Source organism: Dryobates pubescens, chromosome 10, assembly GCF_014839835.1.
Source record: "Dryobates pubescens isolate bDryPub1 chromosome 10, bDryPub1.pri, whole genome shotgun sequence".
NCBI classification, from domain to species: domain Eukaryota; kingdom Metazoa; phylum Chordata; class Aves; order Piciformes; family Picidae; genus Dryobates; species Dryobates pubescens.
The window spans coordinates 25847212-26130269 of record NC_071621.1 but is presented as its reverse complement, the minus strand read 5'-3'; the positions used below and the strand labels follow the sequence as shown (position 1 = coordinate 26130269).

Genomic DNA, 283058 nt, shown 5'->3' with positions numbered 1-283058 from the left:
AGACCCAGAAACCTGTCACAGTATTCCTGTGTGCCTGGTAGCTGTTATTATTATGATGATGTATCATCAACACCAGTATCTGGCATAGGTAGTGACACTTCTAGAATCCTTTCTGAAGCATAGATATGTCCTGCTGATAGCCCCCAAGATCTCAAGACGACCATCCCCTGTGATCTGGTTCACTCTTTCCCAAGTGGTTATTCTGATCCATTCACTGTCTGACAATGTCTGCAGAGGTGCCCAGATATGGACTGCTGATGCCAGGACATGACATGGCTCAGCAATGTCAGCTGCAGGAAGCCAAGCTCAGGCAGACCCTGAGCATAGAGGTAGTATCAGTAACAATATCCTACAAGAGCGCACAGTGCCTATCACCCCAGGATCTCTTGCTTTCCTTACAGATCAAGGACACTGCGTTTGCCTAAAAGCCTCAGTACCTACACTGCTAGCATCCAGAGACAGCAGCAAGGCTAAAAATTCCATAAATGTAGTCTCCAGAAGGCTCTGACATTTCTTTAGGTGAACAACCAACTAACTCTGACTCCCACAGACAGTAATATCAGAGCTTCCCAGGATCTCTGGATTCCTTAATGTGTTTCTACCTGACTAGACACTGCAGTCACTAAGGGAATTTCCCCCCAGGCTCTGTGGCCTGTTGTCTCTGTCCTTGCCAGTGGGGTCCTTTGCATTGAAGAGAGTATTCCCAAAGAACTGACCCTCTTTAGTGAACCCCAGCCAGTGCCCAGCCAAGCTCCAAACATGTAGGAGAATATTGCTGAGAGCTCCCAAGAATCATCAGCACTTTAAGTCCTGCCTAAACTGCAGGCTGTTCTGGCAGCCATACAGGAGATGTGGCAGGGGCTGGATGCAGCTCAGTCAGTGCAGTCAGGCCATTAACCTCACTGCCAGCAGGGCTGAAAATTCCAACACATTATTGGCAGACATTGCAAAGATGAGACTACCCCTTGGGCAAGATTGTCTCAGGGTGCTGAAAAGGACCTGAAAGTTAAGCATAGTTTTAAAAGAGGGTTTGAGTCAGCAGCGTGCCCAGGTGGCCGAGAAGGCTAACAACATCCTAGTTTGTATTACAAACATCTTGGCCAGCAGGAACAAGGAGGTGATGATCCCCCTCTATTCACCACTGGTGAGGCCACACCTTGAACACTGTGTTCAGTTCTGGGTCCCTCAATGTAAGAAGGACATAGAAGTGCTGGAGCATGTTCAGAGGAAGAGCAATGAGGCTCATGAAGGACCTAGAGCAGCTGAGGGAGCTGGGGTTCTTCAGTCTAGAGAAGAGAAGGCTGAGGGGAGATCTTCTTACCCTCTACAAGTACCTGACAGGAGGTTGGAGCAAGGAGGGGGATGGCCTCTTTTCCACGGTGGCAAACAACAGGACTAGAGGAAATTATATTAGGAAATATTTCTTCACTGGAAGGATTATCAGGTATTGGAATTGTCTGCCCAGGGCAGCAGTGGAGTCACCGTCCCTGGAGGTGTTTAAATGGAGTGTGGACCTGGTGCTTAGGGACAGGGTTTAGTGGTGACCTTGCCATGCTGGGTCAAAGGTTGAAATACATGATTTTGAAGGTCTCTTCCAACCAATGACTTTTTGTGGCTCTGTGAACAAGTTGCCTGGACAACTCAGCAGGCAAACACTACGGCTGAAGCTCTCTAATCACAGAAAAGGCATCTCAAGTAACAGCATTTAAACTCTGAGAAAGGCTGAACTTCCTTTCTCTCTGTTATTGAAATCTGCCCCGAGAGCCCAAGTTATTTATAAACCATGTCGCTGTAGGAAACCCTATAAATACCCAAAGAGATAAGCCTGCCCTTACTCTTCCTAGAGTGGCCAACTAAATAAAACTGGCAATCACGGAATCATAGAATGGTTTGGTTTGGAAGGGATTTTAAAGATCATCTGATTCCAATCCCCCAACATGGGCAGGGACACTTCTCATTAAATCAGGTTGCTCAAAGCTCCATCAGACCTGGCTTTGAACACTTTCAGGTGAAGAATTTCATCCTAATGTGTAAATCTAGCTACTTCCAGTTTGAAGCCATTAACCCTTGTCCTGTCACAACATACCTTTATAGAAAGCCTCACTCCAACTGTCTTGTAGGCCTTTTAAATATTGGAAGGCTGCTATAAGGTTTCCCTGAAGCTGCCTCTTCTGCAGGCTTAACAAGAACAACTCCCTTAGCCTGTCATCATAGGAGAGATCCTCCAGCTCTCTGCTCATCTTCTTGGCTCTCACTTGGACCCACTCTAACAGTTCCATGCAGTTCCTGTGTTGGGGGCTCCAGAGCTGGACACAGCACTCCAGATGGAGTCTCACAAGAGTGGAGTAGAGAGGCAGAATTACCTTGCTTGACCTGCTGGCCATGTTTCTTTTGATGTAGTCCAGAATTCTGTTGGCTTTCTGTGTTGCAAGCATACATTGCCAGCCTATGTCGAGCTTCTGAGCAACCAGCATTACCAAGTCCTTCTCAGGACTGCTCTCCATCCATTCTCTGCCCAGCCTGTATTTGTGCTTGGGATTGCCCCAACCCAGGAACAGGACCTTGCATTTGGCTTTGTTGAACTTCACAAGATTATCATTGGCCTATCTCTCAAGCTTGTCAAGGTGTTATATTAACTGATTCTAAAGTCAAGTTATTTTTTCGCTGGATCTGATTTGGTTTAGCCTTCACACTCTTTGACTCCTTCTATTACTGAGGAGTTCTCTTCTGCAGGAGCATTTCAACCCCTTTTGAAATAAAGGAGTAACTCAAAGAGTTAAACACTTCAGAACTGGTGAAACAAACTGGTGAGACTATTTATCTGTATTTGGTTACAATTTTATTTCAAAATGTACAAAAGATTGAAGACAAACACATCCTGGAACAAAAATGGTGTCTGACAGCTATAATATCACTCTGTAGCTAGAGAGAACGTTTCTGCTGTCACTAAAATACCGCAGATGTAGCCAGTTGAACAAAAATGGTACTGTCTAAACAAACTGGGCACACAATAGCTAGTTCCTAGCTTCAGAGGTTCAGCAGACCAACTGTGCTCCAGACAATGCTGAGTTTGTTTAAAGTGTAATACATTTAGTTGCGCATGCTAATATATGACTTATTGTAAAGATGCTTTGGGCAAAATCCATTCCTGCTGCAGCACCACTGAAATGAGCATACTTGCAGCAGAGATTAATTTGACCCATTATGTACTAAACTTACAGCCCTTTCTTTAGAAAAAGAACTATTCTCTCTGATCTTGTTCCCCCACGGTCATTTGAACACAAAGAAATTCTTATCTGTGTGACACCAGTGTAGTGGAGTTAGACTGGATTTAGGTTTGTTGCAACTGAGAGAATTCTTTCAGCTGAAAATAAAGACAGCTGCCCAAATTACATGCAGATCATTGCACTTCTCCTATACCCCCAAAAACTTGTAAATGCACATTTCACTGTCACGCATGACTTGCTACAGCAGCTGTAGGGAAAAGGAATTCAGAGCAATACACAAAACTTTGTTAGAAGGTTAGGTGACAGCTTTAGCTGTGACAGATTTCCATATCTAAGCAAATACATTCAGGCTTTTCCATTACATGCAGATGGCAAGCAGGCCACACTCTCTCCATTTCACAGGGCAGCAAATAGGTGATTTTCCCATCTGGCTCACCTACAGAGATGACATTTCACCATTCTGGGTATGAAAGCTTTGAACACAAGGATGAAGGAATAAGACTCAAAATAACAGCTAGGTGTCTCAAACACCTATACATATAATTATATACATATAATAATATGTGTATATAATTATATATATTATACTGTATGTATATAATATATAAAGTATATGCATGTAATTATATGTATATACATATACATATACATAGGTGTTCAAGAGGGAATTGGACATGGCACTTGGTGCCATGGTCTAGTCATGAGGTCTGTGGTGACAGGTTGGACTCGATGATCTTTGAGGTCTCTTCCAACCTTAGTGATACAATAATATATGTATATACATATAATTATATGCATATAATTTAGGTGCCTAAAGGGAAGAGCTCAGAAATCACCTCATCACCACCACCTCTGTTTTGTTTGCCTTGATGCATACTTTTCACACGTTGCAAGATAATTTTAAAATGATATAAAATAGGGGTTGGGCAGGGGAAAGAATTTCAGAATTCTATTGCTTCCAAAATGATAATCTTGATATTTTTGTACTGCAAAATATTGTAGAGGAATTTCTCAGACTTGGTTTCATAAAGAATATGTGAATATATATATATATATATATATATATATATATATAAAATTCTGATTTGAAATATCAAGACCCCTTAGGAAACAGCAATTCTGAATGTCAGGCAACCTTAGTTGTAGCTATCATTTTGTATGAGCTCTTTTTTCCACAGATCATGGCAAAGAGAAGCAGACACAGTCCTCTTCCTGAAAGCATTTTTCTAAGGCCTATGGAGTTCTTGTAAAAGAAAGACACTTTTAAAAGGTAAGAGGTGGCATAATGAAGCCAGGTGAGAGAAACTGATTGTCAGCAATGAGCCTACAGGTTGTTCCATTCTTCACTAACAATTCACTCCCTGTTGAGCACAGAGGTGAAAATTCAAGGATTAGTGATCTTTCTATATCCAAGGTTTTTCTTCTAAAGGCAAAAAAAAAAAAGAATAAAGACACCCCCCTACCCCCCCAAAAAAGGGCCATTTACTGGGTTCAGCTCCTCTCTCTAGTTCTGTTACCCTAAAACATAAATGGAGTTTACCTCCAGCTGCCTTCTCACAACTGGTTTTGGCTTGAGTTTGCCTCCTTTCCCTTAATCCAGAGATTTAAGCTCCCAATGAAACAAAGTTCATTGAGTTGTGTGCAGTTTTCCCAGTTCAAAATTCCCTTGTTCAAGCAAATTTCTGTTTCTACAGGAATAAGCATATTGGCATGTGATTTTCTTACAAGCTTGGAAAAACTGGTTTGCTATCTTAGTTGTTCTATACACACCTGCATGGCAAACAGGAACTCCTTTTGATCCTACTGGATAAAAACAGTATGATGAGTGGGCAGCAATCTCACTTGTCATTTTTCAGTCTATGAAACTTCCAGTGTTGTTGGGACTGATCAGATATTTTTCCTTTGATGAAATGTTGGGTACTGTAGCCAGAAGCTATGATTACAGCATGCTGCTAATTTCCATAGCAGGGGAGTGACACAAAAAGATGGGCAATGCAAGAATTACTGAGGCACATTTCATGGTTTTATCTCACACAGGAAGACAATAATTGCTTTCTAGTCTTAAATAAGTTCTGAACAAGCAACACAGCTTGGATGCATTGGAAGCAACCTGTGCCCCAGAGGTGCTGTGACTTAGCTTGCTATGAGGAGAATGGCACGGAGATGGCCAACAGGCAGGCAACTCTACCTGCAGCCACAGACATGCTGAAAAAGGAGTCCACTGATGCATAAACAATGAGGAGCAGAGCTCTTAAAAATATATCCCAAGAGCTAACCCCACAATTCCCATGTAGGCCACAGCAAGAGGCTGCTGCAGGCTACATCCTTCTCCATGCTACAAAATCACAGTTCACAGCAGTCACTAGGTAGAGCCACATTTACAGACAAATGTAATGCAGGTATTGCCTTGTAGACTCTTGGCTGAGGATTTCTCTCTCAAAAAATTGCACTTTACTGCTTTAATTGAGTAGAAAGTTTAAAGGATTCCAGGATGCTGAAAAGACAGAAGGCCATCTTTATATGCTTCTGGTACCCCAGCCGGGCTGGCTTTGCTTTAGGTTTTAAGCAGTTCTGTTCAGGTCATGCCAATGATGACTGCCTTCACAAGAAAATAATTGGTGTGGTTTACAAAAATACAGTGTTTTGTTTGAACAAACCATGTGTGAGCACTTCTGCTACATTTGACAGTGATGAATAAAGCTTGAGAAGAGAAGGCTGAGAGGGGATCTTATCAATGTCTATATAAAATCTGAGGAGTAGGTGTCAAGATGAAGGTGCCAGTCTCTTTCCGGTGGTGCCCAGTGACAGGACAAGGAACACTGGGTACAAGCTAGAACACAGGAGGTTACATCTCGACATGAGGAGACACACTGAGGGTGATGGAGCACTGGGACAGGCAGCCCAGGGAGGTTGTGGAGTCTTCTTCTCCGGAGACTTTCAAAATCCACCTGGATGTGTTCCTGCACAGCCTGCCCTAGGTGATCCTGCTTTGGCAGGGTGGTTGGACTCAATGATCTCTAGAGGTCCCTTCCAACCCCTAACATTCTTTGAGTCTGTGATTTATGGTCATAAACAAATTAGGACAAATCACATCCAGCATCATGACAGCTATGCATGACAGAACATAATCCACACTTAAACATGATTGATGTAAGTAAATTCAACTGATGTTGCTGCTCCTGAGTGCTCATTTTATTGTCTGATTTTGTTGCTTTCACTATAGTTAAATTTCAGTCACAGGACTGTTTAGAGATATGTACCAGGCCCTAAAGGATGTATTGGCTGAAAGACAGAAGCAACTTTATGACTTAAAGGAAAATTTGAGATTCTTTTACAGAGCAGAGGGAAAGGTGGGATGCTGCACAGGGGTACAAAAGCTAGTTCTGGTTTAGACACTTGGTACAATTCAGCATTCATCACCTCAAGAGAGAGCCTAGAAGAAATGTAACTGCTCTCAACTGAATGACTTTGCTTTTCCTTGTCTTTTACTGCTCAGAGGTATTTTCCCCTCAGAGTATCCAAATATGAATGAGTTTGCTTAGGCAAACCATCCTCAGCTGCTTACTTCTGCATTTTGTGCAGAATTTACATAGTAAACCCCACTACATAAACCATGCAAAGCAAACAGTAGGTTCCTGCATGGGAACCATAATTATCCCTTAGTCTCTGCTCAGAAGACCACAACATTCCTTAAAGCCAAAATTTTTAGCAAGTTTAATATTCTCAAACTGGGAAGTGAGATGTGCAGTGGCTGATAACTGTTTGCACTTCCCTTTTAGCTGTCATTGAATTGAGGATGACAGAAATACAACCCATATTCTCACGTGGAAAGTAAGGTTTTACTTCACTTCACTCCATCTTTTCACTGATTTTGCTGCATCTTGTGAAAAGCCAGGAAAAATGTATCCCACAGGATAATGTGTTGTCTTTTGGAGAGCCTGGAACATGCTAAGCCCTTTGTATGTGAAAAATGTTCTTTAGATAGCACAGGAGCTCTTTAAAAAGCCATGTCTCACACTACTCAGAAATACAAAAGTCAGGGCATTTTAATGTATGGAAAAAATAACCAATGATAATGAGGAACTGCAGATATTAATTTGCTTGTTGTTTTTTGTGTTTTGTTTTTGTTTTTTATCTCAGGAGACAAATTCTAAAATGACAGAGCTCTGGCTGGCAAATGCACTCACCACACACAGAACAGAGTTGGCTATGTTAGTGATGCAGACAAACACAGTAAGCCTGGGCAGCCCTTTGTGAGCTTGGTATTAATGTGTTCATCCCCACTGTCTGCAGCACCAGGCATTTTATCCACTGCTGTATCCAGTGTCATTAGTGCTGAGAGTCACCCTTAAAAAAAAAGGTATGGTGAAAGCTCACACACTGAAGATCCTCCTCTAGATACGAAAAAACAGTTCTGATGGACCCTGTACTACTGCTAGTGACACAAAGATGCACAGATCACCTACCACAAGAAGTATAATTACCCATGAAAGACTAAATTTTTTGCTATCTACCACTAATTTCTCAAAATGAAAAACTAATACAACGAGGAACAGCTTGTGCAATCCAACTGTTCTACTTATGCAGTAACTACTTAAAGTTACCTGTAATTCTGGCATAATATCATGTACCTGTAAGTGCTAAAATGTCTGTTTCCCCAAGCACCCTGCTTTCCTGGACTATGACACTCTAAGGATAACACATTCTTCCTGGGACGTCTTTATGAGAAGGCTTTCTCTTCACTTTGTGTGATTTTGCATAAGCATCTGCTTGCTCTATTGTCAGCTGGAAACAGACACAAAGACAGTTAAACCCGATTCACATCCAGTTGCCAAAACTGACCAAAATGTCAGCCCTACTAAGACCTGACTATTTGACAGCTGATTCCTTGGGAGACAATATGTATTGCTTTCATTGCTATTCCTGCTACACAATGGGGAAGCAGTGATGAGGTTAGTTAAATCCCCTTCTTAGTGCAGTCACACTGAATATGCTTGCTAAAACCCAGCTGATAGTTGCTGTGCCAATGCCCTGGGGACAGCAGCAGCAGAATGGGGCTGTGTGGGATGCTCCTCACTTGGCTCAGCACAACTGTACTGGACAAGGTTAAAGATCTCCTCCAGTTCATCTTTTCCCATTACCATCAGGATCTTCACTGTGCCTTGACACACTGTGGATGAGTGGGGCATACTTTTCACCTTTCCTCCTCAAGCTCACAGCAAGCTGTCTTGATCAATGGGGCAGTAAAAAGTAGCCATACCATAACACAGGCCTTCAGACATTGAGACCAGCAACACACTTCAGTCAAAAATTCTTCAGGAACCAGTGGATGCAAGGTGACAGCAGGGTGGCTGAATCCCAAGGATGTGAGAGCCCGGGACAAAACAGCATCTGCAACAGCCGATGCTTTCAGCTCCATAGCAGTAGTTTGCTTGACCTTCAAGTGACAAAGTGGAATCTGAACAAGTTTGTGGAACTTTGTGATGAAACATGCATCTGAATAGAAAGTGTGCACCTATTCTGGCCACATACATTTGTAGTAAAATATGCTCTTGGTCATAGGCAAGTTACCTTTAGCAGTACAGCTGGCATCACTTCCTTCAGTTTATTACTGTTAGTACTATCCATAGTCTACTCCTGTCACCTTGCTTTACTCTTGCTCAGCCTTCAAAGACAATTAATCATCTGGTTTACCATATGGATACATTATGTAAAGCAGAAACAGCATTGTCTGAGCACAGAAGGTACCAAAAACCCACACTCAACCATATTAAAACAAGAGGCAAACAGTCAGTACTACAGGAAAGTACCTTGCCCTGCCAGGTCCCTACAGGTGCTGCATATGAAATAAAGCTTTACAAACCTGTATACTTATTTTAACATTTCTGAAGAGTCCTTTATTCTTGCCTGCAATGCTGCTTTTCACAAGTTAGGCTTCTTAGAAATTTGTACCTTGCCTCTTCATGAATTATACAATACTTACACTAATTGGCCTTTAGTGCATCATAGATTTTCAGTACAAAATTAGGTTACACTTCATGTGCTAAACTGGGAACGTTGCCCATGAGGGGCAAATCAGCCAATGTCAAATGCAGTGAGTACTCCCCAGGTTACAGGCAACAGTCTCATTAGACTCATCAGCTAGATGGATAAATCAGAGTTAGTGAGTCAGCACTAGGGGAAAAGATGGAAGTCACTATTAGCATCACACAACACAGCCTGAGACACAGAGTGGCTCAGATGTATCAAACTAAGAGCCAAGGCTGAAATCTGTATTCAGTGACAATCAGAGGTAGACCTCCCATGGATTTCAAGGGGGTCAGTATTTCACCCCTTGAACTTGATAGAGGGGGTCTTGACCACACATGTCTTCAGGATCATGAACTTCCTTTGAAGCCACTAGGCGTTCTGCATGGAGATGCATCCACTTTTCCAACACATGAAATTCAGTGAGCACTTCATATGAAGAAGGGAAGCAGCAGCATAAACGAATAAAGGGAGAGAGCCGACATTGGTTAACAGTTCTGTTTGTTAGTGCTTTAAAAGACAATCTACACAACTGTGACAATTTAATCTAAAAGAGACAATGCTGTGGTACAAAAAGTTTATTTAGTTATAATCTTGTAGCTATATGAGGTAAATTAACATTTATAGCCACTTGATTCTTACAGAATTTTATACACAAGGCACTTCTTTGAAGACAGCACTTTTTAATTGTTGGCCATTTTTGTTCCTGTGAGCTCCTGATAGCCCAGAAAACTTGTTATGTTTGTGGCCAGATTCTGTTAGGTAAAAGACAAACATCCAGTAAGCAACAAGAAAGCTCTGAGCAAGCTTTCTTACCCTTTACAACCCATTAACTCTGAGAAACAGTGTCAGTGGGAAGAGGAGTACACTCTCCACCTTAAAATATGTTCACATTTCTTGCATGGCTCTTCAAGGACTGAAACTTCTGGGATTGGGTTGGCCTCTTACAGTAAACTTAAAATGCAAACCTACAATTTCTTTTTGGATCAAGTGGTTTTTGCTTATGCAAATAGTCCCATTACCTTTAGTGGTCTTATTCGCAAGGGTGAAATTAACTTACATGAGCTTGTATTTACAAGCTCAGGACCACATTTTTGGCTAGAAAGAAAAGCATTTATCTTTTGTAAGATCTTCAGCAGTGTAACAGTGCAGTGTTTCTCCACAAGTATTTTGTTGGGAATATTTAACCAGGCTGTAAATTTATCTCTTAAAGGACGTAGGTGACAGCTAGTTTTCGACACTGAACCACTGAACACACAAGAAGGCATATCAATAATAATGAACCTTAGTTTATTTGGTAATAATTGAGTTAATGATGAAAACTAGCTTTTTCCATAGTGTGCTCCCTATATATCCAGCTCCCATGTTTTAAATACACAGAGAAAACTGATACTATAAGTCAGTGATCAAATTGTCTTTAATGCTACCGACTTATGTCTGGAGAGTTCCTGTGTTATAGTAAGACATTTCTCTCTTAGGTTTAACATCTTGGCAGAATCATTCTTATACTTCTCATACAAGTGTAAACTTAGAACACAGTTTATTGCATCCAAATGTAAAATCAAAAACTAAATGTCAACTCAGAAAATCAAAAGCACAAGAACACACTTTTCACAAGAGAAGTCAATCAAACAAAAACATTTGTAATTAAAAACAAACAAACAAACAAACAAACGAAACCCCAGCCTGTTCAAAACCACAGTGTTCAAAACCATAGTGTTAGTGTCTGTCTTAAAAAGACCTGGGGGCTTAACACTCTTCTTCTTCAGACTGTTGTCACCCACATGAACTCAGTGGAATACAACAGTTTGTTGTGTATTGTATTGAGGAGGTGGTCCCATGACTAACTGGAAAAGGACCTAAGTACTGATCTGATGTTTAAAGCTTGCCTGAAAAATTTTACTGAACCCACCCTTAATGTATTCATACTAGAAAATAAACTCGAGCTGCAAAATGCCATCCATTTAATTAGCTCTAAGTGCCTCGGTGAATGACAAATAGACTGAGCCAAAACAATCCCTGCTATGGCTTTGCACACAACTGGCTTCCAAATTATGCTGGAAAGGAACACAGTTCATCTGCTTTTTCAGTGCATGCTACCTATTTTCAAGAAGATGGCTTTTCAGTGCCATCACAGAGTAACAAATTGATGGAGCAATTCTTTACCTATGAAAAGCAAAAGGCTGATTTTCATCAATAAAATACTCCACTTTAAGAAAAAGGAAGGTTTTAGCAGGTTGCCTTCACGTAATCAAAATACAGAGGGAAGAAATGTGGGGGTTTAAATTCTCTAGACTTCATGGTTTTCAATTGACAGCTGCACCAACTAAAAAAGCCCAGATCAACTGTGTCCCTGACCAAGAAACTATGTATTCATGTGCAATGATGCCAGATTTTTACTGTATCTTTGCAAAAGAATTACTTAAAATGCACTAATGAAATCAGTGGTTTGGAAAACATGTTTCGGATAATACTTGCAGTTGGAAGAGATCTCTGGAAGTCATTTAGCCCAACCCCATATGCTCCGAGCAGGGTCAGGTAGTACCAGTGACTTGACTTAGTACAAAAAGAGTATCACTTTATACACCTGGTAGCTTATTCAGAGAGTATCTTCACATTTTCTCCTTTTCTTTTCCATAGATTACCTTAGCTTTTTGTTTATATATATAATTACTTCAAGTAAGAACCATTTCCCCACCGTCATTCTACTCAAAGAGCAACGACGAGTGGGCTCTCTTCGGTTTGCTTACTATCAGGCATGATTCTGCTCTGACTTCTGTGTTTGCCATAACTTACTTACTTGCTTCGTATTAGGTATGTGTGCAAGATATGTCAGGGTTGTCACTTGAACAGCCATGAACAGGCAAAATCAAAGTATCATTTGCTACCAGTTCCCTCTCTGGAATTATTTTATGTGAAATAGTAAACAACTTGGAAATTAGCAGATTTTTGACAGCAGAATCTGTCCTACTAATTAGTGTTTGTATCTATTTTCTAGAACTATGCAAAGTCTGCATACTTATGATTTACTCAAAGCATGTTGAATTTGGTGATTATCCATAAGCAAAAATTAATGTACTCAAAATCAGCCACACCAGTAAGATGTCTGGGGCTTTTTTCCCAACAAATCAGATTCCAGATGTATTGTGGCAGCTAAAAGCAGTTGTAAGCATTAAGGGTGAGCTCTGCCAAAACAGTTACCTAGGCTTAAGTGAAGAACCAGTTACTGAACTCCAAAATTGTAGGTGACCAAGAAGCTGGGCACGACATAGTTATGTGATGGAACTTAAACTGGTCTTAAAAGCACAACCTGTGAGTTGTAGCTTTGCTTTCTTAGACTGTTCGGATGTGGCGTCTGCTCTGTCAGATTTCTTTTAGGGGTTGCAATAAAGATTCGTTTCTCCCCCTGAGCTTCACCTAACAGGAGAAGTGATCTCTCACAGCATTCCAGTAGTTACTCTGCCTGAAAATACCATGCATTCCACAAAAGCATCTGAGCCCTCTGCAGGCCTAACCACGCACATTAACTTGAAAAGGGCAGACTAGTTATCAGCTAATCCTAAGTTACATCTCTCTCATTATTTTTTATGTACAATATGGCTGCAATCCCACAGGCCACACTCTGTGAGCGTTTCACTTCAGTAAGGACTGCAAGATCCAGAGCTCCATCAAACAACAGGTCAGTTTTGCTCTCAGGCATTGATATAAAAAGCATGCATTCCAGGTGGTCTGGTTTATATAGCTACACTCCAGAGAGACTTGAACTTCATTCTTCAGAAGCATAAAAGAAAGGAAAATACAGCCCAAGAATTCTGATGTACTATAATACAAAGATGTATACTGCATTATTTCAGCAATATGATTACTGGGCATTTAGCAAAACTTACAAAACTGCTACTATAGATGCTAGTAAATCTAAAAGCTTTGGAAAACTCTGCCTTTCCTTACATCTAGGTAACTTCATTAGCTTTAGTCTAAGTATAGTTGCATGGATAGAACAGAAAGCAAAATGTAGCTTTTCATTTTCTTGCAGAAAGGGTTTTTATGGCTTACAACAGAGAAAATTCACAAGAGTATGCCTGAAGCTGAACATTTCATAGTAAGTATCTCTCTTGCAGTACTGTACATTGACTTTTAATGCAGTGTCTGCCCCCCAAGATCAGTGGCAGCAGAAAGTCTACTCCTCGCTTGGTTCACCATAAGCAGGTCATAGTCATGAGACAACATGCCCAAGGGTTGCAGAACAGTGGTTCTGATGATCAGAAACTCTTTATGTCTGCTCAAAAAGCAGTAAAACTAAATGTTTCATCTCGAATGGTGGGAATATATTTTAACTGTTGAATAAAGGAAACACATTCAGGAAAACACTTAACAGCAGAGATAACTGTAAATTCTAGCTGCTTGCTACAGGGTGACCCTGCTTTGCCTGAGTAAGGACTGCACTGCCAGGCCAAATACTTTAAGGATGTAAAGGGCTATCCCGGTGTGTTTGACTGCTCTTCTCCAATTACAGTACTTTTGATTTTTAGCAGCAATAGGACTGACTCCAGGCTTCAGTTCTTTTGGCTTTTGCTTAGAACAGAAGTTGGGCCTAATCCTGCATTCCTTTTGTACAAAGTCCCTTGTACTTTATCAGGCATTCAAAATTCTAATGTCTGTGAGAGTACTTGTTACAAAGGAATAAAGGACAGAGCCAGCTGTAAGAAAAGCTGCACCTTAGAAAACAAGACCCAGTAGTTTCCTCCACCCATTTTTAAGGGAAGCACAAATTTCAAAAGCAGGGTTTATCTGTCTTTATTTAAGGCCCCGGATATACACTCCTTCTGGCTCCAAAACTCCTTGTGAATGCTAGTTTTGGTTGAAAAAGGCCTGCAAGATCCATTCCCAAATCTTGGTCTTTGTTAAATTCAATGGAAATTCTGCAAGTGACTTCAGTGGGATCAGAACAGATCCTTCAGCCACTAGAATGACGCCCAGATATTTTAGCCACCTTTTCTGCAACACAATATTGTCTGAATCTCTTTTCACTGACCTTCACGACACAACAGATTGTTGTTAAAGGGTAGAACACAACAGGAAATCATGTTGCCTTGGGAATTTTGCCATTAGAAAGTTTCTTTCCTCTTGCATTTTCTTGTAAGATCAAAGATCAAACTAAAATAATTCAATACACAGTCAAGTCACTTTAAACCTACAGATCAAAATTATTCGCAAAGTGTTTGAATACTTAAAAATATGCACTCAAGTTTACTTCTAAAAAGCATCCTTTTCAACGAACTTCAGCTGATATCTAATACTCTAAAATGCAGAGCTGTACTTTATCCTATTGTTTGTCCACGGTCAACATATGGGGCCACAATGTATTGAAATCATTATCCTTGCTTTCTGAAGAGACATTGTTCTGTGTGGTAATTTCTGAGGTGTGGTTTGAATTCCTGTCCTCCTCTAAGCAATTTCAGAAGTCATCTAAAATTATAATCAAACATGCTCAAACACATGGGCTTAAAAACATGGTGTGATCATGGTCAGCAAACACTGGATAGAAGGTCAAACCAAACACTTCCTAACAGGTCAAGAGTCAAAAAAAACCCCCCAAAATTATAGAAAGATGAACCTCAAAAATCTATTAGAGGGGTTACCTAAACTTTGCCCGGCCAAGGGCCACATTGGTGATTTGCCATGAGCCGAAAGGCTTCATTAAGTCATGTTACATGGAAGAGACTGAGTCACCTTCAATATGGCAAGTTGGTCCACAGAGATGACAGGTGTCAACAGGCAATATGCCACCCTGATGTTTGCCACAGGGCTATGTAAGGTTTAAGGTGAAGAAAATAAGTCATTGTATCTGCTCATGTAAAGCTTATGTGAATGAGGGTGGAAGTGAAGGCAAGGTCTGGAGAGAGAAGATGGCCAGGCACACGGGCACTGGGGATTTTAACATTTTTCTCAGATGAAAGTCAGCCTGTGAGCACATGACCTCCCACCATCACCACCTGTTATCTGTGCAAGCCTCCTCTATGGCTGCCCTTGGAAGATCTGCCATGGACATGAAGCAAAGGAGAACTCATCTCCTGGCCCGTGGGCTGCGCTTTGGCCACCCCTGACCTATTAGAAAATGCTGATATTTTTCCCCACTACAACTCACAGAGTGCAAAAACAGCAAGCGTCAAAGTTTGAAGCCCAGGCCTTCCCACCCACGCCAGGCCTGGCCAACCCAGGCAGCTCCCCTGCCCACTCGCCTTTCCATCATCTGCTACTCTGAGCAGAGGAGACTTCACTACACAGCCAGGTCATCTGACCTGGCTCTGCAACTGCTTGACTTACTGGCCCTGCTCAAGCGCCGCATGTCGACGAGCAGCGGTGGCTCATGCATCTCCACCGTGGTGCAGGCAGCTGAGGCAGCCCGTTCCTCCTCCTCACCCTCCACTTCCCACTTGCTGCCGCTTGCCCCGCTCAGGCTTGTGCTGCTGCCGCTGTTGACTGCAGCAATGGGTGGCCCAGCTGGGGGTGGGAGTAGCTGCTCCAGTGGCTCTTCCTGCTCAGGAAGGGGATGCCGGACGCTGCTGGGGGTAGAGGAGCCTGCAGAGCTGGAGGGCACCTTCCCCTGCTGCCCAGCTGACATATTCATCCAGTTCTGTTCGGCTGCCAGGGCACGGGTGTTACTGTTGAAGTAGTTGATAACAGCTGGTGTGGGCGTGGGGATGGGGGTTGGGATGGTGACAGGAGTGGAGATGGGTGTAGGAGTCACAGCACGGTGCCTCTCCTCAGGAATTGGTGGAGCAACAGGGTAGCTAGCCATGGAAGTTGTGTTGGAAGGGGGCCGTGGTCTTGGAGCAGCCGCAGCATAATACGGTGTCATGGTCACTGGGGCCAGCAGTGGTGTGACAGCACGGGTGTCAGGCAGAACAGGTGTGGGCACAGCAGTCGTTACCACCACAGGTGGTACTGGTGGTGGCAGGGCAACAGGTTTGGACTCCCCGGTTACCACGACTGGTGTCATTGTCGCGACAGGCATCTCAAGGCTGTATCTGCTTGTCATGCCCTGCTTAAGCTTCTTCCACCCCAAGTGATATATCTCAAGCATGTTCAACAGCAAGGAGACAGAAGCCACCACCAACATGAAGATGATGAAGATGGTCTTCTCAGTGGGCCTTGAGATGAAACAGTCCACAGTGTGTGGGCAAGGGGAGCGACTGCACTGGTAAACTGGCTTTAGCTCAAAGCCATACAGGAAGTACTGGCCCACAATGAAGCCCACCTCAAACAGCGTTTTGCAAATGATGTTGAAGACATAGGTACGGAGCAGGGCACCTCCCATACGGATTCTACCACGTTCATCGCGAATTGGGAGCTTCTCCTTCCCCCGCTTGCCAAGAGGATCTTTGATGTTATTGCTGCCTCCTCCACTACTGCTACCAGATGCTGCTGCTGCTGGGTAGTTGCTGTCTTTGACACTTCCCTTCTTTTTCATCTCTTCCTTCTCTTTCCTCTTCTCCTCCATGCGTACGATGTGCAGCACATGGCCCAGGTAGATGAGGGTTGGAGTGGAGACAAAAATGATCTGCAGCACCCAGAAGCGGATGTGAGAAATGGGGAAGGCCTTGTCATAGCAGACATTTTCGCAACCAGGTTGCTGAGTGTTACATGTAAAGTCCGACTGTTCATCTCCCCAGACCTCCTCGGCAGCAGCCCCCAGCACCAGTATCCTGAAGATAAACAGTACTGTCAGCCACACCTTGCCAATAACCGTGGAGTGCTCCTGCGCATTCTCTAACAGTCTCCCCAGAAAGCTCCAGTCACCCATTGTTTCAGATTTCTAACCTATAATAAGAACATCAGAGCAATGTTAAAAAACCTTACATTTACATGATGCCAGGGCACAACAGTTTGATCCTCGACAAATGACATTCCTTAAGTTCTCTTCCTTTTGCAGAATATTAGAATAGAATAGAATAGAATAGAATAGAATAGAATAGAATAGAATAGAATAGAATAGAATAGAATTAACCAGGTTGGAAAAGACCTTCGAGATCATCAATTCCAACTTCAGTTAAGAAATACGTACCTCCGTGACCATGTAGCTGTGGGTTTTGGTGAGCAAAGAAGTGAGTGCTAGTGCTTTCACCTAGCTGATACAAGTTTAAATGTCTACACACAACAGGCAAGAAAGATTCATAACTAGAATTTCTACAGGGTTTAAAAATTCTTTATCTGATGCCTCTAACTGTTCTTGCCTACCTTTAAAAAAAGAAGAGATGGAAATAAGTTCAGTTAAACAGAGTATTTCTACTCTTAATGTGACTTCACTTGTATCAGAGCGTCACACAAAGTTTGCCGAACTATAATCATTTTATTGCTATCAGGACTTATTTAGTCCAACACTCAGGAGGTTAGCAATATCCCACGTCTCTGCTATTTTCATACTACACAAACACAGGAAAGTAATTACTCAAAACCTTTATAATTCAGTTAAATTTTGGAATATATTCACCAACAACAAGCACGTTCCTGAGGTCTAGTTGTATTCAAGTTTGTTTACTTCTAAAAAGAAAGAATTATTAGGATAAGTGGAAATAGTGGGAAGAACAAAAAATTCTGAGAGAAATGGTGAAAAGGCTTCTATGCCATTTCCTGTGCTGCCCTGCCAGTTGGTATAACTGAACCACAGGTACTGCAACATCACATTAAAAACAAACAAACAAACACACACAACAACAAAGAACAACCCACAAACAAGCAACCCCCCTCTCCCCCAAACAAACCAACAAACAAAGTCAAGGGTACTTCAGCGACAGCGCACAGAGCTCTTCCCAGAAAACTAAAATTGCCCGCTATGATCTCGCTTCTGTGACAAACAACTGGTATATATTGTCAGTAATTTCCACCAATTCATGTATGATGGGCTTCTGATGTCCAATTCTAGGCAGCAATACAACTTCTGACTTGGAAAGCCTTAAAGTACAAGATTTTTTTTTTAAGATCAGATTCCTCACAAACTATTTTCAATTGAGAAACAACCTATTGCCTGCTACTATCACTTCTCTTATCCTTGGCTTGTTCCTGATTGGAATATGTATAAAAAGATTGGAATATGTGTAAGAAATATATTTCATTATCCCAATCAACAAGCTTCTATGTTTTATATGTCAACTTTCAACTGAAAACAAAATACAAAACTTCACTTTCAGCTAACTTCAATACCTCCAGAAATTATTATTATTATTATTATTATTATTGTTATTGTTATTGTTATTGTTATTATTGTTATTATTATTATTGTTATTATTATTGCTGTTGTTGTTATTGCTATTATTATTACTGCTATTGCTATTATTATTGTTATTGTTATTATTGTTATTATTAACTAGGTTGGAAAAAACCTTTGAGATCAGTGAGTCCAACCTATCACCCAACACCATCTAATCAACTAAACCATGGCACCAAGCACCCCATGCAGTCTCTTCCTAAACACCTCCAGTGATGGTGACTCCACCACCTATTTCAGACATAACAATCTGCATGCAAAAAAAACCACTATAAAAAATGATGGATCATCCTCTTCTTTAAAAATCTTAGGGTATTGTATAAACACAATTGAATTACACTTTACTCTTTTCATTTTTACACTTCTACTTCATGTGCAAATATCCATCTGTCTTACACATCCCAAAACTTCATCACACAAAAATCTTCAGTATTCTATTCACTGTGATTTCCAACAACGATGCCACTGCGTTTCCAGAGGCAGCTCTTCCAAAGCCTATCCAGAATTTCTGTTAGGCTTTTAGTGAAGGTAATTAAAATTAATTCAATTAAATTCATAATAAATTAACGTTATTATTAATAAATTAACGTTATTAACAATAACTCAATGTTATTAATAATAAATTAACTAAATATCTATACTATATTATATTGATATATTAAATATAAAACGATAGATTACATTCATTTAGGTTACTTTTTCTTTTTACAACTTGATGCAACTTTCCTATGATGCAATGAAACACCTGTAACTGCAGATTTTCATACAGAAAGCAACAACAAATCCATCAGTATTTTGCAAGTCCTGAAATACTGATTGATTTTTTTATTCCCATAAACTTAAGAAAAAACTCTCCCTAAAAAAAAAAAAAAAAAAAAATCAATCCTCTATTTCTGTTCTACAGATTCTACAAGAACACATTTCCTTTAGTATAACTGATATTTCTTTCCCCAACATGGCATCATAAACTGCAAATGATGATATGAACAATGAAATGTGCCACATTTGTGTAGTAGGATTCCTGGCCCTGAAAGTATTTTTAATACTTTTTAATATATTCAGATATTTTTTTGGAGATTGTTTTATTTCCCCTCTTAAAACTGTAGTCCAAAAACTCAATAAATTTTTAGAATCATTAATTTTTATAATCCTAACTTAATATGTTTATCTGATGTTTACATTTCATCCTTGATCCTAATTTCTGGCAGTATCTCAAATGGTGAAATACTTTTAATCTTGAGAAATATTAATTTTTCAGAGTACAATGAATTAATTTTGTATGTTTTTCATTCAAAGATGTAACTCAGTTTAGTTTCCTCTTTGGACAGAACTAAATTGTTATTTGGGAATGGTCTCATTTTGAGTGGGGAATAGTAACATAAATAATGTGATATTTCATGCATTAAAGAAGGTTGGCATAACCCTAAATTCAGCATTTCAGTTCTCTGCCATCCTTTTTATTATCTTGTGCCTCTCAGTTCAGCTCTCTGCCTGACTCTTCATTTTTTTAACCAGATCAAACAAAACAGGAAGCTCCAATAATAATAAGTAGTCAAAGTTACAGTTTGTTCTTTTGCTGCTAATACTTGTAAGAGAAAGTTTATTACTCAGCAAAAGTTAGCACATTGAATCTTTGTTAATTTATTAAGGCCTGTTTTCAGCATAGCTGCCATTACAGAGGCCACACACTGCACTTTGTAAATAAAGATATCATCTTCTATTGTTCAACAAAATGAAGTTGGTCTGCCTTCATGAAAACTTACAACTCCTGCACTGCAAGGTGAACAGACGTAGTAACCTTTCCTCATTTTCCTGTAGGCACACTTTAGTGCAGCTCCTACCGAGATCAACAGGCGATTAGTGGAAGAAGAAAAATAAGTGTTTGCAAGAAGTGAAGAGGACAAATAGTACCATCTAATTTATTAGCAATCATTCTTCATTCATGAATACTACTGAAGGTGCTTGGGTTTTTCCCTTTTTACGGCAGGTCAGCAATGCCCAAGCTGAGATAATTCAGGACAGAAAAAAATGTGACATGATGCAAAGGATACACTTTTTAAAAGCTATCTGTTATTTAGTTCAAAGATTTATTTCTGTGTATCAGAGCATGCAAATTCATCCTGTACACAAAGAAAAAATGTTTAAGCAGTAAGCAGATACTCCACAGCATCTTAAACAGAGGTGAAAGCGTCAGTGCTCATCTTAGTATGAATTGCAGCAATCATTGCCTTCACTATAACCATGTATTACCCATGGTACATAAATACAGGTAGGACATAATTTCCAAAAGCAATGCAAAGAAACAGCTCTCTACTGGCTGCAGTGTTCTCAGAAATCCAGGTCTTGTACTTTTCTTCATTGTCAATACATTCTTAAAACCAATGTAACTCACTCAAAAACCGCCTCAACAATTTTAAGGAGATGCCTTGATACCAATAATGATTATATGACATCAAACAAACCCAGATGGCTCACAGACCTCACAGAATATTTGAGTTGTTGCCATTAAATTCAACAATAAAATACCTAAATCTGAACAGCCATAACTCAATACTTTAGCAAAGAAAAAATCCAAGCTTGCTTTTGTAGCATTACATAAAGTTCAACTCTACAGTACAACTCCAAGCGCTGCTGAAATACAGAGCTAGGCAACTGTTAAGCCCTAACCTTCCATGTGGACTGTGAAGGGAGAAATGTTTTCTTTCTGTGCTCAGGAAAAATGCAGGTTAAGAAATGAAACATCTTTGTATTTCAACACATTCATGTGGAAATAACTTCCAGGGGATGACAGAGAATCTGTCTCAGAAAGCAGTCTAATTCAATGGTGTGAAAAACAAGGACTCCCTGAACTTTGGGATCATTTAATAAGAACTGGGAGTAGTATATTGTTTGTATCCCTTAGAAAACCATTCCCCTGGGATAAATATTGAAAAATGGGCAATTCATAAACACTGGCATGGCATTCTGTTTATGAATCAGTGTTGTGCTATTCATTACCAGGTTCAAATACACTTTTTGGATGGCGTGTGTTTGTGTGTGTGGCAAAGAGAACGAGCAAGAGAGGGAATAACGTTTTAAAAGCTATGATGCCATGTATATCCCTCTACAGGAAGGAAACAATTATCAAGTGGTATCTACAAACCTGCCAGTAATTATTTCTGTTTCTGATGATGTCAACAAAGAGGTTCATAAGCAGGTACCAAGTGTGTGTAGCAAGATATTTTAAGTATTTATAGTTTTACTCATACGTGTATGCCTTTGTGTATTAATATAGACATATGCACACACATACACACATAATTACAGCACTGTGTTACATATATTGCTGGATTATGGCACCTCTGTTTTATTATACTGGTATATCTAAAAGATATGATTTCTTAAATTCACTCCATATTTTCTTTCATTCTTTGTGACAATCTAAAATCTCAGAATTTAGGGGTTTATCTATTTCATAAAACACTATGAGAACAAAGTGCTGTTAAAATAGAAAACAGCCCGTAATATTTCCCTTGGTTTTGCAGTAAACAATCAGGCGTCTCCATTATCACCAGGGTTTTAACTCTGCTAATTTAAACCTGATACAAGTAGTCAACCTGCACAAAATCTGCAGCATGACCATGTCATTGCAGACAAACTGACAGATTTGCAGGGATGGAATGAGCTCCTAGAATTACCAGTGAAAACTAATGACATTGGGTTATGCACATACAGGTGTGAAACACAATGGTGTTTCATAATTTGCAATGGAGGTTTCATAAATCACTTTATAAACCTGTTTAAATGAGGATTTGAAAAATACCCTTCTTCTTGCTCAAAGTATCATACTTCCTGATAATTTTCTTATCAATTTCAATGTATTTTAAACACTTACTAAAAACTAATTTCTTAGCTGATCTTGTCATTACTTTAAACTTACTTTACTGCTATGAAGCCTTCTCCTTAAATCCCAGGCAAAACTTCTCTTGACTTCTTGACTTCGCTTTACCTCTGAGTGAAAATTTGGCCTGAGTGAAGGAAGAGCACAAGGAGTGCTGGGCTGACCACAGCAGAACTACACCACACCTATCAAACTCCTCTGTTCCCTGGCATAACCAACCCTTGTTCTGATTTGCTACACAGGGGGGAAAAAAAAAGGTGGGGGGGAGGAAATAACCCCTTTTCTCCCCCAGAATACTCAAATGCCATCTTAGAGCTCTACATTGGAATTAAAAGACAGTGACTTACCAATGAAAGTCTGAAAGGTATGAAGGGTGTGGGGCTACCAGGGGACTATGGAATAGCCGTCGGACATGAGGGCCACGGTCCTAACATCCCAAGTGAGTGAAGCATGAATGAGACAGATCTGTCAGGTGCCCACACACAATCAGCCACACAGATCTAAAAACTGCACAGTTAGGAGTGTCCCGCCCCCCGCCCCAGATATACAAAGGACAGACAAGCCTTTCTGGCGTTCAGAGGCTGAAGACCCTTTTTCACTGCGGAAAAACAGGTACCCCCAACAGACATGTTAGAAGTCTGAGGGGACTTCAGGCAAATTACACTAACTGCAAGGGGTGTTACACATCCTGTTCCAAATTCTTTAAATATATTTCTGTATTGTGGAAATCATTTTTTTTCTAGTTTAATTCTAAAATGTCCCAGTGGGATTTTTCCCTTTTTGCTTTAAATTTCCCATAAAGGGAAACTCAAGTAGTTCTGATTACTCAGTTCAATTCCTTTTTGATATCTATTCCAGTGTCTTAAAGACCTAGCACACACTCAGGCTTGCAAGACTTCTTTAGTAAGTCTGTGATGAACCCAAATACTTTTCTGGAAAAGGAAAGGGGGAGGGGGGAAAGGCAACAAAACGCAACCCAACCAGCCAACCAAAACCCAACCCAAATTACAATATTGGCAAAGTTTTCCTTCATTAAGCTGTGAATATCTTCCAAAGATTTCCAAATAATATTCATGCATCTCAAACACTTTGCATCCTCTGTGCGTCCCAAGTTAACAAGTGAGTAACGAGCATGTTCTTGGTAAACTTCAGACCAAAGAAGTGACCAGAGTGAGGTAAAAGCCTGGTCAGTTCAGGGTAGCCACCCAGCTGTTTTCCTCACTATCAGAAGAAAGTGTTTGTAAGGGCCACGTAACTCAAGAGATCATCACAAGAAAGCCCAGACCCGTCTCAGGTTACGCTCCTGAACTCCATCATTCTGTGTGGTACCATGTAACGAGGCTGAAAACAATTTCGGTTCTGCTTTATAGCTAGGATTTATATTCATGCTGAGTGTAAAAATGGCTTGAAATGCACATCAATGTTCAAATGTTAGTGGTACCCCTTAAGGAAGAAATTATACGCCCCTATACACAAACACACTTTGGTAGCCAACAGTCACAACAATCCCGGATACGAATGATACTTGGTGCTTTCCTTTCCACTGCATTTTCTGAGGTATTTTATGAGGTTTGGCTACTTTTCCCCACCACACTAAGCTCAATTATCTGACCAGTCTGCGAGCACCGCTGCTTGCAGAGAGTTTCCTCGGTGGGGTAGGAACAGCGGAAACTCAGAGAGTCCCTCAGGGCGGTATTTAAAGCAGTAAGGCACTTTCTCCTATTCATCCTCGGCACGATGATCCCAGTTCGGCCTCGCCCTGCCCTTCTCTGGCGCGCAGCCCAGGGCCGAGGGGCACGGCGAACGGGCTGAGCCCGCAAACAGGGTACCTGCCTCCCGCCCTCAGCGCTGGCTCCAAGTCTGCCCGCGGCCACGTCCCCGGCAGCGGACCCCCCTCCCCGGGCTGCGGGCTATGCCCTAAAGCCGTCTGCGGGGCGGCACAGCCCAGGCTCGCTCTACTTACGCTTCGCGGGAGCAAGGCTATTTTAAGTAGCAAAAGCTTAACTCGTTCAGAAGAGTCCAGACAATGTTGGCGCATAGCTCATTTAATGGGGGGGGGCGATGGGGGAAGGGGGGCTGAAGAAGCTCCAAACTCTGTGCGGGCTATGGAAAAAAGTGGTGGAGAGGGGTGCAGGGGCGGGGCGGGACTCACTGGGAGGCTGGTACCCAGAGCCCTACCTGCTGCCTCGGCTGGCAAAGTGCCCCTCGGGCGCCCAGCTCCCCACAGCCTGCCTATGGCAGGAGACCTCATGGCCTACCCTGTAGGCACTGGGCACCCGTCCCTCCCTCTCTCCCCTCCCCTTGGCCGCCTCCCACAGCGGCCAGAGCCGCCGGCTTCACAGGCAGCCCGTTCCGACGGGCTCTGGCCCGGGTCTGTAGCCCCGTCTCCTGAGCCGGAAAGCTCCGAGCGGAGCGGCCGGGACGTTTGCACTTCTTTCCCTGGCTTTGAAAACGTTGTCACTGTGCAGATAATCCATCCTCGTTCGCGGCCCTGGCGGGGGGGGATGTGTAGAATTTCCAGAGAAATAAACAGCTGCTTCCTCCGACTGGATAAAAGCAAAAGAAACCCCTCCCCGCTGGGTTTCCGCCCGCCCCACGGGACTCCACTCAAGGCCGGCGCAGCCGGAGCCGGCACCTGCAAGTCCGGGGGGCGCTTGGTAGCCGGTGCACGGCTGCCGGTACTGACTGCCGCACCTTGACGGCCGTGGCAGAGGGGCCATGGCCCAGGTGCTTCCCCGACCCAGCGGAGGGCTGCAGCAAGGACAGCGCACGGCCGAACGAGAGCCGAACGAGAGCGCACGGTGCGGGGCAGCGCCGCCCAGTGGCAGCCGCGCGCCGCTCCCGCCTCTCCAGCGCAGGCCGTTTTGGGGCTCGGAGAAGGTTCCGCGTTGCCTGTAAAGCTTACCCTAGAGATTTCCCACCTCCGCCCGTCAGCTGTTAGGTATACCTTAAACAAAACAAAACAAAACAAAAACAAACAAACAAACACACCAATAACAAAAAATTCTGACCAGAAAGGAGAGTAGGGTTTTTGTTTGTTTGTTTTCCCAAGAGGAAGTAAACTTTGCTGCTGCTCCTGGTGCTGCCTGCATGTGGGGTGTGAGAACCCCCAAGAGGTTGACAGCCTCTCCAGTGGGGTCGCTTCACAGGCGGCAGCGACTGCCCTTCCATCAAGATGGATCCTTTGGCTTTCAGAGCAAAGGCAGCATTGCATCAACTCCTTGTAACATTTTGAGACAGTTGCCAAATTTAATAAATTATGAACCTGGGTCTTCAAAGTTTGAGAGCCTCTACCTCAGACTGAGCCTGTGTTAGGAAATGAAAGCTACATGTTGTCTGAAAAGTTGGATTGTCTTCCTCACAGACTCCTTGGTCATAGAATCATAGAATCAGTAAGATTGGAAAAGACCTCAAAGATCATCAAGCCCAACCTGTCAGCCAAGACATCATGACTACTAAACCATGGCTTCAAGTGCCACATCCAATCCCATTTTGAACACCTCCAGGGACAGTGACTCCACCACCTCCCTGGGCAGCACATTCCACTGGCCAATTACTCTTTCTGGGAAGAACTTTCTCCTCACCTCTGGCCTAAACTTCCCCTGGCACAGCTTGAGAGTGTGTCCTCTTGTTCTGGTGCTGGTTGCCTGGGAGAAGAGACCAACCCCCACCTGGCTACAATGTCTCTTCAGGTAGTTGTAGACAGCAATAAGGTCTCCGCTGGGTCTCCTCTTAGCCTCCTCTTCTTCAGACTAAACAACCCCAGCTCCCTGAGCTGTTTAGTTCTTATGCATGTGGAGATGTGGAGAAAAAAAAAAAAAAAAGAAACAAAACCATAACAAAACAAACTGTTGATAGCTACTCTGCAGTCAGAGAGATGAAAACTTAACTACACCAGGTCACTCCTAAGGCTTTCTGCTGCTCTAATCAGTAAAATGCCATCCAAGAAAAATGTTGAGAGCTTTGAAAAGTTGTGTGTAGGAGCAGACTAGTGACAAACTGAAACAGCCCATCCTCCTGTTCTTGTATCCTTGCAAATCTTGGTGGCTGCCAATAAATCTTCCTGGTGAAAACACTAAGCAGGAAGCTCACTGTTGGCTTAAGCACTAAGTGGTGGCACAAGGACAAACTCATTTATTCATAAATGGGTGCTATATCTGAAACACAATGCTGCCATAATTGTAAGTGCAGTAGTATTGCAGTGTGCATCCTGAAGCAGTAGGGCATGAAGGACCGTTAGGGTATGGGAGGGAATTCCTGCAGCCCCAGTAGCATTGTAACTTCCTTCACTGAGTAAAGTCTCTGGTTCATCAGGTCAGCTGAAGAGCTAGAGGGATGAAATCAGAGAGACTCAAGAGAGAAATCTCTCACTTGCAAACATCTGTCCAAGAGATTTAATAGCATGAAGCACTGAATGTTTCCATGATGGCTTTTTAAGTCTCTTGAAGGTTTCAAGTGCCATTTCCTAACATGTCTACAAACTAGCCTTGACCCTGATTTATAAGTATTCTTAGGAAAGCAGTGAGGTTCCAGAGCAGTTTTTCAGTACTGCTGCAAAAGGCTTTTAAGACAGAATTCAAAACATTTTGAATAGGGATAATCTGATGCAGTGCCTGCTTACCACAGGACTACACTCATCAGCTAACAATTTTGTTTCCAAGAATTTCCTCTAACAAGAAGTTTAGGTTGTTGACAAAACCCTCTGGGACATTTGTAGAAAATGAGACAGGCAAGGATGCAAAATCACTAAGAGAACCTTGAAAGGATCGGCTTTTAAAACAGAGGACCAATTATGTGCTGGTGAAAGCCCAAGCATGAAATCATGTTGAGGAGGGATGGAGTGATGTGTGTTAGTAGCTTACTAGAATAGGAGGATCTGAAGCCAAATAAGGAGGAAATAGAAAAAGCAGACCTTGTGTCCTTGAAGAATTTAATTTACTCAGAAGGAATATATGCTGAGATTTCTAACAAAAAAAAAGTCTCAGAAAATGACAGAGAGATTCCCATGAAAGCCATCCTGATCTAATGTTTGTCATGAGCAATAGAAGCATAAAACTTAAGGTAACATTAAAAATTTTACATTAAAATACGTATTTACATATTTTTCAGCCTTCTTTGAATTTTCTTCTTTAGTACCTCTCTTTGTCTTCCATCCAAGCCTCTGCACACATGGCAACTCCTGATCCAAGTGTAGGCAGACCTTTAGCAGTATATGATTTGGCTGGTGTAGAAACAAAGTGAATTCAAGAAGTCTATAGACAGAGCAGTTAGGCAGGTAAGTTTTAAGATCAGAAAAATTAGGTTTGCAGGGAAAAGTGCAAAGGAAGATCAGAAATGGACATCAAGCTTTTTGAAAGGACAAAAGTATCTTTTAAGTTAAACTGACGTATCTTGATCTTAGTCTGAAACTGAGCTGCTGCTCAACAAGAATAAAAATGGACCTTTTTCAGATCAGTATTGACCCAGAACAGCGGTCTACCCTGTGGTGCTTCTAACTCAGCCATCTCTTTTGGAGTATAGAAGAGGATCACTCACTACAAATGTGCATTCAAACACAGTTTAATGGAAGGACCCCTGAAGGTACATGTCATTAGTTGTAAACAAGCCATGTCAAAGTGATACATGACTCAGCAGTGCTGATAGCAGTTCTCTCCATACAGCCTACAAGTGCCTTTGACTGCTTGTGGCACTGCCTGGAATATCAGTAAAAAGAATTCTGCTTGACATGCCCCTGCTCTACAGAAGATGGCACCAAAGATATTTAATTCTGAGAATGGGTACTGCTACCTCCGGAGGCACGGTTTGAAGAAAGGAAAATTAAAATCTTATTCTCTAGTTGCTTTCCACATGGAGGACTAGGAAGACTTTAGAATTAATTAACTAATAAGTAAAGTGGTAATATTAAGACTGAAATAGTGACTATTACTGTCCAGTTAGTGATTGGTGTTCTGTTAGACACTATTAACACACATCAGAGAACATAGCATGTTAATACACGAGAACTGGTGACAGGAGTAATTAGCATTTGTAGAAAAACTTACTGTGATTTGCAGTTTGTATGAACGGAAGCACAGGAAGAATTAATAACTCATCCTAGTTATATTGTTCTGAGAATGCCGCTGGGGTCCTAGGCTGGCTTTTTACCTATCAAAACAGCTTTCCTCTCAAAAGCCCTTTGGAAAGTGTGGGAAGTCTCCTGATGCAACAAAATAATCAGACTGATCTGGGATATGTAGTAGTGAGATGCTTTGAGGTCATCTACATGGAAGTAAAAGCTCCATGTGAGATGTAGCAGAGGAACAGCTACAACTGTGCCAGCCACGCATCTGTTAGGAGGAGGAATCAAAAAAGGGAGACACAGTAAATGCAGAAGCCTAAGAGGAGTTATGCTTTTTAGCATTCTGCCACAGTGTGATGCTTTTTTCCCCTGTATTACTGTCAGAAATATGAAGGAATAAAAATACTGATATTTGAAATTCATTCACTTCTGCCACAAGCCTGGCAGAAAGCTAACTGAGCTGAAAACAAATCCAAATATAGAGTTCAAACAGTTCTCTGCTGGCTTAATGAGTTAAATCAACTCATACAAAGACTTGAGAGGAGGTTGTGTCAGAGCAGGGAGAAGATGGCCAGTAGGTCAAAAGTAGGGCCAGCAGAGAGGAGCACAGAGCAGGAAAGGGTACAGCAGCAGATACAGGAAAAGGCAGTAAGACTTGCCTTTCTAGTAGCAGTCATTCGGGAAAATGCCGCCAGAGGCTGTGGCATGAAATTGCAGTGTTCATATCAGCAAATTAAACCTAACATGTTGCCATTCTCTCTGCCCCTTCCACTCACACCCTGAAGCTCTTCTTGCCCAACTGCCATGGCCTACTGCCCCACACTCACGTCACCACAGAAGTTCATGTGGCCTTCCTGTATGCCAGATAAAAAACACCCCAGCAAGGTAAAACATTTGTTTCTTCAGCAGCTAAACCAGTCAGCCAATCCTGTGCTGACCACAGCTGTGCATACAACAGTGCTGGCATTGTAAAGGTCCTGAGATCCCAGAGTGGAGGCACTGTGTTGAATGGGGTGAGAGACACAGGCAGGGTAAGAAGCAGCAGGAAGTGATGACATCAGTGTTAATGCCCTAAACTAGTACTACCAGTGAACAATGAATAGTGCCAAACCACAACCAAAGCTCCTAAGCACGGATGTTCTTTTGCATTGTATTCAGGGTAAGAGCAAATACACTATGTTTTACCAGGAATGTAACTTGCTGACATGCCTGATGAATTTCTAAAGGCCTCAAATACTCACTGCCCTTCCACAGAGAGGAAAAACAAGCTCCTGTGTTGGAAAATTTCTCTGCAAAAATCAAACTGCTGCACGTGATGGTCTGCCTTTGAAATGAAAGAAGCCAGTAATATGAAATGGCATGCTATTGCTGCCTGCAGACCAGGCTTCAGTGAACTCCACCGGTGTTTACATGCATAATCAACTGGACAGCAAGACTGAAAATTGCTCTGGTTTTCAGTCTTCCTCCTGTTGGAAGGAATAACTATTTTAAGAGATACAAAACTGCAGCAAAAGGAGGTTTTTGCCCACTGAGTTAAGGAGAAAAAAACCCAAACAAACAAAACCCTCAACCAAAACAAACAAACGAAACCACAATAAACCCACCACCAACTCCAGCTGTATTGATTAAATGTTATATACAATGCCACCTCGTACACTTTGTCAGGTGGAATTTATTATGGTGCAAGAATGCATTATTATAATTGCTAAAAGCACAAAGGAGCGATGCTGATAGATGTTATGCTGCATAGACCCTGCACTGACAAGTAGACTTGAATTTATATGAACAAGATTTTGATTCAGCAGCTCTCTACAACTGCCTGAAAGGAGGTTGCAGCCAGGTGGGGGTTGGTCTCTTCTCCCAGACAACCAGAACCAGAACAAGAGGACACAGTCTCAAGCTGTGCCAGGGGAAGTTTAGGCCAAAGGTGAGGAGAAAGTTCTTCCCAGAAAGAGTAATTGGCCAGTGGAATGTGCTGCCCAGGGAGGTGGTGGAGTCACTGTCCCTGGAGGTGTTCAAAAGGGGATTGAATGTGGCACTTGAAGTCATAGTTTAGTTAGTCATGAGGTGTTGGGTGATGGGTTGGACTTGATGATCTCTGAGGTCTTTTTCAACCTTATTGATTCTGTGAGTTTGGGCTCAGCAAAAGGAATCCATACAACTGACTCTTTTAGTTTGGATCCCTTTCCTCACAGATTCTAGAAGTTCCTTCTGTATTAGAGCAGTCTTATACTTAGACCATCCTCAACAGACTGTTAGATTGAGCTGACATTTAACAGCTTTCAGTGATGAGAAGTCTGTCATCCAACTCAATACTTATCCTTCTTCACAGAGAGGTTATGTGGTGGCTAACCTGTATTATTATTTCTTGTCCTGTTGCCAGGGGATGCAAAAAAGCAACAATATCCCCCTCATGTTAGGCCTTTCTTCAGACCTTTCCAGGCCAACTCACTTCTTCGAGGCCTTCCTCATAGTTTCTGAGGTTTAGATATTTGGTTGTGTATTATTCCTGACTCCTGAATTTCTCCATCTGACAAATAGGGTTTAGGGGAAGATAGGGCCCCAAAGTAAGGACTTTCAAAGGGGACATTATTTCAAACATCCTATTTTTAACATACCTTTAATGTGTGTGAGTGTATTTTTCCAAGTCAGCAACATTAGAGACTCATGTTCCACTGATGACCTACTACAAACTCCATCCCTTCTCTGCAAAACTGTTACTTGCTTCAGAACAGCTCTCCATCCTACACTTCTGCAAGTGCTTAGTGCTTCACAATAGCAGTTTTTAGTCCTTCCTAACTTCTCAAAGGGATTTGTTAAAACATTTCTTCAGGTGATAAAGATCTTATTGTATTCTAAGCCTGACTTCCCCTCTACCTGCAGCTCCTCCCAGCTGCATGCAGCTTATCCTGTTTGGTGGATCTTTAGTGCTCTGACAATGTGTCATTAATAAGTACTTTACTCCTATACACCAAACCTTTTATCATGGCATAGATAGAAATTATTTCTGACAAATCCGTGTTGCAATGTCTCAGTCTTCTATCAGATAACAGTGAGGTAATGATTTAGTTGGTTTGGTCCTCTGTGTCTGTGTGCACATGTGTGTGGACAAGTGTATAGGTGGTTTTGTTCATTTATGCTGGAAAGATTGTGGAGACTATTTAAAAACTGTATGTGAAACAGTCCTTGGAAAGGATGCAACACCTAGGGCAGGGACATGATTAACCATAATCAGGCATTACACTAATGATGCAACATACAGTAAGTTTGAAATGTTTACCACACAATAATTATTAAATATTTTTTCTGGCACCTGTTGCAATGATCTCAAGAAACAATGCCTGATTAAACTGTTCTGCTGCACATGACACATTTGTCATCTTTATCTTTCAGTTGGGCAAACTCAGAAACAATGACATTCAGAGCTGACTGTGTACTAGAACTGGCATAATACTTTCAAACCAAGTTAAGGGAGTCTTGTGACAAATGAAGTGTTGATAGTTGGATAGCAAAGAGACAGAAAGATCTCCAGTCATCCCATCAAAAGAAAGTTCAGCATTCCTGCTAATGGGTGGATCACTCAGAGGCACAGGAGGAATTTTTGTGTTGTCTTAAAGATTGAACCTCAGTAGAAACTAATCTGCAAAACACTTAAATTTCCTGATTTTGACTTAAATAGTCTGAAGACTTATTGTCTTTCCCAGATGACAAGCCCATCTTACCATAATTGCCAGGACAACAGAAAATATACACCTTGGTAAGCAGCTGAACCTACCTAGCATGGCTTGTCCACTGAAAAATGCTACCTGCTTCACACTACTGTGATTCTATTCACATGCTATGGTATCTATTATCCTGGGTACTCTGGTGGGCTATAAAATGCTGGTTCCTAGCAGCATGCAGAATATACAGGGCTGCTCAAAGCATCCATCTCCAACCTGCAGTGATGCATAGCTCAGCTGTACAAGTTCACTCAAGTTCACTCTATCAGTTCACTCAAAGTGTACTTCCCTAATGCTGTATCGCTCCTTTATCAAAAGGGCTTATACAAGCCTTATTCAAATATTTTTGATTCAGCATAGGGCAGGCAGATGTAAAATAATCAAGTTAGTGGCAATGGATTAGTGGGTAGAAAAAGGGAGATGATATATACAACAATGTGCCAAATCCTGAGGTCAAATTCTATGGCAGTGCTGGAGGACCAACCAGAGCAGTTGCAGGCTGTGTTCTCAAGGGCGGAAAGTCAGAGATGTGACATATTCCCTTCAGTTGGGCCACCCAATTAAAGCTTAATATACTTCCAAACATAGGTTATAAAGACCTTTCTTTGGTAGCTGGGTAGGTTGATAGAGAAAATACCAAGGTCAGAGCTGAGATAGATTTACAGAAGAGAGATATATTCTGTAAAAGAAAATTATGGTGACAAGATGGGGTAGTCAGAGGGGTAAAAAACATGTATCTACCTTCTGAACTATCTTGAAGATGGTTACCATTAGCCTTAACTCACTAAGCCTCGGATAATTACCATTATTCTTGCTACTATTTACAAACAGGTTCAAGTGACTCTGTAGATAACAAGATGGTGAAAATCCAAAGAAACCTGTGATTAACACCCGTGGGTGTAATACAGTGCAATTTTTTTGAGTGTGATTTTGTTGCCTGGTAAAACATGTTAGCCTAAATAGCAGAGGAGGGAATTGTAACTAAGGGGAAAAGACATTAAATTTCACCAAGTTCAGTTTGTAGTAAAGCGCTCCTAAGCGTTGTTTGTTTGCTGCAGTATGCTTTTTACAAAACAAAGCAACTTTTAGCAGTGTTGGTATTTCATATTGAGCATCCATGGTACAGGAGTGCTCTTCTCTGTGTGTTTGTCCTTTATTTTCTTGCTGTCAGACAGGAAACAACAGTACACTGGCTCCTGGAAACTGTAAAATAACTGAAGGATTTAATTTTTGTCTAAGAAAATAGTTAATAGGAGTAGTTTTAAATCCAGAAGTCATTAATGCAGATTTATACTTCTGATTTCCTTTGAAATCACTCTTCCTCCCGTGAGAGTTAAGGTTTTCTTTTTCCTCCAGCTGGGTCTTTCAGGTAATAGTGGTTTACTTCTCCTCCCCCACCCCCTTTCTGACAAATATGTTTGTAGATTTGGTTTCAAGATTTTGGATGAAATTTTAGCTTGAAGAAATCAGTGGTAATTTCTCCTCGTTATTTCAATCCAGGTACAATCCTAGCATCTCACACTTCTACACTTAATTCTGATACCACGTTATTTGATGCTCTTGTAGAGTCATTACTTCAGATTTTCTGCTTTGTTTTTCAAAACTCTCACATTCTCATTTTGAGAAGAGCCTAGGCACCAAGTACCAAAAATGTGGACACTCCTAGTGTATTTCAGGAAAGAACGTGCACAACGCTAACACAGCACCTGATTTTAATCTGTATGAAATCCATTTGTGGGTCAAACATGCAATATAGCACATGTAGAAGTAGGTACAATCCCTATGTTCCTATGAAGTATCTGAACTTTTCTTTTCCCTACAAAGCAGCTATTTAGTCAAAACTTAAAATATGCAGAAAATAAATTTCAAAGACAGTAAATATGTCCTGGTAGGCCCTGATGCTGCAGTTCTGGATTAAAGTCCTCCTTTGGCCACTTTCCCTATTCTATCTTTTTTTTTTTCCCTGGGTGATAACCTCATTGCCAAATTGCTAGTTGAAGAAAATGTCATAGTGTTAGTGTTACCAGTTTTGGCAGGTCTCATTCCAGGTTCCAGGTAAACTCAAAGTCTGAGTGGGGAAAAAACACTGTCTCCCCTTACTCATGTAGGGGTTTTTATCTGCCTTTTTTAGCTGCAGTTCTGTTGAGTACAAGGACGACTTAGGCAGCACATTTGATTTCTAATAGGGGTCATGTATGTGAACTTCTACTATCAGCTCAGGAAGACTGCAGGGTAACAGGCAATGAAATCAATAATCTGCAGCTGAAGGCTAAAATCCTTACAGTAGCCCTTGGCTATTACATGTAGCATTGGTGTGTATGTTTTTCATTATGGTAAACAGATTTTCATTAGATACGTTAGGTAATACACAGCACACACAAATAATACAGAGAGACACCACAAGAGTGCTTTAATTTCAGGGGGGGGAAAAAAATCCTGTTGTTACAAAAGAAATGTAACACTAGAGCACTGGGAGTGTAGACAGTTCTCTTCATACTTGTACATAGAACAATGCAGGAACTTTACCAAGCACACATCTGATATGTGCCAAGCTATGTCTGTTAGAGTTGAATGAAGGATGTTTTCACAGTTCAAGTTTCCAGTTCAACTCATTATTAACAACTTTCCATCTTTTTGTTTATGGTTCTGAGGATGGTGTGTTTGTGGTTTTCCTGCTCTTCTCTTGGATGACAGATTTCCATCTGCAGTCGAGTTGTAACCCCGGATGCAGCTCACAAGCAATGCAAGCCTATTTACACTCCACTTTTAGTGCACAGTGAGGGGTCATGGGTATTAGTTTATGCAGCTTTGTTTACTCCACCAGTGATAAATACAAATGTGCATAGAGAAGCTGAGATAGCACTCATTCACCCTGGAGAAAAGGCAGTCATTAAAAGGAGAAATAGCCATCTTCCTAGAAGTCAGTTCAACTGGCAGGCACTTGGGAGAGCAACTGCATTTATGGGCTGGTGTAGCTGCCTCTGACAGGCATAAAACATATTTGAGACTATGGAGAGACAAGACCAGACCGGCTCATGTCATTCTTCAAGTTAGTAATATACAGTTCACAGCTCAGCAATGTGAACTCTAAGAAAAATATCAAGTTTCTCCTCATTTCTGATTAGGTCCCTTTTCTATTTTAACTGCAAATTGTCTGTAATTCCTGCTAGACCTCCTGGAAGAAAAGGAAGGATGAATCAGCCTCAGTGTAGAATACCAGAGAGATTGGGAGTGGTTTGATGGGCTCACTTGAAAGGTACCTCAGATAGGGAGAAGGTTTTGTGAAGAAAAGCTATGCAGTCTGGACAGGAAAAAGGAACTAATGGAAGAACTCATAGGTGCAATCTATTGTATATAAGGCCCTAAGTTGAAGCACTTCCTTTGGATAAAAAAACAGAATGAAAGAAGGCATTTTTTCCCTGGCTTTTAAAGGTACACAGCTGAAGGAGACATAGTCAGGTGATAAAAACCCTCTTCACCAAATAAAATCTACTGTACTGAGATTCTTCACAAAATGTTGGGGGAGAGCAAGGAGGAAGACTGTTGCACTGCTCCTGCCTTCTCAAAGGTAACAATGCTTTTTTTTCACCTGGCCCAAGAGGTGAATAAACAAACTTCATTCATCCCCCTGTGGCAGCCCCGGTGGGTAAAGAAAGGCAGCACCGACCTAATGACATTCTCAAGCAGTTCAGACTGGCCACCCCCAACCCTGTAGGAGATGCTCCTCAGTGCAGGAGGAGGAGATAAAAACAATTGCTGGTGCCTAGCAGAGCTGATAGGATGCATTGCCATAGAATGAATACTCACGCTCCTAGGCCCTTTCTATGCTCCAGAATACAGGGACAATAGGACATCTGCTAAAGAGACTATTCTCCCTGTCGTCTTTTGTCTTCATTTTCACAAGACATTGGATTTCCCCAAAAAGACTTCACCCCACTTTTTACTAAATCCTGTTGTAACTGCCTGGCCCCTGAAATGGACCTGTTTGTGATTCCAGGCTCTCCTTTGGGCTCTAGAGTTTTCTCTGGGCCTTTCCACTCCCACTTCTTGAAAAGTGACTCTGTCTCAAAAGTTTCTTGCCGAAAGGCTGCTCTCTCTATTTGTGGATGCATGACACTTGAAGTAGGTTATGATCTTTAAAACCTGCTTCAATAGCTGCTTCCCAGAGAGACTATAGTTTTTGAACCATGAATGAATGTTAAGTTTTTATTATTTTCCTTGAGCATGAAAATATTGCTGTTGTTTTCTGAAACCTAAGAAAGTTTGAGGGAAACGGGAGAGCTAGGAAATCCTGAAACTGGGAAATTATTTTAAAACAGTTGTTTTCCTGGGTTGTCTCATGCAAATTTTTATCACTAAGTAACACAACTCAGCCAGATTCAACATCATGCAGATCCCAGACACAGCAAGCATGAAAATAGTAAACATGGTTTTCTCAGTGGGCCGTGACACAAAACAATCCACTGTGTTGGGGCAGGGCCATGCATCACACTTCATCAGGCGAGGCATCTGGTACCCATCATACAAGTAATAGAACACATACATGAAGACTGCTTCAAAGACAATCCTGAAGAAGATGCTGCTGGAGTAGGTCCACCAGAGAGGCCCACGAATGTGAATCTTTTCATTGTTCAGCTCTTCAATATCAATTTTCTCTCCATTTCTGAATCGCCTCTTCCTCTCGTGCCTCCTGTAAGCTACATGCATGGCCACCAGCAACGCAGGTGTGGAAACAAAGATCAGCTGCAGGGCCCAGAGTCTGATGTGAGAGATGGGGAAAAAGTGATCATAACAAACATTTCTGCACCCCGGCTGAAGTGTGTTGCAGACAAAATCTTGTTGTTCATCTCCCCAGACTCTCTCTGCAGCCACAACAAGGATCATGACACGGAAGATGAACAGGACTGTGAGCCAGACCTTGCCGATGCTGGTGGAGTACTTATTTACACCTCCTACAACGGTCTGCAGTGTTCCCCAGTCCATCTTCTTCTGTGTGTCGTTTTATCTGCAGGATGACAATACACCAAATATTACAATACACCAAGTGGTCTCTTCAAAGGGTGAAAAATCACTTCTAAGACCTTCTACAAACAAGAGGACTTCCTAGCACTCACTCAAGAATCATAGGCAAATGAAAGTCACTTTCATTAATGTCACCAATATGTTCATGGCTTCAAACAGCTTATTAAACTCTTTCCATGCTTTTATAATGGGGCAAGCATACTTTCATACATTTCTCAATGAGGCTTTGAGCAGGAAATAAGTTACATTTTCACATACACTTCCTCCGTGCATTCTTTGTACCTTTTTACCCTTTCTTGAGATGTTTCCCTTTCTGTGGTAGACTTCCAGTGGTTTGCCTCTCAGTAATTTCTATGGCTTTGGGAAATACAGTATCTCTGTATTGCTGTGTGGGAGAGCCACACCGGCTGTGGGCAAGAGCTCCCTCTTCTTTTGGTACAGACTGTGTGCAATGGGGAGAGCACAGTACCTTGAAATATCATACTGGTTAAAGTTTTCAGTGTCTCTGATACTCACATAACAGAGAAAAAAAAACACCAAAACTTCTCTATCCTGGTGTAGTTACAACAAATAACATGCCCCAACACATACCATTGGTTCAAGGACTTGGCTTGTACAGACAAGCCTTGAGGCAAGAATGAAAGGTCAGATTTACTCTCATGGGAGGAAATGTGAAATTGGGTAAGACAGAAAGAAGCGGGGGGGGGGGGGGGGAAGTGAAAAAAGTTGAGAAGAGTTGAGAAGGTGGCTGGAATTCCTTAGACTTTTCATGTGTATTCTCTGATGAAACTGGCTGTGTCTTATGCAACATTTTACACTGACCTAAAGTCTAGGCTATTGTCAGGTACCTGCATCTTTCTGTTAAAAATCTCCCCACGTCTGCTACAAAAAAATAAAGTAAATTAAAACCTTCACAAGGGGCTAACCAGGACTGAAGGAAAGTATTTGAAGTGTATATTCCAGGGCAACGAACAATCTTGGCTACAAGTGTGGTCTCACATTGCAGTTATGGACCAGTGCTTCAGGGATAAATCCCGACATTTTCCCCGTTTCATCTGCCACTACAGAAACACTGTTTCAGGCTGTGGGGACTGAATCTACCGGGACACTCACCCTGCCAACCAAGACATCGTTCACTTGAAAACACTCGAAATCCCCACCTTGTGGTTACAAGCTGGACACCCCGGGGCAGCTCCCGGCCTGCCCGTCATACCTCGCCAAGTTCTTCTCCCGCTGAATTCCAGCGCTGCAAGAGCGCTGGGGCGGGCGCGGAGCCCGCAGCGAGCTTTTTGCCGCAGGAAACGCCGCGGCCGATTGCGACCGGCGCCTGTCAGCAGACATCCGTTTAAAAAAGCCAGGTTGGGCTCTGAGACTCGACGACACCTCCCGGGGCCCGCTGCGCTGAGGGAGCATCCACCGCAAGCCCGTCAACGCCGGGATGCCCCGGCCAACAGCCTCGACACCTCGGCCGGCACCAACCCGAGCAGGGCTGCCTCGCCGGCAGGTCCGGGCGGGCAATGGGGGGACATATGCACGGGTCGCCTACCCTTAGCCTCTCCGCACCCCTCTCCACTGCCTGCGGCCACCCCTGATCGCGGACGCCCCCATCGATCGGGTCCCGCTCGAAGGGCACACAGCCTCATTCCGCTCCAGCACACGGGAGCCGCTCCGGACGCTCACCTGGCACGGCTTGGCAGGGCACTCGTGATGCGACCGGCGAGCCGCGCTGCTCCGCTCCTGGATCCGTCGGTGCCTGAGGAGCGGCCGGTCCCAGCCTCTCGGCCTCAGAACTTTAAGGGCCCCTCTCCGTTCACCTGCCGCCTCTTTTTAACCCGCCCCGCCTGCCTCTGCCCGCGTCCAGCGGCGGGGAGCCCGGGGCGGGGCCGGGTGTGGGGCGCCCATCCCCGCTACGGGGCAGGGCTGAGGGGTTGAGCCGTGGCCGCCGGTCCCGGGCTCTGCCGTGCCAGCGGGGCCGCCGGCCAGGCCTTACGCGAGGCGGGAGCTGCTTGGAGGAGCACTGGCCAGAGTGGGCTCAATAACGCTGCACGTGCGATCCTGCGCCGAGATTGATTTCCAAGAGCTAGCAGAAAACATGACCCAGAGGGAAATCCAGTCCTGTGGGACCCTCTCACAGTGCCCCAGTGCCGCGGCAGCCCGAGGAAATCGTCACAGTGAGCACTGTTCGGGCACCAGTCAGATAAAATGCAACTTCCAGAGACTTTCTCTAGGGTGAGGTAGGGCTGGAGGAAGAAGCCTCATAACCCTTCTTAGATGGCTCGAATTTGGAAGCAAGGGAGAGATAAACTGCTAATTTTATATTAACAAATTGAATTATTGATTGTTTTCCCCTGGAAATCTTGTGGGCTTTCTTGCAGCTGTAAGAAACCTTTCTGGTGTCCTCACTAGTGTGCACGACCTTGGATTTGACTGCTGATGGGCAAAGGGGTGGGAGGCTAAAGTCGTTTTTGTCAGAGAAAACAATGTAGCAGAAAGTATGAAAAGTGAATCAAAGAAGAGTTACTTGCCTTGTGAAAAAAGCTTGTGCACTGACATTGACAATAAAAAAATAAACCAGTTACAGCTCTTTTAAACCTCCATCTTCAAGGGAAGTATGAGAACACCATGGCTGACCAGGCACGAACTAATTTGATCAGCACTGCAGCCCTTACCTTAGGCTTTGATTGTAAAGCCTACCCAGTATTGCTGGCAGGCTCAGGACTCCCTTACACGGTCTGCACTTCACCCAAAGCACCCAACCCAGAATAACTTTTATTAAATTACACTTGATTGCAACACAGCAGAGAGTCTTTACTTTCTAAAACTCTGTGACCAAAAATCCTACCAGGAAAAAAAATTCTAAAGAGGGTGTGTGGGAAAGCTTAGAAGGTGATGAAATGCTCTCCCTATCACTTGTGGGCTAATAAAACCTTCTCTAGGGATACCAAGTACTGCTGAAAATTATAGGCTTCTTTCTGTATATCGAAGCAAAGATCTGTCCTGTATGGTTCACTTAGTACTGAACTTGGATTCACGAGGCATGTCTGGAAGTAGAAATGCTTTAATCAGTAGGGATTGAAATAAAATTTAAGTTTAATCTATGAATTTATATAGATAATAATTATAAGAAACTAGAAAATGTATCTGAGAAACAACAAGGTGAATTTGGTTTTGTTCTGAGAGGTTTGGAAAATGAAGTCAGATAGGTAAGATCGTCAAATAATCTAAGAATAAATGTCTGGAAGAACCAATTTATGTTGTATACAATATTATAATGATATTATAAATTATTATAAATAATATTATATAGTTACATTGAAAATAAAAATTATTATAAATAATATTATAAAAGGTATGACAGTGGAAAATGTAAATGCCTGAAAGAAATCCTGAGCTCATGTTGCTCAGCACTGCCACAGTGATTTTTGTCTACAACTGGAAAAAAAAAATCTATGGCAAAGCTTAGTTCTACCTTTACTTGTCTTCATTTTTGCTTGCTTGCTTATATGTGTGAGGAAGCATGTAATGCTTTATTTGGGAAAAAAGAGGGGGAAACCAGGCAGGGAATTCTGACACAGCACAAATCCAGAGGTGCAAGCTGATTGCCACCACTTTGCTTAACACTTGGCTAGTTGTCAGGAGGTCGGAGAGCCACATATTAATAACTCTGGCACCTATATAGATTCAGCTGTAAGGAAGGGTTATTGTGGTAGCACTGGAGGTGATGAATGTTATAAAGTCTGGGTGTATGTGCAAAACATTGATTATTGTAGATTGTAAAGTAATGTGAAAATAAAAGCTTCACCAAAAAGGTGGGTTGGATTGGTTAATGGGTTGGACGCGATGATCTTGAAGGTCTCTTCCAACCTGGTCTATTCTATTCTATTCTATTCTATTCTAGTCTAGTCTAGTCTAGTCTAGTCTAGTCTATGCTATTCTATTCTATGCTATTCTATTCTATTCTAAAAAAATAAATACTGCTGCAACTTTGTCAACAGAGAAGCAGATTTTAGCTTACTTCAAGATAGCAGACACCTTGGCATCATCTGCTAGTAATATGACTTTTCAAAGGCTGTGTCTGCATTTCTTCATTAACCAGCCCCCAGGCACCTCCAGAGGCTCTGTCTGGATCTGTACTTTTAATAGCCCTTCTTTCACTCTCTGACATTACTTTGTCTAATCAGGTTTTGATGTCATCTGTATCTAGAATATTTAAATATTTAACATTTATCCTACACGTATCTCAAAATCCACCAGATCTTGGAGTAATTACCTCAATAACTTAATTCTATGTGATGGGGAAAAAAATAAATAAAATATTTAATTTACTGAAAATCTTGCTCTTCTACAATGTCATGGGGCATTCCTGAATGATCCCCACTGGGAGTAACAGCTAATTCTCTTTCCCCGTTTACCTCATTCACAAATGCATAAACTTCTGTTCTATCCTCTCTTCGTCCTTTTTATTCTGTGCCAAAATACCTGATTTGTTGAATCTGTGCCATTCAGGAGCTGTCACATATCTTCACTATCCTCATCACAACTTTTTGTGCATTTTTTATGAGAAGCAGTCCCAAGTACCTGTGCAGTTCATACTCATGCAGAGCAATGCTTTCTGTTGTATTCTCCATCATTTCCGACTAGTTCCTATTCACTTGTTCTCGTTTACAGTATCACAGAATCCCCAAGGTTGGAAGAGACCTCAAAGATCATCAAGTCCAACCTGTCACCACAGCTCTCATGATAAGACCATGGCACCAAGTGCCATGTCCAATCCCCTCTTGAACACCTCCAGGAACGGTGACTCCACCACCTCCCTGGGCAGCCCATTCCAATGACAACCGACTCTCTCAGTGAAGAACTTTCTCCTCACCTCGAGCCTAAACCTGTAGGGTGCTGTAGGAGAAAGATCAGAGAATGAAAGGCTGGTCTGAGTGTAAAAACAGCACATTCAGTGTGCATTTTAAACCCAACTTAATATAAGGGCTGCAAAGATTCTGGTTTATATCAGTGCTGGTGCCAGTCCTTCTCACTGCTATGGCTGACAGGCACTGATCTCATAATTCTTCCAGTTTCCAAAAGCTTCTTTATCAGGCAGACCTTAAGATCACTGAAAATGAAGTTAGTGCAGAAGGTATCAAGCCTTTTTTATGTTCACTGCCCCACTCAAACAATCTAAGAGGTTCCTGGAGAGGGTCACAGCATCTTGTGTATTTGAACAAGTTAGAGCTGGCATCCACCACACAGCTCCTCAAAATTATTCTACAAAGTTACTCCATAAAACTGGTGGTGAAATCTTGGCTGTGCAGGATCAGCACTGAGGTCAAACAGGTTTCATCATTTCATCCAGCCGGAAAAAAAATACAAAATTGTCAGCAATCCCAAAAGTGTCAGTAGCTGCCTGGTCCTTTGTTTTAATCCCCTGCGGCAACCAGAAGTTACTTTGTCAGTAGCTATCTGCCTTTTCTCCCTAATTTGAAGTGACTGGTACCATTCCCTCAACTTCCCAGGTCCAGTGACGCCTTCCCTCCTGCAGCTTCAGTGACAGCTTCCCAGGACTGCTGCTTGTTCTGTCACGGGAGGCACTCAGCTGGCGCAGGTCTCTCACCCCAGCCAGCCTTGCAGCTCGCACGGTCTCCACTGCCCCAAACTCTGCAGCCCATGGCCCTGCTTGTACATGAAAGCTCAAATCCCCTCACAGATTAAACACACTTGGTGATTAGGACCCATATTTCCTATCTGTGGCTCAAGAAAACGATTTGGGAGAGGACAGCAAAGTCTCATGTGAGAGAGGTGGCATGATACTGTTCACAGAAAGGGTCTCATTTCACCCCTAGCTGTATTGTGAACATGCACCATACAGCCAGAAGCAGATAAAGGAGGGTTTATAAAGAAGTATCATGATTTTCTTTGCTTCTAGGAAGCTTTCTACTGTCCCTCAGGAGGAGAGGAGGTGCGGGGTACAAGCCAGAGCTAGGGGCAGACCTTACTTTTGAGCAATTCTCACCCTTTGTTATGCATATTACATGTCTGTAAATGCACTATTAGAGTTCAGGCAAAGCTTTCTCAGGTTTGCCGAGAACACTTTTAAACTCTGATGCTTATCTGAGAAGGTTTTGTTCTTCTGTATCTCTTGGAGCACATAGAGCACAGAAGAAACCCACATCAGTTTATTTACTCAAAGATAAGAACGAGCGGAAGCCAGTGAGAGAAATAGGTGGCAAACGCTGGAATCGGAGGAGAAAAATTGCTTAAGACAGTATTGATGGATAGCCAAAAGGCTGCAAAGTAGAAATAGTAGTGCCAGTGAAGTCTGAAGTCTAGATGCCGACGGTGGGAGAAGCAGAGATCCGTTACACCCCTCAGAGGGAAGATGTTGGAGAGGAGCATTAGAACTAAAATTTCTGCTGAGAGTTGTTTGACTCAGTGACAAGACCTCAAGGGGAAAGGAGAACAGAGCAGGGGGCATGAAAAGTGGGATGGATTCATAGGTTTTCCATCTCTTTAGTTCAGTCCAGATAAAGTACGTTCTCTCGGTCCTTTTGTCAAGAATCCATTTCTGACTACGTGATTAATCCAGCAGAGGCTGCTGACATCTCAAGTGCAGGTTCTGAATCAGATTAAAAACAAGACCAGGATGATTCAGTAATGACCTGGTTGCACCTATGTATGCATCATATTAACCAAGTCATTTCTTGAATGCAAATATATAATAGGAAAGCTGTTCTCTTGATAAGCTAATCAGAGACAAAGGAGTTGAAACAGGTTTGGGAAGGAAGACTCATGAGGAACTAAGGGGGTGCAGTTAAGTTTTCATGCTGCTAAAAAAAAACCAAACCAAGAAATAACCCCAAACCCAACAAAATAGGAGAGAAAAGCGGTGGCTATTGCAAAGAGCTTTCCAGGAAGAGGCTACAGTCAAGCCCACACCAACAGGTTTCATCAACAAATCTGTGCTGGAGCACTGGCTGTGACCTGGGGATTGTTTCTCTGTGTGGTGCTCTCAGTCAGATGCAGCCCCACGGTCCTTTGGGTGACATCCTCAACATCCTCATGTCCAATGCTGCTCCCTGGGGCAATCTGGAAACATGCCTGTGAAGCCATATAATATGTATCTGGGCAGTATCCCAGGAAATAAGGACAAGTCAAATTTTCAAATGCCCAGTTTCATTCCCTGTTTTTTTTCTACATTCCCCATTTTTAGACCTTTGTTTGTTTGTTTTTCTTGGCAATTCACCTACTTGTTAAAGAGCACCTGTCACATGCCATCAGATGGTTCCTTCACGTGCTAAAGCCAAGCAGTTCTTTCTCATCACCTCTGAGAGATGAAAATAATTCAGCATTCTGCAAGGAGGTTAAGCACATCATTTTGAGAATGTTCAAAGTCTTCTGACTTTCAGGTGACCATCTATATTTCAGTGGAGCCGGTTGAAAAAGAGTCTCATGTATGTGACTGGAGAAAATTTACAGCACCTGGAGAGCTCTTGGGTGCCAAAGCACACAAAGCCATGTGCAAAGCTGGCACTAGTGCCCCTGTGCAGAGACAACATCAAGGGAGCTCCTGTCATGACAGAAAACCAAGCAGGCAGCTGCATGCTCAAGCTTGACTGCTGTTAGTCAGTGGGCAACAATCTGGATCTGGGAAGTCAAGAGAAATTATGCAAGACTGTGAGGCTCTGCATTGTACAGGAAATTATAAAGGAAGATTAAATAGGCTTCAGGAAGACCTGTTTGGACAAGGTCCACTGAGTATATATTTAAAAAGGTATATTCCCAGATTATATGTGTACTGGAAATGTTAACAAAAGCCTGACATTAAGTAACAGGGAAACTACAAGCTGTGTGTAGCTCAAAGAACACCACATAGGTGAGGTAGTAGTATCTGCCCAGATCTGTTCCTCCTCTTTGGGAGTAGTATTTTCTGAATTCATTAATGGTTCATCAGTGCCTATGCTGGATACCACATAGCACTGAGGAAGGATTCAGATATCCTCTACTCATTGGTGTTTCATAAATTTGAAAAGATACCAGTAATGATCTGTACACTCCCCCATACTTGAGAGGGAAATGTTACCAGCAGAATGGGGAGTGAAGTCAGCTGCTGGGATGATTCTGCTGACCTGAAACAACCAGACACAAAACCAAACAGCAAAGTACACAAAAATGCTATTGAACTGAGGGCAGCCTCCTTTGTCAGAGGAAGGCAGATCCTGCTTCACTGGGGTTGGGGAGAGGTAGGGCTGGACTACAGCATGTTATTGCTGCTTGTAAGGACTCTTCTGTGCAAACCTCAGGCTAGTAGCACGAGTCTCAAACAGTGTACACAAGTAAAAACAGGGGAAGTATTAGATACCTTGTTAACAGAGGTAAAAAAATCACCCCACTCAAAAGCACCCACTGGTGCTTCTGGGCCAGTAAGTGTGATCCTTTTCATGCCCAAAATTTTCTGGTTTTGCTAGGTTCTTTCACTTCATGTCTACAGGTGGTAATGAGCAATGCTTATGATTTATGACCCCCACCAGCAAATTTTGTCTACAGCTGGACATAACAGCCAGAGACTGAACCAGCAACTCATGAAAAGTGCAATTTATAACAATATAAATAATTGTGGGCAGCCAAGGGAAAGGTGAAATTGCTGTTTTGTATTCATGTTTCATAGACCTAGTCTGTAACAGGTTGGAAAAGGATAAGAATGTTGGCTCATCCCTGTCTTTGTGCAATAAGAGGTGGAGAACACTTTGAAGATGGCAGTGTCCTTGGGGTGCAAAGGCTCTGGTGAAGAAATCCCTGGAACTCTTCCACAGTAGTCTGAACTGTCTGTCGGCTATTTTAGGCTCTCCCTGACAGCCTTCCAAATTTTACCTCTGTGCTTCCCAGTCCTGACTTTCCTAATAGTCCTTTTTCCTTGCTTAAGGAACAGTGTCTTTTCAGCCCTGTCACTGCCTCTTTTTTTTTCCTTCATCTTTTTTTTTTTTTTCTTTCCTTTTTTTCCTTGTCAGCAGCTGCTATAGGCTGAAAAAAAATGAGAGAACTTGTCTCACTTCTCTGTTTCTTTCTGCTGTGGACCAAGAAACCCCTGGTGTGCAGAATATTCCCTGACAGAAGACTCAGTCTAAGGTGACTTGCAAGCTTTTTGGTGATTTGAAAGGAAAAAAATATGCTACAAACTTCCAGGATGTCCCCTGAAAGATTTCTCCAGGAGTTCTGTGCAGCTGCCCATGTATTTCAGCTGTACAGAACCCGGGAAAGGAGCTCAGAAGTCTAAATTTAGACTCCATCAACTACTCTTGGACCAAAGCAAAGGAATCAGATAATTCAGGAGCAGAGTAGTAATTACTGCTAAATTAATATAAGGAAGGAGCTCTTTTTTTTTCTGGCTCTGAAGGGTGGGGAGCACCAGGGAAGAGAATGTTCCAGTTACCAATGTCTCTCCATCTTGCTTGTCATCATGCTGCTAATTGCAGAAGCCCCAGCAGAGCCTATTGCAGAGATCTGTGGGAAGCAATCTAGTAGACACTGAAGAAACAGACCATCATTCCAAGAAATGACAGAGCCACACATCTCCTCAGAAATGCCACTGATACTGGTCCAAAGCAATGCATGCATTCAGGATTACAAAAATTCGAGGCAGCAACAAGAGATATCTGTTTCAGTCAACACCCCAAGAGAAGGGAAAAATGAATCCTCTTGTTTCAGGAATGTTTCTGCCCTGCTCTCTACTTTAATCAAGTATACCATTAAGGGATTTGCTTCAGGCAGGGAAAAGTGGATATCTAAGAGAACCACTGTCTTTTGCAATGCTTGCATTACCTGGGTACTGTCAGTACTTACTGCTCAAAGTCAAGGGCTCCAGCTAAGCAGGTACATGTTGACTTGCTGGCATATTTTAATTGGGCAGCAGATAATTTCTTTTGTTAAGAAATAAATTTCTGGCAGGCTGCTGCTCCTTCTTATTTGAAATACTTTCTCAGCATCAAAATGTTCCTGCTTCTAAGTGGTTCCTGTATGAATTGACCTTTTTATGAGTAAATGGTGGGTGGCAGAATAAATTGTCCATGGAAAAAGAATACTCTATTCCTTTTTTATCTGACTACATAAAAGGATAACATTTTGAAAGGGAGGTTGCAGAACCTGGGGCACCTTCAAGGAGAAATGGCCAAATCCTGCACATTGAGCACGTGCAGCGTTACATTAGCTGTGACTTCTTTACCAGACCCCCAACTCTTGGCTAGGCCCACAGCTGCACTTGCCCATAGCTGTGTCCTGCACCCTACCACATCCCTGCTCCTCAGCATGGTCACATACACTTCAGTGTGCCACATAGCTGCCAAGAGGGAGATCATAGCTCTCTGTTATGCTCTCCAGGAGAGACTCAAAGTAATTTCCAGCACTTTTGGCAGACTCATTTTTTCCCCATGTTGATCCCAGTGTCAGCCCCAGGCTCACAGTTCCTCTGCTGCATACACTTTGATTTCTCCCTTCTCCTGACATGTGTGTGCAGCCCCTTCCCATTATGGCACTGTGAGGGACTGGGATGTCTTTCTTGGTCAAGGCAGCACGAGGGAACTTGGTTTTGGGCTGTGCTAGCGTGTCGCTATGCCTGCTTTTCTGCAAAAGGAAAGAGCAGGAAAAAGCTGTTCCACAGATATGCTGGGCTTTCAGACAAAAAGAAAGGAAGAGGGCCTTATTTCAGGGCTGCAGGGTTCAAAGCAAGATGAGACCAGACACTGCCCAAAGGCATTCACAGTGAGACTCACCTCTCAGGACTGCTATGGGGAACACAGTGGCCCTGCCGGTGTTTGCACTGTGCAAGCTGTCCAATGGCCTGAGTTGTACAGGCAGTGTTGTTTGGACAACAGAAAAAATGGGTTTAGCACAACCTTACAGCAACTCTGTGTGCATCTAGCTTGTGGAAAAAGTGTCCAATAAATCAGGCCAAAACCACACAAGATGTTTTACTGCTAGGTATTTTATTGTTATGGGTAGAGTGTCAGGCAAGGGTGCTCATAAGTCAGTTGCAGTGGTTTGTATTGTTTGAAAAGTGATAGAATCTACCAGAAAGTATTCTGATCCACAGCATTTAGGCAAAGCTGCAAGGAAATTCCAGGCAAGATCAGACTGTGCAGTTTCCAGTTCCCGACAGGGTTTGCAACTGCTGTTGAAACAATTTCCACACTGCAACCCACAGTCTCACCTGTGTCTCTTCCTCCTGTCAAGATATGTTGCACTGTCATGTAGCCTATTGTGCATCCTGGGAATAGGTATATTGCCTGTAAATCAGCAACATACACATGTCTGTGACTTCAACCTCACAAACTGTTAGCCTAAACCCCAAGACTGTTCATGCTTTTTAAACAAAGCACTGCTCCAGATGGGCTGCTTAGTTGGTTTTACCTCTCTTTTCTTTTCTGTGGCACTCAGTACACTTCCAACACTACCCACAAGTGTAATGGCATTGCCTGCTGATATGAAAATCACATCAAGATCACTAAAACTAGCTAAATTATTTTTTCTTATTCCTTTTGCTCATTTGATATATGCCATGACAGAGTTGTGACCGCAGTTTGGCTTTGGAATAAATCAGCTTGCACTCCCTTTGACATTCCAGAGGGCAAAGGAAGATATGAGAAAAGTTGCCTAAGTACTCTCCAATAAGCCTTCTAGAAGCTACTGGCCAGATGTCTGAAATCTAGCACTTTCTGGTAAGCAATACATTTATATACCATAGCCCAAAACAGCTAGAGAGGGCTTGTGAGCTGTGCTAAAGTGGGATCTGTAGTCCAGAGGTTAGACCATCCTTTTGAATGTGAAGCCCCAGAATCATCTCCTTTGGCATGGAAGACACTCCTGCAGCTTTTCCTACCAAAAGCTGAGCAGCTTGTTTTCTTCTAAAAGCAGCTGCTGGTGCTGATGATTCAATGTAAAATGCAGAATCCCACATCGAAGATCCTTCACACTTGCCTTATTTAGAATAGCTTGTGGCTGTGCTCCACTGCATTACATTATGGTGCAGTACACACTCTACAGCACACAACAGTGCAATATGACATTCACAGACATGGGCTACAGCTACAGAGATTGGCAACCACTGCAGCCCAGCAAGAGCAGTCCGTGGGAACAGCTGGTGCTGAGTACCCAGCAGTTACACCACATGCATGTCTAGAGGGTTTGCTTCAGGGCAGCCCAGCAAGAGCAGTCTGTGAGAACAGCTGGTGCCGAGTACCCAAGTCACACCACATGCATGTCTAGAGAGTTTGCTTCAGGGCAGTCCCGGTGGACTGACTGCCAGGGGCTGTTTTTTAGGAGAGGGATTTCCAATTATGCCAAATCCAAGAGATCCAGGATGATTCCTCAGTGTGAAGCAAAGCAGCAGAATGAAGGTAATCACTTCATCAACATATTCCTGTGACAGGTTAAAATGTTAATGTAGAAACATCCTTAGGTTTTCCCCAAATCACCCAAGATTTGGAAATGTTTGTTTTGTTTGAGCTGAAAGGACTCAAACCTCTATCTCCCAGTCTCCACAAAATGCCACAATCAGAAGGCTGCAGATTAGCCCATGCTGATGTTTTCCTCCCCCCTCTCCTACAGAACTTATTCAGCTGGGCAGAGAGGAACAAAGTCATCGGGACAAAAGAACGCAGGGAGGGAATGAGATAATTTAATGAAGGATTTTTTCTAAGGACTAGAGGTCTCATCTGGGAAAGAGGAGGAGGGTCTGGAGTCTCTGCTCTCAGGATTGTTCATTCATTCTGCCTTAAACACTGAATAAAAGGCTGCAAATATGACTCAGAAGTAGCATTACTCTTTCTTAGCTGCCAGTCTTAACCTATCAGATGAGTCAGGACCTTGCATGATCTCTGTCTTGTGCAATGTCCCACAGGAGTGAAGGGTGTCCTTTCTTCTTTCCCCACCTCCACACCTGGCTGCCAGTCTCAGAAATGAGAGGTGTGGGATTGACCAAGATGTGGGATTTGAAGAAAAGATGTGGAACTGAACCCTGTAGCCTAAAGGAAATACAGATCTGGTTCTGCCTATTGGGAGACAGACATACCCAGAGGGAGAGACAAGTATCCAGCCAACTCCATTGGGAAAGGAGGTCATTTGTGAGGTGCCAGCTTGTGCCAGAAGTACACAGAAGCATGTCTGCAGCACATTTGTGAAACCCTTCATGGACATCAGAGGCCCCTTCACAACTGTGGGTTTGTGGTGCAGCAGGGATGGGGTATCCTCAGGGCAGCCATGGAGAGGGCTAAGGGGGAAAGTTCTCAGAGGTGCCTCACCGAAATGTGTCCTGAGGAATCGTGTTACATGTGTTCACACAAGTGGAAAAGTAACCTGAGAATTATTTGCTTTCAGAAGTTGAGAATTTAAGAACTTTCCTGGAAAAGTGATAATCACCCTGAAAATAACACACATCCAGGCTTCTGCTGACAGTGCTGCTGGGCTTGGCTAGTGCTAAGAGTTTATCAAATGTTCAGATTGGTTTAGCAGCACCGATGGCTTACCAAATTAAACTAAAATAATTAGTCCAAGCTCTAGACTAATTGAAGCATATCTACCACAGAAATTTTCCAGGAATTTATCAAGAGAAATATGAAATAAATTTATTCACCTAAATAGCCTTTCTGTTATGGAAGAAGCCCCAGTGAAACAACATAGCCCTCACCTTTCAATTATGCCATGTCAGACAAACACCTCAGGTATGACCCAGGTGAATTTGGGTTTGCTTCAGATTTAAAGACTGGGCTGTGTGACCACTCATTTCTGATGCTTGCTTTTTGTAGTTTGGTTTGGTTTGGTTGGGAACTGAAATATCCTCTTAACAGATCCATTATGAAAAAATGCATTTGCTGTTGTTCTTTAATCATGTTTAATAGGTGGTTATTCTTCAGTGATTAATTCCAGTGGTCAGTTGGATATTTGGTGAAAGAGGCTGAATAATACCAGAACTGTTAAAACCAAACCAACCAACCAACCAGACAACTCAAACCAACCAAGAATGAAAGTTTGCTGAGGAGTAAGTTGGTGAATCATGTGTGAACAGGTGATGTTGCAAGACCATTTGAGCCTGGGGAAGTGTAGCTGTATCATCCCTTGGGTCAGTTTCCAGAGGCAGTGGTGGTGGGTCTGAAGCTCTCCTTTGGATTTGACTGCCAGAACATTTGATTGCTGATAAAAGTTTTACTACAAAGTGATAAAGGGATTAGACAGGTTATGGGGTTAGTTCCAAGAGCCTATTTAGGAACTTGATAGGATTTAAATAACTGTGAAACACCTATGTTCAGAGCTGGGATAAAGAATACCCCCACCCAGCTGCCACCCAACCCTCCAGGCACTTAAATTCACTCAGTGCCTTTCACTGTGACCTGCAAATTCACTCACAGCTCCTATTTTCTGTGGAAAAAAGAGAGACTAGAAGGGTGGAGAATGGGCTTGCCCCCACATCAACCCCACGTTTGTTCAGAAGAAGAGGAAAATGCCAGAGGGAGAAAGTGTAGGCAGCAGTTTGGTAGGTTAAGCTCTTCCTCTGGAGGAAGCCCCAGAATGGTTTTATATTATGCAATAAACAGTGAATAAACAGAAAAATAATATTGGGATCCAGGTTATCCTCCTTGGCTGTGGGGAGGGAAACCTGAGTTATGCAGTATTCCCCTTTCATCCCTAATCCCTGTGAAATATAGCACAGTCAGCACAGCTCTAGGTTATTGGGTTCATATATCTGACAAGTTACTTTTACTGAAGTCCCTTTTTCTCCTTGCAGTGACCAAGAAATAGAAAGATGTCTCTGCCAGTCACCCCTCATCTCTGCTGGGTGCCAAAGGGCACAAATGTCTTTGAGAGCAAAAACCCTGTGACCCCTCATGAAGAGCTGAACCTGGCACCCCCGCTTCAACTGCCAGCACAGGTGGGTGATGTAATTATTGATGTCACTATTCATTTCCTTCTTTATACATTTAAATATTTTGGAATCTTTTTCTCTATCATTTTTGGATACAGGGCAGAGCTGACCAAAGTACCAGCCCAGACAGCTCTTGCTTCTGAAGCAGTTCAGACCACTGGAAACCAAGGAGTTGGATGAGGAGCTCAAATTTTATCTTGAAGTGCATTTTATTTTCCACCTACCATTGTGTGACTACTAAAAAGATTCCTCAGTTCCTCAGTTCTCCTCTGATCTCTCTCATCATGTGCCAATTTTGTCTCCTAGGAGCATCTTCTGGTGAAAATATCCTTTTAAATACAAATAATTATCAGGGATACCAAACCAAAACCGTATCTCCAACCTAGAGTACTCTCTGTTAACACAAACTATTAATATTATTATTATTGTTGTTGTTGTTGCTACTTTTTGCTGAGGAACTGTGAGGTCAGAGCCAGACTCAGCCCCAGCTGGACAGCTACAGTTTGTGAGACATGAGTGCTCCTGCTTGCTGCTTAAACCTTATCTGCACTGGGAAACTTTGCAGGGAACTGGCAAATTAGTTAAGATTTGACTTGATAAGAAACCAGAGACTGAGTAACCAGGAGTGTGGCATTTTTTTCTGACAGCCCTATTAAAGGTTGTTGGATGCTTTTAAACAGCTCTTCAGTATTCCCAAACGAGCACATACTATATGCCTTCCTGGGAGATGTTTTGATTAAACCCATAACATCAGGCCTACTAACAGACTTAAATTGTCCCTCCTGTGCCACCCAAGTCTGGCTAAAAGGTGCAAGAGCCATTCTACATTTCACTGGTGTGAACTTCAGCTTCAGGGGCATACAAGGAATTATGCCTGAGCCACCAGTTGCTTTTCTTCTCAGGATTTTCATATATCATTAGCAGTATCAAAGGACGCAGTTCAATTCTTCCTTGAGGTCACTGTGTTTTATAGCATGTTGCCATTGTTGTCATTGCCATTTAATAACTGGCTAAATTTCCCAAATGTCCCAAAGACATCGCTGGGAGAGATGGAGTCCCTGGCCTGAGAAGTGCATCATGTAAAAGATAATGATGAGATAGTGGTGTAAGATATCAGGAGGAATTAGATTAGCCAAGATTCCACTATGGTTTTGATAACACAGAAAGGCTGCACTATACTATTCAAGAGAAAGCTCTGAGGAGACCTTATTGTGACCTTCCAGTATCTTAATGGGGCCTACAAGAAAGCTGCAGAGGGATTTTTTAGGATGTCAGGTAGTGATGAGAGTAGGGGAATGGAGCAAAACTAGAGGTGGTAGATTCAGATTGGATGTCAGGAAGAAGTTCTTCCCCATGAGGGTGATGAGACACTGGAACAGGTTGCCCAGGGAGGTGGTAGAAGCCTCATCCCTGAAGGTTAAGGCCAGGCTGGATGTGGCTGTGAGCAACCTGATCTAGTGTAAGATGTCCCTGCCCATGGCAAGGGGGTTGGAACTAGATGACCCTTGAGGTCCCTTCCAACCCTAACAATTCTATGATTCTATGCTGCTCTGGATAGTTAAGAGCACAACTAGCTCTGCCCTTTGTTCCAAAGGATGTAGAAAAGATTCATTCCCAGAAATCAGGAGTCCTGGCAGGTTGGGAGCTGCCAAGGTGTAAAACCTTCCTGCTTTACTCATCTTACTGCCCCAAGCTCCTCTGTTTCATGGGCCTGTATACAAGTAAAATGACTTCCTAACATCCAAGCCAGAAAAGCAAAAAGGCCTTCAGATTTGTTAAGAGCCAAACAATTTTAGGGAGCTCTTCCCATCCTTCTTTAAGCAATAAACTCTTTTCTGCAGCCACCAGCAAATCACTGGAAATGGCTAAAACAGTTGTGAGAGCATGGGCACATGTCTGTGTGGGCACCTTGGTCTGCATGGCACTGGGGCAGCATTGCTGTCTGTGATGGGTGGGCACAGCCTGAATAGGGAATTACTTATGTGGTTTGCAGATCTGCTGCAGGAAGGTAATAGCAGCCGTGTGAAATGTGACCTGATGTTGCAAAAGGGCTGTGCAGAAAGTGGCTGAGTGGCATTGCAGTACTTCTAAGGAGTTACACCCTTCCTATGGGCCTGGTCTATGCCCACTGGAATCAACAGGGATTTGCTGAATAACACTGAGAAGCTTTGGAACTGGCCCTGAAATATCTGCAAGCTTGCAGAAAGTGCCAGCATTGACAGGTAAGGGGAAGCTGAAACAGAAATTCTGGCATAGATAGGTGACCCTGTGGCACAGGCAGTCCATGGCTGGGTGGTGACAAGATGCAGGGAGTGGCATTCCTGTCCATATGCCTCTTGGCAGGGATGAAGCAGAGTGCTGGCTGGTGCCCTTGCTAGGACTTGACAGCTGAGTCAGGGCTTTGCAGGAACCTCTCCCTGTTTCCTCCTCCCATGGACCCACCTGCCCATTGCTTTGTGTCAGATGAAGTCTTGGGTGCTTCTGTGCAGAGCAACCCACCTAGATGTGCATGCACACTGAAGAAGCAGTTGTACTCCCCAGCTAGCATCAAGGGTTCAGGGCCAAGTAGGTAGGAAATTGCTGAAGTGTTATTTGCACCCCCATCCACATATTTTTTGGTGAAGCTGGCCAATTTTGCAGCTCTAGTGGAAGATGAAACAGAGACCATTCACCTTCACATGCCTAACCTGATAAATACAAGCCTGACACCACAGGGCTGTGCAGGGCTGTGCAGGGGGACAGGTAGGTGCACTGCCTCTGGCAGGCATAAGGCTGCTGGAACAGGAGTGCTCTTGCTGCAGTCAGTGGTGCAAATTCCCTATGAGGAAGTTTGCAGAGGTGAACAGGATCTCTGCCCATGGGCACACCTGAGGAAAGAGCAGCATCCTACTGGACACTGAGGTCTCTGCCTTCAGAGGCTATGCTCTCTGAAAGTGCAGGAGAAATCTGATCACACCCCAAATGTCTCAAACTTTGCATGAAGAACTCTTACATGCCTGCCCCTCTGCCTTCCTGCCAGGGCAAGAGCATCTTAGCAAGCACTAGATAATGAAGACAAGAAGCAGCATGATAGTTCCTAACCCAGGTCCCTAAGTACATCTTTTGCTGCAAATAAATATATACAGCTTACAAGCTAGAACTTGAGCTGTGAAGGATCATTACTCAAATATACACAGCAGGGACTCCTCTCACAGGCTAGTTGCTGTGACACAGTCACCACAGAAGCAAAAGGAAGCTCCAGCAAGACAGCACATGCTCCTTTATGAGGAACAGAAACTGCACTCAGTGCTAAGCGAGGTGGTGGAGTTGCTCCCTATGTGAGAGAGCAACTAGAATGTGTTGAGTTCAGCCTGGGGTGGATGAGGGGTGAGTTTAGAGTTTGGAAGTATATTAAGGAGCAGGCTGGCATGGGTGGCACCATTGTGGGTGTTTATTACAGACCACCTGATCAGGATGAAGAAGCCAATGAGGCCTTCTATAGACAGCTGACAGTAGCCTCACAATCGCAGGCCCTGGTTGCCATGGGGGGCTTTAGCTACTCAGACATTTGCTGGAAGGGCTATACAGCCAGCCACCCACAGCCCAGGAGGCTCCTCCAGTGCATTGATGACAATTTCTTGATGCAAATGGAGGAGGAACCAACTAGGAGAGGATCGTTACTGGACCTGATACTCACCAACAAGGAGGGACTGCTTGAAGCAGTGCAGGTTGAGGGCAGCCTTGGCTGCAGTGACCACGAGATAGTGGAGTTCAGGATCTTGTGTGGTAGGAAGAAAGTATCAAGCAGAATTACAATGTTGGATTTCAGCAGGGCAAATTTTTGCCTTTTCAGGCAATTGCTAAGGGAAATCTCATGGCATAGGGTACTGGGAGGCAAAGGGGCCCAAGAGAGTTGGTTAACATTCAAGGACCTCTTCTTCCAAGCTCAAGATCAGAGCATCCCAAAGGGTAGGAAGTCAAGAAGGGGAGCCAGGAGACCTGCATGGTTAAGTGGGGAACTGCTAAGCAAACTCAGGTGGAAGAAGAGAGTCCACAGATCGTGGAAGGAGGGGCTGGCCACTTGGGAGGAGTACGAGACAGTTGTCAGAGGATGTAGGAAGGCTACTAGGAAGACTAAGGCCTCCTTGGAATTCAGCCTTGCAAGGGAAGTCAAGGACAACAGAAAAGGCTGCTTCAAATACATTGCAAGAAACGCTAAGACCAGAGGCAATGTAGGCCCACTGCTGAATGGGGTGGGTGCCTTGGTGACAGAGGACACGGAGAAGGCAGAGTTGCTAAATGCCTTCTTTGTCTTCATCTATACTGCTGAGGCTGTCCTCAGGAGCCTGAGGCCCCAGAGAAAGGCAGGACAAAGGAGAAATTTTGCTTGGTTGATGAGGACTGGGTTAGAGAACAGGTAAGTCATCTGGACATCCATAAATCCATGGGTCCTGATGGGATGCACCCAAGGGTGCTGAGGGAGCTGGCAGAGGTCGTTGCCATGGCAATGTCATGGCAGACAGGAGAGGTGCCTGGGGAATGGAGGAGACAAATATCACCCCAGTCTTCAAAAAGGGTAAGAAGGAGGACACAGCCTCACCAAGCTGGGTGGAGTGGCTGACGCACCAGAAGGTTGTGCTGCCATTCAGTGAGACTTGGACAGGCTGGAAAGCTGGACAGGGAGAAATTTAATGAAATTCAACAAGGGCAAGCATGGAGACTTGCACCTAGGAAAGAGCAACCCCATGGACCAGTATAGGTTGGGCACTGACCTGCTGGAGAGCAGTGAAGGGGAAAAGGACCTAGGAGGTCCCAGTGGATGGAAAGTTGACCATGAGCCAGCAATGTGCTCTGGTGGCCAGGAAGGCCAATGCCATTCTGGGTTGTATTAGAAGAGGTGTGGTCAGTAGGTCCAAAGAGGTTTCTTCTCCCTCTCTACTCTGCCCTGGTGAGGCCACATCTGGAGTATTGTGTCCAGCTCTGGGCCCCTCAGTTCAAGAAGGACAGGGAACTGCTTGAGAGAGTCCAGCCCAGAGCCATGAAAATGATTAAGGGAGTGGAATATCTTCTTCATGAGGAGAGACTGAGGGAGCTGGGGCTCTTCAGCTTGGAAAAGAGGAAACTGAGAGGCCCAAGGGAGGCAGCTCAGCCATTTCACCCAGGCAGCGGCAGGGGGGCAAAAGAGGAAGTAGGGACCCTGTGTGGATGTTTTATAGAGGAGCAGGGAGTTATGGGTGAAATACCTGGTTTCTGTGACCACCCAGTGGGCTGGAGCCTTTTGGGACCTCCCAGGTGTGGCCTGTGCAGTGGCATCCGGGCTGGCACCCAGCCTAAACCACCACACAAGGGCAAGTGCAAGGTCCTGCCCCTGAGTCAGGGCAAACCCTGGTATCAATCTAGGCTGAGGAATTAAGAGATTGAAAGTAGCTCTTGGACTTGGATTACTGGTGGATGAAAAGCTGGTGATGAGCCAGCCCAGAAAGCCAACAATATGCTGAGCTGTATCAAAACCAGTATGACTGGCAGGTTGAGAGAGGTGATTCTCCCCCACAACTCCAAGCTGGTGAGACTCCATCGGGGGCACCAGAGTCCAGAGCTGTTCAAGCAGGTCCAGAGGAAGGCCACAAAAATTATGAGAGAGGTGGAATGTGTCTCTTAATAGATTGAGAGAGTTGGGGTTGTGCAGCCTGGAGAGGCAAAGGCTCCAGGGAGACCTCATTGCAGACTTTAAACACTTAAAAGAGACTTATAGGAAAGACCTGTAGAAAAGATATGAATACACTTTAGCATGAGCTGTTGCAACAGACAAGGGGTAATGCTTTTAAACTAAAAGAGAGTAGATTCATGCTAGACATAAGGAAGAAATTTTTTACAGTGAGGGTGGGTAGTGAAGCACTGGAACAAGTTACCCAGAGGGGTGGTAGAAGTTTTACCCCTGGAAACATTCAAGGACAGGTCGGACAGTTCTCTGAGCAACCTGATGTAGTTGAAAGTGTCCCAACTCATTGCAAGGGTTTGGATTTGATGACCTTTAAAGGTCCCTTTGAACCCTAACTATTTCAGGAGCACAATACTGAAGGCTTGGTTCACTAAGGGAAATAGAGGTAATGGTGGTAACAGAAAAACATACCAAGCAATTGGCAGCAGAGGTCTGCCGTGTGTTGGCTGTGGCAGTGCTTTCCAGCATGCCATCACTGGGTGAGGATGGGTGAGGTCCTGGGCTGGCACCAGTGGAGTCTCTGCTCAGCACAGGGACTGGAATAGCAGAACTTGCTCCAACCTGGCAGCAAAGAGCTCACTGCTGCAGAGGACAGGCAGCTTAACCATGCCAAAGGAGGGTTCAGACCATCCCATGACTGGCATAATTTGCTTCTAGCACTTTAGCACGAAGGATTGCTGGGAAGGGCTTAGGTCAATGGCAAAACAAAGCCCCGGGGGGCTGAGATAAGGAGAGGGATGGAGTCAAGGGGCGGTATCATGGAAACAGTCTGGCAGCCGCTGCTGCTGCGCCCGTAACGCGGTCGGGGCTCCTGCCTCCTTGACTGGAAAGCGAGAACGGGGTGGGAGGGGCGGGAGGTGGCGCAGGGAATTTGCAAGAAAGCTTCTCCAGAAGCTCTGATTAACCTCTGCCCCAGGCATAACAAAGGGGTAATCACGGGGTGGGGAGATGCAGCAGAGATGGGCAGGCATAACTAAACCAGCTGCCATCAGTGAAATTGGCTGAACTACCAAAGGGTGATGGCAGTGCCAGTATAGCACAAACTGCCTGTCACCAGTGGGTCAGAGACATGGAGCACGGCGGGGGGAAGGAGGGGGTGGGTGCGTGGGGAGTGGAGATTCTCTCCTCAGGGGATGGCTACAGGGCAGGAGCAAGGGCAGGCACAGAGAAGGGCTGGAAGCAAGTGTACTCTGCAGTTCAGAGCAGCTCTAGCCAGCTTGCAGGAGGAGGTCTGAAATGAAGAAAAGTAACTCAGCTTTTTCCTACAGAAAGGGATAACTTCTGCTTCACCAAACACAGCTGCCCCACCTGCTCAGGCTACATGATGATCTGTGGTGGGACAGTGACTTGGAGAGTCAAGACACTGAAACTTGCCCTCTTCTTGTGATGCCATGTACTTTGGCCTGACACATGGGGAGATGAGTCATTTAAAGAGGGCACTGAAACGTCAGAGACTTCCCTAGAAGTAGCAGAAGTCAAGAGTGATTTCTGATAAGGCGAGGATCCTTAATTAGGGTCTCACATAGTGTGACATAGGCCACACCTTGAGTACTGTGTCCAGTTCTGGGCCCCTCAGTTTAGGAAAGATGTTGACTTGCTGGAAGGCATCCAGAGAAGGGCAACAAAGCTGGGGAGGGGTTTGGAGCACAAGCCCTATGAGGAGAGGCTGAGGGAGCTGGGGTTGCTTAGCCTAGAGGAGGCTCAGGGCAAACCTTATCGCTATCTACAACTACCTGAAGGGAGGTTGTAATCAGGTGGGGGTTGGTCTCTTCTCCCAGGCAAGCAGCACCAGAACAAGAGGACACAGTCTCGAGCTGCACCAGGGGAGGTTTAGGCTGGATGTTAGGAATTAGTTCTTCAGAGTTATTTGCCATTGGAATGTGCTGCCCAGGGAGGTGGTGGAGTCACTGTTCCTGGAGGTGCTTAGGAAGAGACTTGATGGGGTGCTTGGTTGCATGGTTTAGTTGATTAGATGGTGTTGGATGATAGGTTGGACTCTATGATCTCAAAGGTCTCTTCCAACCTGGTTAATTCTATTTTATTGTATTCTAAAACCCAGCCCAGACAGACTCTTCAGTCACAACTGCTCTTTCCTGCTGAGTTGCTTAGCACTAGTGAAGTCTTGGATAAACTCCATCTTGGCTACCCTTGGTGTAGGTTGGATGGGGACTGACACATTTGTTCCTGACCCATGTGGCTGCCAGGACAACCCAGCTACAAGACAACATTGCTTGATTATACTTTACCAGGTCCTGCTTCCATAAAAAACACATCCAACCAACCCAAACCCATTTACAGCACAGCCACACAGGTAGCTGTGCTGATGCACAAAGGACCACATACACCCACCCTCTTCATCTAAGCTTTGCCCACTTACCCAGGCTTAAAATAGTAACAGGTGGAACTGATCTTCCAGAAAAATCCAACTGTTGGAGTAAATCCCACTGAAAACTTGTAAGCAGGAAATGAAAATACCATACAGACAGCTGTTGTCATAATGCCAGCTGGGGTTTGTCAGGCCTGTGCTTTATCACAGACCATGAAAAAAAACACTCCTCTTCCATTTGAGGAAAACTTACTTGCCTTAAGTTGTTTTGCAGGTTCATTTACACTCAGCATAGGGCTATTTCAACTTGATCATTAAAAGTGGTGACACAAGATCAGACGTAATCATTAACTGATCTCCATTCTTATGCCCTATATGGTATGTGATTTGCAGTATGCCGTGGATGAAAGTCCATAGCTTGAGCTGCTCCATGCAACAGTTCCATAACCAAAGCAGCTGTGTCTCTGCATCCTGGGCCCAGCACAATGCAAGGCCTGGGTCCTTGCACTTTACCCCTGGGCTGACTACAGGATGATCTGATGAAATCAGAGTCTCAGCACCCAGCTTCCTCAGCCCAAGGAAGCAGCACTCTAAGGTTTAAACCACTGCCACATGGGTACAGGGACCTTGGTGAAGCCACCAGGAACACCACCTACAACGGCAAACTTTTGCAGCACTTTTCACTTCTTCTTGTACTTTCAGTCTGCAGAAAGAACAATACAAGCACTGATACATAGCTTTGCGTGTATTTTTCCCTCGAGCTCACTGGGAGACACATTCAGAAGACTAGCAGCAATTTCTTTTCACAACAGCAATTAAAAAAGAAAATGTGCTGTGAAGGCAGGAAAGATCAGGAGTTTGCCAGCTGAAGAGAATAGATAAATGACAGGGCTCAGTTCAGGCCCTCATGCAAGGACAGAGCTGACTATAGGTATTTTCACTTTCGTGTTGCTTGTGCTTGCACTCTGTTAGGGTTTTACCAGTCACATGTACACCAACCAACCTACTCAAACCTACTTAAAGCACATGCTGGCACCTGTGAAAGTGTGATACAACAGTAAGAGGAAACTGACACTGGATGCAATCTCTGCTCTGTTACACTCCTTGCAAGAATATTTCCATGATTAAAAAAAAGGCTCATCCATTTGCACCAGTATTAAAACAAATAAAATACAAGGAAGCAGCAACTCTGCTGAGGTCAGTGTCTGTGCCATTTTTATCATGATGAGCAGTCCACACCAGGAAACAAACAAGGCACTACTTGCACTACACCTGCCCCTGACTCTCAGGATCCTCTGCTTTCATCAGCATACCCCTCCCACAAGCACATACTCCCGCACTCAACAGTTGTGTGTGTACCTCCGTTTAGAGTATGAGCAATAGAATTAGAGCATCAGTGCTCTGGCTGGGAATGAGGGGTGTGTATGTGCTATATCCACTTCAGATATAAAGTTTCTGCTTGAAAACAGTTTTTCATATGCACTTGTCCTGTTTAAGATCTCACTACCATTCACATACAGACTCTCACTTCATTCAGAAAGGTTAAAGTGTTTGCCTTTTATTCAGAAGACTTGTTCTGTTTCCAGTGATACTTTTCCATGTCCTTCAAACCAAAGAGCCCCTAGTTTCATGACAGCACCATCAGTCTACCATTGAAAAAAAAAAAGAAGCAAACAAATCAAAAGCAGGTAAGTTCCATGATGTGATATAGCATAAAGAAACAAATACAGCTAATACATTAAGAGATGAACATTCACAGGAAGTTATGTATGTTGCCATAAAACTTGTAGTATGCAGTTAAAAGATTGGTAAGCTTACCAGGTCTGCTAGGTGTTTAAAGCAAGTCTACTTAGGCTGTAACTACATTGTCATGCGGGTTTTAGGCATGACTTTGCACTCAGAAACTAGCTACCTCTATTACCCACACATGTAATGTGGTGGCCTTTCACACAGCTTTCCCTACAGCCAGCAGCATCTATGCAACTGTCTCAAGCAGTACTTGCAAAGCTGTGAAGCTGCAGCCTATCACTGTTCCCTCCTTATGAATATGGGAGTAGAGGATTCATCTGCGTCCAGCTGGTTAAGGAAAACAAAAAACAGTCAGTTGTGTACTATGTAACACCATAAGTAACATGGAATCTTAGATTTTAGAAAAATATTTTAATTGTCAGTTCACAAGTGAAAACTATCACTACTACAAAACATCTGGTATACAACTAGAATATCTAGCTTAGAAATTTGTTCTTATTGCTGTTGCATGTAGTTTTCAGGAGCTGTGTCTGCATGAAGGTATGAATGGGTTTCCCACTAGTCACAGTCAGCTTGTAAGGGTACTCATAGGAAGATAAACCTTCCTATTTAATCCTCACAGAGTTTTCATGTTTAGGCTGCCCTGGCTTTTTGCAGGCATGCATAATTGACATCTGACACTATGCATCAAAGTGTCCCCCGACTTGAAATTATTTCATCTATCAAATTTCACTTGCAGCCTTTATTTGAAGAACCTTCACTCCAAAAAGAGTGAACTCCAGCACTGACACCATCTTAACTACTTGAAAATCCTATAACTGTGTTCTGACAGCTATCAGATATTAACTCATTCATTTCATTTTGTTTTGTTTCTTCCTTATTCTCATGGTTGGGGTGCTGTTTTTGATTGGCAGCTTTTTTAGATCTTCTGAGGAAAAATTTTGTCAGTAAATAACACAACTCAGCCACATTTAAAAGAATGCAAATGCTGGACACAGCAATCATGAAAATAGTAAACACTGTCTTTTCAGTAGGTCGAGAAACAAAGCAGTCTACTGTGTTTGGGCAGGGCCAAGCATTACACTTCATTAAGCGAGGCATTCGGAACCCGTCGTACATGAAATAAAACGCATACATGAAGACCGCCTCAAAGACCAGTCTGAAGAAGATGCTGCTTGTGTATGTCCACCACAAGGAGCCCTCAATGTGAAACCTCTGTTTTCTGATTTCTTCAATGTCCTTGTACTCGCATTTCTGGTCTCCTTTTCTGAACTGCCTCTTCTTCTCGTGCCTCCTGTAAGCTACATGCATGGCCACCAGCAACGCAGGTGTGGAAACAAAGATCAGCTGCAGGGCCCAGAGTCTGATGTGAGAGATGGGGAAAAAGTGATCATAGCAAACATTCTTACAACCAGGTTGCAGAGTGTTGCAGACAAAGTCATCTTGTTCATCTCCCCAGACTCTCTCTGCAGCCACCACAAGGATCATGATACGGAAGATGAACAGGACTGTGAGCCAGATCTTGCCGATGCTGGTGGAGTGTTTATTCACACCTCCCAAAATGGTATGCAGAGCTCCCCAATCCATTGTCTCCTTTTAACTGTCTAACCTAGAAGACAAATAAACAAAACTACAATTAATCAAGACAGCACATATATCATCAAACATGTGGTATAACACAAAGACAATATCCTATAATTGCTGCCCTTCCATTGGCTCTGGCAACATTTAGTTGATGCAGAGTCCTAAACAATAATCCAATCACATAACAACAAGTAATAGTTAATTGATTACACACATGGTATCACATTCATTGAACTTCTAGGTGTATTTGCCAACTGAAAACAGCAATTAGCCACAGCTAGAACTCCTATTAAGCCAAGCTGGCCTGTCCTTAGCTTCAGACTGTAAACAATGTTTTCAGGAGTACATTCCAGCAATAAACACAGACCTCCAGGAACTGCGGCTGATGCTCTGCACCTTCCGTGAGCAGGTCTGAAAAACCTGCATTCACAGATTAAAAAGTGACTGTAGGGCTCTGTATTATTAGTTGAAGCAAATTCCACAATAGCTTGAAGCAATGAAGGTGAAGCCTTGGTCATTATCCATCTCATCTTGAATTGGATGTTTAAAATTAGTGCTTAAAGATTCATTCCAAACCTGCATTTCTCTCCACTAACTGCAAAAAGCGCCTAGGGTAACTAAACAAAGACTCCTTCAGTGTCAATGTCTGTCAGGTGATTTCTCCCTCCCTCCCCCACCCCCCCAGTAACACAGACTGCATTACTCCTACAACAGTGGCGATATTTCAGAAGCTGTGAGACTGAAGTCAACATCTGAAGAGCCCAGACAAGCCAGCAGTAGTTCAGAGACTTTTCAACAGAAGAATCTAGTTTCCAGTAGGTGAGTTTCAAAGTGCTATTGACTGTAATGAATTAAAAGATTTCATCTTTGTCTCCTACACAGCACACCACAATTATCTGTGTTTGCTCAGTTTCCACAAATGACTACCTTCCACAGAGAGCATTTAGGGGCACTTCAGCCCATTTTCCCCTATCCACTTTAAATGGATTTACAGAAAGTTGGTTTGCAAGCCACTCTGAACTCTAGAACCCAGCATTGCTTGTGCTCATCACCCAGGACCCTCCAAAAGCACTCACAAGATCTCACTGCTGTGAAATTCCTCATGAGGGTTTTTATTTCTCAGCTTTAATTTGTTTGCATCTCAGCATTCACCTTTCTTTGGCCTTGACAGCACACGGCATCACTAAACAGAATCACATTTTCATGGTGAAGCTAGAAAACCGAAAACTAGCTGAGATAGTAACCAACCTTTGCCCCTTCTTGCAGTAGCCCCTTGGCCTTTCAGGCTTGTTTTCATGCTGGTGGAAAGTCACATGACTTCTGTGACACTGCAGAGTGATATGATGACTGACAGATATCAGTGAAGTCTTGTCCCTGCAGGGTAGCACCATTAAGATTGTAGGGCCATACTCAGGCAGCCTAAATTCCAATCCAAATACACTGGCCTCAGTGTTTCTTACTAGCTGGCTTTAAACAGCTCTCATCAATGCAATTTAGAGGATCCAACGAAGCCAATTCAGAGACTGCTGAAGTGTCCACCTCCCTCCAGTAAACAGGCACAGTGACCCAAGCAGAATTTAAATTAACTCAGTAGGGCCCTTCACACTAGTAAGCCATTAGTGCTCATCACTCCAGCTAAACATTGTTTGGACTGTCTGTACTGATTTACTCCTAATTTATTCAAAAGCTAGGATGTCAACTTATGGTCACAGGTTACCTTTGTTCAAGATAGTTGCTTTTAATATTTTACTTGCCAGTAAAAAGGTCTTAACTGTCTTGATTACAAAAAACCAGCAAGCAGGAAGGCTACTTCCCTTTAATGGGTGGTAATCTTACTGCACCTGGACATGAAAATAAACCCTTCCAAGCCTCAGCACACATCTGTTCTGCTACCCACTGAATGTCCCATTCTATTTCAACAATCAAAGGACCACAGAAGTATACGGCTGTTACAGCAAGAGTTAAAACCAACCAAAGATCACCATGCTCCACTGAAAAGTTATGAGGGAACTAGTTCTACACAATCACAGAGAGAGACACTAAGGCAGGTGTTTTGGATTTGGGTTTTGGAGTTTTTGTTGGTTTGGGTTTCTTTTTTGCACTAGTAGGCCAGAGAGCAGCAAGAGAAGAACTACAACTTAATTATTTCTGCAGTTCTCCAGCTTCCAGTTTTGAGCTCTGGGTTGCCACAACTAGACCGCATTCTGCTTTAAAACCAGCTCCTGTAAGCCTATGTTAAACCACAATGACAGAGCAGCACATACACACAGTGAAAATCCCTGCAATTCACAACACTGATGGCAATTATCACTGAGCTCCTGTATTTACAAGTACAGCTTGTTAACAGACACTTTCGTCACTGTTACAGACTGTTATACTGAGAAATCGTTAGTCAATGGTTAAATCCACGGCTTCAGCAAACCACAACTCAAATACAGCAAAGGTAAAGCCAACAGAAGATATATTACTTTCACATACACACTACACTGCCTGCTGCTCTAAGATATTGTCAAGAAAAAGTAGTCATTAGCAAGTATAATACTGCTTATGCTACGGGAACATGTAGGAGAAGAGGACCACAGAATGGTAACTTATGCATAAACTAAAAGTAAGATTATACCCTTCCTCCTATAGCTATTTACTTATTCTACTAAACAGAAATGTTACAGGGTATGCACAACACCTCCACTCCTACGAGAATGTATGGTGTAGCAGAAGTTACCAGTTTGGTGTGGCACTCCACTGCTTTCAGCAGTGCCTCCAAATACTGATAAGGAGATCAACTATCTGCCAAGTCTAAAGACACCTTATGGCATGTGGGAATGCGTTAACCCAGATAACCTATGCAAGAAAGCACTGGTCCCAGTGTCCCTCTCCAGCCCCCAAGTTGGGGGCAAAGATAATTCTGCTGCCTGAGAACAGCAGGTCTAGTGCAGATGCCACAGAAAAGATTTAGAACCTCTAACTTGCATCAGACCCAAGATCATTACCACAATTTTATGACCCAGCTTCACGCAAAGACTACAGCTGTATGGTGAGGTCCAGCATGCATTCAAAGGCTCTGCTTATACAACCTTCCCTTCAGGTCTTGATATAAGCAGTTATGCTGGGAGCACCAGCATCGAGCACAAGAACAGGCTGCATAGAGAGGTGGTGGAGTACCTGCCCTGGAGACATTCAAAACATGCCTGGATGTGTTCCGGTGCAACCTGCCCTAGGGGAACCTGCCTTGGCAGAGGGTTGGAGTCAATCTCCAGAGGCCCTTCCCAGCCCCTGCTGTTCTGTGCGGTGTCTTACAGCTACATATGCTGTTTCATACCCAATTTGAGGAACACACAGGTCTGGATTTCAGCAGTTGTGTACCAGCATACCAGCTAACCTGGGGTCTAGTTTATAGCTTAGCAATTAAGTGTCTGCTGTTTTGCTTATGCAGAGATTCCTGTTGCTGAGTACTGTACTGCAGGAAGAGCAGCACCGCCAGGACCAAACCAAAGAAACTCCTAATAAATACAAATTAAAGTCTTCCAAAGACAACATCCTTTTATTTCACTAAGGAAGGCTGGCAGGCAGGCTACAGCAATTGCTAACTCTCTCAAACTTCCAACAGAATTGCCAGCCTTCCCCACGCCTCAGTTTCTCAGACATTAAACTGGGGATGACAATCTCACCATCTCACAGGGCTCTTCTGAAATGCTTCAATGCAACTACAGGCTTCAGAGTCATACTTTGTTATCAGTGGACCAAGACAGATAAGCAACAGCTCAAAGGTGAAAGTACAGAGTTTGATTTCTATCATCCAGGATGTTCCTGCTACCTGAAAAAGAATACACCTCCCTACACTGCTATAGCTTTAATGTAAAGTTCAAACTGAAAGAAGATGAAGCTTTGAACTCAGACTTCACCAACCAAAAACCTTTTAACTTCACTATCATAGGGAGCTTCCAGCTATTTTAATTTTAAAGCCATATATTACAAACTTCAAGGAACATGCAGCTGGAACACTCTGAAATACCAACAACTCCTTTCCTAAGGAGTTGAATAAAGATCAAAAGAGTAGTCTAACAACCACAAACCCCGTGCAGTTCTCTAGGACGTATCGAACTTTTTTTCTGAACACCTATCTCCAGATCAGAGTGGAAACTGGAGAACAGCAGAGCTGTGACAGAAGGATTACAGTATATCTGATTTGACACAAGAGGAGGCAAAGACTAATCAGAAATGGGAAACCTCTGACAGTTGCAGGTCCAAACACTGCAGGCACTGTACTTCCACTCCAGTTTATGAAAAGAGGAGGCATTCTTTGCTCTAATTAAATCCAATGTTAATCCAGATGCAGCCTTTAACACAGCAGATCAGGACCAAATACACAACACAGTTAAATGTCAAAAAAAGTATGCCAGCTAAATATACACAGCATTAAGGGTTAACTTCTACCCATCACGACCCCCTCATGACGGTCCCATAGTCATGCCCCTACCCGAGTTTATTTTTTCAGGCATGTTTGGAACTACACAACAGAGGTTCATCATCCTTCAGAACACCTCGGCACAAAATCCACTCCACTTTTGGGAAGGCAGGAAATGAGCAATGCTAGCCACACTTGAAGGAGCAACAAGACAGCACAAGTCCTGCTGCCAGCCATTTCCCCCATAAACCCTGCTTTCAAAATATGTTTTAAATTTCTTATTCACAGTCAGTCAAATTCCTAGGGACTCTATCTTCACTGATGCAAATGTCTTATTTCCCATACTTTTAAATAAGGTCCTTTTTCACACACTGTGTCCTGCTCCCAGACATGACAACAGCAACTTTTTGGTTATGACATTTTCATATTTTTGGGTGGGTTTTTTAGCCTGTTACTTAATTCCTATTTCCCTTTCCCCAGACTTATGCAAAGTCTGCATCCCCTCTGCAAATCTGCCCACTTCAGTATAACGTTTCCTACAAAACTGGTAAGTCACTGTGCCTTTCACACAGGCAGAGCTTGTGCCCTTTTGGATATGGTAATTAAATTTATCAACACAACAATTTTATTCTGCAGTGTAGCTTTTCCTCCAGTGTGTATTTTGTTACCATTTCTTTCATGAAATGATACATGAGCAACTTTGCCCTTAAAAAAAATAAGTATCTATGACAGGAAGAAACATTTGTATGAGATAAGGAATAGAACCAGTTTTCAGCTTTCTTTTATCAAGTAACCAGAGAGGTGTTTCTCTTTTTCCACATTCCTCCTGTTTTGACAGTGCATTCTCTTTCCTCACATATCACCACTTCCAAGTTTTTCCTTACACAAACTAGTTTTTAGCCAGGCAGAGTTCCCCTATCAGGTAATTCATCAGTCATCATTAAATGACAATTAAAAGCAGTGAGGAACAGAACAAGGAAAAATGTCAAAAGAAAAAAACTAAGATTCCACCCACACTCCTGTTTGGTGCAGTTTCTGGGAACACTGATTTCATTGGAACTGTTTACATGAAAACCAGAAAGGAGTAACTTGTTAAGCACCCTCTTTACCCACAAGTACCAACTGAGTTTATGCAATGACTGCTGTTAAGAACTTGTACTTGTACCTGACAATGAAACTTTTCCACAGCTGCTGAGATAGTCTGATATACCTTTTTCACTGTACAATTACTTTTTGATTACATTTTGCACAGATGAAATGAGATTGCCCAAGTAACTTGAATTATACTTGAAGGGATGCAGAGCAGCAACACAGTCCAAGGCCCAAGCTTCAAAAACTGTCACGACAGAATTAATTCCTTCACAGAAGTATTTTAATTCATGGCTTGCAATTGTTCAAATTTTAAGCTCTTTCTACCAGCTATGAGACCATTCCAAGGACTAAAATCCTCAGAAATCCTGACAGATGCAGTGTAGGTACAACCCCATAGCTCTCCAAACACATTGAAAATCCCACCTGCAACATCATAGAAAGTTTGGGGTTCAAAGAGACCTTTCAGAATCATACAGTCCAAAACATCCTGCACAGAGCAGGGTCATCTTTGACTAGGTAAGGTTGCTGAGTGACCTGTTCAATCTGACCCCTCCAGGCAACCTGTTCCAGTGCTTCACTACCCACCCTCACTGTAAAAAACATTCTTCCTTGTACCTAGCATAAGTCTCCCCTCTTTTAGTTTAAAGCCATTAGCCCTTGTCCTGTCACAACAGGCCTTGCTAAAGAGACTGTCCCCAGCTTCCCTATAAGCTCTCTTTAAGTAGTGTAAGTCTGCTATAAGGTCTCCCTGGAGCCTTCTCCAGGCTGCACAACCCCAACACACTCAGACCTGTCCTCATAGGAGAGATATTCCACCCCTCTTCATAATTTTTGTGGCCTTCCTCTGGACCCACTTGAGCAGATCCATGTCTTTCCTGTGCAGAGGACTCAAGCTGGACACAGTACTTCAGGTAGGGTCTCACCAGAACCACCTCCCTTGACCTCCTGGCCACACACTGCAACATCTAGCTGACACAAGGAGGTGCCTTCTTCTTTGAGGCTGAAGCTAGGCCCATCACTGCCATGTCCTCTAAGCCAAATATGACACAACCACATGCACATGCTCCTGCCTGCTACATTTCTCGTGGGGCTCTTCAATGTATCTTGCAAGCAGAGTTTCCATCCTGAACATGGAGAGCAAGAGATACTAAAAAAACAGATATAGCTTCTTTTAAAAAGCCAAGGACAAAAACACATTTTATTCTGCTCTCAATATAGTGCACATATGTATATTTTGGTAATCCCAAATAGAATCTAAGCTCAAACTCTCACAGCATTTTACAGACCACAGCCAGTAAAACCTCATCAGTGAGCAAAAACTGGGTTTAAAAGAGCATTCTTAAGACAAAAGGTTACTGCCTTCTTGCAACCCCTTGCCTGTTCTTACTGTATTTCCAGGCTACACAGTGAAGAGTAATGGAGCACAAGACAAAAATTAGTTGTTCTACTGGGGAAAAAAATAAAAAAGAAGAAAATAAAAAGAAAAAAAAGAAGAGAAAGGATAAAATCTTCAACACTAGAGAATCTAAAAGTAACATTCCATCCATTAGTGCCCAATGAAGGGAAAAATATCCATGCCCAGCACACTGCTGCCAGCTAAGCAAGTACTCCTGCCCTTACTCCAACACATCCCTCAGCGTTTTACTTATGGGCTCACTTACTCATTCCTATGCAATCTTATTCCAGCCCTGATACTCTGAAATACATTTACGTCTGACTCAGAGCTCTCATTTTCTATTCCCTCCGTAATTCTGCGGAATGTTTCCAGTGTGCGATCAGATGCTCACAGGACATGTCAGTTTTACTGATGCAAGCTGTTTACCTTCGTGCAGTTCTCTTAACATCTGTAGGCGTGTCGCAAATTACCTGTAATTGCGGAAGCCTTTTTTTTGCTTGCTGCGTTTAGCTGGTTGGGTACTTCACATAACGTGGTTACAAGGAGCTGTTGAGAGAATACCAATTTTTAAAGAGCGACGTTGTTAGGTGTTAAATGTACGATTAACAGCGGCGAGAGCATTCGCAATTAAAACTGGTCGCGGGGTGTTCAAGCACTACCCCTCACGCTGAAGCTCAGGAAACGAAACCTGGAGCTCCCAGGCCGAGCTGGGGTAAATCCCATCAGGCACAGGGAGCAGCGCACACAACCGCCCCTCCACCGGCGCCGGCCCCGGCCCGCTTCGGAGGGTGGCCCCCACTCCCTCCCTGCGGCGAGCAGTGCCGCCAGCGCTCCGGCGCCGGGGCGGAGGGCCCCGGGCCCGCGTTAGGGCTCAACAAGTGTAGCGGCAGCGGCACGCAGGGACGGCGGGCCCGGCCAGCCCCACATCGCCCCTTCCGCCGCCACCCGGCCCTCGGCTCGCGGACAAGCGCGCGGGAACGGCCTCCCCTACCGCCAGCCCGGCCCGGCCCGGCTCGATCCGATCCCAGCCTGTCGCAGGCTCGTCCCCTCCTATCGCACCCCTCACCTGCCTCAGGAGTGTCCGCAACCTCAGGAGGAGGTGCGCCCCCGGGAGCTCTCGGGCACCGCGGGCGGGCAGCGAGGACTTAATGGGAGCCTAGCGATGCCTGAAGAGCGGCCAGCCCCAGCCTCACCACCCCAGAGCTTTAAGGTCCTTCCCTGTTCACCTGCCGTCGCTTTTAACACGCCCCTCGCCCGCCTCCGCCCGGCTCCTCCGGCCGGCCGCCCGCGGAGGCGGTGGGGAGCCCGGGGCGGGGTTAGGTGGCCATCCCCGCTGCTGTGCCCCTGGGAGGGGGGTTGTGTGGAGAACACGGCTTTGAACGTGAGGGGAAAAACGCCCAATAACGGGCGGAACGATTGAACTAAGCGTAGAAGAGCGGGCAGGAGGGATTGTGTTCTTCCCGGGGGCGGCGGGAGGTGGCCGCGTCGCCACCGCTTCCCGCCGCCGGGGGACTGGCTTGAGGATGCAGTGGGGGAGAGCAAGAGGGGAAGGAAATAAAGATAACAGCAGATACATGGTTGTTTTGGGTCGTTTGGTTTTGCGTGTGTGTTGGAATTTTGTTGTTGTTTGTCTGCTTGTGTGTGTGTGTGTCTGTTCAGAGGAAATTATTTTTTTCCCTCTTTTTTTTTTTTTTTTTTTTAAAGATAATAGGGTCATATTTCCATCTTGTCAAGTCAGAAAGGCCTTGGGACAGAAAAAAACACGGCCTTTTGTCCTGGAAATCATTGAAGAATTACTGGCCAGACACAGAAGGAAGAGCCAGTAGTTTCTGGCTTTTTGAGGTTTGTTTTCTAGTGCGATTGAAATGCTAAAGCAGTGCCCTGCAAACTCGCAGGCTTTCACGGAGCTGCAGATATTTGTCAGTGCAAAGACCTGTTTTGGAAAGTTTTCTGTTTCTAAGGAATACAGTTGCTGGGGAAACAATTTACTTTGGGTTCAAAAATCCCTGCCCAAAACTGCCTTCTCCATCTTGCACACATGCACATCAAATAAATAGTTTCTAATCCTCTTAACTAAATTTCCAAAGAAAACGTACAGCACAGCTACAACAGTCCATTGGCCCGGGCTTTGGGTGAAAAAAACATGTATCTGTGCTTTTTTAGGGTATAAGTGTTCAAACTATAAATGGTTGCCAGCTAAATTCTTCTGTCCTTTATCTCCAGTTCTTTGAATAAAAATAATCACAGGAAAAATCTTTTGCAAAAGTCAGGGGCTTGATTGATCTCATGCTCAAGAAGAAAAGGTAGACATTTCTAGCACAAACAACTCAATCTTGTATTCGAAAGATTGATACTTGGTTTAAACATTAGCCTCCGTCTCTGCGGTGCACATCTTTTTCCACCCCCGCTTCTTACCATTGCACTTAGACTCATGCAACCTACATGTTAGGTACATGGGAAAATTCATGTTGGCAGGAATCTCAGGAGGTCTCTAACCCAACCTGCTGATCTGATCGAAGCAGGGTCAGCTCTTATCTCAGACCATTAAATAGTTGCACCCCATCTACGGGGGACCTAGCACTTGTTGCCGCTGGAGTCAGTTCACTGCAGCAACTGTAGGATCAGGCCCAAGGTACATGATGCTAGCACAGGTATACTGAGCTAGTCAAGCAATGAGTACCTGAGAGTGCTACTTCTCTGACCAGGTAGCATCAGCATGCTCTGGTTATAAATGATGAAGCAAGGGGTACTAGATACAAAGAATGAGATGTGTGTAAGTGCTAGAAATGTGAGGACTAGAAAAAGAGTTTCCTAGTTTTAATCACAAGGTTTTCTTTTTAACTATGGGTAAAGAATTGAAATATGTTTACTGATTGACAACACAGTAATCAGAGCTAAACTGTATTTATTCCTTTACAGATGAGGAATGTTTTGTGTATTATTTAGCCAGCATAGAAGACATACTGTTTGATAAACCTCTGAAATAAACGTGTCAATTCGTTACTTTTGAATGATGACAGCCCCTCCTCGTGTAATAGCTGCAACTGTGCACTAGAATGTGCAGGAATAGATTTTGTTTGTTGACATAGTTTTTGAATAAAAAGGGAGAAGAAAGGATCAGGTAAACACAGAAACCACCATCCCTGGAGGTGTTCAAGAGGAGATTGGACGTGGCACTTGGTGCCATGGTCTAGTCATGAGGTCTGTGGAGACAGGTTGGACTCGATGATCCTCGAGGTCTCTTCCAACCTTGGTGATACTGTGATACTGTAATGACACAGAAAAAAAGAGGAGAATTAAAGTTACAGGGTTCCGAAATTTTATGTCACTTGGTGCCTCACACAGTGCAGGTATAAAAGAAATATCGTAGTAAATACATTTTTTTTGCAAGTAAATATTGTCACAACATAATATTGAGGACTAAGAGTAGCTTTAGTTATAAAGCCTAACTAGGATAAGGCCAGTCTCTTTGGTGTTGCATATCATCATCTCTAAGGTCATAATCACAGGCAAGACTTATTATCCTGTAAGAGCACTTAAATCTTGAGCACCCTTTTAAAAATACTTCTGTAGATTAAGCTTTCCTTTTGACCAGTCTGATCAAACCAGAGTCTGAGATGACTAGAACTTTTGACTGAAATTTTAACTTCATTTTCATGTATTTCATTAGCCTGAAGACCTGTTCAAAACAAATTCAGCTTCTCGATCTTAATATTCAGAAAGGATAAAAAAGAAAAAGAAGAAGAAAGAAAAAAAACAACACAACAAACCACCAGGAAGTTTCTTTTACATTCTTCTGTGGCAGACTGCTGCTCAAACATTGTGATGAAGACTGGAAGCAGGAGGTTTTCTTCCTGAAAAATTCTGGTTCCCTTCCAAACCTTCATATTTCTAATTAGAGTCTTGGCACCTTTCTGGCTATTAAGCAGTTCAAGGGGGATAGGGGGTGGGAAGGAAAGTTAAATACAGTCTCTGACTGTAAAGCTGTCGTGCAGGTGTGTCTCAAAGAGTGTTCTCCTGTGACACATTTGTTAGGGGACAACAGGTATGCATGTGATAACTGATATTGCATATTAAGTCTAGCCTCATCCTTGTTGTATGCTGCTCAGGAAGCTGCTCTTCTTCAGCTTTTATTTTCAGTTTAATTTACTGGCCAAGTTTCCTGCAGGGATTGTGTTTGCCCTGATTTACACACTCCTGGCAAATCCCAGGACCTCAGCTAGCCAGAAACGACACCCAAAGAGTCACTTCCTTTTCAATATAATTACTTTAATGATGATGTGTAGTATCAGAAAGGTTGCCCATGTAATATCACTGTTTATTAACCATTACAGCTCCTCAAGCATTTGTATTAGTGGTACAAGCAATACTTTTCCTCACTTCCAAGGGCCTTACAGGCACTCTTGCAGAACAATTAGGATTCCACTTTCCTTGAATAATGGAACAGATGGCTGTCTCCCTTAACATTTGACCTCAATGAGACCTTCCCTTTTGTTATTTTCAGTTAACTGATATTAAATATCCCAAGTGAAACATACTGAGTGCTTTCCTGCTAAGGTGACTTTGGAGGTGTCAGTGATCCTCCCTCCTTGTGGAGATAGAAGATGGAATAGGACAGAACCAAAAAAACCTTCCCCAACCCCAAATGATATGGGGGACCAACAAAAGGGGGTGAATATGGTTCCTAGCACTGCCAGTACATGACCAGACTGAATTACACTCATTCATGTAATTTACACTTTTTGCCTCAAAATAGGCATAGGCAGATGTTTTAGTACATAGCCATGTGCTTGTAGACCACCACTGGAAAATGTACCACTCCTGCATGCTAGGCAGACTAAATCATCATCAGGCACCCATCAGAGTCTCTCAGATAATGTCTTAGCTGACAGCTCTGGATATCCAGCATCAGCTTGATTTGAAAGGCTGGGCTTTCTCCATCCTTAGGCAGCCCAGTAATTTCTGCAACACTATTGCTAATTTGGAAACTGACAGTTTCCATCTCCACACCCCTTTAGTTTATTACAAATATTTCATCAGACCAGCTGTAGTCTGCTCTGGGCAAAGGGGCACAAGAAAGGCTGTCAGCAGCAATGCACAGTTGCTGTTGTGATGTTTCTCCTGGAGCCTGCAGCTCGCTGCAAGTCCCTCATTCCGGTGGCACCTAGCCCAGGCTCCAGAGGAACCCATGGAGGCTTCCAGCTGATTTAATGGGTTCGTTGTTGCCTGGTTTGATGTAATAAGTTCATTGTTCCCCAGTGCAACTTAATTGAGTTGTTACCGGATTTAACTGACTGATTGCTGCCTGGCTGTATTTAATTAATTACTACCTGACTTGCTGAATAGGCAACTTCGTCCTCGCTGGCTGACTACCAGAACGGCTCCTGTCTCACAATCCATGCTGTCTGCTTTAGCCCCTTCCCCTATACCAACCTGCTCTTCTTTTCCTGTAGCTCCACCCCCACCCAAGGAGCTTCTCTCACTCATCTGCTAATCCTCCTCTCCCTTCTCCTCTGCTTTTCCCTGGTTTTAGCCCTGGACCTATCTCTAGATGTCTTCACATACTTCTCCCCACTGTGTCCCACAGTAATCCTGCTGTAATTCCTCTAAAGCTGCTTCTGAGCTCTCCCAAACACTTTTGCTTTTCACTTCCTTCATGTGTCCCAGACTGCCCTTCCTATAAGTGGGATTTTATAATGCTATTCTACCTAGCAATCCTACATTTGTCCAGTGCTCTCCTTTTACCTTCATTTCCACTACTGCCTTGTACCCAGTTTTCTCTTCTCCAAAAGCCTGGCCCCTTGTCCACATGTTAGCTAGCATCATCGAGGCTCTTGGCTATTGTTTCCTCCTTCCCTGCCTGAGATCCATTCACCTCCTTTGATATTTCTGTGTCCACTGTAAGAATATCTTCTCTGGTTGTTCCTTATCTCATACTCTAGCCTTTTGTTTTCACCTAAAATGTTCTGATAATGGTTCAGATGTCTCACTGACCTTCAACTCTCTAACTATCACGTCATTCCCCAGTCTCCCCAGATCTCCTTGGCTTATCCCTCTGCATGTCCCTTTGTCTCCATTCATCAGGAAAATGAAGGTTAGTTACACTTTGCTCATCTTCACTCTCTGTATTTCTCCATTTTATCTTTTTCTCTTGTGTTGCCAGTTGCCTTGGAAGAGAGTCCAGGAAGGATTACTTGTCTCTTTGGTGTAATCCCCATCACTCAGTGGCCAACTGACAGCTGGCTTCTGTATTCCTGAGAATGCACTCGGGGTGTGCTGCCCTTACTGCCTCTGGATGCCTTTTTTTTTTTCACTAACACAAATGTGTTTTCTTGAAGGGAGGATCTCATTGTCTGCAAGGATAATTCTCTCTTCCCCGCCAGTCTTTAAAAGACCTTTACTTATCCTACAATGCGTGGCTGATGGTCTTCAGTCTCACTTGCAGTGAATTAAGCTGTCTGTGTGCTGCTTTTTATGCATGTAAAAGCCATTGTATTCCTAGGGCGTTTTTGTTCAGACCTTTCTGGTTTTCATATGCCAGACTTCATTGAATTAAAATACCTTTAGATGTAGCAGGAGCTCTGCTGGGGATGCCAGGGGCGTCCTGGCCTCACCCACCCCCTCCTGCAGGGGCTGGGGGATGCAGCAGCTGCTCCCAGCCTGGCCCCAGGGTCCCAGGAGTCCTTTGCTCCTCTTGTGCTGTCCCCATCCCTCCTGGTGACAATAAATGGGCTTTTCTTTGGTGAGGGAAAAAACATAAAATTTTAAGGGGTTGGTCTCTTCTCTCAAGCAACCAGCACCAGAACAAGAGGACACAGTCTCAAGCTGCGCCAGGGGAAGTTTAGGCTTGAGCTGAGGAGAAAGTTCTTCACTGAGAGAGTCATTAGTCATTGGAATGTGCTGCCCAGGGAGGTGGTGGAGTCACCATCCCTGGAGGTGTTCAGGAGGGGATTGGACGTGGCACTTGGTGCCACGGTCTAGTCATGAGGTCTGTGGTGACAGGTTGGACTCGATGATCTTTGAGGTCTCTTCCAACCTTGGTGATACTGTGATAGTGTGATACCTAAGCACCTTGGAATATGCTTTGGGAGAGCTATCTTTGATTTTTTATTATTTTTTTTAAAGCATCTGCATAAGTTTTATTAAAAAAAGAAAAAAAAAGAAAAAAAAAAGTTTCCTTCAACTACAAATTAATTTTATTTTCTTTCTTTTTCTTACAGGCTCCTGAGCCTCAGTGCAGTTCTCTAAGAGATGCCTGGCATGGTAGGCAGAGTGAGATAACACAACTTCTGTGTATCCTAGTTAGTGCAAGACAGTCATATTCCCACTCCTCAAATATCCCTCTCCTCTGTATCACAGAATCACAGATTGGTAGGGGCTGCAAAGAGCCGCTGAAGATCACCCAGTCCAATCTCCGTGCTAAAGCATCTTTGCAGTTTCTCCTAATTGTTGGCTTCGGCTCACTTGCTGATTTCCAAAGGCCATCTGACTTCACACATACTGGCAATCCCTTTCACACTACTACTAAATGAAGGTATGACTCTCAGCCCTGTTCTCATGAAAGTCGATGCCAAACTTCTCATGAAATGTTATGAGAACAGGTCTGGGCCACAGACTTGTCATTCTATTCTCCATGCCGGTGATGAAAATAATGTTAAAATTAACTCTAGGACTGGCAGGTTTCAGAGTCAACATCTTCCATCTTCTGCGTTTGGTAAGGCATCTTTCTGAGAGTGGTTCAATTCACTGAGCTGATATATGCAAAATAAGGATGCTTGAGGGTGTTTGTAGTGTGGGGCACGTGTGAAAAAAGAGAAACAGGGATTGCCCTTCTATGTATCTGCCTTCCCTTTGTGTTTGCACAGCCCCCCTGTGGCAGGAACACTATCTGCGTAGATGTTTAACTTAAAGTATTTGTGGCCTTTTACCTTTATTTGTGTGAAGTGTTTTCTCCTTTTCTAAAATGTTAATGACAATGTAAAGTTGTTCCCTTTGTCAGTCCCACCCTGCACTTCAGAGACTCTTGCTGTTAGTGAAACCGCTGCTATCGAGTGCTTTACACTTCCTTCATTGCAAATGAAGCTAAATCTGTGCAAAGTACTCTGAAGGGTTATCAGAGGTTTTCATTGGTATCATCACATTGATGTAATTATCATGGCGTCAGCATCATCTAACAAAGGCAAGGACAGAGATAAAAAACCCCACAAACTTTTAAAAGATGATTTATGCTAATGATTTTATCTCAAAATGAGAAAGAAACTGAAAATCCAATGTAACCATTTTGATACAGTTGCAGATAGGGAAGAGTTGTTGCCTGCTGCATGAGGACATGGTTTTTCCCTTTCATATGGGTGGTGCATAGCTCAGAGAGGTCACTCTGTTACCTGGAATGGTTGTGCCACCTTCCACAGTGTGCAGCCACAACCTGGAGCATGGGCTGGAGCATGGAGTGCTGCTTCCCTGCACAGTGCCTTCTGAGAAACTTAATGTGGTGCAGTCATGAGACAGTACTGGCTACACACTGGTAGGTAGCTAGGGTCTTCTTTCTGCCAACATATGGAAATCTAAAGGCTTTTCTCCCTTCCTCTCTTTACAACTTGTAGGTTTCCTTCCTCTCTGTTCCATATTACAGGGCTGTGGTGAAGGACAAAATCTTTCTCTGAACTGCCCTCATGGGAGTCAGGATCACTGGATGAGGTGTAGCTTCACCCCATGTTTCCAGAGCTGTGGGAGTTTCCCTTAAGCTAAGCAGCAGCAGCAACAACAGGTTTTACCATCACCACCTTCACTTTCCACCACAGCATCCTCCTGCCTTTCCTTAGTAATATCTATGCCAGAAGATTTTTATAAAGACAGGACACCTACTACCATGCTGACTTTTTGCTGACATTAGTAGAGCAATCTGAAAAGGCCAAATCCTACACAGATTACCTTAGATATACATTCTAACAAAAAGCTCCATTCCTCCTATGCATATTACCAATACCAGCTGTGAATGTCACCAGTACATTCAAGAGTTGAAATTTTCCCATCCAAATCATGCTGATAATTATCTTCTTTGACTCTGGGCAGGAGTGGTTGAACACCCCTAATTTGGAAAGTATTGTTAGATTCTTCTGAAAGTAGATTGGCTTCCATGGAGCGTAAGGGAGATCTCTTAGGGGCAACATTTCAGGGAGTTCTGTGTAGGTCATGGAAATTTACATTAGCTTGATGATGTATTCCTTGCACACACATAACCCAATAGAAAAAGCCAAGAGCAGTCTCATCTGGAAGAGCTGAGAGAATGCTCCTGGATGGATGTAATATTGGAGTTTAGGCAAATGAGTTTAACCTTTTGCATCTGCTCCTATTTGACAACCAGTAAGATACATGGATTTGGGAAAGAATATATAAATACAGATCTATATAAATACACAAATGATCCAGTTCTGGGCCCAGTTCTGGGCCCAGTTCTGGGCCCCTCAATTTAAGAAGGACATTGAGACTCTTGAACGTGTCCAGAGAAGGGCAACGAGGCTGGGGAGAGGCCTCAAGCACAAGCCCTACAAGGAGAGGCTGAAGGAGCTGGGGTTCTTTACTCTGAAGAAGAGGAGCCTCAGGGGAGACCTTATTGCTGTCTACAACTATCTGAAGGGTAGTTGTAGCCAGGTGGGGGTTGGTCTCTTCTCCCAGGCAACCAGCACCAGAACAAGAGGACACAGTCTCAAGCTGCACCAGGGGAAGTTTAGGCTTGAGGTGAGGAGAAAGTTCTTCACAGAAAGAGGTGTTGGCCATTGGAATGTGCTGCCTGGGGAGGTGGTGGAGTCACGGTTCCTGGAGGTGTTAAAAAAGCCATGGTTTAGCAGTCATGAGGTGTTGGGTGACAGGTTGGGCTTGATGATCTCTGAGGTCTTTTCCAACCTTATTTATTCTATGATTCTATGATTTTCCTTACTGGCTCATTCAGGCAGAGTAAATGCAGCTACTTCACAGTCACAGCTTCCAGGCAGACCATTAGGTCTTCCTCAGAAGATTTGCTATTTTTTTCTACTCCAACATTATTTACTGTTAAATGTTTGCCATGCTTTATGCAGCTGGTCAGAGAACAATGAACTGCAGGACAGAGGCCCTGTAAATTAACCCTTAAATATGAGCTGATGAAGGCCTGTAGAATTTAGCCTTAGAGTCACAATGTATATAGGAGATTACGGAATACAAAGAAAGAGCCTCAATGAATCAGCTGCAAAGTTTGCAAATGACTTAGCTACTTCAAATGCTCTTCTCTCTTCTTCCATGGTTTTGTACAGAAACTGCATAATTACCTGGTGTTTCTGCTTCCATCTATGCTTTGTACTTTTCTGTATGTTTCATCCATGAACAGCCATGCTTTCTATTAGCAAAATAAAAAAAAGAAGAGATGATTATGATCAGAATGTACTTGTGGGCCTTCCAGATGTATAATTACTCATAAGAAGGGAGCTCCAAATATTATCTATCACACTGACATTTTCACTTTGCAAATGATCATCTGTAAGAAATGTCATCATTTGGGATCCTATTGTGTCACAACTCACTTCAGTCTTCAGAGCTCCAAGTGGGCATTTTCTCTTAATCCCTGAGGCTGTGAGGGTCTGAGATGGATGTTTTCATATGCCCACAAAATCATTCAGAGACCATTTGGATAAGCAGGTATTCACCTACTTATGTACTTGCAGAATCAAGCCCTAGATCAGTAAATGGCATCAGTTTCAAGCCCATGCCATAGAAATGCACAACGTCACTGAATTCTTTGTATGCCAAATATTCCTCAACATCTTTGGCCAGAGTAGCAAAATGGGTCCCTGCTGCTGCAGAATGTAAACCTCAACAGTAATTCATATTTTTCCTCATGACTTAAAGAAAATGTTCCCCATTAATTTATTGCCTGTTCCCAGGTCTCCAGGATGAAAAAGAAGCAGGCTCTCCTGGAGATTCCCATCTCTCCCTGGACAGCTGGGCCTGGCCTCCTACCCTGTCTCTATCTTCAGGACTGCTGGGCTTCCAAAATACAGTAAGGGCTTTTGCTTTACTAGCTAGTACAGAAAAAAATAATCATATTACATTCTTCCCTTACCTCCCTTGCACCTTACCAATGAAATGAGAGAGCAGGTAGAGCCTTTCAAGGAAGTGCTTGGTTTAACCATGGTGAGGCCCATTTGACTGAGGCTCCAGTGGGTCTCATGGCTCTTATCCTCCCCAAGTCCTCTTTCCTCCTCCCACACATATTGCTGCTTCTTGCTTCTTGTGTCACTGTTTTTTACATTTTACACCAAGACCTTTTGCCTATTCTCACAAGCATTTCAATTTTTTAAGCAGCTCAGCAGGCAGTGGCAAAATAATAATGGATTGCCACCAGTTACTCCAAATGGATTGTGACTTTGAATTAATGATCTGCAACAGCCAAGTGCAAGATCTTGCTGTGTCTGATACCGGATTTGAACAAGAGCCATCCCCAACATGTGCTTAAAGAACCATCTCAAAAGCAAAATGCTTTCAGTAAACACTCCTTACTTAAGCTGAGTAAAATGAACTCTGTGAGATACATACAGACTAAGCAGAAAGCTAGCAGCATTTTGGGGGAGGTCCCAGCTGACTGGAGATTGGCAAATATTATGCCCATCTACAAGATAGGCTGGAAGGAGGATCCAGAGGACTACAGACCTGTCAGCATGACCTCAGTGCCAGGAAGGTAATGAAGCAGATCATCTTGAATGCCATTATGCAGCATGTACAGGGCAACCAGGTGATCAGGCCCAGTCAGCATGGGTTCATGAAAGACACATCCTGCATGACAAACCTGATCTCCTTCGACAGTGAAGTGACCCATTTAGTGGGTGAGGGAAAGGATGTGGATGTTGTTTACCTGGACATTAGTAAAGCCTTTGACACTGTTTCCCACAGCATCCTCCTGGAGAAACTGGCTGCTCATGGCTTGGATGGGTAGACACTTCACAGGGTTAAAAACTGGATAAATGTCTAGGTCCAAAGAGTGGTGGTGAATGGAGATAAATTCAGTTGGCAGCTAGTCACCAGTGGTGTTCCCCAGGGCTCAGTATTGAGGCCAGTTCTCTTTAATGTCTTTATCAATGATCTGAATGAGGGAACTGAATGCACCCTCAGTAAGTTTGCAGATGACACTAAATTGGGTAGCAGTGTTGATCTGTTTGGGGGTAGGAAGGTTTTGTGAAGGGATGCAGACAGGCTGGATTGATGGGCCAAGGTCAGTTGTATGATGTTTAACATGCCAAGTGCCAGGTCCTGCACTTGGGTCACAGCAACCCCACTCTACAGGCTTGGGGCAGGTTTTCTAGGAAGATGTGTAGCAGAAGATGACCTGAAGGCACTTGTAGTGTGTACATGTGGCCAAAAAGGCCAACAGCATGCTGGCCAGTGTCAGGAATAGTGTGGTCAGCAGGAGTAGGGAAGTGATCGTGCCCCTGTACTCAGCACTGGTGAGGCCACAGCTCACTACAATAAGGTGAGGCTGAAATGTGTCCAAAGAAAGGCAACAAAGCTGGTAAAAGGTCTGGAGAACAAGTCTTATGAGGAGTGGCTCAGAAAACTGGGATTGCTTTGTCTGGAGGAGAGGAGGCTGAGGGGCGACCTTATTGCTCTCCACAACTACCTGAAAGGAGGTTGTAGTGAGGTGGGTGTTGGTCTCTTCTCCCTAGTATCAAGTGAATGGACAAGAGGAATTGGCCTCAAGTTGTACCTTAGGGAGGTTTAAATGGGGTATTAGGAAAAAATCTTTTACTGGAAGAGTGGTCAGACATTGGAACAGGCTGCCCATGTAGGTGGTGGAGTCACCATCCCTGCAGGTGTTCAAAAAATGTGTAGACATGGCAATTCAGGCCACGGTTTAATGGCCATGGTGGTCTTACATTGACATTTAGACTCAATGATCTTAGAGGTCTTTTCCAACAGAAACAATTCTATGATTCTATGATTTTCTAGCTCAAGCACTGTTGTCCCCAGACCAAACACTTGCCCAGCTTTAGAAAGACTTAAAGGACATAGATGGAGTGACTAAGGAAGATCTTGACAGATCTCCCCTCTTCCTCTCAGGAGAGAATGACTAGTTGGGCTGCCAGGCTCTGCAGGAAGAGAAAGGAGGAAGGGATTTTCCTGGTTGTCATCTCTCTGCAATGATCCTCAGTTCCCACTAACCAAAGCCACCAAGATAATCTCTCCTCCAGTGTCAGGATCCCCAGATGGATGGGTGTGATGGTCAAACCAGTCTTGTCAGATAGTCGCAGTTAAAATTATAGCCTGTCTTTAACTTGGTCTGGTACAACTCATACTTCATGGCCTGTATGAGTTCCTCCCTGAAGAGGTAAGAAATATATCCCTCAGCACACAGCAGGTTATTACAGAAATCCCATGTGGTGTCCCCCATGCCCCAAAGCTACCATCAGAGGGAGGGTGCTGGTGTATTTCTGGCCTGAGCCCATTAGTATTATTTACAATTTTTCATTCAGGCAACACTACTGATTTTCAGTGGCCTCTCATCTAATGCCTGCTCAGTGAAATGGGATGAGCTCTGCTTAGCCAGTGTCTCACATCAGACCCTGCAGTCAGGGTTATGTCTGGGCACTGGCCACCCCATCAAAAGCCATCCCAAGCTACAGCTGCTCCTAACTAACCACACACTAACATGTCAACATGTTACCCCTGTCCCACTGCCCAGCCAGACCTCTCCTCTCTTCTCCATCAGTATGGCCAAGCAGACATCAGCTGAGTGGGCAGAGATTGAGCAATGCAAGGACAATCATCACCCTCTTCTTTTCCTGGTTTGACATGATGATGTTATTTTCAGGAGCAGCAAGAAGACCTGTGGAGAACCTGTGGCTTCTGAAACACACAGTCTCCAATTTTTTGAACTGCTTTGCGTGTATGTCGGTGTGGTAAGCTGCAGTGTGGCAATTACAGAGCTGACTCGGGTTGTGGGAAGCCTTTTTGTCTCATGACACTTGAAGGTCCCCATTGAGTCAGCACTAGATGTGTTTAGGTTATAGGGGAACCTTTTGCTTCATCACACAGCAAACTGGTTTGCCTCCCAAGAAAAGATTCTTAACATTTGTTCCAACCTTCAGCTCAGTGATCAGTTTATCCTGCCAGTCATCCCCTTTGCAGTATGCACTGGCTAACATCTCTGCAGTTCTGGGACTCAGCAGTCCCAGAGATAGCAGAACATGGCCACAGTGTTGTCTTGTTCCAAACCTTTAGCATCCTGGGTGTCCTCCCAGCATGGGATAGGATAGGATAGGATAGGATAGGATAGGATAGAATAGAATAGAATAGAATAGAATAGAATAGAATAGAATAGAATAGAATAGAATAGAATAGACCAGGTTGGAAGAGACGTTCAAGATCATCAAGTCCAACCTATCATCCAACACCATCTAATCAACTAAACCATGGCACCAAGCACCCTATCAAGTATCCTCCTGAACACCTCCAATGATGGTGACTCCACCACCTCCCTGGGCAGCCCATTCCAATGGGCAATCACTCTCTCTGTGTAGAACTTCTTTCTAACATCCAGCCTAAGCCTCCCCTGGCGCAGCTTGAGACTGTGTCCTCTTGTTCTGGTGCTGGTTGCCTGGGAGAAGAGACCAACCTCCACCTGTCTACAACCTCCCTTCAGGTAGTTGTAGAGAGCAATAAGGTCACCCCTGAGTCTCCTCTTCTCCAGGCTAAGCAACCCCAGCTCCCTCAGTCTCTCCTCATAGGGCTTGTGTTCCAAACCCCTCACCAACTTTGTTGCCCTTCTCTGGACACGTTCCAGCAAGTCAACATCCTTCCTTGCTGTACAAAGAAATGAGTTCACCCTTTGGAAACCTTTTTTTCTCTCACCATGTGCAGTAGAACTGTTTTGACAGAATCACCAAACCACGGAATAGTAGAGGTTGGGAGGGACCTCCAGAGATTTGTAGTCCATCGTCTTGCTGATGCGGGTTGCACCTACATCAGCTTGCACAGGAAAGCATCCAGGCGGGTTTTGACTGTTCCTGAGAAGGAGACTCCACAACCTCTCCGGACAGCCTGCTCCAGTGCTCTGTTACCTTCAAAGTAAAGAAGTGTTCCCTTAAGTTCAAGTGAAACCTCCTGTGTTCTAGTTTGTACTCACTGCCCTCCATTGTACTTGTTTCCTTCACCATGTTCAGTATCTCCCATGGGTGCAGGAAAGAAAAGATTTGCCTCTCAGCCATGAAGCCAGAGTTGCTTGGGTTGTAGATTTTTCTCACCCAGAAAAAAATGGAGCCAGGAAATTGGTTTTGGACTATTGAGTTCAGTTTCTCCATACAAGATTTTCAGCCACTCATCTCAGCTAGGATTGGAAAGATAGGTTTAGAGGGGACACTATCACCTGAATAGGGCCACCGGAATGTCCCTGACATAAGATATATGAAAAGCCAAGTGAAAGGCAGAAAGAAAGACATGTTTGCCCATACTGTGGTCATCTGTGTGGTCCTTTACCAGGATAGAAAGACTAAAAATAAGGGAAGGGTGGGTATGAAATTGGTTTGGAAGCCATCACCAGCTTAACCAAAATGGACACTTAATAATGTGTAGAAGTGACTCAGAGTTTGACATTGTCTTTTAATTTGGGATCGATGCATGTATAAATTGCATGGCACATTTGCCATGGAGGAGGAGTACTCATAGAAAATTACTTATATTTGGTGTCAAGACAAATCACACTACAGAAAGGTCTTAAATGCAACTTTAACAAAATAATTCAAATGCAGAAATGAGAACAGGAAGTTGATCAGTGTGTGAAGGATGACTCACATGAGTTGCCTTGAATTTAACAAAGTAAATCCCATGATGGTAGTTGTTTTCAACTAGGGCAGCTGAAGGCTTCAGGTCTTGAGAAACCAGTGGTCTCCTGCACAGAAAGAACATGTAAGTAATCCCCACTGGTAATTCTGGAAGGCAGGGTCTGTCCATGTTTATGCACCTCCCTGCTTTGATGTTTCCTAGGTGTCCTTGCAGAAGATGGAGCTGCTCAAAGCAATCTCTTCAATGGGCTGTTTCCCAGTACCACAGGACTGATGTATTACCCCGAGGTGCTCAGGGCTTGAGAAGGAAGCCAGGGTGCCTAGGAAGCCTTTAAATTCTTCACAACCACAAACATTGCTGTTTCACTTCCAGTATCCTCCTTCCCCCAGGGAAAACTGCTACTTGTTTTTCTTTTACCACTGGATGTGAAAGCAGGCCTGTTGTTGCTGGTGCTCTCTTCCTATGGATGCATTTTTCTAAGTTTATTGGATTCCAGTCAAATCTGATTTTTTTAAAAGGGGAAACCTGAGGCTTTTCTCTTAAAGTCTCCTGTATTTTATGTGAGCAGAGCTCTCTCTGTTCCAGTGTTTTTCATCATCAGGGGCTTGAGACTCCTTATTTACCTGGTACTTCATATACAACTCTTCCCTTTCTTCAGCTGTAAAATAAGTGCACCAAACAGAAAATAAAAGTCACTCCCTACTTGTAAAACAGGATTATATAGTAATTTAGCAAAAGCAGAGAACAAGGCAGAGGTAAATAACTGCTCTTTCCCTGCCTTTGTGAGAGATGACTCTCATCCATAAACTCATCATCCCAAACGGAAGCACGAAGGAGAGCTGTGAGGCACAGATGTCCAGAGGGTTTCAGGTTGTCCAGGTGCTTCTGTGATGTTTCCCAGCATGGCTCATACCCTCCCAGGACCAGTCTTACCCAGCTGCCTGAGACCCAGGCTGCTGCAACCACCTGAGGGTCTCGGGGAGCCTTCTGCAGGGATGCAGAGCTACAGCTTACACAGGCAATTGCTGGGTCAGTGACAGGACTAAAAGCTGTCCTAAATCCTGTGCAGCCTCGGGACAATGCCACAAGCTGAGCAGGGTTAGAAGTATTTTCTTATCTTGCTGATTCACAAACTGGAGTCTTGCTCTGCCAAGTGGGGTCCAAGATCTACCTTTCTACTTCTGCTCTTCCCTCAGGGAGCCTATTTTGTCTTCCTTTTATTCCAGTTTAAAAAATATTTGTCCTGAAACCAGCCTTCTGAAGTGGATATGATCCAAATAAAGCCCAAACTCTGAACCATCAGGACTTCACCAATCTTGGAGGGCTCTTAGGCCTTTCCTGTGCTAAGTAAGCACTGTACTTCTGAGGCCATCTCATCAGCCTAGAGTACTACTGAAAGCTCATGGAGAAGAGCAAATCAGAGCAGCTCATGTTTTGCATCCCTCCATGGCTTTGTCAGGACATATATTGCCCCCCACCTGTCGACACCATTGTGAATGTGTAGATCTTCCAACCCTCTTTGTGAAATTACACACTCGCTTGGCTTGCCTGTTCGGTTTCCCTGCCTGACCCCAAAGAACAAGTGTTCCCGGGGCTTCTGCATGGGAGACCCTATGGCATAAGGCAGGAGTGTTCAGATGAAAATCTTTACATAAAGCTACTTAAGTCTCAGCTTGATTTAGCCCCTTCCCCTTTTCAAAGCCAGGGTAATGCTTTCACCTTGACATTGTCTGTCTAGAGGCTGGTGGTGCAGCTATGTATATACCTACTTGCTTTCAAACTGCTCCAGAGCAAAATGCTCACAGTTCTGTTTCTCAGCTCTTGGCCTGCAGATCACAATCTCTAAGGGTGAAAAATACCTATTAGAGAGGACCCTGGTCCCTGTGGGCCTGGTAGTAATTGAAAGAATAATAACACATGTCAGCTGTACACAAGCTGAGGAGGTACCAAAGGAACTTAATGAAGAAACAAATCCTAACAAGTATGGGATACTAATTTTAAGAAGTAATTCCTATATTACTTATTGCTTCAGGGTGAAATTGGTGCTGCCTAACATACTTTCCCAAGTCTGCAATGCATGGCCTTTGCAACACAGTAAACAGCTACTTTTCAACACTTTCCACGTCCACAGAGATGTCTCTTCTGTAACCTGTGCCACATCAGATACTCACAGGGCAATAGCATGATTTCAGGAATCTGTTCTAGTGTTGTAAAGGAGTTCCCTGATGAGAACCATTCATGCTCTCCCTCTCTGAGGGGTCCAGACTGCCATTACTATTGTGCTGAGCAGGGAGGAGGAGACGTCCATTAACCCCTTCATTAAATGATGAGATGGCAGTAACAAGTCAGGGTGTGTCCAGAGGAGCCAGATGAGCAGCTTTTGCTCAGCAGAAATCCCATTTGAATCCCACAGGGCTGTGGATGGTACCAGCAGCAACAACACTAAGCTTTGGTGCATCTTCCCATTTCTGGAGCTTGGAGAAGCCCACAGCGATTAACCAGTCAAATCTGCCACCTGGGGAGCAGAAATTGCCATTTTAGAGGTAAGGAATGCCAGGGCATGGAGAAGGCGTCCTGAGTGCCCTATCATCAAGCAGCTGTTCAACACAGGACCATGTGGCTGTCTTGTGACCTTCAAACCTGCCTCCTGAGGTTATGCCCTGCACAGGACCATCCAGACTTTGTCACTCTTTCTTTGTTCTCTGACCAGACAAAAAAATGTGCTTATGAATTCTGTCACTGTCCTACCCTGAGCTGCGTGGTTGCAGAAGATTGCAGTGGGGTTTATCCCACCTGACTGTGACTGACAGGTACAACATAGCACCTCCTGAAAATCGGGCAGGGAAAAGCAATGCTGCAGGCTGCAGAAGGGACCAGCCAGTGGGAGGCTCCTAGGGGAGGCAAGGCAGCCCCTAGGAGCAGCTTTTCTCACGGCAGCATGCTCACACATGCAGAGAGGAAAATAGCTGGTGATGGTCTGCTAAACGTTGTTTATAGCACCTTCTCCTCTAGCTCTCACCAGTATACCAGGTGGATAGATGATGTCATCAGCCAGCCACAAAAAGTTTGGTAGATGGTCACTAAGCTGCTCTGCTCAAAGCCATGGCCACCTGAATAGCCAAATTGTTGGTTCCTCATACAAAGACAAAAGGGTCCTGAGGAAGATGTGTTCCTTGGCCTAATGGGCTCCTTCTGCAGGTGAATGGTCTTTGGGACTGGTCACTTGCATACAGGTTGTGTGGTAACACCTCCACTCAACAATCTACCCAGATCCCAGCCATCCCCTGTGGATTACAGGCAAGACAACATCCTACAAGAGGAAACTCTGGGGAAGAATTAGTGGATGTTTTCTGAAGAACAGTAAAACGTAGACATTTTATATGAAATTGGACATGCAACATTCCTGGCTCATCACAATCCCAGTTCCTTTTTGAAGTCCTCACCAACAACCTCCTTCAGCATTAGAAAAAGCTAAACCTGTGGAAGAGGAACGAAACAAGTATCTTAAAAATCAGACCACCCCACATACCAGAAGGCAAATAACATATTGCATGAGATAAATCTTCACAATAGAACTGTCAATGGGCAAAAGAGATACCGATTTGTTTTCTCCCAAACATCAGTGCATATTTCAAATAGTGCTGAGTTTACATTTTCAGTCCTTTTCTTTCTTCCCTCATTTTTCTTTCTTTCTCTTCCTTCCTTCCTTTCTTTTCTTCTTTCTTTTCTTTCTTTCTTTCTTTCTTTCTTCCTTCCTTCCTTTCTTTTCTTTCTTTCTTTCTTTCTTTCTTTCTTTCTTTCTTTCTTTCTTTCTTTCTTTCTTTCTTTCTTTCTTTCTTTCTTTCTTTCTTTCTTTCTTTCTCTTTCTTTCTTTCTTTCTTTCTTTCTTTCTTTCTTTCTTTCTTTCTTTCTTTCTTTCTTTCTTTTCTTTCTTTCTTACTTTCTTTCCTTTCTTTCTTACTTTCTTTCCTTTCTTTCTTTCTTTTTCTTTCTTTCTTTCTTTCTTCCTTTCTTTCCTTTCTTTCTTTCTTTCCTTCCTTCCTTTCCTTTCTTTCTTTCCTTACTTTCTTTCTTTTTCTTTTCTTTCTTTCTTTCTTTCTTTTCTTTCCTTTCTTCCTTCCTTCCTTTCTTTCTCTTTCTTTTTCTTTCTTTCTTTCTTTCTTCCTTCCTTTCTTTCCTTCCTTTCCTTCCTTCCTTCCTTTCTTTCTCTTTCTTTCTTTCTTTCTTTCTTTCTTTCTTTCTTTCTTCCTTTCTTTCCTTCCTTTCTTTCCTTCCTTCCTTTCTTTCCTTCCTTTCTTTCCTTCCTTTCTTTCCTTCCTTTCTTTCCTTCCTTTCTTTCTTTCCTTCCTTTCTTTCTTTCCTTCCTTTCTTTCTTTCCTTCCTTCCTTCCTTTCTTTATTCCTTCCTTCCTTCCTTTCTTTCTTTCTTTCTTTCTTTCTTTCTTTCTTTCTTTCTTTCTTTCTTTCTTTCTTTCTTTCTTTCTTTCTTTCTTTCTTTCTTTCTTTCTTTCTTTCTTTCTTTCTTTCTTTCTTTCTTTCTTTCTTTCTTTCTTTCTTTCTTTCTTTCTTTCTTTCCCATTTTCCCCCTCTAAATTAAGTGTTGGTAAATATTTCTTCCTGTTGCTTAGATAACCATATCTGATTGCAGAGACTTGAAGCATAACTGATGATGCAAGACTACCCGAGGGATACCGGAGCGCGTACACCACAGGGGTGTGGACATAAACCCCTGAAATATGCCAGCAGTATGACCAGAGTTGTTTTACCTGTAGGTTAAGTCAAGATAAGAACTTGCTTGCCTGCTCCACAGGGATTAGACCAAAATTAATCCCTTGTGGTTGCTAAAAAGCCAGCAGGACTGGTGGCTTGCAATGGGGCATAGCATACAGGCTGGGGGGCCAGGAGAGGACTGAGTCCCCCACCAACCTCTTCTGATACAAAACCTGCCAGCAGCCACCTTTTCTGATGGTTTCGCCCTAGCCAAAAGGGTGGGAGGAGAGGGTCAGCTCTACCAGCCAGGATAAAGGCTTTTGTGGGCTTTTCAGCTCAGGGCTGGCACCACTGCAGCAGATCCTCCTGCATCTAACTCCTGGGCACCGCTGCTTTTTCTTGTCAGGCTTCAAAGTCAATCCAAGTACAAGGTTCTTGATGGGCACCAGGGTGGCATGCAGTGGGTACAGTGGCTGCTTAGCCAGCACCAGCCAGCCCTTCAGTGGGGTTTACATAAAGGCAGCTGAACACGTCTGTTCAGAGCACAGGCATCGAGGCACAGGAAGAGTGATGACTAATGGCCCCAGACTGGCTTGGTTATTGCCAGGGTGGCTTTACTACATGCTGGGGCCTTGCAGCACCAACACATGGGAGGGAAGAACCACTTCTTGCTGGAGCAGAGGGCAGGGTGAGAAAACCCTCCTCTCTGTCAGGGATGCTGAGTCTCCCCTCCCTCATGGGGAGGGATTAGGTTTTGCACAGGAAAGAAATAACTGAAAAATACCAGTGCAGATGAGAAGTGGCACTTCCTGCACAGCACCTGCATACAGAACCATATCAAAATTACTTACAAATGCCAAGCAAAGGCCATGCAATGCTGTCCATGTGTTTGTAGGGGGATTGCAAGGGTTGGCTGATTATACATGCCCTCTTTGAAGAGCAAGGGCTGCTTGAGTCACCTGGAGTCATGAAAATCTTTGCAAACAACACAGGCAATCAGAAGATGCCAAATCAAAACCATCCCCCACAGTACATGTGTCATCCTGCAGACTGTGGTTAGAAGAAATAAAAAGTAATTTTAGAGTGGGCAGCTGCTGTAATGAAAAGGAACTGATTAAACAACAAAACCAACAACAACAAAACCCCAATCTAATAATAACTAATTAAAAATGTTATTTACAGTAACAACTTGCATGATTTCTACACCAGGATCCTGATTGTTTGATGCCCCTGAGCTGGCAATACCAGAGAGGTGCCAAGGTGTGTGTACCTGCTTTCTGATCTCACAGCTCCTCCAGTGCAGCTTGGGCAGGGTCCATCCTGCCCCACGCACAGCTGGAGCGTGGACAGGCACTGCTGGGGAGCATTCTTCAGCGGATAGCTTGCAGGTTTCAGAAGCTCAGACATTAAAGGGATCTCCCAGTGAAATGCTACAGCCATAGACACATTGCTTTTAACACTTAAAGCTATCTAATCCTTAATTCCTCTCTTCAACTCTCCCTTCTGCTCTGTACCTCTGGCATCAATGCAGCTGTCAGTAAAATGACATTGTGTGTTCAAGCATTCCTTGCTATGAGTTGGGACACGAATCACAGCTTTCTGCACTTGTGTGCTCACACCACAAACCCACACTATTTCACATCTCCTCCATCAGAATTGCATCATGAGATGACCCTTTGTTTTTCTTCAGACATGTCTAATACTGAAATTCTTCATGGTGAGGCCACTGCTTGGGCCATGTAGAAGAGTGACAACAAGTGTCTGCTGCCAGCAGTGCGACAAAGAAGTGCAGGGCTCATCTGTAAGGACCTTCGCTCCAAATGTGGCAGTGTTTGTGCAACAGCAGTGGATCCATGCAGCGAGGTGCAAGTGTGGGGCCAAGGCCTTGGCTGTAGCTTGCAGCTTTTTTCACAGTATCACAGTATAACCAAGGTTGGAAGAGACCCCAAGGATCATCAAGTCCAACCTGTCCCAACAGACCCCACAACTAGACCATGGCACCAAGTGCCACGTCCAATCTCCCCTTGAACACCTCCAGGGACGGTGACTCCACCACCTCCCTGGGCAGCCCATTCCAATGACGAATGACTCGCTCAGTGAAGAACCTTTTCCTCACCTCGAGTCTAAACCTCCCCTGGCACAGCTTGAGACTGTGTCCCCTTGTTCTGGTGCTGATTGCCTGGGAGAAGAGACCAACCCCTTCCTGTCTACAACCACCTTTCAGGTAGTTGTAGAGGGCAATGAGGTCACCCCTGATCCTTCTCTTCCCCAGCTGGTGGGGAGCACACAGCTCTTGGCTTGGGGAGGGACTGGGAGTGGAGGGTGACTCACAGCCCAGCCCAGGCTTCCCTCCATGATGGCCACAAGTGCCGGTCAGCAGATTCAGGAAGGAGGAGGACAAAGCCACTCATCACCCATTCCCTGCCCTCCACCCATTTGCTCTCTACTCATCTAGACAGGGTTGAAAATAAGTGTGCAAGAGCAAGGGCAATGGGTGCAGGCAGCCTGGGTGGGAGGTCCATGTGCACCAGTTTGGCTAGGATCACTGCTGAGGCTGATGTAGGTTGCCCTGTGTATGGCAGCAAATCAGTCTGAGAACTGGCAGAAAACAAGTGTTATCTTCACTCTTCTAACACAGAAAGAAGCATCTATTTGGTGTGATTTAATACGCACCAAGAGCTTTGAAGTAATTCACTGGAGTGCTGGGTTCTTGTCTGAACAAGAACAAGAGCACAAGAGTTAGGGCAAATGTAGACCAAGGGATTCAAAAGGAAAAACTGGGGAATTTGGCTCATTTAGTCCAAGAAAAGAATATTAGGAACAATTAAAACCTCCTTGAGGAGATGATTGTTTGCATCATCTGCAGAGACAAAGACATGAAAAAATTGGTTTTCCCTCTGCAACAAAGGCTGTTTTGGCTGGCTACTAGGGAACATATCCAAGGTGTACAAGGTGTGGAGTGTGGGAGGAGGCTCAGAATCTCTGTCCAGAGAGATTTTTCAGGAATCCTTAGACAAAACTCCCCATCACATTTCTCTGTACTGAGGGTGCTTGCAGACTAGGGACCAGCAGGGCTCCCTGGCAGGCAGGGAGTGCCTCAAGACAGAGCAGGGACCCAGCAATCCTGCTGGGCCCCTTTCTGGTTAACATTTCATTACCTGAAACATGGCATTAAGCATTCTTGGCAGGAGTCATAGCTTGGCTTGGACAAGCACTTGATAAGATCCGTAAAGCTAAACATGGATCACTGCTCTATAAGAAAGTGTTGAACACCAAGTATGCCCCACTTTCTATGATCTCAACCATGTTCATTCTCAAAGTGCAATTCATAACACATCTGGAGCCAACTATTGCCATCTACTTATAGACAATTTAAAATGAGATACTGTTACAATTTTGCTGAGCCAGGCAGAGATAATACCCCCAGGAAACAGCTTAAGCCTATAAAAATTAGAAGGACAGCATAGGTTGCTAAGCAATAATGATTTGCAAAACATAAATACTTATACAAAGGCAGTGATTAATTCAGGACATTCTTACCTATCACCTCCATAATTTTTTCAGCTGTAGCCCATTACAGTATCACAGTATACTGCGTTAGATTAGGTGCCTTTATCTCACAGCATACTCTCTTTATTTGTCTCACAGCCAATTTTCATCACTGGGGCTTTTTCAAACTTACATCTCTATTTTTTCCCAGTCTTCTGCCTGCTGCAGCCATCTTCACACCCACGGACCCATCACACACAAAACTGGACACTCACACTTTGACATCAAAGAAAGGTTCAGAGAATGGCTCCATGCTTGCCCTGGTACTCAACACTGGTGGGGCGGCACCTCAAATTCTCTGCAGTTCTGTGCCCCTCACTACAAGAAGGACATTTAGTTGTTGGAGTGTGTGCAGAGAAGGGCAAATAAAGCTGGTGAAGGGTCTGTAGAAAAATTATTATGAGGAGTGGCTTGGGGATCTGGGATTGTTTAGTCTGGAGGAGAGGAGGCTGAGGGAAGACATTGCTCTCCACAACTACCTGAAAGGAGGATGTAGTGAAGTGGGTGTTTGTCACTTCTTCCTAGTACCAGAAATGGCTTCAAGTTGCACCAGGAGAGGTTTAGATTCAATATCAGGAAAAAATGCTTTACTGAAAGATAGGTGAGGCACTGGAATAGGCTACCCAGGGAAGCAGTTGAAGCCCCATCTCTGGAGACATTCAGGATCAGACTCAGTGTGGCCCTGGACAGCCTGTTCTAGATAGAGGTGTCCCTGCTCACTGCAGAGGGGTTAGCCAAGATGATCTTCCAGGGTCCCTTCCAACCCAATGCAATCTGTGAATCTGTGGTGGAGTACCCATCCCTGGTGGTAGTCAAAAAACATGTAGATATGGCACTTTGGAACATGGTTTAAGGGGCACGGTGGTGTTAGGTTGACAGTTGGACTCAATGATCTTAGAGGTCTCTTCCAACAGAAACAATTCTGTGATTCTGTGTACCAGTGTTTGTTTAACATGGGTGGCCAAGCCACATCTCCATTTGTCCCAGTCCATGGAAGAATTAGTGGTGCAGAGTTCAGCTCCTGCAAACATGGCATCTACCTGTTTATTAACTCCTGCTGCTGCATGGCATCATTTTCACTGTGCTTTGGATGAAGCTCTTGGAGATGAGAGTCTGTAAATCCAAGCTGCCAAAAATGATATTTGCAGAGTGGTGGAGAGTGTTGTCACTAACTGAACTCAAATTACTATTTATATTGTGTTACTGTACTGACCAAAGAACAGCATTCAGATCTTACACAGGGATACCTCTGCTAGACCCAGCATGCCGAATCTGGGCTCATGAAAATGGGAATAATCACGGGAGCTCCACAACTCCTTGTCTACCATTGGTACTTCACCTCAAGCAGAGGCCTAAAGCTTTGCCAGTTCTTGGAAAACTGCAATCACACTGTGTACACACACACACACACACACACATATATATATACATACAATATATAGTATGTATAGTAATTTGACTTTCCCTGTAAGGTGCTGCATCCTGAAGCAGATGCTTCCTGCAAGGAATGAGTTCAACCAGCCCATGGCATGCCCAGATCCCTGCCTGGCTGTTTGGTGTGACCTGCTCTTCCTTGCTCACTGCTGCCTTTAAACTGATGTGAATCAGCTATTTTTATCACTGTTTCTTTCAGCCCTGACTCTCATCATATCCATTAGGAAGCACTGAGGTGACCCTCCTCAAAATCAGGAAAGTGAAATCTGCCAGCTGGTACCTCTTTGCACTCTGCCTGGGTTTGGAGATCTTTTATGATGTTTCAGTGGACTTCTCCCACTAGCTATGCCCTGCTCTGGAGCAACTTCCCTCTTCTTTTCCCTCATCTGTCACAGCCTCAGTGTTGACATTGATTCCTCCAGATAAGCTCCCTGGTTATTTCAACATGCCAGTGCTTATTTTAGGATGGGCTGTTTGGTTTGGTCCTTCATCCTTCCACACTCACTGCACCTTCACAGCATTTGATCACTTATGACTAATGTCATTGGCCCACATGCCTGTGTCTTGGCTTTATTTCCCATTTCCTTCATGGCTTCCCCTTTCTAAAAGCTATGAGTATGTTCTCTTGGTGATTTCTTCATTACTTTGTGCAACAGTGATGTCTCAGCTGCCCTGGCTTATTCATTCCTTTCCGGGGATTATTTTATTGCATTGCTTGCATAGCTTTACCTTCTTTGCTTACACCTTTCTGCAAAGCCCACTACCACCTTGTCTTGGATTGTTTCCTTGAATAGTTATCCTCTGGTTTATAGTGAACATTTTTTTCTTACCATAACCTGAAATGCTCCCAAGCTATCTTTTTTGGAAACCACTTTCTCCGAGCCAGCCTTTACATATTGTGATCAAGTGTCACCCCACCTTTTTCTTGGTCTTCCTCTTGGTCTCTTTGTTAGATACACTAATTGTTGGCTGTGTGAGCATTGGGTGTATGCTTACATTAAGCATTAGGCAATGCTCTATATTTTAATTGTTTTAAATTTGCATGCTTATAGGCATTAAGGGTTTCTGATTTGTACTAACTGTGCCTGCATCATGCCCAAGAGATGTGTATCTAGCCTTCCCTACAAGAACTCAAAGACCTTTGCAGCCACCCTAAACAGCTCATTCTGTTGCTTAACTTACACTTAGGAAGACTGTTTAAAAAGGTCTCAGCTGTGGATCAAACTCCTTTGATGACTGCATTTTTACCTAGGATGAACTTTGCATAATCTTGTAAAAACTTGAAAAATACTTTTTGAGCTACTCCATAATCACTGAGCCCAAGAGGGTACATAAGCATGGTCTCCATGCCCACAGAAAAGAACAAAGATGAGCACTGAGTGGACAGTTCAAACAACTGTCAGCCAAAACCATGGGCATTAGAAGGAGGAGATGTGGAGGTACAAGCAGCAGGTGACAAATCTGCTTGGCTGACTGCTTTTTTAGGGTGTCAGGGGTTTTTCCCATAGTCAGGCTTTTCTAACTTGCTATGCTCAGGGCTGAGAGCATGGATTGAGTAAACAACATCTGCTGAGGTGTCATCCTCAGATCAGGCTCTTGTGCAGCCCTTGCCATCTCCAACCCACTTTTCCTAGGAGCGAAGATGAGCCAATGACCCAGATGGCCACCAACCTCCACAGAGAGCTGTACCAGGGGGAAAAATGGGAATGCAAAGAAGCAGGTGAGCAGTGATGGGGTGGCTGATACATTAAGAACAGTGCAAGGGACACCTAAGGCAGGCATGGGTTAAAGAAATTGAAAAAGCTGGAGCAGGAGGTCAGGAACTGTATAAGACCACAAAGGCAAAAAAAGGGCTGCTAGGAGAAGGCACAATGTGTATGAACAAGTGACAGAAAGAAACAGTGAGAGTGGGCCAGGACCTTTCCCATCTTCCTGGGCAGTGGGGGAAGATGCTGACATGGGCCAGGGGATGACACAGAGCAGCCTCCCTCTGTCCCAGGCTGCACTTACGATGTTATTCAGCTCCATGCTATTCACTGTGCCACCTATTAGACTATTGTCAAAGCTGAAAATGTGCTGTCATAAAATTCTCCCTAATAAATCTGCCTTAATTAAGTCAGCTTGCAATTTAGTTGTGGATGTTATGTTTCTCCACCCAGGCACTGTTGTTTTCCCAGTTATATGAGCTGAGGATTTTAACCAAGGACAGAGTTTGTGACGGTAGGTGGTTCCATACCCAGAGATACTGGAACAGGTTGCCTAGGGAAGTTGTGGATACCCACTCCCCAGAGGTGTTCAAGACCAGGTTTGGATTGGACCTTGAGCATCCTGGTCTAGTGGGAGGTGTGCCTGCATGTGACAGGGGAGTTGGAACTAGATGATCTTTAAGGTCCCTTCCAATCTAAACTATTCTGTGAATCTGTGAAAAGTACAAGTATGTATTAAGCACTTCATAATTTCCCCACAAAAGGAATAAGAAAGAAGAAGAGGTGTCATGGATTTGCTAAAAATAGTTTTCCCCAGGGGAAAGTGTATGATTTACCACAAAAAAACCATGTGAAAATAATAGCTCAAGTAACAAAAAGAATAAGGACTCCCTGGGAAAACCATTTTTGGGAGGAAGGTATTTGTTGAATAGGCCTGAAAAAACCAGCAAACATTTATTTCATGGCTGGTGAATATAAAGGCAGATCATGAAGTGAGAACTGGAGAGAGCAGAGGCTCAGAGAAGCTGCACCAGTAGGAGTGACAAAAACAAGGGCAGCATGCGGCATCTACCACACATGCTGCCTGTCATACAGTCTCTGCTGCTTAGGGAGGATGGCAAGCGTTGAAAAGGCAACCAACAGGAGCTGGGGTGGTGGAAAGGATACCCTGGGAGCCTAAAAGGGGACATAATGTCCTCCATTACAGGGACCATGCTTGCCATGAGAGCCCTGCTTCTACTGCCTGTACCTTCTAGATCCAAATGTGTGATCCCTGTGGGATATACTAAAAGTTTTCTGAAAATAACTTTGTTTTAAGGCTCATAGAGCAGTTGATCACCAATGATCTCAGCAGACAGCGAGCTGACAGATAAATACCGAGTCAGGCATAAACCAGGGAGCAGTTTCATCTTGGAACATCTCATGAGATTAAATCGGAGAAGGCAAACATCACTGTCAACAGAAAGGATTAGGAAAAGGCTGCATTTGGATCTCCACCACCAGCAGTACTTGGCACTCTCCTGGGAAGAATGTGAGTCAGAGGAGTTGCTGCCAGTGGGCAACCGGGCTGTGCCTGAGCAACTGCAACATACTGCTGGGGAATAAACAGCAGAGGCCCTTGAGATGTCTGCAGGATCCAAATGGCCAGAAGCTGGTGTTTGGATCCCATCTACTGAGAGAGGGGGGAAAAAAGGGGGTGGGTGGGGGAAAAGTCACCATTAGAATGGAATGGAATGGAATGGAATGGAATGGAATGGAATGGAATGGAATGGAATGGAATAGAATAGAATAGAATAGAATAGAATAGAATAGAATAGAATAGAATAGAATAGAATAGAATTAACTGGGTTGGAAAAGACCTTTGAGATCATCAAGTCCAACCTACCACCCAACACCATCTGATCAACTAAGCCATGGCACTAGGTGCCTCATCCAGTCTTTTTAAAAACACCTCCAGTGATGGTGACTCCACCACCTCCCTGGGCAGCCCATTCCAATGGCAAATCACTCTTCCTGTGAAGAATTTCTTCCTGACATCCAGCCTAAACTTCCCCTGGTGCAGCTTGGGGAACCAAAACTCCATTGCTACAGAATCAGGGCAGCAAGCCAGGATGCCAGCACAGACTGACCTGGCCTAAGAAATGGGCCAAAACCCAGGGGCTACCCACATTGCTACTTACTGACCTGCACCAGTGCAGCCAGGAGCTGGGTGTCGAAGAAAAGCTCTTCTGTGGACATTCAAGAAATTCATTAGCAGGTTACAGGAGAGATGGCAGCTGGAAATTGCACTTTCTTTTGCTCTGAATCCCCATGGGGACAGGATTGCTAACGGGGTGGACATGGCAGTGATTGCCTGAGGCTGCAGTCAGGGACTTCTGCCTGGACAGTTGTCACGGGACGTTTTATGGCAGTAAGTGAGATGAGCTGATTGGGCAGCACTCTCCCAAGGCATCACTCTGCAGTGGAGTCTAGAATGTGCTTTTTATAGGAAGATCCTTGCAACCAAAAGCTGTGTTCAGAGACAGTAAGCACTGATTCCATAGTGTACCAGGGCAATAATAACAAGTTTTACTGATGATTAAACATGATTGCCTTAATCCCTGCCTAATGATTTTCCTTATTATAAACTGTTCAGATATTAAGATCAGATTAAAACATAAGCTCAGGTTATTACCTTAAGGAGGTATGGTTTAGGTTTTAGTAATATAAATAATACCTGCATTGTGTTAGAAAATTCCTATTTTTTTCTCTGCTGTCATCTTCATATTTTTAATAGCTTTTGTTTTGTGAATAGCAGACTGGAGAAGCATGATGCTGTCTCTTTCATCAACTGAAACTATATTTAGACTTAAAAAATCCACCAGACCTCTGTGATCACCTTTTACTAGTGTTTTGGTTTGAGTTAGAGCAAGTTCTATTCAGTGATTTTGGTTTTCAGCACATCCTCTCCTAAGTAACTGCACTGTCTGAAGTCCACAGCTTGTTTTTGCAAACAGTATCTGCTCCTAGAAGTGACAATGCTCCATATTTCTAGTTAGTACCAAGGACTGGGATGCAGACTAAGGTCACTGCTAAATCTTCTATACTATGCTAAGGGTGTGAAAGGCTGCACCTGCAGGAAGGAGCAGACAGGACAGATGACCCCAGATTGTCCAAAGAGCTATTTCATCCTGCACACATCATGTTTGGTACAAGGCTGAGGGATCACGAGGGTCAGGCTTTCTTCTTCAAGGGCCAGCATCAGAGGAAGACACTATCCTTTGTGCTGTTGGTCCCAAACCTGGGATGTGTTCCTGAATCCAGTTTCAGAATCCAGCTCCTGAATGTGATTCCTCTCTGCAGCTGAGTCCAGCCTCTGACTTCCCCAATGCCTGTCACATCATCACTGGTGTGATTGCCATCATGGTAGTTGGGTTTGGTATTAGCTTTGTATGTATTTTATTGTTGTTGCCATTAAAGTAGATGGGGGCCTGGGCATTTTGTTTTGGTTTGGGGCTTGGGGTTTTTTGCTTGTTTTGGTGTGGGTTTGTTTTGTTTTGTTTTGTTTTTCCCCAGTTTGTCAGACTCTTATTCCCTTTCTTTTCCACTTTGGGAAGGGAGAAGGGATTACAAAGAGTGTCTGTCACTCATTTAGTGGCTGGCCCAGCCCTAACCCATGACAGCTATGCACTAATACAGATTTTGAGAGGGGGAGATTATGTTTGCAATTAATTTTTCTTTAAAAACCAAACCAAACAACAATAACAAAACACCCAAAAAAAACCCCTCCAAAAAACCCAAACCAACCAACCAATCAACCAAAAAACCCCAAACAAAAGCAAATGCAATAAATGTTTCTTGTTTAATGAACTACACAATGTGACTCCACAAGCCTCTGTATGATACAGATCAGCCCAGTCACTGCCTGCTGGGTTAAATTGCTTGGTTATGCAATTTGCTATTCCCACTACCCCATGTGTTTGAAATGGCACAGTTACATCTTTCCATTACTGCAAGAGCTTGAAATGGCACTGCTGACTAATATCAGAAAATCTGGTTTTATGGTTGCAAGGTGCTGTGGAATGTGCAAAGCCTGTCGGACTGCCACCTTTGTGTTAGCATCATAGTATCACAGTATCAGTCGGGGTTGGAAGGGACCACAAGGATCATCTAGTTCCAACCCCCCTGCCATGGGCAGGGACACCCCACACTACATCAGGCTGGCCAGAGCCTCATCCAGCCTGGTCTTAAACACCTCCAGGGACAGGGCCCCAACCACCTCCCTGCACAACCTATTCCAGGGCTTCACCACTCTCATGGTGCAGAACTTCCTCCTCATGTCCAGTCTGAATCTCCCCACCTCCAGCTTCATTCCATTCCCCCTAGTCCTATCACTACCTGATATCCTGACAAGTCCCTCCCCAGCCTTTTTGTAGGCCCCCTTCAGATACTGGAAGGCCACAATGAGGTCACCTTGGAGCCTTCTCTTCTCCAGACTGAACAGCCCCAACTCCTTCAGTCTGTCCTCATAGGAGAGGTGCTCCAGCCCTCTGATCATCCTCATGGCCCTTCTCTGGACACCTTCCAGCACATCCATATCCCTCTTATAGTAGGGGCTCCAGAACTGGAGGCAGTACTCCAGGTGGGGTCTCACCAGAGCTGAGCAGAGGGGGAGAATCACCTCCCTTGCCCTGCTGGCCACACTTCTCTTGATGCAGTCCAGGATCTGATTTGCTTTCCGGGCTGCAAGTGCACAGTGTTATGGCAGTAATTCCCATGATCTGTTTCTAACAGCACAGAAATACTTTCTGTATTACTGCTAAGAACCCAGTAGAGAGATTGCACCCCATGAAGTCTTTTAAAGTAGAGTTTAAAAAGAAAACACAAGCTCAAGAGTAGCATGGCTGGGAGTAAACTTGACCAGTCGCTTTGTTACACAACTGCTGCTGCTGCATGCAGGAGTGATGCACATGTTATGGACACATCCATGCTACATGGAAATTGCCAGCATGTTTGCTGAGGCAGTCGCTGGAGTGAAGCAGGAGGCAGTGGTAAGCCATTTCCACTAGTAGTGCCAGGCTTAATTTACATATAAACGATTGCTGGGCAAGATAAGGGGGGAAAAAATAACACCTCTTCTTTTAGAAGAACCAGTTACATCAAGTTCCCAGCAACTCCAGAGAGAAAGTCATCACTTTCTCCCTGGGCTGCTGAAAAATAGCCCCATTGTATTCCGTAGGAGTATTATCTGTTAAAGCTGGCCAAGAGCAGGCAACGATGACTTCACATGGAAAGCAGGTACTGTTACAATGCTGGGACATTTAGTGAAAGACCTGATGCTAAAATTGAAACATCCCACAAATGCAAAGGAAGGGTTTCACAGTGTCTTAAATTACAGAGGCTTTTTAATGCTTTCTGTTGGGAAACATCTCCATTTGTTGTGCCAACACAGAGGTGCTGGACCCTTATGGAGCCATTCAGCAATACATTGATACTGCACCAGCAGCCATCATCTAGGCTTCAGCTAAACAGAGCAAACATCCAATTGAGGGCAATGTTGCAGCTCCATTTTATAGAATTATTTTAAAAGGTAAGTTCAGCTTCTGCACAAAGCTCTCCTATATCCCCATGCAAGTATGGGCTTTTGACCTTTCCATGTCAGACTATGTTTTGCTCATATATAAAGGAAAAGAAGTTTCTGGATGATTCCATATCTTATACATCTTCATTTCCTGCAAATACAGGTGTGACATCCAAGTTGCTGGAAGAAGTCTTCACACTCAGGTTCAAGAAGGAATCTCATGCATGCTAAGTGCCATTTTATTCCAAGTGTCCCTCCATTTCAGTGCTTGATGAAGACTTGCTGAAAGGAACAAAAATCATCAGAGAGGGAGAAGGGAAGATCGTGACAGGCCGGTCAAGTGGGCAAGAAGGAACTGTATGAAGTTTAATAAGGCCAGGTGTAGGTTGGACTAGATGATCCTTGAGGTCCCTTCCAGCCTGGTATTCTATGAATCTACAAATTTATGAATCTATGAAAATGCTGAGGGATGTGCAACCCCATGGAGCATTTCTTTGAATATGTGTTGAGAAAATACATCATGCTGTTCTGGAGCAAGCCAGAAAACAAAGTGGTTTGATGTGCCGTGAAAGTCCACTGAATTTTGTGAAAACAGTGCCCTTACCAACAGCTCTCCTTGAAATTTGCTCTGCCATAGCAGTGGTGCAGACTTTTCCTCACAGCCAGGAGGATGTTAGACCAATTTTTGATGAGCTATACACACAAAATAAATGCTAGTCCATCCACAGCATTTGTTTGTCACTTCACTTGCAGCTAGATGCAGTCGGAAACATCCTCAGAGCTTTTCACAACCACATATCAGTATGCACAAACTGGAGCTTCACAGCAAATTCTGTGGGTTAAACATTTGAAGTTGCCCTCTTTTGCTTCAAAAGGTCACTCTAGCATCATTTCCCCCTCCAATGCCTATGAAACTATTGATATGACAGCATTTGAATATTTAAATTGTTAGTTTCTTTTCTGAGCTCTCCTTTATAAGAGAAGTGAGAGGTCTGTGTGGCCATGGCCCTGTACCTTGTAGCATGACACACAGCAGCAGAGCATGTGGGCACTCATTCTTCCCACTGCATAGTTTCATATGGACACAGCAGTGAGGAATCAGCTATTTGCTACTGGTGTGCTCCTAGCACATGCTGTAAGTAACATTTAACTATTAAGATATGCAGCTAAATCCACAAATTGCTTTGGTATGAGTAAATATACATATTCAAATGAACACACCACACTCCTGTCCCTCTGCTATTCCTTATTATAAAAGTCAGTATAGATGAATAGATGAATAGTATAGATGAATATTGGCTTGTATTTGATGGTCAAATGACTCTTCAGAGGGAGAAGGTGGTTCTACCTGAAAAATGAACCAGAAGAAACGCCAATCAATGGACAACTCTCTCTGACTAACCTGCTGAAGGGAGGAATGTCTTTCTTTTCCTGAAATCACAGCAGAATGGAAAGAAATCCTTGGCTGTTGGCTTGATACAAAGTCTTACCAAATTAAATGGGAATCTTCCCCTGGGGTCAATTTTTGTCCTTCCACTTGCTGTGACTGGTTTGCAGTAGCATGCACATGTGTACGTGCACACAGAGAGGAAAACTGGAAGGCATGGGACAAGAGGAGGGCTGCCCTGCCAGCGAGACTGCAGCTTGGGGGAATGGGAGCTGAAGAGCAGGCAGCTAGAGCAAACCTCTTCATTTACGCTTGTTTAACTAGATACAAGTTAATTTGTGAAACATTCCCTCCAGGCCTCAAAGGCCACTGAAAGCAAAAGATCATTTGTTTTTCCTCCTGACACACTTAATTTCTAGGTTCACATCTGCTGGGCTCCTCTTCTCATGGATGACTCCCATCCTCCATATGTGTGAGGATGGGAGTGTTCTGAAAGACCTCTCTGTGACTCCATAGCATGGCAATGAAGTCCTGGCATGTAACTATATAGGCACTGGCAGCATATCTCACCTTTCTTTTGAGAAACTGAGACTGACAGTGACATCATTTTACCTCAGCATGATGTTCTCTGTTTTTACAGCAAGCACCACAAGCCTGCCTCCCTAATGAAGTACAGTTCATCTTTTACCTGCAAGATGGTACAGATGGATAGCACAATTTCTAAATACCAGTTACATAATATGGCAATCAGAAAATACATTTTACCTCCAAACCATTATGACTCAGCAGAAGAGTAACTATGGAACAGGGAAAGTAAATTCACAGTTGCTTTGCAAGCTGCAGGCACTCAGAGCTGTAGGAAACGGAGATGCTTTGAGTGTGCTTTGCCCAATAAAGGTTGGATTAGATGATCCTTGAGGACCCTTTCAGCATGGTGTTCTATGATTCTGTGATACCAGACTTCCCTCAGTGAAGCAGGAATTTCCCTGCATCTGCCTTTTCTTCCCTATCTTACACATAACAGGTGGTTTGATTTCCAACTGCATTAAATCAAAGGCTTTGGTATGAACACATTGGATTCCCATCCAATCCCCTCTTGAACACCTCCAGGGAGGTGGTGGAGTCACCATCCCTGGAAGTGTTCAAGAGGGGATTGGACGTGGCACTTGGTGCCATGGTTTAGTCATGAGGTGTGTGGTGACAGGTTGGACTTGATGGTCTGAGGTCTCTTCCAACCTTGGTGATTCTGTGATCCTGTGACTCCACTTCCAATAAATAGCAGCAACTAATAGTAAACTACACATAAAAGAAAACAATAAATATCAAAATGGTGAAAGAGAGAAAAACACAGTGCAACAACGAGAGACTGAGGAAATTCTGTAGGTGTAACAACTGAAAATAATAGAGGGCTCTGAGATATGCAGTCTTATAAAGAAGGAACCATGGCAAATTCTCCCAAAATATCTCTGTTTACCAAAAAGTTGTTGTTTGAATACTCAAGCAACTATTGCTGCTTTTGTTCACAGTCAGACAACATGAATACTTGATCATATCTGTGGCAGTTCTGCAACTTTGTAGGATTGGTGGTGCAAATTCTGAGAGAGTCCTCATAAGATACCAGGTGCAATCTGTCACAAGAAGTCCATTGCATGTGAGGAAAAAGCCAGCAATGGGATAAAAGGGCCAAGGCAAATTTGAAGAAAATAATTAAACCAATTAATTCAACAGAACTGGGCTTTGTATCTTATAAGAAGCTGAGCTCTTGACAAGTTGCTCCCCAGAAGGGATTCTTCACTGTCCAATTAACAAACCCATTAGCAGTTCTGTCCAAATTGACAGCTAAATACCCCGAAAGAAGTTAGTGATGGATCAGTATGAGAAGCCAAGACCCAAGGGGAAGAAGTAGAGTAAAAAAGTGAAAAGGGAGGGAGAGAGGACTGAACCTTCCCCACTTAGCAAACCCTGCTTCTGCCAGTAGCCCCGAGCAACAGAGATGCTGAACAAGGTGAGTGCAGCATTTATCTATCACCAGGAGAGGTGGCCCCTGGCTACCAACATCTTTACATGTTGGCAACCTGTGACTGGAACATCCTGCAGGAGCCACTTCCTTGACACACTGGCACCTCTGATTGGGAAAAGGTTTTAGCTGATATATATGTGGTTGGGTTTTATTGGTTAAGTGATTGATAACAAAGAGTATAAAAAACAGCCACTCTGAGTTTAAGAGAGATTGGGGGTTAGGGCTGCTAGGGACTTCTGCTTCTGTTAGTTAGCTGCTTCTGGTCAGGGAATTGTTTAGGGATGCTGCTCAGGACTTCTGTTAGCTGCTTCATCTGTTAAGGGCTTTCAGGACTTCTGCTGTTAAGGACACTCTGAGACTCTGTAATGCAAAGGATTCTACAGTGCAGTACTAAAGGACTTCTGGAAGGACTTCTGAGATTCTCTGCTCTCTGCATTTCTGTAATCTCATTGCTATATGGCAATGGGGTTCGTGCCCTCATTCAAAAGAGTCACAGAATCAACCAGGTTGGAAAAGACCTCAGAGATCATCAAGTCCAACCTATTACCCAGTACCTAACACCTCATGACAACTATACCATGGCTCCAAGTGCCACGACCAATCCTTTTTTGAGCACCTCTAGGGACGGTGACTCCACCACCTCCTGGGCAGCACATTCCAATGGCCAATTACTCTTTCTGTGAAGAACACCTTGAGCCTAAACTTCCCCTGGCACAGCTTGAGACTGTGTCCTCTTATTCTGTTGCTGGTTGCCTAGGAGAAGAGACCAACCCCCACCTGGCTACAGCCTCCTTTCAGGTAGTTGTAGAGAGCAATAAGGTCTCCCCTGAGCCTCCTCTTCTCCAGGCTAAGCAACCCCAGCTCCCTCAGTCCTCATAGGGCTCATAGGGCTTGTGCTCCAGACCTCTCCCCAGCCTCGTTGCCCTTCTCTGGACATGTTCAAATATCTCAATGTCCTTCTTAAATTGAGGAGCCCAGAACTGGACACAGTACTCAAGATGTGGCCTAACCAGTGCTGAGCACAGGGGCAGAATGACTTCCTTGCTCCTGCCACACTATTTCTGATGCAGGCCAGGATGCCACTGGCCTTCTTGGCCACCTGGGCACACTGCTGGCTCATATTCAGCCAGCTGTCAACCAATACCCCCAGGTCCCTTTCTGCCTGGTTGCTCTCCAGCCACTCTGTCCCCAGCCTCCAGCTCCTCCTGTTTGTTGCCCATGCTGCATGCATTGGTGTATAAACATTTCAGGGAGGGAGTAGAGTACATAGTTTTCAACCTCGAGGTGGGGTAGACCTTCTGATTATCTAAGATGCTAACACACTGCTCCACAAGCATTGGGCTACTACACCCACTTGAGACTTGGTGTCAAGGCCAGCTACATCCCTGTCCCTCTTTAAAACTAGTTTAAAGCCTTGTCAATGAGCACAGCTAACTCATATGCAAGGATTCTTGTCCTTGTATGGGACAGATGAACTCCATCTGTTGCCAGTAGACCTGGTGCCAAGGAAACTTCCCCATTGTCAAAAACCCCAAAGTTCTGTTGGTGGCACCAACCTCTAAGCCATGTGGTAATCACATGGATTTTTCTCTTTCCTTCAATATTACTTCCTCTCACTAGAATGATTGAGGAGAACACCACTTGTGCTCCTGAGCCCTCAACTATTCTCCTCAAAGCCCTGAAGTCTTTTTAAATTGCTTTTGTGCTCCTATGCATCTCCTCGTGACTCCCAATCTGCATAACCAGCAGCAGGTAATAGTCTGATGGCCGCAGCAGACTGGGGAGCTTAGGAAGTGTGGATTAGATGAATGGATACTGGGGTGGATTGGTAACTGTAACAGAGCTCAGATGGTTGTGCTAAGCAGCACTCTAGCTGGAGCTCTATAACAAGTGGTGCTCCCCAGGGCTCAGTACTGGGTCCAGCTCTGTTCAATATATTCATCAATGACCTGGATGAAGAGGCAGAGTGTACCCTCAGCAAGTTTGCTGATGACACAAAACTGGGAGAGGTGGCTGACACACCTGAAGGCTGTGCCGTCACCCAGCATGACCTGGACAGGCTGGAGAGTTGAGCAGAGAGTAACCTTATGAAGTAGCTCTGTGGAAAAAGACCTGGGAGTCCTGCTGGACAACAAGATGACCATGAGCTAGCAAAGTGCCCTTGTGGCCAAGCAGGCCAACAGCACCCTGGAGTGCATCAAGAGGAGTGTGGCAAGCAGGTCAGGGGAGGCTATCCTCCCTCCCCCTCTACTCTGCCCTGGTGAGGCCTCATCCAGTTCTGGGCTCCCTGGTTCAATGACAAGGAACTGCTTGACAGAGTAAAGCAAAGGGCTATGAAGATGATTAGGGGACTACAGCATCTGTCTTATGAAGAAAGGCTGAAGGACTTGGGGTTTTTTAGCCTGGAGAAGAGGGGGGATCTTTTCAATGCTTATAAATCCTTAAAGGGTAGGTTTCAGGAGGATGTTGCCCAGTGACAAGAGGTCATGGACACAAACTTGAACATAGGAAGTCTCATCTAAACATGAGGGGGAACTTCATTACATTGAGGATGGTGGAGCACTAGAGCAGGCTGCCCAGAGAGGTGGTGGAGTCTCTGTTTCTGGAGTAATTCAAAACCTGCCTGGATGCCATTCCATGCAACCTGCTCTGGTGGGGGGATTGGACTAAATGATCTGCAGAGGTCCCTTGCAACCCCTATCATTCTATGATTCTGTGATCTCAGGGACCTCCCCCATCATTTGTCCAATGTCTTCCTTGTACTAGGAGGCCCTGCTTCGGTCTAATGACTGATGACTAAAGGGGATTAATTATGAACAGGGTACAGGTCCCTGGGATGAGGACAGCCCATCTCATTCCTTTAGCTACCCTCTCCTAATGCTTTCCAGTTGTTGCACTTACCACCTAACAATTTTGTGTGCTTAAGAAATTTCAGCAAAAAAATATTTCTTGTCAAGCATTTCCCCCTCAATTCGTAGCTGTGAACCTGGGTGGGAGCTGATGCTCCAGCATCACTTCCCAGAGTGCTTTTCCCCCTACAGAAAGTCACTCCCTCATGGCAGGGCCCTGTGATGGCAGCAACCACCACACCAACACATGAACTACAGGAGTGTTCATATTACTTCCTGTCCACCTACTCCCATTGGCTTCCAGAAATTAATCTACTAGAGCAGTGGTTTCTGAAGACTGATTATTACATATCACACTGCAATACAGAAGTTAAGATTTTCCTCATTAAAATATTTTATTCACCATCAAATAATAAAGGTAAAGGCAAATACTTGATGACACAATCAAGTTTTAAGATACCTCAGAGAAAACAGAAGCAATGCAAGCTAAATTAGTTATGACAGTGTTCTATGCTCATAGAAAACAGGCTGAATCCTGAAAGTATTTTGAACATGCTATGGCCTTGTCTGAAATACAAAAACATATATAAAATAAGGAACATAGCCCCCACAATTAGTTTACTGTTGCTTAATAAGGCATCAAGAGTGGGGACTGACCTCCTCAACCTCAGATGTCTAAATGCAGGTTTAGAGCCGGTCACTGTGGCAATAAAAAACAACAGAAGAAACTGACACTTTCAGGTCTATTACTGGGATAAAATAAATTTGAGCTTACAATTTTTCCTCCTTCTCCACTGATTATAAAGGTGCACAGGACAACCTCTGAATCATGCCTTCTGCCTCATTTTTCACATCCAGAAATGTGTTCTTGAACCACAGCTGGTGTCAAGCGGTACCATTTATCTTAGGTCTCTTTTACTGTGATATAAGCAGAAAGACGTGGTGTTGGTATGTTCACACAGACATTTCTGCTGTTCAGGTCAAAGTGGCAACTAATTAAGTTTCAGCAACCCATTTCTGTGTTGCACCATCTGTAAAAATCAAGAGCACTAGCAAAATGGCAGCCTAAAACTTCTGCATCCCTGCTGTGCCTGAAGTTACGTGAGCATTTAGCACAAACTCAGAAATGCCTAACTCGGGCAGCGTGGGTGTAAAGCACTCTTTCAAGTTATTCTGCTTAACAGTAATGCCCCAGCTAAGATCAAAGCCCAACCACTCTACAGGGTTCACATGTTCATAGTAACACCCTACCTGCTGTGGATTGGACATGCCACAGCAGAAACTGAGGATATTACTACTTCCAGGCACACACTGCATCCTTGTATATGGAAGAGGAGTTGCATTTCCTGTAGGAAGGGCAGCAGCAAAGCACAAATACTGTATCTAAGACACTGCTGCCTGCCCTTCTAGTGGAGCAAAACAGCAGATACTTGAGGTCCCTACAGCTGTCACATTCAGTACAGCTGAATCCTAAAGAAGCAGCCCTTGCTTCAGATAATGTAAAAAACAGACATGGAAACAGAGAGGTGAGCTGGCTTCCTAAGATCACTCAGCCACAGAATGGCCTGGGAGAAAGTCCAGACTGATCCACTACACCTTACTGTCTCCCAAATTAACTATTAAATCAAACCTTGTTATTTCTCATAGACAAGTCTTAAAACAAGGGACATATTTATGCAGCAATGCCAACAGCAAGCATCAAACACTCAAGCTTGAGGCAAAGCCACTGGATATGAAGTGCATGGTCTTAAAGACCATATAGGTCTCTGGTAGGTCTTACATAACCAGGAGTAGAGAATAAGCAGGGAATTCTGCTCTATTTACTCATCATACAGGTACAAAAGTGCCAAAGGGAGTGAAAGGAGTATCTGAAGGGGGCCTACAAGAAGGCTGATATCCTAAGAAGTCCCTTCTTAGGATATCAGGCAGTGATAGGACATGGGGGAATGGAATGAAGCTGGAGGTGGGGAGATTCAGGCTGGAGGTGAGGAGGAAGTTCTTCACCATGAGAATGGTGAAGCCCTGGAATGGGTTGTCCAGGGAGGTGGTTGAGGCCCCATCCCTGGAGGTGTTTAAGACCAGGTTGAATGGCCAGCCTGATCTAGTGTGGGGGGTTGGAACTAGATGATCCTTTCGGTCCCTTCCAACCCTGACTGATTCTATGATTCTATGAATTCTTTCCCCTACATTGTGGAACAATTACAGATAAAATTTGAAGTGACCCTTACAGCTGCTGAGGTCTCAGCTTGCTGGCCAGTGAATCTACTCTTTGCTCAACACAACCTTCTCCTGACTATGGTCCAGTGCTTTACAAATTAACCTTGCTGCCACAGTGATTGGTGGGTGAGGGCTTATTTTCTCCAGTGACAAACAGCTGATGTTTGCCTATTTCAGATCCCTGCATAAGCAAATGTTGTTCAAGCACTGAATTCCTAAGCAAGCTGAAAAAAACGCATTATTTAAACCATGATTGTGTTCCAGCATTGCACAACATTTGTATTACTAAAGCTGCTTGCTGCATACACATCCAATGCATGTATATAGTCATTTAATAAATTTTAACTGAGCTTTTTAAGAACAGTTTCCAGTTAATTCATTAATTATGGCATGACAAATTTGGACCAAATGTTTCATTAGTCTCTACTGCTGTGCATATCATTGGGTGCACATTCAGACTCCCCTTCTGCATGATCAAGTTTCCACTTTTTTTGAAGATCAGCTCTTCATTTGGTCTCTCCTGTTAGACGAGGAGCACCTCAGTCAGACTTCATTTGCTTTTTCAGTTTGGCAAGACCAGTGAGATACTCATCTCTCCGTTTTCTCCTGGCATCCAGGACTTTTGGAACAGCTGGAATTTTTTCAGACATTGCCTGGAACATAACATTTAAGGTGATTAAATCTCATGTTCTGAGTAAAAAGTTTTTCACTAACACTGCTGCCCTGCTTTCCCTTTTGTCAGACCAAGTAACCATCCACACAAACGAATTTATTCCATCACAAGCAATAGGCCAGCAATTCTTTACATACACGACTGCAAATGAGCTAAGCTGCATGAGAAGAAAGTGCTTGGAGAAGGTTGGCCTGAATGTGGCAATGAAGACGTCTACAGACACATCAAAGCATCAGCCTCTATTCTTGGTTTGCCTGTGAGTCTCTTTGATAATAATCTTTCATTAAGTAGGAAGGTGGCAACCTGGCCATTTATGTGGCTGAAAGTGTGCTCTAAACCAAATTCCTCTCTGTGTGTCTGTTTAAAACTGTGATCTCTGTCCTGGATCTTAATAAAGGTAATGAGGGCTTTATTAAAAACACTCTGCCTTAGGAGTGCCAGGTATAATCAAAATGACAGGGGGAGACACATAGCAAACCCAGAATTATGATGTTTTATTGTTTACTAGAACAATATAGGGAGGAGAGAATCTACAGTACTGTTTGAGGACACGAAGGCAGAAGTCTGGAGAATTTAGTGTGGAAAAAGGATATTTAAAACAAAATGGGGAAAAAAAAATGAATACTTGTGAATGCACAAAGTTCTCTTAGATGTGCCAGTTAAATGTATCACTGAAAGGAGAACAAGAGCTCTAGCCAGGGACTGAAACAGAGCTGTTTTGAGAGTGCAGGTAGAGATCACCAGATCACCTTTGGCAAAAAGGCACCTGAATTCTTAGGTTTAAGAGGCAAGTGTTGAGAAACAAGGTAAAACCCAGATCTGCTACCAATAAATGACAAAAAATAGGGGGGGCAAGGGGCAGAGGAGTAAGATAAGCAATGTTTAATGCTTGACTCTTGAGAGGATTCTTACAAGCTCATCTTTGGCATTGAGACTTAAGATAATGAAGAGACACAGAAACAGACAGAAAGCTGGATTCCACTTCAGCATCATGAAACCCAAACTGCTTTACATCAATAAAAAGCTTCCAATGTGAATAATTCCACAATCATTATTGATGATGATTATTACAAAGAGTCATTGTTGCTTAATCATAAAAGAATCTCTTTCCTTTTTAACACAGCTGATGTTGAAATCGCACTAACATAAATAGGAACAAAAATGTTATCATCCAGACAGGCTGTCTCCATACTTGGCATTAATCTCTGACAACTGATCAGGAATGATTCAAAACATGCATGTGTTCTTCAGTGAAGCATCAAAAAGCTTCAGTTAATTCCTATGGTCATACAAAGTAGTCCATATAGTGAATATGAACCAACTGTGGGCTTAGAAATGTTAACAGGAAAACTAGGTCCCAATCCAACATAGCACTCAAACACATCTTCAAACATGCCAGTAACCTTACTGGACTGCTCACATGCTTAACATCAACCAAGTATTTGCACGCATTACAGACTGGAGCTCTAGTTTGTAAAGTATACAAGAGCAAGAAAAAGAACACCCAGGAAAAAAAAGCAACAGGAAGATGTAACTGACAGGAATGCTTCCATCTCTTTGGATGGAAGCAACAGGAATGCAGGAAGATGGAGTAGGAGGAAGCCACAGGGAGAAAGGCATGTAAGAAAGGAAACTTGGAGCTGTGCATATTTTGGTAGAAAACACAGGAGAGAAGGGGCAAGAAGCAGTGTGGAGAATTTAACATCAATAACCCATAGTTGTTACTAGTGACAATGGCCTAGTAATAATGTTACTCTGCTGCTAGATCACCTTCCCTTGATGCATGTCAAAGTGCTGGGAGAAGGGAGGTACATACCTTTGGCACTGATCTTCTCATTTAAAGTACACATCCACACAACAACTACTCACTACAGGTACCTCTAACAGTAAACTGAAATGGCACAGATGTTAAAATAAAATCTAACATCCTTTGCTCTGAATGTCACTGCATTTACCAAGTCCATATTTACCTGATTGATTTTCTGCTGAATTTCCCCTGAAAATTGTGGAACTGGTCCAAAGGTGTTCAGAACAAGCTTCATACCTTCACGGTACTTTTCGCAATAATCTGAAATACCTAAAAACCAGGGTGAAAAATTACACTTCAACAGAAATTCACATTCAAGTTCAGTAAGGTTGCTTGTGCTTAAGCACTGTCTTAAATCAGAGTTAAAACAAAACTCAACCAAACAGTGTGCTCTTAAGCTTAAGACAAACCGTCATCAAAGAAGAATACTTTGGCAGGGAGGCTAGACTAGATGATCTCCAGAGGTCCCTTCCAACCCCTGTGATTCTGTGATTTTATCTATCACATTTCCATTAAGGTTCATGGAAAGATGATTTAGGACACATCTTCCTTGCCAAACAAATTAATGTTACACACCAAAAGGCAATGATGTGTGAGGGGTGTAGCACACAACCATGGCTATACTCATGCTCTGTTACTTGAGACCAGAAAGCTTCTCTGAGCAGTGCCCATAAGGAGACTGCTCACACCTCTCCTTTCTTTCAGTTTGGTATATGTCACACCAGTTGAAGCATTCCTGTTGTTACTTTTATTTATTGACTCAGAGTGTATCAAGAGCAACTTGGCTCACATGGATGGTCAAAGGCATGGAGACCCAGGTGACCTCCAGTGAACGAGGAAGAGATGGATCTTGCAGACCAACATCTTGTATTGCAGCTGGGCTTAACAACAAGGATTTGGCTTTTATGACCACAGGACTCGCTTTGATGGTTGAGCACTGCAAAGGGGAGTCAGGATCTGCCAAAGTGGAGAAAAAGTATCCTTGCCAAAAACCTGGCCAGCATGGTGACAAATGCTTCAGATCAGGAACATTGGAGAGGTGAGATTACAACCAGTAGTCAAGTGAGGAAGAGGTATATGGGTGTGGGAAGAAAAGAGTGCAGGGTAACAAGTACAAGAGAAACCCCAAGGAAGTATGAAAAAAACAGGAGTCCACCTCTAGTGTACATGCACAACGGCACACAGCCTAGGAAACAGTCAGAGGAAATAAGAGCTCCATGTGTGACCATACAACTATGTTACTGGAGAAACTGAGGTGGCGAGATGGCTCACACAACTGGAGTGCTGCAGTGGACAGACCCACACTTCAGTTTCCCAAGGGAAAACAAGAAGGGGGTGTGCTATCTCAGTAAAGGAGCAGCTTAGAGATAGGGATCTGGGTGAGAGCCTGTGGCCAGTAAAGGACAGCATCCTCCAAAGGCAAGAACAGTTCATCCTGGTGTTTAGGAAGGCAAGTAAATATATCAAGAGATTGGCTTGTATGAGCCCCGGTGCGAATAAGGCAGCACACAGGAGGTGGAAGCAGGGACAAATGGGAAATCTGAAACTTGCTTAGGCATGTAGGGATGCTGTCAAAGTCAAAAGTCAGTTCCAGTTGAGACTTGCAAGGATGTCAAGGGCAGTGAGGACTTTACTGTTGTGTTAGGAATAGAAGGCTGAGCAAGGAAAAGTCGGACCTGTTGCTGAATGGATGGGTGACTTAGTGACAGGAGGAACAGGTAAAGCAGAGTTACTAATTGCCTTTAAATTTTTTTCTTTCTTTGTTGTCAAGGTCTCCTATATAGGCCTCTGTGCTTAGAAGTAGGGATCAAGGAGGATAAGAGTTATCAGCTGTAGATGATGATCGAGTCAGTGACTGCAAGAACTCAACCCCATCTGAGACCATGGGATGATACAGACTGTATCCAAGGATAGAATCATAGAATCAACAAGGTTGGAAGAGACCTCAAGGATCATCAAGTCCAACCTGTCACCCAACACCTCATGACTACTAAACCATGGCACCAAGTGCCACGTCCAATCCCCTCCTGAACACCTCCAGGGATGGTGACTTCACCACCTCCCTGGGCAGCACATTCCAATGGGTAACAACTCTGTGAAGAACCTTCTCCTCACCTCAAGCCTAAACTTCCCCTGGCACAGCTCAAGACTGTGTCCTCTTGTTCTAGTGCTGATTGCCTGGGAGAAGAGACCAACCCCCTCCTGGCTACAACCACCCTTCAGGTAGTTGTAGACAGCAATAAGGTCTGCCCTGAGCCTCCTCTTCTCCAGGCTAAGCAATCCCATCTCCCTCAGCCTCTCCTCATAGGGCTTGTGCTCGAGGTCTCTCACCAGGCTCGTAAATGGCCCATGCCCTTGCAAGGTTGCTTTATGGTATGTTTAAAATCATGCCAATCAATGCATCAGTGTCATCATTTGAGATCCCCAGGGGACTCAAAGTAAATATTGCAACCATCTTCAGAAAATGTTAAAAAAAAAACCCCAGTCTGAGGTACTACAGGGCAATCAGTCTCACTTCTCTCCCTGAGAAAATCAAGGAGCAAGTCCTCATGAAACAGATTTCTGGGTACAGGAGTAAGAAGAAAGAGTGACGGTCAGCATGTAGTCACCAATGGACACACCATGGTGTAACTCATGTCTGATTGACCATGTTGCCTTCTGGGATAAAATCATGGGATCTGTGGAAACAGGAAAGCAGTGGATATAGTTCACCTCAACTTCAGACACTGTCTCCCGTGATACTCTTGTATCAAGGTATGGCATTAAGGTCTGCATGCTTGGACAAAGAGATGGACAAAAAAAGGGTTGGATAATTCAGGCTCAGAGGTAGTGATTAATGGGCTGTACTCTACCTGAAGGCCAGTAGAAGTGGCATACTGCAAGAATCTATCCTGAGACTTGTACTGCTCATCAAGTTTGTGAATGATACCAAATTGGGCAGGGGTAGGAGGCAAAGCATAATGGACCAGCTGATACACTGAAGTACAGGGCTGCCCTTAGGCTGGAGAAATGAGCCAGTATCAAACCTTAAAAATTGCAATGAGTGACAAACACAAAAGCCAGCACCTCTGAAGGAATTGCTCCTTGCAACAACACAGGCTTGTGAGCTCCAAGAACTCCTGGTCATGCTAGGCAGCAAGCTTACTGCGAACCAACAGTGTTCCCTGGCAGCAAAAACAGCCAACAGCATCCTGAGTTGTGTTAACAGCACAGCCAATAGGTTGAAGGAGAAGATTACCTCCTGTTACTCAGTACTCATTAGACTACATCCAGAATACTGCAATCATTTGGATATCCCTCAATACAAGAAAGACATTGACAAACTGAAGCAGCTTCAGCAGAGACCACCAAAATAGTGGGGGCTGGCGCACTTGCCCTGTGGGGAGAGGTGAGGGTAGCTGCTTATTCAAGCTGAAGCAGAGGTGGCTTGGGGGGACCTAACAGCAGCTCCCCAGTGCCTGCTGTCATTGAACAGACAGAACTTAGCACTTTACAGTTGTTTAAAGGCAGATGACCAACAGAAAACAGGCACAACTTGAAACAAAAGGTTCAGACTGAATACTCAAGCACTGGCACAGGTTGTCCACAGAGGCTGTGCATCTCTGGGAGTTTTAAAGACTGGCTGAAACCCTGAGCAGCTTGGTCTGGCCTCAGAGCTGACCCTCTCTTAAAAAACATGTGGTAATAAAGGGTAAAATGGCAGTCAAACAGACCTTGACTGACACAGGGAAAGGTCCAGCTTCCACCAGCTCCAGCAGGAATGTCAGAAAAAAACACTACTATTGAGGTACTAAACTGAAATGATCAATGCACCAAAAAGAAAAACTGGACATTTAGCCAGACAAAGACATCAAGTAGACTTTAGTGCTACTAACCACCACATAAGGAAGAAAGAGTAAGGCAGCCTTTCCCACTGCACATCAATGAGCTGCACCACAACAGTAAATGAGCAATGCTTGTCTGGCAGTAAGCAAGCCAATATGACTAAGAGTAGCATCATGCTGATGAACAGCCTAGATGTGAGAGGGGAAATTCTGGACATCCACTAAAACCTTGTGGAGCTTCCCTTTTCTGAGAACCATAGAGGCTGAAGAAACTGCATCCTTAACTCTCTTTTTATTAGGCAATTATCAAAGCAAAGAGGAGAAAACTTAAGAAGACAAAGGCAAGCAGTTATGGTCACCAACTCCTTCACAGAGACTCAGGAGATTGTACAGACTAAAGAGCATAAACTGAACTGCTCATGGTCTTATCCAACCACATAATGCAGGAAATATAAGTGAGGTGGCCTGACTACCATACAAAAGAATGCAGCTTAGGTCAAAAGTCATTAAGCAGTCTCTTTTCTGAACAGCCTGTAGACAGTTCCCTGGAATGCAATATTGTGTGATATCAATACCATAGAAGTCACACCTGTCTAAACCTAAATGCTTGAGGTTGAAAGGTAGATGAAGGAAAGGAAACCTTTGATTACTATGAATCATAAACTACAACACTTATACTGCTCAACATGCCTGAAATCACTGAAGTACAGGCTTTCCAAAAAGGCCTCTGAGGTCAATAAAAGTACAAAGAACACTCATGACCAAAGACAAAAGACCTTTTGAGGGACAGACACTCAAGAAAGTATCAGATGTCCTTTAAGAAATTAACACTCTGAAGTCAGGATGACCATCAGACAAACAACTGAGATAACAGAATTGGAGAACACATACACACTGCATGAGAGCAACATGGATAGATTTAAGAGTGTTCAACTCTCCTAAAAAAATGGGAAAAAACACATTCTCCAATATCAGAAGGAAGAAGGCTCTGAGAAAAACAGCAGCTCCAACCTGTATTTGGTGCCAAGAGTGTGCCAATAACCATTTCGTCACCCCGTTTACTTGTGTTATCTACTCATGGAGTGTATGTGTTCCTAGAACTCATTCTAGCATGTTCTGGCCTTCAACACAAAAGGGTTGGTGATATATATTGGTCATATATTTATACTGATGCTCTAAATATATGGTAATTTTCTATTTTGCTCAATTTTCTCAATTGACACACGGCCAGAAACCTCCAAATTGCCTAGCAGGCTCCAAGATATCACTGGCAGGAAATGAGAGTCAGGAAGAGACACATTACTGTGGGATGTGGAATTGCTTGTAACTTGATTCTCTCTCGTCACTGAAGGAATAAGCAGAGACCACCCTCCTTCATAAACACTCTGTAAAGGACCACTGGTTATGAGGGTTTATTGACCATACCCTACCATTAGCAGAAGTGCTTGCCTGTTACATCTTAACAGCTGGGTTCTCAGCCTTTGGCACCTGAAGCAAACCCAGATCAACCTACAGGGCATATTCTAGCCACATGAGCAACCTTGGGAACCCAAGTCAGTTCTGGCTGAGACATATGCACCAACCACAAGATAATTATATTTACATTTTGCCTTGCTCGTGTGAGCTTTTTTCTCTTAACAGTGAGGAGTAAAAGGGTTTCCCCCACATCATGCAACATCATAGAAAGTTCCCCAATGCAGAAGGAGAAATGACTGAGGCTGAAGGGTGCAGAACTACGTGGCCTTGGGTATGCCTAGGTAAGTCACAACTGCTCACAGCAGCTGTTGCCACATGGGCAATCACAAAATCAAAAATGGCAATTCAGCCAAATATGACATCTCAGGCAAATCTACATGAGCAATTGACAGTAGAAAGAATGGTATACAGAGCAGTGTCAGTACCAGCTATCCTGGTGCTTATCCAGCTGACACAGGTCAGTGACACCTAGACCAGTGACAAATAGTTTGGGTTTGGTACCTCTCCAAAAGTCAAGACAAACCTCTCAACCTACAGGTAAGCTTGAGTAGTAATACCACAGATCTGAGTAGTTTTGACTCTGGTACAGTCAAGAGAAGGTAGAAGAGAAGACTGTGTGCCAGAAATGAGCTTCAATCTAAAGAGATAACATTAGCACCTTGGGAAAATTGAATGTTTGAATGTGACTGATCCATTTACTTGGTTAATGCGAACTCCTGAGCTGGAGATGACCTTTGAAACTCATTCAGCCAGCCAGTCCTGCAAATTGAGGTCCTACTGGCTGCTCAGCTACAGCTTGAATGAATCAGAACAATTTCTGGGTGGGTGTTGCTCACCAATGCAACAGAAATATGTCAAATGCAGGTTGGGTAATACAATTTACTCATTGCATGCAACATATGAATGAAAAGTCTTATGCAAAGTCAGCAAAATAGTAGGTAAAAACCCAAAGGTATGGGTCTAGAGCAGCAGCACTAGTGTAGTCATCTCCATATCAGCGCTGAAACAGCAACATGCAAGGATGCATCCTGCATGTCTAGCAGGAGGCTGCTGCAAAATCTTTTGAGTCTCAATTGAATGAAAGACACCAAAATCCATAATGTACACATGGTCTCACTTAAACATTAAAAAAGAAAAGAAAAGAAAAAACATTCAAAATAGCTAACTCAAGATAGCACCCTTGGTGTGAAATGTCAGTGGAGAATAGTGCAATCTTTAACTTGGTTTAAGTAACCAACCCTGCCCTGCTACCTTCAAAAACACACTTGAGCAATGGGGAATATGACTGAAAAAATCACTTTGCTTTCCAACTGCAAACTCAAAACTGGTAAATATTTGACTTCAGGACTTTAGACTTAGGAGCCCTCTGGTTTGCAGCTCAGGGATATTTGAGAGGTAGATGAAAAGACCACTTGACTGGAGAATGGGGACAAGAATATGGAAAACAAGTATGATAGAGTCCCTTTGGCTTTAATCCTTGTTGATACTGCCCATAGATCATCTTAAGATGGAAGAATTAGCATCTGTAAACAATGTGAAACAGATGAGGGGCTGAGAGTTGGAGAAATAGGAAGAAGGATAGCAAATGGGGTTGTTCAAAACAATCACTGACTCCTTGCGTGCAGTTCTGTGCCCATGCTGTGCCCCACTATCTCCAGCTGGAAATGAAGACTGACACAATATGCATCCAGGAGAAAGAGGGGAATCAATTTGCAGCACAGGAATGATGATAGCTTCATCTTACTTTTATGTGGGTTGGGGGCTCTCTGCCTAAACCTCCATTTCCCTTGTATGCTCACCTCATCTATGTCAGAAGCAAGGTGCTGTGGGAGAAAGCAGATGTTGCAGCAGGCACCTCAGAACCACGAACACAGAACAGAAAGGCAGGAGCTCCCTGAATCTTCCTTTTACTATGTGTCTGCAACTGTGGTGATCAGTGCAAGAAGGGGAACGAGTAATAAAATGTTTTAAGGGAGTCATATATACAGGATTACAAAGATGAAAAGCAGAATACTCTCTTCCTTCAAAGTCTCAATCCCACACAGCATTTCTGACTTGCACAGTATAGTTACAGGAACATGTTATGACAAGCTAGATGAGAGCACTGATTCAAGGTTCCTCAGCTGCCCCTATGTATCTAGGAAATGCAATGTTCTTTACCCCCCCAACAAATGAAGAACAAACTGCTACTCATTTAGCTTTGAGTCCAAGCAGTTTCCAAAATACCTACTGAACTGTCCCACAAGAATTTGCTCATGTAACTGCACTTGAGGTTTGCAGGCCTTACCTGAAGGATACCTGCAAGCACTTGGTGTGGTGCAAACATGCAACAGTGAAATGCTTCTAGTTGCAACATCAAAAGGAACAGGGCACTGATAAAGGAAAAGGAACTCAGGACAGACATCTAACTTAGAAGCATGCATAAAACACTGCCCTGAGCATTATAGAATGTTAGGGTTGGAAAGGACCTTGAAAGAACATTGAGTCCACCCTGCTTGCCAGAGCAGGATCACCTGGAGTAGGTCACACAGGAACATATCCAGGCAGGTTTTGAATGGCTCCAGAGAAGGAGACTCCACAACCTCTCCAGGCAGCCTGTTCCAGGGTTCTGTCACCCTCACAGTGAAAATGTTCTTCCTTGTGTTTATGGGGAACCTCCTATGCTCCAGCTTGCCCCCTTGCCCCTTGCTCTATCACTGAGAAGAGCCTGGCTCCATACTCCAGACACTTGTAAGTTACATATTTATAAACCCCCCTCAGTATCCTCTTCTCCAAGCTAAAGAGACCCAGCTCCCTCAGCCTTTCCTCATATGGGTGATGGTTCCACTCCCTTAAGCACAAGTGACGTTCATACATGTAAAGGTGCTTGGAGTAGTAGGGGAAAAAAAAAAGGAAAACAGGACAGTATAAAATGTGGCATGCTCATGAATTACAGCATGTAAGCAACTTCAAGTATCACTGCTTCTTGTACACAAAGTTTCATGCCTTTCTCTTCATATGAAAGGCAACTCATGAAGGCTGAAGGATGCAAGCAAGCACTCTTGGTAAACCAGTTGGGCAAGGGCACTTGCCACATAGGCACCGAGATATTTGTGAGAGAAAACAAGAGACAGGAGCAAGTGTTACTGGCAAGGACAGGGAACACACCAAAGATGGAGAGTGCCTCACATGACTATTAACTTGATGACCTTGAACCTGATGAGCAGCAATAAGATACTGTAATGATTCAAAGGATGGTCAAGCCACTGATGTAACAGCATCAACAATTTGAAAAGATTGGGTGGGGTTAATTTTAGCAGGTAAAAATCTGAGAGGAGGCTGCATTTGGTAAGACTGAAGAGGAGTACAGATGAGAAAAGAAGGGGCCATGTTTCAGGAACATCATGGAGGAATCTGTCATGGTTATGTTCATGGAGAAAAAAAATATTCCCAAGCTTTTTGTTTTGCTAATAGAGAGATTACATTTCTAGACATTACAGCTCCAAGGAAAACTTTTTAAATGTAATCCTATCTTCATCAAGGGTGTGTCTGAACACAGATGCATGCTCTTTGTTAGGCTGTGAGTTTGAAGGATGCTCATTACTCTACATTAATTTTCCTATGATTGCACTTAGGCTGTAGTTGCATGAATACTTTCAACTACCCTAAGAGTAGTAGCACCCAAGAAAGTTTTATTCTCACTGTCCCTGGTTACCATCTCAATGTTTGTACAGGACTACTGTGAGCTGGATCAAGGAGGAATTAAACTGAGTTAATATGAAACAGTTTTGCTAGATCAGTTTCAAATATGGAATGAATTTGTCAGTCTGAGCCATTTGGTGACTATGTACATTCTTTCATTAGCACAGGGGAGAAGGATGCATAAAGATCTCTTCTTCTGGACACATCTGTAAGGACCTGAATAATAAAGCATTAAGAATCCCTGTGCAAAGTCATGTGCTCCTTTCAGAAGGTGGAGGGAACCACTTTACAGGTGAGCCCACAGAAGAAAACTGGTGCACAGTAGCCAGGGTGCAGAAAAATTCACCCTTTGCTTACTGCACACAAACTTTTTCATCAAGAGAAACCCTATGGGTGTGTGCAGGCAACAAGCACTTGTACAAGGACTATTAACTGCTTTGGCCTATTAGGAAGTGAATTGAATTCACTGATTTACTGTGGCTGGATCATCTTCAGTGAATTCATAGATAGCCAGGTAGGGATATTGTGTCTGCTAACATAATCCCACAATAAGTAATTGGGTAAAATGACTCTAGTTAAATCTATTGATGTTCCTTGTAAAAGGCTTAACAGCCTTTGCTGTGACACTGCCCTGAGAAATCATAAGATGACAGACTCAAAAGACAGAGCTTACTGAAACTGAAATCAACATTAATTTTATTTATTGAAACCAACAACCAACATTATAATATTATACAATTTGGATGTGCCCCCCACCCTGCCCCAAGGTTTCCTTCCTGTCTGCCGCAATTTAGTTCTCAAATTGCTGTTGCTGCTTCTGCTCCATTTAGTGACTTGATGCTGTCATTTTATTTCATGTTCAAGGCTGTTGGCTGGCTGCCATATATTCAAAATTCCTAATATTTATGCATGAATTCACAGGTAATCCAAAGCTGTCTGGGTAATAACTTTTGATAGGCTCATTTATGAATATGGGGGAAAGGATGTAACAATTAAAATGGAGGAAACCCAGCATTAGCACATGGCAAGTTCATGGGAGGATCTTGATGTATGCATCCCACAAGGAAAAAAGTAACACTGATCTAGGGGAAAAAAATGGCTATAATAATATTCTTTACTCAAAACCAAACAAAAATATTGTATCACCCTTAAAAAAATATATATTTAAGAATCCATCTTCCATCAATAACACTATTTTTCTCTCACATGCTTCCTGCATCCTCAACATCCTTCTTCACTGTTTAGCAGAGAGGATTACAGGTAACTAGTATCTTATGGCTGTGAAGAACGGCAGCTGCTGTGAAGCTGCTTGACGCGCTAACACACAGGACAGAGGCAATTTCTTATCTCTCCTTCCATTTCCCTCCACTGATAAACAGCAGACACCATTAGTAAAATGTATCAGAATGGGACATCCTAAGCCATCACGAAGAGGTCCATACTATTCCATATTATGTGAAGCAACACTGAGCAACCAAAGTGAAGTTGGCATGGGTACGGAACTATGACCATAAGCCATCATGTGTCCCGACATCAGCGACTTTGATTTAAACTCTCTCTGATGAAAACAACAGCCTGAGTCAGCCTGCCAGCACACAAACAGGAGCAGCTCTATACTCAGAGACAATGCACCTGGCAAGACTAGGAGTGAAGCAATACTCTTCATGATCTGAGTTACTGAACACGCCAATAAGGTGCTCTTGTGCAAGTGGTCCAGTCCAAAAGCATACTAAATATCTATTATTTTAAATTAAGAGTATTGTATAATGTTAAAATAACTATAGGTTTATTTAAGGTTTGAATTTCACAAGCCCACCACAAGACTTCCAATTTATCATTCTCTTGGACTGTATTTCATAACTCACATAGAATTACATAGAATAAACCAGGTTGGAAGAGACCTTCAAGATCATCAGGTCCAACCCATCAACCAATCCAACACCACCTAATCAACTAACCCATGGCACCAAGCACCCCATCAAGTCTCCTCCCGAACACCTTCAATGATGGCGACTCCACCACCTCCCCAGGCAGCCCATTCCAATGGGCAATCACGCTCTCTGTATAGAACTTCTTCCTAACATCCAACCTAAATGTCCCCTGGCACAGCCTGAGACTGTGTCCTCTTGTTCTGGTACTGGCTGCCGGGGAGAAGAGACCAACATCCATCTGTCTACAACCTCCCTTCAGGTAGATGTAGAGAGCAATAAGGTCACCCCTGAGTCTCCTCTTCTCCAGGCTAAGCAACCCCAGCTCCCTCAGTCTCTCCTCATAGGGCTTGTGTTCCAAACCCCTCACCAACTTTGTTGCCCTTTTCTGGACTCGTTCCAGCAAGTCAACATCCTTCCTAAACTGAGGGGCCCAGAACTGGACACAGGACTCGAGGTGTGGCCTAACCAGTGCAGTGTACAGGGGCAGAATGACCTCCCTGCTCCTGCTGGCCACACTGTTCTTGATGCAGGCCAGGATGCCATTGGCCCTCTTGGCTGCCTGGGCACACTGCAGGCTCATGTTCAGCCTACCATCGACCAGCACCCCCAGGTCCCTCTCTACCTGGCTCCTCTCCAGCCACTCTGACCCCAGCCTCTGATCTGCAATACTAAATTCCCCCATAGAAAGTAGCATTAGATGCAGAAAGCTGTAAAATCTCTGACATGAATAAGCAACATGAAATGTGAAACGTCAGACTTTTTGTAACAATGACTACCTCCTGGTAGGAGGAAGGAAGCTAAGCTGGATCATGACAGAGCATTGAATGCCAGAGGGCACTGTAGGAAGAGCATCAAAACCAACCCAGATGACTTACATGATTTCATTCACCTCAAGTGCACATCATTTTAGAATTAAGGATTACAAAGCATTCACAAATATGATTTCACCTTGAAAACTAATTTTTAGGGGGTATTAATAAATATTCCATTTTGGGTTTATGTTTTAGTAGAGGTAGTTCAGCAAATTACTCTGAGAGAAGGGCCTGTGCATGAATGAGGGCAGTCTTCTGTCAGAGACCCTATCCCTGCAGAAGATGTCATGGCAGCAGGCCTGGACAAACCTGGCCTGCAAGACTCCAGATAGGCTGATGTCTGTAATGCTGGTACTATGTCAATCTGCCCTATGTAAAGAACATGTATGATTTATATTGAGCCAGTCTAAACTTTTAAGAAGGTGCCTCTAAACAGAAGATGGATGTTGTTTACCCAGAAATGCACAAAACCAAATACTTTGTGACATTTAATTTACTGATGATATGCAACCGAACTGACATGCTGAACGACTCTGGTGGAGGATCCACAATTCCACGTTCATGTCAGAAGTGCTTAGTCTGCCTTAAGAAACATAAGTTTCTGACAAGTAACTAACTAAAAAGTGAACATAAAATAACACTTCCAATTATGCACTGTATTTTATGATCTTGGTTGCTCCTTTTTATTTTATTTAGGCATTGCAGCAGTGCCTAAACGATCCAGTAATGAAGCAGGGCCCTACTATGTCAGGGACTGTACAAAAACAGAGAAAAAAAAAGATGCAGCCCATAATAATAAAGAGCTAAAAATCTATTTAGTTAATCTTAACTTCTTGAAGTGTTAATGTCCTGTTAAATTCATTGCTCAAACCTTTGTAACTTTGATTCATGGTTTTTATTTCATTTTATGCATTTCATCTTTTAATTAGCTGGGATTAGAATAGAATAGAATAGAATAGAATAGAATAGAATAGAATAGAATAGAATAGAATAGAATAGAATAGAATAGAATAGAATAGAACAGAACAAAACAGACCGGAAAAGACCTTGAAGATCATCAAGTCCAACCTGTCACCCAACACCATCTAATCAACTAAACCACAGCACCAAGTGCCTCATCCAGTCTCCTCTTAAACACCTCCAGTGATGGTGACTCCACCACTTCCCTGGGCAGTCCATTCCAATAGCCAATCACTCTTTCTGTGAAGAACATCTTCCTAACATCCAGCCTAAACCTCCCCTGGCACAGCTTAAGACCGTGTCCTCTTGTTCTGTTGGTGGTTGCCTAGGAGAAGAGACCAACCCCCACCTGGCTACAACCTCCCTTCAGGTAGCTGTAGACAGCAATAAGGTCTCCCCTGAGCCTCCTCTTCTCCAGGCCAAGCAACCCCAGCTATGTATGTATGTATACTATTCAAGACATCTAATAATCTGTCTTCATTATGCAAGACAAAGATCGAACTGATACTTGACCACTTTGTTAAGTCAACTTTTCACACACAGCATTTTGTGGATGGAACCAATTTTACTTCACTCAGGATCTAAAATAGATTAAAGCAAGAGAGTTCCCATGAATTTGGGAGGGAAGAAAAAACATTCATTACAGAAAGTGAGGTTTTGTTGACACTGAATTACCAAACAAACTTTTCCAATGCTGTTTTTTCCTGACATTCAGACAATCCTGAACTCTGGGTACAGCAATGTTTGCAAAGCACTGGGACATATCTTGGTAAAAAATGAAGTACACAGGGAGTGTTTCAATGATCCACTGTCATCTTTCATCTGACCATTTACAACACAATAATCAAGGTTCTCTGCCTTCCAGCTGACCAAGTTTTAGATAAATTTTTATTGCAATGATAAGAAAAGGAGAAATGAGTCACAGCTGCAGCAATCCTAACCTGGTTTATTATATAATGTTTCTGGGGTCTTGTGCAACATAAGCCTTCCCCTTCATAATCACAGCATTTTAAACTACTTACCTTCTGCATTAAGATGCATGGTTTCCAGAGGTCCAATAAACGCGTATCGCATTCCCAATCCATCAGACATCACAAGGTCTAGATCAGTAGGAGATATTACCCCTTCCTAAGCAGCAACAACAGAACAGCAAGGAAGAGTTGTGAATGGTTGGTGGTAATGCAAAATTGCCCACTTTTTGTATATAATTAAAAAAAGCAATAAAAACCAAAGCTAGAAATACCAGTTAGCTTGCAAGCAGAAACACAACTGTTTGCCAGCAACGTCCACCAATGCAGGGCCCTCCTGTGGTTCAGTATAAACATCATTCACATCTCTAAGATTGCTGTACTTCCTAGTCCAGATACACTTCGATACATTCTGGGCACATTCTTAAGGTTATAAGTTAAATACACTCCTTTAGACACTATGTACTATTGTACACACTAGTTTGCCTGACACTTATTACTTACAAAAATTCACGTGCTAAAACTAAACTGAGCTGCTTGTTAACCAAAACACTTTTTTCTCAGAAGCTGAGAATCAGGAAAACAGAGAGCAAATGTGACACTCCTTACAAGCCCACAACCAAAAGACTGTGTATCAAATCCAAGCACAATACCAGCCCTTTTAAAGACAGGTGTTTTGTCTAACTCTTACACCTCCCTTAATACTCTGTTAGTCCTGGATTTTTGGGCAGCCACAACTGGCAGAACAGGGGTGCAGCAGTGGCTACTACTCCAGAGGTTACCTTCAAAAAAACAGCTGGGACCAAACACACAGCCAATACAGCTGCCACTCCCTCACAGAAAATTCACTGAACATTCAACCTACCCAGCCTCAACCTGTCCAACTTCTCAAATTCATTGCTAGCCTCACACTTCAGAGCTGGCAGGATACAGAGCATGTAAAATGAAGCATTTCTCCTGTAAAAAGTTGAGCACTGCTATTCCACCCACAAGGTAGCACTTACAAGAAAGCCAACGCCTCCATCAGGTTAGGGCAAGCACAGGGAGGCTTGTAGAAAACATGAGTTATGGTTCATTACTTTAACAGATTTACCTGAGAAGAATATTATTTATTATATGAGGTTGTTTTCCATCTACTGGAAAGATATGAATTAAGACCTGTTATAACTAATTCCATCAGATAAAGCTTGGTTTCAAGAACTTGTCCTCTTAATTCCCAGAGACATAAAAGCACTTCCTTTTGGTTAAGAAGGTGGAACAGATCTTGAACTGCTTCTAATTTGTCTTCTCACCCTACCTTGAGGTGCTCTTCCCATTCTGTCTTTCTCCACAAGACCCTCTGAGCTGCAGAGTACAAGTATGCACACTCATCTGCCTGACCAAAGACATGTTTTCTGTTAAATTTTCCTCTTGCAGGGCCCTGACCGAATGCTTCTTTGTACAACACAGCCATCAGCTAGAGTTACAGGCACGAAGGACAGCTTCCCTGACCTGTTGTAGACATGGACATCTGAGCTAGACATCTAGACTCTTTTCATAATCACTAGGGAGAAAAAAGAAATCAGCACCCTAAAGCAGGCATCTAGAATACGTAAGATGAGTTGTGTCCTAAAAGGGCCTAATTCTCCTCACTGAAAGATGAAGAAGAAGCTTGGATGTCAATGACTACATTGTAGAAATTGCATCTTAGGTGAGCCGAATCCCACCCACAGTGTCTTCCTGTGTCCATCAACTACATCTACTGTTACACTAAAAGAAAGCTATAAGCCAAGAACCAATATAAATTCTACAGCTGGCCACAGACACCAAGTTTCATCATCTTAAGCTCAAATAGAGCCTTTTATAAGACTCAACCTCAAGTCTCCATCTGTTAGTAGGTGTTGCTCCTATCAAAAGTAAGCCTGGCTGAATCCCTGTTACAGGCAGCTTTGGAACTCTTTCTTGAAAGGAAACAATAATGCAATTAATAAGATATACCCACCCCGTACAGAACATGGAGCTCTTGTAACAATGTAATTAGACATAAAATGGCAGGGATAATGAAACATTATTTTCTTCAACTTGAAGGTAAGGCATAGGCCTTCGTCTGGAGCAATCAGGAAGGTCTGCATAAATACAGGACTAAAAGAAAACCCCAGACAGCATTCAGATAAAGAACCAGTGCCAGTGTTACTAACACAGGCAACATACGTTCCGTGAAAGTTTTTTCCCCTGACATGGCAGCAACAACTTCTCTGACCCACATCAGCAAAGTCAACAAAAGCACTCTGCTGTTGGGAGTGCTTCATCCAAACAATGAGTTGTGCTGGAAAAGCTGTGCTCGATGAGTACTTCTGTTTTTTTCTTTCTGGTTGACATGGATTTGTGGACAAAAGATTAACCACAAGTCCCAGACAAGCATTTGAACCGCAGCAGCAGTTAAAAACTGTAAACATCATGTTAAAGAGTTAACAGACTCTTGAAACACTTCAGAAACATTGCAAATTCATTTTCAAATTAAAAGCTGACTTAGTTCTTCTCTGTGCCTTAGTCCTCAGTTTCAACACTGACATTTGAAGGCCAGGTGCCCTCAGAACCATGACATGACTGCTTAGCTCTTGGCCTTTTGACTGTGTCTGTAAGTTCATAGATCTGGGCGCTAAAAGGCAAAAATTGCTGTTACCGTAAGGAAAACATGACAGACCCCTCCAGGTGATGGATGTATTATTCTGCACCCATGAGCTCAGTTTCCCCTTGTCACATAGACCTTCTCAAAGAAGAACTTTTTACATTTTCTCTTGAGAAATTAAAAAACACAGAAATGAGAAACAAGTTTGACTGTCCTCCCATGGAGAATAACCCTACTCCCATTCATGTTAAGGAGATCATAAAGTGGAATGATTCAGCAGAGTGGGTGCAAGGTCAGCCAGGGTTGGTGTTTATGCTAAGAAGTAAACAAGAAAGAGTTTCAACCCAGTTTCATTACATCTAGGTGTGAAACAATCTTCCCAAGGGTAATTTTAATCCACTTCATCCTGGGTTACCCTTCTTACAAGCCTTGCCCTCAAGCACTTGTCAGAGGAAGTGTGTTAGAACTCACTAGAAGCTTTTACAGGTACAGAACTAAAATGTGAAAACAAATTTCAACAAGAGCCTCAGTGTCCCAAGTGGCCAGTCAAACTTGAAGATCTAGACTGGCTCAGGATCTTCCACACTACTTATGACACCATTTATATACCTCAATCTCAGCTTCCCAGAGATTTTAATCTCCTGTGATGCCACAATATTGTCCTAATGCTCCTTTGGTATTTTGTTACTGCTTCTCACGATGCAAGGACACTTTTCTCATTTCCAAAATCCTGTGGCAATTCTGTCGTCTCCACCTTTAGGCACTGCCCCAACCCGCTCGTTTTTAATCAACAGTCTTTAAATCTGTGAGTCACACCCACATCAAAACTTCTGTCACTTAGTTTCTAATAATTTGCCACGTGACATGGCCAACCTCCACCCCCCCAATCTTACTTTTTCTGATGCTAACAATCCATCATGTCCTCCAATGTCTCTAGAGTTATTATGGATTCCACCTTCCCCTAGAACACATGGGTTTTGTTGTCTTCAAATCTGCCACTTCATCCTCTGTCTTTCCCAAACCCAGTATTTTGTTTTTCCTGAGTGCCACTAGGACATGCATTCTCTCTCAGCAGCACTTGTTACACCCTTCTCTCCACTATCACTTGAATCACGTCACTTCGATCCACACCCTGATAAGATCTTTTTCCAGTCCTGTCATTGTGAGCATACGACTTTTCTCCTAGATTCCTCTCCGAGCTTCATGTCTTTCCATTTCATCATGTTTGAGAAACTTGTCAAACTACACACTTAGCACCTGCTTATTTTGCTGGCCTTTATCTTCCTTATTCTGTGGCACCCTCACTCACCTCACCCTGTAACACTTAGTATCAATGCTATTTTTCTCCTTGGCTCTTTAAACATGCTTTTATAATATCCCCCTTTAATGGGGAACTGTAACTAGATGTTTAACTATCTACCTTATCTTTGATCTTTTGGAAAGGTTATGTGGATAATGCTATAGTACAATTATTAATAATAAGGCATTTGGAATTTTACAAGTCTTGCCAGTATTTAGGAACAGCCAAGCTAGTTACCTGAGAAGGGAAAGGTACACAAACTAGGGACTGAAGCCAATGCACCTGATTGCTGTGAAAATGAACTGAAATGGACACACAGCCAAACTATGACTGTTTATTTTCCAAAAGATTAACAAAAATGGCAGGGCTCTCCATTCTTCTTGTCTTTTACAGTGGTTATTACATAAAAAGAAAGCCCACTTTTGAAGAAAAAGAGTATCAGAAGCTTATACAGAGGAAAATATAGACTCTAAAGATACTTCTCATGTAAAATAGCTTTAGCAGGTTAGAATACATAGAATACATAGAATACATAGAATAAACCAGGTTGGAAGAGACCTTCAAGATCATCGCGTCCAACCCATCAACCAATCCAACTCCGCCCAAGCAACTAACCCACAGCACCAAGTACCCCGTCAAGTCTTCTCCTAAAAACCTCCAGTGATGGTGACTCCACCACCTCCCCAGGCAGCCCATTCCAATGTGCAATCACTCTTTCTGTATAGAACTTTTTTCTAACATCCAGCCTGTATCTCCCCTGGCGCAGCCTGAGACTGTGTCCTCTTGTTCTGGTACTGCTTGCCTGGGAGAAGAGACCAACATCCGTCTGTCTACAACCTCCCTTCAGGTAGTTGTAGAGAGTAATAAGGTCACCCCTGAGCCTCCTCTTCTCCAGGCTAAGCAACCCCAGCTCCCTCAGCCTCTCCTCGTAGGGCTTATGTTCCAAACCCCTCACCAACTTTGTTGCTCTTCTCTGGACTCGTTCCAGCAAGTCAACATCCTTCCTAAACTGAGGGGCCCAGAACTGGACACAGTACTCGAGGTGCGGCCTAACCAGTGCAGTGTACAGGGGCAGAATGACCTCCCTGCTCGAAGCCGGTAAAGCTCCTGGGCCAAAAAACTGCCATGTTCTCTTCACTATTTCTGCTACTGTATTTCATTATCTCCTCACAAATTCCAGGTGCTGCTTAGAACTGTATTTCACCAATATAAGCTTCCACTCAGTAATCCACAGTAAAAGGACAGTCCAAGATAGTCACAGTAAGGTTTGAGACTTCTGAGCTAAAAGCACTGGTGAAACTTTCTGGTTGTCATTTTCTAGATTAAGTCAACCAAAACTTTACCTTCAGAATAAGACAAAGTCAAGCTATTTGACTAACACTCTTCTGCAACATCATCACAATCTACAACAGAATATATTGGTACTGGTAAAAGTACAAAAGTAGTAGTGTCAGGAGTGCACACTGTGCTCCACAAACAAATAAATAAAGTATCTGCCCCAAGGAGTAAAGAACAAAATCAGATATACTAGTGATCACTGTCATAGGAGGCATGAGGAAGTAAATAAATGGTAACAGGGAGTAACAGAGAAAGCTTTTTAAGGTATTTTTCCTATTAGTGGCAAGAGATTATGCTAATGATTCCAAACTTCTACCATAAATTAAGGGATACCAGGGATATGGAGGTGCTGGAGCATGTCCAGAGAAGGGCCATGAGGATGATCAGAGGGCTGGAGCACCTCTCCTATGAGGACAGACTGAAGGAGTTGGGGCCGTTCAGTCTGGAGAAGAGAAGGCTCCAAGGTGACCTTATTGTGGCCTTCCAGTATCTGAAGGGAGGCTACAAGAAGGCTGGGGAAGGACTTGTCAGGATATCAGGTAGTGATAGGACTAGGGGGAATGGAATGAAGCTGGAGGTGGGGAGATTCAGGCTGGAGGTGAGGAGGAAGTTCTTCACCATGAGAGTGGTGAAGCTCTGGAATGGGTTGTCCGGGGAGGTGGTTTGGGCCCCGTCCCTGGAGGTGTTTAAGACCAGGCTGGATGAGGCTCTGGCCAGCCTGATTTAGTGTGAGGTGTCCCTGCCCATGGCAGGGCGGTTGGAACTAGATGATCCTTGTGGTCCCTTCCAACCCTGCCTGATACTATGATACTATGAAAAAGTTAGGGTTGAGAAGTATAAAGATCTTCAACCTCAACATCTCACAGTATAGCCTTTACTCTCATCACAATCAGCTTTGCAACACTTCTACCACTCACCTAAGAACTAAAAACATAAATAAGAAACATACAAGAACATCAGTCTCATACAGCTCTGTGAACCTACAGAAAGTTTTCAGACTCATCACCCTAAAGAGACAGACTGCAGTGCTCCCAGTATCTACCTTTTCATGGAATAGATGTGGATTATGGGGTGACCGAGATAACTGATACAGAATCTTGCTGCCACAAACACCGGTACTCCCCAAGTGCTCATGATTTGCAAGTCAAAACGTTCAGAAAGGCATCTTGTCACACAAAACACTAACCAGGATCCAGAATGAAACATATCTCTGTAGCATTTTTGTTTAAAAGGGAAGCACTTGCTTGAATCCTTTCTCTTAGGTCCACAAATGAATCTATGGTCTTTGCTTCTAAGTTCTTGTAAAGTCAAACTTTTGCATCATTAAATCCATGTTCCTAATTATCCACACAGACAATTTCACAACACCTAATTTTATTTATCTAAATGAGTTTTCATGCTCATGCTTTCCCACAAATCAGGATTTCAACCTAAAGGCCTCCTAATTTTTCACCACCTTAACTCTGTACTTTGTACTCCTACATGTGACCTAGTCCTGCATTCACTGGCACTCATTTTGTGCTTACCTTCAAAATCCCAGCCACCCTGTGTAGGCTCCCAGAGACCTCAGAACCCAAAGACAAACTGTATCCCAGTTTCTGGGTTTGTCATCGCTACTTTAATCACCTTTCCCTGAATTATGCTTCTCTCTCTGCTCCAGCATACATGGCTCACATGCAATCTGAGCACCACATGCAGTCTGAGAGTTACTTCCGATTTCTTGCCATGTTAAAGCTTCTCCTACCCTTGGACTCATGTGGCAGAAGTTGGTGAGCCCCATACACCATCCAGTGAGTAGCTGCATTTACCACATTGCTTTCTATACAGCCCCATGATGTAGGCTCTGTACCTGAGCCTCTCTCTCATTGTACGATCCCTGTCCCATGTGTCACCCACCACTCATCCCAACACATCGCTGCTAAGGAAAAGAGCCTGGCAGGTCATCAGTTGCCAAGCTGTATTTGGGAACCAAAACAGCCTGCAAGCTGCTCAGTTCATTTGTGATAAAGTTTCCTAGATAAATGTTGTTAGTACAGATGTACTTGCAAGTCTGTCCTACGGCACATGTTATTTTTAAACAGTACATAAATATTTCTACCAGAGAAACTACCTTAGTTCCTTGAATGAAATACTGCACTTGAACACTGACCAAGAGAACTCCAAACCCACCACCAAAAGTCAAAACAAAGCCACCTGGAGGGGTAAAAAAAAAAAAAGGACAAAAGAAAAAGAGACTGATTTTGTCTATGCAAAGGTATTTGCATTTGTACTTCCTTAAAAGCATTATGTCCATGTGTCCATGCATAAGATCACTTCTCTGCCATTACTATAAGTATTTTTGGGGGGAGAATGCAGATGAGAACTTTCAAGCTCTTATCTCAAAGTCTTCAAAAACCCAGACAGTTGTTTTTTTTTTACATAAAGGGGCTAACTTAAGAACATTTCACGTGGCTTCAAAACACTGGAGATGCTGTTATATTTCTCTCCTGGTTCACACATAGCATTTGTATCTGAAATAGTTATGCCTTTGTTGTGTGGCAACAAACTGATACACTGCAGTGGAAATAAAACAGGCCTACAACAACACAGATCTTTTTCTCAAACACTCACTATGTTAAAGAAAAGTCAGAAATAAGACCACTGATCAGTTTATGACATAGAATAGACCAGACCAGGTTGGAAGAGACCTTGGAGATCATCACATCCAGCCGATTATCCAACCCGCCTAATCAACTAAACCATGCAACCAAGCACCCTATCAAGTCTCCTCCTAAACACCTCCAATGATGGTGACTCCACCACCTCCTCAGACAGCCCATTCCAATGGCAAATCACTCTCTCTGTGAAGAACTTCTTTCTAACCTCCAGCCTAAACCTCCCCTGGCACAGCTTGAGATGGTGTGCTCTTGTTCTGGTGCTGGTTGCCTAGGAGAAGAGACCAATCTCCGCCTGTCTACAACCTCCCTTCAGGTAGGCTCCCCTGAGCCTCCTCTTCTCCAGGCTAAGCAACCCCAGCTCCCTCAGCCTCTCCTCACAGGGCTTGTGCTCCAAACCGCTCACCAACTTTGTTGCCCTTCTCTGGACATGTTCCAGCCAGTCAACATCCTTCCTAAACTGAGGAGCCCAGAACTGGACACAGTACTCAAGGTGTGGCCTAACCAGTGCAGTGTACAGGGGCAGAATGACCTCCCTGCTCCTGCTGGCCACACTGTTCCTGATCCAGGATACCATTGGCCCTCTTGGCTGCCTGGGCACACTGAAGGCATGTAACTGTATGCAGGCAAAGATATTTGTTCAGACCTTTACAAGCACTAATAGAACAAGTGAGCCTGAAATTGTTTTATGGTTCTATTTAATTTGTCTTCTACAATAATCAAAAGCAATACACAATTATTAGCATTGAAATACCCCAGTGTTCATAATTAGTCTTCTAAGAATGTCTGGGTTCTGCATCCCAGGTGACTTGGATTGCTTCATCCAGTACACACAGTTTACATATCCAGCCACAGACAGATTAATAGTGTGGTCACTTTAGATAAGAATGCTTTATTAACATGTCCCTCTTGTTAATATTCATAGGTTATCTTCCACTCCTTGCTTGGATAATGAAAACTTTTGTTCACAGAAGAAATCAGTGAGTAAAACTTGATTTTTAGAAGTCTCTTAAAGACTGTGAGGTAAGGAGGCTGATGTTTTCAGTATTTTAACACTCAACAACAAGGGCTAAAGAGTGACTTAAAAAATCAGAAGCATGAAGTATTCTCCCCCACTCTGAAAGACAAAAACACAACTTGCAATAAAAATTACTAAGGAGGGTAACAGTAGAAACATAGAAATTCTCTTAGGTCTGCAGCTCTCATGATTCTCCCCCCATCAAAGGCTGTGTGTAGCCTGAAGTCACACAGATGAAACTATATACCTTTGATATTTGCCCAGGCTTTTGAAGTGGAAATACAGCCAAAGTTCTTGCAGTTTAAATCTGTATTTGACTGAAATGCAATAAAATTATACAAAACCAGGACAACTTGGAAACTGATGTTGCACAACAGAAGCAACTTTCATTATGTCAGTGCTTCAGATAATATTTTGTTACTGTTCACATACCACCACCCACAGAGAAGTATCATCCTAAAAGTTTTCATCAGATCAGTACCTCTTTTCCAACAGTAACCCACAAAGTGTTCTTATACTTTTCCCATATCTAAAGAGCAAGTAGAAAGTGACACTTTCACTGCCTCATCTGCCAGCAGTCCAGTTTCTGAGACTTCAGTAGTGGCTTTTCATGGTCCTCCTCCAACAATAATGTCTCAATGTTCCCTTAAACCCATCCATACTTTTGGTGTCCTAGGTTTCTATCACAGAATCACCAAGGTTGGAAGACACCTCAAAGATCATCCAATCCAACACGTCATCACAGGCCTTATGACTAAACCATGGCACCAAGGACTTCCACAATTCAGTTTATGCCTCTCAGAGATATGAAAGAATCCTTCTAGATTTTTGAGGCATTACTTCCCTGGATACTTTTGCAGACCAAGGGTACTGTGCCACTATGCCTACACGTTATCGGATTTACTGGTGCACCCCTTCCCAATGACTCTTTGAACTCTTTTAATAGAACTAAGGTGTGCTAACCTTCCATTTCTGTGGTATTATGCTTGCTGATGTGTTAAAAATAAAGTATTTCATCAACTTAGCATTTGAGTTTTGGGATTCTCAAATAAGTTCTATTTCTCCTTCACAGCGTGTCATTACGCATTTACTCCTTTCCTCCAAAAATCTTGTTCTTTGCATGACTACTTCTACTTCCACAATAGATCTCTTCCTTTCAAGGAAAGGTTACAGTCTGGGAACATCCTTAACAGTAAACACTGCAGTTCCAGTATCAGGAACAGTGTAGCCAGCAGGAGCAGGGAGGTCATTCTGCCCCTGTACACTGCACTGGTTAGGCCGCACCTGGAGTACTGTGTCCAGTTCTGGGTCCCTCAGTTTAAGAAGAAGGTTGACTTGCTGGAATGTGTCCAGAGAAGGGCAACAAAGCTGGTGAGGGGTTTGGAACACAAGCCCTGTGAGGAGAGGCTGAGGGAGCTGGGGTTGCTTAGCCTGGAGAAGAGGAGGCTCAGGGGAGACCTTATTGCTCTCTACAACTACCTGAAGGGAGGTTGTAGACAGGCGGAGGTTGGTCTCTTCTCCCAGGCGACTAGCACCAGAACAAGAGCACACAGTCTCAAGCTGTGCCAGGGGAGGTTTAGGCTGGAGGTCAGGAAGAAATTCTTCACAGAGAGAGTGATTGGCCATTGGAATGGGCTGCCCAGGGAGGTGGTGGAGTCACCATCACTGGAGGTGTTCAGGAAGAGACTTGATGGGGTGCTTGGTTGCATGGTTTAGCTGATTAGGCAGGTTGGATAACAGGTTGGATGTGATGATCTCCAAGGTCTCTTCCAACCTGGTCTGGTCTATTCTATTCTATTAATCTTTTTCCCCCTGAATGTGCCTTCCTTGTTCATATTTTGTGTAGTTATTTTCACATTTTTATTCTTAAAAATTAGCTTTGTTTCCACCTGTGTTATTACAGTTTCAAAAATAATTTATAGGTTACTCTCTTTACTACCTTTTGTCTTTCAACTTTTTTCTTATCACATCCTGCAGTAAGCAGGGGCATCCTCGACTAGACCAGGCCACCTACAGCCCTGTCAAGCCTCACTTTGAGCTTTAGGGGAGACCTTATTGCTGTCTACAACTACCTGAAGGGAGGTTGTACCCAGGAGGGGGTTGGTCTCTTCTCCCAGGCAACCAGCACCAGAACAAGAGGCCACAGTCTCGAGCTGTGCCAGAGGAAGTTTAAGCTCGAGGTGAGGAGAAAGTTCTTCACAGAGAGAGTTGTTACCCACTGGAATGTGCTGCCCAGGGAGGTGGTGGAGTCACCATCCCTGGAGGTGTTCAACAGGGGATTGGATGTGGTACTTGGTGCCATGGTTTAGTAGTCATGAGGTCTTGGGTGACAGGTTGGACTTGATGATCCTTGAGATCTTTTCCAACCTTATTGATTCTGTGATTCTATCTCCAGGGATGAGGGCCAACCACCTCCCTATGTTTACATACTGTTTTGGATAACAAGCTGCTTTGTTTATAATACTTCAGTATTACCTTAGCTTTAAGATCTTCACCTGTAGTTGTGTGTGTGGTTGGGTTTTGTGGTTAAAAAAAGAAAAAAAAATAATCTAAACACTCTCCATGATAAAAATTAAGCCCCACACAAGCCCAATTGAATCTCTTCTCACAGAACAGACTCATAATTCAGCTCTTCCTGATGAAAGATCAGACTGTGCAGTACAGAACAGGCAACTGTGGGAAAAGCTGAAGCGACACAGACAAATGATTCTCAGCTAGATGACTGAATGGGCAGGAGGAGGAGAAATCTGTCCTTACCTACACATATCAAATAACCATTGAAGCTATGAGTCCAGTTCCTGAAAGGCCACAGACAAAAACACTTAAAATATAATTTTCACAACATCTGTACTGCAGGCCAGCAACATTCAGAAAAACAACAGGAAATGATGAGACCTTTTAGGGGAAAAAAGAGAATTTCATGCCTTTAAGACTGTTCTTTTGATTGTCCTGAAAGTGACAGCATTCTGAACAGAAGGCAGGATAAATCACAGTTGTTATGATGATGTAACTTTTCTTTTTGCCAGCCTTTGTTATTTATAACTGACATAGCTTACTCTTCTTAATTTACATTTTGAAATATGTTTAATGCTCATAAGGAACCGTTTAACAAAGATGGCAGAAATTTGAAGGGAGTTTAAATACACAATCTCACTTGTCACATCTACAATAGTGGCACAGAAACTGGGGGGGGGTGGGGGGTGGGAGGAAAAAGGTAATACATACACCCACAAGTCTCCAGGCTTCACTTATCACTGCATACTGGAGCCGATTCAGAACAAACCCCTCGATTTCCCTGTTTAGTTTGACAGGAGATTGACCAATCTTCTTCATCAGGGAATATGTTCTTTCTGTAGTAGAAGGATCTGTTTCTGGATGAGGAACAATTTCAACCAATGGCACGAAGTAAGGTGGATTTACCTCAAGAAGAAACACAGAAAAAGAATGTCAACAGATTCACAGAACGAGTCAATACAAAGCACATTTAAAGCTTGCTATCAGTGTCAATGTTTTCCAGCCAAGACAATCAGCCTGTTCTTCAGACCCTGAATAAAAGAAATAAAAGCTAGTGTTTTGACTTAAATAAAAAATAATAGTTGACTTTTCATTAAATCCATCTCTATTTAACCTCAGCAAATTTCATGGAGCTACACTAAAGATGAAAGCACTCAAACAGTACTAGAAACTTTACACTGACTTGGTAGCTTCTCAGTATTCAGATTGTTGTTGTAAGACAAAGTCACCACCGGTCTTTCCAAATGAAGCAAGCTATTTCTTTTTAGATATTCAGGAACTTTGCAACAAAATCATTACTAAACCAACATCTGTAAGATGGGACACTTAACAGATAAGTTGCTACTGGCCCAAGCCTGCAAATACATGCTAAACCCAGTAACAGATATGTAAAACATACTTCAAAGAAGCTGCAGAACAGGTTACCTTCAAACACTGTACCTACTTTGAAAGGTTATCTGTCTCTGATTCTTCCCAAATGTAATCTCTGATCAAGTCAAGATCTTTGTGAAATGTATTTTTGAAGTAATAAACAAAAATTCTAAAGAGCATCCTAAAAACAGCTACAGGTTTTTCAGGTCATCGTGTTACAAGCAGTAACACTACCTACATGCTCCTTCCAAAAGCAGCAGTCCTTCAGTCCTAATCTCAACCCTCAGTCTTGTTTCCAGGTAACAGAAAGAGCTAACATATCATAAATTACTACCAGAAGTAACATGGACACTTAATTACATCCCTTAAGTACTGCTTCTTTCACCATGCTCCCTTGTAGTCAATTGCTCGTAACAGTGATCATGTACAGGAGCTAGTCACAGCAAGATGCAAACAGACTTCCCTCTCTGTATGTTCTTTTCAGTAACTCAACATGTTTCCCTTTACTGCAAGGTCTGACTAACGCACAATCATCATCTACTGTTACATCATCTACTGATGATCAAAGTGCCTTGTCTTCCAATGTAACCTTTCTCCTATCAGCCTCTGGCAATGCTATCACCAACACTGAGAATGGCGTGATAGGCACCATTTCAAGTGTGGTGCCAGGCAATTTAGCAAGACCCAAACCACTGTAAGCACCAACGTGTTCTTTAAAGGCTTTTCTAACCCTTAAGCATACAGAAACATGGGATCATTTCATCTGCAAAAGATCTCTAAGATCATAGAGTCGAAACATTAACTAACTCTACCAAGTCTGGTGATAAACCATGTCCTTTAGCACTACATCTATGCATTTTTAAAACACCTTCAGGGATGGTGATTCAACCACCACTCTGGAGGGGTATACTCCAGTGTTTGATAACCCTTTCAGTGAAAATGTTTCTTCTAATATCAAATCTAAACCTCTCCTGGTGCAACTTGAGGCCATTTCCTCTTGTCCTATTACTCGTTACTAGGGAGAAGAGACCAACACCTACCTCACTACAACCTCGTTTCAGGGAGCTGCTGAGAGCAGCTTTTCTTCAGACTACACAACCCCAGTTCCCTCAGCTGCTCCTCATAAGATCTGTTCTCCAGAACCTTCGCCAGTTTTGTTGCCTTTCTCTGGACACATTCCAGCATCTCAAAGTCTTTCTTGAAGTGAGGGCCCCAAAACTGAACAACAGAATTCAAGGTGTGGCCTCATCAGTGCCGAGTACAGGGGGACAATCACTTCCCTGGTCCTGCCTGTCACACTGTTCCCGATACAGGCCAGGATGCTGTTTGCCTTCTTGGCCACCTGGGCACACTGCTGGCTTATATTCAGCCACATGCTGATCAACACCCCCAGGTCTTTCTTTGCTGGGCAGCTTTCCAGTCACTCTGCCTCAAGCCTGTAGCACTGCATGGGGTTGTTTGACCCAAGTGCAGCACCTGGCACTTGGCTTTGTTGAACCTTGTACCACTGGCCTTGGTTCATCAACCCAGCCTATCCAGGTCCCTCCACAGAGCCTTCCTACCTCAAGCAGATCAACACTCCCACCTAGTTTAGTGTCATCTGCACACTTACCAAGGGTGCATTCAATCCCTTTGTCCAGATCATTGCTAAAGATATTAAAAAGAAACACCCCCAGTACTAAGCCCAGGGAAGCATTACGTGTGAACAGGCACCAAATGGATTTAACTCAATTCACCACCACTCCTTGGGCCTGGCCATCCAGCCATTTTTTTTACTCAGAGAAGTGGTATCACAGGTTCCCATCAGAAAGAGGACAAGTTAATTGCTGAGAGAGACTAAGGCTATTACCAATTTCTTCCAAGATTAGTGTTGACAGTCACCTTACTGAAATATTCCACTTCACAAACTTGGCATAAGGAGTGTAAGGGTGTGTTCACAAACACACCGAGGAGAAGACAATTCTGTAGGAGTGAGACAACAGATGTTGGTAAAAACTAGAAGTGGTAGAACATAGATGAAATTGGGAGTTAGGAGAAGGTTTCTGAAAACTGTAAGCCTTTCTTCAAGGGCAAAGAAGAGTTTCCCTTATTCAGCCTAACAAACTAAAAGCTAAGAAAGGACATGACAAAGCAAATGCAGAGAAAGATTTAAGCTACACAAGGAGCTGCCAATCAACATCAAATTAATTTTAATGGACCCTTACTCGAAGGTCTTTTCCAACCTGGTTAATTCTATTCTATTCTATACTAAGATTGGAACAGAATTTAGAAGACATAAACAACTTCCAACAGTAGTAGTGAAGTTAAAAAAAAAATAATCCAACTGATAAACCATTTTTAAGGTGATGTGAATATATAGTTTCCTGTGCAGCAAGAGACTTCACTCAATGACACAATGAGTTTCCTCAAGCTTCCAATTTCAAGCTATGTGATGTAGCAGGCACGTAACAGTACATGAGCAATTAACTGCTCTGCAGAAGACCTCCACTGATCACAGAAATCACGGAATCACAGAAACATTCAGGTTGGAAAAGACCCTCAAGATCACTAAGTTCAACTGATAGCCTTACTCTACAAAGTTCACCGTCTAAACCATATCCCCAGAAACCATGTCCAGTGATAACACTGCCTGGAACTGATTGCAGAGAACAGTTGTACCTTTAGTATTGCCTACATTTTTATCATACAGCTGTGCTACAGAGTTTCATTTATTTTTTCTAATTATTAAATCATAGAATCATTAATGTTGAAAAAGACCTCTAAGATCATCAAGTCCAACGGTCTGAGTCTATTGCTATGTTAAACAAAGGGCTGAGCTCCTCCTGTCCTTTGGGAATTTCATTTCTCCTTAACATGCTCACCTGTGCTTCACAACTTTAGAATTTGATATACCAGAAGAATTAAAAGCTACTCTTCTTTTTTCCCCCCCACAGTGCTTGATTCCTGCAGCCACCATGTCCTGGTGTTATGTTCAAGATGTTAGTAAGGACATGGTTAAAACAAACACCACCAAAAGCTGTAAAGCAAGTGTGTTTCCCGATAGATGCAGCAAGCCTCTAGAATGACTCGAGCGTCTCCAGTACACTCCCCTTTAAGAGAAGCCGAGATTGCTAACAAAATAGTCCCAGCTGGACTGTAATGCAATTTCAGAACAATCAGACATTTTAAAACACTCCAGAGTATTTGCTTTGGAAAATACCAGCATCCTTACAACAGCAGCCTAGAAAATGTTTACACAGTGACTAGCTACCTTTTCAGACCTGATAAAGCCTGGTTCAGAAATGGGTCCTATAATGATTGCAGCTCAGACTAAACAAGTCAACTGCTACAGACCAGCTTGGGAAAACAGTAAGAAAGGGTAATGCCAATCAAAGACTGACAAAGAGAGAATAGGTAAAAGCCTGGGAATTGGTAAAATGAAAAAAAACAAACAACAAAAGGCATAGCTATTGTTACATAATACAGAAGTCTAGAAGAGGCATTATCACTTCTCTTGCACTACAGGAAGTTACAACCCTGGAAATAGGAGATAAGGAACTTCTGAATTTTTGATTAGAGAAAGGCTAAACATACATACTGTGAAACTTGAGTTTTGTTTTTTTTTTTCTTTCTTTTTTTAATTAAAAGGGGTTGAAAACTATAGAGAAAGAAACAAGTCATTTTGTCCCTTTTGCTTCCTTGTCACTCCAAGGCACAAATGTTGGCAGTGGAGTGGTGTCAGAAAGGGACTGACCAAAAGCCTTGACACTGCAGCATGAGGCTACAGGTGCCCACAGGGACATTTAAGCAATGATGTATTTTTGTGTTCACACTGCCACTGCTGAGCATGGCAAGGGAACTGACATTTACTTTACACCCTGAGGGATATCCTGGAGAGACAACATGTAGTTACTAAACAGCAGACAGCAGAGCAGTACCTGTCGCCAGATACTGCAAGCCTTCATGACAACAATCCTATTAACTGATCTGTCAAGCACTAGACTAACATTAGGCTCACAAATTCACTAGCTGTTGAGTAGTGGAAAACAGAAATGGTAAGAATCCCAGCGACCAAGAGAAAAATGCTCTTCCATGCTGAGGACAGATGTGACAAAACTGCTGTCTGACAGCTTCACATAAACCTCTAGAGGTTCATTAAGTGTCCTTCGGTATGTTGAGGTTCTGTTGCTACCTTCAGTCACACCATTTCTGGGCCACCGTGCTGCTCAGTTAGTCACAAAGCCTACAACTCCTAATCCAAGTACAATTTGTTCTATTTCATCCATCTCTTTTCCTCTTCAGGTATACTGCTTCTGCATCAGAAGTCTGAAGAAACCAGAGACAAATGCTTCCATTTTTCGTTGATATTACCTGACAAGCACATGCAGCTCAGTGTTGCTTACTGTTACTCAACAGTAGCTGAAAAAGGACACTAGAAAAGACTAATGATATCTCCAGGAGAAAGTAGGAAATTTTATAGTTTTCTCTTCAAAAGACATAATTCCTACATTTTGAGAGCCTGTAGTTTGAGTAACACAAATTAGTATGAGCACAATGGCTTACACAAAATGTTATCTTGAGCTAACAGTATGAAACATGCATGCATCCTCTCACTGCTGCTCACAGTATGGCCAAACTAAACCTTTTCTGGTAAGTCAGGCCCCTGCACACTAATGATGGCATAGAAGCACTCCAAATATCTTTCAGTATCTCTCAGTCTGCAGGGAAAAGTCTGGGATGAGGTTTAAACACCTGTACTACCACCACCACAAAACCAAAACATGCCATCATACTTACAGGATGTGACACAATACACTGCTTAACATGTTTAAGGCCAGTGAACAATTTGCTGGGTAAGAGACAAGAGGTCGAGCTGCTCAAGATAACATTGTCACCAACAATAAGATCTAACTGACCGAAAATCTTCTTTTTCAGTTCCAGGTTCTCCGGAGTACATTCCTGGAATAAAAACAAAAATCAGTGTTAGAAGTCTTCTAGTTCAACATGTGTTTCAGTCTTCACTGATCCCACCTTGACACCTAGGAACTCAACATAAACCAACTAATCCAGTCAGCTCACATACACCAGTGAGCCGTCACAAAAAATACCTTCCCGTATACAAAGAAATGGAAAGCCCAAGAGTTTCTCTATAGCAGAAGATGGACCACCACACACAACAAGACATTTAACACATAACAAATTAGTCTGCTTTGTCTAAAATATAGACTTTTACTCATGCACAGAGATAGCACAGTATGTAAGAGTAAGACATGGTCTCCATTTTTTTTTAAGGAGAATCTAGTATGACAGAAGTCAGTATTCTTTCTCAGACAAGGTGGAAACGAGTAAGTGTATCTCAAAAGAAGACAAACTTACAATCTTCAGAACTATGTCAGAAAACTCCAAGATACAGTTCTGGAACCTGCACTGGAACAGCTCTCAGTGATCCTCAAGCTTAAAAAACTTAAATATCTCTGCTCATTCTACTTCTGAGAAAGATTCCTGAAGTAGAATGCATGCTGTCAGAACTTCTCCCAAAGCCATTGAGCATGTTAAGCACTGCAGTATCGTGTGAAATTTCACATGTATGAGCCAAGAGGCACCATCTACAGTCACTAGAACTTCAGAGTTATCCTCAGGAGCTGCCTGAAAGAGAGCATGCCAAAGTCCACCAATCTATAGGCAATGAGGACATGGGAGAATTACCACAGTGGATCCCACAAACAGGAAAGCATTCAGTCTACTACAAGAAGAAAACAGAGAAAAGTCACTTTTATTCTAGGGTTTTTTGAAGGGCTTTAAAATTCCAAACAGGATTCCAAACTTGCAAAACCTCAGCTTTCCCCTAAAAACCCACAAAAAATGCCTGCTATATCCCAACTCCAGCCACCTTCCACTTGTCAGCACTTCATTCTGTCCTTCCTGTTATGCTGAACTGCATGTAAATGTAGGGGAAAACATTATATATCTAATACAATAAACTTTTCACATTTAGTACCAGCAGCTTTGGACAGGCTCTGTGGCAGAAATGTCCAGGCCCAGAGTTCTTAACCCAGCAAATGGGTCAAAAGACAGCTGAAGACTTAAGAAATAAGCACACTGCATGGAACAGTACTAAAAGTTCCATGATGCAGAAGAGATAAATGGGGTCATTTAAGAACTCCAGGTAGAGCACAAAGTAATAGAAGCCTTATCAAAACAAAATGATACTCTGCTTATAATTCTAAGATCCTTGCTTGCTGGTTAAGCTTAAATAGCTTCTTTTAGTAAAGCCAAAGATGAAGAGAACTTTGCAGATACTGTTCAAGCTAATAAAAGAGTTGCTCTGAATAGGTTTATTGTGAACTTGAAACCCTAAGCCTTCTCTCACATCAGATGATAATCAAAAAGGCAAACTCAAATCTGCTGGAAACTCTAACCTGCCACAGTTATGTAAGTTTTCTGAATGGGCCATTTGCTTGAAGTTTCTTGTATAGTGTCACAATTGTACTCAGGTTGTTGGACCACTGCAATAAAGTTTCTGTCCTCATCAAGCATGCAATTATTTTCTCAGAGACACCAATTCCCTGAAGGGCAGGGGGAAAATTAAGCTCTAAACAGTCCATTAAACAGGAACCTTGCTTGCTGTCAGTTACAGAGCCTGGAAAGGTCTGAAGCTATTCTGTTTACCCTGAGAAAGAGAAGATCAAATAGTGAGCAGATAAGATATGGTTTTAAAGCTACCACAGTCTTTCTCAAAGGATCAGTGCAAAGAGGTTAGCATACACCTCTACGCATTTTAAGTGACACTGTATATTTGTGTCCTTTTTGTAAAGATCATACTTCTCATTTGCAGTGAACAGTACACCTTTATTCCAAGGCCTGAGCACCTGAACTGCTACTAAATCTGACTTCTAATTTAAACCTTATGAGACATCATTTTTATCAGCCTGATCAGACCATGGCAGCTGCTAATTTTTAAAGCCCACCGTCTGGAAGAGTTGTGTTGAGTTAAAGACCTAAAGGTAATAAGTATTACACTATTCAAATACATGTTCAGATAATACATAGCAGCTACTTGACCAGCCTATGAACTCTTAAAGAGCTACACAAAGACAAACATGTACTGGACTCTCTCCCTAGCACATAACAGGCTATGTGATTGAGGTCTAGTTGCCCCAAGTTAAAAAGCTGCACTCATATGACACAACCCCTTGAATGCCAGGACATGGAAAGCGAGGGTGTTTTACCTGTTTAAATCCTGTGGCTTTGCACAGGCTTTTGACAGTATGCTATCCACCATCTGTGTGTTTCCATACACGCCCATGCTCATCTAAGTGCACAACTTCATTTACCCATATTTAAATGCTGGCACCTGCCCAGGTTCTTCCTAGCCATTCTCAGATATGCTAAGGGAGCAACTCACCTGTACCACCTTCTAGGAAAACACTTTCCAAAACAACATCTTGCAAAATACCTTCTCCTTACACTAGCAACAGGAATCACTGCCAAGCCTGTGGATTTATTAGCACTGGGGGTGAAAGAAACAAAGCATGACCTGAAGTGTAGCACTGCAACACAGTGGCATGGTCTGAAAACAAGTGACATTGTCCTATACAGCATGGCTATACAAGATGAAAGCCAAAGATTTAAACTGGCATGGAGAAGCTCAAAGATCAGCAACCATTCAGCAACAAGCAAACCATTTTTTGTAAGAGCATCTGGAGATGCTGTCACAGGGAGCAGCACTGAGCCCTCTCCACAGCAAGTATGGAATGTGATGGCAGTTACCATGCATAAGGCATCAATGAGTAAAAGAGTTTGAAAGCCACAGCTCCACAATGATGAGTTCCCATCTCCTGACCAGATACTGGCTCCTGCATAACATTCAAAACATAATCAAGAAATTATTTCTCCCCTGGAAGAATGTTTTGTCAATATGAAGATCTAAGGTAACAAATTGCCAGGAGTGAAAACAGACCAATCGTGAATTCTCCTCAACCTTTATTTATTCCAGGACTGTATCCCATGCCATGGGATTCTTCTAAGCAGATTTTGGCATGAACAGGCCAAAGCTGTTCTCCTGAAGTCCAAGGCTGTAATCCTACTTTTTGTCTTGCTGTTTCTCACAGGATCCTCAGCTCTACTATCTCATGGTTCACAGGATCTGAGCATTTTAGGGGTTGGAAGTGACCTCTGGAGATCGAGTCCACCCCCCTTGCCAGAGCAGGACCATATAATCCAGAGCCTTTAGGTCATTTTAACCAAGGCTTCATCTCGACCTTCGTATCTCCAACCAGTTCTTCCTTGTTTTTAAGTATAAGGTCCTGCACAGCATGCTTCCTCCTCAGTTTCTCAATCACCTGTGTCAGGAAGTTACCATGAATGCATTCCAGAATCCTCCCTCCTGAATCATTTGTGCTATCCTGAGCTCTTCCTCCAGCAGATATTGGTGTGGCTGAATCCCCACCATGAAGATGAGGGCCTGCAAAGATGAAGTTTCTTACAGTTGTCTGAAGAAGGCCTTTTTTTCCTGATCAGGTCATCTGCAGCAGATGTCTACCATGTCTTCTACATTGGTGGTCCTGTTAATCCTGACCCATAGGCTCTCAACTGGCTCCTCATTCAAAGCAAGGCAAAGTTCTGTGCATGCTAGCTCACAGCATGTAATAAATGTCCTAGGTAGCAGCCTTCATCTTGCACCACCTAATCTCTAAAAACTGTACTTCACTGCTATGCCACAGCTGCTACAGATGCAAAAGTGCCCTGTAACATCACCCTGACTTCAGCCAAGGAAGAAAATTATTTTCAAGAGTTCCATAACTTCCCTCTTCCCAACAAATTCAAAAGGGCTTCAAGTTGCAGGCAAACTGTTTAGAAGCCATAACCACTTGGATGGCTTCAAGGAATTATTCATCTTCTGCAGCTAAGAGAGGATCTCCAGACATGCCATAAACCCTAGGTCTGATCCTCTATTTCTACACATATAGCTTACAGCATTTTAAGTGGTCTTAGCCTTTAAGTACTGCAATTTAGCTTTGAGGTACTTCTGTAGAACAGTTCCCTGAGTCAAGTTACAGCAACTCTCTCAAGAAACAGCAGCAGCTTTCAAAGCACCAGACTATCCCACAAGCTGCACCCAGACTGTCAGCACTTCTGCAACAGGAGTTCAGATATTTGTGGGAATATGAAGATCTTCACAGGATTAAGAGACAAAGGCTTCTGAATCTCAGAAAGCAGCTTTTCTGAAAGCTTTTGTTGCCTAATCCATGTATAGCAATACTTTCATTATCTTCTACAGTTATTATTCATCAGAAAAAGAACTTCCCAGAAAAGATATTCAGGCATCATTGTTTTGTTTACTACCAAGCCTCTTTAAAATGCTGTTTCTAAACCAAAGCCTGATGAACATAAACCTAAATAAAGCAGGGACCTACAGATTTCAAACAGCATTCAGGTTATCCATATAAAGACAGAGACTAAAAAGAATTGAAAAGACTTGAAAAACTAATTAAAGTAAACACAGATTTCAAAGCACTAAGTTTACCACATCTTAACAACAACAATAACCATAATAATAATGAAAAGGTTCGTGTAAAACCCTAGTTGACTTCAGAAAGAAAAAGTATATATGCCAAATTAATCTCTCTGCAATTTAATTATCTCCCCAATACTACTGGCAATTATCTCCCCAATACTACTGAGGTTACTGAACTGGGAGTTCAGCTAGTGAAACAAGCAGAGAAGTAAAATGTTGGCTGTTTGGGTTTTTTTTGTTTGTTGTTTCTTTCTTTGTTTTGTTTTTCTAATATCAGAACAAATTATTACATCAGAATATCAATTCTGCTTCCAATACTGTTAGCCATTAGGATTTAGCTCAGCTATCTAAAATTTTTCATGCATTAAATAGGTTTGATAATCTCACAAAGTTCAAAATTATTATTATTGCAATTTCAAATGCAAGTACTTGACTGCAAGTACTTTGGACTTTTCTATCTTGCTCCTCTCCAAAATGGTGATGCAGTTTCAGATAACTGTTCTGGGATACTTTAAAGATGGACTGTATGTGGATATACCAGTATACTAATTAAGATAAGGTGCTACATAAAAAAGCATCACTTCAAAAAAATATGGTGGAGAGAACACTTATCTACTTTAGTCTCATTTTAGAAAGTGTTATTACCTCCATCTGAGGATAAATGTGGGGTCAGCAGCTGGGTGGGATAGAATAGGATAGAATAGACCAGATCAGGTTGGAAGAGACCTTCAAGATCATCGCGTCCAACCCATCAACCAATCCAACCCACCTAATCAACTAACCCATGGCACCAAGCACCCCATCAAGTCTCCTCCTGAACACCTCCAATGATGGTGACTCCACCACCTTCCCAGGCAGCTGATTCCAATGGGCAATCACTCCCTCTGTATAGAACTTCTTCTAACATCCAGCCTAAACCTTCCCTGGCGCAGCCTGAGACTGGATACACACACTATTGCTCACCACTGCACATGTTTGAGATGCAGCACAGAAACATGAGATGTGTACAGACAGCTGAAGGAGTTACTGAAGGAGTCCACAGGCTACTGCACACTTTTCAGTGTGGTGTCAGAATTGTGATCAGTTAAAATGAGGAAGATCAAAAGAAAAAAAAACAACAAAGCAAAACAAAACCAAAACCACCACCACCAAAACAACCCTTCACAACTAAAAAGCCACCAAAAAAATCAAATAAAACCAACCAACAACATACTTGACATGGTATCATAATTGACATAATTACATTAGAGCATGCAGCTCTAATAGCAGATAGGGTCACAGAGAATGCAAAGGGGTGCAGCTTCACTGTGCATCACAGCAAAAAGATGAGGTTAAGTGGGACTGACCCTGAACTGCTTGGAGGTGATGCAGGAACCCAAACACACAAGGGAACACAAGATCATCAGATTGGGCCTTTTCCTCCTGCAGATACTTGTTCCACATACCTGGGTAAACAACTTCCTCCAAGATGGTTTCAAGGACATCTTTAAAAATATATGTTTGGTGACAAAAGACTTCTTAGATGTAAGCCAGTTCTAGTTAACCCAAACCACATAACCTTGGCAATCAAGACTATCTGAATTGAACAAGAACTGGTATCTTGTAAGCTGAAGGTAAGAAACCAGGATAAGAACTGCAGCTCCTTTAACTCAAAAGCATATCAGCAATTTCTTAATAATGATCAAGCCACAGGATCAGCACTTGTCACAAGTTTAAGAAAGTAAAATAAATAAAAGCATGGGGGCTTCACATCCTGGGGCTTCAGTTACAGACTTCCTATGGGGTAAGGATGCACTGAAGTAAAATGCTTAACATAGAAGGATAAGGAACTGCATTACCTAAGGATTTTAATAACAGGTTAACCTGTTTTTAATAGGCAGCTGTCTAGATATGACTGATCATATCTTGGGGCAGGAGTTGGACTAAGTAACCTCTTAAGTCCCCTCCTGCCTGATTTTGGATAATTCTATAGTTAGTAGGGCAGCAAAGGTAAAGGTGAACCTTCTGATAAAAGGTGGATTGTTCTCATACACTGTTCTGCTGAGAAAAGGACTGGAAGAGGTGCAGGGAGAGACCCCCAGTACAAACTTAACCCTGCTTCACAGAATTTGAACTTGTTCAAATTTCTATTTAATCTACAGTTACAAAAGTATTTTACAGCAAGTCTGCAAGTGCCTGGCTTTTAGAACAGTGCTAGGTTCATATTCAGAAAACCTTTAACAGAATTCAAACCCACAACCACAGGAGAGTAGATGAGTAAGCCTATTATGGAGCCTTTGTAAAAGCAACAGTTAAAACACCAACACTTTCTGGCAGATCTATTTTATTTTTTAATCAGTTTGGGGCTGTAACTCACTTCAAATCTGAAGCAATAGCTTCTTGTTGTTTTGAATTTATGAGCTCATGCTGGTGTGACATTTGATGCCTCTTAAATCACTACCTCTTGAGTGACATGAAACAGCCTACCACACGATACTGTACAAGTAAATAACACTTTGTGAAATCCAGAATTTAGATGGAAACATTCTGTACTTTCCTACAGTTCAAAAACATACCCCAGAGCCATGAAAATATCAAGTTACTACCATTTTATGCTGTTCAGAATAATTAACTGAGTTATAACTGTTTGACGTTCAGTACAAAATAGGATTTGAGGAAGTACTAATTTTCAGAGCTACATTTTCTTAGAAAAACTAAACTAATCAAACTTTCATATTTGGGAGGGTTTGGGGAGATTGTGTGCAGATTTTTGCTTTGCTTAAAACAACAAATGAAGGCAAGTTTTGTTTCATCTAATGGCAATATGATGCCATTAAGAGATCCACCTTTTTCCATTACATTTGTCTGCCCTACAAAACCTGCAAAAAAGACAGACAAACTGACCAGACTGCTACAGGAGAGGTGAAGATCCTTTTTGTTCTCTTAGGGAAGGGCAATAAGACCTCAAACAAGTTGACTGACATCCTCCTCCCAACATCCTTTCTCAAAGAATTAGATATTCTCTGTTTTTTAATACTGTGATCCTATCCACCATGAAAAACAGAAGTGATCTAGGAAGGGCAATATGGGGGAGGAGGGGGGAAGATACCAGGGAGCACTGAAAGAGAACCTGAAGAGCAAGATTAGGTAGGATGACAGTCATGGTAAAGACTACCTCCTGTCATGCACAGGATAGATAGGGAGTACATTAGGAAGTTTAGAAGGACAAAAGTCCATTCAGCAGCTGCACCATAGCAGTGACACCGGCAAGCTGTTTACCCAAAGGTCACCTTTCAGTCCAACTTAAAAACTGACTTGGTAACATATTTCACAGCAAGTCTTTGAGATCAGACTGTTTCAAACCCCAAAATCAGAAAAACAGTTTTCTCAAAATCTCTACACAATTGGCAAGTCAGATCACATGCTTTAAACTAGCTCCCTCAGAAGCCAAAACATAACTTCTGGTGCCTCAGGCCAGTGCTTAAAACAAAACCTGTCCTGAGGTGGTCTTTACCCAGCTCAGAGCACACAGATCCATGTTTGTCTGTCCAGTGCTCAGAGCTCACCAGCAACCAGTCCAGAAGAAATTACATTACTGCAAAGCTTGCATACCCTGTGTTCCAGCAGCTTTGTATTTACAGAGCTATGTCATAAACACAGATTACAAACTGTGATGATCTTCTATCCTAAGAGCTCAAGGCAGCTGAAGACTGAAGTAGATATTCCCTTATCACCAAAAGGGGCTCTTCAAAGCTATTAGGAAAGTAAAACAAAAGCTAGTGGTAGAAGCTGGTACCAGACAATGAAAGACAATTTTTCACAACAGGAGACATCTGCTGTCAAAGCTTCCAAGTCAATGCTGGGTTCCCATTCTGAGGCACCACCAGGCTTTTGCAAAGCTGTTAACACTTTTTTTCTAAATATATATAAGTGGGACAGATAAAAGAGACAGCAAGATTTAAGAGAAATCAGCCTGAAGATCTACTAGTGGTATCCCCCCACTCAAAAGAGCTTGCAGGTGTAAATGGGGGCTGTGGGGGGCAAGCAACACACTGTCTTTTTAAAGAAGGGGGGGAGCGGGAGAGGGCAGGAGAAGAGATATTGTTCTAAAGCTTTTAGGCAGAATTCCTTTAAAAAGAATAAGGATAAATACCTCAAGAGCACTAGGCATAAGTTACAAGTTTAGTTTCATCTCCTTGCCAGTCTGCTTTGTCCCATGGCACATGAGATGATATCCCAGCCATCCTCCATGCTCAGCTTCAACCAGCCTGGCCAGGTCTTGCAACTCACAAGTGTACACAGCAGCTCAAGTGTCAGGAGTAAGGTCTTAACAAGATCTTATCCTCCTCTGAGAGCTAGCAAACTTTATTATTTTGTTATTATTTTTTTTCCAAAGCAAAGGATTTAGAAGGATACATTTTCATTGTATGAGCATTGTGAAACAAAATCACACAAGTGCTGCACTGACTTTTATCCCACTTATATTATTTATGAACTAGATACACATACACTCATATCTGGTTTTAATAGTGAAAGAAATACTAGTATGCTCAGGATCAAATAGTCACATAGCGACAAAAGATAAAGGTCATTATATATCATGCAGGAAAGTTAAGAGCACAATATTAAGAAACATTTACCTCCCAGTGGTATTCCCAGACCAAGGCCTTTACATATTTACATTTACATATGTGTGTGCACATGTAATACACACACACAGGATCACAGGATGTTAGAGGTTGGAAGGGACCTCTGAAGATCATCAAGTCCAATCCCCCTGCCAGAGCAGGACCATGGAACCTAGCACAGGTCACACAGGAATACATCCAGATGGCTCTTGAAAGTCTCCAGAAGAGACTACACAACCTCCCTGGGCAGCTTGCTCCAGTGACCCTCACAGTGAGAAGTTCCCCCTCATGTTGAGGTGGAACCTCCTGCGCTGTACTTTATATCCATTACCCCTAGTCTTATTACAGGGTGCAACTGAGCAGAGCCTGTGCCTTCCTTCTTGACACTCAGCCCTCAGATATTTATAAACATTTTCAAATCCCCCCTCAGTCTACTCCTCTCCAGACTAAAAAGCCCCAGGTCTCTCAACCTTTCCTCATAGGGCAGTGCTCCAGTTCCTTCATCCTCTTTGCTGGATTCTGTCCAGCACATCCCTGTCCCTCTTGAACTGGGGAGCCCCAAACTAGATGGCACATTGTTATACAGCTATCTGCACACACATAGGTTGCCAGAGCACTGGGATGAAGTGCTCAGATGCTTTAACACTGACAGCTGCTTTTAGTTGAATAAATAAGAACAGGAAACATTTCTAGCATCCACTGCTAAGATCTAGCCAAGACCAAGAGGTGTGTGTAGGTTTTGAAATTAATTATCACCATATTTTTACTCCCAAATTACCCTTGATTTTGGTTAATTTTTACACTCCTCTACATTTTATGCCTTACAGTGTTGCATCTTTTTCACTTTTATATATTCACTAATGCCATTTAAGAAGTTCCACTTTCTTACTACTTCATCCCATTCATTTTAAGTTATACCCCATGAAAACATTACACAAGGCAACAGTTTGTATAATTCATTCAAGGAGTGCAAACATCAAGGAAATTTTTAAAGCTAGAAATGGATTTACTCTGCAGAGGCCAAATTTGAAAAGAAGTTAATATTTAATCAACTGAAAGCCAGGAGAAAAAAATGCAGCTCTCATGGAAGCCTTCTGACAAGTTAATCAGTAAGTGATACCATTAAGCAAGAAAGGAGAGTCCTCTATATTCAACTAACATTAATGCAACTGATGTTTTAATGTAATTAAAAATCAGTACACTTGCATTCATAAGTTACTATTAGTTGATTTTGTCCTTCCAGGTTCAACCTGCACTAGATAATACTTCTTCAGGTTAATGTGGTTCAGTCAGAAAGTAGTCCATTCATTGGTGAAATAAAGCTTTGAGCTTGGAATTCAGATTTGTAAAAATCTATTCCACTCCCCTTCCAAAAGCAAATTAAAGACTATGTAGAAGAATTTTCCCAGTTGAATATTCTGTATTTGTTAACACTTTGCATCAAACTGAAAGCTGATGCCACAGTCTGAAACATAGGAGCTGCTATGAATATCACCAACAGTGTTCCACACATAGGATTTGTTACCTATGGGCATACTGCAGCTATTTTATTTGGTTTTATTTATTTATATGCTAGACAACTACATGCTAAGAGACATGATAAGGGCTAAGGGGACATAAAATTGTACTTGAAAGCTTGAGTTACCCCAGATAGACTGTCACTACTCAGAGACTATCAATGCAACACTGCTGTCTCAAACCACCTGAAGGAAACAGATTCTTCTCAGAGGCTCATGCTGTTAGGATGAGAGGCAAGAGACTAAAGTTGCGAGAACAGAAATTCCAGTCAGGCATTAGGAAAGAAGTTGCACAATGAGAGCAATCATCACTGTAGAAAGAGACCAGAGATACTCAAAACTCTTCTGCACAAATCCTGAGCAAGCTGATATAAATTCATTCTGCAACAGATTGGACCAGATGATTTCTACAGGTCCCTTCCAACTCAAAATTACTTTGATTCTGCAAGGTTTGCCCAATGGCTGTTTCCTAGAGCAGTTGATGGGGAAGGGGGAAGAAAGGAGGATACAGTCCTTGATTTAATCTCAAGTAGTATGAAGGACCTTGTTCAAAAATCTTACTACTGAAATGTCTCTCTAACAGGAACAATAATATACTGAAATTCAGCATCTGTCAGAGCAACAAGAACCTTGAACACCATGACAGCTGTGGTCAGCTTCTAAAGAAGATAACAAGATAAAAGTGAAGATGCTAAGAAGATGCAAAGTTGGCAGTAAGAAGGAACAGATTCCTATAGGTTGCATACAGAGAAAGTTAAGACACCATATGGGCATGCCAGGTAGTACAAAATGCCTGGAAATGAAAAAATAAACAGGCAGAACTCAGAGAGCCTACTGAAAACAAGGCAGCCTTCCCAAAGCTGATGTGGCAGCCAAATGAGCATAGCCATGCAGTACTGTTACTATGTCAAAATAAGACAAAAGGAGACACTACCACCCCAACCCCCTCACAATTTACAGGAGGAAAAACGTAAAGGGTATTTTCCCCTTCTTTCTTCAAAATGCATGGAGAAGAACAACACATAGGACCAAAAGATGATCAGAGTACAGAAGGGCTGTCTGGAAAACACACACAGAGCAGTGATTTATTTATTGGCAGCTGTTCAGTTTCTTTTTCTAACACTTGCAGAAAACTGAAGCCTTAGTCTTGAGGATTCATAGAGTTTGTCTCAGATTGGAAGAAGTCACAGGATAAAGACAGGGGAATCAGAACCATACTGGCATGTTGATATGGTTGAAACATGACTGAACATATTCTGATACGGTTGAAATATCAAATTCAGTAACAATGATAACTACTCACTTGAAACCAAACTAAATGTACACTATTTTGAAAGCAGAAGAGTGGCAAGTATGATGCATCTTTTCAACAATGAACCTGCAAGCCTTATGTTTCTATCAAGCAAGTTCAGAGTAAAGGGTAGCACCAAATGAGAGCTACATAGATGAGGAAGATTAAAAGCAATTTTTCTGAGTGAAGTCCTGACTCACAGACCTAGTAGAATTCTCCAAAGCAAGCAGAAAGCACAGGTACTGAAGTCATATAGCTGATGCTGGTCTGAATGTCCAGAAGTCTTCCAACAAGAATTAATAAAAGCATTCAACAAAGTTAACTGCTCACAGATGAGATAAAAGACCTTTCATGGATAGTAACTGGCAAGGAGATAGTAAGCAGAAGGTAGGAAAAACAGTCAGTTCTTACTCAGTGGAAGATGCTGACCAGTGCTCTTTCACAGATGTCTGTGCCCTTAGTTATATCCATTCATAAATGACCTGAAAGTCAGTTCATAAAATGAAGTTGGTAATCATAATTACAGCCACAAAGATCTGCAGACAGACTTTACAGGACAGAGTGACTAGACAATGAATTTGCAGATTAAAATCACTGGAGGATACATATGTGAAAACAATAATATAAACTGACAAGTTCTGAGCTCATTACTAATGAAGGAATAAGATGTGTGGGTAACAGTATAGATTTTCATGATCTGGAATAAAAGGAAGTGAAAGAAAATATATCACTGTAAAAAAAATCAATAGTAAAGTCACTCCTTGACTTCAGACTGAGGCTTTGATCTGCCTGCCATTCTCTCTCCCTCCACCTCAAGTCTGAGAGGAAGAAAAGGTCTAGAAATCTGTCCTCATTCAGTGAAATTTGTTGTTAGGGATGCACTTCAACTAAGCAGCCTATGGGATTTACAGTCTGAGCCAGGATAAATTGTAAACTCTTGGGTGCGGCTCATACAGGCAGAGCTAATTAATGGTAACTAATGGATACTGGGTAATGGGTAATTCATGCTTTATCCCAGAAATGGTCCAGGATTCACCTATTCCCTAAACTATGCCCATGTTAGTGAGCAATCTAATAGTTAAGCACCCAAAGACTATCAGATTCAGTAATTCAGTTTGTTCCTCATCCCAGTTTTACTTAGCAGCACAGATTCTAGCCCTATTATTTCAAGCCTGTTTTTAATACTCTGAGTTAACTGCTTTTGGCCATAGTGCTCTTTCAGCCAGCAGTCACCCCTGGCCATACTCATACTCCCTTGTCTCTCACAGATACATGACATGGAAGAAACACATTTTAGTCCCAGCACTAGAACATGTAGTGTTCCTGTTGAGATTATCTCTTCCCTGAAGAATCTCTCTCCCATCCTTCCCTTACATTCATAATTCTAGCAGGTACAGTCTCTGGCACACATGGAGGTCTGCAATTCTCTCTTGGCTTAGCTGTCAGCCTCTTCCAACATGGTCTTGAAGAAACTTGCAAGATCTCTCAAATAGGAAATACTGCAAAAAGGCATGATCTCTCATGTTAGGATACTAAGCTAGAAAGAACTTCAGTTTAACCAGGCAGAGCTATCTTTATGGGTTCAGGACATTGAACTCTCCACTGCCCACCTACTGCACAGCACAACTCTTATCGTCGTTCTAAACTGTTGTCAAATCTTTGCTTACCTGAATGAAAATAGCACCCTCTGCTGCTGCCTTCAGGTCTGTACAGATGCTAATGAGAGCCAACTGCTGCTCTGCACTCAAAGATCCTTTCAGGAATCCCGACTCCTCCAGCTCTTTCATTTGTATGCTGGCAGAAACAACATACACATTTAAGTACTTTATCATTGTTTAGTCACCATTAATTTTTAACAAAGCTTAACAAACCAGTACTACTATGCTACTGCATAGATCTATGCTCCAAAACATGAAGTTCAGTAATTTCTCTTTGCTCATCCATCTTATAAGATTTTTTAAACAATTCTTTTCAAGCACAGACAGCTGTAAGACCTACAGGCTGCAAGCCTGCCATCACCTCAAACCTATTTTCACATGGATGCAGGATCAGCAAGATGTTTTTCTACTAAAATCTAATGGGTAGAGAAGTCTCCAACATACTTCATCTAGCTTTACAAAAAACAGCTCCTCTTTTCTGAAGAGTCAATGTAGGAACATGGTTTAACTGTTACAGAAATAAACAAATGCATTCTATACAGCCAGGAGCTCTTCCTAAAAAATCTGTATCCTATGCACCTTGGGGCTGCATTTCCCCCCTCTCTACCAGTGACACTGTGGCAGCCACCAGTAATCCTGAACATACCTCACAGGGAGCAACTGGACCTCAGCTCCCAGCTTCTTAGCAAAGTTTTGGGAGACATCAAGTATTTTTCAGATAGCATATCAAATTAATTGAAAGGGGATAGAGATGTAGTTCATACTGACTCTCCTTCATACTCTTTTCAGACCATTTGCTGAGCAATATGTGATAATGCACTTGTCCTTGTCAAATCATCCTTTATTTAGAGCTCTTTATTGACAACAAATATTGACTCTGTAGATCAAATAAAAATATTAAGCTTCCTCCCCCAGATTTTCCTAAACAAAATGAGTGGGATTCACCTCACCTACCCTGTCAATATGCACATCTGAGATGATCTTCAGCTCTCTTTTAGAGAAGTGATAACTGTTTAAGGTGCATTTGTCTCGCCCTTTTTAGGCACCTAAGTATGCAACCCATATTGTTTTGTAACAGAAGTACCTATTTCCCCCCACCAAGAGAAAATAGCTCAGAATGAGACAGGCCTCGAGCACAAGCCCTATGAGGAGAGGCTGAGGGAGCTGGGATTGTTTAGCCTGAAGAAGAGGAGGCTTAGGGGAGACCTTATTGCTCTCTACAACTACCTCAAGGGAGGTTGTAGACAGGTGGGGGGGTTGGTCTCTTCTCCCAGGCAACTAGCACCAGAACAAGAGGACACAGTCTCAAGCTGCGCCAGGGGAGGTTTAGGCTTGAGGTGAGGAGAAAGCTCTTCACAGAAAGAGTTGTTAGCCATTGGAATGTGCTGCCCAGGGAGGTGGTGGAGTCACCGTCTCTGGAGGTGTCCAAGAGGGGATTGGACATGGCACTTGAAGCCATGGTTTAGTAGTCATGAGGTGTTGGGTGCCAGGTTGGACTTGATGATCTTTGAGGTCTTTTCCAACCTTATTGATTCTATGATTTAGACCACAGTATTCTGCAATCGAAGATGAAAGCTGGTAAGGATTTATCTAAAGACAATCCAGTTCCTACTTCACTAAACAGAAGCAAGTCACCCCTCAGCAGAGATTCATCAAGCCCTCAGATCTTTAGCTTGAACTGCCTCACCAAATCTTTCAAATAATCTAAATTTTACTTCATCACTCATGTAATTGTGTTGTGTCCAAACAAACCACAGCAAATATAGGCTCTAGTAGATTTATCATGCCTTTATTAAGACAACATCAATATCTGCTGCTTTGCAAGTTACTCTGATGTCTTTTCTTCTACTCCAGTAGTTAAAAAGAGGACATTTGTTTCCCAGCAAACAAAACAGCTTCCTTTCTGACACCAACCCAGAGCAGCAATACCTTGTCCAAGAAGTAATCCCACTAAAAATCAAGATAAAGAGCACTTGGTGGCCACTTAACAGTAGTCAAAAACACACAGTGCAGTTCTGCTCCAGGTGTAGCACAACAGTTAAAAGAAATAAATACCTTTGTATAGCCATGGACTTTGTACCTTAAATCAAAGTGTTTCCAACAATAGGGAGTAGTTAAGGTGTCAACAGAGGCTGTTGGAAGCTAGCAAAGGTGACAAGGCACCTTCCAAATAAGAGCATGCAGATTGGGAAGGACAATACCACCAACAACTATTTCTATGCATACACACACAGAGTACTAACTCCTGCAAGCATTAACTTTCTCCTCTTCAATGAGCTGCTTCTGCAATTATCTCCACATAATTACTTCTGTACTGTAAGTTCTAAAATTTCCTCTTGATTTTTGTCAGAAATTATCACAGGCAGTGATTTCTGGCTCTTTTAGGCAAACCATGCCTGGGTAAGCAGCTAGAAATTGTAATATGTTTACATTGAAGAAGAGCTTTGAAAAGGTTCCGTTAAGGTTCAGTTAATTCTTAGCTGGAAAATAAAGCTATGAGTCATATAACTCTTAAGACACTGCTCAGGTTTGGCCTGCTGGCTTCCCTGGAATTCCTTAGACTTGGTGCTAAAATTAGTTTTTCTAACAGTTTTTGCAGTTCAAAACTCATTAAAAGAGTTCTGCTAACAGCTTTCTGCCTCTTTCCTCAAATATAGGCTTAGCTTTAAAAACCTAGACCTTTCCTACCCAGATCTAAGCTAGTCAGAATTTCCTTTTAGTAAGTTTTGCTTAAAAGCATTTCAAGGAAGAAAAATAAAGAACATTTTTTAAATTTTTAAAAATTTAGTAGAACATGCTCAAACATCTCCCACCCCAGCAAAGTCAGAGAAATGAGCAGGAAATGCATTGAATCGCTGGAGGAGTTCCCCATTTGGTTTCTTAACAACAAAGCAAACAGACCGCTGGAAAGCGGACTTCTACCTCTTGAGAAACAGGAAGTTTTGGCTCCATTTTTCCAACCTGCCAGGGTAGCTAGCCAGAACCCACATCCAAGAATCCTAGCACACTTTAAGTGCTAATGCTTCATCTGTAATGAAAGGTGTTCAAGAGGGGATTGGACGTGGCACTTGGTGCCATGGTTTAGTCATGAGGTCTGTGGTGACAGGTTGGACTTGATGATCTTTGAGGTCTCTTCCAACCTTGGTGATTCTGTGAAATAGGAGCACCTAAGCTAGAGTACCCAAACTTCTGTCTCCTTTACACCTTGTGATGCAAGACAGCAAACCAGTAATTGATAAGGAACCAGTAATTCAAAAGGTCTTAATCATCCATTCATCAGAAATAAACTTCCCAGCTCCACTAGGCCTATTCCAGCATACTCTTGCTCATAGGCTGCATATTCCTTTAAAAAAATGTTTGCTTTTGCTTTTTAAAGAGACCACAGCAGAATTAATTCCTTCTTTGAAGAAGGTGGTGAAGTTCTTGATCATGTTATAGAATGAAATAGGATAGAAGAGAATAGACCAGGTGGGAAAAGACCTTTGAGATAATCGAGTCCAACCTATCATCCAACACCATCTAATCAACTAAACCATGGCACCAAGCACCCCATCCAGTCTCTTCCTAAACACCTCCAGGGATGGTGACTCCACCACCTCCCTGGGCAGCCCATTCCAATGGCCAATCACTCTTTCTATGAAGAACTTCTTCCTAACATCCAGCCTAAACCTCCCCTGGCACAGCTTGAGATTGTGCCTTCTTGTTCTGGTGCTGGTTGCCTAGGAGAAGAGACCAAACCCCACGTGGCTACAACCTCCCTTCAGGAGGTCTCAGGTCTCCCCTGAGCCTCCTCTTCTCCCAGGCTAAGCAACTGCAACTCCCTCAGCCTTTCCTCATAGGGCTTGTGTTCCAAACCCCTCACCAGCTTTATTGCCCTTCTCTGGATGCGTCCCTGGTCCTCTGAAATGACAGTACACTTGATAACTGAGGGATTCAAAAAGGATGGAGTAGTAGACTATGAGACATGGCTTTTATTTTTCTTCCACAAGCTCCTAAAGAAGTTGGCAGTACCTCTCTCCTGTTCTGGACCTTTCCTTCACTGCTAGTGTTGACCATCCTGTCAGTGATGCTTCTCCGCCACAAACCTTAAACTGTGCACTGTGAACACCATTCCTTAATTAACCTGCAAAACTACCAACTCCATCTTTTATAGCTTAAGGTTGGACTAATTTTTTTCCTTCCTAAACAAACAAAAAAAATCTTTCTGTTTACCATCAATCTCCATGATAGTCATTTATTTAAATTAGTATGGTTATTTAAATTATGGAATAGGGAATATGTGCATGACTTAAATTTTGACCTTTCTTCCTAGGAAATTTTGTTCTTTGGGCCCATTTGCCAATATATGTACTGACATTTTTGTTGTTTTGTTTCACAAATTAATTTTAAGCCTTCCAAATGCTAGACCCTCTTTATGATCCCCTGGGACATTAGAATACCACAAAAGGGTGGGCAAAGGAAGGGAATGTCCTCTGATCCTTACCCTATATTAAAGCACAAACCAGACTGCCTGCACACGCAGCAGTGCACCACTGCCCTCTACTGGAAGCCTTCAGGCTGATCATCCCTGCGGATTACTGGACAGGTTGTAGCACACATCTATAGCATCTCATAGGACTTGACGCTGCAACTGTATTATGTGCATAGCCTGAAGAGTTTTGACTCAGCTCTCCAAAGAACGAAGAATCCATGTCAATAAGAAAATACTACCTCCTTCTGTCTGTCTCCAGAGTTTTACTGTTGTATTGACTATCCATTGAACCCTACTATGGGAACTGAGCACCTATTTACCCCATGAAAAGGCACTCTTGTCCACAAACTTACTGAAATGCCCTTTGCTACAACTCCTGCTCTAAAAGTCTTTACAAAAGGACCTCGCAAGTGACACTGACACTTAACCCATTTTTTTCACACCCCACTGCCTGACTTTTATCTATAGATACTATTTGGCATAGTATAAGCAATCATATCTAATTACTTTGTTATTTGTACTGCTGCTGTTTGAGCTAACCGTGCACTAGCTTTATGGAATTACCACTTAGGATCCAATTCTGTGCAGAACTGGAATAAAACAAGTATGTTGACTCGTGTCTATTGATTTGTCTTTTCACACTGGGTAAAGAACACAGATCTGAGACAAGATCAACTGCAATGCTGCCTTCAAATGTAGTGAACTAGTGCACTGGTTACATTTGTCAAAATCCTTTTGACATCTTGGTATCAGAACCAACAAGCATATGCTGAGAAACCTTCCTGATAGAAAGCATTTCCTATGGTTCTCTATTTCTTTTTTTCCTGTTGTTCCAAGTTTAGGTTCAAAATGGAAATTCTCACCAAAACCAAAGTAGGCTTACCTAAAATAGAGACCCACAGTTCACATCCCTGCTCCTGACCATGAAGACTCAGTCTGACACCTGGGTCTCCCACAGTCACAGATACAGTGGCTGAAGGGCCCTGGGAAGTCTCAAGTCCAGCCTTCATCTGCAGCAGAAATATTCATAGAATGGTTTGGATTGAAAGGCACCTTAGAGATCACCAGGTTCCAAACCCCCTACCATGGGCAGGGACACCTTCCACTAGGCCAAGTTGCTCAAGGTCTCATCCAATCTGGCCTTGAACACCCCCAGGCAGAGGGCATCCACAACCTCCTTGGGCAACCCATTCCACTATCTCACCACCCTCACTGTAAAGAATTTCTTCCTAATGTAGTTCTTCCTAATATATTGCTAGCACCAGACTTGGTTAGCCTTGCTTTTGTGTAGTCAAGCCTTGAAAGCCTTCAAGGATGGAGATCTTCCATTTCTAGACAACCTGTTACTTTCCTGTACCAGGCAAATGTTAACACCATCACCGTTCTCAGAACATAGCCTTTGTCTTACTTAAATTGTATATTCTAGTGGCCTAGTACACTGGCTGCCACACAGGAATGAGGTAAAACGACAACATGTGCAAATATCCAAGTTTGAGTGTCCTCTTAAGCATCAACTAAACTTTCCCCCATGCAACAGTCTTTCACTAGACATGAAAAAACCATTCTTTATGAAATATGAACTGGATACATAGAGTGAAAAAAATATAGCATTTCCACTGTGATTAACTGATCTTTTATCAGCAGCATAATTATGTTGAGAACAGTATTATTTGAAACTATTTGAAAAAAGTTTATATATTACAAGCAGTGTAAAGGTTTGGGGTGGGCCATGCACCTAAAGCACCTCTGCATCCTACTTTTTAGGATTACTTCAGGAATAGGGTACTACTTATTTTTCTAATCCTCATTATTTTGAAGTTTAGTACTCTTGCATTCAAACAGGAGTAATACTGACTCACAAGAAAGCACACTGGCTATGGAAAGTTAAATTTTCCAAGGCAGGTTACTACAGGGCATCAGTACAGCGTGTCAGACTACAGTAGGTCAAGTGCGACGTGAAGCTGTTCATTAGTTCCTTCAGCCAAAGAAAAGGTTGTCCCATTAGACCAGACACTGGTTAATAATGCCACTGGTGCATCCAGCTTGATCCAGTGCAGTTATTTTGTGTGTCAGGGCACTGACTACCACACATCTGGCAACAGGTAGACAGGCAGTAAATCCATCACACCATGTTAGGCCTTAAAAAGACACACTCTCTCTACCTGCTCTAACAATATTGTGGCAAAATGATATGCAGTTCCTCTTGGTTTAGTGGATCAAGATTTCACACTTTAATCTTATTTTTTTACCCAGAATCAAGTTTTTTAAATATAGTTACAGAGTAGAATCATAGAATAGAATCATAGAATCAATAAGGTTGGAAGAGACCTCAAAGATCATCAAGTCCAACCTGTCACCCAACACCTCATGACTACTAGACCATGGCACCAAGTGCCACATCCAATCCCCTGCTGAACACCTCCAGGGACAGTGACTCCACCACCTCCCTGGGCAGCACATTCCAATGGTTAACAACTCTCTCTGTATAGAACTTTCTCCTCACCTCAAGTCTAAACTTCCCCTGGCGCAACTTGAGACTGTGTCCTCTTGTTCTGGTGCTGGTTGCCTGGGAGAAGAGACTAACCCCCCCACCCCCTGGCTACAACCACCCTTCAGGTAGTTGTAGAGAGCAATAAGGTCTCCCCTGAGCCTCCTCTTCTCCAGGCTAAGCAGCCCCAGCTCCCTCAGCCTCTCCTCATAGGGCTTGTGCTCAAGGCCTCTCACCAGCCTCGTTGCCCTTCTCTGGGCACATTCATTTTGTATTACATTTTGTAGTATATATATTTGTAGTACATTTTGTATTTTTTCCACACAGATAAATGCAGGCTCTCATAATCATTGTAGGCCCATCCTAAACTTGTTTGAGTCCTCTTGCAGGACTCTACACTCCTGCTGCCCACCTACTGTTGTACAAGTTGAATTCATTAGGTTAATGAACCCTGAGATATCCTTTATATAAATTCAGAATGAGTTACAAGTCAATGTACTAAAGTATTTACTATCTATTTTATATGGTGGACTTTTAGTACCATTCCTTCAAGAAGTATCATCTGCTTTTAGAAGTAAAGTGAATGCTGTTTGATCCTCACATCTCAGTTTTATTTAAAAAAGGGAACCCACAGTCCTCTGAATACTCCAGTTTCTCCTTAATTCATAGAGTACCACTATATACACTAAAAGTTCATTGACTGCAGAGTACAGTGGAACAAATATTCTTCAATACTAAACAACAACAAAATAATCACAAAAATCCTAAGGCTAAAAACTTCCCTACAAGTACCAGCTATTTAGAAAGACCAAGGAAAGCAATTCCCAGCAAGTCCAGAGAAGCAACCACCAACCAGCTTTGTTAAGATGCTGCCTCCTGAAAGCCTTTGTTAACCCACTCAAGCTCCAGCTCCTGCAGAAATGTATCAGTAACTCAAAGAGATGTAGCAGGTTGTGTGCTACAAGTAAGTGTAAATAAATTCAAGTTTGACTGTATTTTCATAGCTACAATCATTAAAATACTGGTTGAAGAAACTCCACAGCTTCTATTTTTGTCACAAAAACTAAGTTGCCCTGAAACTAGGCTTTTTAACTAGGATGCTACAACAGCCAAGATACACAAGTTAATTATACAGCGAGTTAATGACATCTTATGTAAAAGGTGAAACTTGAACTCCCATGAGACAGCAAATGCAAACACAGGACAGTACACACGTGCAAATAGCACTCTACCCTACTACACAAGACACTTCATGCTTCACTGTTTCAAGTTGAAAACCTTGGAAGGCTAAAGTCTTCATTTTGCTATTAGAAAAGAAACAACTAGGGGCAAGTGCTTATCTTTACTAATGTAGACTGCAAACTGGCCCCTCCGCAATAATCCAGAATCTCATCATGGCTACCATTATGACAGTAATTCTGCAAAAAGCAAAAGCTTCTATCATCTAAGTGTAGCAACAGAGGTGTTGAGTCTAACACCTACCTGCAAAAGAGGTTTGGGGAAATTTAAAAAAAAAAAAAAGAATTAAAAAACATTTGTAGGAGTTAGGTTCTTCATCTCCTTTTGTTATCAAGCCTTTTTTTCCTTGTTGTTTGTTATTTTTTAGAAGATATCACTAGATAAGGCACACTGCTTAACTTCTGAACTCCAATTTAAGACTTACAAGAGGCCCCTGAAATCACTTCTCTTTGCTCTAAGTCTTGTTACAGAAAACAGTAAGGATGCAACACACCACAACCCTTTGTTTAGGTGCAGCTTATTCCCCATGCTGGCTGGCACACAGCAGCTGACATACTTCACTCCAAGGCATCAGGAAGGGAGGGAGAATGCATTTAGGTTGATGCTGATCATGGAACAACACAAACTTTAAAATTAAATGCTGATACAACAACGTAAGACTGCGCACAGAACCACTCTATAACCACGCTCTTTCTCTCTCTCAAAGGCACATAAAAGCTGTACCACGTCCAGCAAGAAGAAAGTGGATAGAACCAACCACTCACTGTCCCTTGTGGCATAAGAACTCAGGGCCAAAGAAAGCAACTGAGAAGCCAGGCTGAACACAAACAAAGGGGAATAGCTCTTCATGCAGTGAGCAGTAAACCTACAGAACACAAAGTCCTTTGGCAGAAGGCCACAAAAATATGTACACAGGTTCAAGAGAAGGTTAGAGAAATACTTGGAAGAAATCTAGTTAATTATCAAATACACAAGAAACTTCTAGGCACTGAAGAATGGGGGAGGGGAGCAATGAAGCAGGACTTGAACTTGCACCTGTCATATCACAGAATCACAGAATCACCAAGGTTGGAAGAGACCTCAAAGACCATCAAGTCCGACCTGTCACCACAGACCCCATGACTAAACCATGGTCATGGACCAAAACCACCTGGCTTTAGCTGTACTTCCACAAGGCAACAGAGTAAAGAGCTGGAGGATTGTTGCTCTTAACCAGCATGACTGTTCTTATGTTCACATTGTCAAATTCACTCCTTCTACAGGTGCCTCCCAGCCTCTACAGCAACTGATCAGTAGTTGCATCATTAAGTGGAACAAGCAATCTGCTCTTTAACTCAAAAAAAAGAAACGGTTCAAGAATTAGAAAAACTTCTAGTTATAAAACACTAATTGCAATTGTAGCAGGGCTCCTCAAAAATCCATATTAACCTATGTCCATTTTGAAAGCATTTGTTGTCTTTCTATGCAAAAACTATAATGTTCATCTATTTTAAGCTTAGCCTATAGATAAGCTAATCATGATAAAACTGCTTCAAGAATTTGGATATAAACTTAAGCTCTTAAATCATTACTTTAGAATTCAAGCGCTCTTCAGAAGTGTCACTGAGAGAGATTTGGGAGTGCCATTCTTCTGATCTTAACAGGACCTGGACTCATAAGTTAAATCCTATGTTTCCTTGAAGAGCAAGAAGTGGTTGCTCATTCACAATTACAGACATTGCAGTTTCATGACAATCACTGTCACTTCGAGTCAGGTGACTTACCGAATGTTTTCCAGTGCAGCTGTTAGCTGTTGTTGTGCGATATCATAAAGTATCACTTTGAAGCCTCCAGCAGCAAACACCATGGCCCAGCTGCGACCAATGAGTCCACTGAAAAGAAAAATACCATTCAATTAATAACAAAGTATTTATTTTGGAGAAAGACATCTTACAAGCATTGCAAGGAGCAAAACACAGCTTGGACTCTTCAATATTTGATTAAAGGATCAGTTACATATGGGTAAGAAGCAAATCTCTAGAAAGAGAAATACTCTTTGCCAGTTGTGTAGCAGCTTCTCCAAGAGCTGGGAGAAAGGTAGTAAGGAAGAAAACAAACAGAAAAAAACAAAACAGAATTCAAATAGCAGGAACCACTACTTTGGGACACTGGACTCAAGCGCCAACAATTTTGTCAGGTACAACATTGCGCACTGAATTATGGCAAAAAAAACCAACAAAGCACCACAAAGCAACTCATAGCCTGAAGACAGACAGCAGTCCATTGGTCCAAGAGTTCAGAATCTTATTTCAGAAATGATCAGAAAACCTAAGGCCAGCTACCGGAGTCATAATGCCTTGGGAAGCACTGTAAGCATGTGAAAAGGAAAGAAAAACAAACTAATCAATAACCAAACATGGGGTCAATACTACTTTTCCATCTACCCACCTCTAGCACTGCCTTTATTTTCATAAGATGCATTCTACCATGCTGGATGCATGCAGGAACTGTCTGTCTACATCTTTTGGTGAAGTCACAATACTGAGAACGACATAGAGGAAACTAGCAGTAAGTGGCAATTTTATCATGTCTCTCAAAGCAGCACAGCTTTTAACTTAAGCTTATAGAAGACATCAGTCTCTTCAAATGCAAGCTCTTAGGCACGGTGTCATAAGCCTAAATAATCCAGAATCACAAAAAATATTCTAATTCCATAAAAGACAAGAGCAGAACTCCATACCTGCAACAGTTACAGTAGGGGGTTTGATAATTACATGCATTTCCTGTCACTTTCAAGATTGATGCCTTTGCAATATTAAACTTAAGTGACCCCTGGCAACTGGAAAATGCAAGGCCACTGGGGCACGAATAGAGGAGTAAAATGGGAGTAAAAGTCAGAGATAGAGCAACAGGGTAGATTAGAAAAGGAAGAGAAAATAGGAACATGTTCAGCTCTTCGTTTAAATAAAGGGAAAAAATGAACAAAACAGGAAGTTTCAGGAAACAGCAGGAATCAGGAAATAACTGAGACTGAAAAAAACCCACATAACAAAAAAAATGGGGGAAAAAAAAGAGTAAAACTCTACTTTTAGTTTAGTTAAGTGGGCAGCAAATTTTCACTCAAAACTTACCTTTTAAAAGAACAAAAATGCACAACTTACTGTAGTAAACCCTGTCTTCAGCAGCCCTCACTCCACTACAGAACACACTCACTTATGGAAAAGGTAAGGTATGGGTCAAGGTTTGATTGCTGCTGTAGCCTCCTGGCTAACAAGTGGTTGAAAATAAAAGCTTGACCAAGCATATAGGTGCTACCAATATACTTATAAAGTAGTATCATCTCTCTCAGACAGCACTTTTAAATTAAATTTCCTTAAGTCAGTATTTTATTTTTTAAAAGTTTATTTTAATATAGATGTTTAGAATAATGAGGTTTGTTTTCTTTTGAGCTATGGAGTGTATGAAGTCAGTCAGTGATAGGTATTGTTTCTCCTTGTACAAGACAACAACGAGCAACATTACAACCTGATGTTAGCATACTTGACCCCAAGACAGTGATTTCCAACACTTCATGTGCTGTCATTCTGGGTCTAGTGATAAATCCAGATCTGATCACCCAACTTCTGCTGGTGCTACCAGAAAGTTTTCCTGCCTTCACTGTAACTGTGCACTGAGAGCAAGAGTCCAGCTCTCCCAATCCGGCACACACCCATGGTGAATGAAAGGTCCCCAAGTGCCACTGCTAAGTACCAGCTTTGTCACCATCACGTGACAGCACTGAGACATGTGTCCAGCAGTCTAGCTAATGAAGTGTGCTGTAGCCCACAGTTCTAGCACCAAGCTGTAGTGGTGCACAGGGGGCTGTGACTGTCTGGCATGTGTCTTCTCGCCTCACCAGCTTACTGCTCAAATGAAGAGCTTCAAATTTAGCTCAAGAAGAGGCTGAAACCATGCATGCAAACATGAGAAAGAATATTCACTGTGAGGGTGGGGGGACACTGGCACACGCTCCCCAGGGGGGCTGTGGAGTCTCCACTGGAGATATTAAAAATCCACCTGGATGCATTCCTGTGTGATCTGGTATAGGTGATCCTGCTCTGGCAGCGGGGTTGGACTAGATGATCTTTCGAGGTCCCTTCCAACCCCTTACATTCTCTGATTCCCACACGAGTCAGAAATACTGCTGTATCTTATGGCAAGGAAGTATTACTGCAGGAGCGCCCGAGAGAAACTTCAGAACCTCTTGACAGAGTTGACAAACAGGATCTTAATCTGACCTTGGATTTCTCCACTCCTCTTACACAAAACACTGCAATGAGAAAGGGCAGCAGTCTTTCAGACATAAAGGACAACTTCACTTACAGTGAAGATGCTATGAATGATTGTGGGGTTTGTTTGTTTGTTTTAAAGCAGCACACAGCTGTCAGAGACTTAAGCGAAGCCAGTCTTGCCAGTAAGCTCCTCAGTTCCGGCAGAAACTCGAACCCGCGGCTGGCCAGACCTCCCTGTCAGCGCCTCTCCCCTGCACGGGCTGCACGCACCGGAATCCACCCACCGCCCCAAGCCAGCACCTCACTACCACATCCGACACCTGCAAGGGCAGGGACTGCTGAAGCAGCCAACACACCTCCCTCCAAGCCAGATTTCACCGGGACAGAGCCTAAGTCCGTCGCACGTCTCCAGGCATCCGTTCCCAGAGCGCCCAGGGGGGCCGAGCCGGGCTGGCAACTCTTCCCTGGGTCACTACATCTACCCGCGGAAGAGAAGACACTTTACCTGCCGATGATGGCAACATGAGAGGGCGCCATGCCTGTCGAGGCCGTGTCGGGGGATGCACGAAAGAGAAGCGACAGCGCGTAGCCCCTGCCACCTTTGCCTTACGGCGCCCGCCCCCCACCCACAGCTCCCGCCATGTCACGGCCGCCCTTATTGGCTGCTGCTACGAGCACTCCGATTGGTTCCGCTCCCCCTTGGCCGTCTCTTCCCCGCTGGGGAAGAGGCGGGGTAGGAAGATACTGCTGGTTCCCTCTCCGTCTGCTGTACAGATTCCTTACCCCATTCACTCTCACCTGGGACAGGTGCAAGCTCCTCTCTTCCCCTCCCAATACACCGCAGATCGCGAGAGCACGGCTATATGTCTCAGAGGTTCGGCGCAGTCCTCCCCATGTAGTCGGTGTGCTGCTGGCACTGCCTCTTTGGCCCCCGCGGAAAGGCAGGCCCTGCGCGTTCCGTCTTCAGGCTGCACCAAGAGGTAGCAGGGGAGAGCGGTCACCTGTAAGCCGTGTGTGGCCTTTGCTGGAACAAAGACCTACTTGCCATCCCCACTTTGGAGTGGGACGAGGCCAAAGTTTGAGTAAAGGCAAAGCTCTTACTCTACCGTTAAAAATTAGTAGATCTCTATGGACATATAATCCAAGATGTCCAGGTGAGCTCCCAATGAAACTGAAATGCTGTTCCTGTGGGAGTTTGGGTCTTGGGATTCAAAGCTGCCTTTGAATACGCATAGACCCCCATCATACTTTGGCCATAGAGTACCAGAATACACCAAACCCCAGTGTGCTATTGACAAAGGTACAAATGCATTTCAACGTTATGTTCAAAATTTAAATGAATTCCATATTTTTTTTCATATTAAGCAAAGGTTTATTATTCTTGAAAATACTTCCTTGTTGAATTCTGACTTTATATTTTGCTCTCCTTGGCTTTCAGCCTGTTGGTGTGCTGAATTACTAATTTTTTTCTAATTCTGTGTAGTTCCTGCTCATCTGCATGTTGCTCTGTAATCATGCTGGATGTTTCTGCAAAGAAACAAAAAGTAACATTTTAAATGCTGACATGATTAAATATTATATTTCTTTAGTCTTAACATAGCTGAGAAATACTTGCAAGTTTTCTTGTGTTTCTGGCTTTCGGGGGGGGGGGCAGGAGTTGAAAATTAATACATCTGTTCCCTGAATTAATATTTCATAGTTACTGACAAAGCTTTGGGTATCATTTCATCTAGTTTCCAAGGGGGAAAAACACACCTATATAATCAGTTTCTACATCTGTTCCCCCTCACTAGCACTTTGCTAATTGCAACGACATTCAACAAGGAGAGATCTCAAAAGTATAAATTCCTAAAGACATCATGAAGACCACTCAATGGATAGGAGGTGGAAAATCAAAGTACTATCTCCTTTTGAAAAGAGAAGGCTGAGAGGAGATCTTACCAATGTCTATAAATATCTGAGGGCTGGGTGTCAAGGTGAAGGTGACAGTCTCTTTTCACTGGTGCCCAGTGATAGGATGCTGGGTGCAAGGTAGAACACAGGAGATTCCACCTCAGCGGGAGGAGACATAGTACTGGAACAGGCTGCACAGAGAGGTTATGGAGTCTCCTTCTCTGAAGACTTTCAAAACCCACTTGGATGCAGTCCTGTGTGGCCTGCTCTAGGTGATCCTGCTTTAGCAGGGGGACTTGGACTTGATGATCTCTGGAGGTCCCTTCCAACCCCTAACATTCTGTGATTCAGTGACTTGATGCGTTACAAACAGAGACCATTTTTAGCTAAACTGTAACTGAAGCAATCAATGCATGCTTATTTTATACACTCAAGTTTTTACTTTACTTCTCCATTTTCTGTAACTTAGATGGAAATGACAGATGGTACCCAAAGTCAAGAAATACCGAAATCTTATAACCAGTAATATGTGAAACATCCTGGGATCCATTAGGGAATGAAAAGTAAGGCTGTACTGGCAGGAGAGGTCCCAAGTGGAGCAGATATGCATTCACCAGCATATACATTATTTCTTCTAAGTCCCATAACAGTAGGAACACTCTTGACTTGGTGTTGTAAGGTGTAAAGTTGATTCCTCCATGGGTTTTGTCTCATTCTATTGAGCAAGTTCCTGCTGTCCCATTTTGGGAGCTGAAATCAGCTACTGGTTGCAGAGAGGAGGGGGTTACTGCAGGAGAGGAGCAGGATGGTGTAAGAGAGTTACATAATAAAAAGGGGAAATAGCATTAACTGTGAGCCACAGGGAGGTAGAACATGGCTGAGTTATGAATTCCCTCTTGCAGCAAAGAAAGAAATGGCATGCTTCTAAAACACAGTGTCATAGCCTGATCTTTCAGCATGGGATGAAAACAGAGGCATAGTTCACTTTGTTAAGTATTAGATTTAATACATTACTTGTTCAACAGAGCAACTAGAAGGTATGTTTCATTTGTGATGGACTATGGTACATTTGCACTATGATCCTGAGAGTTCAGAAAACTTAATGTCTTTAAATGATAGCCTTAATTTGCTAATTTTTTCCTATCCTGTAGAGCTCTGATTAATGGTTTGCATACTGTAATCATAATGAGTAATTATATTAAGATTATGCTACAATTAATATTGTAATTATTGCTAGAAGTTTGTGCGGTTAATTTAGGTAGCCTTTCACTGTGCAAATGGTGTGATGCAAACACTGTCAATATTGCTAAAATGCTGATTCTCAAAGCAGCTATCTGCAGGAATCAGAAAGAAAATAGTAGTAAAAGTGCAAAACTAGATGGAGTTCTATCCTTTAATAGTAAAAATACCTGTTACAAATGTTTTAAACCCTATATACAACATATACATTATTCATATGTTATTCATAATGAGCTTTTTCCATTAATTTTGCTTCTAAACTGTATGTAAGTTGATGCATTTATTTGCTTCACTAAATACAGACTATACAGTAAATTGAATAGATTGATGTTTAGAGCAGAACTATACTGAATATTTCCACCTATAAAACTGTTCTGAAATAGCTTTTAAAAGCTTTCAGTATAACTCTATATCATGTTTACCTTATTAATAACTTAACCCTGAAAGCATTCTCATCCTTGTACTTATCATTGCATCCAGCAGTGTTAGAGGTATTTAGTACCTCTGCTTTTTCCTCATCTTTAGTTACAATGTTCTCCTCTAAAGTCCAATAAAGAGTGGAGGTTCTTCTTGCCACTCTTTTTAGCATTAGTATATTTATCAAAATGCTCTTTATTGTCTTTCACAGGAGTAGCCAGTCTAAACTCTAGATGGGCTTTTGCCTCTCTAATTTTTCTCCTACGTGATCTAACAACATCCTTAAACGTATCTCGAGTTGCCTCCCCCGCTTTCCAAAGGCAATACACCCTCTTTTATCCCTTAATTCCTTCAGGAGCTGCTTTCCCATCCAGGCCGGTCACCTTCCCCAGCAGCTCATCTTTTGGCACATGGGCACAGCCTGTTCCTGTGTCTTCAAGAGTTCCTGCTTGAAGTAGGTCCAAACATCCTGAACCCCTTTGATCTTAAGGGCTGCTACCCAGGGTACTCTCCGAATTAGTTGCTTAAATAAGCTGAAGTCTGCCCTCCAGAAGTCCAAAGTAAGGGTTCTGTTATTGCTCCTCCTTATTTTCCTGCATTTTGAAAACTCTACTATCTCATGGTCGCTGCACCCTAGACAGCCTCCTACCATCCTACCATATAGTGTTAGCTAGTTGTCATTCTCCCAAACAATTCCCAGTATGAGCAGGGACTGTACAGGTCGGGGGCCCCTTTTAATAGTTGATTTGAACATAGGCACCGAATTTTGGAGGGCAAGGAAGTTTGGTAATATGAACATGGTCAAATTCCAATGGTGCCTTGGCCCTGATCCATTTATGAGACAGCTACACTGACTCCTCATCTTGGGGTCTTCTTTCCACTGCCCTAGAAACATCAGAATATGCTGGGCATGAGCTGCGCAGGTCCCCAGTATGAACAAGATGGGTAGCAGAGCTAGAGCTCTTGATACAGAATGTACATGTATCTGGAGTTTATATAAATGTGTCTAGGGACAATCAGAAAAATCTTAACCCCACAGGCTCAGTTGTATATCAAGAGTCACAGGCAGAAAAGTGGGGCTAGAAATGCATATATATTTGTTATGCTGAAGTTCATAATTTGTGGCAAGTAACTCACTTGAAAATCTTTCCCAGCTGAGGTTTTTTATTCTACTTGTATTCCAGAACTTCAGGTACAATGATTCTCATGTCCAAAGTCTGAGGTTTCTGTGTGAAAGTGGTTCATGTACAGAATGTGAACAGGTTAATGCAAGAAGTGATAATTTTAATACTTCATGTTATCTTTGTTTCTCTTGTTGCGAGACAGAGTAGAAAGACCTTTCACTCATATCCTCTGTACCTTATCTCTTCAGAAAGGACTTTGAGGCTGAAAGAAGGTGAGCAGCAGAAAGCCCTGACATTGCATAATGCTCACAAACCCTGACCATAAGAAGGGTGTTCTGACTGCAGTGTGTATTGTCTTTGCAGTTTTCTTGTGTCCTTAGCATAAGGCAGCAGGGACAGGTTACAGTTGGTCTCATCAAGTATTTTCTCTCTCAAATATACTGTAGGCATGTTCAGAGATCCCTCCTCGATTTTGTTTCCCATATTGGCATGGGAAACTTACCTCAGACGCTTGTCCGGGTTTCCAAAATACCAGCAAACAGAAAGTAGTGAAAAGTGGTAGTAGGGATCATCTTCTTTTTCTCAGACATTAAGGCCTTTTTCATTTAGTTTCAGAGACTATGGCAGATGGGAAGCTTTACTATTTATTGAGCCTTTCGGTTTTGATAGTGGATTTCTCAGCTCAGTGGAAGAAATTGAGTGGCTGAGCACCCCAAGAGTGATCAGGACTGTGATGAGGTCTCTGCCTGGAGGTGCCAGCTGCTGCCTGAAAGCTGTACCTGCTCATGGAGCCCCACCACGCTCCATAGGGCATAGCCCAGCAGTAGTCTGGAGCTCCAGAAACGTGGTAAAGGCACGCGCTGTGATGAAGTCCTCTCAAGCGCGGGACGTGCTGAAGTGCAACGTTTCATACGAGCTCCAGAGCTGCCTCCGGGCCGCCCGCCCTGCGCGTGAGCCCCTTTGTGCAGCGGGAACCTCCCCTCGCAGCAAGAGATGCCCACATGGGGGCAGAGGCCTCGGCAGCCGCTCTGCACATGCGCTAGACCCTGGTGATGCCCTGTTCCGTTCTCGTCTGCCTCTGCCTGCGCGCGGTGCTTTAGGGGAGTGCATCGGCCAGCGTTCCCCTTAGCAACGCGGCCCGGGCCGGAACTGTGGTGTGGATCTCCGTGCAGCGCAGCGCAGTGCAGGTTGTATGCGCCGTGTCGCTGCGGGGGCACGCTGGCACCGTCGCGTTGGTTCTCCGAGCCTCTCGCCAACTTGTCGCACTTTGCCTGAGGGTGCGGCGCGGCGGTCGCTTTCCGCCGCCCTCGAGAAGGCGGGGCCGCGTCGGGGCATGTCGCCGCTGCCGCCCCCGCTTCGGGCTGTGACACAGGAAACCTGCAGGTTTCGGGCCGCCGTGGCACCGATCCCGCCTTAGAGGAGGCTCCGGCTGAGCGGGAAGCAGTGGGGGACCTCCTCCTGCGGGAGGGGAACCGGCCCCTCAGTGGGATGTGTAGCCCTTCAGTCCTGGCCGAGGCTTACTTGCTAAAGTGCATGTGTGCCATGGTGCAGCTGCAATCAAATGTTACCTTCTGAAGATTCTTGTGAACATAGGCAGAAACTGCTCCTTAGTGTCCTCAGTGAGGGAAAGACTACAAGGTGAATGCAGACATGTGAGACACAAATATGTGTGACGAGAGACATTAGAGCCTAGACTTCGTTAATTCTAGTTTGGAAATGAATTAAAATGGCAAAATTATATGGAGAATGTTGCACATAGAGATAGTTGTGGCTGTGTTGATGTAAGGACGCAGGTAAAGGAAGGAATATTTGAAGCTACAGACGAAATAGCTTTCATTAGACTGACAGTTCCAGTTTTTCCTAATAGAAAAAGGCAAAATGTAGAATATGAGAGAATGGTCTTAAATCTCAATTATCTGAGAATGTAAAGATACCATTCTAAAAGTGATACCTGTCACGATAATTTAGTTTTAATGGTAAATATCTTGAGAACTCTTTTCATGACCAGTATAAAAACACTGCAAAATGTATTTGTATGAAAAGGGGGCATTTAATATTGTTTATAGGTGAACTCTGTATTTTTTTATGTCTAATCATAGATTAATTTCAAAAGATGGCAATTTAAAATTAAATTGGAGCTCTTTGGAACTTGTAAACTTTATTGGTATTAATATTTCACTTAAAGATTTCTATAAAACCAGTGAGATAATACATGGCATGTTGAATGTTTCACAGAAAAATGATGCACAATGTACATCTGGCCCCTGAAGTTGATGAAGATGATCTTTATTCTGGCTACAATGACTATAATCCCACGTTTGACACAGAGGTAAACATATTTGCTGTTTCCCACCTTTCCCATACATAAGATTTTAACTTCTAAGTACAAGATAAGAATATATAGGTACAGTAATGCACAAGTGTACTATTGCTTTGATGTGAAATTTTCTTGGTTTAGCAAGAAATACGTAAAGTTCACAGTATCACTAAGGTTGGAAGAGACCTCGATGATCATTGAGTCCAACCTGTCACCACAGATCTCGTGACTAGACCATGGCACCAAGTGCCACGTCCAATTTCCTCTTGAACACCTCCAGGGATGGTGACTCCACCACCTCCCTGGGCAGCCCATTCCAATGATGAATGACTCTCTTGGTGAAGAACTTTTTCCTCACCTCGAGCCTAAACTTCCCCTGGTGCAGGATCTTTACCAGGATCTTTTTGAATTATTTTTTTGGGGTGGTAATTTTCTATTCCAACAAAGTACCTTTGTATCATCTCATATCACATCTAAGAGAGCTTAAATGATTAGAATTTTTGAAGTACATAGAAGTTACTTGCACATTCAGGCCCTTTCAACATGGTGTATTGCAGACAGTGTGCAGGAGCAAGTTTTCTGACAAAAGAGGCTACTTATTGGCCAGTAGGTTATTGATCTCTTACTGTGCTGGAGCCAAAAGGAGGTAGCAGTAAGAGTGAAGACCCACAGGTCTTTGTGTATTTGGTAGAGCATCTGGGATGATTTAGGGTAACCCTGTAGACTGCTTTCTGGTAATGGCTGGCATAGTGAACTTGGAACAGCACAGGGGACCATTTAGTCCAAAGTCATCACCCTGCTCAAAACAGGGCCGGTGTTGCAAGATGGGATTTTGTGTGAAGTCCCAGGTGACTGGAAGCTGGCCAACATGATGCCCATCCACAAGAAGGGCCAGTTGGATGAGCCAGGGAATTACAGACCTCTCAGTCTGACCCCTGTGCCAGGCAAGATTATGGAACAGGTCATCTTGAGTGCAATCACAAAGCACTTCCAGGATGGCCAAGGGATCAGGCCCAGCCAGCATGGATTTGGGAAGGGCAGGTCCTGCTTGACCAACTTGATCTCCTTCTGTGATCAGGTTACCGGCCTGGTGAATGTGGGGAAGGCTGTGGATGTAGTCTGTCTGGACTTCAGCAAGGCCTTTGACACCATCCCCCAAGCTGTCAGATCATGGCTTGGACAGCAACACCCTGAGCTGGGTTAGGAACTGGCTGGAGGGCCATGCCCAGAGAGTGGTGGTGAATGGTGCCACATCCAGCTGGCGGCCAGTCACTAGTGGTGTTCCCCAGGGATCAGTTCTGGGCCCCATCCTGTTCAGTATCTTTATTGATGATCTGGATGAGGGGATTGAGTCCATCATCAGTAAGTTTGCAGATGACACCAAGCTGGGGGCAGGTGTTGATCTGTTAGAGGGTAGGAGAGCTCTGCAGAGGGACCTTGACAAGCTGGATGGATGGGCAGAGTCCGACAGCATGAGATTTAACACGTTTAAGTGCTGGGCTCTATACATTGGCCAGAACAACCCCATGCAGTGCTACAGGCTGGGGTCAGAGTGGCTGGAGAGCAGCCAGGCAGAAAGGGACCTGGGGATACTGGTTGATAATAGGCTGAACATGAACCAGCAGTGTGCCCAGGTGGCCAAAAAGGCCAATAGCATCCTGGCTTGCATCAGGAATAGTGTGGCCAGCAGGAGCAGGGAAGGCATTGTGCCCCTGCACTCAGCACTGGTTAGACCACACCTTGAGTCCTGTGTCCAGTTCTGGGCCCCTCAGTTTAGGAAAGATGTTGACTTGCTGGAATGTGTCCAGAGAAGGGCAAAAAAGCTGGGGAAGGGTTTGGAGCACAAGCCCTGTGAGGAGAGGCTGAGGGAGCTGGGGTTGCTTAGCCTGGAGAGGCTTAGGGGAGACCTTATTACTCTCTCCAACTCCCTGAAGGGAGGTTGTCGCCAGGTGGGGGTTGGTCTCTTCTCCCAGGCAACCAGCACCAGAACAAGAGGACACAGTCTCAAACTGCACCAGGGGAGATTTAGGCTGGATGTTAGGAAGAAGTTCTTCACAGAAAGAGTGATTTGCCATTGGAATGGGCTGCCCAAGAAGGTGGTGGAGTCACCATCACTGGAGGTGTTTGGGAAGAGACTAGATGGGATGCTTGGTGCGATAGTTTAGTTGATTAGATAGTGTTGGATGATAGGTTGGACTAGATTTCAAAGGTCTTTTCCAACCTGGTTAATTCTATTCTATTCTATTTAACACATAAGAAGTATAAACTACTAATGACCATAACAGTCTCCTAATAATAGAAATTAGAAATAGAAAGGAGACTTGATGGGGTGCTCAGTGCCATGGTTTAGTTGATTAGGTGGTGTTGGATGATGGATTGGACACAATGATCTCAAAGGTCTCTTCCAACCTGTTTTGGTCTGGTCTATTCTATTCTATTCTATTCTATTCTATTCTATTCTATTCTATTGATAAGTTTTGCAGCATGAACACAGATACTTGTAATAGCTTTTAATGTCTGTGATGCCAATGCATTATGTTAAAATTTAGGACTAGCAATAGTAGTAAGTTTTTGAACAGAAATAAAATTTATGTCGTATTTAATTACTAAAATTCTGCTTTCTCAGTGTGTTTTTTATTTTTCTGGGAATGAGTTTTTGCAGTTCATAATATAAAATACAAACAAAAATATAGATCAGCTAGTATAATTTGTCAATATAACCTGTCTTTTAACTTCACGTATTTTGGGGGAAGGTTTTTCTATTTTCTTAGTCTCTCTGCTTTCCGTAGTTACAAGGTTCTGGAATTGTGGCTTTGGTTTCAAAAGGGCTGACATTTTTATTTTGTCTTCTCTAGGATTTAGAAAATGATGTAGCTTTTCAACAGGCAGCAAGAACAAGTCATGGTAGAAGACCCCCTGTAAGTACCTTTCAAAGTATATTGCAATCGTGTAGATCTTCTCCAGAGCCCTAGATCTGATTGGCACTGGTACAAACTTACCTTGGGAATCCCTTGTCTTTTTTCTTCCCTACTAAAAACATGAAGGTCCAACTCAAGTTATTTATATGGAAAACTAAATAAAAAAGGAAGAGAGCAAAAGTTGCCTTAGAGTTTGTAGTTAAGCTAGAGCAAACAAGGAGCTTCAATTGAAAATGTGTATTCTTTGTTAAGAAAATGAAGTAAAGCCATGGTAAAGAGCGAGCAAAATTACTTATTTTGAATGGTTTTTGTTTAATATTCTGCATGTAAAATGACTTGCTGACATACAAGGTTGAGATAAATAACAGTGGCATTTAGAAAAACATGTATTACTGTTCTTTTTTTTCTGTATTCCTGTGATTTACATTAATTTTCTTACTTTTGTTTAGCTGTGACTTAATCTTTTTCTAAACTATGGAGAAAGTTTTCACCTGCACTTTAGAAGTACATATTATATGTACAAGCCCTATGAGGAGAGGCTGAGGGAGCTGGGATTGTTTAGTCTGGAGAAAAGGAGGCTCAAGGGAGCCCTTACTGCTGTCTACAACTACCTGAAGGGTGGTTGTACCCAGGAGGGGGCTGGTCTCTTCTCCCAGGCAACCAGCACCAGAACAAGGGGACACAGTCTCAAGCTGCGCCAGGGGAGGTTTAGACTCGAGGTGAGGAGAAAGTTCCTCACTGAGTGAGTCATTCGTCATTGGAATGTGCTGCCCAGGGAGGTGGTGGAGTCACCATCCCTGGAGGTGTTCAAGAGGAGATTGGATGTGGCACTTGGTACCATGGTCTAGTCATGAGGTCTGTGGAGACAGGTTGGACTCAATGATCCTCGATGTCTCTTCCAACCTTAGTGATACTGTGATACTGTGAAAGGAAGAGCTGAAACTATCTGATTAATGCTACTTCTTTGCCAGGATAATCTGGTTCTACAATGAAAATCTTTTCTATAACAATTGAGGCATTATTTGCATGAATTCCCCATAAGTGCTATATGGAAAGACTGATAATAAACCATGTGTGGTTGTTAATTGGTGGGGGTGTGTTTTATTTTCTGTGTGTTGTTGTTTTGTTTTGTTTGTGGGGTTTGGTGTTTGGATGGTTTGGGTTTGTTGTTTTTTTTTTGGGTGGGGTTTGGTTTTGGGGTTTGAGTTTTTGGTGTTTGTTTCGGTAGTTGGTTGTGGTTTGGTTTTTTTCTGTGTGTTTTACTTTGTATGTTGGTGGTGGTCTCTTGTGCTTTGTCCACTCAGGTGACAGCCAAAATTCCTGGTACATCAGCTTCAAGACCTTTAGCTACTGGATTTGGGGTACTTTTTTGTTCTGTTGTGTTCTTAATGAAAGTGAGGGATTTACCAGAAATAAATTTACCATTTAATCCCTTGCACAAAGTGGTCTTTTAAAATATTTTTCTTCCAGTGGGCTACATGTATTCATTAATTTTAATTTTACTACTCTGCTCTTGGTCAAGGCATGGATACTGATTTTTGTTTTTCTCACAAACCATTTGCAAGTCAACTGACATACTGCATAAAGTAGTGGAATATAGGGTAATAACCTGATTTTTTTTATTTGCAGGAGAACTGGATGGGTTGTTACTTGGGCTTGGGAAAGTTCTCTGAAAGTTAAAGTGAAAATAAGTCTTAAAAAATACAGGCTTCCAAACTGCGTCTAGTTTAATCAGAAAAAGTTGGTTGTATTCTTTGGTATACTTAACCCATTATAACTCTCAAATAACACTTTAACCTGGTTTTCTATGGAAACAGAAGCTGTGCACTAGTGGTATGTCCACTGTCCCCTTATCCCAGTAAATATTCAACCTGTTAGACTGTCTCAGTCAAATTTGAAAAGGCAGTGCTCTTAGATACAAAATTCCTGTAATTTTGATAACATAAAAAGAAAGGAGATCACACTGCTCTCAATGCAAGTTGGGTAGGTAACAATTTCAAGAACACCTAAATTTGATTATAAGTCATTGAAGTCCAGCCTTTGCTTTGAACCTTCTGTTACCTGCTTTGGATGTATTCCCTTTGAGACTGCTCTTGTTCTCAACAGTTGTGTTAGTACTGCGCTGTGACAGGAAAAGCTGTCTTGTTAAAGGAGTGCACAAAAAGGCACTTCATACGGATAACAAAGACTGAAGTGTTTATCTGCACTAGCACAGCTAGAAGTCTTTGAAGCATTGCTCAGTCCACAGCACTACATCCTTTACGTTGCAAATTCATCCTTGTTAATACAGATTCAGCCTCAATAGAAAACAAAACAACCCCCCCAACAAGCACAGAACAAAACAAATCAAAACAAATGAAACAAAAGAACCAAGCAAACACCCAACCCAAAAAAATGTGGAGGGGTGGATAGTGGTTAAAATAGTGAAACATAAGCTTCTGAGTGAGAATTACAGGAAGGACAGTATAAAGCATATCAGCTAATAGAAAATATATTAATTGTCAGTTTTAAAGTATATTTGTATATATTGTAAAGTATATCTTCATGAAAGTATAACTCTACTCATCTTAATCTGTTCTCTTACTGAAGTATTTTGTGTAAATTACTTGTTCAATTTAAAGGTAGTAGTTTCAATAATTGAATAATGGGAAGTGCTGTTGCCTCATAAGTTTCTATATTTTGTTATTTCAAAAGGGCTGTCAGAAATATTCAAAGACATAAAAAAACCAGCATTGTGAATTTGTGTTAACTAAAGCATTCAACATCTTTATGTCTGCCAGGTACTGACACTTATGTTGCATATGAATAACATAAGTGGGAATTCTGGTATGAACTTACATGAGATAGATCAACTCTTAAAAGCCAGTGCTGGAAAGACTTTATAGATTGGTAATGATTTGCTGGTGCTCTTTTCAAACTATTTACTTTTTTTTTATTGTAGTCAAAGGCAACTTTAAATTCATCTATGGGAAGACCAATGACAGGAGCTATACAGGTAAAAGTTTCAATGTTTACATTTTACATTGTTTTGGAACAATGAAGCTTTCTGATAAGTGCAAACAGTTCATTGAAATAATATAAATGATTGCACTGTTTTTATTTGTCCTTTTTTTTTGAAAAGGCTGTGATGAGTATTTTATCTGAGCACAGGGTTGAAAGCAGTAACCAGGTAGTCTGTTTTGATAGTTACTGTCATGCAATGAATATTCTTTTTTGTTGAAATAGGAAAGAAAGGCATCTTGGTTTTCATGTTTTTCTCATGTACTTATACTCTGCTGCAATTTACCAATAACTTTTCCACTACCTCCCATAAGTCTATTGTCTTAATGTTAGATATATCTATAGCTACTGTATTCTTTTGTGCCAGCCCAAGCAGGAAACAGAATTATTACAGACTACCAAGCATAGGGCCTAATGGAAGGGTCAGAGAGAAATCACATAGCCAGCAGTTCAGGGGCCTCCCCAGCCAGTACCCAGTCCCACAATACCTGAGCAAAGCAAGGAGGATCCACCCAGAAATGGTGACCAAATAGTTCAACCAAATGGTTCAACTAAAAGTTCAGAATATAAGGCAGTATCATAGTGATGAGGCAGGTACAAGGTCATATCAAAAAGTCAGTGCACAGGCCAGGGTTAGCATCAGTGGTCACTGGCTGGGTCCATAGTGACAAAGCAAGGCTAACATCAGTCCAGAAGGTCAGTCCACAGGTTAAAATATGGATCAAATGACTCTGTGGGCAGACATAGCTGTAACTGATGCAGAAAACAGTGTTCTTCCTGTAAAGCTGAGGTGGGGATGGAGCTTAAATAATACTCCTGTTGGAGTGTGTGGCTGGAAGCCTCAGGTGAGTCTGGTCAGGGCTGCTAAGGTTTACTGGTGCACTCAGTGTCTTGACAGAAAAGTCAGGGTGGGATGGGGTGGGATCAGACATTCTTGTGTTGAGAGGCATTGTCTAGTGATAAGGTACAAATACCAAGCAAAGGCAGTTTGCTTGTGCCTCTCTTGGTTTAGATAGAGTAAAACATTCTGATGTATGATCTCATAAGATTTTCTTTATTGTCAATAAAAAAATAGAAAGCAAATGACTGTGACATTAAGCTAGACTACATTACTGATCTCAAGACCAACAATTCTTAAGGGTTTTCTAAAAATAACAGATGTTTGAAATTATGTATTCTGAATACATATAAAATTTTCACAAACTGCTAAGTTTTCCTTTGTGTCAGTTACAGTTTCCCAATAGTATTTGCTCCTCTACTTTGTACACTTATCATAGAATACTAGATTGTTGAGAACCTCAAGGATCATCTGATCCAAGTTTTCTTGGCCAAAGCACAGGCTAAACAAGAGGGATGAGCACCCTGTCCAGGCAAATCTTAAAAGCATCCAGTGTTGGGGAATCCACCACTTCCCCAGGGAGATCATTCCAACGGCTGATTCTTCTCATCATGAAAACTTTTCCTTCTGTGTCCAGCTGGAATCTCACCAGCAGTGACTTGTACCCATTGCTCCTCATCTTTTGCATGTGACTCCTTATTGAAAGGGATTCTCCATCTTCTTTATCACCATCCTTTAAATACTGGAACATGATGATAAGGTCTCCCCTAAGCCTTCTTTTCTCAAGGCTGAGCAAACCCACATTATATGATGTACAGTATTTGTGAAATAAAAAAACTTTTTAAAATGCTCAATTTAAGGAGGTGGTAACTGCTTTTTGGATTTAAAGGTTTTATAGTATGTAACTGATGTCCATAGTGTACCCATTCTAATTAGGAAGATTATTTTAATATGTCTTCCTTCTTATTTAAGGATGGGGTTGCTCGACCAATGACAGCAGTGCATGCTGCAGGTTACACGAAGGCAGCTATGAGAGGTATGGTTTGTAGAAATCGCCATCTGCAAGAGGGAGATGTTATTTTACAATTTTCAGTACTCCCTTAATTTTGCAGGTTCTTCATTTGATCCTCTTGGCCAAGCAAGAGGTCCTGCTCCGCCTCTGGAAGTGAAAAATGCAGACAGGTTTGTTCAGTTTTGCAGTAAAGTATTTCAAAGCATTAAGAGCAGCAAAAAGCCTATCATGAGTAGGGCTGAAAAACATCCAGGCAATTGTGAAACCTTTAGGGTTACCAAACTCTTGCCTACATGGGTAACACCACAGACATTTCTGCATGTGATTAGCTGACTTGTTAAAACTGTTGCACTGACTTTCAAGAATGTCTAATTTCAATGACCTCTGGTTCTGACTGTAGCTCAGAAAATTTGATGTAGTTCTTGACACACAGATACTGTGGTAATTATATAGACTTACAGAAGAGTGTATTACAGGCAAGGAACACCATGATTCATGCAGCTCCTTGGGAAGAATTTGGGGGAATTTTGTCTGCTGTTTTCCCCTGTACACTCCAGCCTTTGCACTTGAGGTAAAACTGAGGCTATGAAAGCTTTGCAGGCTGGTAGAAGTGTTGGAGAGTTCACTGAGAAGAAAGTCACTGAGCTTTTCAATACAGAAGTTGTGTTCTTCAAACATAACTATACAGGAGTAAGGAATCCCACTGACTTAACTGAGGAAAAAGATCTAGATGAGTATCAGCTCTTTATTAAAACCTGCATTTGCAAGCTATATTTTAAATTTTCTACACAAGTGAATGTTTAAATAATTGCTCTTAATACAATATTTAATTCAATTTGGTGTTTGATTTGAAACAGCCCACCTGGGTTTTTTTCTGTCATTACTTCTGCTTAACATATTTGGTTCATGAAATTTGCATGTGTCAAAATTGAATTTGTTCTCATAAGAGGACTTATGTTTTCATAGTTCTCTGTTCTCAAAAGTCTCAATGTGGTATCTTTGGAGGATTTTCTCTGGGCATAGTTTCACATTGTTTTTTGTCTTGGAAAAAACAGTTGTGACATGCGATACATCCCTGTGTTTTATTGGAAACTATCCAGTATCAAAGCTTAGTGTTTGCAATTACATTGGTAGTGTTAATGGTCTTATTTTAGTTCAGAAGAGAAGATTCGGCAGTTGGAAAAAAAAGTGAATGAACTGGTTGAAGAAAGCTGCATTGCCAACAGCTGTGGAGACTTGAAATTGGTAATTTTTCTGGATTTTACTTTACTCTTGCTATTATTTCAAATTGTTTAAACAATCTTAATCCTAACTTTGTTATGACTCTTCTAATCCGGTGATATCTTGTAATTAAGGAAAAAAGAAAGGCTGAAAAGGTGTGTGTATTTGTTAAGAATTCAGTGTTACAAAAACTGCTTCCTCTATTGACCTCTTCAAATGGGTCTGATTAATTAGTCATACTGGCACAAATTTGACAAGTCTCACCTATGGACTTTGTGGGAATGGGGGACCCTTCCTCAATTCCAGGCTTCTAAGTGTCATCTTTGTAGCATTTGATCCTCAGGTGTGTGAGGATCTTGTCTGAGTGCCATTCTATTTCCTTGATGTTGCTTGGGCTTTTTGGATAATGTAACTTTCATCCAGGACTGCTGCTCTGCACCAGGGTCAATCTCAATTAAGCAACCTTCACAGTGCCCTTCCCTGTCAGGTGCTATAGCATATGGTAGATATTATATTGGGTTTGTTGCACCATAAGGGGTCAGTAACAAGATGAACTCTTTAATACTCTCTCAGTCTATACAGACAAGGAGACCTTCCAAGCTGATCAAACCCTGAAGTGTCAACACCATAACACAGTGGCAATAGAACACATCAGCCTTGGATCCCAGTGCACCAAAATAGCCTCTAATTCTTCTGTCTTTGGGCAAGGCTTATGTTCTATTCCATATGATTTCATCTGGCCAGCTCCAGCTCCTAAATGACTGGAGGCAAAACAGGCCCAGCTTTTTGAATTAATGAGATGCATTGGGCTCTTTAGGATGTAGAGTTCCGTTGTGCTTAACTTGCCCTCTCAAGTTAATGGCATCTGATCCATAAGGGAAAAAAATAACTAGAGCTTTGAGATACGATGTTTCTTGCTCAGTCATCTGAACTACAAAGTTTTGTAGGCTAGGATTGTATCCTGAAAAGGAGTACCAAAATGGGTAAAACATCTTTCTTGATCTGCTTAATGCTTCCCAATACATACCCTAGGCTAGATGGCCTTTGGTTTGATCAAATTCACATCTGTTGGAGACAAAGAGTGCATGTGAAATACCACTTGTGGATAGATTAAAAAAAAAAAAAAGGGGGGGAGGCAAATTTACCAGCATACAGAATTAGTCAAGGTGTATGTACAGCATACATTTGGATAATGTATGTCTTTACTTCCTGCCTTTCCTTTCTTTCCAACATCTTCCTGTGCTGTGAAACATGGCAAGCCTAAATATACTCCCTCTTTAAAAAACAAGCAAACAAAAGAACCCCAATAAAAAATACATGTACTTACTATAATTAATACGAATAGACTAGTCTTCTAGAGTTACCATAATCTAATCATTATGGCATATATATATATATATGTATGTGTGTGTGGCTACTCTAATAGAGCTAAGCAGATTTAGACACATGTATGTCTGCTTATTGCTGATTAATGCCTTTCGGTAGGTTATATTGCTCTTTTTCAGGCACTGGACACAGTCTACCCATCTAAAGAAAATGGACATGAGTATATTTTTTTTCATACTTGTGTTGAATGCATTTTTGTCATCATAAGATGTAAGGCACTGCTAAATTGTAGTGTTTTATTTAAGGCTCTGGAGAAGGCAAAAGAGGCTGGAAGAAAGGAAAGATTATTGGTGAGACAACGTGAACAAATTGCAGCTCCAGAAAACATCAACTTAGACCTCACTTACTCAGTAAGTGCTTTCAGTGAGTGAAAGGTGCTGTTTAAAATCTGCTGAAGAGACATATCACTGTTTACCAAGTGTGTCATAATGCTCCTACCAGTGTACTAAATTAGGTATGGTCTACATTTAAGGGTGAAAGGAAGTTTATGATGATAAAGTGAATAACTTCTTCAAGTTAAATTTAGCACTGGATTGCAAAGATCCATTTATGTCGTCAGATCTGTTTGCTCACAATTTCAAGTACCAGAGAAACCACAGTCATATTAAGTGAGGAAGAATGCCCATGATGACTTCTTCCAGTTATCTGCTCACATGCAAAACATGCATATCAAAATATAACAGATGTAAACCCTGTCCTTCAGAAATAGACCAGAAAATGTACAGTGCTAAGAGAAGAAAACAGGAGAGATCACACAGCCTTTTAACTTCAGCCACAAAGTGACAGAGAATGCATTACATCAAATAGAATATATCAGTATTTCTACATCCTGAATCTTAAAGTGGGCATGCAGATTTATGTTCTAGTGTTCAAATTTATAGTAAATTTATTTTATTTTATTTTAAAAGGAATGCAGTGTACATAAAAATGCTTTAGGGTATTTGAAGTTGTGATCCAGGTAGTGCTGGAGAGAAGATTAGTAGCAATGAATACACTGAATTAGGCAGAACTAGTAATTTATTTTGTGATGAAAGTCAGAATAAAGCTGGGGGAGAAATGTAGAGGTACTTTACCTGAAGCCAACAGAATTTATGTTTTGAAACAGGAGTTTGAAAAACTTCTCTCTTCATAACTGAGTGACCACAGGTAGAAGGACCCTTTTTTTATATGTTACGAGTCATAAATTACAGTTTCTGAGAATGATCTTGTGTGAGTGTTTTTTAACAGCCTTGCATTATAACCTTGTGTTTACTTAGGGCTAAGGTCCACTTTGTGTCATTTTTAATGGTAGTTATATAAGTACAAAACCAGAGGAATCGCCTAGAATAAATAGATTCGAAACTTCTTTTCTCTCTGTTACCATACAAAACCAGAGGAATATTAATGATGGGAGGCTTAAAACTGGTAAAAACAATACTTCCAAGGTAAAATTAATTTGAATTAGTTTATTACTGTTAAAAGAACAACGTATTTTCTTGTACCTATAATTCCATTTTTTTTCTATAGGTTCTTTTCAATCTGGCCAGTCAGTATGCTGCTAATGAAATGTATGCTGAGGCATTGAATACTTACCAAGTTATAGTGAAGAATAAGATGTTCATCAATGGAGGTAGGTTACATTCCACATTGAATTAAAATTGGTAGTCAGGTGTTCAGACTGAGGACTTCATCTGTATGGTATTGACTCTCAGAGGTCTCAGCCCTCATGTCTGCCATAGTGGAAGACAGATTTGCATAATCTTTGAAGGTATAATTTAAAGTGGCTTGATTATCCAACTGATGAAGTCTTTCTTTTTATTTACATAGGCTAAGCTAAACATGCAGACAAATTTTCTCATGTGGCACAAACTATATTGTCTGCTCTAATGCTGGTTTTGGTTGTTGGGTTTTTTTCTCATTTGACTCATCTTTCCTCTTCTGGAAGCTTCTTTTTAGCATTTTGCACATCTTTGAGACTCCTGCAGTGTACTTTTCTAAAAAGTGCTTAATTACAGCTGTCTTCCTGTAGTGCACTGTAAATAATCTCTACCTCATCCCTCAATACACAATAAAAATCAGAATACATCTTACATGGTAGTTGTTTTCTAGGTTTCATTACTACTTCATATCCTCCTGGGTGAAAATTTACAGCAGGTTGTTCTGTGCAGTGCAATTTTTCACAGAAAGGCATTGGAAAGGGCTGCCCAGGAAGATTGTTGAGTCACCAACCATGGAGGTGCTTAAAGGTCGTTTGGATGTGGTGCTTGGGGATATGGTTTAGGGTGAACATTGTAGAGTAGGGTTATCGGTTGGACTTGATGATCCTGACGGTCTTTGCCAACCTGAATGTTTCTGTGATTCTTTAACGGGATACCAGTACCATATAGCAAAGACAAATTCATTAAGTTATTACACTATCACTTTGAAACAATTGAAAAATACTGTAACTGTACTTTGGAAGACTGTAACTTGCTGGCTTTTTTTGATAGGCAGACTGAAGGTGAATATGGGAAATATATATTTAAAACAAAGGAACTATTCCAAAGCTATCAAATTCTACCGCATGGCTCTAGACCAGATTCCTAGTGTCCACAAAGAGATGAGGTAAGTTTCTACTAACAGGCATTGTTTTGAAATGCAGGTTTTGGATATAGTGTTATTTGATAGTTAAAAATATAACCTAATCCTGATTTCTTTACTTAGGATTAAAATAATGCAAAATATCGGCGTGGCATTCATTAAAACTGGCCAATATGTTGATGCCAGTTCTTCATTTGAGCACATAATGAGCATGTCCCCAAACCTGAAGGCAGGCTTCAACTTGATCCTATGTTATTTTGCTATGGGAAACAGCGAGCAAATGAAAAAAGCCTTCCAAAATCTGATTGCAGTTCCCCTAGAAGTGGATTACGATGATAAATACATTTCCCCAAATGTAAGTTGAAAAAACCCAAAACACTTACCTATGTTTAAACAAAATAAACTGTGTCTATATATTGTAAATGAGGAGAAGGGGGGAAAAATACTGAATGCTTGGATTGTACAGAATATGTAAACTGATGTGTATTTATGTATAAAATAACTTGATCAGAAATTTCACAACAATAAGGATCATTAAATACTTGAATTAGTTGAAGACATTGGCAGAGAAATTAGACTATAGAAGCTCTTTCTAAGTATAGACGAGGGTGGTGGTTTGACCCTGGCCTGGAGGCCAGATGCCTACCAAAGCCGCTCTATCACTCCCCCTCTTAAGTGGACAGGGGGAGAGGAGCAAAAAACAATAACAGAAGCCACTAACAAGGAAACAGCAATAGACCACATGGAAGCAAAAAGCAGAGAGAGAGAGGTTAGTCTCTACTTCCCATCAGCAGGACGATGGTCGGTCTGGGGAAGCAGGGCTGACCTCATATGGTATGGAATACCTCTATGGCCAGTCTGAATCATCTGGCTCAGCCATGTCCCCTCCCAAGATCTTGCCCACCCCTCAATGTACTCTTGGAGCAGGGAAATGTTGAAAGGCCTGGATACTTACTCAACAGTAGCCAAAACACTGCTGTGTTATCAACTACTGCTGCAAAACACAGCGGTAGAAAGATGCTATGAGGAGAATTAACTGCAGCTCAGTCCAACCCAGTACAACAAGCTATAGTTTTAACAGACATTCCAAGTTCTGTATTTTGTTATGAAGAGGTCAAAGATCAGAAAGTTTCCTTCTGGTCTTTGTTTTGTGTAAATGTATGATCTCTCCCCAGTAAATCAGGAAGAGGTAGCTACCCAGAATACATGCATTAGTTCATTTAGATCTAACAGAAATACATAATGGAAATTACAAGATGATACACGTGATTTATTTTAACAAGAAGTTGTTGCACAAGTCAGCTGCTGAATGTCACTGCAGTTCAGCAAATGCTTAAGCATGCTTTTATTTTTCAGTTTGTGAATATTCTCACTGTGATTTTCAGCCTTCCTACTCTGACATACATGATATTAGGGTTATTAATAGGTGTCGTTAATGTGAGCTATGACCACATACACATGCAGAAAAACAGGATTAGATTTTGTGGTTAGAAAACTTAATTTAAACTGAAGCTAACTTTTTGAATTGTGAAAAGTAACTGACATTATATAAACTATGTAATTTGCATCAATTTATGTTTACAGTCATATTGTGTATAAAATAAATAAAATGAATGCATGCTGGTGTCATTTGTGTTTGTTTTGCATCCCTCCAGGATGATCCACGTACGAATCTGCTGATTGAAGCCATTAAAAATGACAGCTTAACACAAATAGAACGTGAGAGGTAGTGGTGGATTCTGTTCTTTCTTGACTGGGGTACCATAAATTTTAGCTTCTGAAAGTATCAATCTTCTTGCATGTCCACAGCTCTTCTTATGGAAGTTTCCCCGTAATTCTTAGGGAAGCTCATGGTTGGAAGAACTGGTCAGCTCACTCAGTTCAGTGTACTGCACTAAAGGGGAATTTCTATCCCAGGTGTTACAGGTTTCAGTGCTTGAAATTTTGCAGCGTTGGATTTCTTAGAAATATAACTACATTGTGCAGTGAAAGGAAAACAGAAAAGATGGGAGTGCTTTATCAAAATACAGGGCAGGGGCAGTAGCAGGGGACTGGTTGGATTGAATTTAAAAGATTGTCCTAAGTGTAGAAAGAAGCAAGAACAAGGTTTGGTTCTTTCTATATATGTCTTTTGAAATGGTGATGTGTTTTTACATTGGGGTTTTGTGTTGGTTTTGTTTGTTTCTTTAGGAAGTCCATGGCAGAGGAATACATCATGACAGCTGCCAAACTTATTGCACCAGTGATAGAGACATCTTTTGCAGTGGGCTATGACTGGTAAGGGTCAAGTGGGTCTTCTTTTTATCTAAGCTGTACAACGATCCCTCATGCTGGTTATGAAACCAGGTTCACTAAAAAAAAGCAGCCTGGGAAACACAGTTTGATGCATGTCTCAACCATAGCATCCAGGCTATCTTCAGTTTGCATCCATAATGCTGTGGAGAAGAACAAAATAAAACATTAGTGTCTATTTTGTGTTAGATTTATTTTTATCTGTGAAGCTCACCTGTTAATTATACCTTTAAAAGTGTTCTGTATTAGGACAGAAAGAGGTTTTTTAATTGCAATTGGATTTGAAAATTCAGTTTGAGATTTTGAGTACTTTAAAAATGCTACAGACAAATGCTATGTGGAAGACAATGTTTGCTACTCTTTATTGTAAGTTTGAAGATCTGCGATGCTGAAGAAGTTTTCATTACTCCGAAGAGTCCTGATATAAAACACTGGAATCTGAATAGTATTATAAAAGGTTTATTTGCATTTAATTTATAAACTTAATGTTTATAAAGATAAACCTTATCTACTATTTCTTAACCTATACAACCGTACACAGCAATAGGCTGCTGATACAGTTTACCATTCAGATTTTTGTATTCACTTTATTTTTCAATTTCCAGCTTAGTTTGTTGTGGCATTTTCTACAGAATGCCCTTCTCTTGAAAAGAGGCAGAAAGGGACCTGGGGGTACTGGTTGACAGTAGACTGAACATGAGCCAGCAATGTGCCCAGGTGGCCAAGAAGGCCAATGGCATCCTGGCCTGTATCTGGAACAGTGTGTCCAGCAGGAGCAGGGAGGTCATTCTCCCCCTGTACACTGCACTGGTTAGGCCACACCTTGAGTACTTGTCCAGTTCTGGGCCCCTCAGTTTAAGAAAGATGTTGACTTGATGGAATGTATCCAGAGAAGAGCAACAAGCTGGTGAGGGGTTTGGAGCACAAGCCCTATGAGGAGAGGCTGAGGGAGCTGGGGTTGCTTAGCCTGGAGAAGAGGAGGCTCATGGAAGACCTTACTGCTCTCTACAGCTACCTGAAGGGAGGCTGTCGCCAGGCAGGGGCTGGTCTCTTCTCCCAGGCAACCGGCACCAGAACAAGAGGACACAGTCTCAAGCTGAGCCAGGGGAGATTTAGACTGGATGTTAGGAAGAAATTCTTCATAGAGTGATTACCCATTGGAATGTGCTGCCCAGGGAGGTGGTGGAGTCATTGTCACTGGAGGTGTTCAGGAGGAGACTTGATGGGGTGCTTGGTGCCATGGTTTAGTTGATTAGATGGTGTTGGATGATGGGTTGGACACGATGATTTCAAAGGTCTTTTCCAACCTGGTCTATTCTATTCTATTCTATTCTATTCTATTCTATTCTATTCTATTCTATTCTATTCTATTCTATTCTAAAATAGACACAATTCCTATAAGGACAGTATAAAACTTTATTAGTATGACTTTTAATGATATATTTTTAACTAGGTTTTAGTTGTTTATTAAAGGACTTACTTTGCTATTTTTATTGCTTTTAATAATGTTATTGGAAAATAACATGTATGCAAGCAAATGTTGTGTAACTGCAGGCACAGCATTGCTAACAGGTATGTGTTTGGGAGGTTACTGAGGTTCGATGGGAGAAAGATCTTTCCTTTACTTAATTTGTTGGTTGTTTTTTTTTTCTTTTGACTGCTTAGGATTATTTGCAAATTTTGCAAGTCCTATGATTATAATTTCCTAATAAAGCAGTTTATCCAATAATTTCTCACACAGACATGTTCAGTCTGCTAGAGTCCACAAGGTGGTGTTTCATGGTTTAATAATCCCTATCATCCATTCAGAACTGAAGCAGTCTTATGAAAATTAGCTTGCTGCTTTATAACTTGTCAGCTTAAGACAGTTTTGATTGCTCTGTATCTTGTTGTTTTGTTCAAGAAAACTGGAAAAGGTTGTCAATACTCAGTTTCTTTAATGCTAGCCACAAAATACTTGTCACAAAGCAAAACACCATCATCTGTTCGGGCTAATGACACAACTTCTAGTGAGATATGTGGGATTATGTTTATCAGGACAGGTTTACTCTGCTCAACATTCTGGGCTGAGGAATTCAAGCCCACTGAAGAAGTTTAACCAGCAGTTTGAGTTTGATTTTCCAAATATTAAATGTGCTTTTGATTTTATTTACAGAAATGAAGTGAGAACAAATACTATTCAGATTTTATAACTTAATTAAAATGTGACATAATCTCAGTGTCATACTCCATAAGGACCAGTTGGATAGTTAGATCTCATTGAATTTTGTGGTTAAAAGATATTTGCAGTAACAGTTGAAAGATGTTTTTTAACTTTTATTGTAGATGTCTGCAGAAATTGCTCTTTTTTTCAATATAAGTTTTCCTCCAACATAGAAAGCATCTGTCTACTCTGTATGGAGACTGTCTATGTGCCAACTCAATTGTGGCAGCAGTCAGTCTGTCAACAAAAGTTTAATTTAATGAATTAACCAACTTTTAGGAGAAAAGAGGGCATTCCTTCAACTTAAAACAAAAACCCAACAAAAAGCCCAAACAAACAAACAAAAAACCCTACAAAACAAACAAGTGGAAGGGATCAAAGAAGAAACCCACAAAGCTGTTAATTTAGTCTGCTTAATTCCAGACAGTTTGAGAGAACAGTGTATGTGTACAATAAATAAAGGGTTTGCTTCAACCCAGAGGCAATTTTAAAGTAAACCACATCAAACCCTGGAAGATGGTGTCTGTGAATGAACATCTGAACCTTCTGTTGTGTTCTGTTCTGACCATGTTTTACAGAAGACCCTAAGCCAAATTATTTTTAGGGAGGCATAACCAGAAAGAGGTTTATTATTGTGACTTGACTCTTATTCTATACATCAGGGACACAATCTGCAGTCTCTGGCTTTGTGCACTAAGCTGGTTTATGTGCTTGGTGGCATATGCAACCAGAGATCAGGTTTGATAGAACACATCCAAAGGAAACGGTTTGAAAAATTATCTTGGTCAGTATCTTGCATCAAGTATCACTCAGTGATGGAAAATAATCTGGTATTTAGGCAGCTGACTGAAAAAAAAAACATTTAAAAAATGAGAGGAGTGATAGTATTATTGAAGTAGATTGTGGGTGGGAATAAAACCTTTCAAATGTTTTTAACCAAAGTACTCTTTGCCTCTGTAAAGAAATAATAGCTAAGAGCAACTCATTTTGAAAAGTCAGTTGGGTGCACAAATGAATAGCTTAAAGTGACATTTGAACAGATGCATTTGTTTTATGGTTTGTTTTCTGTTGCAGGTGTGTTGAAGCAGTAAAAGCTTCTCACTATGTAGAGTTGGCCAATGACCTGGAAATAAATAAAGCCATCACTTATTTGAGGCAACAGGATTTTAACCAGGTATAGTAACTTTTCACATCACCACTTTTTAATGCTATGTAGGTAAAAATGTCTTTCTTAGCCACAACATGTTTTTCAGCAAGGGAAAGAAAGATTTATGCAAACATAGTAATTATATTAGTGCTGCTCAGTAAAGTAACTTTATAGAAACACTGGCAAGAGATGAATTTTACCTGAATGAAATTTCTGACATAAGTTCATTTCACTGACTGTCCAAGCTGGCATTACAGTTAATAGAACTGTAGTCAGTACAGTCAATAGAGCCTAGAAAGCAGGTTGCTGATCAAAGTGGAGATGTTTTCACGACTGTGAGCTGAATCTTCCCTCCAGGATGACTACAGAACCAAAATATGCACTTCATATTTATCTTTATTGTTTATGTTATGGTATTCTTATTGTTCCCTATGTACTACAGCATTCCCTAAAATACTATAATCTGACCTTAAACTTTAGCAACCCCTCCTATCCTTCCATTGATATATGAACTGGAATTAATTCACCTTCTGCTCAGAAGCTTGGGCAGTTCTGCATCTCCTGTAAAAGACTAGCCCATTGCAGGCACAGAGGGGTGGGATGAATCACCATTAATGAAAAGATATTACTTCAGCTAAGCCACAGTGTATATTAGCAAAAGAGGAAAGTCATAGAAAAATAACAGTGCTTCCAAGTAAATGTATAGCTGGCAGAAGTTCAGAAGATAGGTCTGCCTTAGTGATTTTTTTCAGGTTTTATCATGCATATTATTACATGTTCCCTTTTCATTGTTTCATTATATTTTAAAATACACATGAGAAGTCACTTTTGGCTCTGTGGAAATTATTTATGTGTTTTTATGTAAGTAAGATTGCTTTCTGCAACTGGCCATTCAGTCTCTAGTTATGCAAATTTCTGCCAAGAAGTTTTATGGTGAGCTTCATGTTAAAAATTACCACCAGTCTCTCATCAGTACAACGGGCTGTTAACTGTGCCTTTCCTTTTCTATGCATATAAATTGCCAGTGTGGGTATATACCACAACTTAACACATTTAAATGTGCAGCTTTCTTATATTGTTTTATTTTAGGACAAATGTTTGAGACTTTTGTTGGGTTTAGTTTTGGGTTTTTTTGGGGAGCGTTGGGTTTTCTTTTAAGTAACCAAATTTATATAGGTTGTGGAACAATTTATAATATTTTCATGTAAGTTTATATCATAATATTATAAAATTATAATTTGTATTAATATAAAATGTAATCATTTAATATAAGGTTTCTAATAAGGTTTTTGTCAAAACTGTCACATGGTCTGTTCTTTGATGGTGAACAAAGTCTTGTTTCAAAATGTGAGCAGTTGGAAAACAGCTTCATCCGAACAAAAAGTTCAGATACCTTATAGGATTTGCTCAATTTCCTTCCAACATGGACCATTCGGTACATTCAATGATAGGAGTGCTGAATAATTAAGATGGAATATGGCAACCTCTGGCTTTGCAGAAGTGGCAAGAAGTAGGAGATGATATACATAAAATTACAGCTAAAGCTGCATGTTATCTTCTGAGGTCCTTCACCTTCCCATAGCTTGGAGGGCTGCACACAAGACCACATGTTTAACATTATCCCATTTTCCCTTCTCATATTTAAGCTCTTGTGATTCCTTCTCTGTCCTGTCCAGTCCTCCTCTTCTTCCCTGTAGATATAGCAATAGAGTTATCCTTTATTATACTGCATGTCTGACTGATAGCTCTCTGAGATCAGCAAACAGTTTGAGAGTTTGGAAAGTTTTGGGTAAATCTGGTAGCTTTATTGATAGACTTTGAAGGGTGAGAGTGTTACAGGTAGATAAACTGTCACATGGTCTCAAGAATCTACTACTTCAATGGTAATTTTTTGTAATTTCCAGTGAGTACCTAGTATATATAATAAAACAAACAAAAGAAACCCATTCACAGAGGTAAAATGACATACAGAGATCATTGGTGATGTTTCTGTGGAGTACTCCAATGGATGGAGAGGCAAGGGTGTTGGTGGAAGTTAAGAGTAAGTGGAAAAGATTCCCTTTTGATTATGTGATGGAAGATCTTTAGCCTGTACTGGAACTAGTTAATAGTAGAGTGGGACTGCAAAACAGTGATGGAAGATCAAGAGCTTTTTTTTTCCCCCTAATAAAAGTGGAGCTGCCACTTACTCATCCTGTCTGTCTGTTTTTCGTATACTTGCTAACTCACCACCTGCTCAACACACCTTTGGCTGAAGAACAAGAATGGAAACCTTTTTTAAATACTCAGTTTCAAGGCTTTATTGTGTTTCAAAAAAATGAACTGAAATGGATTCTACTGTAACTCTAGTGGGCTTAACTATATGCTTGTCATCATGAGTATGTTATTTTCAAACAGTCCTAGCAACAATGAAACAAGCATGATGAAAGTGCCTAGACTGTATTTTATTAGTAAGGGTTTTTGTGTATTAGATATGTTGAATGTTTTCTTAATTTAAAAGAGAAACTTTTGCAAATTAATACAAAAAACAAAATTCTGCAGGTTACTCATGCAGCTCCTTAACATCTCTGGCAGACTCTGCTTGAGTCAGACAAGCTGCTTTGAAGTTTAACTCCTATAAGCAAATAATTTACATGTATTGGAAGCATGTCACAAAGAATATTTTGGACACTCTGTGTTTTCATTGTTGAATCTAAGTAATTGTTATTGTTGGGATTAAAGTTAGAAGCTATTTAGAAATACAGAAATTGAGCTGATGATGCAGTAAGAGAATTTCTACTTTGAAGGGATAAAAAGGATTGCTATGGATTTCAATCCTAGGGCTGATAATTGCTGAAACAATTTACCAATAAGTGAATAGTGTTCAGAGTCTTAGGAGCTTTTCATTACACATGAAAAAGAGACTAGTTCCACTCTAATCTTTATCGTCGAGGGTGCCACTTAGCAGTAAAAGAAAAGGTATGCAAATCAGCTACAATGGGAAATGGCTTTTCATACAGTGACTTCAAACTATATAGCTCTACTTTCATTAAAAATTATATAGCTCTACTCTCACTAAAAATGAATTCCAAAAAGAAACAAGTCTGTGTAAGAATAGAATACCTCAGATACAGTAGTGTTAGATCTGTAAATATTTGGGACCATTCCCTTTTCAGAGAAAGTCACAAATATGTATAAAAGTTTAATATTCTCCTAGTTGGAGTCTTGTATTTCAGAGACCACTAAAATAATGAGACTAAGTTCTGAAATACTCTTTGAATGAAATTGGTGTACTTATTTAGATAATTCCTATTATTAGGAGATTGTTATGGTCATTACTAGTTCATAGTTCTTATGTGTTAAATAGAATAGAATAGAATTATCCAGATTGGAAAAGACCTTTGAGATCATCGAGTCCAACCTATCACCCAACACCATCTAATCAACTAAACCATGGCACCAAGTGCCCCATCCAGTCTCTTCCTGAACACCTCCAGCGATGGTGACTCCACCACCTCCCTGGGCAGCCCATTCCAATGGCCAATCACTCTTTCTGTGAAGAACTTCTTAACATCCAGCCTAAACCTCCCCTGGCTCAGCTTGAGACTGTGTCATCTTGTTCTGGTTCTGCTGGCCACCCAGGAGAAGAGACCAACCCCCACCTGGCTACAACCTCCTTTCAGGTAGTTGTAGACAGCAGTAAGGTCTCCTCTGAGCCTCTTCTCCAGGCTAAGCACCCCCAGCTCCCTCAGCCTCTCCTCACAGGGCTTGTGCTCCAAACCCTTCACCAGTTTCGTTGCCCTTCTCTGGACACCTTCCAGCAAGTCAACATCTTTCCTAAACTGAGGGGCCCAGAACTGGCCACAGTACTCAAGGTGTGGCCTAACCAGTGCTGAGTATAGGGGCAGATGTGGAATGTAGTTGACTAAATCAATGAACTGCATCTAGCTGTATATATTTTGTCATTTTACACGTCATTAGTACAGACATGGGTTTTATTTGAAGTCATTGTAAAAACAGTACATATGACAGTCAGTTAAAACTTGTTTCCTTTATGTTTGGTTTGGCATTCCACATAGAGTTTCAAGTGTTCACTTTATGTAAACAGCAGCTTATAGGTTTCATGTAAAGGAAGAAGGAAACTTTTGAATTCCTTGTGTTTATGGCTAAATTGGGATTGCCACATCTGTGTTGTAATAGATGATAGGACTAGCCTGACTGATACTCTGTAACAGTTTGTGTAGTGAATATAAATATTTAGTGTAAAAAAGCCAGATTTTCTTATCATCTGCAACTGTATACTAAATTATTATTACATAGTCAATGGAAAATAAAAAATCTGCCTTTCATTTCACTTTCACAGGATCATAGGATGTTAGGGGTTGGAAGGGACCTCCAGAGTCTAATCCCCCTGCCAGAGCAGGACCAGAGAATCTAGCGCAGGTCACACAGGAATGCATCCAGATGGGTCTTGAAAGTCTCCAGAGAAGGAGACTCAACAATCTCTGTAGGGAGCCTGTTCCAGTGCTCTGTGACCCTCACAGTGAAGAAGTTCCTCCTCATGTTGAGGTGGAACCTCCAGTGCTGAAGTTTATATCCATTGGCCCTTGTTCTGTCACATTGTGCAACTGAGAAGAGCCTGTCCCCTCCCTCTTGACACCCAGCCCTCAGATATTTATAAATGTTTATTAAATCCTCTCTCAGTCTTCTCTTCTCCAGATTAAAAAGCCCCAGGGCTCTCAGTCTCTCCTTGTAGGACACACACTCATCCTTGTAGCCCTCCATTGGACTCTCTTGAGTAGATCCCTGTCTGTCTTGAACTCGGGAGCCCAAACTGGATGCAATATTCAGGTGAGGTCTCACTAGGGCAGAGTAGAGGGGGAGGAGAATCTCCCTTCATCTGCTGGACACACTCCTCTTAATGCACCCCAGGATATCATTGGCCCTCTTGGCCACAAGGGCACATTGCTGACCCATGGATAACTTCTTGTCCACTGGACTCCCAGGTCCTTCTCCACAGGGCTGCTTTCCAGCAGATTGCCTCCTAATGTGTACTGGTGCAGTTTATTATTCCTTCCCAGATGCAGGACTCTGCACTTAATCCTTCTTGAACCTCATTAGGTTCCTCTTTGCCCAGCTCTCCAGTCTGTCCAGGTCTCACTGAATGGCCACAGGTTTCAGGTGTATCAGGCAAGCCTCCCAGTGTCGTATAGTCAGCAGATTGCTGAGCACTCTCTCTGTCCCCTGATCAATATCATTGATGAAGATGTTCAACAGGACTGGACCCAGCACTGATCCCTAGGAGACTCCACTAGTTACAGCTCTTTCAAACATTGGAATGGTCTGCCCAGGGCAGTGGTAGAGTCACCATCCCTGGAGGTGTTTAAGCAGCCTGTGGACCTGGTGCTTAGGGACATGGTTTAATGTTGATCCTTCAGTACTGGCTCGCAGGTTGAACTGGATGCATCACCTTCAAGGTCTCTTCCAATCAGATACATTCTGTGATTCTGTGAGTCTTATTACACTGAACCACTGAAAACACACTGTGTTGCAAACACTGTGTTGAATATTTTTGTGTATTTAGTGTATAGGTTTTTAATGAGTTTTCATGTGAATCCTTTTGTGTTCATTTAAAGAACTAGAAAAACAGGTATGAGAATTTTAATGAGATGACTGGATTAAAAACAAACAATATTAGCTTGCCTAGGATTGTCAGGTAATAGTGTAGGTGTATCTAATCTAAATTTTGAAGAAGTAATAAATAAATAACCAATAGTACTGAAATTCTGTGACCAAGATTAAAAGTATAATACAGATAAACTTTGATGTGTACCCTCTACAAGTGTAATTACCCTGCATGTGAGTATATGAGTCAATAATTGTAGCTGGTTTTAACTGTCAAGTTTATCAGTGCTTTCTGAAATAATTTTGGTACAAGTTTGCTTCAGTGGAAGGTAAGTTGTTTTCTAATTACTTCTAGGCACTGGAGACTTTAAAGATGTTTGAAAAAAAGGATAGCAGAGTGAAGAGTGCAGCTGCAACAAACCTTTCCTTCCTTTATTATTTGGTAAGTGTTTGCTTCAACTGAGCCAGTTAGGAATTATGGTTTATGTAGCAAACTTGTATCCTTGCAGCAATTTTTGTGTCTTTCTGAATAATCTCTGTAAACAAGAAGAAGCTGCGTGCTAGAGGTGTTTTGGAACATTCATTCTTGGCTCTAAGTGAAAAGTTTGAAGGGTGCACTTTGTATCCTGCTGCTGAGAGGAAGTAAGATTGAGCCCCAGGCCGCAGAAGTATCCCTGCAGTGAGATCTGTGCAGAAGTTCAGCAGCTGCATTTAAAACTCAGGTCCTGACATCCCTGGCTGAACTTCAGGAAGATGTGAAGTATGTAGCTTAGGTGGGTGGGTTTGTGTATGAAGTTTGTTGGGTATGGGGATTTTAAAGAAATAATACAAACATTAAACTTTGAGGCCGAATGAGACAAAGTGGCAAAAATGTCTCAGGTGTTAAATTCTCTGAAAGAGATCTGCCTTATACAAATGCATAAGGAATGGTTTTAGGACTGAAGAATGTATTCTTTTTCTTCAGTCTTTTGAAATTCCACTACACTAAGAAGCCACAGCTGCAAGAAAATTCACTGACAGATGATTAATACAATGTTTGTTTTGTTCATGTAGGAGAATGAATTGGCACAAGCAACCAGCTATGCAGATTTAGCTGTAAATTCTGATAGGTACAATCCAGCAGCTCTAACTAACAAAGGAAATACTGTTTTTGCAAATGGAGACTATGAAAAAGCAGCTGAATTTTATAAGGAAGCTCTAAGGAACGATTCCTCATGCACTGAAGCACTTTATAATCTTGGTAAGTGAAAGATGCTTTTGTGATCCAGCTTTTGTCTGAAGGTAACACCAGTGATTCTGAGAATCTGGCTTTCAAATTTTATTGTATTGAAAGATATACCAAGTATTATTAGTTTATTCAGTAATTGATGTTATAGCAAGATATTAATTTGTGCTTTCTATCTGTTGTGCAAAAAAACCAACCCAAACTTAACAGCATCAACTAGTAATTGCAGATGATGAGGTAGGTCACTTCAAAGCTAAAAATTTCTGCTATCTACTAAAAATATACCAGTTTTAACATTATTAAACCATCAGAGTAATTCCTGTCTGAGAGCTTTCTTTCCCTCATTCATCTTGTTCAAAAAGTGACATGACATTATGTTCTTGGTCTTTGGTTAGGTTCATGTTCCTTATGTTTATCATTTTGGTAAGTCATAAGAATTAGAAGCATGGCTCTCACAAATAGAGTCTGTCAGTGTCAAGACCTCTGAGTACCATGTTCCTATGTAATTTTTCTTGGTTATTCTGTCAGTCAGTATTCTAAAGTATTTTTGTTCTCATTGCATTAATACTGTAACTCTTTTTATTTTAAGGTTTAACATACAAGAAGTTAAACAGAATAGATGAAGCTTTGGATTGTTTTCAGAAACTCCATGCAATCCTTCGAGATAGTGCCCAAGTCATTCATCAGATAGCACAAATGTATCTTTTTCTGGATTATGATAAGGGATGGTGGGTTTAGTAAGGTCATTTAATATGAAATACGTGTTTCAATCACGACTTGGAAAGTTACTGTAGTGCATATTGTGATTAGAATGATTATGCACAGAGTCACTCAGGTGTTCATAGAGATGAGAACAAAACTTAAAACCTTCTTGGACATTTCCAGTGAAGCAAGTGAAGAAATACATTGAGACTGCTCACATTGTAGGGGAGACATTTACACTCAGTATTCAGCTTTGTCCTGGAATACTTAAAATCCTGCTGATCTTGGCATTAAAATAATATGGCATATTTAAGCACAATTAAGTAAAACCTTAAGAAAAAAATAGTGTAGTTTATGAAAGTGAAGTTCTCTTCTGAAAGCTATTAGCTGATTAGCTGGTGTTTATGTAAGGAAAGAATTGTCTCCTAGCACTGCAAAAGCTTGACAGATGGAAAAGCTGAGGAGAAAAGGGGTCAGCTTGGTACATCACCAGGGATATTCTACACTATGAATTTCTTTAGCAATGCTTCAGAAGGTGTGCAAACCATAATGAAGTCCTCCTTAAGGCAGAACACATTCCAGTTGCTGTGCTATACTTTTAAGAATAGCAAAGGTAATAAAAATATATTGTAGTCAGTAAAGTGAGTAACCTCCAAACCCACAAAAGGGCTGTGATCTCTGGTCCTTGTATAGCCCCTTTACAGCAGCATAAATGGCCCTACAACTCCCAGTTCCCTTCTAGGGGAGAATTTCTCTGCTCCACTGCAGTGTAAAACTGCTTCCCCCCAATGCTCACAAGCTTTTTCCATGAAGGAAAAGCAAGAAACTGAAAATAACATACTGGGCAGTAGCTCCAGCTCACATAGCTGCAGACATCTGAGCTGTTGTGCCTCTCAGGGGTGTCTGAGGAGGGGAGAACACAGTGCAGGCTTAATTACAGCTAAAGCTGCTTCTCTTGTCTGGACCTGAATTGTACCCTGTCTGTGCTGTGCTTCCTAGACACAGAACAGAAAATCTTGCTGCAGGCAAACATCTGCACTTGGGAATAGCAGCTTTACCTAATCACTTATTTCAGGACAAATTGATGCATTACAAAAAACCAGCCAAGTTGTAAAGGCAACAAGTATCTTGCCTGCTTCTTATACTTCATTCTTGTAAACGAGCAAGTCATTTACAATTAGTGACAGAGAGAGTAGAATCAAGCCCAAATTTCTGTTGAGTCAATAGTGGTTTTAAGGTGAAAGAGCAGCCAGGACCTCTGAATATTTTTCTTCAGTGTAACAAAAATAATTTGATGTGAAGGAAATTATGAAAATTGAGTTTTTTAAAAAAAACCAAAGGCCAGCTTATCTCCACTCCACAGTGACTGGACATATGTGTCCAAGCATATGGATTGCATTCTGTAAAGCTGTAGAAATTTTGAGTAAATCAAAATATCATCAGCCTCAGTCCTTGACTGACGAAAACTCAGATATGAGATCATGGAAGATCCGAATCAAGCCATAGAGTGGCTCCTGCAGTTGATCAGTGTAGTACCAACTGACCCACATATACTTTCAAAGTTAGGGAAACTGTATGATAATGAAGGTGACAAATCCCAGGCTTTTCATTACTATTATGAGGTACTTGATCTTTATTGTTTTTCCAATGCACTTTGTTATAATTAATGACTATATTATAATTAATGTTATGGGTTCCTATATCAAATTAGTAGTTGATTAAATTGAGCTTTTTCAAATGTCACAAAAAAAAAAGGGGAGGAGGCAAAAAAAAAGGCAGGGGAAGAGTGTGATTTTTGTAGTTAGATCCTAAAGAAACACGTAGCTTGTGTTTCCATGTGGAATTTGGCCTCAGGCTTTGATTTTTCAATCAATTGGGGGATTTATATTTGAATTACATAATCAGAGAAGGTTAGGGATTAAAAGGGACCTCAAAAGATCATCTTGTCCAAATCCCTCTGCCAGAGCAGGATCACCTATACCAGATCACACAGGAATGCATCCAGGCAGGTTTCAAGTATCTCCAGAAAAGGAGACTCCACATCCCCACTGGGCAGCCTGTTTCAGTGTTCCACTACTCTCACAGTGAAAAAAAGTTTCCTCATGTTTATATGGAACTTCCTATGCCTCAGCTTCCACCCATTGCCCCTTGTCCTGTCGTTGGGCATCACGGAGAAGAGGCTGACTCCATCCTATTGGTACTCACCATCACCCCTTAGCCTCCTCCAAGCTAAAGAGACCCAGCTGCCTCAGTCTGTCCTCATGAGGAAGATGCTTAATTCCCTTAATCATGTTTGTGGCTCTGCACTGGACTCTCTCAAGCAGTTCCCTGTCCTTCTGGAGCTGAGGGGCCCAGAACTGGACACAATATTCCAGATATGGCCTCACCAGGGCAGAGTAGAGGGGGAGAAGAAACCTCTCTTGACCACACCCCTTCTAACACAACCCAGAATGGCATTGGCCTTCCTGATCACAAGAGCACATTGCTGGCTCATGATCAACTTTCCATCCACTAGGACCTCCTAGGCCCTTTTCCCCTTCACTACTCTCCAGCAGGTCAGTCCCCAACCTATACTGGTCCATGGGCTTGTTCTTTGCTAGGTGCAAGATTCTACACTTGCCCTTGTTGAATTTCATTAAATTTCTCCCTGCCCAACTCTCCAGACTGTCCAGGTCTTGCTGAATGGCAACACAACCTTCCAGTGTGTTAGCCACTCCACCTAGTTTTGTGTGGTCAGGAAACTTGCTGACAGTGCTCTCTGTGCCCTCATTCAAGTCGTTGATGGATATACACAATCATACTGGTCCCACTAGTGACCCCTGAGGAACCACTGGATACAGGCCTCGAACTAGACTCTGTCCCATTGACCACAACTCTCTGACTTCTTTCCTTCAACCAATTCTCAATTCACTTCACTACCTCATCATCCAGACAACACACACTGACCCCTAGCAATTTTAATGTAAAATATAGTCTGAGATTAAATAAAAGATGTATATAATAAATTTCACTTTAAAGGTGTGTAACATAACTCTGTTGGTGTGAAGCTGTATTTCTGTAATGGTTATGTAGGTTTATATAGTGTGTTTGCATTTTTGCATGTAAGTTTGTATTAGTGGTGTGGCTACACAGTATGTCTATGCAGTTGCTTAGAGATAGGCATCCTCTCTCATTTCAAACCAGCTATAGTAGAATAGAATAACAGAATAGAATAAACCAGGTTGGAAGAGACCTTCAAGATCATCATGTCCAACCTATCAACTAATCCAACACCACCTAATCAACTAAAACATGCAACCAAGCACCCCATCAAGTCTCCTCCTGAACACCTCCAATGACGATGACTCCACCACCTCCCTGGGCAGCCCATTCCAATGGCCAATCACTCTCTCTGTGTAGAACTTCTTCCTAACATCCAGCCTAAACCTCCCCTGGCGCAGCTTGAGACTGTGTCCTCTTGTTCTGGTGCTGGTTGCCTGGGAGAAGAGACCAACCTCTACCTGTCTACAACCTCCCTTCAGGTAGTTGTAGACAGCAATAAGGTCACCCCGGAGTCTCCTCCTGGCTAAGCAACCCCAGCTCCCTCAGTCTCTCCTCACAGGGCTTGTGTTCCAAACCCCTCACCAACTTTGTTGCCCTTCTCTGGACACGTTCCAACATCCTTCCTAAACTGGGAGGCCCATCTGTACCATCTGTAGGTTGTAGAGATTCTTCTGGTTTAGCAGGAATAGGATGGAAAGTTGCTTTGCTGCAATATGAGAAGTCCTTTTCTCTGTGCAAAGTGAGAATGACCAAAGACTGTGTTGCAATCTGAATATTAGTGGAGTTGTGCTTGAGGATAATTTTGCTGCCTGTTTCAGTGGGAATTTCTAAAAAGCCAAAACTGTTATTTACACCACAGGAAAGAGTGCTTTTGGGTGAGGTTTCCAGCTGACTGACTTGAGTGTGGAATTGTACGTGTGTTAGTATTGTTTAACATTTCAGGTTACTTACTAACGTGAAGGTAGGATCTAAGTGAACATTTTTGCTGTGGCAAACTGTTTAAAATAATATTTCAAGTAAGGCTAGATGGAAAATGTGACAGACTCATCTCAGGTAAGTTCTGAAAAATACTCTGTAATTAGAAAACTTGGCATGCCTTTTTTTTCATGAATACTTAGTATAGCACACTACTTCCATTCATATATTACATGTTTTAGCATCTGGAGAATTAAACACTTGAGTAAGATATTCCAGAGGCAACATAAAGATGTTGTTTATCACTAAAATTGTGTTTCTTTCACCTTCCCTATTTTGTCAGTCGTACCGGTATTTCCCTTCAAACATTGAGGTCATTGAATGGCTTGGAGCCTATTACATTGACACCCAGTTCTGTGAAAAAGCCATTGAGTACTTTGAAAGAGCAGCACTTATCCTGTAAGTAATGATTATTTTATGCCTCCTGAAATACTTTCTGATTAGATATCTGTAATTATATCTAGAGATAAATTAGCTGGATAACTTTAAGCAAATACCAGAGAATGCTTGGGATGTTAATTTTCTCACCTTTCTGCTCATTTACAGTGTTTTTGTGTTTACTGTGCAATTTCAGTGTTAAGTAAGAGCCTCCACTGGGCACAAGATAGTAGTGGGTATTAGAATGTCTTTTCTCTATTACCATATAACGCAGCTATGAAGTGGGGAACATCTCCTAAGCCACCAAGACCTCCTTCTTTATGGCTTTATGTGAAATACTTCCTTTCTGTTGTTTTATCATGTAGTGAAGTATCATTTAGGAAAACAAATGTATCTTTAAGCAGTTCTTGCTGCATTTCCACTTTTCACATAACTGCTACTTTCATAAAGAGGATATTACAAATAAGTTATAGAGGTGAGCAAAAATGTGCATTGCAGAACTACCCATGATGACTGAAAATAAGTTGGCAGATCAAATTGGTCCTGCTAGAAATATCTGAAGTATACTGAGTTCAGTTCAGCAACTTAATTGCTGAAATTGTCCTTTATCAGAATATGTTGCATTTAATAAACTATGCAGGTGACATATTGTATTCTAGATCAGAAAGGGAGCCTACCAGAGAAATTCCTAATAATTTAAATATGTGTAATCCAGAGTTCAAACAATTCTGAAATGATGTATGTGGTCTTTTTATGTGGAAATAAATTCTCATCCACGTGTGCATGAAGAATTTTATACAAATAGACCAACTAAAATTCCTGCAATTAAAATTCACTCTAACAAATGTGAATGTCTCTATTTTGTGATTTTGGAAACCTATTTAAAAAGAAGCAGGATAAGCAAAACACTGTTAGTGCTCCTCTTGTGATCTAAAATTTTTCATTCTTTTTGTTCCATGAATCTGAACAAGACACCATATAAACAAAATATGTACATTCATAGATTCATAGAATGGTTTAGGTTGTAAGGGACCTTAAAGATCATCTAGTTCCAACCACCATGCCAAGGGCAGGAACATTTTCCATTAGATCAGGTTGCTCAAGGCCTCATCCAACCTGACCTTGAACACCTCCAGGGAGGGATCATCCCCAAGCTCCCTGGGCAGCATTATTCAAGAAAAGATTATACTGTGAATAGGTTGTTCATAGTTGAGTGAAAAATACTAATACTTATTTTGAAAAGACTTGAGTTAGAGTAGACATTAATTATACAAGAGAAAATCAAAGGTTTAAGGATTAAAAATTGAAACAAATTCCAAACTTTGGTGTAATCATAAAGAAATAGACACATAGGTTAGATGAAACTTGTGGTGGTTTGGCCCTGGCTAGGGGCCAAATGCCCACCCAAACTGCTCTGTCACTCCCCTTCTTAAATGGATAAGGGAGAGGGGAAAGGACAACAAAAGCCAGTAATAAGATAGAAGCAATTTAATTATAATAAGCAAAAGCAATAGACTGCAGAAGCAAAAAGCAGAGAGAGATGTTAGTCTCTGCTTCCCATCAGCAGGACTATGGTTGGTCTTGGGAAGCAGGGTTCTCTATGCTTGGTGGTTCCTCTGGAGGACAGATGCCATGGATGAATCCCCCCAAACTTCCATCTTTCACTTCATTCTTATATCTGAGCAGATGTCATATGGCATGGAATACGACTTCAGCCAGTTTGGGTCAGCTGGCTTGGCTGCATCGCCTTAGCGTACTCTTGGGATGGGGAAATGTTGAGAAAACACAGCCTGGGTGCTTGGTTCAGCAGTAGCCAAAACACTGCTGTGTTATCAACACTCAGCTACAGCACTGCGAAGCGCAGCACTAGAAAGATGCTTTGAGGAGAAATAACTCCAGCTCAGCCCAAACCCAGTACAAAAACGTACAAGGGAGAGTTCACAGAAACCACAGTTCACAGGTTTGCCAGAACTCTTTTCAGTATTAATCCTGGCCATCTTAAACAAAATGTGTTTTAGACAACCTGTGAGATTGCTTATACTGGCATTCATGACCTTCTTAGAAACTTTGGAAAGAAACAGCTGAAACTAGAAGGAATTGCTTCATAATCTTGTTTTGGCAAAGGTGTAAGTATTTTGTGCTTGTACTTGGTCCAATGCATGAAACATGAAGTACTTTGGAGACTTTCATATGCCAGTTGTTAATTTATTATTTGTGATTGCAAGCTGTCTGTAATAACAGACTTTTTTTCCCCTCTGTGGGCTAATATAGTAAATAACACAAGAAAATAGTAAATAACAGAATATAGATGTTTCAATGTATCACACAGTATCACAGTATCACTAAGGTTGGAAGAGACCTCGAGGATCATGGAGTCCAACCTGTCATTACAAACCTCATGACTAGACCATGGCACCAAGTGCCACGTCCAATCTCCTCTTGAAGACCTCGAGGGATGGTGACTCCACCACCTCTCCGGGCAGCCCATTCCAATGACTAATGACTTTCTCTGTGAAGAACTTTCTCCTCACCTCGAGCCTAAACTTCCCCTGGCGCAGCTTGAGACTGTGTCCTCTTGTTCTGGTGCTGGTTGCCTGGGAGAAGAGACCAACCCCTTCCTGGCTACAACCACCTTTCAGGTAGTTGTAGAGGGCAATGAGGTCTCCCCTGAGCCTCCTCTTCTCCAGGCTAAACAATCCCAGCTCCCTCAGCCTCTCCTCACAAGGCTTGTGCTCAAGGCCTCTCCCCAGCCTTGTTGCCCTTCTCTGGACACGTTCAAGTGTCTCAATGTCCTTCTTAAACTGAGGGGCCCAGAACTGGACACAGGACTCAAGGTGTGGCCTAACCAATGCCGAGTCCAGGGGCACAATGACCTCCCTGCTCCTGCTGGCCACATTATTCCTAATGCAGGCCAGGATGCCATTGGCCTTCTTGGCCACCTGGGCCACGTTGGGTGTCAGATTTAGCCAGATATGGCGATGACGGAGGTTCTTGGAATCAGTACGGCTGACCAATATGATCAGTATTGATCCTTTATTGTTCCAGTATTGCAGGCCTATGGCTCAGGCCTATGGTGAAAGCATGGCACAGTAAAGCATGGAAGGAAAAGAAGTGCGTAGCAAGGAAACTGCTACAATTTATATAACCTTGGTATGCCTTGTTGGCATGGACTTATTGGTCCCCTATGAGTGACCACACATCACACTATTGTAGATTATTGGTCCAGCTATGGATGACACACGAGGTTTGTTGATGCAGGTGCATGTCCTGTTGTTCTGAGAAAACTCACTATGTTTCTAGCTACTAGTGTCTTGTTTTAATTACAGTGCTGCAGGCACAGCACTGTTTTGGCATACTGGTAGCTAGCTCTGCACTTACGCTGAGCATGGCCTACCACCATGTCAGGCTCCAGGCCTGAACTGCCAGATTGCTCACACCGCTCGTAACTGGTGTTCCCACACCTGGGCACACTGCTGGCTCATGTTTAGGTGGTTGTCAATCAGCACCCCCAGGTCCCTCTCTGGCAGCTCTCCAGCCACTCTGACCCCAGCCTGTAGCTCTGCATGGGGTTGCAGTGGCCAAAGTACAGCACCTGGCACTTGGACTTGTTAAATGCTATCCCATTGGACTCTACCCATTTGTCCAGTTGGTCGAGGTCCCTCTGCAGAGCCCTTCTACCCTCTAACTGACTAACATCTGCTCCTAAATGTCTAGATATCCTAATTGATAAATGTGAATGTTGGGTCATAAATTGCTACTAATTGTAAACAAGGTTACAGTTTAAATCACTGAACATTCTAAATCACATTAAACCAAAAAAAATTCTGGTCATGGTTAAAATAAGACTGTAATTTTAATCACAATAATTACATTTTAAATCTCATTGCACAACTAATTGAGAAATAGTTTTTCATTGTTTTGCATTTTTGACAACATGCACACAGATCAGTCATGAATCAAAAAAGTTGTGTAGCTCATGCTGGCTGATGACAATTTATTCTCCCTAGAATTTTCATACTGAACTGTGTAATAGGCTTTATTACGGTGACCACTTGGCTGCCTTTATTGTTTGCAGGAGGCATATTCAGCTGAAACCAGAAGAGGTGAAGCAGCTGGTTTTTATAAGCTGTTTTTTGGCAACTCCAGGCAAACCAGTATTTAGAGTCAAAAGCAGCCTGTGCTGTGACTGAAGGGAAAACCTGAGAAGAATAGATACAAAACTATTCAGAAAACATGAGCACACATTGTCTTTGAGATGTGCTTCTGTTGAATATTAATCCGGATGTGGAAAGCCTTTTGGCTCATAGAGCATCACAGAATCATCACAGAATCCTTACACTATTGACATGAGATTTATCATAATTTTCACATTATCTTGATAAGAATGAGGAGTGAGTGCAGCACTTTTATTGTACATGCTCAAATACTTCAGTTGTTTTCTGACCACATCTACCACCATTATGTGTAAAAAGAGGACAAGTAAAAGCTAGGGCATTGAGAAGAGAAGCCGGAGTTTGAAGCTCTTAAGTGGAGAGTGTAGTTCTTGGCAGGGAACCTGGGTGTGGTGAGACTCTACTGGGTGGGACTTTTCATAAAATCATAGAATCAATAAAGTTGGAAGAGACCTCAAAGATCATCAAGTCCAACCTGTCACCCAACACCTCATGACTTTCTCAGAATACACATTGGCATTTTGTTCTCCCCCATTGCACGGTTCTGTATCTCACATGAAGATTAGCAGTTCACATGACAGGTCTAAGGATTAGGTCTGGCACACGGATTCATGAACAGGAGAGAGACCGTAACATAGGACTGCAAATGAGTGACATCGAGGCCCAAAAGCCTGAAGCAGGGGTAAACTGTGTGAACTGCTAAATTCTTCCTAGGAAGGCAACATGGTAGGTGAAAAACTTTAAGAGCAGATAATAGTAGGTCTTCACTAATGCTATGCAAATGATTTTGCTTATTTGTTGTTTGGCAGTGTGCATGATTTTATTTTATTTATGTGCAGACCCACACAAGTGAAGTGGCAGCTGATGGTTGCCAGTTGCTACAGGAGAAGCGGTAAGTTCTGTAACTTGGTTATAACTGGTTGGAGGTTTGTAACCTTTTGTTTTCTAATTAGTTGGGCTTGTTCAGCCTGGAGAATACATGAAGGGCGATTCTAAGAAAGATGGAGAGAGACTTTTCACCAGAGCCTGTAGTGACAGGACAAGAGGCAGTGGCTGTAAATTGCTTAATTCTTACCCCTTTTCAACATCAGGTATAACTTTTCAATGTTAAAATAGTATTTGCTTTACACAAACATTTTCTTACTGGGAATATGATATACCCATAAGCAAAATGAAGAGACTTAGTCTTTGTTTGTTTTTTTTCCCCATCACATAAAATTCATTCAAGACACTTGAATATGTAAATTGTACTCTTCTTTCTTCCTGTCCCACTTTGTCTTTCTCCTTCTTGCTGCTTTAGAACTTTGCAGAACAGAATTCCATACTAAATAAGTGCATTTTCTCATTCCATTCAGTTATTTAATACAATGTCAAGAAAAGGAACAGGGCCTGGGAAGTCAGTGAATTAAGAACAGTCACAATGGTTTTGGCTGGGTTTTAGACCATTTATGATTCCTTGGCAAAATTCCCAGCTTATTGTGTTAACACACAGCAGGTCAGTTTTTCCTCATGCTAGCAAAATGAAAATAGTGATATCTCAACAAACTTTTTTTTGTCAAATCTTTTATGGATATGAGGTTTTAGATTCACAGAGTATTTTTAGTCCTTTCCCTAATAATCCAGTTGAGCCAAAATTAAAGGCAAAAGGCTTAATCAGTACCAGATCTGGGCAAAGGAGAGACACGATTTGTATTCAGAAGGAAGGAAGGACAGACAGTGCTCAGCTGTTACATGTTTCCATTTGACCAATCCATACACTTGCAGCCTCGGATGTGCCCCTGCTGTACTTGATACAGCTTGTCCAATGAGTGTGTCATAGCACAATGGGGTCTTAGAGGCAAGTCAAAAAGGGCAAAAATCAGGAAACTCATCTTCATTAATTCTGTCATTTATGGAGTCATTTAGACGTTTTCAGATGCTTTTCATTTTTACTATCAGTAATTAAAGAATCTTGTGCTTGGTTTTATTGAATTTGGTCTTATTTAGTAACATTAAATAATGTACTCGAACTAAAAAGATGGAAAGATGTTAAACTGTTCCAATTTCTCATCTGATACCCTTCTTAATGTTTGGATATGTGAATAGGAGACATTTTTGTTTGCAGGTAACTACCAGAAAGCTCTAGAGAAGTACAAAGTCATTCACAGAAAATTCCCCGAGAATGCTGAATGTAAGTTGTTTCATTGAGTGGTACAGCTATCAAAAGACACTTTGTTACACTGAATATGTGTTAGTAATGATATGATGTAAGTATTTTTTCACCTGAAAAATATTTTCACGAACTAACATTTTTTTTTCGTGCTCGTGCTGCATGTTTTCAGTGACAACACCAAAATGTGAGTTAAGAAATCTTAGGGTGACACTGAAGAATAGAGATTAAAAATAAACTTCTTGCTTAATTTTGCTTAATTTCTTACCCCCCCCATCCATACTTCCTAGAGCTTATAACTGTTTTATTTAATCTTTCTTATGATAAGATATATGATGTTTAACTCTTAGTCCCTGCTAGTTGAAAGCCCTGCTGTAGGTTTCTAGATATGAGAAAATCTTGCTGCTAAGTTTTATCAAAGCCAACCTTTCCAAAAGAACGTAGACATGAGATTTTTGTTGTTGGGTTTTTAAGTGTAGTTGCTGTTTTGATTGGGATTAAATTAATGAGTTGGGAATTAGAAAAAATACAGTTACCTTTGTTTTCTTAAAAAGCCCACCCCAAAACTGTGTACAAAACTGATTAAATCTTATTTACAGGTTCTATTCAGTCATGAATTCTACAAGGGTGCTCATAGGCAACTTTAGTACTGTTTAGTGCTCGTGGAGCAGCACTGTCTGAGCAGTGCAAGGGAAAGCCACACTGCCAGCCTGTGCCAGCCAACAGCTGCAGTTTTTACAGCAGGCAGGGTCGCTCCAGCATGAGGCAGGGAGTGGGACCCCAGGGTAGGCAGGTCCAGGGAGAAGCCAGGTCCAAGTGCTGATCTCTCCAGTTTCACTGTGAATCCAGAGCGAGAGCAGAACAAGTCCAAAATGAGTGCCAAAAATGATCCTCCAAAAATTAGTCCAGACTTGCTTTCTGGTCACTCTGTTTAAGATTTTCCTAGGCAATGTGTCCAGTGCCAATACATACTGGGTGCAATGAACCTGGCCAATCACAGTTCCAAATCCCAGCACAGGCTTCCCCCACGGGTGAATACACATGAGGGACTTCATCTCCCAGCAAGAAGAATGGGCAGCCTTTTACCTTTCCCCCCAAGACCCCAGCGGGGAGGGGAAGGCAGTTTCATGCCTTTGTCTTCCCCCATTCAAACCTCAGTTGATGGAGGTGGGGAAAGGGGAGTTTGGAGCACCCCGCAACAGTTGGTCAACCAGTCTGTGGAAAAACTGTAAAGGATTTCAAACCAAACTAGAGGAAACATAACTTTTAAAAAGAAGACATTTTGCAGAATCAGTCACACCTGTGCTCTAAATTAAAAAGCCTTATAGAAAATAAGGGTTGCCACTGATTGTGAAAACATCCTCTTACATCCCACACTGGGGCTCACAAATTCCAAAGCACAAGGTTGTCACCAACAAGCCCACACTGTTAAATGCTGTGTGGGAAGAACATTCACTGTCCTTAAACATTAAATTGTATTGTTCTGCTTTAAGAAAGATACTGATTTTTGAAGAGGAATTACACAGCTGTGTTGTGCAAGAGAAATTCAATGCTATGACCCCTCAAAGTTAGAAGCAAAATGTCATGTTCCTATTGGTCATGCACATTTGAGAGGGGGAGAGTGCTTAATAAACCTTTTAGAATGCTTATGTTTTTCTGAATGTAGTTTCTACAAATTACAAAATGGAGGCAGGAGTTAGACAAGGCAATTTAACTGATTTAAAAGTTCTCTGCTACTGAAACAGTGGTTCTTCACTCTTCCTTCCTTGGCCATGTGCTTCCAGCCATCTTCCTTAGCTCATTCTGATGTTTATCAGATCCCTCAGTGAGCGTGTTTAGTTCCTTAAGCCAGCAGAAAACTAACTCACTCAGCAGGAAAAGTAAGCCACTAATTTTTGAAAGCAGTCAGGAGAATAAAGGATCATGTTGCGTTTGTTTCTGCTTCAGATGTTGACAAAGACATAGGAATAGTAACAATGTTTTCAAGGTTTGGTGTAGTGTCGCAGGGGACAGTTTTCAGGGCTTCTTTTTGTTCTATCATACAGTTATAGTTGATCTTTGTGTCTGGTTTGGTCTTTTTTAACTCTGTAAATACTAACCCATTAAAAAACCCCACCCCACAGCTCCAGATAAAACAAACCATTCTAATTCACTTGGCATTTGTAAAATTGCTTTCAACAAAATCCTATTGATAGTGGCTCCTCAGTAATAATGCATTATCATTATTATGCTTCCCAGTTCCCAAAATATTTTGCAAATGTCAAGAGTTCTGTGCCAGATGAGATAGTGTGCCTTGTGCCTTCCACACATGTAGATGGTATTTGCTCAGTCCACCCGTTGTTGACACTGCTTTACAGAAAACATTGAGATGTTTGCAAAACAGCACAACTTGCATAGTGATACTGGGCTGGAGTCACTGGACTGGATACTGCACACTGCACAGTTGTTTCCATTCTGTTTCTCCACTGCTTGTAAACCATTTCTAATGATGTTTTGCCTTTCAATTAGGCCTCCGATTTTTAGTTCGTCTCTGCACAGATATGGGGCTGAAAGAAGTCCAGGAATATATGACAAAGCTCAAGAAAGTGGAAAAATTAAAAGAAATAAGGGAGCAGGTAAGCTTGCTTCTTTCTGTGATTACACAAACATAGACAAAGCTGAAATAGTGTTTGTGATACTTGAAGATAAAGTGTATATTAACTGCCAGGTTTGGAGAAGCTTGTGTTTTGTGGGTTTGGGTGCTTTAAATTTAGTTTTCAATTACCAGTCAGCCTTATATATGTCTGATTGGTTTCTGAGTACTGGGCTTTCTGTGATTTTCAATACTGGTGAAAGATGAGTTATGGGGATGTGATGGGAATGCTGGAACCACCCACATAATTCAATGTCTTGGAATGTTGTCTTTCCTACTTACTTGCCAGATTGTATAAAATGTATCTATGAGCCAAGTAATAATGCAACTATAGGGAGAGAAGGGGAGACCAAGAATTTGTGCATGTAGTACAACTCTTTTGCTATTTACAAAGCTGCAACACTGACAGATGGCACAGGCAGAAGTAAAATTAATCTTGTTGGTGCCAATTTGTAAACTGAAAAAAAATAAATCTCCATGGCAAAGCTACAGTCTGTGAAAGGTGTGAGATCATAACTTGTCTTCTGTTCAGGGGAGTGAGTGTGTGTAAGTATGTGAGTGTGCACACAGGCATCATTTTCTTGCTGTTCCTGTGATAAAGTAAGGTTTTCAAATTAAAATCAGCTTCTTGTCTGAAAAGCATGATGTTGAGCAGCAGGGTTCAAACTTGGGTCTTCCTATCCACCGAATTGCCTCAAAGCTACATAGCCACATTAGGACATGTTAAATGTTACCTCATTTACTCTGATCCTAGTAACACTTAACTGGCTCCCTTTTGATGTCAAATAATGTGTGTGTGTGTCCTTAGTTCACTTGTGCTTCAGAGAGTCAGAGTATGCACATGTACAGTAGGATAATTTAGAAATGAAACTCACAAAGGAAAACACTGATCAAAGGATTCTAAATTTATGCTGTGACTTTGCTCTAAGGGGCTAGTTGAAATAGATTTGTTTGGATTTTCAGTAAATGTAAACTTCAAAACACTTGGAAAAATGGACAAAAGAAAGCAGTCCACAAGTGTAGTGATTCTGATATTCCTCCATGTCTCCCCATAATGGAATCAGTAAGCAATAGCGGTAACCAGATACAATATTCTTCAATACTGATAACTGAGAGATATCTCCACAGTGTCTTAGATAGGCTGTGCTTGGTTTCTAGGGAATACCAGTTCAATGTCAGTGATATACATAGTTCTTTGCAGTAACTTCCCAGAACCTCAGTGCTTTATTCAGGAGAGCTCAGGGGGTGAACCAATTAAAAGGAAGGAGGGAAGGCTCTAAGGAGACCTTATAAGCAGTCTTCCAGTACCTGAAGGGTGCCTACAAGAAAGATGGGGAGGGACTCTTTACAAAGGTAGGTAGCACTAGGACAAGGGGCAGTGGTTTTAAACTAGAGAAGGGGAGATTTAGATTGGACATTAGGAAGAAGCTCTTTTACTATGAGGATGGTGGAACACTGAAACAGGCTTCCCAGGGAGGTGGTGGACACCCCATCCCTGGGGACATTCAGGGTCTTGATGGTGCTCTGAGCAGGCTGATCTAGTTAGGGGTGTCCCTGCTTACTGCAGGGGAGTTGGACTAGATGACCTCTAGAAGTCCCTCTGAACCCAGGACATTCTATGGTTCTGTGGAAACTGCATTGTTTATAGCTGGGGAGAGTTGTGGAGGGAGAGGGGGGAAAATAAAAGATTGTTGCATCTCTTTTTCCTGTTCATTTCATGTTGGAAACAGGATCTTTCCTGAACATACTTCTCTACAGTGGGGAAAAAAGCTACAGTAAAGTATTTTTGAAAGATTAAATAATCTAATTTCTTTAAGATGTAACACAGTAGTAAGTAATAATAAGAAGTAACACAGAAATTGTGTCTCCTTTGCAATCTAAGAGAGCTGAGGCTATTAAGTCTAGAGAGGAGAAGGCTCTGTGAGGAGGCCTTATTGTGCCCTTGCATTATCTCAAGGGGGCCTACAGAAATGCTGGTGAGGAACTTTCTAGGATGTCAACTAGTGATAGGCCTAGGGGAATGGAGCAAAACTAGAAATAGGTAGACTAAGATTGGATGTTAGGAAGAAGTTCCTCACCATAAGAGTGGTGAGACACTGGAACAGGTTGCCCAGGGAGGTTGGAAGCCTCATCCCTGGAGGTTTTTAAGGCCAGGGTGGATATGGCTCTGAGCAACCTGATCTAGTGTGAGGTGTCCCTGCCCGTGGCAGGGGGGTTGGAACTAGATGATCCTTGAGGTGCCTTCCAACCCTAACAATTCTCTGATTCTATGAAATGGTGAAGTTTTTTTCATTTTGACTAAATTGTTAAGGGTCTTAATTGAGTAGTACCTGAATGACAGAGATGTCAGTGGAACCCAGATACAGGTACAGGTGCATGGTAGCACAAGTTATTGCATAGTTGTCTTAGACTGTTCAGACTTTAATAGTGAGCATAATTCAGCCATGACATGTGAAGCTCATTCTGTGTGTTACATTGCAGTATTTCTCTTCAAAAATTGTCTAGTGATCTTACGCTGTCACAAAATCAACCTTGCAAAGGAGAATCATAGAATGGTTTGGGTTGGAAGCAGCCTTTAAAGATCATCTACTTCATGTCTCTGCTGTAGGCATGGATATCTTTCACTAGATGAGTTTTGACATCGAATGCATCCGGTGATGGGGTATCCACAGGCTGTTCCAAATACTTCCTATAGCGTTGCCCGGAAAAGTAGACTGATTTTCAAATTCAAGTAAGCCTAAGCCTATTGTAACTTGAAGTAAAGTAATTTTCTTTTAAACAGAGAAAAGTGAAATGCACTAGGTTTAACAAAACCATCCCCCCCCAAAACCACTACAACAACAGCTCTGTCAACCCCATCCCTGCAGGTATGCCTGAGTTTGGCAGCAAAATTCTGCTCCTGCAGTTCCTAGTGCTTTTGTTTTTAGAACATTTGAAGCCAGATGGTTTAGTTTCTGCTCCTTCTTGTGCAAAAATGATTGAAAGCTGCCTGTTGAGCACTCCTGCCCAAGTGCCACACCTCCATAGCCCTGAGTGGATCACTTCTGGCCCCATAGACTTGTGTGTGTCTGAGTGGTGCAGCAGTTTGCTACCATTTAACATTGGATTATGGGGGCTTCATTCTGCTCCCAGTACCTATCCTCCAGCTCAGGGGGCTGGATACACAGAGCACAACTGATCTTACTACTAAAGACTGAAGCAAAGAAGGCATGAATTGCCTCAGCCTTTTCATCATGCTTGGTCACTATGTTTCTGCCTCATCCTTAGCTCTGTTTGTGTTGCTGGTGTATTTATAGAAACTTCTTTATTTGTCTGTTATAGAACACATTAGTTTAGTGTGCTGCTCTCCTGAATTAGCAGTTGAGTGTCTCCCTGTGACAGAATCTGAACATCAGTGCTCTCTTGCAAACAACAACACTGCATTTCTCTTTTTTTTGCTATTGGTATTACATCTGGGTTCTCAGCACTTAGCTTTGTGTTTGGGGCTTTATAAAACTTCTTCTCTGTTGGCTTGGTTGGTTTCTCTGTGTGGGGGGTTTAAGTCTTATGTCTACCATCTGGCTTTGGAAATTACTAGGTATTTTTATCCTAATAAATACCTTCTGTCATCCATGAACATATAGTCATAAACTATACTTTCAAGTTCTAAAATTACCAAATTTTAATATTTCACCACCTAAGTTTTCAATAGGACCACTGGTTTCAGTTAGCACTACCAGATATAGTTCAATTCCTGCTCCCAATTTCAGACTAACCCGTGGTTTCTCCATTGCACCTAGTAAAGAGAAGTCAGATAAATGCTTGTGTAATATGCATGTGTTTCAAAGTCTACCTGCAGACTTTGTCTTCCTGTAGAAGTGTATCAAAATTTGCTCTTCTGGCATTGTTTTTGTGGAGTAAGTATATACATGTGGAGTTTATACCAAAATAAATACTCTGGAGTACTTCTTTCACTTGGTTTTCAAATATGGACAAGTTGTTAAATACTTCCAGCCAAGAATCTGGGAACATCTGTGGGGTTCATTCCTTGTAGAGTTTTTTTTCTCCCTGCCTCTCACAGCATTGGATTTTTACTGTAGCCTTCACATGTTTTTGTTGGTTTTGTTTTTCTGCATTAATCTTCTTTTTTCATGTTCCAGGTTAAGAAAGACAAATAATAGTGTGAAGGTTCACACGACCTTGGAACTGGTGTATACACACATTACTATTTATTTCCCTAAAGTGAGCTTAATGGCTGAAAATGAGGGACTGATTGGGTGTGGTGTGAAGCTGTGATGATAGGTGCAAACATTGGAGGGGACTTTACTGCCTTTACCTTCAGGCATCTACATCTGGACTAATCATCCTAAATGTCTTTTGCAGTCATGGGAGAGAAATAGGCATTTTTAGGGTGGAAATCACTGGACCTATTTTAAATGTCTGCTTTTGGTATGGGATGACTTATAAATTACTCACTTGGAACGTGACAGGAATTAGTCATATGCTTGAGCTGTAATACTTCTATAGTATTTTGGGAGTAGAGTCCTAGGATGTAAATGCCATGAAGGCAATGTCATATAGGAACCTCTTCCCTCTGTCAGACAGAAACAGCTTTCACTGGCAGACATGTCAGTAACTCAGCATTTGGAGGGACTGAACATGCTTGCTGAAGGTCTGATAGATGGTGCTTCACTGGACTGTGAATAGGATATTTAATCCAAAATTCAGAGAACGTATTTTACACTTGAGGATTTCCCAAAATAAATAAAGTATGAAAAATTCTGCTCCTAGACTGAATTTCTCCAAGACTAGTCCTGGCTTCATACTAGGCTCACTGCTTTCCTGTCTGAATCCTGTGAGTTTTGATTGAAGGGTTCTTCCTTTCACTTCTTGTAGGCTCAAGGTGAGGAGAAAGTTCTTCACTGAGAGAATTGTTAGCCATTGGAATGTGCTGCCCAGGGAGGTGGTGGAGTCACCATCCCTGGAGGTGTTCAAGAGGGGATTGGATGTGGCACTTGGTGCCATGATTTAGTCATGAGGTCTGTGGTGACAGGTTGGACTTGATGGTCTTTGAGGTCTCTTCCAACCTGGGTGATTCTGTGATTACAACCTTGCCAGACTCCATGATATTTTTCTGGTGAAAAATGAGTGAGGAAGCTACAGTAATTGACCAAAATCCATGGTTGAGTACTGTGCACATGTGTTTTAATCAGATCTTGAGTTCTTATTTTGAAATATGATGCAGAGATTATTAACAGTTCAGTGCTTTAAATATCAAGTTTTTGTACCTGCACATCATCTTCTCACAAATGATTAATGATAGGATGAGTGGGCTTGAGTTGTGCCAGGGGAAGTTTGGATTGGATTCTTTACTGAAAGAGTGGTGAGGCATTAGAACAGGCTACCCAGGGAGGTGGTGGAGTTGCCATCCCTGGAGGTGTTCAAGAAGCATGTAGATGTGGTGCTTCAGAATACAGTCACGATAGTTGGGTTATGACTTGATGATCTTAAAGGTCTCTTCCAACCTTAATGATTCTATGATCAAAAAGTCTTTCACTGAGATTTACTTTCTTGTACTTGACAAGACATGTGTATGAGAAATTGAGTTTTATTGCCAGGAGAAGGCAAGTCTGCCATGTGATCTAGAGGTATTACTTCCATAAACTGTTGAAGTTTTCCAATAACACTGAAAAAAACCCCAACAACACCACAGCTGGAAGATGTTTATGGTACTTTTCCTCCGTGCATGACAGCTGGCTTTCTAAACCAGCTTTTAAAGTATTTACCTTCACCTTTATCTTGCATTTCACACTCAACAGCAAATTAAATTTTGCTGTGAAGTACAGTGCTGTGCCAGCTATTCAAAATGTAAGGTCTATGGGGTGAATAGTTCTTTTTATAGATTTCCATACTTCCCTCACCTTGAACCTTTACATAATAAAAAGCTTGTGGGATTTACAAGAGGTTAATAGGCAGAGGCTACTTTGAACTCAGGGAAGGAGGGCTGTGTTGCCTGTTTTTTCAGCTGTACTTTACAAAGCACATGTGAACTATTTTTATGTGCATTCCTAGAATAAATTTTATCTGAAGAAAAACAATGTATTGAGGTATTGTTTTCACAGAACTCATTTATTTACTTACACATGGGATGTAACACTGATTTCAAGGACAATTTTGTGCACTGAAAAAACAAGATGTCGTGGGTTGAGTTGAATCAGCTGCTGATACTCAATACAACACTGCCATCATGCCAGCTTAAAAATAAAAGTGATGGCTGGAGCAAGCTATCATGGGGCTTGAAGTTCAGGCTGTAACATGAGAGGCTTCCTGTTCCAGTTGCTGCTTCTGGTTTTTGGGTTTGGGGTGTTGGTCTTTCCTGCAGAGCTGGCTGCTGCTGCTTGTTTGGGGGCTGCAGTGTGGTCGGGCGGGGAAGAACCATCTTATGTCTGGCTTCTGCTGCTGCTTTTGCTAAGGTAATGATGTAGTGTGTGATCTCATTAAAACTCATCTCAACCCAGAGTTATTTTATTACTTTGTCTTCCCTCTGTGTGGGGTTTGGCAAGAGCAAGCTGTGTTAACCCAGGACACAAGGTTTATTAGTTACAGTATAGTAAGCCTATAATGTTCTTCGACTGCTAAGCTGACTTTTCAGTAATGATCTCTAAAGTATGTTGCTAAATGAGGGTTCTTTTCCTGTTCTTTTCAATCCTTTTTCATTGTTCTCCAGCGCATTAAATCTGGCAGAGATGGCAGTGGACGTAGCCGCAGAGAAGGAAGTGCTGGTGGTGGTAAGTACTTAACACCTCTGCTTAAATACCAGATTTGTCAGGATCCTGAAGAAAAGAGTTATTCTTAAAGTGTTTATGAAACTTCCTTACATTTTCAGGTGCAAACAAATATGCACTGAGTAATATGCAAGTACCTAATGAATTTCGGTTCATACTTCTTGATTATCTCATTGCTGTGTGAAACCTCAACTGGTGTGGTTGGTCTAAGATTCATGCTTTATATGCACTGTATCCCTAGAGCTAATTTGTTTTCTTGTTTTCAATAGTGTGGACTTGAACATTTTTATCCCGTTAACTTTGTAATATTTGCTGTAAGAAATAATTTATTATAACAAAACAGAACATGCCAGTCACAATGAACAGGAATTAATTGTGTCTTCATTATGGAGGAAAGGGAATTTTTGTGCCCACCATCCAGTCAATTGCATTAGATGTTTGTTACTAGTTTCAAGAGGCTATTGCATGCAATAAGCTCTTTGACAAGGAGAAAACACCCATACCATCTTTGAGCTCCTTCCCCACTTCCCATTATAACAGAGTTGAAGTACTAGAGTCTTTCTCAGCAGAAAGCTTGCTCTCCAACTAATAAGTCTCCCTGCAGCCACAGATTTACAATGCTGACTTCATCAGTGTTAAACTCCAGCAATGTAAGGCTGGAAACTGGCCTGCTATGTCTTTTCTGCGCTAGATAGTTCTGCAGCATGCAGACTAATGATTTTTCCCTCCTGTTATTGAATCCATGAAATGTTACTGATGTTAAACCTGTCTGTTCCATGCTGCTGCTCTTAAGTAAATTAGCAGACTTCAGGCTACTTCAGCTATCTGGGCAAAAAACAAACACCCCTATTCTAGACTCCTAGTATCAGCTGATCTCCTTTAAAAAATTGCCTATAAATTCTTGCCTCTGTCCCCTTCCTTTTCCATAAATTATTTCTCTGTAACTTTTAATCTTACTTGATAATTTTGCTGCTCCACCTATACAGCAGATTCTTTACTGCATTTATCCAATTCTATAGTGTCATGAAAAGTCCTGGAAGTCACTAATGTAATCTTCAGATGACCTTAGAATGCTGCAGCTGGTTTCCTGTGTTCTCTAAGGGTTAAGAATGAATGTTGGATGCATAAGAGAGACCTCAAACCTTTTTCAGCACAGTTGTTTCACTAGGGAAGCTTTTAAATCACTTCTTTCTATGTAGAAAAAGCACCATTCACCTAGGATTGAATTTTACCTGTTCTGGGCCTCAAGCCAAAGGAATTCTTGGGGTGAAATTCCTTATTTTGGTAACAGAGAGGCATGGAAACATTTCTGGACTCTCCATTGTTACATAAACCCTGTGATCATGCAGCCAGCTAGAGGTGCCAGCAGAACAGACTGTGAGACAGCATTGATCTCTGTTTTCTGTCACAGAGTGGCTTGTAGTAAATAGAAATGAAGAGCAATGCTGGTAGCAGGCAAGCGTATTGAGAGTTGTGCAGAACATTACATTAGGCATACAGGCAAATGGCACAAAGGGTCTCTTTTCTTACAGCTGAGTATTGTAATTATCCCCTAACCTCATTAGTGAAAAAGGGGTTATGTTATCAGGAGAGAGTGAATCAGTAATTTAGTAAAAGAGTATAAAAATAACAATGGAGATGGAAAAATGCTTAAGGCAATGTTAATCAGCCAAACTACCAGTTTGTCAGTACTTCTTTTAAAGACAGAAGTATCTATGTAAAGTTGACTCTTTTAAGAATTATTATTATAATAAAAGAAGAAGGAGACTTCCCCTCCCCACCAGAGGTGGACAAATGAGGAGCTTTGATTGCAAACTCCAGTAATTCCGAGGAATCACTTGAATAATGGGCAAAGAGCAAATGCAGATGTTTAGGAGGCTAACATAAAGAGGATCAGAAGGTAAGCATAAGGACCTTGAATTTGCCCTATCAATACTTTTTAGTTTGTTGCTCCAGATACGATGTCAAATTCATGAAAGAACAGAAGAAAAACAGGGCTTGGGCACAAGTCTGTATAAAAGCATGTTTGAGAAGTCTCCTACACATTCAGTGCCAAAGATCCACCCTTTTTGGAAATAATTCAGCAAACCAAGTGTAGGTACAAAGAAGGTCCTGTGTTGAGCCTGGAGTTAATTTTCTGCTGGGATTCCTGATTAAAAGTTGTGGTGAGATGTACTACTTATATGTATTTCTAGGAGTCAAACACATTACACATTTTTCAGCTAATAGTGTTGACTCTGGGGAACCTTATCAGTGCAGAAAGGGCACACTTAAAGCAACTGATGTTAAGGGCCATGTTGTAGTTTATCTGCCATTTGCTGAGGGTGACTCAAAGAAACCTGAATACCAATTTTGTCCAGTGTTTGGCATTATTCACAGGATGTTGATACACTTCTGATATGTTAATAGCTGCAAATTAAAAATAATAAATAAATTAAAAATTAAAGATCTGTCTTCTTCAGTAATGTTGCCAAGATCAAAAGGAATTGTTTTCCTACATTGTGATGAGAGATTTGCCACCATTATTGAACCCAGTGAAGCATGGAATCCTCCTTAATTTAGTACTTACTAGCTAAATGAAGTATGTATTCCAACTATTTTAGGGGGGGGGATGCATATTTTCTTTCTTTGCTCTTACCAGCTCACTGTTCCCATACTTGCTGATTTTTCTAAGCAGACTGTTTTTTTCCCCAAGTGTTTTGTTCCTACATGGTTATTTATATCATAGTATCATAGTATCAGTCAGGGTTGGAAGGGACCACAAGGATCATCTAGTTCCAACCCCCCTGCCATGGGCAGGGACACCTCACACTAAATCAGGCTGGCCAGAGCCTCATCCAGCCTGCTCTTAAACACCTCCAGGGACGGGGCCCCAACCACCTCCCTGGACAACCCATTCCAGGGCTTCACCACTCTCATGGTGAAGAACTTCCTCCTCACCTCCAGCCTGAATCTCCCCACCTCCAGCTTCATTCCATTCCCCCTAGTCCTATCACTACCTGAGATCCTGAGAAGTCCCTCCCCAGCCTTCTTGCAGGCCCCCTTCAGATACTGGAAGGCCACAATTAGGTCACCTTGGAGCCTTCTCTTCTCCAGACTGAACAGTCCCAACTCCTTCAGTCTGTCCTCATAGGAGAGGCGCTCCAGCCCTCTGATCATCCTCGTGGCCCTGCTCTGGACACGTTCCAGCATGTCCACATTAGCACTATTATTAATTCATGGTTCCTTATTTTAGGAAATATATCTCAAACTGCTTTTAGAGAGGAAGCTAAGAGGAAAGAGGACTAAATCAACAGAGTTTGTACTACACAGGACACCTGTAAATAAAAATATTAAATATAATATATATAATACATATAGTAAACATATATTATATATCATATATATATTAAATACAAATATTGATATACAATCTAAATTAGAAGATGATGCACCAAAGCATATTTTGAAGAATATGATGAGTATATGCAGGGATGGCAGGCAGAGTGGGAAAAGGGAGACCAAAAAACCTGACATTTATACCCGTTGTCTCATATCTTGTGAGAAGCATAAGTGTTAAATCTGAAATGCCTGCCCAAAACTGAACACATTTGTTCACTCATATCATAAAAAAATTAAGTGTTCTTCTCCCCACAATGATTAGATTTATGATTCCAAATCTTTTGGATCCATGTTGAAAGCAGATGACATTGGTACACTCCCTTAAAATTACTCTCTTTCTTCGTTTAAAAAAGGAGGGAGCTAACTGTGCGTCTGAGTTTAGGTAGTTCTCAAAGATTTCCTTTCCAATAAGACTTTCTTGTCTTCATATTTGCTCTCTTTTTTTGGTGTTTTGCAGAGCTGTGGTAGTGACATCCAAAATTTGGAAGTTAGGACACTGGTTTTTACTGCCCTAAGTTGATTTTTTGCTGTTCAATAGCATAACACCTTTTACAGATACGGGAAAGTATGACTTTAAGAAATGCATTACCATAGCAGTGTTTACTTGGTCTCTGCTTGCCCTGCTCTCTGAATGAGGAGTTTTGTACTGGAGTGAGAGGGGAGTTGTGCTGGATAAGAGGAGCCATGCAGTCTTGGACAGGTGCCCAAAGAAGCAGTGTTGAATTCAGAAGATGAGAGGCTGAGTACTTTGCATTCTCCTTGTTACCTAAGCCTGTCCAGATATTTTGGAAAGGAAACCATGCAAGAAGAGCTCAGGCATCTTTTCCTCTTTTTATTTCACCTGTGACAGTGTCAGCAGAGAAATGGGTTTGTCCACCCCAAACAAACATCCCATATTCAAACACCCTTAACTATCCCATATGGAAGCATATTATAGTTGTTAGGGCTATAAGCAAATAATCTTAACCATGACAAAGGCAAGAGATTCTCTTTTTGCTCTGCAGCCAGGACTTCACAATCCCTTACATTTTCTAGCCTTTGTGTGCCTGTGGATGCCTCATTAATTACAAATCATTGTGGGATGGTTTCATTTGCTGTGTAATTATCTAATAACTTTACCTTTTGATATCTCTTCCTGATGAATAAAATTGTACTAAAGATTCTGATCTGTGGGGTTTTGTGATGCTGGATGAATTTCGAGTACAGTAGCCTCATCACTGTAATAGCAACTAGTGAGATTCCTTTAAAAAAGAAACATAAATGTCATGGATTTTATGGGCTGAAGCAATACAGACACAGGTATCTTGCTAAATAGGAAGTACAGAAGCACTTTAAAAGATACAGATTTTTTTTTGCTAGATATCACTACTTAAAATAGGATTTTTCCAAACTATGATTGCTTTTGCAGTCTAATGTTTTATGCATTATTCTGCAACATAAAATTAGTTGAAAAGAAACAAAAAAAAAGGTGAGGTTTTACATTTTTTTTTTCTCCCTCCAAATTTTGCATGGAGGAATTAGTACAGATGAGGTGTTGTAGGAAGATGAACAAAATGAGCATGTTAGACTTACAGTAATTTACATATCCTAAATGTAGCATTATGAGCATGACCTCTAAACAGATGAAAGAATGCACTGAAAAAGATACCAACCTGCACAGTATGTTATTTATTTCTTTGTATGCATATGGAGATAAGGTGAGCTGCATTACTTTGCTGATCCACTTGAGAAAATTTTCCTTAGATTGGTTTTAAATGTATCACTAAGCTGCCCCAGCACGGCCTGCTACCACTTGGCTGCATGTGGAGGGGGATGTGATGCAAGGCAGAGAGAGCAAGGTGCTTCTTTTTGTGGTGAGATGGGGATAGATTGGTTAGGTTCAGAGTACATGGAAAGTGGGACTCCTTACTTCAGGTTGTTACAGGTGCAGAAATTTCAGAGGGGCTCAAGGGAAGATTGAAGAACCTCTTGGAGAATGGACTAATCAATCCATTATCAACTATGAAGAGCTGCCCCCTTCCTCTAAATGCATGTTTGATTTACAAATTGGAGGCTAGGATATCATCCTGAAGGGGAGCTATTGTATATGCTTGCCCTGCTTATGATGCTCTTCCCTAAACATCTTGTTCTTCCATATGGACAATAAATGAGTTAGATCTTTAATTTATAAAGGCATCCATGTCTTCCATGTCTTCTTACTGCCTTAATTCTTAAGAGGACACTGCACCCACAGGCTCCTCATAGTTTTTTCCATGGTGCAGTTAGTCATACATACTAATCAAATAACTTGCATCTTCTGGAAAGAGCAATCCAGCCCTTCTCAGCACTTCTTTCCACCCCCCTAGTCCTGGCCATGTGTTCTTGTTGCTTCTCCTGCATTACTTCAGGTATTAATCTATCCCTTGGGTGAGCTAGTTCAGTTCATTAAATGCAGTAAATAAAGTGTTTGGGCAGCTGAATGCAGTGTAAAGCCTAAAAAAGCTACGTTTATGGGGACAGCTACATTTGCCCCCTGTAACAGCACTCAATTCTATTCAATATGTTGTCTTATAAAGTGGAAAGGAGGGGAGCTTAAGCACCAAGGTCCTGCAGGCATCTTGCCGCTCAGGATGGTCATTTTGGGCTACTCAGTCATAGCAGTAAGTGCGTAAGGAACTTCAGAGCTATGCAGCAGGAGCAGTTGGTGAGGTTTAGATCTTCAAGGGCTGGACATCCACTAGATGGGGACAGAAAAGGGAGGAAATTTTGGGCTTTAAATTGGATGTAGCCCTAAAAAAACTTTATGTCCTAAGACACCCAGGAAAGCTTCTGTTTTCAGTTGTTTGGTTTAGGACAGTAGGATCTACAGGTGACTTGTGGTTATTTTGTTTATCACAGCTATTTTGGGGGGGTTTGCCTTGCTTTTTTTCTTCTTTTAGTTAATATAAAAGCTTTCATTTTTCTTTGGTACATGTTTTTTTGTTCCTTCACTGTTGATAACCTTTGATATGCTCTCATTTTCCTCTTCATTATACCCAAATCTTCCTCTTTGGAACCAACCACTTAAACCTGAGGAGTTTCTTCAACTGATGTACTCTTCCTGTAGTGTAGTTTCTGCTCTTGTTCCTGTCTTTGAGCCTCCTTACTGCTTCTCCCAACTTTAGTAGCTATTTTCTAAATTATATTGTTTTCCCTTGCACGAGACCTTGTGCCTGATCCTTCTTCTCTCCCTGTTTAACATTTTATATTCTCCTGTAAACTGTCCTCAAAATGTTTTCATCCACATCATCTGTGAAGCTCAGCACTCACCTTCTTGTATTGCCGGCCTGTCCAAAGAAACCCATCGATTTATTTCAGTTTCTTCAAATTCTTCATTAGGCATTCACTTCTTCCAATGAAATCTGTGAGAGTTGATCCAAGGGAGGTCGATGTACATTAAAAGAGATTTTCCTTGCTTTGAAGTTTCAACTGTAATCTGTGTCTTGTAAGAGTATTAACTGTTTGACATGTGGCTGTATGTATTAGATATTTCTTGGAGCAGAGGCATTGTCTTCCAGTTCAGAGCTGAGTAAACTGAAGTATGCAGTGGTGTTTGCAAGGAAATAAAGGTTTGTCATCTTTGTGGAAGTTTTTGATTTATTTAACAATCTTTATATAAAAATAATATTTAGAATAAAGAAGACAATGGAGATGTGTCACCAACACAGTCTCAAGCTGCGCCAGGGGAGGTTTAGGCTGGATGCTAGGAAGAAATTCTTCATAGAGAGAATGATTGGCCATTGGAATGGGCTGCCTGGGGAGGTGGTGGAGTCACCATCATTGGAGGTGTTTAGGAGGAGACTTGATGGGGTGCTTGGTGCCGTGGGTTAGTTGATTAGGTGGTGTTGGATGATAGGTTGGAGGCGATCTTGAAGGTCTCTTCCAACCTGGTTTGGTCTATTCTATTCTATTCTATTCTATTCTTTCCTATTCCTATTCCTATTCTATTCTATTCTATTCTATTCTATTCCTATTCCTATTCCTATTCCTATTTCTATTCTATTCTATTCTATTCTATTCTATTCTATTCTATTCTATTCTATTCTATTCCTATTCTATTCTGTAATTAATATTTGCTGAATGAAGCCTATTTCTTCTCCTTACAGATGAAGGACTTATAATCACAGCATTGTTTTGTGTTGTAAATGAGCATGTTTGTATTGGGCTGCATGGCATGGCCTGCCTTGTACACATACTAAGCCAAACAGGGAGTGTTTTCTCCTATGAGGAAAAAAAATTAAAATTACATAAAAATTGGCTGTAGCAGATGAGCTTGAAAGCTTGCCATGAATGTGAAAAAGAGATTCAGAGGTGAACAGAATATTTGAAGTGTCTGGAATACTGCTGTGGCAGGAGAACGTTAATCTGATGTTGTCTGGGCATGAGGAAGCCCTCAGAGCTGACACATTCCATGGGGCCCTACTGCAAACTGAGCTGCCAGCACTGTTTACAGCGAGATGCAGGGCCAGGATGGTCTCTGTGCATGAACTGTGCCTGCCTGCCATGCAGACAGCACATGCTCACCACACTCTTCTAATTAAAAGCGAAGTTAGTGTTGTATTTAATCTTGACAGCATTCAGCAGGTGGATCAGACAGACATGCATGAAATGTCCATATACATTGTGACAGTGTTTATACTTGTGCTTATTTTAACTCCCAAATGTGAGTGTAATTTATAAGCAACCAAAATGTCAGCATTTGAAGTAAGAAATGTTTTAATGTGTTTACTCCAAAGTAAATAAGGAGATATATATATATATGTATGTATTTATTTTTTTAAATCAAACCACATGTGTGGACACAGTGTCCATTGTGTTTTAATGACTGCTATTACAAATGACTACTGTATCCATCAAGAAAAGATGGTTTCATCCAAATCTTATTTGACAGATAGTAGCTGAATTTATGTTTGACAGAAAGTAGCTGAATTTATGTTTTCTTGTGTCATGATTACACAGACCATAACAGCATGTTGTTTGTCTTTAACTTTGTTTTTCCCCCTCTCTCTTTTTCCCCCAGATAGTGGTGGTACCAAAGGGGAAAGGCTGAGTGCCAAACTAAAAGCTTTCCCTGGAACAAGTGAACCCTATGAAAGTAGCAGCAGTAAAGAAATAGGCAAGTGGGCATCTTATACCTTTTTATTCTCAAAGAGAGGGTAGATGGGGAAAAGATGTTAATGTAAGAGCATGTAAAATTAGACAGTTGGGAAAACATTTTCCTTATGAAATAAATGTGAAGAATGACTTCAGCTTCATTGTTCAGAGCTCACTCTAAGCACCTCTCCTGTGAGGACAGGCTGAGGGAGTTGGGATTGTTCAGTTTGGAGGAGAGAAGGCTCTGAAGAGACCTTATTGTGTCCTTCCAGTATCTGAAGTGGGGCTACAAGAAAGCTGGTGAGGGACTTTTTAGAGTGTTGGGTAGTGATAGGACTAGGGGAAATGGATCCAAGCTAGAGGAGGGGAGATTTAGATTGGATATCAGGAAAAAGTTCTTCACCATAAGGGTGGTGAGAGAGTGGAGCAGGTTGCCCAGGGAGGTGGTGGAAGCCCCATCCCTGGAGGTTTTTAAGGCTGGGCTGGATGTGGCTCTGGGCAACCTGATCTAGTGGAGGGTGTCCCTGCCCATGGCAGCGGGGTTGGAACTAGATGATGCTTGAGGTCCCTTCCAACACTGACAATTCTGTGATTAAGAAATGTGGTCCATGTAAATATTCATTACTTTCGAGATCTATGGGCTACATCCTTTGGTCAATTCTTGTGGTTCTGCAGTTTGAAGTTGACTAAGACTGAACTCTCACAGGGGTATGAAAACCCAAATCCATGTGGGATGTGGTGCTTTCTAAAATGCCCATCCTTTAACTAACTCTTTTCTAAAGCCTTTTTCTCACTTAATAACTGTAATAAAATAAAGAGAAATTTGTTTTTCAAAGAAAGCAAGCTTCTCTCCCTAGCACTCAGGTGTTTTGCTCTTGTGCTATGTCTTAGTTCCTGAATGTGCTATCTCGTTCTTTTTTGCTGTTCATATACTCTGCTCTGCATTCCAAAAACACCTTGCAGATATGTAATGATAAAACCCACGCTCGAGTTTGACTGTCTGTGTTTGAAACAAAAGGAAAATTGCTTGTGGGTAACTGTTTCAAATGCATTTATTTGAACTCTAGATGCCTCCTACATAGATCCTCTTGGCCCACAAGCAGAAAGACCAAAAACCGCAGCAAGAAAAAGACCTGAGGAAGATGACTTTGCTGATGAAGAACTAGGAGAGGATTTGCTTCCAGAATAGCATATCATCTACTCAGAAGGTTTTATCTTTTGAGAAGCTGAACTTTTATCCATGATGATTTTGTAGTGCATTTTGATAAAATATTTGTGAAATACTTTGGCTATGTGGTATCTCACATTAAAAACATGCATTTCGAGTTAGTGTCTTCTGTAATTAATGTAAAACAAAAACAACAACAACAAAACCACCAAAAAAAAAAACCCACCCCAAAACAACACAACCTGAGGTTATTTTACTCCTGCATAAAAATTGCCTGAGAATGCAAACTTACAGCAAAATATATCAAATGCATAAAGGTTTTTCTTCTGTAGATATGTCCAATGGTGAGAGGAGACACAGCAGCCTCTGAAATTTCACGTTTCCATGCAAAATACCTCAAAACAAACTTGTAATGTTGTAAGTCCCATAGCCATCATCCAATGGCAGATTTAAGGCCTGTGAACTTACTTTCTGAAAATGTCCAACATAACTTGCTCATCCTTAAGGCCCCAGTTCAGCAAAACCATTAACACTGATACTACAGAAGGCATCTTAACTTCTGTCCTTGCTTAGCTGAACTAGGGACATTTTGCACCTCTTAATAATCTCCTAGATATGTTTGCAGTTGCAAAGATGAGAGGCTCCATTCTGGTTGCTTGGTGTTTTTTGTTTCAGATAGTCACTGGGCAGAGTTTAGTCTAGTTTTTCAGCTTTATTAATCAGATTTCAGGTTTTAAATCTGGTATTGGGGGTTGTGGCAATCACTGCACAGAAGTAGCTTTCTACAGGCTGGGTTGAGTATGTGCAAATGTGTTAGTTACAGAATAATCATTTTGCTTATGAATTAAACAAGTTTGAAGTCACTGAAACATGCTAGAGACTGAAAGAGTTGGGGCTGTTCAGTCTGGAGAAGAGAATGGGTTGTCCAGGGAGGTGGTTGAGGCCCTGTCCCTGGAGGTGTTTAAGACCAGGCTGGATGAGGCTCTGGCCAGCCTGATGTAGTGTGAGGTGTCCCTGCCCATGGCAGGGGAGTTGGAACTAGATGATCCTTGTGGTCCCTTCCAACCCTGACTGATACTATGGCAGATAGGAATGTGTAGCTCCTGGGTTAGTGTTTTGTCTCTGAAAAGTTATATAAATCATCTGTTCAGAATTTCCTTTACATACTGCAAAACTAGTACAGTGGGGTGGCAGGGACTTGTGTTTAAAACATTGGCATGAATTGGGTTTAATAGTTAGACTTTAGTTATTACACTGTGAAATACAAGGATTCTATCTACAATTCCCAGGGCTTGTTCTCAGTGTTGGTGCTCAGACTGTTTCCCAGCCAGTGATGCTGGAACACTCTCTTTGTGTCTTCATGAAATACTCTTTTCAGGTTTTACAAGCATCTGCCTGATCTCATGTCTTTACAAATGGTCAGAAATACTTGTGCAATGGCACAGTTGTAGGAATGTAATCCTATCGGTTTATGGCACCATTAATGAACTGCTTTGTGTCTTTCCCATGATACTGCTGCTGCAGTTGGTCTAGCTTCTGCCTGGGGGTATGAGCAGAGCACATTCAGTGTGGTTTATGGAACATCCCAAAGAGCTCACCAAAGAAGAAAAAACACTGTGAGCTCTGGGTCCCAAGCCTTCTACAGAATGGAAAAGTGTGTGAGAAGGAAGTGGATGCTGCTGGTTTATTTCTGCAAGTCTTTCCTGTGCTGCAGTTCTCTCAGCAGCAAGATGAAAAGGAAAAAGATTACCTCATCTGCTGCAGGTAGGGACAGAAAAGTAAAGAATGGATGGCTAAAGAACTTGGCTACCTCACTGCAGTACTAGCCATGCCAAACCTGAGCAGTCTTCAGCTTTTTGACTCTTCAACTCAGCTGAGTAAACCTTCATGTCTTTTTACAGTGACAAATACAGAAATGTGTTCCCTCCTTTGTTCCTGGTGAATCCCCAGCTTCGCTGCAGACTTCACCACCGACACTCAATACAACAATCTGTATTTTTAATATTTCAAGTGAAAGTCAGAAAGACAAAGGAGGAGAGATGGAGAGTCAGTCAAGTTTAACAATTCTCAGAAAAGGGCTCAGGCAGATGATTTAACCTTATGGTCACATAAGGGACCCAAGCTTTCGCTTGCATGTTCTTCAGTGCTAACATATCTATGGCTTTGGTCAGTGCAGTGTAAGGAGGTATCTGAATAATCACAGTGGGAGAAAGTATTCAGAACCATGGCAGGGAACACAGATAAACCTGTGAAACAGTGCAAAGCAGGAGACAGACAAGATACCATCATGGTCTTGGAACAGTAGAAGAGGAGATCATTTTATCAAACATTGCAGTCGTGTAGACATGTCCACAATGAAGTGGTATGAGTTACTAATAATCTGTGGATATAATTCACAACTTAGTCTCTGGAAACACTCTTATGGATGTCAGAGGGATTTTGATCAGCAGCAGTTTCTTGTTTTGGTTTGACCAGATGCTTAACTGCATTATGTAAAATTTTGTGTGTTACAAACAGAATTGCCATTTTGTTCCTCTTCTGCACAAAATTCCAGGAACTTCTGGAACATGCTGTTTCCTATAGCGTGAGGATCTGATTATATCATGCTCCGGCTTACGATGTATTACATGTTATTTTGCAAGCACAGGATCTTGTTCTGAACTGACAGAAAGCTCCAGCGCTGGAATTCCATAGTTAGCCCTGTTGACAGTCAAAATTATTTAGCCCAGGTTAGTAGTCTTCAAAATGATGTTAACTACAGCTCTGTCTCTACTAGATTTGCAACACTCTCAGTGCAGGCCTAGAACAGAGGAGCTGATGTATAACCATCTGTACTGTAAGACCAGGAACACAGTCAGTACAGTTTTGGCCTGTGACTGTCAGCAACCTCCCATCCAATTCCCTTGGGTGACCTAAAAGTTAGCTTGGGCCAGGAATCATTCTTCATGATTAGGTGCAGTGTCCTTCTTCTGCTGTGTGAGGGAACACAAGATGTGACATCCCACCTGGAATGCATTCTGCTGTGGCTGGAGAGTGATCTCTGATGGGCACTAATATAACTGGAATCTACTCAGGGGAAGGAAGCTGTGTACATGTCCAAAGTGGTATGTTAGCATGTTGTAGAGGGCCTTGGTACATCGGTACCAATCACTTACATGATTTGGGCAGCTGAGGTCTTGAAGAATGGCCATGACAATGGAATGTTGTGCCTGACGTAATTAGCTGGGTTATACATGATTATTGTGCTATGCTGATCCCACAGCCCTGCCCCTGTCCTGAACGTGGCCTGGTTGGTGTTTAGGTCAGGTGCAATGTGAGTTGTGTTCTCTGCTGCCATGTAGGAGGCACTCAGTCCTGTAACAGGTATCAAAACCCACAGGACTGGAAAGCACAAGCTAAATAATTCTGCCTTCATCCTAGAAATTCAAGCAGAAACATTTAGTCAGGTTTGGCTGTGCAAAACAGACTTCAGCTCTAGAAAAGATGGAAAGCAATCATAGTAATGCCATCCCTTGAAACAGAGGTTTGTCTTCTTAATTTCCTCCAGAGTTGTCTTTGTCTATTACTACTTCAAAAGTAAGTGGGGGAAAAAAGGCCTTTAAGAATAACCTTGCAGAGCATAGATTGTGGACACTCTATCTGAGTAACCTGGTGATGAGTATCTTAGCAGCATAAATAGCCAAATATAAATGATTAGCTGGGTAGCATTTTATTTATTTCTAAACAAGCCTAACTCCACAATGTCAAACCACCCACGTTTCACCCTGAACATCCTTCACTAGAGACAGCATAACTCATTGCTTTTATTACAAAGCTAGAGTAACATGGGAATTGAAAGCTGGACAAAGGATAAATAGTCCTGTGAGCCTTATGACAAAGGGCTGTTTCTCTTCTTGGTTTCTTTGCAAGTGTAGTATGAGACTGTAAGAATTTGTCCTAAGTTTTCAGAGTTCAATCTGGGGAAGAGAAGGCTCCGGGGTGACATAATTGTGGCCTTCCAGTATCTGAAGGGGGCCTGCAAGAAGGCTGGGGAGGGATTTCTCAGGATCTCAGGTAGTGATAGGACTAGGGAGAATGGAATGAAGCTGGAGATTCAGGCTGAATGTGAGGAGGAAGTTCTTCACCATGAGAGTGGTGAAGCCCTGGAATGGGTTGTCCAGGGAGGTGGTTGAGGCCCTGTCCCTGGAGGTGTTTAAGACCAGGCTGGATGAGGCTCTGGCCAGCCTGATCTAGTGTGGGGTGTCCTTGCCCATGGCAGGGGGGTTGGAACTAGATGATCCTTGTGGTCCCTTCCAACCCTGACTGATACTATGATACTACTGTGATACTATGATACTACTATGAAGTTTTGATTGTTCTTGATCTTAAAGGCACGTATGCTCAGCTTTTCAACAGAAAGGCTCTTTTTAACCTGTTTGCTTCTCATTTTCCACCTCTGCAATATGAAGGCCATTAAGGATTCTCCACTTTGCAAGAATTCAGTTTTGCAAAGCTAAAATGCCTAACGATGGTAAAATACACTGAGATCTTGCTGTAGAAGATGCCATGCTACAGAAGCTGCAAAGTGGTGTTGCACTGCTTACAAAATGAAGGGAAGAGGGAATGGCAATAGAATCAGCAGTTTGGGTGACAGCTTAGCTGTCTGAAGATTTATACTGGTGGGTGATGCCAGCTGAATGTTTGCTGCGTATAACAACATGAGTTGTTCAAACTGAAGATCTGTATGATGATTTTGAAATGTTTTTCACATCATTATTTCAGATGGAGATGTGAATAATGTACATTAATGTACACACTGCTGTAGCAAGATGGGGTGGGGATGTGCACCTGGAATATGCCAGTTTAGGACAATTGTATGGTTGCTGTGACAAGCATGTTACTGTGATATTGGTAATGCTTGTCACAATAATGTGCTTTAGTTATGTGTGAACCATGGTATATGGAACTGGCTGTCATGTCAGGGCCGCTGTGGAAGGCAACAATTCCAACCATAAGAAAGTCCTGACAAGGACTGTCTGTCTGGGGAAAGGGTAGGATAGTCTGTGCTCTGTCATTGGGAATTCTCTCTAAGGCCATCAAAAGCAAGTATCTCACTGCCTTGTCAGTATTCCCTATTAGAAAACAGTCACAAGCCTTGGAACTTCCTACACGTTCACATAAAGGTGCATATGGCTGCTATTCTGAATTTGTTGATTGCAATGTTATCATATATTCCATCAGGACAGACTGTTGCATGGAGAGCCAAAACGCAAACCAACAGACCAGTTTGCAAGGAGGTGAGTACTGCTGCAGGTGGGCCAGAATGGCCATGATCTGCGGAACCAGTAGAGAGGTTCACACATGCTTCACTTCGCTTTCCCACAGCCTACCAACCCTCGAGCCCACTGTTTCGTTTCATTCTAACAGATGGTTTTTTCCCCAACTGCTCTTCCTATCCACTTCAAAGATACAGCATTTCATTATCTCCAACTCCCCTCCTTTCTCACATGGTTCCGAGGTACAACATCACTTACCAGCCTCCGGGCTCCCACACGGACGTGAAGGCCAGCTAAACATTCCATTAACTACTCCCTTGGGTTCCCACAACAGACTTTGTATTACACAAGTTTTCTTCCAATGTTTCATCATCTAGACATATTAAACATCCTCAAATTCTGAGAAAATTGAATAATTGTACATCAAAGTCAATGGCAACGACACTGGGGCATTAGTAGTATCTTTGCAACTTCTCAAAGTCATAGAATAACCTAAGCTTTGCTGAAGTGAGTGAATTTCTTATGATTCAGATGTCTCTGGGGTAGACAACCAACATGGCACTCTTCCACTTCCCCTGTAATGGCATCTCATTTGCTGCCCTTGTATGACTGCCCTTATTGTTTGAAACTATACTATCCAGATGAGACTCAAAGCCTTAAAATCAGTGGTAACTTAATGTCTGTGCTGTTGTTCCTTCTGATTTTTTGAGGCAGACCTCTTCCAGAAATGCGTATAAAAGAAGTGCATACGACTCATGTTTTGCAAAGCCAAGTGTGACACCCTCATGCCACTTCATGGCATTGAGAAAAGACAGTTTATCACAGGAAGAGTAATACAATAAAGTCATGTTGCCATACGTATCACTCAAAGGTGCTGAAGTAACACAAGGCCAGGTGCAGTGTAGAGCCCATGGGGTTACACTGGGCTGGGCTAAATGGATAGCTTCATTGCCCCACTCTGTCAGCTGAAGATATGACTGCAAAGGAGTTTTGAATTCAGTGCTTCCTGATAGTCAAAAGTTGATTCAAATCCCATACAGTTTAAGGTTAAGATACCAGTGATGACTAAGTGTTGTGGCCAAACCCAGCACAATAAGGTACCAAATCCACTGCAAGTCACAGTTACACTGCAAACTGAATGACATTTCAGAAACCATGAAATCAAGTTACTACATCTCGCTATGAATGCCTGGTCATTCTGTTCCAATTCCAGCCTGATTGGTGAAGCTGATTTCTTGCACTTATGTGGTACCAAAGCTGAGGTTTCTCACTCCTTAACTATTTTCCCTTATTCCTGATTAGTATTTTCATATTTAACTATCCTCATACTAAATGCTTCAACAGAGGCTTAATTGTTGTGCACCAAATACCCAAAGTGAGAAATTATAAAGGCTGTTTTTTTAGTGAAAATCATTCCAATGGACCACATCTTTTATGACACAGAATATGAGATGCTGATTTTTGTGGGTGGTGCCAGAGACCTGATTATATTGCATTATGTGTCTGTTAAAAATACTGGTAAACCAGCACAGAATGGATGGAGAAGTCATTAGAGGTGAGACTCCTCTCAATCTCATCTAGGTATGTGTGATGCAAGTTTCTCACTTTCTTAAGTAGGATTTCTTTCTAGTCAGCAGGAGTCATGTTGCAGTGGATGTCTGATTTAATCCACCTCAACAGGAAGAATGTATGGATGAGGCCTCTTAGAGACAGCTCAGAGCTGCCTCATGTTCACCAGCTCCAGCAGATGCTACCTGGAGCTGGGCACATTGGACATATTGGAACTCCTACAAGGAAGGATGCCAATTGTTCCAAAGTGACTGAAGAAGTTTGGACTGCAGCAGTCACCTACTCTGCTGCAGCTACATAGCCAGAGTTGTGCTATTTTCAGGTGTAAATCCTCACATTTTCCCTCAGCCTTGACACGCTCGCTCTAACCAGGCCAAGAGCATCCTGGCTCTGCTTCAGTCTTGTGTCCTGGCCCAGTGGGTCCCATTCGAGGCCCAGGGGCTCTATGGGCCTGAAGAAAGCCATGGCATCTCAGTGCCATGGTTGTCGTGGAAGGAAGCACTCGGCTCCGCACAGAGCAGAGGGCACAGGGCGCGTCGAGCACCCCTCTCAGGGCTGCAGGAGAGTCGGACGGAGCGCTCGGCGGGACTGCCGCGGCCGCGTCCCGGCGCAGGACAGCGACTGGTGGCAGATCGAGCCCTCCTGTGCTTGTGGGGCTGTTCCCGGTAGCCAGGGGCAGTGGGGCCGTACCGAGTGCGGAACCGGCCAGCTCCCGGCGCCGAGCGCTCGCCCCCTCCGTGAGCGCCTAAAATGTTCCTGGCATGCGAGGCCAGGGGAGATGCAGTGAGGAGCGGGGCACTTTTCCAACAGCTTCTCCGCTGAGAGAGTCAGTGGCACGGCGCGGCTCCGCAGCCCGCTGCTTTCCTCGGCTTCCTCGAACAGTCCGACCGCCATGCAGCGAGGCAGGGTAAGGGACTGAGGGCTGGGCACTGGGCAGGGCGGGCCGGGGGCAGTGGCCCATCGCCCGGGCCGGGGGCTTCGGGGCGCGGTGGGTGGAAGGGCGTGCGCCCGGCCCCAGCCCCGCTGACGGCGCCGTCGTTGCAGGTGCTGGCGGCGCTGCTGTGCGCGGCGCTGCTCCCGCTCCGCACGGAGTCAGCCAAGGCGCCCAAGCGGCCGGCGCGGACCCGGACCTGCGGCGAGCGACCCGAGGAGCTGCTGGAGCAGCTGTACGGGCGGCTGGCGGCGGGCATGCTCAGCGCCTTCCACCATACCCTGCAGCCCGAGCCGCCGGGCCGCCACCACAACGCCAGCTGCCCGGCCGGCGGCCGGCCAGCCGGCGACAAGAGGTTCCGGCTCCCCGTCAACCTGCGCAGCGCCTCTCCGTGGGCTTACAGGTGACTCTGGGCCGCCGGGGGAAAGGGTGAGGGGTCCGAAGCGGTGCCAGGGTCCCGGAGGGTTGAGAACAGCTGATTCCCGTGTATGGGGACCCTCCGTGCCACTCCTGCCCGGGGCTTTCAGCGCTTCTCCTCGCGCAGCCCTGAGGCTGGTGCGGAAGGCGCCAATCCTGAGGGATGGCTGAGGAAAAGGTGTTAAAGCAGATATTTAAATAGGCAGAGATAAGGTTAATATATAAAAGCAGCTTGTGCGACGAATAAGGCTAGTGGGCAAAATGATAAGCGAAAAATTCATGAGGTGGAACGGGATGAGAGATGGAGCACGCATACATATCCATCCACCCAGAAGCGCAGACCACCCCTCAAAAAGTCACTTTGGCCAATTTTCATATGTGAAGTTCACTTAAGAGGACTCCCAGCAAAGGATCATAACCAGGAAAGGCCCTTCTGACTATTGTAGCATCCCCAAAAGGGGCCCAGAAGCTTTCTTTCCCTGAGAGGTGACTCCAGACACTGCTGGTTTCTAAAATGTATAGGAGTCCAGTGTGTGTTCTTGGCACTTAAACCGCTGCAAACACTCTCAAGGGCTTGCTGTCCCGTTTGCTGTAGCAGCATAGGCAAGGAATGAGTACTGCAGTTTTCTACATCTGTGTTTTCAACCTAGGCTCTGTAAACTCCCTCCCCTGAGGTGGAACGGTAGCCGATAGACAATTTTTAAGGGGGCATAAAAATAACTAAAGTAAATTGCTATTAAGCTGGTTAATACACACCAAACGGTCTGCACTTCTAAAGGGAGCTTTGGAAAAAACTTGGAAACATTGCTCTAGAACACTAAACACAGGCTATCATCACATTCTTACTATCAAGGCTTCTGGTAGTTTTGTCTGAATAAGTCTGACAGGATTGGGGTTTTTTTTCAGCTTTCTGTAAAGGCACTACAGATACAGGAAGCTAATATATGCACAGACTTAAGAGCAACTGACTTTCTTGCTGCTTTGTGCATGTTATCCTTTGTATATACCTTGATGGCAGTGACTGTGTGTTCAGGAAACTTGAATATCTCCTTGTTAGTGATCTCCAATAAACATTTATTTTGTGGCATGGCTTTTGCCCACTTTTAGTTTAGAACTAATCCTGCTGAGGTAAAAAAATGTAAGCCTTTCGTAAACGAAAGTATTTTTAGAAACAGTATTTTTAGTAATGCATTTTCTGAAAGCAGACTGAGGATGTTTTAAGCTACCTAAACATGCAAAAAAAACCTAAGTATGATGAACAGAACACCCACCATGAGGCTCAGGTGTTTTTCACATACTGGTGCTATCAGAAAATTGTTCTTCTGGTCTGAAAACAGTGCCTTCCATGGTCACACCTTGTGGGGCAGGTATGTATTTTCAGTTGGAGCTTTGTATAGGCTTTTACTTTGTAACGGAGAACCAGCTGCTGTTTGGGGCCTGGCTTACAAAATGTTCATTATGAAACAGTAAATCCACTGTACTTTCCATCAAAATGTTTTCCAGCAGACAACTAGCCATTAGCATACGTGCAACCTGGTGGAAAAAAATAAAACAAATTACACTGTTAAAGGCCAAATCTAAAATTATTTTTAGGGGGAAAACTATTTCTCCAAGATGAAGAGGCCTGAGTACATTGTCTATTTAACAGAGTTCATGTACCGTTTTTCCTTGATTGCATTTTTCCTGCACTGTGTGCAGTGAGACAGAACCAGACATTGTAAGATGTGCAACAGAAATGTAAAGGACAAAATTGCTCATTATGAGCAGTAAGGTGCATTTTGCTATTCCAACCTGCTGTTTCATAGATTTTGAAGCAAGGTAACAGCATTATGAAGATCTGGTCTGATCGGTGTTGTTCACCCTGTTAGCCAGGAAGCAGCCCTACCCCACTCTCCATTAAAGGTTGCAAGTAATGTGCCATACATCTTGTCAATCATTAACTAATTCCTCTTATATGATCCAGCAATTTCTTTTCTATGGCTGGGGTATTAATGTGAAAAACTGTATACAACTCTCTTCTGTAACACAGTTTTCTTGACAAGCTTACTTACATTCAATTCTTTTGATCTTTCCTCATGAATTGCTCCTAATTCATTGCCATCTCCTGAACTGCCTTCTGAATCACCAGAGCTCCAGTAGTGGCTGCCTAGAAATGACTTCAACATGGGCAGCCTGTCTTTTACACTCTGATGGGGCACCCCTCAAAGCATGAATTTGACTATTTGAAACTTGCATCAGGATGCCTCCCCTGCTTCAGTGTGTCTCTCAGATATCCTGCTCCCCAACTTCTTTTCTGCCCCTAAAGAGTTACAGTGCAATTGATTTCTGCTCTGTCCATACAGGGTCTTGTTTCTTGACCTGCATTTTAATGTCTGAGATGTCTCTTGCTGTTTCTCTGTCTTCATTTGAGCTGCAGCAGTTCCCATTGTTACCATCTGCAGATTTCATTAACATACTGTTTATGCTCCCTATTCCAGGTCATTAATAATAAAGATATTAAGTCTGGCTCTACTTACCTTCCCCTGCATATCTCCCTAGGCACCTGTTCCCAGCTGTTTAACACTGCTTCTTGTAATTCTTCTGCTCAGATGACTCTTTGGTTCAAGTTAACTGACTGTTTTCATATCAGCATTTGTGAGTAAGAACCAAATATATTACTTAAAGATCTCTAACTTAAACCCTTCTGCATTGTATACATCCAAGTTTATTTCTATTTAATCATGGAGGAATTAATTGACTCAATTAATTGACTCATGTGGCTTCTTTTCTTGTCTTTATTCTGTGCTTGCTATTTATTTTCTGTTACTTGGTCTTTGACTTGGTTACACAAAAGTCAAGACTGACATCATTTTTTGGCTTGCCACAACTCAGGAATTGCACATGGACTGTACCACAGGATCCATCTGGTCCACGATCCTGCTGCTGGCAGCAACCAACAGGTGGTATTTGAAGCAAAAAGTCAGGGGAAAAATATATTAGTTCATCTGCCTGATACTGAAATTCCATCCTGATGGCCACAGGAGATCAGTATATAACTCAGGGCACAAAATTTAATCACCCAAAATCTTTACTCTGCAGAGCTATAAAGAGACAGCAGAGGTCCCCGAAGTCAGTTGAGTGGAGCGAAACCTTGAGCATGCTGGATTTGCTCAGCACTTCAGGAAGTTAGTCTAAGAATTACCCAGGCTTTTTAAAAAAATAGAGCCAGTGGCAGAAGCTCTTCCATGTAACCATCATGCCGTGAAATCATCAGGCTGACTTTGTGCTGAGCTGTGACATCTGTCCCCATGAGTTGCTTGTCCCTTTTGGCAGTGTTATGTGGACAGCCAGTGAAATCCAGAAAGCCTGTTTGTACAGTGAGGTACAGGCAAGGGCCATGGTCCCTTGACTGTTGCTATGGTTGACAGTTGCTCCACAAGAATTAGTGATAAAGGTTGTTTTACAACCAATAAACCCTTGCCAACAGCACAGGATGGGTGTTCAAATTCGGAGAAGCCATATGCATGGTGAATCTTTACCGAGGCAGGCTCAGACCCAGAGATGCACAGAGAAGTTGCTCATGAACCAGAGCCACTATAAAAAGAATTAATTGTAAATGTATGCCTAAACATTTGCAGGGCATGTCATAAAGCTCAGAGTAATGCTTGAAAAATCTGACCCCACTGAAGGCAGCAGCACTTTTTACAGGTACTGTTGGCTTGTGGTTCCATTCATGGTGCACAGGTGCCACTCATGAATTAGCTGTATACATCAGCTCTACTTTTGTTCTCCGTTGTCTTAAGGCCATAATAGCACTCATAGCAAGTTTGCAGGAATACATTCAGAGTCTTCAGCAAACACACTTCTGCATGAATTTGGCAGAAATTCTTTATATGTATTCAAGAAGTCATTCCTGTTTCTGAATTTCCGTATCTTATGGCTTCTGTGTGTGTCTCTGGGGCCTAATGCTGCATGTACTAAGGGTTAATTTACAGAGATTTAGCTTTTACTGGCAGTGTTGATTTGATCAGGAAATCCCATGTTAGGTACTCCCTCTCTTAAATATTGCCCAGCTTGTTTTTCTCTGCTTTTCAGAAAACCAGTTTTGAGTTTAGAAGCTTCTGTGGTTTAGTGCTCATCTACATAAAATCTTCATAAAAGTAACACAGACAAGTCCTCTTATTTTCACTGAAAAAGCCAACCTTGTCTGCAGTGCTTTTGGGAAAAAAAACCACGTCATACAAGAGGGGTTTTCTTTAAATAACACCCCAGTGACTTTCAAGAACCTTATCCAAAACATTATCCGGGATTCCAGTGATGGTGGTCACTTGTTACTAGTGAAAACTCCTACGTGTGGCACAGTGTGCACGTCCCAAAGATGCAGCCCAGGGAAAGAATACAAATGGATGCAGAGCTCATCTCCTTTTTATTTGAGTACATGTTTGTACAGCTCTTCAGAACACCACAGTTAGCACTAGGCTATTTTATGCCAGCACCATACTTAGAAGGTGTACATCAAACAAACTAAACATAATGTGAACTAAAGAACACCTGCTATAGAGAAATAAATGTCTTGCCAAGAGGGAAAAAAAAAGTTGTTAGCTCTTAAACCTGTAAGTATTTCAGAGTGTGAAGTAAAGGGACGATGACCTGCTTATTAGACTTCTGATAACATCCAGCTGTTAGCCAAGTGCTAACTGATTTTTCTGAAGTCAGCTGTATCAGCCTGCCCCAGCACAGCACCTGACCCACTTGATTTAGTCTTGTAAACTATGAGCTGGTAGTATTATTGAAAATATTACCCATGAAAGTAGCAGTACAAGGCAGACGAAGTCTTTGCAAGAGCTTTGCTTCTGAGAGAAACCTTTCTCTTGAGTTTCCAGGCTCAGTATGTAAATGCCAGGAAGTTTGTTTTTCACTGGGAGCCCTCAAAGCACTCATAGGGTCACAAGCAAAAGCAGGCTAGAACTACTCACACTTCATTAGCAGCTCCAGTTCAGTACAAACCTGCTTCTTGTTCCAGCAGATCAAAACAACACAGCCCAGCATAACTCCTGCCATTTGTAAAGCAGTAGTGCTGGTGAGGCAGGGTTAGTCCTACCTACTGGTAATCCAAGTTCACAGGACAAGGGCAACCCACATCAAAATGGCTGGGTTGTCTAGTTTGCAGCAGTGGCCACACCAAGTGACCACAAGGATGCAGGGGACACTTTGATGCCAGTAGAAAATTGCAGTCCTCTGGTCCCCTGCCACTTTTCCCAGCTACTTCTGTTGTGTCCATCCCAGCTGGGTGCCTCTTTCACGACGTATAGGAAAAAGTCAGTGGGAGGACTGAGCATGCTTTCATCTGGTTAATTAACCTGATCAAACATGTTTGCTCTGTTCTAAGAGAAGACAAAAACACGACTTGTAGTGCTTGGGGTAATGGAGATACATCCAACTACAGCAGCTGAGGCTGTTGTCATTGTATGTGCAGGATGATTATGTTCAGTACATGTAAAAAGAGGGAGCAGGCCATGTCCCTCACTGGATTACTGGGTTTGTAACAGCTGGGTTGCTGGTGTGTGTTACTGGTTCAGACCTAAATCAGGCTGGGTTGCTGTCAGGACCTGACCTCAGAGGAAGGGTTTGCAGGAGGCTCTTTAGTGATACCTAAGGAGTGAGGTGAGGCTAAGTGACACCAAAAGGGCTAGAGTGGTTGGCAAGATTTTATTTACAAGTTTGTGCAGATCACTTTGATCATACAGTGGTTCTTAAGGCAGGCAAGATTATTACCTAAGGACAAACTACAGAGAGGGTGTGAGAGAGTGATTAATAGGGAGAATAATAGAGAGAAGAGTGAGGTAAGAGGAGAGAATCATCATCTCACTGGGTTCCAGTGTCATCCAGTGTGCCTGATGTGTTCTTGGTGGTGAGTGCACATGCTGCCAGTTTGTGGTGCTGCCTTGTATTCCTGAATTCCCTTTAATTCCCTGCCTAGGGGAAGCTGGCAGTGGTGTTCCCATAGCAGGGTGGATCACACTCTGCTTGTGTGATGGTGCAGGCACATTGGGACCCCAGTTTAGCTGAGTCATTCTTGGGGGGCCTGCTGATAGCATTGTGGTACAAAACAGCAAGTGCCCCCAGTGTGCTGGGTGACTACTGCTTCACCTTTGGTTGTGCAGGCAATGGCCTTGAAGTGGCACAGGTGTAGGCTCCCACACAGTGCCTGAACTACACTATACTGTTCAAGGAGTAGACTATCACCAATGCTTGAATACAAAGAAAGGGGAGCAGAGAAGCAGTATGAGAACAACTACTATGGTAGCAGAGAAACTGAAACAAACCTCTATGGCAATGTAGCTTCCACAGTTGCCTATAAAGATAAAACATGAGGCTTTAGCTATGTGACCTTTCTCAACAGTTTTGAGCTGAAGATGCAAAACCTTGTATGTGGCTTCAAAATATAGTGACATTGGAGTCCAGCATTTAATATGGCTCTGAGCAACCTGATCTAGTGTAAGGGGTCCCTGCCCATGACAGGGGGGTTGGCACTAGATGATCCTTGAGGGCCCTTCCAACCTTAACAATTCTATGATTCTATGACTTGGTGCCATGGTTTAGTTGATTAGATGGTGTTGGGTGATGGGTTGGACTTGATGATCTGGAAGGTCTTTTCCAACCTGGTTAATTCTATTCTAATATCAAGAGGAATTACTTAGAGCCTTCAGCCTCAAAGTTCTGGTCTGGGTGAAAAACTACATCTGTATTTTGGCTCCGTTTTGGGTTTTGGATCCTCTGTGATTCCTTCCAATCCTCACACGATGGATTAGCAATATAAGAGGTTTGTCCGTCAGAAGTAGAAAACCACACCACGTGGTCCTTCCCAAAACTCATTTATACCTAATGTTTGCCATATGGGAATTTGGAAGGAAAAGCTTGTTGTAGAGCATGATTCCAGCGATGGTGTTCACTTGTGAAAACTCCTATGTTTGCATCCACAAGCATGTTCATGCTTTCCAGTAACATCATAAACCAGGTGCTAGAGATAACACAGTAGAGGAAATACCAATGACTTGACATATGGGGTTTTTAATAGACTACCACTGAAATCAATCACACCTGAGTTTGAACTGGGAAGGTATCAAGTAGAAAAGCCTGTATTCCACTTTCTTTCCTTCTGCTGGCTACCAGACATTTTCATAGAATCCTAATCGTTAGGGTTGGAAGGGACCTCAAGGATCCTCTAGTTCCAACCCCCCCGGCCATGGGCAGGGACACCTCACACTAGATCAGGTTGCCCAGAGCCACATCCAACCTGGCCTTAAAAACCTCCAGGGATGGGGCCTCCACCACCCTCCCATTTCACTTTGGTGTGAGATCCTGTAACAGGAAGGTATTACTTCAGGAAAGTGAGCAGGTATAAACAGGGCAGAGAAGCTTTGCAAAAAAAATAGCTGCAGCATCACAGATGCCTGGCTATGAGAGAACTGGTCAGATTCATCTGTGAGGAAAACAAATTCCATTAAAAGACACTCCAGATTATATGGTCATTTCAACAACAGCAGCAAAAATGCCTCTTTTCTTTGATATCAGGATAATCAAGTTTGTGGTTGGCTAAAGCCATGATGCCCAATTTGGTTTAACCTGATAAACTGATGGTACTTCTGAAAAGGGCAGCTCATTTCTGGCACTACCTATAGCTGCTTGTTCACACTAGCCTGTTTGTGTAGGGCTCTGTGTATATGTGGCAAGACAGCTGAGGACCATCATTCAGTTTTTGATGAGCTGAATGACCTCCCTAATCAATCTTGTGACCAGAAAAAATATGAGCATCAACCTAAGGGGGTGAGCGACCACCAGGCTGCTTGCTTTGGCAGGCACAGAAGTTTCTAGCCAAGAAATGCCTCTGCAGTCACAGCTTGAGGCTGACTTATGCTGCCTACTCCACAGCTGAAACCTCTTCTCATGTCAGAGACCACCTGAAAAGATAAAAGGCTATCATCATGAGACCTCGGGAAGTGGTACAAACTTTAGATATATTACATTTTCATAACTGGTTGTTTTGAAACTGCTGTGGGGAAGGGCACAGCTGTATACTCCATAGTTTGTATCATCCCATAAATAATGGGACAGGTATTTCTTAATTTTTTTTCTTATCTAGTTGCCCCATTTCATCTACTATGTGGTGGTCCTATTCTGATTCCAAGTAGAGGATGGTTTAAAACCCCAAGCAAGAATTTTTACTGGTTTTGTAGCCCTTCACATCACAGTAAACGTCACAGGCATTTTCTCTGCTATCAGATCTTTGGCTGTTACTCAGTTCTTTAGCCTTGGCTGCTATAACTTCCCATCCTAACATGAGAAACAATTGATTTAGTTTGTAAGAAGAAAATGTTCTGCCTCACTCTTAGGAACACTTTACAAAAGGTGGTAAAATACTGCAGCAGAGCCTCTGGGTGGGATGGGGATCGCTTTGAGAGGTTTTTAGGAACAGGCTGGACAAACACAGGCAAATGCATCTGAGCTTGCCTCAGGGAGACATTTGGACTAGGTGACCAATGCATCTTTATGCTTTCTTCATGCCAGTAACAGCCTGTAGGATACTTCTGCTGTGCACTGCATGTTGGTCTAACCATCTACTGTGTGAAAGTAGGAGCAGGAAAGGCAGAAAAGTGTTTTATGTCACCTGACAGGTCAGTAAGTGCTTCTGATAACACTCTTAGGGGCAGCATCCTCCCAAAGCTGTGATGGTCTCTGAAGGAGCAGTACAGAGAGGTTGGTGGTGCTTCTGGGCTGAACACTTCTCCAGCCAAAGAGAGCAGTCATCCCTCTCCAGCTGGGTAGCACAGCCAGTGCAGAAGCAGGGCTAGTATTGCAGCAGTATGAGAGCAGGTGATCTGGAAGAAGTTCAAAGGTACAGAGAGAGCAACTGGCATAGGAGTTAAGCATATTTAAAAAACCTTTTTCTGGAGTTGCAAACATTTTCTAGAATAATGACACACAGTTGTAATAAAGTGCAAGTTACAGCCATGCCCAGCAGTTACTTCCAGTGTAAGCAGGAGAAGTTGGTAAAGAACAAAGCAGCAAATACGTTGTCACCACAAAAGGCAGCATGGCTACAGACTCCAGTGCATGTGTGCTTAGTCCTTGTTTCAGAAAACAAACAGGCTTTATCAGCTTGTACTCTCTTTGCTAAGAGCAACGGCTGTAGCTTAGCCAGGGTCTGTAAGACTTGAGACCAGAGTATAACATCTTTGTTTCTGCATCCAACAACATCCAGAGAGGAATGCTGAAAGTTGGACTTTATTGGTCCAAGCTGTGCTTTGGTTACAAGCTTTCCAGCTCCTGCTAATCAGGAATTTCCACCATTAATAAGCAAAAAGAAAAGGTCAAACTGTAAGAAGACAACAAAAATTGGAGTCTCTGCTCTCGCAGTTTTGGGGCAATGCTTTACTTCAGAATGTAGCAGCTGAGGGCAGGAATGACATTAACCTTGCACTTTATCTTACTGTGGGCAATGCAGATGTTACTCTTCTCTCATTAAAGGAACAAAAATGGAGATGAATTAGAGAAAGAAATACAGAGTTCTGCTTTCAGTGGGAAAGCACCTTTATAACCCCAAGTATTCTAGGGAGCAAAAAACTCTTGCAGAAGTAATAGTACAATTTAATTCTATTTAAACTATCACATTTTAAAACATCATGTCATAGCTTCAACAATGATAATGGTAAGAGGGATTTGTAACGACTCTTGGAAAAGTCAAGGCAGATGAAAAGCTTGGAAGCGTCCAAGTGTCCCTTTTAGTGCTCTGTTTACTCGTTCAGTCCAAAATGCAAAACTTACTCTGCTTAACCCCCTGCCCTCACTTCGTAGAACGGCAGTCATCGCGTACTTCAGTGTGCAGCATAGGACGTGAGCAGTCCTGTAAGTTCATATTCTTTGCACTTCACAAATAAGAAGCCAGACAGCAGAAGCTAAGCTATTTTTCCTGGCAAAGAAACCAAAAATATTATACAAATGTTTACGGTCAAATGACATTCTGGTAATGTTTTCCAGCTGGATCTATTTTTGGAGATGCTAACGAACCTTTATTATTTGCTTCCCTATAGAATTTCCTATGATCCCACAAGATACCCTAAATACATTCCTGAAGCATACTGTCTGTGCAAAGGCTGTCTCATGGGGATCTTTGGCGAGGAGAACTTTCACTTCCGCAGCACCCCTGTGTACATGCCAACAGTCATCCTCCGCCGCACGTCGGCCTGCGCTGGGGGCCGGTACGTCTACACAGAAGATTATGTCACTATCCCAGTGGGCTGCACTTGTGTACCCGAGCCAGAAAAAGAGGCTGAAAGTGTAAATTCCAGCATAGATAAGCAAGAAATGAAGTTGCTGGTAAGCCAGAACAAGCCATCGTCAGAGTGAAGAAAATATGAAGAGAGCTGTGTTACAGTATTGGCTCCGGATCATCATTTTACCACCTCAGGAAGCTGTGTTACAGCAGCAAATACATTGATTTACTTATCTTTAATACTTAAGTTACTTCATCTTTAAGATGGAAATTTTTGTCCAGTCATTCAGATCATTAGAGACAACAATTCACATTAAGAACTTTAGTTCATCTAAATATTTGTTTCAGATTACAAAGTAGATTCTTCTTCTTTTTGGTTCTTTTTTTTTTAAGAGCAGAATGTTTTATCCTTGCTTATTCACAGAAAGTTTTAGAAGATGATGTAACTGTAAAACACACTAGCTATTACTATAGCAGACCACCACTTGTAGATGGTTTTAAGGAATCTCTTATACTCTACTTTTAAATACTCACATAAAATTCACATAGCTGCCATACATGTACCAGTTAAAAGGACAATTTCTCAAGCTGGATAAGCTTTCCTTTATTTTGCATGCCTCTACTCCAAGCAGTGTTCTTGGCTGTTGCATCTGTGACTATTCATACAGTACAGCAAGGAAGCGTTTGCTGAGTTTGAGTCATTCATGAAACAACATTCCATGAGCTTGCTTTTTTATTTTTAAGCTTGCCAAATTGCTAAGAGTACAAAGGTGTGGAGAAAAAGCATACCAGAGTATTGTAAAACTGCAGTGCACTTTTCTGATGTGGCCCGAGGCTAATTACACAGAAAATATTAATTAGAAAAAACACAGCTTACCAGGAATTCTGTATTACATTCCACTCCTCATTAACTGCTGAACTGTTTCTTGTGACAAAACTGTATTCTGTATAGTAGAAAGATGTTCTTCATGTTAGGAGAGGAGATTCCCCTCCTAATAAAGTACAAAGGATAGACTTCCACTCCTAACAAAGTACAAAGGATAGACTTCCACTCCTAACAAAGTACAAAGGATAGACTTCATCTCAGGTACACTGCAGAAGAGTAACCAGGCTAGATCTCAAATCCAACACAATTAGTGTTACTCATTTTTCCCTGTGTAACAATCACCTGCAAAAGATGGTGGTCTGTGGAAGAGCACTTCTCCTAACTTTGAAGCTTACAGGGATTTGGTGGCAAGTCCTAACTAGAAACCCATGGCACACAAACCCCTCACATTTCCAGAAAATGAGACTGAAGGTCAACTGAATCTAGTGAATCAGGAATAACCAGGCACAGCTTGCACGAACGGAACTCCTCAGTCACCGAAGCTGACAAATCTCTGACTGTGCAGCAGAGAGTATCTTTTACAGTTGAAGGATCATGACTGCAGTGTCATTACAGAAAGAAATAAAGACTGTACAGGAATGGATTTACTACATCAAGTCTCACTACTGGGATTAATTCATAGTGGGAAAGTGCCTACACCACATAAAGACATGTTCCTTTGGAGTGTTGCTGGATGAAGAATGGAAAGGCTGTGAGTTAACCAGAATTAACAAGCTCAGTAGAGACATAGGACAGCTCCTTGTCTTGGTGCATAATTACTGGCTGTGCTCTTTATGACTCGGTCTGGTGTAACAGTATTCTTATAGTGCAATCTGTATAGCTTCTTACAAAGCCTAAAACAACTTTAAGAACTCCAGAAACCAATAAAAGATTCCCATCACAATGTCAGGTTGAAGTTCATAACCTCATTCCTTGTGCAGATGCTGTCCCATAATTCTGCTCGTCTTGAGATCTGTGTTTCCTCAAATTGTGGTGCTTCTACCTTAAGGAGGTTCTAAGGAGAGTTCAAAGGTTATAATGTGTTTATACTACTCAGAGAACAACTAATTGCTTAGCTGCTGCCAGCAATTAAAGGTAGTTAGGGGTTCCCTTGAGTATGTAAATACTTGCAGCAATTACATCTAATTTTCCTTCCTCCTAATGTGGAAGAACTTTTCACCCTCTGAGAAGAGAGTAATGGTAGTCAAAGACAGATGGGCTCAAAAGGGAAGCAGGTCGACAAAGCCAGAGAAACACTGCATTTGATGATGCTTCAGCAGTTTAACCTCTTAAGAGTTTCACAATTGTGTGGTTTTTCTCCACATGTACACTGCAGACAGGGTGAAGATGGACTTTCAGACTCCACAGCATAGAAAACAAAGACTTGAAAGTGAAAATCAGCAAAAACAATAACAAAATGTCAAATCACGCAGCCCTCAACATCCAGTAAACATCCAGAAGGTCTGCCAGCTACAGCTTTGGCTAAACACTGCCCTCCAGCAAAACTCATCTCTCTGTGCACACGTTTGTTACACCAGCTTGTTTGCAATAAATTATTTACTACAGCACATGGATTGCCCCAAGGCAATCAAAAAGGACTTCAGGGCTCTGGGAGAACTGGCTGAGGGGTCAGGGGCACAGGTAATTTTTTCATGAATACCCTTAGTTGCAGGAAGGAATACTGAAAGGAACAGGTCAGCAGCTGTAATTAACAAGTGGCTCAGAGGCTGGTGCCACCAAAAGAATTTTGGGGTTTTCGATCTTGGGGAACTTTCTATGGCACCAGGTCAGCAAGCAACAGATGGAGTGGAGTGCATCTGTCCCAGAGGGGGAGAAAGATCTTAGTAAGTTTGCAGATGACACCAGGCTGGGGGCAGGTGTTGATCTGTCAGAGGGTAGGAGAGGCTTTGCAGAGGGACCTTGACAGGCTGGACAGATGGGCAGAGTCCAATGGCATGAGATTGAACACATCTAAGTGCTGGGTTCTACACATCGGCCACAACAACCCCATGCAGTGCTGCAGGCTGGGGTCAGAGTGGCTGGAGAGTGGCCAGGCAGAAAGGGACCTGGGGGTGCTGGTTGATAGCTGGCTGAACATGAGCCACCAGTGTGCCCAGGTGGCCAAGAAGGCCAATGGCATCCTGGCCTGCATCAGGAATAGTGTGGCCAGCAGGAGCAGGGAAGTCATTGTGCCCCTGTACTCAGCACTGGTTAGGCCACACCTTGAGTCCTGTGTCCAGTTCTGGGCCCCTCAGTTCAGGAAAGATGTTGACTTGCTGGAATGTGTCCAGAGAAGGGCAACAAAGCTGGGGGGGTTTGGAGCACAAGCCCTATGAGGAGAGGCTGAGGGAGCTAGGGTTGCTTAGCCTGGAGGAGGCTCAGGGGAGACCTTATTGCTGTCCACAGCTACCTGAAGGGAGGTTGTAACCAGATGGGGGCCAGTCTCTTCTCCCAGGCAACCACCAACAGAACAAGAGGACACAGTCTCAAGCTGCACCAGGGGAGATTTAGGCTGGGTGTTAGGAAGAAGTTCTCCATAGAAAGAGTGATTTGACATTGGGATGGGCTGCCCAGGAAGGTAGTGGTGTCACCACCACTGGAGGTGTTTAGGAAGAGACTGGATGGGGTGCTTAGTGCAATGGTTTAGTTAATTAGATAGTGTTAGATGATAGGTTGGACTTGATGATCTCCAAGGTCTTTTCCAACCTGGTTGATTCTATTCTATTCAAAAAAGGATTGGATGTGGCACTTGGAACCATGGTTTAGTTGTCAGGAGGTGTTGGGTATTAAGTAATAGGTTGGACTTGATGATCTCTGAGGTCTTTTCCAACCTGGCTGATTCTTACAATTCTGTGAAAGGCCCTCTGAAGATCATCCAGCTCAACTCTCCCAGAGTATCCTTCCTGCCCTTTTTCTGAATGAAAATGTATTGAGTCAGGCTGCAAAATTAGGCATGGATTATGGAATTTTCTTTCTAGAATGACATAATCTAGTATATTGGTAAGACAGTTTGTCTTGGGGTTATGAATTTACTTTAGTGCTTCCACTACCTACACTTCAGATAGAGACCAACTTTTGCTGAGCAATAGCATTGAAACAGCCAAACTCCTTCCACAAATTCAGTGAGATTTTAAATGGTTCTTAGGCCAATAATTTTTATTCACTCTTGAATTTCATGTAATCATTTCACTGCTTATGTCAACATACAGAAGACCTTCATTCAATACAAGGTAGCTTCAAATCGAAAATCATTCAGTTCGTCTGATGGAGTTGAGTGCTGGAGACAGTGTAGAGAAGGGCAATGAAGCTGGGGAAGGACCTGGAAAATAAGACTTAGGAAGTGTGACTGAGGGAGCTGGGGATGGTTGGATTGAAAGCAGGAGGCTGCAGGGAGACCTCATTGCTGTCTACAACTACTTGAAAGGATATTGTGGAGAGGTTAGTGCTGGTCTCTTCTCACAAGTAATTAGTGATAGAACAAGAAAGAATGGACCCAAGCTACCACTGGGCAGGTTTACACTGGACCTTAGGAACAATTTTTTCCCAGCAAGAGTGGTCAGGGGTTGGAAGGTGCTGCCCAGGGAGGTGGTGAAGTCCCCAACCCTGGATGTGTTTAAAGTTTGGATGCGTCCTTGGGAGCATGGTTTAGAGGTGAACTTTGAAGAGTAGGGTTGTGGGTTAGACTTGGCAATCCTTAGGGTCTTTTCCAACTAGAATGTTTCTGTGATTTCATGAGCATAGCTACTATATTATGTTTTGATTTCTATGTACAGTAAAAAAAAAAAAAAAAAAAAGCCCTTAGAGATGCTTACTTGGTCTAGAGGAAGGGGTCCTTGCCCACAGCAAGGGGGTTGGAACTAGATCCTAGAATCATAGAATCACCAGAGTTGGAAGTGGCCTCTGAAGGTCATCTAGTTTAATCCCCCTGCCTCCCCCACCATCCCTTCCCCTTTATCTTCCTAAAGTAGTTCCTGCTCCCCCCACACCAGCCTCCCCCTTCATCTTCTCAAAGCAGTTCCTGCTCCCCTCACCCTTTATCTTCCCAAAGCAGCCCCTACTCCCTCTACACCATCTTCCACCCTGCCTCAACAGCTCCTGCCCTACTACCATCCCAGAGCTAGGGGCAAGTCCCTCAACCAGCCAAGATACCACACAGAGGAGCTCAGCCCCAGTGAGGAGGCACAGCCAGCACCCAGTGATGATATTGGAGTAGTCATCAATCATTGCCCTAACAACCGGGGGGCCACCAGGCCCCCCGGCCTTTGTTGTCACCACCACCATCACCCAGTGTGCGCCATGGGCACTCACCAGTGATGAGAGGAGGATCCTCAGCCCAGATGGGCTCAGCTTGGGGCTTCTGCCTTTCCTGCGGGTGATTAAATAGGGGAGTGGGTGGAGAGGGCAAAGTGGCCACACCTGGGGTGGGAGGAGACTGTTTGCCTTGTTCTGCCTGCGCCTAGCAGGTGGTTGCCTTGCTCTGCCTACTCTGGTGGTTGTTGCCAGGTGGGGGTTGGTCTCTTCTCCCAGGTAAGAGGACACAGTCTCAAGCTGTGCCAGGAGAGGTTTAGGCTGGATGTCAGGAAGAAATTCTTCCCAGAAAGAGAGCTTGGCCATTGGAACGTGCTGCCCAGGGAGGTGGTGCAGTCACCATCACTGGAAGTGTTTAAAAAGAGCCTGGATGAGGCTCTTAGTGCCATGGTTTAGTTGATTAGATGGTGTTGGGTGATAGGTTGGACTCAATGATCTCAAAGGTCTTTTCCAACCTGGTTAATTCTGTATTTTATATTCCATCATATGTGTTGATGAACACCTTCTCATCATACTGCAACAAGTGCAGAAAGCTTCCTATGGCTACATGCAACCTCATGTTATCTTGCTCAGAAGCCCATTTTCCTTTTGAATCCTCACTCTCTTCAACAAACTTCTTAGCCGAGCCATTTTTCTTCCTGATGCAGCTTTCCAGTTAGGTGTCTCTTAAAAGATCATGTTTATATCTTAGTGTGAGCAGCTGTTTGATAATAATTTGTTAGTGAACAAACAACTGCTTATTAATACTTAACAAGAAGAACTGCCAGCTACAGAAATATTTGTTAACCTTCAAAGTATCCTTCCATATACAGACCCTTTCCACATTACTCATGTGGAAAAGGTTGAGTATTAAATGTAGATTGCCTTTGTTTGGACTTTTTTTTAAAGAGATCATCACATCATGGATTTAGATCAGTTTCACTTCAACTGTGGTGTGACATTTTCCAGCTTCCAGCCCTCTGGTTACTGCTGCTGTAGCCCCTTGCCTTTAATTTGCTTTGGGGGAGGGACGGTTCATTGGAGTTGCTTCAAGGCTTCACAAACTGTTGACACAAGGCAGACATGAAGTGCCTCATTGAACCAACTCCAGGCCAAATAAATGCAAACAATTCAAAGCTGAAACTATCTGGCAGCTGCAGCTGATTTGAGAAAATTTTTGTTGTGCCAGGAATTTTTTTCCCTTCAGTGAGGTTGTCCCTGGAATACATTAGGAGCCACAAGACACAGAACAATATCCGTGGTAAAGAGATTATTTTCTTCTCTGTAGCATCACTTAAAATAGGTTGGAAAATTTGTATAATTCATGAAGGTTGAGAAAAGCCTGGGGTGCTGGTTTGGTTTACTAGCCAGCCATTACATGAAGGTGTTTGAATAGGCAGAGGGCTACAGCTGCAAGTAAACATCAAAGTGCTTGGGGGACCATAAACGTGAAGGCAGCAAGGGGAAAAGGATATAGTGTGCTCACAAAGTACCAACCTCCCTGAGTCTCACTGTGGAACAGCCACAACTACCTGGACTAGGGCACAAGAGGGAGATCTAGTCAATCCTAACTGAGCAGTGGCATGAGCTGCCAACTGGTTTTGTCAGACTCCCATCTAAGGAGGCTGCAGAATACGAGTCAGTGTCAACTCAGCTCTGACACTGGCTGACGAGGGGCTTCTGCAACCTGAACCTAGCTGCCTTGAGGCTGTGCCATGCACAAGACTCCAGGTTTCCTCTGCCAAGTGTTGCATTCATACTGACAGGAAGGCATTGAGGTGTCCTGCTGCTGCACACTGCCTCTTACCTCAGCCAAGAGGCTGAAGCAGATGTGACTGTGCACTACAAAAAGGAACATGATGATAACCCCTTGTCTGCCTGTTTCAATAAAAACTGCATCCCTGAGACATCCATGGGAAAGAAAGCAATTCACTGCTTGACACTGGAGTCTTTTTTCCATCTTATTACAGAAAAAGGAGATGTGTAGTATTTCTTAAAGTAACTGTGATGGTGCAAAAGTAGAAATTCACTCTGAAGTTTTGTAGCTTGCTTTCTCAGAAACACAGCTACTTCCTTGGAAACAGGTATGACAAAAATAGTTTACATCCCATCACTGATGAAGGCTGTGAATGCTACTAGTCAAGCTCTGCTTGGGCAGCTGCCTGTAGCAGGCTGTTAAGAGGGAAGCTGGTGGACAAGGGGCTGCTCTGTTGAGTGCATCTACAACAGCAACATGTACCCTCATTTTCATAACCATGCATCTTCACAGTGCCTCTTTTCAAAGCCATCTGACCTACATGTGAGAAGCAGTGGTTATTTTCTTGGTGAACTGAATTTCTTGGTACAACTGAATGCTGTACTTGTTTGTTGGTTTTGTTTGTTTGTTTGTTTTGTTTGTTTTTAAAGAAAGGCCTCTAATGATGTTAGCCAAGTTGTCTTTTAATTCCAGTGCAGAGAGTGCAACACCATGCATTTACCAAAATGAAGCAGACAACTGAAGGAATCAATAGCAAAGCAGCCACAGAGGTGAAGCTTGTATTTGAACAGCACATTCTAATTTAGGTGGGTGGCAGGGGAGGAGTATCATCCCTCTGGCAATTGTACCAGTCCCACTTGAATACTCTACATGACTAAAGTTTCATTGTTTCCATCTGCATGGTGTGCAAGAGGTTGAGACAGTAAGTACAAACCAGTTTACAACTGTGAAGTATAGTTTTGTGCTACGCATAACTGGGTGTCAAGAAGGAAGGGACAGCCTCCCTTGTGTCCTGTGATAGGACAAGGAGGAATGGATATGAACTACAGCACAGGAAATTCCACCTCAACATGAGGTGGTAGGGGTCATGGAGCATTGGAACAGGCTCCCAGAGGTTATGGAGTCTCCTTCTTCGGAGACTTTCAAGATCTGTCTGGATGCATTCCTGTGTGACCTGTGCTAGACTCTATGGTCCTGCTCTGGCAGGGGGGTTGGACTCGATGATCTCCAGAGGTCCCTTCCAACCCCTAAAACTCTATGAACCTATGATTTAACATTGTGGTTTGCTGTATTTTGAAACTGGCTACAAAAAGGTAATAGTGTAGCCCACTGAAAGACAGCTAAATTCAGCTGTATTGCACCTGAGAACGGACATTCACTTTCACAGGGGATTCTGGCATTACTGGGCTCAGCAGCAAGGAAGGCTTCTGGTTTGAAAGGCAAAACTCCATATCAGCTGTGGGCTCACAGTGACTGTCAGAAGAGCTCAGTCTCCACTCTACCCACAAACTGCTCTAGTTTTCTCATTTTAACAGCATCTACTACCAGTCTGATAGAAATCAAGGCACAAGAAAGAGAAAATTAGCATCAGGAAACTCGGGAACAATACACGGGGAGGGGAGAAGGAAGAGGAAACAGCAGAAAATGTGAGGAGGGAAAAGCCTTAGGAAGTGAGTAGATGTCCTGGAAAATGGGGAAGAGAGCAACAGTGGCTTGGATGGATATTTATCCCAGAATTGTTTTGGTTGGAAAAGACCTCTGAGTCCAGCTGTTGACCTAACACCACCACAGCCATTAAATCGTGTGCTGAAGTGTCATGTACATGCACTCTGAACACCAGTTATGAACCACTGTTGTATCCAGCTCAGGAAACACAATCCTCTGGGCACTGTGAGAAGATTACATCCATCCACATTATTCCTGCTCATTTGTTTACTCCACCAGATTGGAAGATCTGCATCTAAACAGCAGAAATGCACAGAAACATGACTATTAGCTCTACCTTGTTGAAAAGCTTGTCTCACAAGCTTAAGTAAGTTTATTCCACCACAAAAGAAATGTCTTAATATGTATTTCAGGTGCTTCATTTTGTAGCTGCAGCATTACTGTTGGCCTTTTACACAATCCTACCATGTGAATATGGCATATATTTATAGCAGATAAAACTGCTGAGTTCCTTGCAAGTTCTGAACCAGGTTTCATCCCAAAATACATTATAATAGCATAGTCAAAAGATTAGTCAAAGTTGGCTTGAAAAACTCCCAGTTACCAAATACCTCTACTATCCCAAATGTTTTTCAAATGTATCATCTATTTTGATTGGAATTGATTAAACTATAGCTCAAATCTTGTATTTGGAATTTAACCTTTGTCTGTTAGAAACAGTGGAAGTTGACCAATATGTTGTTTTGCACCTCAGTGGCCTTGTAAGTTTCAACAGTTTCTAAGATGCTTCTGTTCTACTGCTCTGCTGCTGTCTATGGAACAGGAGACTGCTAAAACTGGGCAGCTGGAGAAAAAGGACTGTTCTTGTAACCACAAATTTGACATACCTGTAAATCATCTTTAGCTTGACACTGAAACCTGCTAAAAAGCAGGAACTCTATTTAATCCATTCTATTATGATCCAAGATTTAAGGAACTAACATGTATATGTCACATGACTACCTAAGTATCCCATGACCAACAGTAAGAGAGGTGAGAACCCACGAACACGGTCTGAAGCACTAATGCAAGGATCATCTGATGTGTTGCACTTTTGTTTAGTAATTAGTTCATTTGCCAGGTGATTTGGCCTGATGTAGAGGATTCTTAATGCAAGTAAAGCTCTCTCTAATGGGGAAATCCTTGATGTGCTTTTTGAAAGCAGACATTAGGTTTGTAGCACCTCTGGAGATTAGCTGAATGAGTAAATGGAACAGCCTACGTGTGTGTGGGCTTTTAAAGACCAGGATTTTGTGTCGTGCTGACACATGAAAATCACAAAATAAATGCACTGTACTTCTGCAAAGAGGTGTTCAACAACTCACATTACTTTCATACAGCATACATAGGTATACACAGGTTTATGTGGTGGTAGGTGATGACAAGACAGGTCTTATCTTTTGCAAAAACAAAGCCTAGGTTTGTGACAAGGCTTTAGAGAACAGACAAAATAATTACAAGGTTTTAAAAAGCTAGTCTGGCAGCAATAGTGGAGACTAGGTCTTACTTGGCAACGGGTAGGTAGTTCTGATTATTATCAAAAGCAACTGGAGAAGCCTTCCAGAAGGAGACCTATTTTTGGCTATTCTTTATAGAAAAAGAACAGCCTCCTGGATAATGAATCTGAAAATACCTGACACATTCAGAACAAACATCTCTTATTCCTTTTACTAAGGGAGCATCTCTCAAGAACGAAAGGAGACCACTTTCATGCTCTTTCAACCATCCATTTAGGTACCAGCTCATCAGTTCTGATATGATGATTTGGATCTCTATAAGGCAAGGAGGTATGTGTTGTTAACCAGCGTTGTTAACCAGGCTGGAGGTTAGTAAGAAGTTCTACACAGAGAGAGTGATTGCCCATTGGAATGGGCTGCCTGGGGAGGTGGTGGAGTCACCATCATTGGAGGTGTTCAGGAGGTGACTTGATGGGGTGCTTGGTTGCATGGTTCAGTTGATTAGGTGGGTTGGATGATAGATTGGATGCGATGATCTTGAAGGTTTCTTCCAGCCTGGTCTGGTCTGGTCTATTCTATTCTATTCTGGTCTATTCTATTCTATTCTAGTCTAAATCACTTCAGAGAGGTCACCAGAAAGTGCCTGAATGGCAAAAACCACCATTCAGAATGAAGCTCTTTGCAGGGAAGTTCCCTTTATCAAGCACCTGTATTGTTTGGTCACCATTTACCTAATAGGTAAGAAAAAGCCCACAGTAACTGCAAATGCTTGCAGCTTTAGAAGAGGGGGTGGTGCACTGGCTTGATTAAAAGCTAGCCCAGAAAACAGCACTGGGAGCTGAGTATTTCAGCATTGAGAATTGTAGAATCACAGATAAAAAAGAAACAGCTTGACTGAAAAAAGTTGTAGATTTTATGGGAATCAGTCCAGTCCAGAAGCATAGTTCACATAACATCGAAATTCATTGGCTAGATTTCGTGAGTGTTTTGGAATAAACTTGCACATCTTCACACCGAGATGCTTTGCTGCCTGTTCCTCCATGATTGCACCTGCAGCAAAAAAAAACCAACAACCACCAGCATTTGATGAGAAACCCAGAATGTTTGATACCTCTTCCCAAATGCACACATTAAAAGCCTACTGTTTTTGTTAAGGAAGGAAGCAAGGCTTGAAGCAGCTACACTGTCAGCTCTCCTTCACAACTGAACCTACTGGGAAATTTAAAATCCATCTGAAAGAACATCCCAATGAAACTAGTGTCTGAGAAGTTTCATAAAAATAGGTAGAGGGCAAGATCAGTGTCCCTTTTATAGAAAACAGGAACGTGAATTCCATCTTCTTGCCGCATGCCCAAGAAATTCCATGGTAGGGAGCCATGGGAAATGCAAACAGATGACATACACTCTGCCACTTAAACAAGCCGCGGTGTGGTATTTACAGTTACCCGCCGAGAACCACTGCTCCGAGCAGCATTACTCAAACTCTCTAAACTGAAGGACCACCTATCCATTTTAGGAAAAAAATTCTAAGACCCACCCTTGTGCATGACTGCCTGTGATGGGTTACACCCATCCTGGAAGCAGGGTGGGAGAGGGTTTGTGAGAGCATTGCCCCTCCCTGCAGGGGGCTTTCCCCCTGGGAAACTAAGTTAGTCTGTTCCACTCCCCCTCCCTGCCCAGCAAGGCTATAAAATGGAGAATACTGCAGCCATTAACTCTCTTGGCCCCTGCCTTTTGCCTGGACAAGGACTGCCACTGGTTCCCCTGCTTCTCTGCCACGTGGTCCTCCCTGCTGTACCCATGCCTTTGCAAAGGACTGGGTTTGTGTTTCATATTTCTATTTTTTTTCCCCATCCATCCTTGTTCCTTACCCTTGTGAACCCTACCTGTTATTGTTACATATATACACACACACATATATATATATATACACACACACACACACATATATACACTGTTTAAAGAAAATTCTTTACCTCTCTACTTCCAAGCCTAATCCAAATTATTTCTTGGGGGATTTACTCCTTCCCTTTCTTTTCCTCTCTGTTGGGAAAGAGGATGGGAGGAGCGGGGGTGGGATTCTCAGCCTGGCCCCCATCTGAGCTCTGAAGTCCCAGTTAAGGCTCAAACCACCACACTGCCATGTGCAATTAAACAAAGAAAGTAGGCTTTCTATGGCCATGTATTGTTTTACTGGCTCTGGCCAGCCTGATCTAGTGTGGGGTGTCCCTGCCCATAGCAGGGGGGTTAGAACTAGGTGATCCTTGTGGTCTCTTCCAACCCTCACTGATACTATGAATGATACTTTTTCTTTATTTTGCCTGCTTGGTTGCCTTCCCTTGAATTATATGCATGTGACACTAACAGTAAGTTGCACCTATGTTTGTCATACCTCAATTTCAATCATTGCAATTACAGAAAAAGAAGAAAAGTATTTCTGCAATTTGCAATATGACCTTCTATAATCAATGCTTATCAATGCTTGGAAGAACCTAAAGGGCAGGTGTCAGAAGGATGGGGCCAGTTTGTCAGTCATGTTCAGGAACAGGGCAAGGTGCAGCAGGCACAAGCTAGAGCACAGGAAGTTCTATGAAACACAAGGAAAACCCTTCTCGACTTCAAGGGTGACAGAGCACTGGAACAGGCTGCCCAGAGAGGTTGTGCACTCTTCCTCTCTAGTGACTCAAAATCTGCCTGGACATGTTTCTGTGCAACCCGATCTATGTGAACCTGCTGTAGCAGGGGGCGTTGGACTAGATGATCCCCAGAGGTCCCTTCCAACCCCTACCTTCTGTGATTTTAGTACTCAGAAATATAGTAAAACTTGTAATGCTGTATGGAAAGAGGGATGACTTCAACTATTAAAATCCACATGCCTTCAGTTTAAAATAAAGTTTGAACCAAAAGTATATAATGCTTAGGATAGATATTCCTTCTTGAATTAATGATAAATTAAGTCAAGTCCTGTTGAGTTAGCATTTTTCTCACTTGAGGAAGTTTGTCCTTTGAGAGACAGAAAAAGATGCTTAATGGTGACCTAGTATTTTTACTAATTATACCTGTGCAAAGCAGAATCTTTCCTTTTGTTAAGTATTTGATGGTCTCTGCAGTTTTATGAAGACATTCCTCAGACAGATAGGGTGGATCTGCTATGACAATGTCAAAACTGTGTGGCAGGAGATGTTCAGGTAAGTTCAAAGGATAGTTGTAATCATAGAAGACGAATTCTTCTCCATATACAGAAAATCTTCTGTCATACTCCAGTATACAGACTGAAAAATCTTTACCATCCTGTTCTTTCAGTTTCTGGTACACACTTGGTGCACTAACACATGCTATCCTGAAAAAAGAGACAGTACCTTAAAAGATTAATTTAAAAGGCAAACAGCAATAACAAAAAACCCTACAGCAGTCCTCTGGGCTCCCTTGGGAAAATATTTTACACCTTAGGTAAAAAAATGCAAGCTACTCTTCCTCCATTCTGACAAATAATTACATGAATAACAGTTTTAAGTATTAAAGCTGCTATCTATCTCTTCAACCCCTACGCTGCATAGAGGCTTTAAGCGTAACTTACAGAGAAAAATCTTGTTTCAGTTACATATACTTGAAAACTTAAAACCAACTCCTTACAGAAATAGCAAGAGAACCAAGTTTCTCCATCTGTTCTACAGAAACATTGTATGAAAAGAGAGAAAAGTTTTACAAGTCACTAATATGCTCTGGAGCAATTTGTATTTCTCAAAAAACAGATGCACAGCAAACTTTTACAAGGCAAAGCCAAAAGCCTACAACATCCAGCAACATGCTAAATGGTAAGACCAGTATCAACTATTAATAAATAACAGCAAAACATTTCTTCAGCATCTCAACTGAAGTGCAATGAGTACTGAACTAAACTGCATACCCTGTCTACAAACTAGAAGCAAAACATTGACAGAAAAGACATGTTAAATACACAACATAATTACTAAAACCTACCTGCCACCTTTTCCAGCTGCCACAACCACCTCATTAGCCAGGCATGATGCAGTTTCATCACTGTACCAAAACTGGCTCAGTTGCTGAGAAAGATAATGCACAATTACAAACAACATTGAATCCAAACAACATTGAATCTTCTGACTCTGCTATGTACAGTTAGGTGTGAGGAGTCCTATTTATGGAAAACCAAAATCCATAGCAACTTGTCAGTTCACAAGCTGGAAAGGTGACTATTTTCCTGACAGTCTTTACTTCTCTAATCCAGCAACACAGAGCAGGCTGCTTACACTGTGTGCTTCCAAAGCATTTGCTGCAGCGTCAGGCAAACCAAGCGACGCAGAGTTTGCTGATGAGGTTAGTTCAAACCCAATCTGCAGATGCGTGATACTTACATACTCTTAAATTGAGTTACTTCAGTGGGACAGGAAAAAGCAACTTGAAAAGTGAAGGAACCAAAGGACAAAACTACTAAATCAGAAGAGACCCCAAAAAATGAAGAATAAAAACCGCAGAAGAAAAAAGGCAGCAAAGCAGCCACCCACAAAAACAAAGGAATAGAACACAGAAAGAAATATGATGAGAAAGGAAAGATCACTTGATCTTGTTACACTGTGATTGTCTCAAACTCAGGGAAGAATCTTTACTACCTTCACAAGCCAGTTAAAATTTACAGAAGGGGTAGGTGCTTCTGTTGGCAACTTTATTCCCTCTCCATGCAATTTCCATTTGGACACCTCACACACGTGTAGAACAGACAACTATACCTACATTTAATATTAAACCAAAGATCCCTATATTGTTACTGTCCATGAATAGTTTGATTTTGCAGCTTTAGAAACATCTTGAGTGGTCCTTTTTTAAATTTGATTTTATTATCCAGCTACAAAAGAAACTTGGTAAAGGCTACTCCTCTAACTGCTCCATTCACTGAAGTTTATCGCTTCTTACCCAGTCTTCTTCTATTGAGCCAATGGAATATTGATTAAACTCCTGGGAGGTCTTCATGCCCTCTCTCTTCTGCTGTTCCAGATAGAACTCCTGGAGGGCAGCCAGCGTGTGGGATGAAAGCTGGGGAATGTCATCATCATCATCATCCATTTTTCTAGACAATAACCAGAGCAGGGGGGGGAGAAAAAATTAATTCAGTGAACCCTTTTCAATGGTAAATGGTTTTAATAACAGCATAGTCTCCTGAGGTAAACCAGCCTTCACCAACAACATAGACTTAGTCTAACAGCTAACTTGTAGGCAAACCTCCTAACAAGAGAAAACATATTCCTTCAACTTAGGAGCTCTTAAACCAGTGAGAAGCAGCCTGCAAATATCACGTCTCCAGAGAGAATTCAGGAAGTGCAGCAACACTGTTCCCTTTCTACACAACACAGATCTGGCTTGTGTTCTTACTGGAAAGTTGTAATTACAGTTCTTGATTTCCTCAATCCATACACTTTTTTTGTATAAGCCTGCAGAAACAAAGCCACCTTCAGTGGATTTGGCAAATCCTAAAGATATTTTCCCCTTCCCTCCTAGAAATAACAATAGCTACTGGTCATTCCTTCCCATGTTCAAACGTCACACAATTCTGACTCAAAGTGCAGGGTAATAGCGGTCTAGGATCAGTATCACCTGGCTTTAACTTCCACATCAAAAAAATTCCTCTGAATGCCAGAAACAAGAGGACAGAGTCTCAAGCTGCACCAGAGAGAGTTTAGGCTTGAGGTGAGGAGAAAGTTCTTCACAGAAAGAGTTGATGGCCATTGGAATGGGCTGCCCAGGGAAGTGGTGGAGTCATCATCCCTGGAGGTGTTCAAGAGGGGATTGGATGTGGTACTTGAAGCCATGGCTTAGTTAGTCATGAGGTCTGTGGTGACAGGTTGGACTTTATGATCTCTGAGGTCTTTTCCAACCTTATTGATTCTATGATTCTATATTTAGTTTATACTTTTCAAACGTTCTACGATGAAAAGCAAGCAAGAAGCTCAAGATGTTTATCTAAGGTAACACTGCTGGTGTGCACTGTGAGCAAAACACGGACCTAACTCGTACCAAAACGACAGGGTGCACACCAGCGGGAACGCACAGCGGGTCTCGCTGAACCCTGCTCGGCACAGGCAGCTCAGCTGCGCCTCCCAGGGAGAGCCGAAGCGTTTGTGTCCTTCCAGAAGAGACAGTGCCATCTCGTGGGACAGAGGACGAAGAAAGGAACCTGGCATGTGAGACCTACTGGAGAAAACGGGAAGCGTCTCCTCTCAAGAAACGAATTTTCTCTGAACCTGAACTAAGAACTAGTACATTAGCAAAGACTTTACCAGCACTTGGAACTGGGCGTTCGCTTGTGTTTGTGCAGAAGTCACCAAAAGAACCGTGTGCCATCTGAACTGGGAGCAACTCCAAAAGTTCACTATAATTTGAAGTATGGATGCTCACAGTTTATCTTCTCCTCATTCCCTCCATTACTCCAGAATTGATGGCGTCCTGCCTGCTGCTCACCCCAGAAGGGCTTTCAAGACGTTTCTTAAACCAAAGCTTCTCCCTACTTTCTGAACAAGTGGTACCATTAAGCTGCCACTGTGAGATGACTCATTAGTATTCATTAATTACTCTGCCATTCAGCTGTCACAGAATGCACCTACACGTGTTAAGAGTAAAGCATGTGGCTTTCCCAGAGCAGCACTTAGTGACCTTCTGGCTTCTCAGATGAGGCTGGTCACAGAGGAAATCATTCAGAGCCTGAAGACCCACCACCTAGCCATCAGCCTCACACAAGAGAATTCTGGAGCCAAGCTACCCAGGAAAACCAAAAGTGCTTATTTTACCTCAAGTTGACTAAAACATGTATGTACTAAAATTAATTATTAGATTACATATTACAGTATTTACTACAGAAAAGACTGCAAGTTCACATAGGTAATATAGCTTCTAGCAACAATGCTCTAACAATACACAATGCTACAAGCCATTTCAGACCCCATGCAAGAACTTTTTTTTGTGTGTTAGGACAGATGTTAGAAGTTTAAAAATCACTCCTCATCTCACAACTTTCTTTGAGTGCATCATACATGTAGTGATCCGGTTTGCTGTTATCCCCTAGGCAAGAACACATCTATGCTTTGACACTAAGAAACTGAAACAGATGAAAACTTGAGGCCAAAGTCAAAAGCTCCAATTGTTATGTTACGTTCAGTGAGCCCATGGAGATATTTGTAAGGACTAAAAACTATGCCCATGAAATGAATCCCTCATAGATACTCCTGAGGAAGCATTATCCATCATTTCAGTAAATAAAAAGGCAGATGGACATAGGCTTTTTTTTCTTTAAGAACTTTTATTTGAAATTTTAATACTCTTCCTTTCAGTTTGTAAACTGGAGTCTTAGGAATGAAGCAGTAATTAACTGTGAGGCTGCAAACAGCAGTAACTCAGAACATATGGTAGGAATTATTATGTACATCTATTAAGAACGCCTTCAAAACACAAGGTGCTTTTCCAACCATACCTATATTGTCTACATATACTGCCTTAGGTCATTAGCATGAAGACATTTTCATGCTCAAGAACTACATAAGAAAACTGTTAAAGTGAGTGAGTTTATGTGAACAAGATTTGTAAATTCCTTTGGCTTCAACAGTGAAAGTTCTACTGTTTCACAGAATCACAGAAACATTCAGCTTGGAAAAGACCCTCAGGATCACCAAGTCCAACTAATGACCCTACCCTATAAAGTAAAGTTCACCCCTAAACAATATCCCCAAGCACCACATCCAAAGGACTTTTTAACACATCCAGGGTTAGTGACTCAACCACCTCTCTGGGCAGCACATTCCAAAGCCTGACCACTCTTTCTGTGAAAATTTTTTTCCTAATGTCCAGTCTAAACCTACCCAGTGGTAGCTTGAGGCAAATCCCTCTTGTTCTAGCAATAATAACCTGTGAGAAGAGACCAGCACCAGCCTTTCCACAATGTCCTTTCAGGTAGCTGTAGACAGCAATGAGGTCTCCCCTCAGCCTCCTCTTTTCCAAACTAACCAGCCCCAGCTCCTTTAGTCACTCTTCATAAGATTTATTCTCCAGGCCCTTTGCCAGCTTTATTGCCCTTCTCTGCACTTGCTCCAGCACCTCCACATCTCTCCTGTACTGAGGTGCCCAAAACTGAACACAATACTCAAGGTGTGGCCTCACCAGAGCTGAGTACAAGGGGACAATCGCCTCCCCTGCTGCTGCTGGACACAGCATTTCTGATACAAGCCAGGAAAGTCCCTGTATATCCATTCCAGGAAGTTCACTACTGAAGCTCCAGCTGGCTCATCTGCACTTGCCTCTGGCCCTAGGTCCCTCCACAACCAGCATTCATTCTGTCCTCACACTGGAGGACAGGGCTGCATTTCAAGAATGCCCTGGGATTCAGAGCATTCAGAACACAGACAGTGCTAATACAGCACTACATATTTATTAGGAGTATTATTAGGAATACAAGGTTTAAAACCATCAACATGGCTTATCTTCTTTATTACTAATTCTTAATTAGGTGCAGATGCAACGCTCAAGCTAAAAACAATGAAGAAATCAGATCTCAAAGAACAGATCAGGAACAGCACAGGCAGAGTTTGGAAAAAGAAGACTTATGGTGAAGCCAAAGTTCATCTAAAGGAAAGAAGGTAAAAAAGCTCCCATTGATACCATGGAACATGAACAGGAAAGGCCATCTGCTGAAAGGGAACGAAAAGACTACTGGAAGGCCACTACTGGAAAGACACTGTCTATCACTGCGAGGCAGGAGCACGAGGATGGTGTTAGCCCCTTAGGTATTTTACAAAGGATATAAAAAGCACATGTGCAACTTCAGAAAAGATTTCATTCTAGAGGAACTTGGATCTACAGACAGCATGGAGTTATAGTAGTCTGCAATTTTCCCAAGCCACGTTAAGTCAGTATTTGAGACAAACAGCTCATCATCTATGGTGTTTGCAATATGCAACAAGAAAAACTGGACAATGGTGTACAACCGTAATGAAAATCACATGGAAGGGGCTGCAATCACCTGGAAGTGAACAAGCCCCAGTTAGAGGGACTGGGTAATTATTAGATGACACATGGCATTAAAACCAGGAAGATACTGTACTCTGATCAAACTTCAGCTCGTTAATGTGTACAGAGCCCCAAATCCTGTGTCCCCAGGCAATAATAGGAGTGGCCAAACTAACCCACACACAGGTGCTGAGGGAGCCTGTCCCAAGCACAGTAAAGGCCCAGCCAAAGGATTTCTCCTGCTAGAAACATTTTTTTCCCCAGATCTTTAATGACTGAAAAAGAGTTGACTGTCAATGATTTGACAAGATACTGTGTGTATTGCCAAATGCACTTTCACAGGAATGACTAACAGGACAGAGTGTGAAATACTTAATCCTAAAGTGATTCAGACAAAAAAAGTCCTCCTGCTAACTAGCCTGGTGTAGCCAGAAAAAAACACCAAACAGATAAATGCTAGGCCATACCTACATCTGTTCTATGAAGTCTTCTAACACAAATCAAACCTTATCAAACATCTAAGAGGTCATCTGCAAGCACAGGCAGCCAGACTGCCCCCTGCAGGGCTTTTCCCCCACAACTGGATAAATCCCAAAAGCTCAAGTTTTTGGGGCCCAGGTACCATAAACCAGAATGGCCTCTAAACTGGTTGGCCAAGTCAAGAGACTAATGGTTTTGTGGAGTAGGAAGGAGGAACGAGCAGGATCTGTGGACCAGGAGCTGCTCACCTGACACAGATGTAAGAACACCTCCACTTCAGGATTAAGTCTGGAGAATTTTTTGTTAACACCCCTGGCAAGTGGTTCAAGAGGAATGTTGTACTAGTTCAGATCAAGGGTTGGTCCTGGTCATTCTCCTATGCTGATGGTGGCTAAAAGCAGCTTTCTCAAAAGGAGCAAGGTAAGTATACACTATCTCCCCATTCCACACTCTCCTAGACGTCAACTATTAAGGGAGCTGCTTCTGTATCAGAAGTGATTTATTAAAATCACGTAAAATTTTAGTTCTGTAATGCTGGCTGGCAAGAAATTTTATTTCATGAATAGCTACCTCTTCTTGCCGTGTACATGGTTCTAGCTTCATGCGATGCAAACACTTTACGTAGCAGAAGGAAAAAAGCAAACTGTTCAGCCCTTATACTCTCCTTTTCCTGCCCCCTCTTGTATTCAATGCTTTGAGCGCACACCGCTACAAGCCCGTAGCCTCCGCGCCTGCCCTTGGTGCGAGGCTTCAAACAGCTCCCGAGGAGGCAGGCCGCCCGCCCCCACCGGCCTCCCCAGTCGCCAGCTACCCCATCACAGCGGGGTGCGGAGCAGGTCGGCAGGCAGCTCAGCGCTGCCCCGACCCTGTTGGAAGTTCCTCTCCCGCCTCAACAGACCCTGCCGAGCCGGAAGCAGCGCGTCCGCGCCGCAAGGACCACGATTCTCCCACGTCCGGGCCCCTAAAGGTCGCCGTGCGGGGAGAGGCGCCCCGGCCGCCAAGCGCCACTGGCGCTGCAGGAGACGTGGGCCAAGTGCAGCAGCGGCCCCAGCCCCCGCGCGCACGAAGGCGTCACACAGGAGGGGACACGGCCTGGCGGACACGCGGCCTGCAGGGCCGCACCGCTCTACAGCTCGCACCCGCCTCCCGCCGCCTCGCTCCACTCACCGGACCAGATCCCCCCGCGCCGCGCGCAGCCAGCGGGCGTGCGCCCCCTGCTGGGCTCTGGGGGAAGCGAAGGAGCGGCGCAGGGCTCACAGCGGCTGCTCCACGCTTGGCTGCTCCCCCTAGCGCCGCGGCCGGGGGCGGTGACGCGCGGGCGCCGGCGGCAGGCTTCGAAGCGGGTGTGCCCGCCCCTGCCGGCCGCTGGCGGATAGCGGTGGTCGCTCGCACGGGGCTTTCATACGACCCGCCGCCGTCGCCTGAGCGGGAAGCTTTGGTTTCGCTGTGCCTTTCACTACTGCGGCGGTTTGGTGGCTTCAGAACGATCTTGAGAAGGGTTTCCAGCTTAAATTCAGGCTTCGTTAAAACGTGGCGGCTGTGCCGAGAGGCGCCGCCGCGAGCCGCCTCAGCGCTGCCGCCCAGCGCGGGTCCCGCAGCCCGCGACGCCGCTGCTGCTGCCGCCGCCGCCGCCTCTCGCGTCCTTCCCCTACTGGGGATCAGGCCCGAGGGAAGCGCGCATGGTTCCAATAACTTATTTCCACAGATACAGAAATATTAGGGAGTGTGTACCTCAAGTTCGACATGCAGGGGTAGTCAGTCACACTAGATTCAGAAATGGCAGATGTAGCGCCAGTTACACGCCAAATACTCAACAACAGAGCAGCCTAGCTCCCCACACTTCCCCCCCTCCCCGAACTGTCCCTTCTTTCCGTTTGAATTAAGCAGTCACGCTGGAACAAGCTCCCTTTCTTGCATAGAGGTACTGAGGTAATTCTTGCATCGCTTCAAAAGATAGCAAGTTTTAAAGTCCCTTCCTTGTTTTAACACACAGCATCATGGGCATAAAAAACTTTCCCTTTCCCCCTTTCTCATGTTCTTGTCTGTCACTTCTTGTCATCTCAGAGTGGCCCAAACCAAAGGAACTTCCTCACCACTTCTTTTTCATTCCTTCTTTGGGAAGCCTGGTGATTTGTAAAAAGCATTTTCATAACACTGCCTTTCTATCGTTCAGTGATTCTCCCCTAAACCAACTCATAGGAGATTGCCCATCAGATTCGTTATAATTAACCCCAACTGCAGACTCTCCCATTCTCCAGAGCTACCAACCAGCAATGAGTTGAAGAAGAAAGGGCTTTTTTACCTACAACCTGTTGAACTTATGTGCTGCAACACTTTGTGGCTGAACAGAAAGTACTGGGCTCAGCACTGGGGTCTTACAACCAGAGAACAATTTCTGTGGAAGATAGAATCGCTCAGTATGGAATCATTCAATTTTGATGAAATATTTTTGCATCACCACTTCCCAAGGTAGCAGAAAATCGAAATGTCTTGCTGCAACAAGATGGGGTTAGGTTGATTTATCTCTTCAAACACCCATGCTTTTTAGGTTTCTCTTCCATTTAGAAACGAGGCTTTGTGTCACAATAGAGACTGAGGGGCATTTCTTGTTTTTAAAAGACTTCCAAATGATCTGTATTCAGTACATTACCCCCTTTGTCTTTCAAAGATCTTGCCAAAAAAGGTCTTCCCCGTATAGATGTCCCAATGTGAAGTGCATCCACTCCATTCACATTACCACTGCTGCTGTAATTTAAACCAAATCAACCCACCCCCTTTTTCCCTGCATTGCTGCAAAATGACATCTGCAGAATATTACTGAGTGCAATAAGAAATCTGGTTGTGAAATTTTCCTATTTCATGCATGTTTGCAAAGCATTTTACATGAAAAATGTTTGGCATAGGGCTGATAATAAAAGAAGAAAGGAGACTGGGCAGTCCAGATTTCCCAGAGCAACAGCCTCTCCCATGGTAAGGGATTCCTCCACACCAGGAGAGTTAGAGATCATGTAAGGGCACACAGCTGTGCAGGGGCTTGGAAGGGTGGGCAAGGCAATATTATTTAGGTTATGATATCAGATACTACTTGGCAGTAAACAGCTCAAGAGCTCACTTGAATCCATGTTACAAGACAACCAGTTTTAGAAGGAAAGCTCAGTGGGAGCTCTGGTGACCCAGTAGGAAGGAAAACAGCTTCTATCTTGCACAACAGTTTCTCTGGGATGTGAGCAGAAACCAACCACAACCAATTATGGGAAAACCTGTAAAGTGCACCCTGCACATTTGTCAGACCAGATCAGGAACAAAGCATGAAACAGTTTTTCAGAACACAGTTCTACCCTGGAAAGAAGTAGAAGCTTTTTACTCATCAGGCTTTTGTGACTTAGTTTTTTTTTTTGGTTTATAGCCTATTGCATTTTTTCTTTACAAATTAGAAGTCTGTACTTTTCAGTCCTCTTGCACAAGCTATAGCCATATTAAAAAGTATAATCAGCTTTAATATGAAAATAGATTATTACATTCCAATATTGGACTCTCTGCTGTTGCCATTAAGTCTAAAACAATAAGCACTTCCCCCCCCCCCCCCCCCAAAATACTGACATCTTAGGGCTGGCAAACCAACTGTGTCTTAATTTGAAAGGCAGCCAAGCATGCAGTGTTTTACGACCATACAGGGATTGCTTCTAGTTAACATCAACATAAGCTCACTTCTGAAGTCAGAAAATAGAAGTGGAAATACTCTACTTGCAGAACAACCTGTAACATCACATCTTTGTAATTACTGCACTTTCAGTACCAAGCTGTTCTACAGATGCAGGTTAAAACATGAGTCAGAGCCCTGTGGCGTAGCTCTGCAGGCCAGGTGCTTCACGGCTTCCAGAGACATTGAATCATGTGGTAGGTCAGACTATAAGACAGCCTCTTAAAATCTTGCAGTGCTCTGAATTCAAGTACAGCAGTAAGTTTTCATCCTCAAACAGTTTATAAACTCCCAACTATTTCTCTACTGGAAATGCAAACCTTCTCAGAAACGCCACAGTGACACACGATCACAGCAGCTTCAACTTCACCAGGCTTTGTGGATCCTTTGGAAGTTGTTCAGGGACCACAGAGGCCTGCAGTCTCCAGACTGAAAAACGCTCTACTGAAGCGACCATTAATCACTTGAAACCACCTATTGACATTTTAAGTGGATTTTGAAAAGCAGTTAAAAACCCACCCTGAAGCAGAATTACCAGCATCTATACATCTGTACATTTTAATATCCCCAATGACTTCACTGGGCCATATTGCCCACGATTTATGCCATCCTTTCAGAAAAAAATGCCCTGGATACATGCTAGCATACAAACCGATGGGATTTTCTGGCCAGAGCTCTCTCATGTTTCTTTTTGCCTTCTCCCCCCTCCAACACCCTCCCTGTTCTCCCCACCCCCACCAAAAAAAAAAAAAAAGAAAGGGAAAAAAAAAAAAGGAGGTAATCACTCTGCCATCACAAGAAGCAGGAAGGAAAATATATAAAATATATTTAGCAAAACCAGTAAAATTAAAGTGGAACAGAAAATGCAGTCAAGTAGCAAACATGTACAGCAGCAGATTTTACATTTTTTTCCTACACACTTCTGCACTTTTCACACACACTTTTTAAGGAGAAGGAAGAAAATAGAAGTAAGCTAGTGTTAAGAAAGAAAACACTGGGGTTTTTTTTCCTGAACAGTAAGTGGGGTTTATCACTGTTTTTGCTTTTGAAACTCCCAATTCAGACTATATATGCCTCTGTGAAAAATAAGAGAAGGACACCGTTTTCTCAGTCCCTAGAGTAAATTACACTGTCCTCCTTTTACAGACTATACTGCTACCTTACACAGTTACACTCACATGTTCTGGACATCATCTGGCCATCTTAAGGGATGTAGGTAACAAACATTTTAACCAAGATACAAAACAGGTATCCATTTTTTCCAGCTTTCCTGAGGCTGAGTGAATTGTTTAAATACATGTGCGCTTATCAAAAATCCATGATACAGTACATTTTTAACAGTAGTTTAAGAAATCATGAAAGTGCATAACAGCCTAAAAGCAGGCAAAAAAGTACTTCAGAAGAACAGTCTTTCCTTAAAGTGAGAGAAGAATGTAAGCCTTCCCCAAAGTAGTGTTGCTCTTGTGTGAGGACACCAGTGATCTTCCTAAAGACTCCACAGTGTGGTGGTAGGGTTTTGGCTTTGGGTTTTCTTTTTAATGAGTTACCACAATCATTTGCATGAACAGGAGACCATTAGAAGTATCGGTGCAGTTCTGAAATTGAAACAGATGTCCTCACAACTTACTAAATCATGTTATGCGTCAATACTCGTGTTGGAACCTAGTGAAAACTTTCATTCCGTAAACACCAAACAGAGACTGGAAGCGGTTTGAATATGCCACAAACCTAAGATGCATCATCCAAAGCAATAAGTTAAAGCAAATCAAACATTCACACCTTTGCAACCGTGAACGGTAGGCCAGAGGGGAAGGAAAAGGGAAGTGCATCACACCCAAAGTGCTGCCTTAGACTCTTTAACTTGCAACAGCAACAGGGTGTCAGAAAAACCAAATCCTGTAACATCTGATAGGCGTTGGGGTGAAAACAGTTGTTCCATGAGATTCAAATGTAGACAGGAGGAAGGCTAGTACTGAGTTCTGTATCAGTCACAGTGGGTAACTTCAGCATTCTCTTCAGAGATGTAGATTTGTCTGGAATGTTCAACCAAAATCAAGAAGATTTTATTATTTAATTAGCAACCATCACACCAACAATACTGAATTTTACACAATTCCAAAAGAGCACTTTCCCTTTTCCCCAAACAAATGTGTTGATGAAATGGCAGGCTTTTGCTAATCCTTACCAGTCTGACAAGGGTTATGAAGTTATGGGATAACACTTGTATTACGAGTTTCTTACGGTTTAGCTTGGGTTTTGTTTGTTTGGTTGTTTTTTTCTCTCCACATAAGGTTGCAAACTTTACACTTTCCTCTCCTCCTCCCCTATTCCAGTTAATGGACGGCCTCCTCAGTTGACCTGCCAGACCAATTCAGCTTGGAAGGTTAAGCTTTCCCACCTTTCAGCTTGTAATACAGTGGTAAATCATTGAAGGGGAAAAACCACCAAACAACTCCACCACTCATGACTGAAGCAAATTTAAATTTCATAATGGTGAGACTGGTGGAGTTTGTGTACACTTACACAGGTGTGAATAAAGGCTCTGTACCCAAATAATTCAAGTTTATTCCACACCTCATATTTAAGGTAAAGCAGAATAGTTCCAAGTTCTACACTTGGACACGCTCTTAGATATGCTGCTGCTAACCTTACTGGCTGCTTTCAGGGATCTCTTCAAGATTACTGTAAACGTTTCAGTCATTCATCAAAATGTTTACTGAACTAAACCAGGCTAATATAAATATATAACTGTAATAATTTTAACTTTTGAAACTAGTAAGATTCTAGTGAGACACACGGCCAGGATAAACAGCAAGCTGTCACCACCATAGTTGTCACAGTTTTACTTTCAGGATTTGTGAAGGCTTCTTTCTCTTTTAATCTTCTTTTAATTTTGGGTTGTGTAGGGGTGGCTCTTTTATTTTGTTTGAGAACTGAGTGCGTGAAAGCAAGAGGAGAACAAATGGAAACAGCTGCAGTTTACCCAAATGTAATTGTATTACTGCACATTAGGAACTGCTGCCTGTAACTGGACTCTTATGATATACATTAAGTAATGTACAGTTAGATGCTACCTACATGGGGACAGATCACAAGCCTGAAGAACATTTCCATGCCAGATATCATCGGTGGCTGATGATTCAAATCTCCACGAAAGAAATTTTGAGACCCAGAAATCAGCCTTCATTCTGGGTAGACAAACACCACCGATAGCAGAGACCTGAAAAGTCAACATGAAACTTTTTCTTTTGGAGGACAGGGGAAAAAGATTAACTTCATTCTGTATTCACAGCCACTTCTGGTGATTGCAGTCCAGCGCGAGATAATCCTGTGGCACACCCAACTGCGTTTTTCAGAATTATGCCTCAAGTGCCAACATAAATTTAAGTTGCCCCATCAACTATAAATGAATTGCTGTGCATTCCCAGGAGGCCAAGAGCACAATGTGTAGCCTGAGGTGTAATAAAGTTCCCATGTTTGTTTCCATGGCACGGAGGTATAGCAAATGCCGTTTCAGACATTCGTCACAGGTGAGATTTTGGAAAAATACTAAGCAAGAATACACACAAATCACACATGGCCAAAACAAAATAATAGAAGTCTTTAGTGGAAAACAATTTTATCCTCCTCCTGTTTATGGATCTTAAAAATACACAAAAGTGTTCATTTCAAAATCGAAGATTCAGTTGTGATAAGGCTTGATGACACAACCACTCCCCAAATCTTACTGAAACAAACTGTGAAATATTTCGATGCAACTCTGTATCTCCAACTGTACAGGTAAAACAATACTTGAAATCAGCTAGCACTTCAGTCCCTGCATTTTCAATGTATGAACTCAACATAGTACTCAATTATACATTTTGAATATTTACACACTCGACCGACAGCAGTATCAGCATTTATTGCCTTCAAACTGCATGCTCACTGCCTGGAGGTTTGTTATTATGCACAAAGAGAACAAATGAAAGAGGATAATATTTTTTTCCTAGTTATAAACTCTAGAATGGTTTAGTGGGAGACTGAAATGTGCTGGGGAATGCTACTAGAAAGAATGTTATAAATTTCAAGTATCAGGCTTGATAGATTGGGGGGAACAAAAGATCACGCAAGGTGTATCTTTCCCTTGAGGTTAGAAGGGTCTTCCAAATCTTTTATAAGAATAGCTTGAAAGGATGGGAAAAGCAGAACAGGGAATGGGAAGAAATGGAAGAGCAGAATCTAATTCACTGAGGAGAAAGGAAAGCCTGGGATATCTTATTTCTCAGTTGCTACAGCCCCAAGAAATCTCATACTGAAAAAAAACCAAGAGCTTGAGGCTCTAGAGCAAATCACACTTCATGATTTGCTTCATGGTTTGTGCCAGAAAGTATTAATCTCATTTACTGCAAAGGGGGCACAATCTGCTCGTTAAAAGCACATTTATGGGGCAAGGTGGGGGGGAAGGGTCAAGGCTGGCTCTTTGAATTTTGATTATCATTAGGCTTTGGTTATACTGAGTGACTGGAACAGATATGGGAGAAATGAGTGGTGTTTGTTCCTTACAGAAAAGCGTAAAAAACCCAAACCAAACAAAAAACCCAACCACCAAAAGTGGCACTTGTCACAAGTAGAGGCACCAAAGCCTGAATATCTAACAACTGTCCTCTCCCTATGCAGACCAGAACCGAGGCACACTGGTGGGGAATCTTGTTTAAGAAGAAGCCACCATTTCAGCCGGCTGCAATTGAAACAAGTCCAATTTGCAGCAAGCATTACTGTATCGCAGTAGACCAGTCTTGGGAAACACTGCGCCACTGCTGCCTCTACTGGGCTTTATAATTATGAAAATCTCCCCTTTTCATTACAGTAAATCTTACACCTCACAAAACTAAAATTAAAATATTTAATATTTACATAGCATCTCAGATCCTCAACGCATTTTATAGGCATAAGCTAATCCTCACAACACCCCTGTGAGGTAGGTAGGTATTATCGCTATTTTAACAACGACAGCTCTAACAACTTGCCGATGGCCACCGAGGATCCAGTGGAAAAAACTGATACAAAATTAGAGGAGCCTGGCTCCTACTGCTGCGCTTATATTCATCAAGCTACTTCCATAAAAAACACCCCTTCTTATGTAATTATTGAACCAAGGCTGAAATTACTTGAAGTGTTTTCCAAGAGAAATGCTGTTGACTTACATTTTTGAACAGTTTCACACAAATGAAAATTTTCTTTACCTTTTAAAGAATTAGGTCTTAAATGGACAACTGGCTGCTCTGAGCAAGCTTATTTCCTAGAACTACATGGCTTAGATACAACGGGATTGACCCAGGTAAACACCGGGGGGCTGTAGCGAGCGCTACGCACACTCAAAGAGATGACTCCAGTTCAAACCCCTCTCTTTCAACTAGTAGGATTTGGACATGCTGAGAAAATGAGTTTTTTCTTGTTCCTGAGGAAAACGGTGAGCCCTTTATCACTAAACAGTGAAACACAAACCTCTGGGCAATACGTAGCAGATTCTGGTGGTAATTCAGTGGAGATAGTTAAGGCATAAATGCACACAAAAGGGGAAGTTTCATGCAGTAGAAGTCTACTTCTCCCTGTCCATGTGTATCTGTGCTTTCAAGAAGGTCTTGAATTTCATGACCCAGCTAGATGGTCATGTTTGCCAGCATCAAAAATTATAGGCTGAACAACAGAAAACTACTATGCCAGCATCAGAACTGGCTATTCCAATGGGCATGAAGCTGCCAAAACGGGAAAGAGGCTACTCAATTTCTAGTCTCAGAATGAAAACGCTGGAGCAATAATCTCTTTTAGCAAAAAAAGTCTAGACAAAGATGTTACAATTAAATCATGCAGTGTTTATAATTCAGTCTGAGTTGGCTTTTTTTTTTTCCCCTTCCAAAAAACCAAACCAAACCAACAGGTGCATTTTTAAAGTAATTTTTCACTTTGCACACTGAACAGAAAAAAATCAATGCAAAAAAAGCAATGCAGTGATGCTATAAAAATTTCAGACAGCTTATGTGGAGTCAACTCCCAACACTCACTATAAATGGCCTATAAGTCTTTCCAATGGACCCAAATGAGCTTTTGTGTCTAGATGTACAGCAACGATCGTGTAGAAGATCACTGGAGGAATTTTTTTCCTTGCTCTTATTTTCTTTTGAAAGGCATATAGAAGCCACCTAGTCAGCAACAGCATGAAAGCAACAAAACTTATTCCCAGAACTTTTTGCAACAATTTCCTGGCTGTCACTAAGTAAAGACATCTCAGCATTTGCTCTGAAAGAAAAATAAAATGGTATGGGAAGATTCCTGTTGAATATGCAAGAATGGCGTTAATAAACAACACCAAAAAACCCCAAACCCAAGCACAGAAGACTGCTGTCTAGCATAACATCATGTAGGAAATTACAAAACCACCCTTGCTTGGACAGTTTCCCTTTAACACACTATATTAAATGAAGGGCAAAGGGAATTTTTAAGCAACCTCCAAAACGAGTCTTTGAAAGTAAGTATTCATAGTTTAGCAAGTCCCGATAGTCAAATGATGCTGTGTGCCTCTGCTTGTTACAGCCAAATGGGCCTGACAAGAAAATTAATGGGTGTGCATATTACTTTGCCCTGGATACTAACTTGATTTGTGCTGCAATTTGTCAATGACAATATGCAAGATTTCAAAATTGTAAAAATAAGACATTTTTAATAGTAAGCCAGCTTTGAGATTAAAAAAGACAGAGAGAGAGAGAGAGCTAGTTATAAAAGAAATTGTAACCGAGTATACCAGTTATTCCAGCAGATCCACAAAATTTGAAGGTATTTGCCATGATTTCTTTGAAGACTTTGGCCTAAATATTTGACATCATGGCAAACTAGCAGCTCCTACTGCTGCTTATCTTCCCGGGCTTTTATGTCTTTCATCATGAGGCTTCAGAACGGCTGCCCTACCCAAACACACCTCTGGAAGCA

The 283058-nt window shown here is 42.5% G+C and overlaps 7 protein-coding genes across 9 annotated transcripts; 2 read left to right on the top strand and 5 right to left on the bottom strand.

Moving 5' to 3' along the window:
- Nucleotides 1-15531: 15531 nt before the first annotated feature.
- Nucleotides 15532-17058, bottom strand: GJA3 (gap junction protein alpha 3). The gene has a single exon (XM_009903990.2). The coding sequence runs from the start codon at nucleotides 17056-17058 to the stop codon at nucleotides 15532-15534; it is 1527 nt and encodes a 508-aa protein (XP_009902292.2).
- A 19194-nt stretch (nucleotides 17059-36252) lies between these two features.
- Nucleotides 36253-37181, bottom strand: LOC104303376 (gap junction beta-6 protein). Its single transcript, XM_009903989.2, has one exon. It carries the CDS (start codon nucleotides 37160-37162, stop codon nucleotides 36485-36487), a length of 678 nt encoding a protein of 225 aa, XP_009902291.1. The 5' UTR covers nucleotides 37163-37181; the 3' UTR covers nucleotides 36253-36484.
- Nucleotides 37182-61661: 24480 nt separating this feature from the next.
- LOC104303375 (gap junction beta-6 protein) lies at nucleotides 61662-70944 on the bottom strand. 2 transcript variants are annotated; one of them, XM_009903988.2, is made up of 2 exons: nucleotides 70821-70944; nucleotides 61662-63482 (listed from the first exon to the last, which is right to left on the bottom strand). In XM_009903988.2, the coding sequence occupies exon 2, from the start codon at nucleotides 63458-63460 to the stop codon at nucleotides 62669-62671; it is 792 nt and encodes a 263-aa protein (XP_009902290.1). In that variant the 5' UTR covers nucleotides 63461-63482; nucleotides 70821-70944; the 3' UTR covers nucleotides 61662-62668. The 2 variants fall into 2 exon arrangements, with proteins under 2 accessions (XP_009902290.1, XP_054020746.1); XM_054164771.1 differs by having other exon boundaries at nucleotides 70777-70915.
- A 40541-nt stretch (nucleotides 70945-111485) lies between these two features.
- CRYL1 (crystallin lambda 1) lies at nucleotides 111486-172163 on the bottom strand. Its single transcript, XM_054164748.1, has 8 exons — nucleotides 172046-172163; nucleotides 169054-169161; nucleotides 159102-159228; nucleotides 145300-145461; nucleotides 139864-140058; nucleotides 127775-127880; nucleotides 114232-114338; nucleotides 111486-112241 (listed from the first exon to the last, which is right to left on the bottom strand). Exons 1-8 carry the CDS (start codon nucleotides 172075-172077, stop codon nucleotides 112128-112130), a joined length of 951 nt encoding a protein of 316 aa, XP_054020723.1. The 5' UTR covers nucleotides 172078-172163; the 3' UTR covers nucleotides 111486-112127.
- Nucleotides 172164-177267: 5104 nt separating this feature from the next.
- On the top strand, nucleotides 177268-234546 carry IFT88 (intraflagellar transport 88). 2 transcript variants are annotated; one of them, XM_054164689.1, is made up of 26 exons: nucleotides 177268-177400; nucleotides 178449-178542; nucleotides 181386-181448; nucleotides 182753-182809; nucleotides 184390-184443; nucleotides 186259-186322; nucleotides 186399-186468; nucleotides 187453-187543; nucleotides 189151-189255; nucleotides 190412-190514; nucleotides 191374-191488; nucleotides 191588-191819; nucleotides 193120-193190; nucleotides 193655-193741; nucleotides 197034-197133; nucleotides 203066-203152; nucleotides 203764-203950; nucleotides 204525-204633; nucleotides 206109-206259; nucleotides 208938-209053; nucleotides 214044-214096; nucleotides 215309-215374; nucleotides 217862-217968; nucleotides 224692-224752; nucleotides 233169-233264; nucleotides 234310-234546. In XM_054164689.1, exons 2-26 carry the CDS (start codon nucleotides 178453-178455, stop codon nucleotides 234429-234431), a joined length of 2457 nt encoding a protein of 818 aa, XP_054020664.1. In that variant the 5' UTR covers nucleotides 177268-177400; nucleotides 178449-178452; the 3' UTR covers nucleotides 234432-234546. The 2 variants fall into 2 exon arrangements, with proteins under 2 accessions (XP_054020664.1, XP_054020662.1); XM_054164687.1 differs by lacking the exons at nucleotides 182753-182809; nucleotides 224692-224752; nucleotides 233169-233264; nucleotides 234310-234546 and having other exon boundaries at nucleotides 217862-218072.
- Nucleotides 234547-252555: 18009 nt separating this feature from the next.
- IL17D (interleukin 17D) lies at nucleotides 252556-254185 on the top strand. Its single transcript, XM_054164821.1, has one exon. It carries the CDS (start codon nucleotides 252618-252620, stop codon nucleotides 252966-252968), a length of 351 nt encoding a protein of 116 aa, XP_054020796.1. The 5' UTR covers nucleotides 252556-252617; the 3' UTR covers nucleotides 252969-254185.
- A 9611-nt stretch (nucleotides 254186-263796) lies between these two features.
- On the bottom strand, nucleotides 263797-272699 carry EEF1AKMT1 (EEF1A lysine methyltransferase 1). The gene is made up of 5 exons (XM_009903986.2): nucleotides 272641-272699; nucleotides 267836-267989; nucleotides 266885-266967; nucleotides 265963-266243; nucleotides 263797-263953 (listed from the first exon to the last, which is right to left on the bottom strand). Exons 2-5 carry the CDS (start codon nucleotides 267983-267985, stop codon nucleotides 263826-263828), a joined length of 642 nt encoding a protein of 213 aa, XP_009902288.1. The 5' UTR covers nucleotides 267986-267989; nucleotides 272641-272699; the 3' UTR covers nucleotides 263797-263825.
- Nucleotides 272700-283058: the final 10359 nt, after the last annotated feature.

What these genes read in the sequence shown, in the direction of transcription:
- GJA3 (XM_009903990.2), bottom strand. Translation starts at nt 17,058, where the DNA reads ATGGGTGACTGGAGCTTTCTGGGGAGACTGTTAGAGAATGCGCAGGAG.
- LOC104303376 (XM_009903989.2), bottom strand. Translation starts at nt 37,162, where the DNA reads ATGGACTGGGGAACACTGCAGACCGTTGTAGGAGGTGTAAATAAGTAC.
- LOC104303375 (XM_009903988.2), bottom strand. Translation starts at nt 63,460, where the DNA reads ATGGATTGGGGAGCTCTGCATACCATTTTGGGAGGTGTGAATAAACAC.
- CRYL1 (XM_054164748.1), bottom strand. Translation starts at nt 172,077, where the DNA reads ATGGCGCCCTCTCATGTTGCCATCATCGGCAG. An exon ending in AAGCCTGGAGACTTGTGGGT is followed by an intron (nt 127,881 to 139,863) that starts GTATGTATTACC and finishes GTTGCTGCTTAG; the next exon opens with GAAGGGGTAATATCTCCTAC. An exon ending in TTCAGCAGAAAATCAATCAG is followed by an intron (nt 112,242 to 114,231) that starts GTAAATATGGAC and finishes GTTATGTTCCAG; the next exon opens with GCAATGTCTGAAAAAATTCC.
- IFT88 (XM_054164689.1), top strand. Translation starts at nt 178,453, where the DNA reads ATGATGCACAATGTACATCTGGCCCCTGAAGTTGATGAAGATGATCTT. An exon ending in ATAAATACATTTCCCCAAAT is followed by an intron (nt 191,820 to 193,119) that starts GTAAGTTGAAAA and finishes GCATCCCTCCAG; the next exon opens with GATGATCCACGTACGAATCT. An exon ending in CTTTTCATTACTATTATGAG is followed by an intron (nt 206,260 to 208,937) that starts GTACTTGATCTT and finishes CTATTTTGTCAG; the next exon opens with TCGTACCGGTATTTCCCTTC.
- IL17D (XM_054164821.1), top strand. Translation starts at nt 252,618, where the DNA reads ATGCTAACGAACCTTTATTATTTGCTTCCCTATAGAATTTCCTATGAT.
- EEF1AKMT1 (XM_009903986.2), bottom strand. Translation starts at nt 267,985, where the DNA reads ATGGATGATGATGATGATGACATTCCCCAGCTTTCATCCCACACGCTG. An exon ending in GCTCAATAGAAGAAGACTGG is followed by an intron (nt 266,968 to 267,835) that starts GTAAGAAGCGAT and finishes TATCTTTCTCAG; the next exon opens with CAACTGAGCCAGTTTTGGTA. An exon ending in AAAGATTCTGCTTTGCACAG is followed by an intron (nt 263,954 to 265,962) that starts GTATAATTAGTA and finishes TTTTTGCTGCAG; the next exon opens with GTGCAATCATGGAGGAACAG.